The following is a 288,358-nucleotide window of genomic DNA, read 5'->3' on the forward strand; positions in this document are numbered from 1 at the left end:
ACCCTACAAGTGGTGGTTGCTGGAGGAGTTTGCAGGCTTGAAAGCAGGGGAGCAGGAGAAATGCTAAGTCTAAGAACAGAATCTCATGAGCTGCCATTCATTACATGTGTACTGAACGCCAGGTACTGAGCTAACCCCTCAGAGGGTGACTTACAAGGGCAGTTAAGAGCCCAGCAAGTTAGGTGCCCTGGATTCAAATCTAGGCTCTGTGTTTCCTCCCTGTGTCACTGTGGGCAAGACACTGAATCTCGCCAGCCTTTAGTCCCCTTGCTCGTAAAGGGCAGGCAGCAAGGGTGCGTTCCCTGAGCAGTGTGGCGAGGAGCAAACGGAAGAATGGACACAAGTCACGAGCACAGGGCCCGACACATAGTGCTTGTGGTGTTAGCTGTCATTGTGTGTGGCTGACATGTGTGTGGCTCACGTAGCCCTCACAACAGTTCAGGAGCTAAGTGTTAGTATCTTCTGTTCACTCAATCAAACAGCTGAGGCTCAGAGGGTAAATCACTTGGCTAAGGTCACAGTAAGGAAGCCACGAGGCTGGTTTCGTAAAACTAGAAAGCCCGGATTTTTGTTCTCTTTACTTTTTAGGTAAGCTGGTAAATGGCCCAGGGTTGAGGCAATATGACAGTTACTTTAAGTGCACCTTATGCCATAACCCTCATCAGTCTTTTTTCTTCTGATTGCCCCCCGTGACCTCACCTCCTCACCTGGAGACGGTGTAAGGTGTAGGGTCCTCTGTGACCCCAAGCACAGCCGGTGGAAGCATCTGTGGGGACCTGCAGGTTCACGAGGTGGCCAGGGCTTATGAAATGTCCATTCTGATTTGCAAGTAGGTCTGACACGGACATGCTTCCAGCTGGCTGTGATTTCGATAAAAACCCCTCCTCCTTGGTGCCAATTAGCAGACATGAAATGTCCCTGGCACACTTTGTAATTCAGAAAATGTATGTGCTGATTAGTTAATCTCCTGCTGGACACACCATTATGACCAAGGGGCTGCAGGCCAGCATCCTGCCCTCGCCCCATCTCCATTTAAAGGCACAGAATGTTTTCCTCCTGAGTAGAAATCAGTGTCCCCTCATTCATTTATTTCCATCCAAAAAAATATTGAATGGGCACCTACCATGTGCAGTTTTGTTCCATACGGTTGGGATATAGCAGTAAACGGTGCAAGGAAAGTCCCTGCCTTCGCGAAGGGGAGTGAATGATAAACAACTAAATACACAGGACTGCTTCCATAGCACAGATGTTATGAAGGACACAAAATGATCCGCCAAAGAACAGCTGAGAGGGACAAGCTACATAAGGTAGAGTGGCCAGGAAAGATTTCTCCAAGGAGGTGACATGGGAGCTGAGACTGAAGGCTAAGAAGGATCCAGACACACAGTGTGGCAACAAATGTGCGTCGAACCAACAATGGAAGAATAGATACTTCCTCTTTGTTCCTGCCAAGAAGGACCCTCACAGGAAGGTTGAACTCAGTGAGATGCCACAAGCGTAGAGGCAAGTGCCTGACCTCTCTCAAGCCCTGTGCCCCATCTCGAAGACAGGGTGCTGGGCCTATACGCTACATTCCGGGACTCCAGGATTAGAACACCTTCCAAGGGCCTCGCACTCGCAGCTCTTTAAGCAATGACCACACAGCAAGCAAAAGCAATCTGTCATTTTTTTTAGAAGCAGTCAGAATGGCTGTTTGGAATTGTGTAGTCCAGGCCTGTCATCTGCTTTGTTACCATTAGGACATTCTGACTGAATTTCCACGTCCACTTACTCTGAAAATATTGCTCTGTTGTGAGTGTCCCTCCCCACTGCCACCACCTCCTTCCTCTGCTCCTCCCCCATTCCAACCCCAATCTTGCTCAGACAGAGCAGTTAAGAGCTCAGGCTATACTTCCAAACATGGGAGACAATCCATCACCCACAACCCCGCAGAGAGAGAAAGAGAGAGAGAGAGAGAGAGAAAAGAACCATTGGTTCAGTTGTGATCATGTGATGTTTGGCATCACGTTCTACTCCTATTGCAAGACATACCTCGTTTATCAAATTAAAATTTATTAGAAAGGTTTGCTTGTCTTGCAGAACACTCGCAGAACAAGTTACACGCAATCCAGGGTTTTACTGTACATTCTTTGCATTAAAGGACTCTCCTTACGACCCACTTAAGAACGCACTATGGTTCACTGACTATGAGATCACATCCTGGATCCAGGCTGTATGGGTTTAAACTTTAGCCCTGCCACTTACCATCTAGGTATGTTAAATGAGTTAAGTTCCTTAACTTCTGTACCTGAATTTCCTCCTCAATAAAAGGAGGATCACACAGTGAAACACAAACAAACAAGCCCAGGCTATAGAACTGGAACACTTGAGTCGTATCTCAGGTGTGACTGTGTGACTTTGGGCAAGTTGCTTCACTTCTCAGAGTCTTAATTTTCTCATCTGTATGATGGAGGCCATCTCACCAACAACCAGATAAAGTAAACACTAAGCTATTATTATCCTTATTTTTAGAAAGTGTGTAAAACCCTAACAAACCGGCTTAGAGAATGGAGATTTAAGTCTTTAAGGCAAAAGAAACTCAAGCAATGAGCGGAGCAAGGAGCCAGTTTAATGATCTGTATCCACCTGTGTCGTTTTCCGTTCTTTGGGATAAGAAGCAGCATCACAATCAACAGCGTTCAAGAGGGCCCTTAATATATAATACTTTGGTGCCAATAATCATAGAACACCTGCTACGTGCCAGCCACTGTTCTACGTGCTTTACTTACATTTACCGATTTAAACATCCCACTACGACCGTACAAAGTAAGCACTATTACTATCCCCATTTTCCAGATAAAGAAACTAAGACCTAGAGACAATAAATAACTTCCGCAGGGCCACACAGCTAGGAATCTGTGGGGTTCAGGAATAAACCCAGGCAGCCTGACTCCAGTCTCTTCTGCTTACAGCTTGCCACCTCATTTAAGATGAAACCCAAAAGCCTTCCTAAAGACATCAGGGTTTTCTACTTCAAATAGACTTGTCTTCTGAGTGCTCAGTCCACAAGGAATTATTACCTGCCTAATCCTGAAACCCCAGGCCTGTAGACACAGCACTAATAAGAGCTCCCACCCAGTGCTACACAACGCCAGCCATAGGTGCATTCACACCTCCTACCACTTGATGGGATTTTCGGGTGCCTGTTAAAATGTCAGTGGATCTTAGAGTTGAAGTCCTTTCCACATCATTTAGCACAACCTGGAAGGTCAGATCCACATGGCAGTCAGCCTTCCCTTGGCAGTTACCTTTCTCCGCCCGGGAGGGCCCCGCACTCCCTCTCGGAAATGCTACGTCACAATAAATGTACTCAAAAGAGCAGACAAACCACCACTACTCCCTTGGGACCCAGATGCGGTTATCTCAAATAACCTTACCTTCAGTCTCCGAGGGACAGACTCCGGCTGCTGACTCTGGGCCAATCTACAGATGAGAGCGTCCATTTCCAGACCCAAGTGATATTAACGCATCTCCAAAGGCATGTGCCCAGCACTAGCGCTGGCACCAATTTAGGCAGAGGGAAGACAAGCAGGCTATATCCAACACAGGTGCCTTCTCTTTTAAGGGCTAACAGTCATGAAGAGCAGGATAAAACTGCCTACGTTTGGTGGTATAGAGTGAAGAGAGCCTAATTCGAAATCCGGGGGAATTTACTGGTATGGTGGGGTGCAGAAAGCATCCTGGTAATCGCAGACTTTGTGTTCATGCCTGCTTCTCCTGCTGAACAGAAACAGACACCTGGAGACTCCCACAGCTCCTACTTGCTGTTGTGCTGAACGGAGCACGTCAGCAAACGAGGAAGCACCACGTTCCTTTTTGCAGGCCCTGAGAGCTCAGAGCAGCTCGGTGTTGAGCCCAAGCATGACTGCCTGCTGGAAAGCTCAGGGTTCTTCAGTGCTGACTCTGTAGCGATGGATCAGAACTCTGCCTTTGGAGAGTGAGGGTTTGGGGAAGACTCCCCAAAATCGGTGTTTCCCATAAACCCCTCGCAAGATCAGTCCCACACCCTCCTGCAAAGAATGAGGCTGGGATCATCATGAAAGTTTCCCCAAAGAGAAAACTGGTCTGTTAAATCAGCTCGAGTCCTCGGAGAGGAAAGAAATCAGGCCCCAGATGAAAGAAATTGTCCAAAATATGGAAAAGTCTCTCTCCTGCTCCTTTCCTGTTTTACTGGATTTTCATAGGAACTCACTCACGGACAAAGCGTGAGGCTGTCTTTCAGAAGGCAAGTCTTTCTAAATGTTATTGGACCAATTTCCCATCATCCTTTTGGCTTTCTCCTGCCCCCTTCAGCAGGATCAGCTGGAACTTCATCTGCACCCAGGAGGGCCAGGAGCCAGTTCCTGGGATGAGCATTCAAACCACCTGCACAGGGGCAGCCCGGGGTGTTGCCCAGGTGCCCCACATTTCTCTTCGCTTTCTTTTAACCTGGAGCAGTTCTTCAACATTCACCACCTTCTGGTGCGCCTGGGTGGTTCACTGAGCTGAGCGTCTTGACTCTTGATTTCAGCTCAGGTCGTTATCTCATAGTTTGTGGGATCAAGCCCCACCTCAGGCTCCATGCTATCAGCACAGAAGCTGCTTGGGATTCTGTCTCCCCCTCTCTCTGTCCATCCCTCACTCATGCTCTCTGTCTCTCAAAATAAATAAATGAACTTAAGAAAAATTCACTGCCTTTCATGCCCTTGGCATTTTTAAGAATAGAGGCCTTTTATTCTACAGAATCTCTCTGAGTTGGGGTTTGTCTGATATTCCTCCATCATTAGACTCAGATTATTCATTTTTGTCAGTAACAAAATAATACTCAGCATCAGATAGAAATGCCTGAGTCCATGCTGTATAAATATAAGGAAAAGCTCTTCCTTACAGTAGAGTGCCAACTACTAAATGTAGAAGGAATGATGGAATTTTTTTTAAAAATTACCATTTGGCAACCACCACACTAATAATTGGTTCAGGTAAGAAACATCAACAGGTATTAAAATCAGTGGATGAAAGCTTGAAGAACTCAGAGTATTTCCTCACATGATACTTACTAATCACAGAGGGGAAAAGAGCAACTTCATAGTGGAGAAATCTGGTAGAGAACCACTGTAACCAAAAGACCCCAGTTAGCATCTCCAGTAGTGGGGAAATAGACACCATGTACCTCCCAATACAATGAACTGAAGACACAACACCTCTTCTGGGAAATGACAAGACAGATTTCTGTCCAAAAGGCTTAAGAATTTTAAAGAGCTATCATTCTCTCCAGGGTCCATTCATACACAATACATTCTGAAATCTTTTTCACCTTCACAGACCCGGTCTTGGTCATCTTCCCAGGAGGAGCTAGCAACAACCGGGATGCTGAAGAGCATAAATGATCTGCTGGGATGGAAACTGCTCAGTGGAGAGTTTGTGGACCACGTGATATTCCTTGGACATCAGGGATGGTACCGGAATACCAACAGGCTGGCCTCTGGGACAGAAAGGCAATAGGAGAAAGAACAAATCTGTCTTCATCCAGAGTATCCGTGGGTGGTGAGCCAGGATGGGGAACAGCACATGAGCCATGTTCTGTTCCAGGTTACAGCAGATTCCCACCTCTCCTGGGAGGTGTTCTGTTCTCTGTTCTGTTGTCAAAGCCAGGCTTTGTCTTGCCAGTTTCTCACACCTTGGCACCTCACTGACAAATGAGAAGACTAGACTTCAGATTCCTTCCAACTCTGTGACTGGCCAGTCTGTGCAGCTCACATTTGGAGCAGTGCAGGTAGGGGATGGTATCACATTCTCCTCTTGGATATTCAAGCCAGACAAGCCAATGCTTCTTCACAACACCCCTAGCCTTCACCCCCTCTCCTGACTCCCACCAAGCTTCCTGCGTCCATCCACCACATCTTTGTTCTTTTCCATTCCAATTCCATGCTGTCTTTTCCCCCTGACACTCTCTGGTCCAGAGGATTTCTGTTCCAACATACTGATCAAAGAAATGAGGAATTGGTACATAAGGAATCTCAGAAGAAAATGATGATGTAATAATAGAGATACCACAGATTACAGTGCTCACAGTGAGGCTATTTCAAGTCTAAAGATACAAAAATCAATTATAACCATTCATTCTTTTCTGTTCAGAGTAAGTCATCCTAAAGGGCAAGTCACTAGAAGATCTTCTATGCCTGGTTTAAAAAAAAAAAAACTCTAAAATACAAATTTTACATCCAATGTGGAGCTCGAACTCACAACCCTGAGGTCAAGAGTTGTATGGTCTGTCTACTGACTGCTCCAGCCAGGCACCCTGACCCTAAAATACAAATTTTAAATTGTCTCTGTTAACTGGAGAGAGACATGGCACAGATAAATGCAATTTGGAAATACTCTGAGACTCTGAGCTGTGCATTTTCATCTTCTCCTCTATCTTAAGACATCAGTGAGAATTTCTTCAAAGCACATTCTGCCCTGATTTTTTTTTTTAATTTTTTTTTTTCAACATTTATTTATTTTTGGGACAGAGAGAGACAGAGCATGAACGGGGGAGGGGCAGAGAGAGAGGGAGACACAGAATCGGAAACAGGCTCCAGGCTCCGAGCCATCAGCCCAGAGCCCGACGCGGGGCTCGAACTCACGGACCGCGAGATCGTGACCTGGCTGAAGTCGGACGCTTAACCGACTGCGCCACCCAGGCGCCCCTGCCCTGATTTTTAAAGACAATGACAAGAGCACAGCAGTATTTGGATATGTTGGTTGTTTTAGAGTTCAGAATTATTATGTGGCACTGAAACAGTTGAGTCTTTCATCCAGCCCTGCTGGTAAGCAGGAGCAAGCATCAGCCAAATCGTGAGCAGAGTAAGGGATAGATTTTGTGGTTACAGAAATGGTTTCCTCTATGTGAAGGTGCCACATGGAGGACTCAACCTAGCACCCATCTCCTAATTAAATGAATAACTTGGACTTTTTACCACAACCTACTCTCAGCCCTGGTGGAAAGTGGTAATAAGCAACAACATGCCCTGCTGTGTTGGCAGTATCTGCGAGGTGGTGAGTCAGAAGGCAAGAAGTAGGGAGAGACCGCAGAGACAATATTACAGTGATGACATTGCTTCTCACACATGGTCAGTGATGCTGTTGCCAATTGTCCATCATCCCTTGTCTCCTAACTGCTATGACTAAATGTTAGTTCCATTTCCTCTGGAATGAGTTCAGGTTTGGTTGGCCCCTCTTTAGCCTCAGCAGCAAAGAATATAGAGATGCCGCCCTCATATTCTGGAACTGACTTGTTACTACCATGAGGCCTTATAGCCCACGTATAAATAGGTTTCAGTGACTTCATTTTCCAAGGAAAAGTCATAGAATGTCAGAGTTGGAAGGAATTTTACTTTCGTAGATGATGTATGAAAAGGGAAGTATAGGCAAGCTGCCCATACGAAAGCAAGCTGCATAAACTGGGGGGTGGAGCGGGGCGGGAGGCGAACACACAGCATTACTTCTAATCCCCAGAAACCATTAGATCACATCAGCTCATTAAAGCCTTGTGTTCAGGAGCCTCTCATTCCTGTTTTCTTCTCACATTTTCTTTCTTCTTCCTCTCACATTAACAGTGACAGGAAATCACCACTCCTAGTTTTTACACTGGTTTTTTTTTTTTAAGTCTCTGGGAACTTTCCGTGACTTATCAAGTGGAGGGTTTCATGAAAATTTAGCTCTTCCTCTGAACCTGCTTAGCCAATAGACCAAATACTTTTTTATTTTTTTTAATTTTTTTTAACGTTTATTTACTTTTGAGACAAAGAGAGACAGAGCATGAATGGGGGAGGGTCAGAGAGAGAGAGGGAGACACAGAATCTGAAACAGGCTCCAGGCTCTGAGCTGTCAGCACAGAGCCCGACGCAGGGCTCGAACTCACGAACCATGAGATCATGACCTGAGCCGAAGTCGGACGCTTAACCAACTGAGCCACCCAGGCGCCCCGACCAAATACTTTTTTAAAACATCAAACAACAAATCTGATTTGTTCCCAGCCAAACCCAGAAGCTTAAGAAAAGTACCGCTGCCCTCCTGTCCCCCATTTCCTAAAGTTTTCATCTCTGGACTGTCAATCCCACCATATAGATTCCAAATAGGCATGGGCTGAAAAGCAGCATAAGGGATGGGGGAGGAGGTGAGGATGAATTAGGATGGTCAGAATGAGGTCAGCCCAGAAACTGACCCTCAAATAGTTTACTAACCACAAAGTCTGCATTTCTTGTTTCTTATTACTATACATGGGTCCAGGAAGAGGGTATCGTTTAGGGGAAAAAGCAGAAAGAAAAAATGGGAGAAAAATTCACTCCTCCATGGAAATATAAGCAGAAAAGCTATAGACTCTTGTGTCTCTTGGGTTTTTTTAGTATTTTTAATGGACCAAAAGAGAATCTTTATGTGGTAATACATATGTGAATGATGTTTATAAAATAAGGTGTAATATCTTAGCTATTATGGGCTATTGTGTAAATAAATCTGAGATATATAAAATACATAATCTTATAAAAAATTATTTTATGGAGCAGTGGACACTTAAACTTCCAAAGTTTCATATCTTTGTTCCAAAAAATAGAAAGCTCCAATGATGGCAGCTTATTTCCTTAGTATATTCCACTGTAAAGGCAACAAGTTTGGTGGGGTTTTATGTGTTTTCTAGTTCTGTAATTTATAATAATCCGTATGGATTACTTTGACATGTCTATTGCTTGTGTGTTGGTGTTGTTTGCCCATGCGGAGTCATCAGAGATCTGTTCCACACTTTGCATCTTGGAAAACCAAAAGGAATTTTCTAGTGAGATGAAAAATACCTAGAACATGCCTTCACTGTTGGGAAAACCTCAGATTTATACCACTGGTAGCTTTTTGCAAGTCTGAGGAAATGGGAAGTTTAAAACCAAAGTTATTGTCTCTCACTTAAATATTGGGTGTTGGTTAACTTTTCTCCTGGGAAGGAAGCACATATTTTTGTTAAGTCCTTTTTTCTTGGACATGACATGTTCCAGAGGAAACCGGTAGACAGAGCCCTAAGCTGCCTTGCTTCAGGACGACTCTCCACCATCAGTTTCCAAAGAACTGTCCACATATTAATTCTGCTTTCTGTTCTGTGATTCGGTGGTAGATTCAATGACTTTCAGAGCTCAGAGTTTTGTTTGGGTTTGTGGCTCTAGTGAAGTGCTGAGTTTACTCTTTATCAGCCAGACTGAGGAGAAGAAGCAAAGGCAACAGGGGCCCCCTTGCTGGACAGGTCCGTTTGCACCTCCCACTGACACAGGAGATCCACACCAGAAACCAGGGCCTGCACTGCCGTCTGCTCTCCACGCAGGGAGAGGCCCATCATATGCCAAAGTGGGGACATTCCCCAACTCTCCGTCGTCAGAGATGCGTATTGTTCCCAGCTGTAAGCTTGTGAAGCCCGATGTGTGTTTTAGGATGGAACAATAAAACCGGTTTAGTCGTCCCTCAGGTCTGGTTCTTTCAGTAGCTGGCTTGGAGGGGGAGCATTTTATCACAGATTAAACGTCAACATTGAGCATTTAATTTTCCCAAAGGGCATTGGTTCCTGGCAGCTGCTCTGGACATCCAAAAGGGAGGGCTGAGAGGAGAGGAAGGTATCACTTTGTCAGACGGCCACTGCTTAGGAAGGGTGGGGATGGCCCCCTCGGCCTCTCAGCACTCGCCAGGCCAGCTCATCTCTGTAGAGCAAACTTCCAGTTTGTACAACCACATGGGCCCAGGAAGGCCTCTTGGCCAGAAACCATCTCTGCTCGAGTCAGAATGCAGAGGTCAAGAGCACAGCCTAGAGAACCTAAACTTCCAGTCACCTAGCAGCTATGTGGCCTTGGGCAAGTCACTTAACCTCTATGTGGCTCAGCTTCCTTTTCTGGAGAATGGGGCTACAATAGCATCTTCTTGAGGGACGTATGGTTTAAATGCCTTAAAACGTGTAGAGCACTCTGAACATACACAAGTAGTCAATAAAATGTGCCTTACCACCTTCAAAATGTTTGCCACATCCACCAACCATCCAGATTATTATTTACTTAATATTATTTTAATGGATTCCATTTTAATCTAAAATTTAATTGAAAAGATAATTGTAGATCTCAACTGTAAATGGAAAACCAGCATAATTTGCTGTGAATCTGAAGTAGCATCTAAACAGGTGTAACCGCTTATGTTTACAGAGTCCTTGAGCCTTTCCAGGCACCACGCTAAGAGTCTTGACTTGTTAGAATCCTCACAGCCTTGTGAGGTCAGCATTACCATTTTACCACTGAGGCACGGACATTGCGCCCATCGTGACACAAGTAGCAAATGCAGGAGGTAGTCTGGACTTCAGAACCTGGACTTCCCAGCCCTGTTCCATGCTGCTGCCTGAACAGAAGCAGGAGTGTGCCATTCACGTGGCAGACAGCTGGTGTGGCAGCTTCCCGGGACCGCAGTAACAAAGGGCCACAAACAGGGTGGCTCAGAACAACTGAAACTCGCTCTGTTCAGGTTGTGGAGGCTAGAAGTCCAAACTCAAGGTGTGGGCAAGGAGCTCTAGGGGAGGATCCTGTCTTGCTTCTTCTCGCTGCCCGTCGCCCACAGTGCTCCTTGGCTTGTGGCCGCATCTCTTCAATCTCTTCCGCCGCCTTCAGCTCTGCAGAAGCTTCCCTCTGTGCATCTATGTTTCCGTGTCTCCTCCTCTTCTTGTGATGACAGCAGTCATACTGGAGTACGGCCCACCCTAATGACATCAACTTAACTTAATTACATCTCCAAGACCCTATTTCCAAATAAGGTTTCATTCACAGATCCCAGGAATTAGGACTTCAACAGATCTTTTTTTTTTTTTTTTAAATCCAAGCAAGTTAACATATAGGTATATTAATAATGATTTCAGGAGTAGAATTTAGTGGTTCATCACTTACATAGAACACCCAGTGCCTGTCCCAACAAGTGTCCTCCTTAATGCCCATCACCCATTTAGCCCATCCCCTCATCCACCTCCCCTCCAGCAACCTTCAGTTTATTCTTCTGTATTTAAGAGTCTCTTATAGTTTGCCTCCCTCTGTTTTTACCTTATTTTTCCTTCCCTTTTCTATGATTACCTATTGAGTTTCTCAAATATCACAAATGAGTAAAATCAAACACATCTTTTTTTTGGGGGGGGTGCGGATGGGGCAGACACAATTCAGTTGCCCACCTAAAACTTCAAGCCTGAGGCCGAAGATCTGCCGGTGGTGGGGAGGCGTTCAAGAGCAGCAGCAACCTGAGACGGTCTCCTTTGCACCGTGGGGACTGAAGGGGTCAGGACAAGGGAGAGACAATGCTTCTCTGCTTTAGTGACAACGTCCAGTCCAGGTGCTAAGATTAACCATCTCCTGCCCCACTGCTGGCGCTCTGGGAACAGGGGGTGAGCAAAAGAAAGCTTCCCATGAAAGGATGGTAGAAGGAAGACCGGGGGGAAATGCCACCTTCTCAAACTCCAGGCGGGTGTGGAAGGCACAGACTCACCTCTGGAAGTTGCCTTGTGTGGCGAGGCTGGAAGAGCAAATCCAGACAAATGACAGAGAGACTTCCCCGGAGGCGCGTGTAAAGAGAGAACAACAGGAAAGACAGTAGGGGAGAAATCCTTTATTTTCATATTATTTCAGTGAAAAGAACTCTCTCTTCTAAGAGGGGTTTGAGAGGAGGGAAGGGGTGGGGGCGGTGGTGAGGAGGAAGAGTTTTCTGGCTCTGTCAGATAAAGTTGTCCTTGGTTGACGGAGCTGCACAGATTTCGTAGAGTTGGGAGGCCCTCATCTTGAGTTCCCGGGCCACCTGACAGATGGAAAAGGGCCAACAGCAGTGCACCGCCAGCCAGTCCTCACACAGTGTGCCCTAGGGTGAGACCCAGGTCTCCGTTGTGGCCCAACCACACAGACTCATGACCATTACCCAGGGGCCTCTACGATATTTCCTGAAGGCCTAGCCCACCCATGGCTTCCAAGATCCACCAAGTCAATACCCTAAATCCATGCCCAGGGACACTGACCCACCAGGATACCCAAGTGCCAAGCAGCTCAACCGCTTATCCATCCTTGCACTTCAGAGACCAGTCCTTACTTAGGGCTTCTGATATAGACTTCATACTGGAAGCCACTGATTTCTCTGTCCATGATATTTTTTTTTCTGTTAGGACTTAATATGCATAATTATTTATTTCTTTGGAGTGGGTAATAAGTACATATGGTTCAAAATCCTCACAGTAAGAAGGCACAGGAAGTAAAAAGAACATCCTCCTCCACAGCTGTCCCCAGCCACCCAGTGAACTTGCCTGGGGGTAACTTTTGTTGGCAGGTTTTTATATGCACTTCCACATAAATTCAGTGTCTACACAAGTATATATAGAGTCCTTTTATGTAAATAGTTGCGTACTTCTATGCCTTGTCCTTTTTTTTTTTTCACTTCAAAATATATTTTAGGGATCATTCCACATGAATATATAAAGAGATGTCTTTTTTATCTTTAACTGTCCACATCTTGGTAGGTCTGATCTGTCTGGGCTCAGTCTCTCACTGTGCCTCAGTCTCAGCTGCCCTGGAAATTGATGGACTCTGAAGCATCCCCCAGGAACCCCCAAAGCGAATTCTGCATATGCCACATAGTCTTCATTTGAAGTCAGACCATCCCAAGTATATCCTCCAAATTTGGTGCAATTCTACCCATCATCTTCTCTTGATGCAGTAAGAGAAAGAGAAACAGAAGTAGCCCAGTGACTGGTGATCAGCATTATAATAGGTGCCACTTGAAGTACCCTTCATAATGTGGCATTTTGGTTAACATACATCCTCGTAATGAATGAAATCAGAAATTTCTTCCCTTTCCTTTCCCAAAGGCTTCCACTAAGTGTGGTGTTTTTAAGCATCCTCATCCAGACCTTTTTTTTTTTTTTTTTTTTGAAACTCGCAGGTTTGAAAGACATCCAGGTTCTTATAGAGATCCAACTTCACATATACTTTCAAACACACTTACCCGTATTTTATGTCTCTCTCTGGTGCCAACTCTCAGTGCAAAGGTGGACCCAGGTAACAATGGCCAACAAAGGCACTCTCCGTGATGCCTGGCGATGTCACACTCGAGGCACATTGGACAAAACAGACCACAGAAACCTGTCAATAACCACATAAAAGAAAACCAAGGTTCTCAGATGTGCTCAGAGCAACTCCACATCTCAAAGAGCATTTACAACCCCATGCCATCAATTTAATGCTACATTGCCTCCCTGCAATCAGGGACTGAGAATGAATAACCAATTGTCAAAACTCAGTGTATGAAAATTGCCATAACTGAGCCACATCAAAATTGTCTTCTTTTGTTAAACACTGGCAAAGCTGAACCTGATACAATTCTGTTAGCATTCGTGATGGTAATTGTTTTTTCCTGTCAAGAGAAAAGCATTAAATAATTTTTTACAGTTGAATTGTAGCTGTTGCTTCTATTATGTTCATCTATCTATTTTCAATATTTAAAATAGACCCAGTATACGATACTTTTGAATAACAGGCATCTTTTTCTGTCAATGTGATTGAAAGATCTTTTATGCTGCATGGATTCTGTCTGCTGTTCTCATCAGGACTGTATTCTATTTCTCAGGCCAGAAGGTTACTCTAATTTTTGCTAGTTTCATGGAGCCACCGACATCTGCCAGTTTTAATCTGTAAACTATTAGAGGCTTGGTTCCTTTAGCATCAACTGGAAACAGTCTCTCATTTATTCAGCCACTGATCTTTAACTCCGGATACTGTTTCCTACATATTCTGCATGAAACATCTAACGCAGAGGTTCTGCTTTAAATATGTTTTGGGTCACAGACCCTTTTAAGAATATGATAATAACTGTGAAGTCACTCCTCAAGGGAAAAGAAGGATACCCAGACATGCAAAATTGTGCATTCAGTTTTGTGGGGTCCAAGGATCCACTGAAAGCTATCAACAAACTGCAGGTTAAGAATCCCAGATATACAGTTAAGATGTTAAGTCATCCAGCATCACAAAAGAGGACGACCTTGAAGAATACAAATAATTAGGACTATGAAACAGCAAAAAATAGCAGTAATAATAACAAACAATTAAATACCAAAAAGCTAGTCATAACCTTTAAAGCATGTATGTAATAAATGTTATTCAGACATCATTTATACACAAGAAAATGCACAGGAGCACCTGGGTGGCTCAGTCCATTAAGTATCTGACTCTTGGTTTCAGTTCAGATCGTGATCTGATCATGATCAGATCATGTGGATTCGAGCCCTGCATCAGGCTCTATGGTGACAGCATGGAGCCTGCTTGGAATTCTCTCCCTGTCTCTCTGTTCCACCACAGCTCACACATCTGCATGCTCTTCTCTCTCTCTCTCTCTCTCTCAAAATAAATAAATAATTTTTTTAAAAAAATCAGAGAGCCCCACTGAGCACTGACCCCTGGCATGAACAGCCCAGAGGACAGATGGCCCAGTAAACTTACTGTGAGTTCACAGTAGTCACATTGTATGCAACCCTGAATTAGGAGACTTGGAAATCAATGGCACATTAAAAAAAAAAGTCAATCAAATCTCATTTTATGCATGGATTATGAAATAGTGTAAATGCCTGCAAATAAAAAATTAATCAAAATTGTATAATTATAAAGCTGGCAAACTAAGTGAATAATAAATTGTGTTTACACAATTGCCCAAGCTGTACACTTTAATTGGAAAAGAGAAATGCCCACCATCCTCAGTAAATATATTGTAAAGAAGCTCTTTTGTCCATTGGAATTCCTATACCTTATCTTTGTGACTATTAAGTCTTTTTAAAAAATACATGCTGTTATTTTTATTTTTAATCCTTTCCACCATAAAATCATGTTGTCTAAGTGTTCATTAGGGTGCAGTACTCGATGCTGAAGGCAACACAACAAAACACACATCCAATTACCTCAGTACACAAGACAGATATGATCAAAAACAATATGAAAGCCAAATTCTTATTATGTAATAGCTAATATTAGACCTCACCATGTGCCACACCTTGCTAAAAATACTTTGCATTCATTAACTCACTTAATACTCACAATAATCCTATAATATAGATACTCTTATTATATCCATTTTTTTTTTAATTTTTTTTTTTAACGTTTATTTATTTTTGAGACAGAGAGAGACAGAGCATGAATGGGGGAGGGTCAGAGAGAGGGAGACACAGTATCCGAAACAGGCTCCAGGCTCTGAGCGATCAGCACAGAGCCTGACGCGGGGCTTGAACTCACGGACCGCGAGATCATGACCTGAGCCGAAGCCGGCCGCTTAACCAACTGAGCCACCCAGGCGCCCCTTATTATATCCATTTTAATAGATAAGCAAACTGATGGCAAGAGGACTTAAGTAATTCACCCAAGCGGTTTAATATTCACAAATCAATCAATAATATATACCACATTAATAAAAGAAAGGATTAGAACCATATAATCCTGTCAATAGATGCAGAAAAAGCATTTGACAAAATACAGCATCCATTCTTGATAAAAACCCTCAGCAAAATAAGGAAAGATAGAACATACATCAACATCATAAAGGCCATATGTGAAAGACCCACAGCTAATATCATCCTCAATGGGGAAAAACTGAGAGCCTTTCCCCTGTGGTCAGGAACAAGACAGGGATGTCCACTCTCACTACTACTATTTAACATCATACTGGAAGTCTTAGCCTCAGCAATCAAACCAAAAGAAATAAAAGGCATCTAAATTGGCAAGGAAGAAGTGACACTTTCACTATTTGCAGATGATACATTACTGTATGTAGAACACCTGAAAGACTTCACCAAAAAATTGCTCGAACTAATATGTGAATTCAGCAAAGTCACAGGATATAAAAATCAACATATAGAAATCAGTTGCATTTCTATACACCAATAATGAAGCAGCAGAAAGATGAATCAAGGAATTGATCCCATTTACAATTGCACCAAAAACCGTAAGATGCCTAGGAATAAACCTAACCAAAGAGATGAAAGATCTGTACTCTGAAAACTATAAACACTTATGAAAGAACATGAAGAGGACATAAAGAAATGGAAAAACATCCCATGCTCATGGATTGGAAGAACAAACGCTGTTAAAATGTGTATACTACCAAAGCCATCTACACATTCAATGCAATCTCTATCAAAATACCACCAGCACTTTTCACAGAGCTAGACCAAACAATCCTAAAATTTGTACGGAACCACAAAAGACCCTAAATAGCTGAAGTAATCCTGAAAAAGAAAAGTAAAACTGGATACATCATGATTCTAGACTTCAAGCTCTATTACAAAGCTGTAGTCATCAAGACAGTATGGTACGGGCACAAAAACCAACACATAGATTAGTGGAACAGAATAGAAAACCCAGAAATGGACTCATAGCTATATAGGATCAATTCATCTTCAACAAAGCAGGAAAGAATGTCCAATGGGAAAAAGACAGTCTCTTCAACAAATGGTGCTGGGAAAACCGGACAGCAACATGCAGAAGAATGAAACTGAACCACTGTCTTACACCATATTTAAAAATAAATTCAAAACGGATGAAAGATCTAAATGTGAGACAGAAAACCATCAAAATCCTAGAGGAGAACACAGGCAGAAACCTCTTTGACATTGGCCGGAGCAACTTCTTACTAGACATGTTGCCAGAGGCAAGGGAAACAAAAGTAAAAATGAACTATTGGGACTTAGTCAAGATAAAAAGTTTCTGCACAGCAAAGGAAACAATTAACAAAACTAAAAAGTAGGCTACGGGATGGGAGAAGATATTTGCAAATGATATAGCTGATACAGGGTTAGTATCCAAAATCTATAAAGAACTTAGGAAACTCAACACCCAAAAAAACAAATAATCCAGTGAAGAAATGGGCAGAGGACATGAACAGACACTTTTCCAAAGAAGACATCCGGATGGCTAATAGACACATAAAAAGATGTTCAACATCACCCATCATCAGGGAAATACAAATCAAAACCATGATGAGATACCACCTCACACCTGTCAGATGGCTAAAATTAACAAGACAAGAAACAACAGGTGTTGGCAAAGATGCAGAGAGAGGGGAGACCTGTTGCACTGTTGGTGGGAAGGTACACTAGTGCAGTCACTCTGGAGAACCGTGTGGAGCTTCCTCATCAAGTTTAAAATAGAACTACCTTATAACGCAGCAATTGCACTCCTATGTATTTACCCAAAGGATACAAAAGTACAGATTCAAAGGGGTACATGCTTCCCAATGTTTATGGCAGCATCATCATCAATGGCCAAAGTATGGAAAGAACCCAAATTTCCATCAGCTTATGAATTGATAAAGAAGATGTGGTTGATATACACACATACACACACACACACACACACACACACACAATGGAATAGTATTCGGCCATCAAAAAGAATGAAATCTTGCCATTTGCAACAATGTGGATGGAGCTAGAGTGTATTATGCTAAGCAAAATAATTTAGTCAGGGAGAGACAAATACCATATGATTTCACTCATATGTGGAATTTAAGAAACAAAATACCGTAAGAGACTCCTAATGATAGAGGACAAACTAGGGTTGATGGAAGGAGGTGGGTGAGGGAGGGGCTAGATGGCTGATAGGCATTAAAGAAGGCACTTGTTGGGTTGAGCACTGGGTGTTGTAAGTGATGAATCACTGAACTCTACTCCTGAAACCAATATTGCACTATATGTTAACTAACTAGAATTTAAATAAAAATTTGAAAAGAAAAAAAAAGTAATTCACCCAAGTCCATACATTTATTAGGAATAGACAGGGGTACCTGGGTGGCACAGTCTGTTAAGCATCCAGCTCTGGATTTTGGCTCAGGTCATGATATCACGGGGTCATGATCTCATGGTTCGTGAGATCGAGCCCCGCACTGGGCTCCATGCTGTCAGCACAGAACCTGCTTAGGATTCACTCTCTTCCTCTCTCTATACTCATTCCTTGCCCATGCTCTCTCCTGCCCTCTCTCTGTCAAAATAAATAAATAAATAAACTTAAAAAAAAAAAAAAAGGGAAAGAGCACAGACCTGATTTGAACTCAGGCAGTCTGGCCCCAAAGTTTTAACCACTACACATAACACCACATGTCCTCATGTTTTGTGTACATAGTTTGCCACAGTGCTTGTTGCTCCAAGACAGCACCCTTACTACCACTACTTTGTATTTATTCCTGTGCAACACTCTTACACCATGCAACTTTAGGAAAGTTCCTTTTTGTCAGATGTTACTGCTCCAGTGTGATGGAGTGAGCAGGACACACACTCTTGGCTCACACCTTGAGGTGGGAAGATGGAACCCTGTCCCATAGAGTCTGTAGGAGAAAATTTTGCAACATACATCACAGGCTAAGGGTGAGTATCCAGAACATGCAAAGAACTCCTACCCATCAATAGATAAAGAACTAAACAAAGAAGAAGAAGAAGAAGAAGAAGAAGAAGAAGAAGAAGAGGAGAAAGAAAGAAAGAAAGAAAGAAAGAAAGAAAGAAAGAAAGAAAGAAAGAAAGAAAGAGGGAGGGAGAAAGGGAGAAAGGAAGGAAGAAAATGGGCACAGGACATGAGCAAGTAATTCACCAAAGAGGAAACACAAACAGCCAATAACAAGACACGAAAAGCTACTCATTGTTGGTAGTAATCAATGAAATGCATGTTAAGACAGATTGGAAACCCATAAGCATGCCAAATGTTTCTAAATTTGTAAATTGCTGAGAACCATAGAGAACAGGGACCCACTGGAAGCAGGAATGGGCACAATCACTTTGGAAGGCAATTGGGTGAATCTAGTAAAATTTTAAGCACTCTAGGATCTTGTAATTCTACTTAGGGGTATCTACCCTAGAGTAATGTTTACACGTGCACACAAAGAGGGAACACAGGGATGTCCACTGCAGCATTATCTGCAGCTTGAAATTTAAAACTTAAATGTGCACTAATAGATGAAAGTGTAAATAGGCCATGATGGTATAAATCCTACTATGGAATAATTAAGAGTTCAGTGGAAGATTCAGAACCAACAGAGTTAAATCTCTAAGACATATTTTGAGTTAAGAAAAATAAAAGTGGGGGTACCTGGATGGCTTAGTCGGTTGAGCCGACTTTGGCCCAGGTCATGATCTCACAGTTTGTGGGTTCAAGCCCTGCATCAGGCTCTGTGCTGACACCTCAGAGCCTGGAGCCTCCTCGGATTCTGTGTCTCCCTCTCTCTCTGTCCCTCCCCCACTCACGCTCTGTCTCTGTCTCAAAAATAAATAAAAATAAAATAAAAATTTTAAAAATCAAAGTTCATTATGATATGTACAGCGTAATACTATTGATGCTTTGTTTAAAGAGTTACAAAACAATAGTATATACTACTTGTGGATACATATATAGAGAAAAATATCTGGAAGGAAACCCTCCAAACTGATTTAATAAAAAAGAGGAGACATAGTTTTCTGTTCTGTAATGTTCCATTTTTTTTATAAGGTGAACACACTCACGTGTTGTGTATATACATATATGTAAAAATGTATTGTTTTATATATATGTATTGTTTAGAGGAGCTCAGGCTCAAAAGGGGATTTGAACCATAAATTTGGCCTCTTCTTCTTATGTTACACCCAGAGGCCTGGTAGTTATGTAAGCACCCACAGCTTAAATGTTCCTGGCTTGTCCTCCTAAATGGGCTCCACCCTCATGCACGAAATGTGGTTCATTATTCATCCTCCTAACTCACAGGGGAGGCAAGATAAAAAGAAAAAGCCTACACAAAACCGGAGTGCGGAGCCCCAGAGAGCAAAGGTAGGGAAGGTGGGAGGAAGCTTCAGCGAAGCAATAGCTCAGATCAATTATTACAAAAAGTCAGAACCATCTACCAGTAAGAGATGCTCAAAAAAGAAATGGGGCACACTCATACAATGTGGGCGGGAGTGTACATTAGTACAACTTCCAAATGGAGACTCAGTTGGCAGCAACTATCAAGATTTAAAATGGAACATACTATTTGGCCAGCAGGTTTATTCCTCAGCAATTATCCAACAGGTAAACTCACACACATGCAAAAGTGACATCTGTACGAAGACATTCACGGAGCATTGGTGTGAATAGCAAAAAGTCTGGAGGCCCCATGAAGGTGCACCAATGGGGATTTCTGGATAAATAAATCATGGTACATTCATACAAGGGAATCTATGCAGCAATTTAAAATATTAGCTCCAGAAGTGCCGATATGGTCTGATACCCTGGATATACCGTTAAATTGAAAACAAAGGTGCAGAACGGTGTGTGTTTACAATTCTACTATTTGTGGAAATTATACACAGACACATTCAGCAAAACTTCTGGAAGGACACATACCAAAATATTAACAATGATTATCTCTGACAGCTGGGATTACAGGATTCTGCTTTTTTCATTTATAAGCCTTGTGTGTTTTCCTTTTTTATGATGATTACATGATAGCTTTATAACAAAAAAATTAATGTATTTTCATTTAAAACTATTTTATATCTTTACAAGCATATAGACTCTACCTGGCCTCAAGTAAGAGCAGGTGCCTCTGGTGGAAACTGGGTGGACAGATGGCAAATATATCAAAGGCATAGGTACTTTTGAATTTTGCATCATGTGCAGGCAAACCTATTCAAAATCTTCTCTTTTTTTTTTTTCCTTTCTTTTCTTTTTTTCCTTCAAAGCACTGAGTTGGCTCCAAAGGAGAGAAGCCCTCCTTCCTGGAAATGTTCAGAAAGCCAAACTTGTCAGGTTCTTCTCGCCAGGCATAATGCAGAGGAGATTTAGCCAAGCAGGTGAGGGGCCAGACCAGCTGACTCCAACAGCCCTTCCAACTCAGAGGATTTATTATTCTTTCAATGAAGGGCAAGAAAGAAAGAATTGAGAATACAGGTTAAGATTCATTCATTGATGGAATGTCCGGGAAATAGTTCTTCGTGCCTCCTGTGGGCCAGGTGCTCTGCTGGGCACCGGAGTGGTAAGCGAGACAACAGTGGTCCCTGCCTTCAGGGAGTCTATGGTTTACCCAAGATACAGTTCAGGGACACAAATCCCAGGCTGAAGGCTTTTCAATGCCTTTTCCTCTTCTAGGGCACAAAAATCCTGGCCCTCTTCATTCTCCCCATCTTGGGCATCTGATGGTTACCAGTCGCACCAAGTTCTTTACCCCCTGGTGCTTATGGTGCCCTCCACAGGGAGGTTGCCTGAGTAGCTGCTTTCTTCCCATCTTTCAGGAATCCGCTTAAGTCAGTTCCTCAAAGAGGCCATCCTTGACCCCACTCTGCTATGGATTCCTTCCACAGCACCCTATTTATTTCCTTCATGGCACTTATCACAACTGCCATGCTTTTGTTTATTGATTTACGTGCTTATTGTCTATCTGCAAAACCATCTCCGTCTTATTCACTATTACATCTGTAACACCCACCATCTGTCTGCACACAGGTAGGAGCTCAGTAAACAGGGGTTGAATGACAAACCAATGTTGATTACACCTTCTATATAAACCTTCTCTGGGGCAACATTACAAACATTCCCAACGCTGGGACACCTCACCTTCTACTCACAATGCCATTTAGCAGCCATGCATTTCCCCTCAACTTTATCTTCACAGCTGAGCTTTCAGAAACCCCATCTTCAAGAACGCAGAAGCACCCATTTGCCAATCGCAGCGCACTGTGAATTCACATAAAAGCACCAAGGTGGGGAGAGAGAGGCCATTTAAAAAAAAAAAAAAGTTGGCACAAAAACAGACACACAGACCAATGGAATAGAATAGAAACCCCAGAACTAGACCCACAAACATATGGCCAACTCATCTTTGACAAAGCAGGAAAGAACATCCAATGGAAAAAAGACAGCCTCTTTAACAAATGGTGCTGGGAGAACTGGACAGCAACATGCAGAAGGTTGAAACTAGACCACTTTCTCACACCATTTACAAAAATAAACTCAAAATGGATAAAGGACCTAAATGTGAGACAGGAAACCATCAGAACCTTAGAGGAGAAAGCAGGAAAAGACCTCTCTGACCTCAGCCGTAGCAATCTCTTACTCGACACATCCCCAAAGGCAAGGGAATTAAAAGCAAAAGTGAATTACTGGGACCTTATGAAGATAAAAAGCTTCTGCACAGCAAAGGAAACAACCAACAAAACTAAAAGGCAACCAACGGAATGGGAAAAGATATTTGCAAATGACATATCGGACAAAGGGCTAGTATCTAAAATCTATAAAGAGCTCACCAAACTCCACACCCGAAAAACAAATAACCCAGTGAACAAATGGGCAGAAAACATGAATAGACACTTCTCTAAAGAAGACATCCAGATGGCCAACAGGCACATGAAAAGATGTTCAGCGTCGCTCCTTATCAGGGAAATACAAATCAAAACCACACTCAGGTATCACCTCACGCCAGTCAGAGTGGCCAAAATGAACAAATCAGGAGACTATAGATGCTGGAGAGGATGTGGAGAAACGGGAACCCTCTTGCACTGTTGGTGGGAATGCAAATTGGTGCAGCCGCTCTGGAAAGCAGTGTGGAGGTTCCTCAGAAAATTAAAAATAGACCTACCCTATGACCCAGCAATAGCACTGCTAGGAATCTACCCAAGGGATACAGGAGTACTGATGCATAGGGGCACTTGTACCCCAATGTTTATAGCAGCACTCTCAACAATAGCCAAATTATGGAAAGAGCCTAAATGTCCATCAACTGATGAATGGATAAAGAAATTGTGGTTTATATACACAATGGAATACTACGTGGCAATGAGAAAAAATGAAATATGGCCTTTTGTAGCAACGTGGATGGAACTGGAGAGTGTAATGCTAAGTGAAATAAGCCATACAGAGAAAGACAGATACCATATGGTTTCACTCTTATGTGGATCCTGAGAAACTTAACAGGAACCCATGGGGGAGGGGAAGGAAAAAAAAAAAAAAAACAAAAGGACGTTAGAGTGGGAGAGAGCCAAAGCATAAGAGAATGTTAAAAACTGAGAACAAACTGAGGGTTGATGGGGGGTGGGAGGGAGGGGCGGGTGGGTGATGGGTATTGAGGAGGGCACCTTTTGGGATGAGCACTGGGTGTTGTATGGAAACCAATTTGTCAATAAACTTCATATAAAAAAAAAAGTAATCGCAATAAAATGAAGAAGCAAAATGTCAAAAAAAAATGGAAATCATTGCTGTTCATAATGTACCCTTTGTCTAATGGAGGACAAATTGCAGCAATAATTCTCAAAATTCAATGGAAAACTGTCCCAGGATGGGAATCTGGCATGGACAAAGTCATGGAAAGCAGCTCTCCTTTTTGTTCCCAAGTTTGTTAACTATTTTCACAGTGGTTTGCTCGAATCGGAATTCTGTGGATAAAGTAGCCCTTTTTAACAACGAAGAAAAGAAACCCAGGATGCATAGCCCTCTTACTCCACCCATGTCCTGGGAATCACAGTGCAGTGAACGAGGGTGGAAAGTGATATTATCTTTAAGTTTTCTTCTGAGACAGTCAGATTAGAGACACACTGCGCAGTCATAAAATGGAGGCCCATCCAGGTTATAACAATTGGAACATAGAACATTCAAGAGCACCTTGTACTGTATATCCTGGGCCTCTTCTCCACGGATCATGCCAAAATGTAAAGAATATTCTATTTCTCCACATTTTCTCCCTTCTCACCTTGCCCCCAGAATGGGCTCTCAAACGAACAGGCTAGGACTCCTCAGGAGATCTAGTGCAGTTGGTTGGAACATTAATGAGCATGGAGAACAGAGCTAAGCAGTGAAGCAATATTTAAGGCAGAGGCGATGGTGAGGATGGTCATTGCTTTAGCCAACTTTTTAGGTGCTCTTGGGATTAAGTACAAATCATGGTGCAGCAGCCAGTTGAAGTCTCCTGACTCTACTCTGCTCCCAAAATGGCGGAGAATAGTAACAATTTACAGGAACGATAATATTAATACCTTAGATTCACTAAGTTCATTGGGTATTTGTTGGACATTTCCTGTTAACAGTAACCCGACAATAATTTTGGGAAATTATCCCTTCATTACTGTGGGCAATACTGATGGGACTGTCCTTCCAAATGACCTAAACCTGGCAAATTCCACTCCATCTGATCCATCAATTCTCAGACAGGAAATTTTTATCCCTTTTATTCTCAAAGGGATCAAAATGTTTGGAATTAACCAGACAGTCGGCTAGCTCCTGATAATGCAGGTTGTCTGTTCTGAGCTTAGTTTTTAGTTGATTTTTTTATTTTGTGAGCTACCCAAAGCCTTCTAATGAAGTCCAATGTTTGTGTATTAGTTTCCTAGCACTGCTATCACAAAATACCACAAACGGGGCCTCTTTAAGAGATAGAAATTATTCTCTCATAAACTGATGGTTACTAGAGAAGGGGTGAGTGAGTGGGGGGATGAGTAAACTAGGTGACGGGGATTAAGGAATGCACTTGTGATGAGCACTGGGTGATGTATGGAATTGTTAGATCACTATATGATACACATGAAATTAATATTACACTGTATGTTAACTCACTGGAATTTAAATAAAAATTTTAAAAAGAAATTATTCTCCAGGTGCCTGGGTGGCTCGGTCGGTTAATCGTGTGACTTTGGCTCAGGTCATAATCTCACGGTCCATGAGTTCAAGCTCCATGTCGGGCTCTGTGCTGACAGCTCGGAGCCTGGAGCCTGCTTCGGATTCTGTGTCACCCTCTCTCTCTGCCTCTCCCCTGCTCATGCTCTGTCTCTCTCCTTCAAAAATAAATAAACATTAAAAAAAAATTTTTTTTAACTATTCTCACTGGAGAATTCTGGAGGCTGGAAGTATGAAATCACGGTGTTAGCAGGATTAATTCTTTCCAGAAGTTCCTCCTCCAGGAGGAAGAGTCTGGTCCATGCCTCTCTCCAAGTTTTTGGTGATGCTAGCAATCTTTGGCATTCTTTGGCTTGGGAATGCATTACCCCAATCTCTGCCTCTGTTCTTCCCCTGGCTTTCTCTTCTGAGTGTTTGTGTCCAAATTTCCTGCTTCTTATGAGAACATCAGCCATTGGATTAGGTTCCACCCTAATCAACTATAACCTCTTTTTAACTAGACTACATTGCAGAGACCCTATTTCCAAATAAGGTCACATTCAGAAGCTGTAGGTAGACAAGAATTTTGAAAGGACTATTCAACGATAGCATGCGACCCAAAAAACTCTGATTCAGTTAAGTTCCAAGGCAGTGTTTATAAGTTCCAGACATTATGTTTTAATCTTAACAACAACCCCTGAGGTAAGCACCTTTATTATCCTCACTTTAGAGGTGGCAAATTCCAGAGAATTTGTTCAAGGCCAAATAGCCGGTAAGAGGCAGAGTTAAGATCTCTATCTGGCAAGGTCTATCTCATATAATCATGTTCTCCTCACCACTACAGTATATTTGAGGCTTTGTCCTACTAGAAAATGCACTGGTGGTCCCCCAACTACCACCTACAAGCTAGGAAAGGAAAATGGTCCACTTCCCAATTCAATGCTATGTCTCCACATGGCTATTCTGTCTTCTCTGTACCTCAGTACTGGGGGACAGCCAAAGTCAGAGTATCTGGAAGAGAACAAAGAAGAATGCTGAGAGAATCAGAGAATGGCTGCCATCATTATCTGGTCAGAAGTCCACACAGATAGCAGAGGCAGGAAGAAGCCTGCTGAGCTCTGGGTCAGATGGACAAAGGAACAGGATGGAGGGCAAGGTTTTGTACTGGGCAGTCTTTCCTCTGTGAGGCCCAGGCAGACGGTGAAGGGCTCAAGGCTGGATGACCAGATCACCAAAACATGGTGGGAGAGCTTTGGTCTCAGCAAGACTCTCGGCTGAATGGGGATGTGGACCACGAAACGGCTGAGATCAATTGCTGATTGATCAACTCTGTGAGGCTTTAGAAACAAATTCAGACCTTCTCAGAAACCTGAAATGGGCACGGAAAGCCATATTCTTCCAAAATATTAGATCCAGGGTCTGTTGGATTTTCAACATTAGTAGCTAATGCTTATCCAACAAAGGGACCCCCCCACACACCTCACCCCAACATATACAAGAAAGACCCTGTGACCGAGTTGCTCCCTAGGGCAAAGGTAGGACCTGGAAGGGAATGCTGACGTGTGGTACCAGAGACACATCAGAATGTCCTAAGATAAAAATGAAATCAATGTGCTTTGAACTTTCATTCCCAGAGGAAAATCACATAGCTGGTGGACAGTGTTATTGGTACATCTTTATAGCTGAACAAGCATATGAAAATATTTCAGTCAACAAAGGGGGCTTCTTTTGTGATTATTCTTGTTCTTATAAGAGTACCACACATTCCTCATAGAAATACTAGTAAGGGATAAGCAAAAAAAAGGAAATAAAAATGATTCATTAGCCTACCATCTGGAGACATGTCATAAACTTTTGTATTTGTATCCCGCCTGGCATTTTTCAAGTATGGCCCCCACCCTTCCACAAATGGTATCTATCATGCTTGGCTTTATAGTCTGCTTCTTAAATTTAAAAAATACCAAGACATCTTTCATCCCATTAAATGTTATTCTACGACATGACTTTTCATGGCTGTATAATAATTCCTTGTATGCATGCCCCCATCAAATATTTTAGGTTGTTCCAGACTGTTGCTGGGATATCCGATGCCGCAAAATTTAATGTTGCTAAATCTTTGCATGTGGATTTATTTCCTTAGACTAAACGCCTAAAAATGTAATTACTGGGTCAAACACTATGTAACACTTGAGGTTCTTTTTATATGTATTGCTAAGCCATCCGGCAGGAAGGTTATACCAATTTAAACTCCCACCAGCAGCAGATGGGGGGGCCCACTAAGGCATCTTTGCCAACAGTGAATTTTGTCATTTAAAAAAAATCTCTGAAGTCACCACTGACTCTATAAAAGCATTCCCATCCCTGAAAAGCAGGATTTTTCCTGCCAATAAGTGCATATGAGTCACTAGAAGATCAGTCCAGTTATTCTAAAAACATTATATTTCTGTCCTTGTGCCTGACGTAGCTTTTGCACCCATCTGATGCCTGGGGAAAGAAAATAGTAAAGGAGAACTCAAAATGAACAGGAAAAACATACAAATTCTCTTGTCCCTGCAGACACTGAAGAGGCCAGTGCTCCAGTCTCCACCTGTCTGGACAATCATGATTGTGGTCCTGCCGGTATCTCCCCAGACAGGCTGCTTCGTCACGGCCTGGGCTGGTGCATGGCTCCTGGAGAGTCAAAATGGTGATTAACTTGAAAACAAAGATAATGGTTCAGAAGGATAACCATTAAGCCAAGACAGAGTGATAAAGAGGAGAAAGGGACCCAAGAATGCCAAGTGGTTCTTACTTCATAGCCCAAGCTCCTCACCATGTACTCCCCTCCTACTTCATCACTCCTTCTCCACTGACTGTGCCCTATCTCTGTTAATGGCATGATTATTCCAGATCCTGTCACTCCACCTTAATGCCCAGCCTATTTCCTCAGTGTTTCCTAATAGCTAAATTCACAATTTGGAACCAAGAGGCTTCAGTTCAAATCCCAGCATGCCACTTCCAGGAAAAGTGACCTTGGTGAAGTCGCTTAACCTGTTTCTGTTTATCCAAATATGAGATAAAGAAAAATGACCTCATAGGGTTATTATGTCAAATGAAGGACATATAATTAGTTTGCTATGCCCAGAGAGTATGTAACAAGGTGACCTGAGTGAGGCTACATACACCCCAAGGGTTTTGAGCCTTTGTTGAAGAGATTAATAAGGAATCAGACATGGAAATCGGGACTAGGCTATGGAAGTTGAACATGCAGTATCATTTAAGTGAACAACCAAGACTTCAGAAGACATCTTGAGGGGTGCCTGGGTGGCTCAGTCGGTTAAGTGTCTGACTCTTGATTTCAGCTCAAGTCTGATCAGGTTCAACTCAGGTTCGTGAGTTCAAGCCCCACATGCGGTTCTATGCCGACAGTGCAGAGCCTGGCTGGGATTCTCTCCCTCCCTCTCTCTCTGTCCCTCCCCGGCTTGCTCTCTCTCTCAAAATATATAAATAAACTTAAAAACAATTTTAATAAAATAAAAAGAAGATGTCTTGATATCAAAGTACTGTAAGATTGTCCTACTGGGCCCACAAAGTACAATTTGGGTTCGTTTTCACTGAAGGGAATAGATATTCTACTCTATCATTCTGAAGTAGGAAATATGGGCCCAGGGGATGGGCTTTATTTTTTTTTAATATGAAATTTATTGTCAAATTGGTTTCCATACAACACCCAGTGCTCATCCCAACAGGTGGGGATGGGCTTTAAAAGTGAGGTGAAAAAACGTCTTTCTCTTTCTGGAGACAGTTTGACCTGAGCTCCTACCATGGGGATACCTGGGGCAAGCCCCACAGTGAAGGCTAAGTTGTACCTAGCCTTACGGAAGGGGCAGATGGAGAGGAGGGAGCCTGTACATGGTAGTAATTATTCTAGATTGTGCTTCCCTTTTGGCAAGCCTCATTAACAGTTTGTACCTGTCTCTGGTGTGCTGTGAAGAATTAAAGAGCCTGCCTCATCCTTGAGACAAAATAAACAAGAGACAGCAGAATTTCTTCCCGTAACAGCTGTCGTTGCGGTACTAGTCACCAACGCTCAGCACCTGGGACCTAGAGCCTGGAGGCCAGAGTGGAACATTCTTGGGCACCCTTAAGGCAACACCCTCAGGGCATCTTGGAAACAGCAGAAGGGCCCTCTGAGAATCTCTAAACTGGGGCAATAAATGCAACGGGGGTGCACTGTTCTTGTTAAGATCTATATCTCTGTTTCATTCCACCAACGCTACCCACGTCCACACCTTCCCAAATCTGGTGTGCTTTTTAATAAGCACATGAGCTTGCTAAAAACACAAATGCCCAAGTCTCGCCCCAAGCCAACAGCACAGGTCTCCAGACATGAGGTACAGAAATCAGTACTCATAACAGAGTTGCCAGGCAATACCTATGCAGTCTTCCTGACACCATCCTGAAACCTGATACAGGTGGATATGGAGACCACTGATGATGACCGCGGGAACCTCTGAGTCTCCCACTAGGTGGGTGGTGATGTCAATGTAACAGAGATGGCAAGGAACACTGAATAGGAGGTAGGCTGGCGGGGAAGAGGACGGTTGGAACAGAGCCAGACTTCAGGGCCCTTGAGACACGAGCTGGGAGAGGCATGAGAGCCTGGAGGAGAGCTTAAGGTCAGGAGCTCCCTGGCTAGAAGCCCCTTTATCCCTTAGGTATTTATAGGCAATGCTTAGAGGCTAACACATTTTCCAAGAGCCTGCAAAAGTATTTGAGACCTGGAAAAAAATAGTGGCTCCAAAATATAAAAACTATAAGACAGACCGCAAAATTAGCTAATGCTCAACTAAACACAAAAATCTAGCATTATGCCGATCTCATTAACCGTCAAATTTACAAACCCACAAATATTTCATTACACTGAGAAACAATTTAGAATTCTCATTTTGCAGAAAATCCCAAGTATGAATGATTACTAAGAAACAAGTGCCAATCATAAAATGAATTAATTACTGCTAGCCGAATAATTTCAGAAGTAATTATAAAAATCCTTTCACTTACTGGACAGCAAAAAAAAAAAAAAATGTGGATGTGGATATAACCTATGGTATGAGTTACATTTTAAAACATTTTAATGATGTGGGTTAGGGCCTGTGGTATATGAACTGTGTTCCCCCAAAGTCCTATGTTGAAGCCCTAGCCCCAGTGTGACTGTTTGGAGAAGGCTTTTAGGAGGTAATTAAGGTTCAGTGAGGAATAGGGGTAGGATCCTAGTCAGATAGAAGTGCCATGTCAAGAGCCCACGTTAAGTACCCAGTGAGAAGGATACAAGCCAGGTAGAGAGCCCTCCCCAGAAGCTGAGCTTGCTGGCACGTTACCCTTGGACTTCCTGCCTCCAGAACTGTGAGAAAATGCATCTCTGTCCACTAGACCACCCAGTCTACGGTGTTGTGATACGGAAGCCCAAGCAGATTAAGACAACCATGAAGATTTCAAATTGGCCCCGAGGAAACCACCTTTATAATTAATTTATTATTACTTCCTCCGTCTCCGTGTGAGCTCCTTGGGGTCAGCAGGGACATCCTGCTTCTCCATATAAGCCCAGAATCCAGCACACGACCTTGACACCTAAGGGCCATGTGGTTGGTTATTTGTTGAACCGGACCAAACTGAATGCCCATGTCTCTTTGAGTCCTCCTCAAATCTAGTTATAAATCATGTGATCTTAACTGTGTTTCCTTCTCTAGCAAATGTACAACTCTCAGGTGTTGAAAGAGGAAATAAAAGCAGAGACTGGCCTAAGAGCTCCCCGCATCCCTCTATACAGGCCAAGGCATTTATCTCTCAATGTGACGCTCACAACTTGGGGCTTCTGTCCTTATACTGGGAGCTTCCAATTATCTCTGATATTAGTAAAGGAATTTCATAGTCCTGAGCCTCTGGATTAGGTTTTTCCCTGAAACGAACCATTTACAGCTTTCAGCCCTAGAAAACAATTTCTGCTTCCATCTCAGCATTCTGTGTGTAACAGCTTTTATGATGGCAAGGAAGGCTGTCCTCTATTCCAAATCAAACAGCAAAGAGAGCAAGCACCTTCTCCGTGGTGGGGGAAAAAAAGTTGTTTTTTGTGTGTTTGCTTAATTCTGAATTCAGCAAGTGTATTACTGAGTGTCTTAATACCCTGAATCCTTGGTGATTTTAATATTAAAATGTTTGAATTGATATGCATTCACTAAAAAGTTGCAGCTCAAGATTATAGCTCACGTGTCATAATTAAAACAACAAGCATAGCTTCCCTTCACTGAGCACCTTCTATGTGCCAGGCACTTAGTAGGTCCTTTAAAAACTGAATAATTAATCAGGGGCTGCTACAAGTATCAGACTAAAGCACCTACTGTAGCTTCCTGCACATCTCTGAGCTCCCCGCATATCCCGGGGAATCTTCGACTACCATTAAGAACAGGAAAGAGTTTGGAAACAGAAGATGAGGCTGATGGTCACAGAGCTTTGCTAAATCAGAGCAGCGGTCCATTTGCCATCAAATTGAGCAAGTTCTTTATTTAGTGGAAGAGGACAGGTTTTAGACCCAGGCACCCTAAAATTCAAACGTGGCTCAGCTGCTTTCTAGTTGTTTGACCTCGGAAAACACACCCTGTCAGAGCCCTCAGCTCTGGCCTCTCTTCCATAAAACTGGATTAAAAACATCTCACCTCCCCAGTTGCCTGGAGGATGAAACAAGATCAGGCACTTGGCACATAGTAGACATGCAGTTGATGGCGGTTGTTGTTATTGTCGCTTAGTGATACTGCACTTAGCCGAGAGCATTCTGTACCCTTTTCTGAGAAACAACAGAGGGAAGAGAACTGGGGCAGTTTCCCAGGTGTCATGTGTGCTGCCCAAGTACCTAAAACTTCAGCCACGGTGACCCATCATCCCAGTTTTCCCAGGATGGAGAACTTCCAGTGCGAACCTCAGGACAGTCCCAGGAGAACCAAGACAGAAGCAGAGGGAGGCTTCATCTGGTGGGAGGCAGGACACTGACTCAAGTCATTCCAGTTCTCTGCTCCTACTGAAGGTGCACACCCTTCCCCCTTTCTGACCTCACTCTGTCCTTCTCCTCTTCTCGAAGCAGAACGCATTCCCCAGGCCATGGCCCCACTTGCCTGGTGCTTCTGCCTGAAGGGGGTTTCCTGTCACTCTCTCTCTCCCTTGATGAAACTTGCAATTCTAAGGTTTCATTCCACCTTCCATTCAGGCCTCCTTGATTACTTCAAATTTAACTGAAGCCAAAGCCCTCGAGTTTTTATTTCAAAAGGGTAGAAATTACTAGCAGCCACCAGAAATAAAGTTTCACTTGGTCAGGGTTCGACATTGTAACTTAAGGGTAAAGAGACACTCTTTCACCCAAGCCAGCCCTTCTCTTTTCACTAGCCAAGCACGGCCTGAAGGAACTCATCGGTTGTCCCTTTTCAAGTACCCATAGAAAAGGATAGCAACTACTTTCTTCTCAAGCCCAGTTTTCTTCTCTCTGGATCCTTATAAGAAGAGACTGATTGTTAAAGAGATTGAGAGAGAGAGAGATTTGACATGCTACCCAAAGAGAAAAACCTGGAAGAAAAGGGTATCACCAAACTCTCTACCTCGTGCTGGAAATAAAATATTGCTCATCTTCGGATGATCTGAGTGAAAGCAACAGAGGTGAGTGTATGTTGAGTAAGGAAACATCCTCAGGAAATCTAGAGAAGTAATTTCCAAACCAGTTCATAGTGGGGTGTTTTCCTGTCACCGGGATTAACCTTCTCCCCTTGATAATAGGCTGATTCCAAACGTAGACTTAATCCAAAGTGAAACATCCCTTCTAAAGAATGTTGCACTGATATTCTGGAACCTGAGGTCATAGCACTATAACAACAGACATCTTATTTCTTTAAAGACAGGTACACATCTAACTGGACATGTCCACGTTCAGGGTATTTAAGAGTCTCCGAAGTAAGCCTCTGAGACATGCCTTATGGAGGTGTGGACCCCAGCAATGCTGGGGAAATGTCCAGAGAGAAAAGAAAATTAGAAAAAAGTGCAGTTGAGGGAAAAGGTCTACAATCATAGTTCAGCGTTACATTAGAAAGACAACAGGAGGGAATTGCCAGCTCTGCTATATACCCTTCTCATCAAACCCATGGAGAATGACTGTTGCAGGTTCTGAATTTCAAAGCATTTGTTAAGCAGGGTTGTGAGGCAAAGCCTATATAACACCTCCCGAATCAAGATGCTGCAGAGACAGCTTCCTACTCGTCTTCACTCACTGAGTTCTGGGCAACTCTGTCTCTCCTGATCTGGAAGGATGCATCCTCCACGAAGGACAGCCGCGCTTCTTCTGCTAACCACTCCACTCTAAATGCTTAACACAGTGTCTGCAACATAATAAGCATTCAATAATTTGTTGAATAAATGTGTTATACATGAAAATTAAAGTTTGTAAGGATAGCAGAAATTAATGGGTGATTACTAGCTTTGCGAAAAAAGACTTACAATAAGGTTCCTTTAAACAGTGAACAACCATTGTACATGTAAGCTGATTCCATATTTTATATTTAAAAAATGTTTTTAATGTTTATTTATTTTTGAGAAACAGAGAGACAGAGCATGAGCGGGGCAGAGAGAGAGGGGGACACAGAATCTAAAGCAGGCTCCAGGCTCCGAGCTGTCAGCATGGAGACCGACATGGGACTCGAACCCACAAGCCGTGAGATCATGGCCTGAGCCGAACTCAGATGTTTAACCAACTGAGCTACCCAGGTGCCCCTGATTCCGTATTTTAAAATTTCACTTGTCCATTCATCAGTTGATGGACATTTAGGCTCTTTCCATAATTTGGCTACAGTTGAAAGTGCTGCTATAAACATTGGGGTACATGTGCCTGCAATGAGAAAGAATGAAATCATGCCATTTGTAGCAATATGGATGGAACTGGAGGGTGTTATGCTAAGTGAAATAAGTCAGTCAGAGGAAGACAGATACCATATGTTTTCACTCATCTGTGGATCTTGAGAAACTTAACAGTAGACCAGGGGAGAAGGGTAAGGCGGAAAAAAAGTTACAGAGAGGGAGGGAGGCAAACCATAAGAGACTCTTAAATACAGAGAACAAACTGAGGGTGGATGGGGCCTGGGGAAGACAGGAACATGGGTGATGGGCATTGAGGAGGGCACCTGTTGTGATGAGCACTGGGTGTTGTATGTAAGCCAATTTGACAATAAATTATATTAAAGAAAAATTTCACTTGTACCTAACTTTTCTAATCAAACATCGATTATATGAAGTGACTAATCCACATGCCACATAACTGATTCACCAAAAAATAAAATGAAAAAAAGAAAAAGGAGTGTTCTTTACAGAAGAATGACAACTGTTTATGAAAAAGAAATAATAGCATTTAAAAAATCACCATTTTGAACAGCTTCTAACATAACTTATTCAGGAAAGGATCTTCAAGGGGTACTAAAACCACTAGGTAAAAAAGAATGGAAACAGGATGTTCCCAAGGTGCCAAAATATCACTCCACAGATTTCTAATTGCAAAAGAAAATAACATATCTTAACACTGGAGAGTTCCAGAAATACTCAAAATCTATCTTTAAAATGGAAAGTTCTGAGTGTTGCTATTTTTTTTTTTAGTATCATTACAACAAAAATTCTGGAAGTGATTTAAAATATATATACCTTTAAAATGGAAAGTTCTGAAAGTTATCAAAATGTGTCTTTATAATGGAGAGTTTGGAAAAATACCAAATTTAGTATTACTAAGAGTGGAACAAGCTCATCCTATGTACCACTTGATATGATGCAATATGATGTAATGTTTACCCTAAATTTCATCAAGTTACTAGACCACACTCTCCAATAGAAATATAATGCAAGCCACATACGCAATTTTACATTTCTTAGTAGCCATGTTTTTAAAAAAGTAAAAACAAAAAATATGAAATTAATTTCAATGTATTTTTAAGTTTATTTATTTAGAGAGGGACAGCACGAGCAGGGGAGGGGCAGAGAGAGGGAGACAGAATCCCAAATAGGTTCCATGCGGTCAGGGCAGAGCCCGACCTGGAGCTTGATCTCACCAACTGCAAGATCATGACCTGAGCTGAAACCCAGAGTCGGACGCTTAACTGACTGAGCCACCCAGGCGTCCCTTAATGTACTTTTAACACAATTTACCCAAAGCATTGTCTCAGCATGTAATTGATATCAAAGGAAATTATTACAGAGACATTTTATATTCTCTTTGTCATACTAAGTCTGTGAAATGAAAAGCATGTTCTACACTTTTACAGCACACCTCAGTTCAGACCAGCAACCTTCCAAGTACTCTAGACACACGTGGTTAGTAGCTCAACTACTGCACAGGACAGCTCTAAACAGGACCCAGGATAAGGAGAATGAGGGACAGAAGAACAAATACCACCTGCTCCTCCAAAGTGAAAATGCAGTACATTCCTTAAGCCCTTAGGAGCAAAGATCACGTCCTAGCCTGTTGGGTTTTTTTGGGGGGTTTTTTTTTTTTTTTTGGAAGTTAAAGAAGGTGTTCCCACCTTATAACCAATCGAGCTGTAAGCCTAATAGTGGGCAATTAGAAAACTTAATTGATGCTGCAAGTCTTAGGTGGCCTCTGAGTCTTTTTTTTTTTCCTTTTTTTAATTTATTTTGAGATAAGGAGAGAACAGGGGAAGGGGAGAGAGAGGGGAGAGCTGGGAGAGAGACAATCCCAAGCAGCCTCCATGTTGACACGGGCTCGATCTCAGAACCGTGAGATCATGGCCTGAGCCAAAATCAAGAGTTGGACGTTTAACTGACTGAACCACCCAGGCACCCCTGATGTGAAATTATGTCCAAATACATCAAGGAGAGAAAACAATGTGACGAAGTATCAGCTAATAATGAGACCCTACCAGAGCCAGGCACATAGATGTCTCCTAAATAATCATTACAACTAAATGAATGAATGTTTCACGGTGAAAAGAGATGGACAAAACGACCACAAACTAGAGAAGACACTTATCACCTCATCCACACATCAAAAAGTGGCAGTAATTCTCCAGACAAATCAGCTTCAAATTTCATCCTGGAATCTGAAAATCTTTATAATACGACCCAGTTTACTCACCTGTTTCCAGTTTTCTTCTCATTCCTCTCAGATAAAGATTCCACTCTTGGCATTACCTCCAAGCCCTTATCCACACCTAGTTCTAAAAGTTAGGAATATGGCCCTGCTCTGCTTCAACTGTTACTCCAATCTTAAACATTATGTTCTGCCTCATCTCTGGAGTCTTACTGGACTCTGGTCCATATAAACTTCTCTCCACTCTTCCCTGATAGCCCTGACAACACGGGCTCTGGTCAAATACATTCCTGTTTTGCACGCATGTGTTCTTTGTTTAGTAAGTGCGTTGCAGGGCACCTGGGTGGCTCAGTCGGTTCAGTGTCCAACTTCAGCTCAGGTCATGATCTCGGGGTCTGTGGGTTTGAGCCCCATGTCGGGCTCTGTGCTGACAGCTCACAGCCTGGAGCCTGCTTTGGATTCTGTGTCTGCCACTCTCTGCCCCTCCTCTGCTCTCTCTTGGTCTCTCTCTCAAAAATAAACAAACATTAAAAAAACAAACCAACAAAATAAGTGTGTTGCAATGGATTGACTATATGGAAGCCAGGGCCCCAGTTGAGCTCTGCCACTGGTGCAAAGATCTTCAGCAGGTCACTTTTCATCCCTGTTGCTTCATGGGGACTCTGCCTATTCCCTCAGCACAGCAGCTACATGCCCCTGCCTCAGAGCCTTTATACCTGCTGTAACTTCTGCCTAAAATGCCTTTTTGCCCGGATTATAGGCTAACAAAACTATATATGCATTTACCCTTGGACTTACAAGCTCACTTCTAGAAATTTACTCTTAAACAGACATTTTTTTAAGTTCATTTATTTATTTTGAGAGGGGGGAGGGCAGAAAGAGAGGGAGAAAGAATCGCAAGCAGGCTCTGTGCTGTCAACATAGAGCCCAACATGGGGCTAGTTCTCATGAAACTTGAGATCATGACCTGAGCCAAAATCAAGAGTCAGAGGCTCACAAGCCACCCAGGCGCCCCTAGAAAGCTACTCTTAAGATATTCCTCCATAAGGGCACCTGGCTGGCTCAGTCGGTGAAGTGTGCAACTCTTGATCTCGGGGTTGAGTTTGAGCCTAACGTTGGGTGAAGAGATTACTTAAAAATAAAATCTTAAAAAAAAAAAAAAAAGGTAGACCTCCACAAATATAAAACTACTATGTATTCTCAAAGTTACTCACTATATAATTCTATACAAAGTCTATAAAATAGCAAAAGCTTAGAAACAATCTAAACGCCCAACCATAGATTAGTTGAATAAATTGTGGTACACCTTTACAATAGTATGACACAAGGTCAGGGGGAGACAGAGGCGGGGAGAGAGGAAAGGGAGGAGGAGAAGGAAAGAAAAAGATCGCTATGAACTGAAGTGAAAAACTATCCAAGCTATGTTAACTTAAAAATGCAAGGTGTAAAATACTTATATATAACATGCTGCTTTTGCATGAGAAAAGAGAAAATAAAGTACATATACGGAGAGGACAAACTGGTGGTTGCCGGAGGGAAAAGGATTGGGGGGGTGGGCAAAGTGGATGGAGGGGAGTGGGAGGTGCAGGCTTCCAGTTATGGAATGAATGCATTATGGGAATGAAAGGCACAGCATAGGGAAGACAGTCAGTGGGACTGTAACAGTGTTGTATGGTCAGGGACAGTAGCTACATTTGTGAGCAGAGCCTAACACAAAGACTTGCTGAATCACTCTATTATACACCTAAAACTAGTGTAACATTCTGTGTCAACTCTACCGCAGTTTTTAAAAAGTACATATGAACACGTGCTTATTTTTGGAAAAAGAAACACAGGAAAGACAATGCAGAAACTAATGAGAATGGTTAGCTGGGAATATGGTTCAACCAGAGTAAAAATTCTCTAAGTGGATCAAGTTTTGACTTTTCGAACCTTCTATTTTACTTACTCAAAAAAACCTGACCTCTACTTAGTAGATGTGTTGTCAACAGTGGTTATTGGACTGGTAATTCTGAAATGAGTAAATGTATTGAGATTACAGCATATATGAACAGAAAGAGTCCATCAGTACATAGTGATTTGAAAAGAATGATGAAAGAAAAAAATTGAGAGCAAAAGGGAAGACTCTTCTTCACAGAAGAACAGTATCTAATAAATGTAAAAGAAATGGTAAAATTAAGTACTCACCTTACTGGGGCGCCTGGGTGGCTCCGTTGGTTAAGCGTCTGACTCTTCATTTCAGCTCAGGTCATGATCTCAAGATCGAGCCCAGCATCAGGCTCTGCACTGACAGTACACAGCCTGCTTGGGATTCTCTCTTTCTCTCTCTCTGCCCCTCCCCTGTTTGTATTCTCTCTCCCTCTCCCTCTCTCTCCTTGTCAAAATAAGTAAACATTAAACAAAAAAAAAGAATCAACTTATTACAACTACCAATGTAATAATAAATGGCAGAAAACATGACCAATGAATGCTACCATTCCATGCAAGTTTGCAGGTAAACAGGATATTCATGTAAGTCTCAAAATATCACCTTACTCATTATAAAAAGGAAAAGGTATCTTTTCAATGGAGAAACCTGAAAACACCACTTTAACCAGTAATGGAAACACACCAATGTATCAATATAGCCATCCTGATGTGATACAATGGGAAATGTCACCCATGTAGTCGGTCTTGCCAAAAATTTTAAATCTGAATCTAATAATGAGAAAATAGTCAAATCCAGATTGTGAGACAAAGTACTGATAACTGCCACAGTCTTCAAATACGCTAGTCATGAAAGACCAAAGAAGAAAAGCTGAGAAATTTTCTTAGTTTGAAGGAGGTCAAGAGACATGATCACAAAATGTAATGCTTGATCTTTAATTAGATCCTAAGAGTTTTAAAAAAATTATTAATGAGTTATCGGGAAATTTTATTACTTCATTTTTATTAAGAAAGCTTATTACCTACATTATTGCATCACGTTAAATTTATTGAGCAAAATATATGCATGTGTGTGTATATATAGTGATTATACAGGAGACTGTCTTAGTTCTTAGGAGTTATGTGCTAAAGTATCGAAAAGTAAAGTGTCATGGTGTGTGCAACTGAGCGTCAAATGGTTCAGAATTTTTTAAAAGTATATTCTAAATGCAAAATGGTATCCTGGGTTGGATCCTATAATAGCAAAATGATATCAGTCGAAAAACTGCTGAAATCCAAATAAAGCCTATAATGTAGTTAATAGTAAAATACCAATGCTAATTATTCACCTCTGACAACAGAACCAAGGTTATTATATGAGATGTCTGTTAACATGAGAAGAAACTGACTGAAGCGTGTACAGGAACACTCTGTTTAATAGATGTAACTTTTCTGTAAATCTAAAAGTATCCCAAAATAAAAGCTTTATATAAAAATGCATATTTAGGGACGCCTGGGTGGCTCAGTCGGTTAAGCATCTGACTTCGGCTCAGGTCATGATCTCGCGGTCTGTGAGTTCAAGCCCCATGTCAGGCTCTGTGCTGACAGCTTGGAGCCTGGAGCCTGCTTCTGATTCTGTGTCTCCCTCTCTGTGACCCTCCCCCATTCATGCTCTGTCTCTGTCTCAAAAATAAATAAACATTAAAAAAAAATTTTTTTAATAAAAAATAAATAAAAATGCGTAGAGGAGCACCTGGGTGGCTCAGTCGGTTAAGCATCTAGCTGCTGATTTTCCCTCGGGTCGTGGTCTCATGTCTCATGAGTTCAAGCCCTGCACTGGGCTCAGTGCTGACAGAGTGGAGCCTGCTTGGGATTCTATTTCTATCTCTTTGCCCTTCCCCTGCTCATGCTCTCTGTCTCTCTCAAAATAAATAAATAAACTTTAAAAACTGCATATGTAGAGAGAGAGAGAAAGCAAAGGTGGCAAAATGTTAGCAACTGGTAAATCTAGGTAACAGGTATATGGCTACTTGTTGGTCAATCTTTCCACTTTTCTGTACGTTTAAAATTTGTCAAAATAAAATGTTAAAATAAAATAAAGCTACAGAAGGTTAAAAGGATGGAGAAAGATATTCCACTGGAACACTAACCAAAAGGGAACTGATGTTATTATGATAATATCATAGCCTTTAGGCAAAAAACTTCTAAAACCAGAGGAACACTTCCTAAAAGTTTGGGGTGCTTGGGTGGCTCAGCTGGTTAAGCATGTGACTCTTGGTTTTGGTGCAGGTCATGATTTCACAGTTCATGAGATCAAGCCCCAGACTGGGGTCTGTGCTGGCAGCTGTCTCTTCACTCTCTGCCCCTCCCCCACTTGTACACGCGCTCTCTGGTGCTCTCTCTCCCTCTCTCTCAAAAAAAATAAACATTTTTTTAAAAAAGGAAAAAGGCCAATTTACCAGGAAGATAACAATTTAAATTGATACACACCTAATGACACAGCATCAAAATATATGAAACGAAAACTATGTGAACTGTAAGGAGAAAAATGTAAATCCATGATCTTGGTAGATTTTAGTACACCTCTCAAAAACAAAGCAAGAAAACTGTAGGGTACACATTTGAACAGTTCAGTCTGCAACTATGACCTGAAGGACATATACAGAACTCTATAACTGCAGAATAGACACTGTTTTCAGGTTCACATAGAACATGTATAGAAACGATTGTATACTGAACGGGACGCAAGCTTGTCTTTCCGCGAGAAGGCACTAGGTAGGCTTCTGAAGTGCCAGCATTGTGCCGTTCTTTGAGTGGTGATTATATAGGTTTTTGCTCTATTGGCAGATCGGTTTGCTGTTGCTAATATTTTTGTGAATTTAACTTTTAATGCTTTTAATATTTTGTGTGTATGTGAAATATTTCTTATCGTTATTCAGTTTTTGTGTCTGGGCATATTTCACAACTTAAAAAGAATTAAAATCCTTTAGGAAGGTATCAATTTCCTATCAATGCCATTAGCCCAAAGCAACCTGTTTTTCCTTTGGCATTTCAACTAATTGCTGTTCCTTCAGTGAAGCACCAGGTGATGCAATGGGCTTATGCTTAAAGGCTTCCTTGTACGAAACTTAGATATCTTTAAACACAAGAAGCATGTTCAGCCCAGCAAGATGTTCATTCTAAGAGAGACCAAGGAAATGAACTTGCAGGAACAGAGGATCCATGAATCCCAACTCACACTTAATCCAAGGCAACACAAGTTCACAGGCTCATTTTATAAAATAGGCATAATCATGCACAATAGTAAAATTATTTTCCTTCCTCATTTGCTTTTTGATTTTTTGCCAAGCACATATAGTTTAATTTGCCTATAAGTTAAGTTAAACATAAGTGAGTTTGTATTTAGGCACCAGGAAAGATTACTTGAGGAATAATTTCTTGGGGAATAATCAAGGTTGTGCAGATTGAGAGCAGCAAAAGAATCTAAAGGAGGACAAACAACACGATGGTGGCCTCACAGAAACCAATACTAAGGACATGATTATAGCTGAGAGTAATCTTAAGCCAATATATCCTGGGGCTTTTTTTAAATTAATTATTAATAAGTAACACCTACTGAAGGCTTACCACTCGCCAGTTACTATGCTATATACAGGATTTTCTAAGATTGTTTCATCTAAATATCTCACAATAAGACTAGAAAGTAGACACATTATTACTTCCATTTTACAGATGAGGAAACTGAGGCTGAGTAACTGGACATGATCCCCAAGAAGCAAATGGAAAAACTGGAAAACTAACCTGGCTTATCTAGCTTGACAGTATGTAAGCTTACTGCCAGGCTATGCTGCCGGGCTTCAGCAGATAAATAATGACTTACACTTGATCTCTGAGGGATCTTTCAGTTCTAACACTCTATGACTTACTTCAATGACTCTATGACACAGCATTCATTTTGGCCCAGTGATGTCAAAATGTTGCAAAATAAAGAAGTTCAGTAAAATCTCTTGACATATCCTGAAGATTAGAATTCAGGTTTCTTAGGGTTATCAGAATTGGTCTCTGCACAAATTGAGCCCTTCAAGAAATGGAAATGTTTTTCTCCAATGTCATTCAATACCTAATATTTTTTCCTCATATGACAAGGAACGGCACAGACAATATCATCAAGACATTCCAGCGAGAATAAAGGAATAAATGTGCAATACAGTGGGCATGATCTTTAAACACAATTGGACTTGAGATAAATTTGATAAATGAAGATTTCTGGGGGAAAATCCTTCTTAAAATGCCTAAATTTCGGGGCACCTGCGTGGCTCAGTCAGTTAAACGTCTGACTCTTGATATCAGCTCAGGTGTTGATCTCAGGGTTGTGAGGTCAAGCCCCACATTGGTTTCTGTGCTGGGCGTGGAGCCTACTTAAAAAAATAAATATTAAAATACCTAAATTTAGTGTAGATGGTTACATAAACTGCTTCTAAACCATTGATATTAGCCTTGAAAAAAATATTATTGGTGGTTAATCGAATATATTAAAGTTAAAAAAAAATCCTTATAAATACAAGACCTATTTATTCTTTATACAAAATACTTAGTGATCATAATTAAGTCAAAATATTCTCATGTGTTTTTTTAAATCATCACGAGTTCTGGTTTTTTTAAAACAGTAAAACAAGCTAATTCACTTTTCTCTTTACCGCTAACTCCATAATGGATATAATATAAAAAGTTGCTAGATAAAGCACCCTTCATGAAAGAAACATACTGACACTTTTGTGTTAATCTGAAAGACTAGAAGTTTCTGGGGGCACCCGGGTGGTTCAGCTGCTTAAGCGTCTGACTCTTGGTCTCAGCGCAGGTCATGAGCTCACAGTTGGTGAGTCACACCAGGCTTTGCACTGAAAGTGTGGAGCCTGCTTGGGATTCTCTCTCTCCCTCTCTCAGCCCCTCTCCCAGTTGCTCTCTGTCTCTGTCTCTGTCTCTCAAAATAAATAAATAAACTTAAAAAAGGAAGCTTCGGGGCGCCTGGGTGGCGCAGTCGGTTAAGCGTCCGACTTCAGCCAGGTCACGATCTCGCGGTCCGTGAGTTCGAGCCCCGCGTCAGGCTCTGGGCTGATGGCTCAGAGCCTGGAGCCTGCTTCTGATTCTGTGTCTCCCTCTCTCTCTGCCCCTCCCCCGTTCACGCTCTGTCTCTCTCTGTCCCAAAAATAAATAAACGTTGAAAAAAAAAATTTAAAAAAAAAAAAAAAAAAAAAAAGGAAGCTTCTAGGAAATAGCAGTAATTTGTTAAAAGACCAAAAAATAAAAAAATAAAAAATAAAAAAATGATACAAACTACTTCTCTCAGAAGTCCCAAGGAGGAAAAAAATAATTTATTAGGTCTAGGAACCCAAGATGACTTGGTGTAATTATGAATACATGCAGAATTTGATCATTAGAAATGGAGTCTATCAAGGTTCAGTCTTAGGTTCTCATAGCCAATCTGTAGACACAGAATAGTCATATCTCCAGAAACCAGGATATATCTCCAATTTGCATGAGTTTAATGAACCAAATAAACAATTGTATCACCAATATCTGCCCCTAGCCCATTTTCAGTGAGATGAATTTTCTTGCTCATGAGGTCCACGTGGAAAACAGCATGCTCAGAAATGGGGGTCTTCCCAGTGTGCTCTTTTCCCAGGACAGGAACTCGCCGAGGCCCCAAGAGTGGATCATCAAATCTCATCAGCTTCACTTTAGAAAGGTCTACAGCAAAAAAAAAAAAAAAAAAAAAAAAAAAAAAAAAAAAAAAAATCAATTTGAGCATTTAATTACAGTCACTGACTCAAACCCATGCCTAAACCTGACAATTCATGTTTTAAACACATTGGTTGTTTACCTAAAAGATATTTGCATGAGATTATTAAATAAGACTCCATCTCAGAAAGCCAAGCTAAATCTAACACATCTCCATCCTGTCAGCTTCTACTCAGATCAAAGATTCAGAGATACAGAGATTCTACATAACACATCTCCTCGAACTATAAACCAAGAGGAAGGATGGAGTATATTTTTGAGCACTATCCTATATGGTTTCTCAAATCACTTTTTATATGCTTCAATTAACCATTTTTCAAAATATCAATCAGTCCAAAACTTATTTCTCTTTCTTGTCTTGCTCCTGGGATACATTAAAACTGCAAGTGTTGTAGCTTTTTTGGAAAGATACTTTTAGAGGAAGAATTACCACTCTAAGAAATAGCATTACCAGTTTCTTGTTTTGCTCAAAGGATGAAAAGTGTTTGTATTACCAAGCTGATGAGAGACAAGGAGAGACGGGGAAGGACAGGGGAAAGGGCACAGCTCTCAGAGGTTTGAGCTTCTGGATGAGCTCCAGCCCTACCCTGCTTGCGATTTTCCTGATCTGCTCTTATGCAAGCTGATAAGATGGCTCCTGGCAAAGAACGCACTTGTCCCTCGAACAAATTTATGATCCAAAAATCCTGCCAACAACTGAGCCTGAAAAAAAATTTATTTCAGCAATTCTGAGATGTCCCAACATCAAATGCTTTTATTTTATATAGTGGGAAAACATCACAAATGACTACAAATGCTGATTGTGCATTTATATCTCATTCTAAGTGTAGCATGGCTAGTTATACTTAACCCGATCAACAGAAATAGAAGATATTTTCTGATTTACTTCCTACCCCTCTCTAAAGCAGATTGCTAGGTGGTCTGAGAGCTACACTCTCTCATGTTGCCTTGAGAGTATGAAGCTTAGCATGAGAGGGATAAGAGATAAAAGCAGACATTAATGCAGCTGGTGGCTATGCCAGGAGTACAAGTTATCCAGGCATTATGTTTTCTTTGGGAGACAAAGACTGAAAGGCGGCAAGTTTAGCATAGGGAGAGTGAAGCTTACAGAACAATTACCTCAGACTACCATGAAGGCAAACCCTGCCTGCAAGTCCTATTTGGGGGAGAGAGTACAATTTATCTTAACAGCTATTACAATTCAACATGCACATTGATACTAAATATTTTGCTACGGATGTGGTGAGAAGTTCTACCAGCAGGTTTTATGCATGAGGCATAAAATACATGAAATACTGTAGGTCTGCACCCCCACCTCTCGCTCTCACTTTTTCCCTCTCCCCCGCCCTTCACTATCCTCCTCCTCCTCCTCCTCCTCCTCCTCCTCCTCCTCCTCCTCCTCCTTCTCTCTCTCTCTCTCTCTCTTCCTCTCTGAAACAGACCTCCCTTATCATTCCAAGCAATTCTGAATCAAACTATTTCAAAGAAACCTTAATACTCAATCCGGCATCTAAGTGACAAAACATTATTTGCTTTGATGTTTCACCATGCAGCTCATTACTGCCAATAATTCTTGGAGAGATTTTACTATCTTTTCTTATCCCAGACCTCTCTGGTCACTGCAAATGTAGAAATTTAAGTCTGCAACTACACAAGAATTAAGGCACTTAGAGAAAAGATGAGAGTGATTGAAAGTCCCTAGGGACTGATAATGTGAAATGGAGCCTTTCACCTCCATGGTATCAGTTCATATGGGGCATGGGCTGGGAGTGATTTAAAGTCATTATCCTCAAATAGTTGCTCAGTGGCCTTTGTGGACAGAAATGATGGTTTTACTCCAGTTCTTCCTGGACCTAGATTATAATCACCCTCAATGCAATTGGCACTAATTGGACAACTTACTGGCTATGCAGCAAACAGAGTGAGAAATACGTTATTGAATTTCACTCCCTTCCCATCTCATACACTCAATATACTCAGCTCCTTTGGGTATCAAAGCATCCTGAGGGCTCCTGGAAAAGTCTCAAGGTTAGAGCTCTTCTGCAGATACTTGAAGGAATATCCATTTCTAACTCCACCCTAACGTTTCTATCCATTTTCGAAAATTCACAGCAGCTACAAACATCAAACTTAAAGTACTTTATGATAATATTATTCACAGCCAGTATGACAAAGGATATAAGAATCATGCCAGAGGCCCAGCGAGAAGAAGCAAGATATAGAAAACACGTTTCAGCACAATGCTAAAGAAACTAGTCAGCCCTGTATCTGAGCATATTTTAAAGGGAGGCAATTTTAACATTACAAAACACAATGTTCAATAGAGGAATACATCCTCTCACACAGTACAACTTCAGAGTAATCCTATCGCGTGGGTCCCCACAGCTATTTTCTTTAAATGCCACCATATTATTCTTCAAAGATAAGAGTTCTGCCTTTCCCCAAATCTTCTCGTGACTGAATATATGCAACACAAAACAGCCAAATGGAAGGCCACAGGAAGGCTCCCAAGACGTTAACATTGCACAGTTTTCAAGTTCTGCATTTTGTGGCCCGTGAGTTCTAAGGATGGCACTGCCTGGTTTACTGAGGGAATGTGATAAATGTCTGTAACAACATGAACGATCCCTGACATTTTGCTAAGGGAAATAAACCACCTCTTCACACCGTTGTAGGATCCCACTTCTACAAGGTACCTACAACGGTCGAATGCAAAGAGACAGGGCAGCAGTGGTTACCAAGAAGTAGAGAGAGGTAGAACGGGGAGTTCCTGTTTAACAGGTACAGGGTGTCAGTGTGGATGATGGAAAAGTTCTGGAGATGAACAGTGTGACGGTTGCACAGCAATGTAAGTAAACTTGATGCCACTGAACTGTACGTTCAAAAAGCACAAAAACAGCCAATTTTATGTTATGGATATTTCACCACAATTTTTTTAAATGTTTACAAATGAAAACTCCCTAGCCCTAACACACTGCTGCTATACAGGCAGACATTAGTGTTTCCCTCCTGCTGGCATGCCCTTTCCCCTCGCCCTCTTGGATGTAACTTCCAAGGTCCCATCCAAACAGTGTTTTCTCTGTAAATTCATCCCTGATCACCAGAGCTGGAAATAATCTCACTGCTTTCTGTGCTATAAACTTTATCTACACCTCCCTTATGGTATGCAGCAGTTCGTCCTTAGGTTATGATCATGTATGTGAATAGCTTCACACCCTGCTCCTTCACTAGACACAGCCGCCTAACGAGCAGCACTCTGTGGGCTCCCCAAAGCCCCAGGTACACACACACGAGCCGCCACATGTATACTGCATACACTCTACTCATAGTCTCTCAAGAAATGTCCACAGAAGATGAACGAATGACCTCAAAAGAACAAAAAATACGTGTAGGATGAATTCCAAACAGCTATTTTAAGTCTTCTATGTAAATGTGATATGGCTGACCTGAATATCGTTCCATAAATTAGGTCACTGTCTTAGATTTCTAAATCTTTTCAGAAAATTTCTATACTGATAGAATGTAACCCAATCAACTCTTGATTGCCATCAAGAAGAGAGAGTGAGAATGCAAAATAGGGAACCTGGAGATTAATTTGTCTTTATAATTTAGAAGAAAAATAATGGAAAGACACACTAACTCCCTTCACACTGCTCCCCCTTAAACGTGGCTGAGTGATAGAAAAAGAAGCTGTAAATTATTATATTAAATCTAATCATAGAAGATCTAGACTTAATCTTGGTAAGAAATTAAGATTAATTACATATTTTAACTGGAAGCATATTGTTTAGAAGAAAGAATACAAGCTATGGAGTCAAACAGACCTGAGTTTGGATTCCAACTCAAGGATACTACCTTAATGAAACTGCAAGTTATTTAGCCTTTCGGAACTCCATCTCATCATCTGCACAAGGGGAATAATAATACCCTCTACATTCTAGGGCAGTAAAAGGATTAAATGGCTAATACATGGAAGATGCTCAATAAGTTTCACTCTGTTTCTCTTCCTTCCCCAGGAACAGACCTAGTAAGCAGGTTAATTTGAAATATTACGTGTATGTACACCTTCCGTCTGAAAACCTTTAAGAGAAGGAAATTGCTTGCTACAATTTTAAAGCTAGGCGGAGTCTTGGAAAACTATCTAATCCAACTGTCCTCTTTTTACTAAAAAAGAGGTCAGTTTAGAGTTTAAGTGACATGGCCAAGTCACCAAGCTGCATTGCCACAACATCCCAAAGAGAATAGAGGCTTCCTGATTTTGAGCCCAATACTCTTTGCATAACATGCCACTGCTGTCCCTCAGCAGACCAGATGCTCCTTTCTCCCCTCTGCTTAGAACTCATCATGTCCAGGGGCGCCTGGGTGGCTCAGTCTGTCAAGTGCCCGACTTCGGCTCAGGTCATGATCTCGCAGTTCGTGGGCTCAAGCCCCGTGTCAGGCTCTGTGCTGACAGCTCAGAGCCTGGAGCCTGCTTCGGATTCTGTGTCTCCCTCTCTCTCTGCCCCTCCCCCACTCATGCTCTGTCTCTCTCTTTCTCAAAAATAAATAAACATTAAAAACATTTAAAAAAAAAAAACTCATGTCTGCAAACTACTGCCAAATGTGCATTTCAGGAAAACCATTTACCTTTGATTCCTCGGTCCATTTTCATTAAACGCCTGATTATGGAATCGCGGTTATCTCCTTGCCTGATTTCAATTTTGGTTGAGAAGTGGCCATTGGATGGCTGGGGGTTTACTAAGGAAACTGACACACCAGGCTAGGAAAATAAAGAGAAAATGATTGTTTTACAAAATCAAACTTGAATACTGCTGAGGGAGGGAAAATCTCTATAAAAGTTTTAATGCTCAATGAAAAATTTAATTCTGGTAGTCTAATATCAAGACCAAGGGATACTCAAATATGAAATAAAAGATGTACAAAAGCTCATGCTTACAACCAAATGCCTAGATGAAAATGACTGACTATATATATCAATACTGATGATGGAGAACAACAATAATTATATTTTCTCTTTTTTCAACTCCCATCATTTATTGAATTTCTACTATGTACCAGGCACTGTACTAAGCATTTTATAGACATGATTCCTATAAGCTGAAAGGTAGTTCTTTTTTTTTTTATTTTTTTTTTATTTTTTATTTTTAAAAAAAATTTTTTTTTTTTCAACGTTTATTTATTTTTGGGACAGAGAGAGACACAGCATGAACGGGGGAGGGGCAGAGAGAGAGGGAGACACAGAATCGGAAACAGGCTCCAGGCTCCGAGCCATCAGCCCAGAGCCTGACGCGGGGCTCGAACTCACGGACCGCGAGATCGTGACCTGGCTGAAGTCGGACGCTTAACCGACTGCGCCACCCAGGCGCCCCTGAAAGGTAGTTCTTTAAAACCTCTTTTCACAGATAAGAGCTGAGAACCAGAAACATTAACAAGGTTACAGAGCTAGTAAGAAGCAGAGCCCGGATTAAACCCCATCATATACCATACTATTTCCTACATTATATAAGCTATATAGCCAAAGACTTTGCTCATTATTTTAAGTGGAAAAAGTCAACTGAGTCTTAGGAAAAACTTAAAGACATAGTAGCTTAAGGGAATGCTTGAAAGTAGCTTGACAGAAACATATTTGTAAAGGGAACTCTATTTCATGTACCTATCCAATGGGCCAAAGGACTACACTTTAAAAAAAAATTTTTTTTTAACGTTTATTTATTTTTGAGACAGAGCACAAATGGGGGAGGGTCAGAGAGAGGAAGACACAGAATCTGAAACAGGCTCCAGGCTCTGTCAGCACAGAGCCCGACGCGGGGCTCGAACTTGCAGACCGCGAAATCATGACCCATGCCGAAGTCGGCCGCTTAACTGACTGAGCCACCCAGGCGCCCCAAAAGGACTGCACTTTAAAAAGCAACAATAGGGGCGCCTGGGTGGCGCAGTCGGTTAAGCGTCCGACTTCTGCCAGGTCACGATCTCCCGGTCCGTGAGTTCGAGCCCCGCGTCAGGCTCTGGGCTGATGGCTCAGAGCCTGGAGCCTGTTTCCGATTCTGTGTCTCCCTCTCTCTCTGCCCCTCCCCCGTTCATGCTCTGTCTCTCTCTGTCCCAAAAATAAATAAACGTTGAAAAAAAAATTTTAAAAAATAAATAAATAAATAAATAAATAAATAAATAAATAAATAAATAAAAAGCAACAATAGGGGGCACCTCAGTGGCTCAGTCACGTAATCGTCCAACTTTGATTCAGGTCATGATTTCATGGTTAACAGGATCAAACCCCATATCGGGCCCTGCACTGATGGTGCGGAGCCTGCTTGGGATGCTCTGTCTCCCTCTCTCTCTCTGCCCCTCCCCTACTCCCTCTCTCTCAAAATAAATAAACAAACTTAAAAAAGAAAAAAACCTTTAAAATAAATAAATGAATAAATAAATAACCACATATTTTTAATGTAATGAGGCCTTCATCCTTTCAAATAGGTTTTTTCTCTTTGTTGCATTTTCAATTAAATGTGGTAAAAGTAACAGGATACTTATCAAGAAAAGTAGGGCATTTTATGGACTCCCACAGTTGCACTCTACCAGGCAATGGATTGAGAGCAAATAAACAGAATCTCCCAAAACTCTAAAACTTGCTTATCTTCACCAATACTGGCCAAAAACTAAGGGAAAAAAAGTTATTTCTAGTATAATGTAAGATGATTCATCAATCTGGTTTATGCCAGAAGCTAGAAAATCTTAAATAACCTTATCGAACCAAGACTCATCTAAAGTAAGAAAGCTCCTTTTCACTATTTAAAAAATCTTATATATCAATTTCCACTTTATTTTTTAATAAAAGTCAGGTGTTGACACAAAAATAAACTCAAAATGGATTAAAGACCTAAATGTGAGACTTAAAAGCATAAAAATCCTGGAAGAGAGCAGAGGCAGCACTTTCTCTGACATCGGTCATAACGATATTTTTCTAGGTATGTCTCCTGAGACAGGGGAAACAAAAGCAAAAATAAACTCTTGGGACTATATCAAAATAAAAAGTTCCTGCACAGAGAAGGAAACAGCAAAACTAAAAGGCAACCTCCTGAATGGGAGAAGATATTTGCAAATGACATATGCGATAAAGGGTTAGTATCTAAAATATGTAAAGTACTGACACAAGTCAACACCCAAAACACAAATAATCCAATTAAAAAATGGGCAGGAGAGCCTGGGTGGCTCGGTCCATTAAGCTTCCGACTTCGGTTCAGGTCATGATCTCACAGTTCATGAGTTCGAGCCCTGCATCAGGCTCTATGCTGACAGCCTGCTTTCGGATTCTGTGTCTCCTTCTCTCTCTGCCCCTCCCTCACTCAGTCTCGGTCTCCCCCACCTCTTGAAAATAAATAAACATAAAAAAAAAAACTTTTTTTAATGGGCAGAAGACGTGAACAGACATTCTCCAAAGAAGATGTAGAGACAGCCAACAGACACATGGAAAGACACTCAACATCACTCATTATCAGGAAAATGCAAATCAAAACCACAATGAGAACACCTCACACCTGTCAGAATGGCTAAAAATTAACAACACAAGAAACAACAGGTGTTGGCAAGGACATGGAGAAAAAGGGACCCTCATGCACTGTTGGTGGGAATGCAAACTGTTGCAGTCACTCTGGAAGACAACATGAAAGTTCCTCAAAAAGTTGAAAATAGAACTACCATATGATCCAGTAATTCCACTACTGGGTATTTACACAAAGAATAGGAAAACACTAATTTAAATGGATACATACACCCATATGTTTATTCAGCATTATTTACAATAGCCAAATTATGGAAACAGCCCAAATGTCCATCAATTGATAAATAGATAAAGAAGATGTGGGGTGTCTGTGTGTGTGTATAAATAGAAATATATAAATATATATAGAATGGACTATTACTCAGCCATAAAAGAGAATGAAATCTTGCCATTAGCAACAACTTGCACATATATAGGGATTATACTGCTAAGTGAAATAAGTCGGTCAGAGAAATACCATACTGATTGCACTCACATGTGGAATTTAAGAAACGAAACAAACGAACAAAGCAAAAAGAGACCAACACAAAAACAGACTCTTAACTATAGACAACAAACTGATGGCTACCAGAGGGGAGGTGGCTGGGGGTGATGGTTGAAATAGGTGATGGGGATTAAGAGTACATTTATCATGGCAAGTACTGAGTAATGTACAGAATTATTGAATCACTGTATTGCACTCCTGAAACTAATATAACACTGTATGTTAACTATACTGGAATTAAAATTAATAAAAAAAAGAAAAAGAAAAAAAAGGTTAAAAAAATCAGGTTTTGAAAATCCTATTTTGAAGGGCACATGCACCCCAATGTTTACAGCAATGCTATCAACAAGAGCCAAAGTATGGAAAGAGCCCCAATATTCATCAACGGATGAATGGATAAAGAAGATGTGGTGTATGTTAGGATGTCCTTGGAACCACAGTAGAGGGGACGGCCATCTTGCCAGCTCAACCCAACGAAAAATTGCCAGAACAAATTGGAGGTCAACCAATCACCGAGTGACAGCACGACCTGATGCGAAAAAGGCCCACCCGGACCTAAACCCGGAACCGCTGCAGCTTAAAAACCCCACCCCACCACACCTGGGTGCGACTTCCCTGACTCCTCTCTCTCTCTCTCCCTGAGTCACGGAACCTCGCCCGAGACCTTAGTTCCCAAATAAAGCCTTTGACTGCTAAAATTTTTTAGCCTCTGACTCCTATCTTTACCCTGCCTTACGCCTAACCCTAACAGTTATATATATACAATGGTTATTACTCAGCAATCAAAGAGAATGAAATCTTGCCATTTCCAACTACGTGGATGGAACTGGAGGGTATTAGCTAAGCGAAATTAGTCAGAGAAAGACAGCTATCATATGGCTTTACTCATATGAGTAATTTAAGATACAAAACAGATGAACATAAGGGAAGGGAATCAAAAATAATATAAAAACAGGGAGGGAGACAAACACATAAGAGACTCTTAAATACAGAGAACAAACAGAGGGGTTGCTGGAGGGGTTGTGGGAGGGGGGATGGGCTAAATGGGTAAAGGGCAGTAAGGAATCTACTCCTAAAATCACTGTTGCACTATAAACTAACTTGCATGTAAATTTAAAAAATAATTAATTTTAAAAAAAAGAAAATCACATTTTGATTTTTAAACCCACATGTAACATCTGATGCCACCCATAAGAGCAGAGTGAAGGAAAGTGAGCGCAGCATCAACCAGGGAATTAGAAGAGCTCAAATCCAGCCTCATATCTAACAAACTGTGGCTTAGACCAAAGCAATCACTTTGCATCTCTGCACCTCATTTCCTTCCATCTTTCAATGACAAGCTTGGATATAATATCTAAGGTCTCTTCTAGCTCTAAAATACAATGATTCAGTGAAATCATTTCAACTTACTTCTGTTCTAAAAACATTAAGTGGTTTCCCAGGACAGCAATCTTCCCTGATTTTATCTTCTGCTTCGGAGGCAAACTTGACTTCTATGTGTTCTAGCTAAATACAAGGAGGGAAAATGAAAGTCATTAGTATCACTTAATATGACTGCAATTAATCATCACCTCATTTCACCAAAGAGGAAAACTAGCTTCTCCACTTAACATGAAATGGTCTGTGTATTCCTCAGGAAGCCAGCCAAGCACAGGACAGGACTAAGAGACCGCTCTGAAACTCAGGATCAAATGCTCCCACAGATAACATTGTTTCAAACGCAAAAGACTATGGGGCTCCTGGGTGGCTCAGTCAGGTAAGTGTCCAACTTCAGCTCAGGTCATGATCTCATGGCTTGTGAGTTTCAGCCTGGAGTCAGGCTCTGTGCTGACAGCTCAGAGCCTGGAGCCTGCTTGGGATTCTGTGTCTCCCTCTCTCTCTGCCCCTCCACTGCTCACACTCTCTCTAAAATAAATAAACATTAAAAAAACAAAGAAAGAAAAATAAAAGAAAAAGACTAAATCATTTTTATGTCCATCAAAAAAATTTTTTTCTTAAGAACATGGTCTTTAATTATTAGACCATTAGACTTTATTAATTTCAAATAAACATTAAATGACATCTATAATCTATAATCAATTATTTAACTCTTCCTAAATGTCTCATGGTATTATTGACATAGTCATGTTTACCATTTTCTATAGTGAAATCTAGCATCTACCTGCTATATCAGAGAAAATGAAAAACAGGATAAAAGACAGAGGTTTCTGGAAAACCTCAGAAATGTAGTATAATGTATATGCCTGAATATAAGATGACCTTCAATATAACCTGTCCCCATTGTCCCAATGAAAAAATACAAGAACTTTTTTGACCTCCAGGTATATGAACATTTAGAAATATGCACAAAATAAATGACTACCATTATTAATTATTAACTCATTTGTAATTATATGACATAAAGTGCTTATTTAGAAATAACTTTATTACCATATTTCATGGAACAATTTCATTCAAAATCTACACTTGCATGTTTTAACTCAAATGTCTTCATTATCACTAGAAGCACTTTTTTGAGTCCTCAAACACAGTTTTCTAGGGCAAATTATCTTTCCTTCTGCCTAAGTTGTCTGAGAGAGAGCATTTTTAGAAACTATATATGAAGTGACTGGGGCAGAAAGGTGGAATGGGGAGAAACTCACAATTAGGTGAAAGCTATTGGTAGTGTCTTAGTTCCTGAGTTGAGGAGTAAATTCAGGAATATTCATTACATTATTAACTTTAAAACAATCCAAAACAGGACCATGCATGGATCTTGATACTATCTCATGGACAAAGGATTCTAATTAAGCCAATTCTGTAAATTGGAGGTCTCAATGGGAGAGAGGAAAAAAAAGAAGCAATTCAGTGTGTCTCATAATATGAGAGACTTTGAAAGCATTTAAATATAAACATAAGGTCTGCCCTCATTTTTTTAAGGAGAATTGTGGGAGGAAAAACCAGGCACATACAATTAGTATTTTATGTATAAATTAATTGATAGGGGCACCTGGGAGTTTCCATCAGTTGAGCAAACGACTACTGATTTCAGCTGGAGTTGCGATCCTGGGGTCATGGGGTCAAGCCCCACACCGGGCTCCGCACTGAGTGTGTAGCCTGCTTGGCATTTTCTCTCTCTTCCTCTGCCTCTCCCCCACTCTTGCTCTTTCTCTCTCTCTCTCTCTCTCAATAAGTAAATAAATAAATTAAAAATAGGGGCTCCTGTGGCTCAGTCGGTTAAGCGTCCGACTTCAGCTCAGGTCATGATCTCACGGTTCGTGAGTTCAAGCCCCGTGTCGGGCTCTGTGCTGATAGCTCAGAGCCTGGAGCCTGTTTCAGATTCTGTGTCTCCCTCTCTCTCTCTGACCCTCCCCCATTCATGCTCTGTCTCTCTCTGTCTCAAAAGTAAATAAACGTTAAAAAAAATTTTTTTAAAATTAATTAATTAATTAAAAATAAAGTAACTGAGAAATGGAATAAGATCACAATCATTTTTTAATTCCTGCAACTTCTATACCCATCCATTCTCCTCCCTCCAAAAATATTTTTGACAGGTATATTTGGCAAAGGTACTAAACACAGAAGATGTTTATAAAAAGGTTTATTATAAAACAAAAGATGGGGTGCCTGGGTGGCTCAGTTGGTTAAGCATCCGACTTTGGCTCAGGTCATGATCTCTCGGTCTGTGAGTTTGAGCCCTGCATCGGGCTCTGTGCTAACAGTTCAGTGCCTGGAGCCTGCTCCGATTCTGTGTCTCCCTCTCTCTCTGACCCTCCCCCACTTGTACTCTGTCTCTCTCTCTCTCAAAATTAAACATTAAAAAAATATATATAAAACAAAAATGGACTATATTTACTACAGTGAACTAGTTGTTACAATCCCTGGCCCCTTGTACCTCCAGGGAGTTGGTCAGGTAGACTATATTCTCCATCAGCACTGCCTGTTCATCAAACTCTAATTGCAAATCCAGAACACGAGGTCCCATCTTCTCCAGATTTTCCTAATAGCCAAAACAGTTTTGAAAAATAAAATTCACATTAAGAATACGTTGAAATGAATACATTTCCTCCAAAGCAATCATTCTTCTCTCAACTGATAAAATCTTCAAATTTGAACAGTTGAAGGAAAGGCCTTGGACTCATGGTTTCCCTTATCTATGTTTGTTCGTTAATGAAATTATTGGCTCAGAATAATTATCATTTGAGGTATGATAAGACTAAGGCAACACCGAAAAGCCTGGAGGGACAAGGTTTTCAGATTTATAAAAGAAATAGCATTTTATCATTGTTTATTTAGAATGACTTAATATGCAAGCCCAAAGAATTCACTTTGACAAGGAATCAAACAAATGTGTGGAAATATCCCTTCAGGTAACCGAAAAGAATGAAAAAAAAAATCTTTTTTTAATTTTCTAAGATAATACATCTTTAAAGCTAGTTCAGAGAATAGTGAATTAATAATAAACAAACAAAAAATTTCTACAAATTAAAAAAAAATTTAGGTTATATTGGTACTGAGATAATCTGATAGCACATGAAAAACAATTTATTCTTAATTTTCTTGAACATGAAACAAAATATCTGCCACTCAAAATATAACCCTCGAGAGCCAAGCTTATATCCACAAGTATAGCTAACTGCCTAGAACATGCTGCACTAAATGAAAACGACCTGACAAGATTCCTAATACTCACTGTTTTCACTTACTGTCCAACCCGTTTCTTGTCCTGTGAAAAGTGCTAGAAGCCATTTTCTTATTCTCAGATTTACAAAACGCTTTTCGAAAAAGTTTCAAACCATTAATTTGCCTGGCAAGTCCCCAATATTACTGGAAAAAAAACTACTACTGCTGAAACAATCTAACACTGGTTTTCTAAAAAGCCACCTCTTGGATCTAGTATCATTTAACTACAGAACTTGTCAAATGAGTTTCACTGGATTCTTTAAAGTACATCATCAAACTTAATTGCCTTTGCAATCAATAATGAAATATTTTGTTGGATCCACGTATTGACAACGGATCTGGCATTTTGACCAGTGGCACTAGCTAAGTAGGGAACAAATGAATTAGGGACATATCAGCATATATATTATAACTTGATTGGTGTAGGTCAATCCAAAATTCTAAATTATTTCTGAAACTTCAAAGACCATAGGCTCAGAGAGTTGATTTTGGTCTAGGAGAATGAAAAGGCTTTCCTAAGAATACGATCTACTCCAATACAGGACAATCTAGAATTTTGGTCTCCATCACGCAGGCATCTGTAGCCTAGAAGATTAAAGAATTAATCTAAGCTATAAGAATAACCACCATGTTCCAAGCAGAGTGAAATATACTAATTTACATTAAAAAAATTTACTAAGCCTACCTTTTGACAGAAAGTATTAAAGTGTGTTGAGTATATTACTTCATGTATTCCTCACAGCATTCCTAAAATGTAGGTTTTATTAATTTCCTCATTTTACAGATGAAAAACTATGTGGCCCAGAGAATTTAAGTGATTTATCTAAGGTCTCAAAACTAAGAAGTGATGGACAAAAAGGATTTGGACCAAGATCTATCTGATCCCAGAGCCTGAGATCAGCAGCAACATACAGCCATCTGTTTCTCTTTAAGAAATGCAATAAATCAGGGGCGCCTGGGTGGCTCAGTCGGTTGGTTAAACGTCGAACTTCAGCTCAGATCATGATCTCGCGGTCTGTGAGTTCGAGCTGCCTGTTGGGGTCTGTGCTGACAGCTCAGAGCCTGGAGCCTGCTTCTGATTCTGTGTCTCCCACTCTCTCTGCCCCTCCCCCACTCACGCTCTGTCTCTCTCACTCTCAAAAATGAATAAATGTTAAAAAAAATTTTTTTAATGCAATAAATCAGTTATTTCTCTGAAGAAAGCTAAGAGTCTAATGCAATGATTTCTCAACAGGAGAGGTGGGGGAGGGTGGAGCATATTATGTCCCCAAGAGTCATTTGGCAATGTCTCGAGACATTTTGGGGTCCAAACTTGAGCACGTGAGGAGGATGTTCTATTGCCATCTAGTGGGTAGAAGCCAAAAATACTGCAAAACATCCTATAATGCTCAGGATAGCCTCCCACAACAGAGAACTATCAGCCCACAGTATCAACAGACCACTGTTGACAAACTCTGGTCTAACCACTATAATCAATGTTTATCCTCTTAAGCAAAACCTATCCAAATGTACTACCTTGGTTCCAGCAACAGGAGCTAACAAAAACACCCTAATGTAAGCCAAAAACAATATGGTTCCCCCCTAAACAGAAAAGAAGGTAGAACATGAAGAGAATCATTTAGTGTAACAATTCTAAACTAGTTTTTCTTCCACAATGCATATTTTCATATACTCAGCAATTGTACAGATAAACCCCCAAAATGATCGCTCATTTGTCACAACCACTGATTGAAAAGTGCTATTTTAGCAGATTTCCTGGGAAAGACTATACTCAAAGTTCCCCCTTCCTTCTACCATCTAACCATTACTCACATAGTCACTGCTACATGAGGTCCACAGCTTACCTTAATCATGGCAACAAATGGCATCACTTTCTTCATATATTTCTTCAATTCTGGCAAACTGCCCAGTTCGCTAGCAATGACCTTGTTATCAGGCAATTTTCTGCTGTTGCCCTAAAAAAATAGGTTGGAGAGGAATGTGGAGAAAAGTATTTTTTAAATAATGCGAAATAGTACATGTACCTGCAGGAAGTCGGCCATAGAATGGTGGCCTCTACTAGTCTGTTAGAATACAGTAGAAAATGGTGCAGCCCCAAGCATCATGGGGAAATGAAACATGAATGTATAATATGGAAGGGAGTCTCCTATTCCCTCTAAATTTAAAGGATATATGTTTTTTGGGAAGGCAAAGAAAATAGGTGCATCCTGTTGAACATTTAATTTTCCCTTACACTTAAAAACACCTCCATGATTGTAACTTTAGATCTTATCTGGTGAGAAAACAAAATAGTCTTATAAAGATCTTGTTTGTCTCCAAACCTGTAAAAACATGTCATTAGTCATATCAAAATGAAAACTGCACAACCATTATACAAGATTTATATAATGTCTGCTTTTCAACACTCCTTATAAATTGTTACCACAAATGTGAAAAAAAAATAAAATCCTTGGCTATCAACCTATTAAAAAGACTATCATTTAGGAACGCCTGTTGATACTATTGGCTATCAACCTAGTAAAAATAGTATCATTTCAGTTAAGCGTCCGACTCTTGATTTTGGTTCAGGTTGTGATCTCTCACACTGACAGCACAGAGCCTGCTTGGGATTCCCTCTCTTCCTCTTTCTCTGCCCTTCCCCTGCCTGCACGCTCCCACGCTTCATCTCTTTCTCTCTATCTGTCTCTCTCTCTCTCTAACTAAATAAACTTTAAAAATAGTATCATTTCGAACTACTGGGACCTTATGAAGATAAAAAGCTTCTGCACAGCAAAGGAAACAACCAACAAAATTAAAAGGCAACCAACGGAATGGGAAAAGATATTTGCAAATGACATATCAGACAAATATCGGACTCAGATATCACCTCACGCCAGTCAGAGTGGCCAAAATGAACAAATCAGGAGACTATAGATGCTGGAGAGGATGTGGAGAAACGGGAACCCTCTTGCACTGTTGGTGGGAATGCAAACTGGTGTAGCTACTCTGGAAAACAGTGTGGAGGTTCCTCAAAAAATTAAAAATAGACCTACCCTATGACCCAGCAATAGCACTGCTAGGAATCTACCCAAGGGATACAGGAGTACTGATGCATAGGGGCACTTGTACCCCAATGTTTATAGCAGCACTCTCAACAATAGCCAAATTGTGGAAAGAGCCTAAATGCCCATCAACTGATGAATGGATAAAGAAATTGTGGTTTATATACACAATGGAGTACTACAGGGCAATGAGAAAGAACGAAATATGGCCCTTTGTAGCAACGTGGATGGAAGTGGAGAGTGTGATGCTAAGTGAAATAAGCCATACAGAGAAAGACAGATACCATATGGTTTCACTCTTACGTGGATCCTGAGAAACTTAACAGAAACCCATGGGGGAGGGGAAGGAAAGAAAAAAACAAAAAGAGGTTAGAGTGGAAGAGAGCCAAAGCATAAGAGACTCTTAAAAACTGAGAACAAACTGAGCGTTGACGGGGGGGTGGGAGGGAGGGGAGGGTGGGTGATGGGTATTGAGGAGGGCACCTTTTGGGATGAGCACTGGGTGTTGTATGGAAACCAATTTGACAATAAATTTCATATATTGAAAAAATAAATAAAAATAAAAACAGTATCATTTCTATCTACTCACAAATAAATGCCTATATCATATATCACTAATAAGCAGAGTCCCAAATGTGCTGTCTGAATTTCATTTCATTTCTGCAAACACAAGTAGCCCCTTCTACAGAGTGACAAATGAAGCAAGTAGCCTTTTCAGAATTTTCAGTGACTTATTTTTTCCTTATTCCAAAAGCATGGCATCAAAACCAAGAGTTGGGAATGAATCTAAATGAAAAGTAGTGTATAGTAAAATTTCTGATAATCTATTTACTTTCAACTCTAACCTTTACTAAGGTACAGGGGGGATAAAAACTTTCTCCACTTGTCAATGTGCTGTTTTAAAATACGTACAGAAGAGAAAAGAGGATACGAAACACTCCTTTCCCTTATGTCATCAAAATGGTACTGTATACAACGTAAGGACATCCTCCTTTATTATAAAAACTAATATTTAGCTCTTTTGGATGAAAACAAACATTTTTTAAAAAGCTGACCATTCCAAATAATGCCCATAGATGATGAAACCATATGATATCTAGTCACTGATTACTAAATAAAAATATTAACCTCTCAAAGAATAGCAGTTTTTAATAAAAGATGCATTTTTCAATATCTGCAACATTACATTCTGTATTTGGCTCTCCTCCTGCCTCCTTGAAAATGCTGGTATGAATATGTAACCCACTGGGTGCAATTTCATTTCTCTACCTACCAAAATGGCTTTTACTTTTTTAGTTAGCGTAAGTCAAAATCTGCAAGCAATTCTACAGACCACGTTCTATTTCCATTACACACAATCAAATGAAGAGGCAGCTCTCCATAAAAATAGGCTCACAAGGAGTACAAAAACACTTGCTCTTCTCTTTCCATCAAATTTTACAAATTTTTAATTAAGTATGGAAATTTCTGAAATAAAAGCTCAATAAAATTCTCAAAAATTAAAGCTAAGAATTTTCCCTTCATGTTACTGCTTTATGCTTTGGCCATAATCACTATTTTGTCTCTTAAGTGTACCTTCACAGTCTGTGTCTATCAATAACTGTTCCTGAGCAAAACTTCAACAACATATACTTAGTTTCTATTTTTCCAATGTGAAAGAAAAAAGATAGATGAACTTTTTTCTTTAGGGAAACTTAGAACTAAGTGTTAAGTGTTGAGTTTCCTTTAAATTCGACAATCATATTTAATAGCTATTTACCGGACGGAGCCAAAAACAATGAGCTCTCCATTTCTACGAGTAATTAGCAAATTAACCATTCTGTTTTAAATTACTCAAGAGCCAAGCTTCAGATTTTTTTAAAACATAACTAAGTTAAGGCTTCATGAATCCCAGGGTTCAAGCCACAATCAACTCAAAAGGCAAACTCAGTCCTTTGGCTTCATAATTTTAACCACATATGAGAAAGTCTCATTATCTTTTAATTACATATGACTAGATCCAATTTGTTTTTGTAAGAAAGCTTCAGAAATGATAAAAAAAAAAAGTAACTTTTCCCTCAGGATCCACTTAAGAGACAGCAAGGCTAACAAAAAACTTTCCGTGCCTAAAGACAATTAGACAAAGTCGCCCGTCTTCCTTCTCCCGGACATTGTCAGCACCCTCCAAACAAAACAGCACAGGCAGCACCCAACAACGTAGGGGGAAAGTCTGCAGAGAGCATCACCTCAAAGTGATTACGGAGCAGTGACAGGGTGATATGTTGCCAAGGAGGATAGCTCTTCGCCACGTAGATGGTGCAATGTGAAGGCTTCTGAGGCGGTTGCTTGTCAGTCTTCTACAGGGCAAAACAAAGGGAAGACAACATTTCATCACTTTTGTATAAATCAAAGATGAGAGAACCCTCTTCTGGTACATACCACTACTGCCTCGGACGTTAACAAGCACACACGTACTACAAAACGGACTTAGCAGTAAAGATATCCTGACACATTTGAACAATAATTGTCTTAAGTTCCATTCATAGCAAATGTTACTGAACTAATAACTTTTAAAGAATAATCTTTAAAAAAAAAAAAATGACTTCACCTTCCCCTTAGCAGGCATCATATAGTTCTTGAGTCGCAATCTAAGGTCATGTGCTACTTCCATGAGATACTGTGAGGAACGTATCAAGGCTTCATCCACGGGACCCGCCAGAGGCCATGAAGCATTCATAATTGAGTCAGGCTTTAAGAAAAAAAACAAAAAAACAAACAAAAAAAAACAGTTCAGTGGGATTAAACAACACAACTATTTTATGGTTCTTGATTACATTTCCATACCAAGGCTACCATCTGTAATTGCGTGCTTGAAGTTCAAACCTTACTACCCATAACACACTTCCACAGCCCCTGATCTAATGTTCCCTAGAATTCAAGCTGTGAAGTCTGACTCTACATTCTTAATTAGCATCCATTTGTACAAGCGTATTAATACCCACACACAGATGCTCACTTTCAAAGAAAATTATGTAATGCTAATTTGCCTAAATTTAATCTTTATTACATAAATTATACAAACTCTCAGTTTTTATCCTATTAATACACCCAGTTTTGAAAGCATGGCTATTCAGGATATATATCATGAGCACATTTTTGCATTGTTCATGCGTTAGAAAAATACAAAGGAGTTGGGCTTATAAAGTTGAAAAGAAATTATTAAACCATCCAATCGGTTTATCTGCAAGCCTAGGAGAAATAATTGAATTTACCTTCACAGTAAGTAAGGATGCTAATATAAAGCCCTAAATATGCAGCCCTACATATGCCAGAAATTTTATATAAAACAAAAAAATTTATGCAAAGAGACACTTCTATCTTGTTAAAAGCTGCTCATAACAGTCATTTATATATATTTCTCAGGATTTTCACCTTTTAACAGTTGGAAAAAACAGAATTAGTTATCTATGTATTCAAATTAAATGTATTTTTAAAATATATTAAAATGTATTTTCCTAACAAGAATTAGGTGATAACAAGAATTTCCTAACAAGAATTAGGTGATAAGATGCGTAGTCCCATGTTTTTAAAATATACACACTGCGTGTATATAAATAAAGGCACATATATGATGTATTTGTCTAAACAGAAGGTAGCTTAGGTTTAATTTGCTATAATGATTACGAGATGATGAGTCCAACATTAGCCTTGAAATATTCTTTTTCAGTCTTCTCCTCTTAAGTAACATTATTCTGTATTTATTTAATAAGGGCCAAATCAAAACTGCCCAAATCTTAAATGTATACAGATACCTTTCCCAGGAGTGTCCAGATGTGCTCACAGAGATGTGGACAGAATGGAGCCAAGAGAAGGGTCTGAACTTCAATAAAGCGGAACACAAGGTCTCTGTGCATCCCTTCGATGGCTAATTCACGGTATTTATCTTTGGCAGCCTACAAAATTTGAAATTATTTATCATTTTCTCCCCATACTTCGTTAAAAAAAAAACAATAAAAGAAAAAATGCAGTACCTCTATTTTAATGCATTTTTAAGCTTTTAGTCTTTCCAAATTCCATAATGAATTTTCATAAAAGTTTTACTTCATTTTTTTAAAGAAATCTCTACACCCAATGTGGGGTTCAAACCCATGACCCTGAGATCAAGAGTCACAAGCTCTACCAACTGAGCCAGCCAGGCACCCCAGTTTTACTACATTTCTAACACCTTGCAATTAAATGTGTACCAATCATTGTCAAAAAATATTATGGTTTTATATTAATGATTCTCAAAAAAAAATTTTTAAGACATTTTAAAAATATATTAACAGACATAAAGGCTGCACAATTTAAACTGCATATTAAGGGCTGACGATGCTCTGAATAGCCTATAAGAAAGATATTAAGTATCAAAAATGGCTATAAATACGACACACTGCTATGTTCAGCACTTATCCTTATTTAACCACATCTATGAAAAGCAAGTTACATAAATCCCAATGTGATATTTTACAAAACTGATTGAGGAAACCTACATTTTTACTTTAAGCACTTGAACTGCCAAACTTGAGGAAATACTGACACCTTGTGGAAAACATCAGAACACGCTTGTTTTCAAACCAATGGCAATTAGTTACAGTTTTGCCTTTATGTTTTATCAATTTAAAATGTTCTCCTGCAAAATGTGGCTGGTTTTTAGACTTAACCTCTTTATTAACTCACAGCTCTACTAGAAACAGAAATACTTATATTACATGAACACAATCGAAAGAATATCAAAGAGAAATATTTAATATCACAATTACATAGGAATTTAAAAACTGCTTGGGAACAATTTCAGTCTCCATTCATTCATTTTTGAGAGACAGAGACAGAGAGAGAGACAGAGCATGAACAGGGGAGGGACAGAGAGAGAGGGAGACACAGAATCCGAAAAAGGCTCCAGGCTCTGAGCTGTCAGCACAGAGTCCGACATGGGGTTCGAACTCACGAACTGTGAGATCATGACCTGAGCCAAAGTCAGATGCATTCGACTGAGCCACGCAGGCACCCCGTCAGTCTCTATTTTAGTTATTATGTTATAGCAGGAGGGAAAAAGGGTGAAATACATCATATTCATACTAACACAGCTTACAGCTACTAAAAGAAAGGCCTACCTGAAATTCAAAAAACCCTGTTTTCAAAGCTTCTTTAAACATCATCTTTTCATAATTTTGATCTGTTTTTATAATTCCTGCATTCATCTCACTATTGAATAGGGAAAAAAAGATGACTGAGTTTAAATGCAAGTACACAAAAATATAAATAACTGCTGCATATACTAATAAGCAGTATAATGAGAACGCCTGAAACATTTAAGACCACTCAACCACAAAACCAGTTAACAGCAGTTAGCGATGTCCTTGTTTAACAATTTCTTGATGGAAACTTTATCATGAAGCCCAAAATACAATATGAAAACAGCTTAACAAAGGAGCTAGTCAGATTTACTTGCTGCATTTTAAACAACTAACATTGGCTGTTAAAAAAATTTTTCTCATGCTACCTATGGCCCTCCTTTTTTTTTTTTTTGACTTTTGTGTCAGTAATTTTTTTTTTATTAACTTGTTTTATTTTTTTTTAATTTACACCCAAATTAGTTAGCATACAGTGCAACAGTGATTTCAGGAGTAGATTCCTTAGTGCACCTTACCCCTTTAGCCCATCCCCCCTCCCACAACCCCTCCCGTAACCCTCAGTTTGTTCTCCATATTTATGAGTCTCTTCTGTTTTGTCCCCCTCCCTGTTTTTATATTATTTTTGTTTCCCTTCCCTTATGTTCATCTGTTTTGTCTTTTAAAGTCCTCATATGAATGAAGTCATGACTTTTGTCTTTCTCTGACTAATTTCACTTAGCATAATACCCTCCAATTCCATCCATGTAGTTGCAAATGGCAAGATTTCATTCTTTTTGATTGCCGAGTCATACTCCATTGTATAGATATACCACATCTTCTTTATCCATTCATCCATCAATGGACATTTGGACTCTTTCCATACTTTGGCTATTGTGGATAGTGCTGCTATAAACATGGGGGTGCATGTGTCCCTTCGAAACAGCACACCTGTATCCCTTGGATAAATGCCTAGTAGTATAATTGCTGGGTCGTAGGGTAATTCTATTTTTAGTTTTTTGAGGAACCTCCATACTGTTTTCCAGAGTGGATGCACCAGCTTGCATTCCCATACCTATGGCCCTTCTTAATTTACCCTAATCTGGCCCCAACTTGTTTGATCTTCTACTCTCCCCCCATATATGGTGCTTCACATAAATACCACGCTCTCCATGGCTTTCTCCTCTCTGTAAAAATCCATGTAGTTTTCAAGAAAACCCAGAACTCACAAGCCATCTCCTCTGAATTCCCTCTACCTATATTATCGCACTTGTAATGTGTTGGATATGTGTTTTCTTCTCCTGCTAGACTACAGTGAAGGGTCAAGTCCTATTCAACTTTGTAACACCAGTTCTTAAGATGGCTCCTGATGCAAAGATGATGATAAGTGCTTTTAGAAAGAAAAAAAAAAAAATGACATTCTCTTCCCGTTTTAATCTACTTTTCATTTAACCATTCTGTCCTACTCTAATGCCAAGACAGCATGGTAAAATGGTAATGAGAATGAGCTCTGGAGAAAAAAGCAAATTCATATCCTCCATCTGAAACTATTAGTTTTGAGGCACTTAATAAAATACTTAATTTTTCTAAGCTTCGATTTCTTTAAAATAGAGCTAGTAATATCTTTATCACATAAGGTTGCTGTGAGGGTAAAATCAGATAATAGATGCGAAGAGCTTAGCAGAGTACCTAGAACAAGTAAGCTTTCAGTGAATAGTAGCTATTATTAACATCTAATTTATTTTAGGAGAGAAAAAAAAAAAGAAAACTTAAAAATGCACAAGGACTAAGCAACTCTGAAGTACAAAGTGGCCAGAGTCCACAAATTACCTGGCGAAAACTCTATCATTGAAGGTGCTGGCAGGCCCGCTTCGGAGGCTGTCCCAGTTGGCAACCATTTCTTTTACCCACTCTACCCAGGTGTACAGACGGAGAATACCTGCATCTGCCATGGCTTCCACAAAGTTAGCATCTTCAACAGTATCACCAGCATCAGCCAGAGCCAAACGCATTCCTGCAGGAGGAGGAAAAAGAAAAAGAAGGAACATCACTGATGATTTTATTTTATTTTTTTTATATTTTCTAAAGTATTTTTTTTTTAATTTTTTTTTTTTCAACGTTTATTTATTTTTGGGACAGAGAGAGACAGAGCATGAACGGGCGAGGGGCAGAGAGAGAGGGAGACACAGAATCGGAAACAGGCTCCAGGATCTGAGCCATCAGCCCAGAGCCCGACGCAGGGCTCGAACTCACGGACCGCGAGATCGTGACCTGGCTGAAGTCGGACGCTTAACCGACTGCGCCACCCAGGCGCCCCGATCACTGATGATTTTAAAATGTGGTTGGTGAGGACCTGGGTGACTCAGTCACTTAAGCGTCTGACTCTTGATTTTGGCTCCAGTCGTGATCTTGCCGTTCCTGAGACTGAGCCTCAAGCGGGGCTTGGGATTCTCTCTCTCTGCCCCTCCCATGCTCACGCTCTGTGTGTGTGTCTCTCTCAAAGTAAATAAATAAACTTTTAAAAAATAATTTAAAAACAAAATATGGTTACTAAATATCAACGATGTATCCAATTTGGTATACTGCAAACCTACATATAAATTAAGAAATAGCAGATGCTTTAAAGGACTGCATGGGGACGCCTGGGTGGTTCAGTCGGTTAAGCTTCCAAGTGTTGATTTCAGCTCAGGTCATGATCTCATAGTTTGTGAGATCAAGCCCCACATCGGGCTCTTGGCTCACAGTGCAGAGCCTACTTGGGATTCTCTCTCCTCTCTCTGCCCCTTCCCTGATTGTGCCCTCTCTCTCTCTTTTATAAATAAACTTTATAAAATTAAAAAAATATAAAAAATTTAAAAAATAATAAAGGACTGCCATGGATCTAAAACAAAAATAAAAATCACCAAAAGTAGGATCCACAATGTTGTTCAAATATTTGAATCACATGTATTTATTTGCATACACTTAGCATCAATAGCTGTTTCTTCTCAGGCATGCTGAGTTAATGAGATAAAGTGGTCTTTAATGAAGCAGGGGAAAAAAATGATAAACTGGCAATAGGGATCCCTATCAGCATCTAAGGCTCATTTAGAGGGAGCAAAACACTATGTTTTAATGCATGAGTACACACACTGGTGCCTTCCATGTACAAAAATATATTTAATTTCTTATTTCTAAAAGCGATTCTTCTAAGCTTTCTAACAAAATTTTGCTTTCCAACCAGAATCTTTATTCTAAAATATTGAAAAAAAAAAAACATTAATAACAGCCTGATTAAGTTACAGGATATCCTTGTACAATGGAATACTATAATGCTGCAAAAGAGTGAGGAAACTCGATATGTATCTATATGGAATGATCTCAAATATGAACAATTAAGTGAAAAAGTACAAGTTCAGAAGAGTAGGTATTGCTTTCTACCATCTATGCCTACAAGGGAGGAGATGAGAACATGTCACATTAAGTTACGTACGCATTAAATATACATTATAATACACAAGGAGCTCTAAACTTTTAACTTTTTATTTCAAATAATTTTACACTTAAAGAAAAGGTGCAAGAGAATAGACATAAACATTAGACATTTAACAGGCTCCCCTAACATTAACAACCTATCTAACCATAGTTTCAAACCCAGGAAGTTAACATTAGTACGATAGTATTAACGAAACTACAGATCTTATTCAAATTTCACCAGTTTTTCTTCTAATATTCTGTTTCTGCTGCAGGATCCAATCTGGAAAAACACATTGCATTTAATCATTTTACCTCCTTGGTCTCCTCATATCTGTGACAGTTTCTTTGTCTTTGTCTTTCATGACCCTGACATTTTTGATGAGTACTCATCAGTTACTTAATAGAATTTCTCTCAACTTGGTTTGTCTGGTGTTTTCTCATGATTAGACTGAGCTTATAAACCTCTGGCAGAAGCGATGTTATGTGTCTTCTCAGTGCATCACTATCAGGGAGGTGCAAGATACTGATACGACTTTTTACTGGTATTGCAAGCTTTCATCACTGACGTAGTGTCTGCCGACTTTTCTCCACTATAGACTTAATCGTTTTTCCTTTTGTGATTAAAAAATATCTTGGTGGGGTACCTGGGTGGCTCAGTTGGTTAAGCGTCCATCTAACTCATGATTTCAGCTCAGGTCATGATCTCACGTTTCTGAGACTGGGCCCTACATCAGGCTCCGTGCTCACAGCACAGAGCCTGCTTGGGATTTTCCCTCTCTCCCTCCCTCTCTCTGCTCCTCCCCTGCTTTCCCTGCCCCTCCCCTGCTTGCGCTCTCCCTGAAAATGAATGGACATTTTTTTTAATAAAATAAAATCTTTGAATAAATAAATGTTTGGTAAAATTCGCCCCTGAAGACATCTGGTTCTGGACTTCTATTTTTTGGGAGTCTTTTGATTACTGATTCAATTTCTTTGCTGGTAATCAGTCTGTTCAAATATTCTATTTCTTCCTGTTTCAGCTTTCGGAGGTTATATGTTTCTAGGAATTTATCCATTTCTTCTAGGTTGCCTAATTTGTTGGCATATAGTTTTGCATAATATTCTAATTGTTTGTATTTCTGTGGTGTTTGTTATTTCTCCTCTCTCATTTATGATTTTATTTATTTGGGTCCTTTCTCTTTTTATCTTGATGAGTCTACTTAGAAGTTTATCAATTTTATTGATTTTTTTCCAAGAACCAGCTCCTAGTTTCATTGATCTGTTTCACTGGGGTTTTTGTTTTTGTTTTAGTTTCTATATCATTTATTTCTACTCTAATCTTTTTTTTAAATCTTTTTTAACGTTTATTTATTTTTGAGACAGAGAGAGACAGAGCATGAACGGAGGAGGGGCAGAGAGAGAGGGAGACACAGAATCTGAGGCAGGCTCCAGGCTCTGAGCCACCAGCCCAGAGCCCGACGCAGGGCCCAAACTCATGGACCGTGAGATCGTGACCTGAGCTGAAGTCGGACGCTTAACCGACTGAGCCACCCAGGCGCCCCTCTACTCTAATCTTTATTACTTCCTAACCTCTGCTCGTTTTAGGTTTTGCTTCTTGCTCTTTGTTTAGCTCCTTTAGGTGTAATGTTAGATTGTTTGAGATTTTTTTTTGTTTCTTGAGGTAGAACTGGATTGTTATAAACTTCCCTCAGAACTGCTTTCACTGTGTCCCAAAGGTTTTGGACCATTCTATTTCCATTTTCATTTGTTTCCATGTACTTTTTTATTTCTTCTTTTATTTCCTGGTTGGTCTATTCAATGTTTTGGGTTTTTTTGTTTTTTTTGTTTTTTAGGTTTATTTTGAGAAAGAGGTGTGGGGAGGGGCAGAGAGAGAATCTCAAGCAGGCTCCAAACTGTCAGTGCAGAGCCCAATGCGATGCTCAAACCCAAGAACTGTGAGATATGACCTGAGCCAAAATGAAGAGTGGGACACTTAACTGACTGAGCCACGCAGGCACCTCAGGGCCCATTCCAAGTTTAATAGCACGGTATTTAATCACCATGTATTTGTGGTCTTTCCAGATTTTTTCTTGTAGTTAACTTCTAATTTCATAATGTTGTGATCAGAAAAGATGCATGTTACGACTTGGATCTTTTTAAATTTGTTAAGGCTTGTTTTGTGGCGTAATATGTGATCCATTCTAGAGAATGTTCCATGTGCACTTGAAAAGAATGTGTATTGTGGTGTTTTACAAAGGAATGTTCTAAATATATCTGTTAAATCCATCTGGTCCAGTGTGTCATTCAAAGCCATTGTTTCCTGGTTGATTTTCTGTTTAGATGACCTGTTCATTGATGTAAGTGGGGTGTTAAAGTCCGCTACTATTATTGTATTATTATAGATCAGTTCCTTTATGTTTGCCATTAACTGTTTTATGTATTTGGGTGCAGATATAATGGTTATATCTTCCTGTTAGACTGTCCCCTTTATTATTGCACAGTGTCCTTCTTTACCTCTCGTTATAGTCTTTGTTTTACAGTCTATTTTGTCCAATATAAGTATTGCTACTCTGGCTTTCTTCTTACATCCATTTGCAAGACATGTTTCTCTATCCCCATACTTTCAATCTGCAGGTGCCTTTAAGTCTAAAATGAGTCTCTTGTAGGGGTGCCTGGCTGGCTCAGTCAGTGGAGTGTGCAGCTCCTGATCTCAGGTTTGTGATTTGGGGCCCCACCTTCAGTGTAGAGATTATTTAAAAATAGAATCTTAAAAAAAATGAGTTTCTTGTAGGCAGCATATAAATGGCTCTTGCTTTTTTTATTCATTAGGTCATGCAGCGTCTTTTGATTGGAGTGTGTAGTCCATTTACATTCAAAGTAATTATTGATAGATATGTATTTGTTGTCATTTTATTACTTGTTTTGTGTTGTTTCTGAAAATTTTCTCTGATCGTTTCTTGTCTTACTCTCTTTCATGGTTTGTTGGTTTCCTTTAGTGATATATTTTGATTTCTTTCTCTTCATTCTTTGTATATTTATTAGTATTCTATTTGTGGTTACCATTAGATTTATACATAATATCTTCTGCATATCATGGTCTGTATTGTATTAAGTTGATGGTCATTTAAGTTTAAACCCATTCTTTACTTCCATCCCTCCCCATGTTTTAGGTATATGATGTTTTACATCCTTTTATTTTGTGAATTCCTTGACTGTTTTTTTTACAGATATATTCATTTTTTTATTGCTTTTGTGTTTGCTACCCCCATACTGTCATTTTTGGTCTTTCCTTTCCACTCAAAGAGTCCTCTAATATTTCTTACAGGGCTGGTTTACTAGTCATGAACTCCTTTAGTTTTTGTCTGGAAAGCTCTTTATCTATTCTTCCATTCTGAATGATAGCCTTGATGGACAGAGTATTCTTGGCTGCAGGTTTTTCCCATTTAGCACTTTGCATATATCATGTCACTCCTTTCTAGCTTGGAAAGTTTCTGCTAAAAAATCTGTTGATCAACTTACGGGGTTTCCTTTGTATGTAACCATCTTCTTTTGTCTTGCTGTTTTTTAATGTTTATTCATTTATTTTTGAGAGAGAGAGAGAGAGAGAGAGAGAGAACATGAGCAGGGGAAAGGCAGAGAGAGGAGAAAGAGAATCCCAAGCAGACTCTGCACATCAGCACAGAGCCCAATGCAGGGCTCAAACCCACAAACCATGAGATCAGGACACGAGTCAAAATCAAGAGTGGGACGCTTAACCAAATGACCCACCCTTTTCTTGCTGCTTTTAATATTTTTTCCTTATCACTATATTTTGCCATTTTAACTACAATATGTCTTGGAATGGGTCTGCTTTTGTTAATTTTGTTGGAGGCTCTCTGTGTTTCCTAGATCTGGCTATCTGTTTCCTTCTCCAGATTAGGTAAGTTTTCAGCTATTATGTCTTCAAATACATTCTCTGCCTGCTTTTCTCTCTTCTTCTTCTTCTGGGACTCTATAATACGATTGTTACTATGTTTGATGGAGTCACTGAGTTCCCTAAGTTTACTCTCACTTTGCAGAATTCTTTTTTCTCTCTTTTGTTCAGTTTGATTACTTTCTATTACTCTGTCATCTAGTAATTACTTCATTCCTCTGCTTCTTCCAGCCTTCTGTTCATTTCGAGTGTGTTTTGCACTTTGTTTACTGAGCCCGTTATCTCTGCTGTTATTCCTTATCTCTGTGTTGATGGTCCCAATGATGTTCTCTACTCTTTTCTCAAATCCAGTGAGTATCCTTATGATCGGTGCTTTAAATTCTTAATCAGGCATGTTATTTATATCTGTTTCGCTTAGATCTCCAGCCATGGCCTTGTCTTATTCTTTCATTTGGGACAAATTATGTCTTCTCATTTTGTCCAAGTCTCTGTGCATGTTTCTGTGCATTAGGAAAGTCAGCTAATGTCTCCTGTTCTTGAAGGTAAAGGCTTTATGAAGAAAAGCCTATAGTGTCCTACTGTGTAGTATCCCCATTCCCCCAGGACCTGCTGCTCCCAGGAATATCTCCAATGTATGCTGCGTGTGCTCTGCTGTTTTTCCTGGCTGCTTTATCTTTCAGGCCAGTCATCTACAGATGTTCTCTTTGCCTGTTGTGGGCAGTGTTTGGTCCCTGAATGTGGTGCACTTAAACTAGGTGTGCTCTGGTCTGCTTGTGAAATGAAACCTGGTGCTGCCAGCACTAAAGTCTCATAAAATTCTCAGTTCGAGAGACATGGTGTGGGCAGGGGTTTGAGCCAGTCTTCTGAGGAAGGGGCCCTGCTGCACTGGGACTGAGGCAAGCATAACCAGGAGGTGTGGTTCCACCAAAATGCAGAGTGGTGGGGCTTGATGTAAGCAAGTTAGGTGGCAAGTATCAGCACTGAACTAGTTCCTACTGGCGGCCCTGCGTTTATGCTGAAGGATGAGGAAGGGAACGGCACCTGCCAATTCCTTTGTTCCTGGAGGGGTCCCTCTGTGAATGCTGCCACTCCAGAACATGCTATGAGATGAGCAACTAACTTCTCCACTGTGTGTCCCGGGTGCTCTTCAGATCACTGTTTCCCTGCCATATGTCTGCATGATGTTTGCTTGCCTTCTCTCCAAACACAGCCCCAGTGTCCTCCAGGCTATTCCAGAGCCAAGCACAGTGACCTTTAAAACTCCAAACTTTAATTAAGCCCCACTGGATACAAGTACTCAAAAATTCAGGCTCTCTCGCTTTCCAAGCCCTTTGCTATAGGGATTTGTTTTCCCCATGTGCTCCCCTGTGTGCTAGTTTGTGTCTTATCCTTTTCCATGACTGCAGCTCCCTCTCCCCAACAGCGGTCATGATCTGTTTCTTTCCCAAACCATGTCTCCACACTTCCTACCTTCTTCAATATGGCCCCTTCTCTATCTTTAGTTGTAGAGTGTGTTCTGCCAGTCTTCATATAGATTTCTGGGCTATTTAAGATGATCTGATAGTTATTTAGCTGTATTCATGGGACAAGGCAAGTGAGAATCCTCCTACTCTGCTGCCACCTTCTGTCTTCAGTACCTGTGTGCCCTTCAAATGTCCCCATCCTTATTGAAACATTTCCTTATTTTCTGGAACAATGTGTTCCATGCTCATCTTGTTATTTTCCCTACTCCAGCCTGCAAATCGGTCACTTCTCCCAGGCACCCCAGTTCCACTTATCGGAAAACTGTAGTTAGCAACCAAGATCTGAATGCCAGGTGTGCCTCTGCCACTGGGGTGTCACTGCTCATAAGCCTTCTTGGCACACACAGCTAGGGAAATGTGTGCACATGCACTAACCCACTGCACACACCAATGTTAATTTTTGCATTAATCTATCTATATATAAAATTAAAACCATTAGATATTGCCAATTCCAATCCAACACCACAGGCTGCCTTCTAGCATTCCCCCTTTATTATTTCCATCTTCTTTGACAGTGAGCTCTCATCTACAATAGATTTATTTGTTCAATCCCAGCACACACTGCTATCCTATACCTCACGCAAGAAATAGTCTTACCAATTACAGTACTGATGTGCAGTTCTTTTTGGTTTACAGTGTCCAGTCAAAGCAATGTTTCTCCAAGTTAATTAGGTTAGTTCTTTCCCATTCCCATCACTATGGCCTCAAACTGTGCTAGCCATGATGAGAAGAAACAAGTGCCATGATAACCAAAGTAATGAATGGTTCCTTCAGGTTACACAGTGCATGTCTTCCCTTGACAAAGTAATGATCAAATGGAACAGTACTGAGGCCAAGGAGAAAAGACTGTTCTAAAAAATGAATGCTCCCAGGTTTAAGTGACCCATATTTATATCAAGTACGAAGCAAATACTTTGGAAAAGCTTTACAGTCAACATCTCTACAAACCGATTCTTTCATCTTTCAAGTAATAAGAAATTGAAGCAAGCCGAGTAGCAATTACAGTGAGTTTCTTTTTTTAAAAAAGACTCTAATAGTCTTAGTTCAAATCTGTTCCTAAAAAGATCATGTCAGCAATTCTTACATTTTAAATATTACATTGCTTGTACACAAAGAAAACACGACTATTTTAAACTACTGTAAAAGCCAAAAAAAAAAAAAAAGGCAGTAAAACTGAAACAATTTTAACTTGTTTTCTATAATCTGAAGAGAATCAGACCCTATATAATAGCAATAATAAAAAAGCATACTCACCATCCGCTGAAAATTTGTCGATAGCTTGGGTCAAAGTGAGGAAGTTGCCTGTGGACTTTGACATCTGAAATAAAAATCAATGACCAGGCATTATTAAGCATATAAGTAAAATAAACCAAATCAGCCAAATCAAAATACATGGGTTAGCCACAATCAGATAAACACAGACAAAAAATATTACAAAGAGGGAATGGAAAAGATACCTTGCACTAATTTTCCAGACATAGAAACTAAAGTCCGGTTACTAAGTGACTTCATTTCAGCTGCTTATAAAGAAGAATTTTACAGCAATTAGACACCTTCAGAAATGAAAGGACTAGTGTATGAAGTCAGAGTTAGGCTTTTAGGGAACTTCCTGTCAATGGCGTCACAATAATTGTTTCTTCAAGCTGTGCTCTACCTGAGGGCACCACATCAAAGGAGGCACTGTGCACAGCCTATCAATCTTTACTATTTAAGAATGTTGTATCTTTATCATAACTTTGCTGATACCAAACAGAGGTGATTATCCAGTTTTATGCTACATGGCAATGAAGTATCTAGTTCTAAGAAATTCAGTACAGTGTAGAGTACAACAATGTTGAGACCAAAGAGAATGTCATGATATACCACAATTTACATTCATATACATATATACACATATATACAAACAGATAAATATATAACATACATAGTGTCACTTTGACTTACAAAGTAAAAATGAATTTAAGAATCAAAAGTCCTTGTTGATCTAACAAAATCTATAAATAGCCCATGCTTTTTTTTTTTTTTTTTTAGTAGGCTCCACATCCAATATGAGGATTGAATTCATAACCCTGAGATTAAAGGTCACATGCTTTACCGACTAAGCCAGCCAGGCGTATCCAATAGCCCGTGTTTCTAATCAAAGAGCTGTTTTTCGGTCTAATACAGAGATTATTTTAAATGAACTTTTTTATTCCCTTTCAATATTAGAACACTGGTTAAATGATGTTTCATTTTACAATTCAGACCATCTATTATTTGTTTAAATCTATGTCTATTCTCATTATGACAGATATTTATAGCAAAGAATACTGTTTTACCATTAATATTCCAACAGGAGCAGCAAAATTCACTAACTGTAACAAATCCAACTTGCTACAATTGTCATTACTAAGAAATAACATAGTAACTTAATTTCAGGTTTGGTTGAGGAGGGGTACCCCTTTCTAATGTGAACAAAAGCATCACAGGAGCAAACAAGGGCTTGGTTATGAGGTTTGCATAACCTCCTGTTGAAGATATTGATTAATGAGACATAAAGTCTTACGTAGCCTATTAAAAATCATATATACTAAGAGTTTTAACAATACTGGAAGCAGTACTAGTATAAACAGAAATATTACATTGCCTGGGAAGAAATATTACATGACTGTTAAGAATCCTGGCAATTCCAAAATTCTATTATTATAATTCAGTGGCTGGTCATAATATAAAACAAATCCCACCAAATGATCTTCTCAACTTAATGAGAAAGATATTCTAGGGTCACAATGCTAGGATCTTTATGTTTCTTATCTATCTCTCTCTCCTCTAGTCACAATTTGTGTTACCTTCTGTCATTCTAACCACAAATGTTAAAATAAGTAAGTTTTGGGGCACCTGAGTGGCTCAGTCGGTTGAGTACCCAACTCTTGATTTTGGCTCAGGTCACGATCCCAGTTGGCTCATGGGATGCAGCCCCGCATCAGGTACCATGCTGAGCGTGGAGCCTGCTTAAGGGTTTAAGATTCTCTCTCTCTCTCCCTCCCTGTGCCTCTCTTCCCTGCTCACGTTCTCCCTCCTTCTCTCTAACATATCGTAATGTAACATAACAAAACATAACATAACAAATTTTCCCACTCCCTCCCCTCAGTTAATACTATTCACTCTACTCCCTAATTTATGCTGGTAGTCCTATATATTTTAATTGGAAGACTAACTCTGATTTTTATACTCTTTATTTCTTTAAGAAATACAACTTCCTGTATCTGAAAAGTTTTCTGCAGAATTTTAAACTTCCGAGAGGCCAAAAGCCTTACTTACTTTCTCAGAGTTGAGGAGGAGATGTCCATTTGCTCTCACAGCTGCAGGCCATTTGTCACTTTACAGGTAAATGTTCAAAGACAGAAAACACAACATAAACATTCTAGTTTAAGCTTAAAAAGTTGAGGTAAATGCTAAAAGATCTGTAAAAATTTGCAAAGACAAATGTACAAGGATATTTATTGAGTGCTGTTCATAACGAAAAAAATAAAAACAAGTGTGCGTTAAGTGAAGGACTGGTTACATAAACTATGATGCAGGCATATACTGAAATACTATGCAGTAACTATTTAAAAAATACAAGCAGGGGGGCGCCTGGGTGGCTCAGTCGGTTGGGCGTCCGACTTCAGCTCAAGTCACGATCTCCCGGTCCGTGAGTTAGAGCCCTGCGTCAGGCTCTGGGCCGATAGCTCAGAGCCTGGAGCCTGCTTCTGATTCTGTGTCTCCCTCTCTCTCTGCCCCTCCCCCATTCATGCTCTCTCTCTGTCTCAAAAATAAATAAATGTTAAAAAAAAAAAATTAAAAAAAAAAATACAGGCAGGGCTAGAAGTATGGCTATAAAAAGATCTTAGAGGGGCGCCTGGGTGGCTCAGTCGGTTAAGTGTCGAACTTCAGCTCAGGTCACGATCTTGTGGTCCGTGAGTTCGAGCCCCGCGTCGGGCTCTGGGCTGATGGCTCAGAATCGGAGTCTGCTTCTGATTCTGTGTCTCCCTCTCTCTCTGAGAGGGAGCCTAAAGTAAGTAGGAGGATTTCTGGATGTACTAGATAGGAGAAGGTGTGCTTTATGCTTCAGTATACATTCAATAGAAGAAAAAGAAAGTGACTGGCAAATCTAACTATACCTTGCACGATAACTTCTTAAATATTTGAAGCCACAAGGCATAAGTTTAGTCTGCATCCTTTTTAGCACTCACCTTTGTTCTGGCCACATAGCCACATGATTATAAAGGTAATATGAAAGATGATTTGGAACAAGATCCTTGCCAGAGACTCGGAGATCCACAGGATACCAGAACTCAAATTCCTGCTTTAATTGATCTAACTTTTCCTTTGGGATCTGAGTCTTAGGAAATGGAGCCTCCTTGAAGAAAACATAATCCCAAACCTCCTTGGTCATCTGTTGTGGTCTGTAATTAAAATAAAAACAAACAAACAAACAAAAAAAAACCAGCATCAAAAAAATATATATTTTTCCATGAAAGAATCAGTATTTTCATCTAACCATGAAGTAGATATTTCTGTCTTAATGTAGTTACCATAACAAATGACAATAGATTCCCCTAAGAATAAAGAACAGTAACAATAATAGAGGGACAATTTATTACTTTTTCTCAGTTCAACAGCAAAAAAGCAACAACATCATTAGCAAAATTTGCTAAATGAATTCTTATGAAAACTAAATATTAAAAAAAAAAAAAGGAACTTTTGTGGCTCCTGGGTGGCTCAGTCAGTTGAGCATCTGACTCTTGGTTTCAGCTCAGGTCATGATCTCACAGTTCGTGAGATGGTGCCCCAGGTCAGGCTCCATGATGACAGCACAGAGCCTGCTTGGGATTCTCTGTCTCCCTCTCTACCTTTTTCCCGCTTGCAGTGTCTCTGTCTCTCTCAAAATAAATAAACTTAAAAAATAAAAAAATAACTCAGTTAAGCATGTGACTTCAGCTCAGGTCATAATCTCACGGTTCATGAGTTCAAGCCCCACATTAGGCCCTGTGCTGACAATGCAGAGCCTGCTTAGAATATTTTCTCTCTTCCTCTCTCTCTCTCTTTCCCTGCCCCTGTCCCATTCACATACTCTCTGTCTCAAAATTAAATAAATAAATAAATAAATAAATAAATAAATAAATAAATAAATATTAAAAAATAAAGGGATGCCTGGGTGACTCAGTCAGTTAAGCGTCCGACTTTGGCTCAGGTCATTATCTCATGGTTTGTGGGTTCGAGCCCTGCGTTGGGCTCTGTGCTGACAGCTCAGACCCTGCAGCCTGCTTCAGATTCTGTGTCTCCCTCTCTGCCCTCCCAGTCTCAAGCTCTGTCTCTCTCTCTCAAAAATAAACATTATAAAAAGTTTTAAAAAATAAATAAAATAATAAAATAATTTTAAAAAAGGAACTTTCAATGTGTAAATCAAAAGATCACACCTCCTGCTAATAAACTACATTTCTTTGCCGCATCCATTCACCAACCTGATGCTCAGTGGAGATTCCGCCTGTCCTCGCAAGTTACCCCCCTGCAGCAGGTGTGCCACTGTGTAAAATGCCATGTAAATAGTGGAATCAGACAGCGATTCAATCAGCCACTGCTCATCCCATGGCAGACGAGTACCTGCAAGATAAAAAGAAGAAAATTAATTCCTGAGGAACTTAAAAGAGATACTTCATCTGGAGAATCCATATCTTCAAGGTCTATAGCATTTACAAAGCTACTTATTTAAGAAGGTCTTAAATTTGCTTAAATAATTAACAAAATGAACTAGTAAATATAAAGCAAAATGGGGGCACTGGGGTGGCTCAGTAGTTGAGTGTCCGGCTCTTGATCTCGGCTCGGGTCGTGATCTCACAGGTCGTGAGATAGAACCTTGCATCCGGCTCCATGCTGACCATGCAGAGCCTGCTTGGGATTCTCTCCCTCCCTCCCTCTCTGCCCCCCTCCTCCCTGCTTGAAAATAAACATTTTTTAAAAAGGCAAAATGGTTGAAGCACTACAAAGTTTCTATTAAAAAAAATCCATAAAGCTATGTGGGTTTGAGAGGTCATACTCTACCAGCAGGTAGATAGACGGTAGGGCACCACATCCCAGTTTCCCTCACCCTCAGACCAAAACCTCTCAATTCAGAAAAATACTAGGAGAGACAGAGAAAAAGTAAAAGGGTTAATTTGCCAGGTAACTGGCCAAGTCATTCAAACAGAAGAATTTGAAGCATGCTTACCTAAACCATAAGTTCTCGAGCAGGCATGCTCTTGTAGCCAACCTAGGGTAGCTTCAAAATTCCTCCTGGTCTCCTCACAGAATCTGGAGAGAGTAAAAGGTACAGTGTCTCTCTTCATCCTCACTGTCTTCCATGTTTGTGATCTCCTTTCCCTTCCCTTATCACTTTTTTCCCTTCTTACGTTTCCAGGTTCTTCAAGCACTGGGATGTCTGTTGTTTCCAGTTCTCTTCTCCATAATCCAAGTACCTGGTAGTGGACAGATTGATTAAAAAAAAACATAAAATTCAAAAGGATAAGTAAAATGACTGAAGGAAATGTCTTGCTGTACGAGAGACTAACCACTGGTCACACAAGGCCACGACACATTCATCTGAAGACCTGGACATAACTTGTTTTTCTGGTTCCATGTAAATAAAGGCATCTCCCTACATGAAAGCAAATAAAAATATATCAGATATTATGTCAAGTCAATCTCTATTCCTCAGGGACAATAAAAAAACAACTTTAAAAAAAAATGTTACACCACCAATAACAAAAACCCCACATCTTCAGTATGTCTTCCCGGTATAAGTTATCTGCCATTCTCTTTTTTTTTTTAATTTTTTTTTTTAATCTTTATTTATTTTTGAGAGAGAGACAGAGTGCAAGCAGGGGAGGAACAGAGGGAGAGGGAGACACAGAATCCAAAGCAGGCTCCAGGCTCCAAGCTGTCAGCACAGAGACTGACGCGGGGCTCGAACTCACAAACTGTGAGATCATGACCCGTGAGATCATGATCTGAGCTGAAGTCAGCCACTTAACCAACTGAGCCACCCAGGCGCCCCTGCCGTTCTTTCTATACATCATTTGCTTTTGAAAAGGTGTGTATCTCTGTCAAATGGATCATCTTTCCTAGGTATTGATTATTCCTTGTCAGTGGAACATGAATGATGTTCAATACTTTCTAATTCTATGGTTTGAAGGTTAGATTGCCTATGGAAGCTACCCTTATTATTTTTGTTTTAAGTTATTTATTTATTTAGACAGAGAGAGAGAGAGAGTGAGTGCAAGTGAGTGCAGTGAGAAAGGGAGAGAGAGAATACCAAGCAGGCTCCGAACTATAAGCATGGAGCCCCACTCGGGACTTGAACTCTTAAACCAAGAGATCATGACCTGCACTGAAATCAAGAGTCTAAAGCTTAACTGACTGAACTACCCAGGCGTCCCTATCCTTGTTATAGTAAGAATATAAAGAGGGGGAGATGTGAGCATTGTCAGCGCAGACCCTGCTTGGGATTCTCTCTCTCTCCTCTCTCTGCCTCTCTCCCCGCTCATGCTCGATCTCTCTCTCTAAAAAATAAAAAAAAGAATATAAAGAAAATATGAAATTAAACACATAGAACCACTGCTTTTAAAAAACTAGATGCACAAAAACTAAACATGAAAAACATTGTTGCTAAAGATTTATAGTGTCATGAAAAACGTCCACTAGAAAACTAACCATGAATGTAACTGTTTACCAAATATAAATACCTCTTAATGTATTATGGTCCCACACTTGTCAGGCTATCTTTTAAGATAAAATCCAACATAATTATTCATAAAATGATTCACTGTTCTTTGTTTTTAATGCAATTCTTCATACTGAACTTAAATAGCTAGGACTTTGGTATAAAGAAGGGAAATTAAAAACAGACATTAAACTCTGCTGAAGAGGACTAACTGAAGTTTCTAAAGAAGAGGTCAGAACCCCAGATACCCTAATCCCATACTATGCAGACAGGCAAATGCCCCTCCCTATGCCAGCAGAACAATGAAGGTTTATGCTCTGGAAAGGATACAAGAGTCACTCAACCAAAGACAGAGTTAAGGATATGGGTATCACAGTGGGAAGAGACAGATTCAGTGGAAAGTCAGCACAACGGGTTTTGGTATTCCCCCTAGCAATTTTTTCAGCTCCCAGTTAGCTTAGACTTCTCAAGCTAGAAAGTGGAAGAATCTTCTAGGAGGAAGCTAATAAATCCAAGAAGCTCTAACTAATTGACATCAGGGCTAATATAAAGGCTTCCCCAAGACCCAAAAAGCCCTTCTAGATCTCCCCCAATGAAGCCCTACTCACATCCAAAAAGGTTCCAATCATCTTTCTGTACCTACTCTTAAATATCAACAATCTTCCTCAGAGAAATAAAAGATTAAGATTTCACATTCATGAAACATAGCATCCTATAAAAAAGGCCCTGCATTGATGGAAAAAAGTCTCTTTAACAAATGGTGCTGGGAGAACTGGACAGCAACATGCAGAAGATTGAAACTAGACCACTTTCTCACACCATTCACAAAAATAAACTCAAAATGGATAAAGGACCTGAATGTGAGGCAGGAAACCATCAAAACCCTAGAGGAGAAAGCAGAAAAAGACCTCTCTGACCTCAGCTGTAGCAATTTCTTACTTGACACATCCCCAAAGGCAAGGGAATTAAAAGCAAAAATGAACTACTGGGACCTTATGAGATCAAAAGCTTCTGCACAGCAAAGGAAACAACCAACAAAACTAAAAGGCAACCAACAGAATTGGAAAAGATATTTGCAAATGACATATCGGACAAAGGGCTAGTATCCAAAATCTATAAAGAGCTCACCAAACTCCACACCTGAAAAACAAATAACCCAGTGAAGAAATGGGCAGAAAACATGAATAGACACTTCTCTAAAGAAGACATCCGGATGGCCAACAGGCACATGAAAAGATGCTCAACGTCGCTCCTCGTCAGGGAAATACAAATCAAAACCACACTCAGATATCACCTCACACCAGTCAGAGTGGCCAAAATGAACAAATCAGGAGACTATAGATGCTGGAGAGGATGTGGAGAAACGAGAACCCTCTTGCACTGTTGGTGGGAATACAAATTGGTGCAGCCGCTCTGGAAAACAGTGTGGAGGTTCCTCAAAAAATTAAAAATAGACCTACCCTATGACCCAGCAATAGCACTACTAGGTATTTACCCAAGGGATACAGGAGTACTGATGCATAGGGGCACTTGTACCGCAATGTTTATAGCAGCATTCTCAACAATAGCCAAATTATGGAAAGAGCCTAAATGTCCATCAACCGATGAATGAATAAAGAAATTGTGGTTTATATATACAATGGAGTACTACGTGGCAATGAGAAAGAATGAAATATGGCCCTTTGTAGCAACGTGGATGGAAGTGGAGAGTGTTATGCTAAGTGAAATAAGCCATACAGAGAAAGACAGATACCATATGTTTTCACTCTTACGTGGATCCTGAGAAACTTAACAGAAACCCAAGGGGGAGGGGAAGGGAAAAAAAAAAAAAAAAAAAAGAGGTTAGAGTGGGAGAGAGCCAAAGCATAGGAGACTCTTAAAAACTAAGAACAAACTGAGGGTTGATGGGGGGTGGGAGGGAGGCGAGGGTGGGTGACGGGTATTGAGGAGGGCACCTTTTGGGATGAGCACTGGGTGTTGTATGGAAACCAATTTGACAATAAACTTCATATATTGAAAAAAAAAAAAAGGGCCCTGCATTGGTAACGATGAAGCTGGATAATAAGTATACAGGAATTCAACACACTACTCTCCACTTTTTTAATTTGAAATTTTCCATACCAAACATAATTTTTTTACGCATACACACAAATAGCAGATATAAAAAATGCACAATAAACAAACAAAATCTCAGGAAGAAAAAGTTGAGGGACTCTCCCAGAAAGAAAAAGACTTCCAGAGTCTAAGAGAACCCATAATTGAGTAAGAATTCAGGAAGCAAAAAATAAGGAAAGGAAGAGATGAAACAATCAAAGAAAAAGTCAAGAAATTTTCCCAAAATTAAAGCACCTAAGTCTTCAGGCTGAAGGAGCCCACTAAGCACTCAGAAAAATGAATGAAAATTGACCTACACCACAGTAAATCACGAAATTCCATAACATCAGGAAGAAAGACAAGATTCTATACAAAGAGAAGGAGAGGGGGAAAAACAGGACATTTATAAAAAAATGAGTTATTACCAAAATGGTTTCAGACTTCACAACAGCATTCTGAACCAGAGCACCATGGGTAATGTCCATGAAATTCTAAGGCAAAACTACTTTCAATCTAGAATTCTGTCCCCAGGCAACCAAGTATGAAGATAGACAAGATATTTCACACATGGAAGCTTACAAAAATTTACCTTCCAGGTACCCTTTTTCAGGAAAGCTACTAGAGTAAGAGTTTAACCCAAATGAGAGAGGGAATAATTAAGCAGCGGCCACGGGATCAAGGAAACATGAGATCCAACTCAAGAGAAGCAAAGAAAATTCTTAGTAATGGAAGAAGATCCCAGATGATATTTGTGCACTAGGACAGTAAGTAACCAGTCCAGACTAAAACAGGCCAGAAGGCAGGGGAAGAGCTTTCTCCAAGAAGGAACCAACAGCATACTGACGTGTTAAAGTAGTGAAAGAAGAAATAAAGAGTTGGGACAGAGTTTGGGAATACAGCATTGTATTTAAAGTAAGGAATTTAAAAAAGGAATTAAAAAACAAGAAGGACAATTATTAACACCAGGGAAAAACAAAAGCTGAGGAAGAAAAGTTCTCATTGTACATCAGTGATGTCTCAAAAATGTATACAATGGGGGCACCTGGTGGCTCACTTGGCTTTGGTTCAGGTCGTGATCTCATGGTTTGTGAGCTTGAGCCCCATATCGGACTCTGTACTGACAGTGCAGAGCCTGCCTGGGATTCTCTCTCTCTGCCCCTCTCCCACTTGCGCTAGCTCTCTCTCTCTCTCTCTCTCAAAAATAAATTAAAAGACTTTAAAAAAAGAGATTAGCAAATTGAACATGGAAATCCCACATTAACATATGAAAAGAAATATTTTTTTTAATGTACGCAATTACTGCTCTCATATAAGTTATAATGTACCTATACTAAAAAGATGGGAGGTAGAGAAGGGCACACAAATGTGGTGAGGTCAGAAAGAAAGACACAAGGTAGAAGAAAGAGTTAAATCTTGGTTTTCCAAGGTAGAAAGTCAATGGCTAATGTCTAAAACTAAAAATCAAAATTTAAAAATTACTCTATGAGCATTTACATTAGAGATCTGAGAGATGGAGGTTAATATTAAAAGAAATAACCAAAACAGCTGAAAGTAATCCTGTCCAAGGAAGAGAAATTGAAGAGAATGTGGGAAGGATAGAGAGGAAACTGCTGGTTTTTTATTTTAGTAAGCTTTACAGACCACAGTCTCTCTGTATTAAAGCCATATATAACTGTCAGAAATCAAAATTTAGTTTAGGGGCACTCTTGATCTCAGATCAGGTCTTGATCTCAAGGCTGTGACTTTAAACCCCGCTTTGGGCTCTGGTTTAAAAGCCTACTTTAAAAAAAAAAAAAAAAAAAAAGGGATGCCTGGGTAGCTCATTCCGTTAGGTGTCTGACTTCAGCTCACGTCATGATCTCACGGTTTGTGGGTCTGAGTCCCGCATCGGGCTCTGTGCTGAACGCTTGCTCAGAGCCTGGGGCCTGCTTCAGACTCTGTGTCTCCTTCTCTCTCTGCCCCTCCTCAGCTCACGTTCTGTCTCACTCTGTCTCTCAAAAATAAATAAATGTAAATAAATAAATAAATAAATAAATTTAAAGAAAGGGTTTTCTCCTAAAACAGCCTTCAGAGGATGGCCTATCACATACAGTGTCAATCATCTTTTTCTGAATAGTCTTCTTTACATCTTGGACCTTCTGTCCTTTAAATCCATCCACCAACATTACCTAAAAGGATGAGAAGTGGGGGGACAAAACACAGACAAAACAATTAAAATTTGCCTTGCGTTCCCTCCAAATTTTTCCCTAACTAAATTTACTTCCATCCACAACTAAGATATTTTTAGTGTGAAATCTATCACATTTGTAATCTTAAGTTTTTATTTTGCCAGAGCTTGGGTGATTAATATATACAACACACTTGGTTTTTCTTTTGCCATGACTAGAATAGCTATCACGAACAAGATGAGGAAGGATCCCTCATTACCTTCCCACTTCTCAGATTTCCATGGGGAGAGAATTTCAATAGGCTCACTCAGTTCATTCCTGAAGTCTTTGGAAAAATGAACGGAGCTCACACAGCTCAGCCCCAGTTAGACTTCTGTTTCCAATTCTGCCTGTTGCCAGCAAGCATTTTCCTTAGCTTGGCCATGTGATAAACCTGGCCCTTATAGGAAGGCTGGTTTTTCAACTCTGCCTTTAACGTAGTGAGGAAATTTAATCCTAGGGCTAGGTATTAGCTTGCCCATTGTTGTCACAGATCCACACAGTCCCTTCCAGCTCATATTTTGACCTCCAGCTATATGACTCCTGTTTCTCTCTGAAACAGTTTCTATCTTAAATGGAAAAGAAAGATGTTTTCTGACCTTCCAATCCTCTAACATGCTGAAGTGTTTTATATCAATTTAATTGACCACTATAAAATTATACTTATAGATCATGTTAGTAAAGTGGTTAAGAGCACAAACCCTGGAGCCAAGCTCCCCTAGACCAGTTCTGCCACTGGCTACCTATCTGCTGATCTTGGGTAAATTACTTAATGTCTTAGTGCCTCAATTTCCTCATCTGTAAAACAGGAATGATAGTGCCTACTTCACGAGGTTATTTTGAGATTTAAATAAGTTAACATTTAAGTGCTATCTATATAAGTGGTAGCTTTTCTTACCACCCAAAATGTGTAAGTCACTTAAAAAAAAGACACATAACCAATTGTTGGTTATCCAGAACAATGAAAGTGAAGGTAAAAATAAAGAATTCCCATTTATAGCCTTAAAAATCTTCATTTTAACCTCAAGTCACTAGCAACTTGGCTTGATTTTTACTTTCTCTAGCCTAGTCCTCTTTCCATGGAAATGTGTAAGCCACATTAACACATGCACAATTAAGGAGAAAAGAGAGGTTCCAAACACGTCTGTTGCACTCCCCTGGCATTTAGTGGACATTAACAACTAAATGAGAAAAACTGCTTATTTAAAATATGAACTCCTCAATTAAAAGAGCAAAAGGGACCAGGTATTGTCCATGCAATAAACCTATGAAATTGACTCCATAATAACATGAACTAACTTTAAATAATCTTCTCAAGAAACTCATTTCTTAGACATTCCTAAAAGACACAAATATATAATTCTGTAAGTGCCATTGAACAAAAAATAAATAAATTTGGAAACAGAAGAACACAATCTCATATTATCTCTCAAATCAGTATGTAGGTGAAACTATATTGAATCTTTCTATTTTCTTCTAAATCATTGAAAAATACACAGAGCAAAACTAAAAAATTATAACTTACACCATCATAAAACCCTTTTAGATATAACTTCTCCTTAGCTTCTGCAAGTTTTTCTCGGTCATTCTGGCTTTGAACTTTCAACTCATCACAAATGGTTACAGCGGAAAGATTTCCAAAACCTGGGATTTCAATGATTGGCACCTGTAAAGAACAGCAATTTCAGGACCTTATTCACACTGAATGATCATAAAAACGGCCCTATGGTGCATAATTCATTTGCCTCTATTGTCCAGTGAAGTCATTTCAGATTTTATATATCATTACCACAGCACCACACATTAGGTAATCACTGTGACTAACATACAGATGTGAATTTGTCTTCTTACTCTCCTCCACAGGAACTACCCAAATTCTCTGCACCAACCCCTAAATTGTCCCTCCCTCACTATATAACACACCTTCTCCAGCCCACAACCCTGTACTGGCATATAATTCTAAAACTAGCAAAACGATATAAAAAACTAAATCTAAGGATGGTCTTACTTCTGGCTTATAAAAAGTCTTCTAGATTCTTCATGAAAGTTATTTGCTAGTAACTAAATTTTTTTTTTCTTCACCAGGCACTAATATGAAAACATAAACATTCATGGCTAACATGGCAAAATTTTGTCTTTAGAAGCTTGGAAGTTGGCCCTACTAGCAAAATAAGCTACTATAAAACTGGTGATGCTAAAAACATTGTTTCAGAACTGCAGGTGCCAGGTGCTAAGAAAATACTTACTCTTGGTTTTTCTCTCACTCTTAAGTGCCACAACAGATAGCAAATTAAAGTAAATAAACTCTAAGCAAACTCCCTCTTATTTTTATATCCACTAATTATTTAATTTTGTTACAAGGAAAATGCTAGCTCTTTTTTTCAATGACAAAGAGATGGGTATGAATATTCTGAGTCCTCAGTGTACTCACCGGCTCAAATGGCAAGACCATGTCATCTCTAATTCCATACTTTGCTCGTAAGGCCTACAAAAAATTTTGCAAATTAACACTAATGATCAACACTTTATTGGCATAATCATTGAGAGAACAAACTCCAAAACTTTTTAAAAAATATTTGTTCTCCTAAATAAATAGAATTTAAAATATAAACTATTTGTTCTCCCTTTCATATGGAAATTTTTTAATTTTTCCAAATATCTCAAGAAGAGATCTATGTCACTAAAAAACTCAACAGTTTAAATTACAGTGAATTGCTTAAATGATGAAATAGTAAGCCAAATGGGGTGCTTGGGTGGCTCAGTCAGTTAAGCGTCCAACTTCGGCTCAGGTCATGATCTCATGGTCTGTGAGCTCAAGCCCCGCGTAGGGCTCTGTGCTGACTGACAGCACAGACTGACAATCTGTGCTTCAGATTCTGTGTGTCCCTCTCTCTCTGCCCTTCCCCCACTCATACTCTGTCTCTTTCTCAAAAAAAATAATAAAATAAAAACATTTTAAAAAATTAAAAAGAAAGAGCAAGCCAAAAGCAAAAATTCACACACACACACACACATACACCACTGAAAATGAGGTTCATATTCTAGGTTGCAGTGAAAATGTGAATATGAATATCACAACTTTTTCTAAAGTTTTATGGAATCCAGCAAAACATTAAAAAAGAAAAATCACATGATCCTATTAAGAGATGCAAGAAAAGCATTTGAAAAAAATCCAACACCCATTCCTGATAAAGAATCCTAGTAAACTGGAATAGATGCAGACCTTCTAAAACTTGATAGACTATCTACAAAAAACCCATAGCTAATATCACACTTAAGGATGAGAAATTCAAAGTTTTCCCACTAAGATCAGGTATGAAGCAAGGATGTTCCTCTCATCACTTCTTTTCAATATCGTTCTGAATGCCCTTGCTAATGCAATAAGGGAAGAAAATAAAATAAAAGGTATACAGATTGGGAAGGAAAGCATAAAACTGTCTTTGTTCATAGATGGAATGATCATCTGCGTAGGAAAATCCAAAAGAATGAAGGGAAAAAAACTCCTGGAACTAATAGGCAATTGTAACAAAGTTGCAGGATACAAGGTTAATATACAAAAGTTCATCGCATTCCAGGGGTACCTCAGATGACTGAGTCAATTAAAACCAACTCTGGATTTGAGCTCAGTTCATGGTCTCGAAGTCTGTGAGCCTGAGCCCCACATCAAGCTCTGCACTGACAGCACAGAGCCTGCTTAGGAGTCTCTCTCGGTCCCTTGCTCTCTCTGCCCCTCCCCCACTCACATTCTCTCTCTCTCTCTCTCTCTCTCTCTCTCTCTCTCTCTCCCTTGCTCAAAATAAGTAAATAAACTTAAAAAAAAAAAAAGTTAATTGCACTCCAATATACTAAAAATGAACAAGTGGAATTCAAAACTAAAAACACAGTACCACTGATATTAGCATCCCCTCCAAAATCAAATACTTAGGTACAAAAGTAACAAAACATACATAAGATCTACGTGAGAAAAACTACAAACTCTATGAAGAGAATCAAAGAACTAAATAAATGGAGAGATACTTCATGTTCATGGACTGAAAGATTCAGTATTGCCAAGATGTCAATTCTTACCAATTCCAATTTAACCTACAGATTCAGCACAATCTCAATGAAAACCCCAACAAGTTATTTTATGAATACCAACAAATTGATCGCAAAGCTTTATACAGAAGCAAGAGACCCAGAATAGTGAACTCAGTACTAAAAAAAAAAAAAAATTGGAGAACGGACACTATCTGACTTCAAGACTTATTATAAAGTTACAGTAATCAAGACAGTGTAGTGCTGGAAAGAAGAGACAAATAGTTCAGTGCACCAAAATAGTGAGCCCATAAAGAGAGTCAACTGATCTCTGACAAAGGAGCAAAGGCAATACAATAATTCAAAGATAGTCTTTTCAACAAATGTTACTGGAATAACTAGACACCCAGGTGCAAAAAAAAAAAAAAAAAAAAATGAATCTAGACATAGAGCTTACACTGTCATAAAAATTAACTCAAAATGGATCACAGACCTAGATGTAAAACATAAAATTATAAAATTCCTAGAAGCTAACGTAGGTGAAAACTTAAATGACCATGGGTATGGTGGTGCCTTTTTAGATACAACATCAAAGACCTAATCCGTGAAAGAAATAACAATCAAACTTCATTAAAGTTAAAAGCTGCTCTGCAACAGACAGTACCAAGAATTAAAAGACATTGGGCACCGAGGTGGCTCAGTCAGTTAAGCATCCGACTCTTGATTTCAGCTCAGGTCATGATCTCATGGTTTGTGAGATCGAGCCCACATGGGGCTCTGCACTGACAGCATGGTCACAGGGGAAAGAGATGAACAAAAAGAGCACACAGGACTTTTAGGGCAGCGAAAATACTCTATATGATATAATAATGATGAATCTATGTCATTATACAGTTGTCCAAACCCAAATATACACCACCAAGAGTGAACCCTAAGGTAAACTATGGACTTTGGGGAATTATAATGCATCAATGTAGGTTGATCCATGGTAAGAAATGCACCACTCTGGTGGGGGATGTTGATAAGGGGGGAGGCTGTGCATGTGTGGGAACAAGGGGAATCTCTCTACATTCTTCTCCAATTTATTGTAAACCTAAACTCTAGAAGTCTTAAAAATTCTGTGAAATATTATGTTTCAAATATATACACATATAGAAACAAGGAGATAACAGTTCCAAGATATGATAGCTTTTTCATTTCATAGTTGGTTCAATGGTACATAATGAGATGATAAAGAATTAATAACAACATGAAACTCAGATACTCACTTGCTTTTTCTTCAAATCTCTGAGGGCAGCAAAATCATCAGGGGAGTCAGAAGGAACACTTGTGACCACACCAGTGCCTTATACAAGAAAGTATGGAATTAATTAATACAACAGAATGCAATCACCAAAGTATTTCTAGAAAGAAAGAAAGAAACTCTTTACCTTTATCCTCCTTAATGGTGAGCATTGGAAGAACATAGATCACCTTATAAGATGTTAAAGGTGCAAAAAGCGACACACCAAGCATTTCCTGTGCAACAAAAAGATCAGCATAAAAGGTGAAAAAACTTATTTTACTCACTCAAATTTAAAAGTGTTAATATTTTTAAGCCCTGAGAAGCTAACATTAAAAAATACATGAAGTAAAACAAACTCATTCTTTTATACACACTAGACTAAAAATAGTTGTAAATAATTATAATTCCCAAACGTGATGTCATAAGGTGGTGAGGAAATTAACACACTAATACATTGCTGGTGGCATTGTACTCCTTGAGGAAAACGATGTAAGAATCATAGCAAGACACAAAAACATTCACACAACTTAGATCCAGCCAGTCCTAGGAATTTACCTCAAAAGAAAAAAACGTTTTTTCTTTGAGAAGTCTACCCAATGCTGTGTTAACTACAACAGCAAAACCTGGAAACAGCTAAAATTTAAGTGATAGAAAAAGCATTTAACAAAATATGAGATATAAACAAAATAAAATACTGTATATCCATTTAAAACAATGATTAGCAGGGCACCTGAGTGGCTAAGTTGGTTGAGCATCCGACTTTTGACTTCGGCTCAGGTCATGATCTCACAGTGAGTTCAAGCCCCACATAGGGCTCTGCGCTGAAAGCACAGAGCCTGCTTGGGATTCTGTCTCCCTCTCTCTCTGCCCCTCGCCAACTTGCTCTCTAGCTCTCTCTCCAAATAAAAATAAATAAATAAACTTAAAAAAAAAAAACAACAATGATTAGGAAGACAAACTGTATGAAAAACATACATCTAGTTTCTCTTAAAAAAAATCCAAACATTCAACAATACTGAACCCATACTCTCAAAACTAAGCTAAAGACTGCAGTTCTCAATTCCACACAGTTCCCACCGGCCCACTTTATTCAAAGAGAAACTGCTTTTATGGAACTTACAGTCACGTGGGTGAAGGCTAAATATCGTAACAGTCTTAAGGGCTAAAAGCTGTTTTTTAATTTATATCACCCATTTTCCTCACTCCAAAATCTGTTCAAATTTACAGGGAAAGAAATTGCACTAGTAACAGGAAAAATCTGTGTTATTAACACTATTCCTAAAAACTTCTCAGACACAACTCCAACAGCTGATGAGAAGTGGCAGCACTGCTTGTAACAGAAAACAACAGGAATCTATTCAAATGTGCATTATAGAAAATGGTTAAATACACTGTGGTACAGCCACACAATGGACTACTTATGTGGCTGCAAAACATAAGACATAAGGAAGCTATGCACCCACAAGGCAAATACCAAGACATAGCTAAGGAAAAGAAAAAAGAAGAAAGCAAGATGCAGAAAAATGTGATAAAGTATACTGCCATTTGTGTTTTTTGTTTTTTGGGTTTTTTTGTAGTAATCTCTACCCCTCAGTGCAGAATTCAAACTCAGGACCCTGACATTAAGAGTCACACACTCTTCTGACTAAGCCAGCCAGACGCCCCAAAATATATTGCCATCTGTATATTAAAAAGAGGAAGAGGGGCACCTGGGTAGCTCAGACAACTAAGCGTCTGACTTTGGCTCAGGTCATGATCTCACGGTTCGCGTTGGGCTCTATGCTGACAGCTCAGAGCCCGAAGCCTGCTTCGGATTCTGTGTGTCCCTCTCTCTCTACCCCTCCCCTGCTCACACTCTGTCTCGCCTCAAAAATAAATATTTTTTTAAAAATAAACATTAAAAAAATTTGAAAATGTGATTTATCAAGATACCTAAGATTAGCATTTATTAAAGGGTTTAATAAAATATACTCTGAAATTTTGGTAAGTAAATAAAGTGTAAGAATAAAAGCTATATAATCGTCCAGATTTAGTTACCATCAACCAAGATTCTTCAGAAAAACAAACAGCTGCAATTCTATACCAGAAACACAGGTAATTATATTCCACTGCAACCATTAAATCTCTCGGGGAGAACTGTCTATATTTTTCAAACAGATACTTACTGAACTGAAACATACGAGTCAAAAATGCTATAGTGATATAGTCACACAAGGAATATTCCACAGCAATAAAAAAAGAACAAGTCTACTACACACAACATGTATGAATTTCACAGACTTAATGTTGAACAAAAGAAGCCAGACACAAAAGAGTACAGATTATATAATTCAATTACGTAAAGTTCAAGAACAGCAACTAATCTTTGATGACTAAAAGCAGAGTGGTGGTTACCTTTGTGGAAGAGGGGTGGGTACTGACTGCAAGATGGACGTGGGAGCACCTTCTGGACTACTGGAACTGGTCTGTATCTTGATTAGGGTGGAGTGTACACATGTAATAAAACTGCACCAAAATACTGAACTTAACGATTTACACATTGCATGTATTCCTCAATTAAAATGAATTTTCCAATGCTCTTAAGTGTCATGGATAAAATGTTCCTCTAAATTTAAGCACTAAAATTAAAAATCTGCTACCCAACTCACCTCTCCCATTAATTCCTTAACAACAGGCACCACTCCATTGTGTTTGGTAAAGCCCTGGTATGACATATTCCTGGCGGCTCTCTGGGTGCAGATGAATATATCACCATTCGCCGTCTCAAACCCAATGTACTTCATATCAGGGCGAACCCAACAGTTGGTCTGTCCAAACATGGTCTCAGGTCTGAGAGTAGCAGCTACCAAGAAGATATTTTTCCCTCTCAGGCCACTAAGAAGAAAAAAATATATGTTTACGCAAAAAAGTGTTGTGAATTCTATTGCATCTATCTGTTACTTCAAAAAGATAATGTAATAACTCTGCAGCGAACCTACCTTAATTTGGATGGGTACGGCTCAAGCACTTTCAACTTGATTAAAGTATATTCCTGAGGTCCCACACCCTAAACAAATAAACAAAACCAAACCTTAAGAAGAAAAAAGACTTGAATTAAACCCACACATAGAAGTGAGAGATCGGATTCAAATTTCTTAGATGGATTCTTGCATTGTTAGAATAATTCTTTCTTACAAGGAGGAGTCAGCCAGTAGGGAGCTGACTGTATTCCCATAATGTCTAAGGTGTAAGAAGTGACTTGAAAGACCACCTTCCCACTCCACACCAAATCAGAACTAGTAAAGGAGCCCCAGACTCTACTAAGTAAGGACAGTTTGCTAAGAATGCACTTGAGAGTGAAGAATGAGGAGGGAAAAAGTGACTTAGAGTAATCACCCAAAACGGTGTTTACCAAAATGGGAGTCAGAATATGTAATCAAACAATCCCCCAGAGCAGGCATCATAGAAATATATTGGACCAGGGGCCAGAGCACAAGCATTCAAAACCTAGCTTGGGCTGTTACTAATATCTTGATCCAAGGGAGACAAAGTCTCTCTGAGACTTCATTCCTTCAACTGTAATATAACCATACTGTGACTCACACAGGACTTACCCAAAGAACACATAAGACAAATGAATAGTAAAATGCTTTGAAAAACTATGGCATACTACTGGAATTTAGGATACTGCTGGTGTTGACCATATTAAAAGTTAATACAGTCAGTAAACTGGGTCTTCTGAATTCAAAATTTTGATCAACTCTCATTTCTGTTAGATAAGTTACACCATAATTGAAAGCAAACTTCGAAAAGTAGTCGCTAGACTACAAATGCATTCAAAGATGGTAACAAAGGAAGATGCACTCATACGGAATCCTAAGTTCAGATTCTGGCATTGTTGTTGATTTACTGTGCCACAGCTTTAGGCAAATGACCCTGGCTTCACTCAAGTATTACAAAGAATAATGTTACTAAGGAATGTAGAATGAACTGATGTCATGCATGGCTAGAAGTACTTTAGAAATAAGCAAGCACATGATCAAAGCAAGTATAAATGGAATCTGTGTACATCAGTTAGCCACATATCTCATTACCTTGCCCCATCTCTCTTTTTAGAGCAGTGTATTCTCCAGGGAGCGCTCCTCAAACATTAGCCTACATGCGAGTCATACTGAAAGCTTATTAAAGATAGATTCCTGGGCTCCACCCTCAGAGCTTCTTATTCAGCAATTTGGGGATGAGGCCCAAGAATGTGCTTTTCTCTCACAAGCAGATGAGATGCAGCTGGTCCTAGGACCACCTTTGGAGTAACAAGGTCTTAGACAAGACACAGAATCTTACAGTAACATTCTGTTTCCCTCTTCACAGCCACCAGAATACACCTCAGCACTGAAATAAAATGATTTTTAGGTTCCTGATCTATTTCGTAAACTCTATGGCCATAGTGAGAATTATTATAATAGCTACTCTATGTCACAAATAATTACCTCTCCAGTTTGCCTATCATGATCCATACAAGGCTGTCCATCTTTTGGAGAATAAATGGTATACCTAAAAAATAAATAGTAAGTGACAAATATTATAATATACAAGTTTTATCCTAATGTATTTGCCTTTATTGCTAATATCTTACAATATTTCTTCTAACTAAAACTTTTAACTGAACAAATGTCTACATCAATTATTTATGCTTTTATGAGTAGTGGCCAGCCTATTTAATGAAAGCTTTCTGCCTTCATTAAAGGTAATACCCCTGAAAACTATGCACCGGTCTTGGCTTGGTGGTATGAAACAGATTCGAAGTGTCTCTTTTTGTGCCGGTAGGTATGAAACAGATTCTAAAATATAAATTCAGTTATGAAGCACACATAGTTTTTAATTAATCCATAGAATCAAGGAAGAATCTTAAACAATTTATGGAAAAAGTAGATAAACTAACACATATATAAAATTCTTTTTCTGCTTGACTGAAAATACTGAAAAGAATCTTTAGGGAGATCATAACAGCCAATACTCCTATTCTCCCTCTTTTTAGCAGCTCAGAGACATTAAACGCTGGTAAAACACTAAAATGCTGGTAAGACAAAAAGGAAAACAAAGGAGACATGAGAACAAAAAGGAAAAAAGTTATAAGAAGAGAAAGGATAATGAAAAAAAGAAGCTATCTATCGGGCACTGAATTACAACGCAGAGTGAAATTTTTGCTTTATTATCCTGAAGGACGACAAACTCACCGCTTCCCAAATTTTATTTTACTTCTTTCTCTTAATGTTAAGTACTGCCACCTGACAAATGAATCATAGTAAGGATTAACATCAGTGGTGATGAAGGAGCGACGCCAGTCGACCTACAGAAAAGAAAATACGTGATTTTTGAGAAATGTGTATAGTTTCTATGAATAAAAACTCCCACCAATTATTTACTCTTCCACTCTTTATTTTCCAACTTAAAATTATATCGAACATTAAAAGGAAAACAATATTCAGGTTCCACCTATTAAATATATATTATAATTATATTAACTTGTATTTAACTTTTAAGTTTTTAAGCACACATTCATATAACATATAGAAATTATAATAAGAAGGAACATTTAAATAACACCTTTGTGTATTCCTAAATATACAAACTAACCTTTGCCTTCTTCATAGTCTTTGAACAGAATTCCCTTCTACTAATTGCTAACATATTAAAACATTTTCAATACAACAAATATTAAAGTACTTTGTTGCTTACATCAAGGCCCATAACAATAACAGAACTAATTCATTACTGGAATACAGGTGGAATAAATTATTCTAAATTATGAGATGGTCCAAACTCACAGAAATCACATAAATACAAATGTGTTCTTCATATTTTCTTAAACTATAGGGGTGATGGACATACCTTCAAGCCCATTCTCTTCAGATCCTCAATAGCCAGTGGTGGGAAATAATCAAGCCAATGTTCTGCTTCAGAAAATTTGACTATCTCTTCATCAGACAGACCAAGGGATTTCATAATGTTCCACTGATATTTAGAAGATCCAGCTTTAGCAGCAGCTTTACTCTGAAAATAACCAGTAAAAACAAACTCCATCAAGTACCAACCAACAAATGATTACCAAATTCTAGGACCACAATCATTTTAAGTAAATAATCCCATTTAGTAGTAATTTTTCTATTCCAAAACATACTGTTGATATGTCAGATTACTAACGAATTGAGATGTGCTATTCTGTCTGTCAAACCGAACAGTCTGATATTAAGTCCTTGACACCAGAGGTAACTAAATCGTTGAAACCATAAAGAATTATCATCAAAGATAAGATGTCAGCACCAAGCTCGATTGCCTTCTTCCTAATGCCATATGTATCTTTTTTAGTTATGAATAAGCTACTGACAAGAGTTTTGTCCTCTTCTAATATTTACCAATATCAAAAAGGCAACCAAATGTCAGGCATTGGAGGTGGGTAAAGGAGTTGAACTATAAACCTATAAAGACAGGGAAGGAATTTGGGAGGTGATAGAACTGCTCTGTATGGTACTGTGGGGTTAGAAACACGACTCCAGGGGCGCCTGGGTGGCTCAGTCGGTTAAGAGTCCAGCTTCGGCTGGACCATGATCTCATGGTTTGAGCCCTGCTTCAGGCTCTGTGCTGACACCTCAGAGCCTGAAGCCTACTTTGGATTCTGTGTCTCCCTCTCTCTCTGCCCCTCCCCCACTCACACTCTGTCTCACTCTCTCAAAATTAAACACACATTTAAAAAAAAAGTAAAAAAAAGAAACACAACTCCATGTGTTTGTCAAACCAACACCACTATCTGCTAAAAAGATTGAATTTTATTGTATATACATTTGTTTAAAAAATCAACCAGGATATGGGAGGAACCAAAGATGAAATGCAGACTGTGACAAATGTATCAAACAGTATTATTAATATATGATACAACCACACTTTGAAGTGAGTGGAAAAAAAAGGAGTTTTAGAAGTAACTTTGTCGGGGAGTGGGTGGCACCTGGGTGGCTCAATCGATTGAGCACCCGACGTTAGCTGAAGTCATGATCTCATGGTTCGTGGGTTCAAGCCTCACATCAGGCTCACTGTTGTCAGCACAGAGCCTACTTCAGATTCTCTGTCCCCTGCTCTTTCTGCCCCTCCCCTGCTCACACTCTCTCTCTCTCAAAAATAACTAATAAAGGGGCAGCTGGGTGGCTCAGTCGGTTAAGCGTCTGACTTTGGCTCAGGTCATGATTTCATAGTTCGTGGGTTCAAGCCCCACATCAGGCTCTGTGCTGACAGCTCAAAGCCTGGAGCCTGTTTCAGATTCTGTGTCTCCCTCTCTCTCTTCCCCTACCCTGCTCACTCTCTGTATCTCTGTCTCAAAAGTAAATAAACATTAAAAAAAAAATGTGTTTTTAAAATAACTAATAAAAACAATTTAAAAAATAAATAAAAGCAACTTGGGGGGGGTGCATGGCTGGCTCAGTCAGTAGAACATGCAACTTGATCTCAGGGACTTTGACTTCAAGAGCCCCATGTTCAGCATGGAGCTTACTAAAAAAAAAAAAAAAAAAAAAAAAAAAAAAAAAAGAAGTAACTTTGGAAAAGAATATGTTGACTAGATTCTAAGGACAAAAAGTATATACAAACACTGTACTTTAGTTGGTAAAACTGTTCCTCCCAGGAGTATGGGTTAAGCAGTTCTGAACTACCAGTAGACTAGGATTAAATATATCATATACTATAAATAATGAGGGCCAGATTTCTCAATGTCAGAGAAAGAAGTCACAAATTGGCAAAAGGAGAATGCTAGAATGAGCCTTATGGTGCTAACAGGGAGCCAAAGTTATCAGTATGAACTTTTCTTTTTTTTTTGAAGTAAACTCTAACCCCACTGTGGGGCTCAAACTCATGACCCCAAGATCAAGAGTCACATGCTCTATCAAATAAGCCAGCCAGGTGCCTCACAGTAAGAACTTTTCAAACATATATAGAGATAAAGAACTATTATAGACAGGTGCATATATGTGGGTTACCAGGGTTAATACATATATTTCTTTCCTCTTTCTACTGAAAGGAGCTACAATGAGTATACCTAGCATTCAGAACTTAGTTTTCTAAATACCATTTCTCAACTAAAGGAAACAGGCCTCCTTGGGGATGTGGTTGATTCCAGAGCTGGAACAGGGAAAATATAAGACAAAGCTGTAGTATATTGGCACCAGAAAATAATAAAGGGCTTCAAAAAGAAAAGAAAAAAGATGGGAGCATATCAGATAGCCACAGGAGCCAGCATAAAAGACTCTCAATGACCAAAATCAGAACAAGTTGAGTAATTACAATAACAACCCCCAAAACACTGGAGAGTACTGGAGTATAACCCAAAGAATAAAATAAATATGCATGAATCCATACCGATATAAAAAGGGACTGAATAAATAAGTAACTGGGGAAGAGAGGACAACTATTCTTTTCAGAAGAATTCTAGGTAATAAATGGAGAAAGAATGAGGGAAATGGAAAATCACTATTAGAACAACACAGTAATAGGGTGCCTAGGTGGCACAGTCAAATAAGCATCTGACTCTTGATTTCAGCTCAGATCATGATCTCACAGTTCATGAGTTCTAGCCCCAAATCAGGCTCTGCACTGACAGTGTGGAGCCTGTTTGGAATTCTCTCTCTCCCTCTCTCAAAAATAAACAAACAGGGGCGCCTGGGTGGCGCAGTCGGTTAAGCGTCCGACTTCAGCCAGGTCACGATCTCGCGGTCCGTGAGTTCGAGCCCCGCGTCAGGCTCTGGGCTGATGGCTCGGAGCCTGGAGCCTGTTTCCGATTCTGTGTCTCCCTCTCTCTCTGCCCCTCCCCCGTTCATGCTCTGTCTCTCTCTGTCCCAAAAATAAATAAAAAATAAAAATAAAAAATAAATAAATAAATAAACAAACATAAAAAAAAAAAAGAACACAGTAATAACTATAGCAAGTAGGCAAGATCCACAGATGAATGCTAAAATTAATGAGAAAATATTTAAAAAGAAGATATTGAGGCGCCTGGGTGGCTGTCGGTTAAGCGTCCAACTTCGGTTCAGGCCACGATCTCAGAGTTCATGGGTTCGAACCCTGCGTCAGGCTCTGTGCTGACAGCCCAGAGCCTGGAGCCTGCTTCGGATTCTGTGTCTTCCCCTCTCTCTGCCCATCTCCCACTCATGATCTGTCTCTCAAAAATAAATAAACATTATAAATAAATAAATAAATAAATAGTACTATTTCGATAGCCTCAAAGTATCTCTCAAAATATATACAAATCAAGGGGGAAAATGGAGTCCCTACAGTAGAAAAACCTGACAGACACCACCTAAACCAAATGATCAAGGTTAACATCACCAGTAATGAGATACCAATATCATACGCTCACTGATACGATGCAATGAGGAGGACATGTCACCTCTCAATCAACTCATGACTCATGAGAAAGCATTAAACAAACTCAAATTGAGGGACATTCTATAAATTATCTGACCAGCACTCTCCAGAAGTGTGAAAATCAAGAAAGACAAAGATGGAAGAGACTACGGAGACATACTAAGGAGATGTGACAAGTAAATGCAATGTGGAATCTTGGATTAGACCTGCAAACAGAATAAGGGTGTTAATGAAAAAACTGTTCAAAGTCAAATGAGGTTTGTAGTTCAGTAAATAGGATTGTTCAAATGTTAATTTCTTAGCTTTCAGGGTTGTACATGGTTATATAAGATGTAACCTTAGGGGAACTTAGGGGATCATGAGGGAACTCCGCTCTACCTTGCAATTCTTCTCTAAATCTAAAATTTATTGCCGAAAAAAGCAAAAGGGGGGGAAAGGGCCATCAAAAAGTCAGAAAAATAACTTCTGGCTTTGTTACTTTTTCAAAATTACTGAGTACTTTTTATGTGCTAAGTCCTGAAAATACAAAGATAAATTAGACAAGGCACCTGGGTGGCTCAGTCAGTTAAGCGTCTGACTCTTGATTTCGGCTCAGATTGTAATCTCATGGTTTGTGAGATCAAACCCCGCCTCAGGCTCTGTGCTCACTGCATAGAGCCTGCCTCTCTCTGCCCCTCCCCCATGCACACTCTCTCAAAGTAAATAAACATTAAAAAAAAAAAAGACAAATATAAATCAGACAAATATAAAATTTCAACCACGGGGCGCCTGGGTGGCGCAGTCAGTTAAGCATCCAACTTCAGCCAGGTCACGATCTCGCGGTCCGGGAGTTCGAGCCCCGCGTCAGGCTCTGGGCTGATGGCTCAGAGCCTGGAGCCTGTTTCCGATTCTGTGTCTCCCTCTCTCTCTGCTCCTCCCCCGTTCATGCTCTGTCTCTCTCTGTCCCAAAAATAAATAAACGTTGAAAAAAAAAAAAATTTTAAATTTCAACCAAAATAAATATTATTAACCACCAAACCTTTTTTCCTTTGGCTTTATCCTTAATTATTACATCTTCTGTTTTAACATTGATTTCTTCCTCTTCCTCTTCTTCATCTGGAAAATCAGGGGGGCAACCATAAAGCTCTATTTCTCTTTTCAGTTTATCAGCACATGCCTATAACAAATACAACATTAGAGTGAAGTTCAAAATTTGAGGTAGAAACAATTTGAATTTTTTGATATTTTTACAGCCAACTAAAATTGACTCTGAAATTTTCTGCAATACACCTATACACATGTGGATCACAATAGAAAACTCACATGATAAAATTCATGTACCTCAAAATTCACTAATTTATACATTAGTATTTTACTGCTTTTATTCAGCAAGCATTTATTCAACACTCAAAGTTCTTAATGTAGTGTACTTTGTTAGACATTAAAAGTTCAAAAATACATAAGACATGAAGTGCCTGGGTGGCTCAGTCAGTTGAGCATCCGACTTCAACTCCGGTCCTGATCTGGTGGTTCACCAGTTTGAGACCTGCGTTGGGCTCTGTGCTAACATCTCAGAGCCTGGAGTCAGCTTCAGATCTGTGTCTCCCTCTCTGCCCCTCCCCTGCTCACACTCTGTCTCTGTCTCCCTCTCAAAACTAAAATATACATGAAAAAAAAAATTTTTAAGAGAAAAACGTAAGACATAGCGTTATCATTTTGAATAACAATATGAATCACAGCATTTATCAATTTAAAGATTACTATTTTATATCACCATCATCATCACAACCTTCCGACGTAGATAGGACAGGTATTTAGTTAGAAAACACACACTTGAGAGATGAAGGGGTTTATCCAAAAGTTATAAATCTAGCAAGCTACAGAGATAACACATGAACTTTGGCTTTCCACCCCAGCTCCTCTCAATTACACTATAATATCACATATAACACATATCATACATATATATTATATATGTATATATATTATGTACGTGCATATACACGTACATATATAGTATATGTATTATATATGTATATGTATACATATGTATATATATATGTAATATATATATATATATATACACACACAAAGATGACATCAAGTTAAAGTTAAGAGAAAAATGCAAATATAGGATTATGACTTTTAAAAACGAAGGGGACTCTTCCATGCAGAAGAATTTCAGTTAACTAATAAGGAAAGAATGACACAACTAGAAAGTCACCATTTTATAAACACTTATTCAATAAGTGAAGCAGACAAGAAGCATCAAATGATGCTAAAACCACTGGGTTATTGGATAACCAGATATTCAAAGGCTCCCAAAGTATCATCTGCAGATTACTTTTCACTAACCCACCTTCAGAATGAAATCTGACAGTTACTAGCTCAACATCATTAAAATGGGACAAAGTGCCATTCTATGCCTTTTGATGTGATACAATGGGAGGTTTACGCCTCACCAATGTAGTATTCTTGTCAAAATATTTAACCCAGATGTAATCATGAAGAAACAATCAGAAAATTCAGACTATGGACCATTCTACAAAATAACTAGCATACACTCTTCAAAGACATCAACGTCATGACAAACTACAAGAAACCAAAAAGAACTAATGACCAAATGCAACGTGTGACCGACAACACACAAAGTAAAAAAAAAAAGGCCGGAAAGGACATTTTGGGACAACTGGAAACATCTGACTAGAGATTAGATGAAGATGCTAATATTACATCAATGTTAAATTTCTTGGAGGGGATAATGAAACTGTGATGATGTATAAAATGCCTTTGTTCTCAAAAGACACATGCTAAAGTAGTTAGAGGTAACACAGCATGATATGCGTAACTTACTTTCAGTGAGTTCACAGAAACAGAGAAAAGAAAGTATGCATGTATTACATGTGCATTAAGAGAACCAAAGGAATTATGGAAAATGTTAATATTCGGTAACTATGAGTGAAGGGTATATGGCTGTTCATTCTATCCTTTTACCTGTTCTGCAGGTTTGACATTTTTCAAAATAAAAGGTTGGAGAAGCAAAAGAAATGGGAAGTTAAATTTCCCAACCCTCTTACATTTAAGGAATCCTTTTGACAATAATTGTCTGGCCCCTTCTTTACTGAGAATTATTTCTAATATAAATTTATGACAAACGAAGACATTTGCAAACATGATCAAAATATGATACAACTAAAACAAATAGTATTATACATTTAAAAAACTGTTTATTACTCTATGTATGTCATGAATACTTGTTAATAGTTATTATCTAACTTGAAAACAGAAATATCAATATGTAAGGTCACCAATAGAGATACAAAAATTACTGAGAAATCACTTAGACCTGGGGCGCCTGGGTGCCTCAGTTGGTTGAGCGCCCGACTTTGGCTCAGGTCATAATCTCACGGTTCGTGGGTTCAAGCCCCGCATCAGGTTCTGTGCTGACAGCTCAGAGCCTGGAGCCTGCTTTAGATTCTGTGTCTCCCTCACTCTCTGCCTGTCCCTTGCTCATGCTCTGTCTCTGTCTCTCAACAATAAATAAATGTTAAAAAAATTTTTGGGGGGGCACCTGGGTGGCTTGGTCGGTTGAGCGTCCGCGTTGGGCTCTGTGCTGACAGCTCAGAGCCTGGAGCCTGTTTCAGATTCTGTGTCTCCCTCTCTCTCTGCCCCTCCCCTGTTCATGCTCTGTCTCTCTCTGTCTCAAAAATAAATAAACATTAAAAAATAATAAATAAATAAATAAATAAAAATTTTAAAAAAATCAAAAAATATATTTTTTTTTTTTGTTAAAAGAAATCACTTACACCTTAACATGTACCCTTTATTTAAGTACTTCTTCAAATGCCTTTTAAAATTTAATTTTCATGGGACACAGGGGTGGCTCACTCAGTTAAGCTTCCAACTTTGGCTCAAGGTCATGATCTCACAGTTCATGCATTTGAGCCCTGCATTGAGCTCTGCACTGACAGCATGGAGACTGCTTGGGATTCTCTCCCTCTCTCTCCCTGCCCCTCTTCTCCACTCATTCTCTATCTCTCTCAAAATAAATAATAAATAAACTTTTAAAAAACTGTTTCTCAGGGCGCCTGGCTGGCTCCGTTGGTTGAGCGTGCAACTTCGTCTCAGGTCACAATCGCACCGTTCATGGGTTCGAGCTCTGCATCGGGCTCTGTGCTGGCAGCTCAGAGCCTGGAGCCTACTTCGAATACTGTGTCTCTGTCTCTCTCTCTGACCCTGCCCTGCTCACGCTCTCTCCATCTCTCAAAAATAAATAAACATTAAAAAAATATTTTTTAACTGTTTCTAATTGAAAAAAATAGTTTTCACTATAATGAATTCAGCTCATGCCAAGACATTGCATTATAACAAATATCTGAAAATACTATTTCAAGCTCTTAAATTGTACATTACATCTGCTTTAAGCTAAAAAGAGTAGGAACCAATCCCAAAAGCAATCTTACCTTGATAGGCATTCCAGTACAGTGTAAACCAAAGGGAAACAGACAAGTTTTTCCTTTCAGTCTCTGGTATCCTACTGCAAACTACAAAAAGAAAACTAAATTTAAATTGTAAGTTTAAATGCTAGATGAATACAGAATGTTCACTGTTCATGAAGATCATGGGCTCAGATTTCCTCTTCCTCTCTTGCTTTAGAAGGAAGTCATTCCCTGGAGCGTCTGGGTGGCTCAGTCAGTTAAGAGTCTGACTCTTGATTTCAGCTCAGGTCATGATATCAGGTTCATGAGAACGAGCCCTACATCAGGCTCTGCATTAACAATGTGCAGCCTGCTTGGGATTCTCTGTCTCCCTCTGTCTGCCCTTCCCTGCCCCACTCAAAAATAAATAAATAAATATTTAAAAAAAAAACAAAAAAGAAAGAAAGAAAAAGAAAAGAAGGAAGTCATTCCAAAATTCTGGCCCATTGTTCTTTTTTTCTGTCTTTTCACCAAAAAGGAATTACTTATGACCATGCATAAATAATTAGAACCCTGCACACATACACACAGCATATACAAATTAAATATAAGAATATTTAATATAGGTAAAAATATAAAATTTAGGCTTAAAATGAAGGAATTCTAAGTTCTCTTAACAGGAAATAAATCCCATACATGCCATTTTCTTCAAAATAGTATTTATCAAAGACCCTCAATCCCATTATGTTAACCACAGAGGAAACATTACCTCACATTTGGATAAAGAAAATGTGTGTCCCAAATGAAGGCGCCCATTCATATATGGATATGGGAAGGTTACAAAGTACTTGCCCTTGCTGCAAAACAATCATGAAAAAACAAAGTACAGAAAAGAAAATGTTAAGTTCCTTTTAAAATGAGGAGGTAGGGTGAAGGGAAAGCTTATTACAAACAACTTGTTTAAATTTTATTATTTAAAAGACCTTTAAAAGTAAACATATGAATGTGGAAATTAAAAGCCCTCTGAAATTGAAACTTAATTGTGATTTAGAAAAAATAAAATGTTTATGGTTAGATATTAAAGAAATAAATATCCTTGCAGCAAATACTGCAGGTTTAACTTAAAAATGCTGAGTAAAGATAATTTGCTGAGGATAATTTTAATACTCTTAGGAAACTGGATTAATTTCATATTTTAGTGATTAAATGAGATTTGCCTTCATTTGATATATATAAAGCAATTCAAAGTCCATCAGCTATAATAAAACATCTTCAGTATTACATGACACATGGAAAATTAATTTAAGAAGGGTCTCTCTAAAGCTGTTTAATTTATTATATTATTTTTTCTTACAATCAAATGTATAACGTACCTATAAAAGTTACAAAGCACAATAAAATGAATGCCTGTAAGCATGCTATCCAAGTGATGAGCCCACTGAATCTACACTGTGTGCTCCTCAGCCCTCTCCCCGCAGAGAAAACCAGTATCTTGAAATCTACTTTTGTCATTCCCTTCATTTTGAATAGTTTATATCTCTGTCTGTGTCCTTAAACAATGTTATCACTTACTTTTGCTTCAATGAAGCCTATGGGCTTCATTAAAAATTATACACCAGGGCACATGGCTGGCTCAGTCGGTAAAGCAAGCAACTCTAGGGTTGTGATTTCAAGTCCCGTGTCGGGTGGAGATATTACTGAAAAAAACTTTTTTTTCATTCAATGTTACATTTCTAAGTTCCCTCACTTCATTTTCTTTCATGGAACAAAGTTTTCAGTTCACTCTCGATAACTTTACCTGAAGTTGGCCAAAATTCTAGAAACAGCAAAAGCTATAAAGTATAACATCAAAGACTTTATATTACAGCAACACTCTTAATTTCTTTAAAAAAAAAAAAAAAAAAAAAGTCCAAATTCAGAGTTGCCTGAGTGGCTCAGTCAGTAAGTGTCTGACTTCAGATCAGGTTGTGATCTTGCAGTTTGTGCCTGTGACCCCAGCATTGGGTTCTCTGCTGTCAACACAGAGCCTGCTTTAGATCCTCTGTCCTCCTCTCTCTCTGTACCCCCCTGCACATGCACGCTTTCTCTCTCTTTCACAAAAATAAACATAAGAAAATTCCACTAGCATGTTGCTTAGTAGCAAGGAAAGTACCTTTTGAAATCAGAATGTCCTAAAAAGTAGTCCAGGCCCTGTCAATTCCTAGCTATGCAACCTTGAACTGGTTACTTAGCCTCCCTGTACCTCAGTATCCTCATCTATAAAATGGGAATAGGGGCACCTGGGTGGCCCAGTCAGTTGAGCATCTGACTTTGGCTCAGGTCAAGATTTCACGGTTTGTGGGTTTGAGCCCCATGTTGGGCTCTGTGCTGACAGCTCAGAGCCTGGAGCCTGCTTCAGATTCTGTGTCTCCCTCTCTCTCTGCCCTTCCTCTGCTTGTGCTCTGACTCTGTCTCTCAAAAATAAATAAATGCTTAAAAAATATAATAAAGAAATAAAATAAAATAAGGATAAAAATACTGCTAACCTTAAAGTGTTATTAAAAAGATTAAATGATAATAGGCATACTAAAAATGGAATATTTCCTAAGCCTTTGCATAACAACCAATAAGTTTTCAAGATTAGCTACTATTTTAATTATTGTCAATGTATTTCATCATTGTAACAAGAACATTTTTCTACATTTCAACATATCTGAAATTGAGATGCTCCTATAATTGATGCATACATTTATTACACTACTGTTTGGGGGCAGTTATTTTGTTTTTGTTTTTCCCTAGTACCATATCATTACCTGTGGCTTGTCTTATAATTGATGCTTAAAACCAAGGCAATATAGTATTTATGAAATAAGATCTTAAAATACAGAAACCCTTGAAAAAATTTTTTTTAAAGAGTTGGGTTGTTGTTGTTTTTTTTGTTTTGTTTTGTTTTTTAGCATTTATTTATTTCTGAGAGAGAGAGAACACACCCAAGCTAGCAAGCAAGGGAAGGGCAAAGAGAGGGAGACAGAGGATCTGAACAGGGCTCCACCCTGACAGCAGAGAGACCGATGTGGGGCTCCAACTCATGAACCACAAGATCATGACCTGAGCCAAAGTCAGAAGCTTAACTAAGCCACCAAGGTGCCCCTGAAACCCTTCAAAATTTAATACTTGGTGTCTTTGAAGATAATTAGCACCATAATATGAATCTCTACTAGAATAATCTCATTTTATCAGTTAGGAAAGACAAAACTTCAAAACATTCTCTTTTGTCTAAATATGAAAAATATTAGTTAAAAAAAAGCTATGTAGAAAAAGTCCTTTAAGAATTCTATAGGAAGAGCATCTAGCTCACTCAGAGAGCATGCAACTCTTGATCCCAGGGTAGTGAATTCAAGTCCCACACTAGGCACAGAGCTCACTTAAAAAAAAAAAAAAAAAAAGAATTCTATTGGAAAGAAAATCCTACTTTGAAATTGAGAAAATAAAAGTTACCTTCTTCAGCCCGTTTCAGACAGTATAAGTACAATCTGCCTTATCCTTTCCACAAAGCAGTTTCTGTAGCCAACAGTTTTGGGAACACAAGGTGTAGAACTTCTTAAAGTACTACTCACCTAGTCTGGTTCTCCACATTAGATGCATTAACCTCAAACACTTTCTCAGTATCCCATTTCTGTTGGATTTCTTTCTCAATCTTCTTCAAAAAGTCCACTTTTGCTGTTCCTTTTCTTTCCTATTGGACACAAAAGAGATACAACAATCCACTCTATACTTGGACAGTCTTGCTTTAAAAAAAGAAAAAAAAATACATTCACATAGAACAAGCTGTTTACTGATAGGCAATTTTTCCATGGTTATCATGAACTTTAAACAAACAAGATTAAAAATCTGCGCTATCACAATCTGTCTACTTTAAACACCAAAGGGATAGTTAATGAATTACTAAAATATATAAAGGGCTTTGAAATACTTCTATTAAATGAGACACTAAAACAGATACTGTTCCTATTTAGTTAAGATGCACAAATACTTAGAAAAGTACAAGATGGCCAAGCTGCAATAATGCTCAATCAAAGGATGCTGAGACCCAATGGGAAGAGGCTGAGGAAGGGTTAGTAATCTACATGTTTTTTTTCAAGGCAACTGATGAAGAACTCCTCTCCAAAATGGTTAACAGACTATTAACATGAAATTTAAATGAAACAGAATGGCAAGGATGTCTCTAATATATCAGATGTACCAGCAACATTGCCATCCTTCCATAAGCTGCCTGTGGATGAAAGCGAAAGCAAAAAAACATGTATGATCATTCTACCTCTGAAAAGGAAGAGCTAGAGCTTCCTTCTCAGTTTGTGACTGTGTGAAAAAACAGATGCTAAAAGCAGGTAAGCCAAAGCTGGCGTGGAATGAAACACAGAGCAGACAAGTATGAAAGCTGGATACTAATGGACCATACACAAATCTAATTCTGTTTTGAAATTTAGTATTAGTCTCTAAAATGTATTTTCTGGTATAGTTATCTGAACTGAAATTGGATTTTACCCCCTTCTTACGTGCAAACATTCCCAGATTGTGCAGCATTTTCAAATGAGAAAATACCTGGGTTCTATTCATACCTTTTTTTTTAAGATTTTTTTTTTTAAGTAATCTCTACACCCAACATGAGGCTCAAACTTACAACCCCAAGATCAAGAGTCACATGTTCTACCAAGTGAGCCAGCCAGGTGCCTCTGGGTTCTACTCATACTTTTACAACCTACTACACAAGACGACCTTGCCAAGTTACCTAAAGACTGCAACTCAGTCTCCTTTAAGAGTGCCTCTCTCTGTCCTTTCACCCAACAATGTAAAAAATGCTTTCCATTGGGGCGACTGGCTGGCTCAGTCCAGAGAGCACACAACCCTTGATCTTGGGTACGTGAGTTCAAGCCCACATTGGGCATATAATTCACTTAAAAATATGTATTTAGGGGTGCATGGGTGGCTCTGCCAGCTGAGCGTCCAACTTCAGCTCAGGTCATGATCTCACAGCTCATGAGTTCAAGCCTCATGTCGGGCTCTGTGCTGACAGTGTGGAGCCTGCTTGGGATTCTCTCCCTTTCCCTCTCTCCCTGTCCCCTCCCCACATGCTCTCTCTCTTCTCTTTCTCAGATAAACTTTAAATAGATACACAATGTATATACACACATATGTATATACGTGAGATCAGGTCAAGATCTCAGTTTGTGAGTTCGAGACCCGCGCTGGACTCTGTGCTGACAGCTCAGAGCCTCGAGCCTGCTTCAGATTCTGTGTCTCCCTCCCTTCCCCTGCTCACACTCTGTCCCTCTCTCTCAAGAATAATCAAACATTAAAAAAAATTTTTTTAATTTTAAATCTAAAAAAAGTATTCTCTCTCTCTCCAAAATAAACAAACATTTAAAAAACATTGGGGCACCTGAGTGGCTCAGTCGAATGAGCATCTAACTTCAGCTCAGGTCATGATCTCCCAGCTCATGAATTCGAGCCCTGCATCAGGCTCATTGCTGTGGTGCAGACACTGCTTCAGATCCTCTGCTCACCTCTCTCTGCCCCTCTCCCACCGGTGTTCTCTCAAAAATAAACTTTTTTTTTTTAATTTACAAATAAAAAAATTTTTTTTTTAATTTTTAAAAAAGGGGCGTCTCGGTGGCTCAGTTGGTTAAGCATGTGACTTTGGCTCAGGTCATGATCTCACAGCTTGTGGGTTTGAGCTCGACACTGGGCTCTGTGCTGATAGCTCAGAGCCTGGAGTCTGCTTCGGATTCTCTGTCTCCCCCTCGCTCACTCTGTCTCTCTCTCAAAAATAGACATTAAAGGGGCGCCTGGGTGGCGCAGTCGGTTAAGCATCCGACTTCAGCCAGGTCACGATGTCGCGGTCCGGGAGTTCGAGCCCCGCGTCAGGCTCTGGGCTGATGGCTCAGAGCCTGGAGCCTATTTCCGATTCTGTGTCTCCCTCTCTCTCTGCCCCTCCCCCGTTCATGCTCTGTCTCTCTCTGTCCCAAAAATAAATAAACGTTGGAAAAAAAAAATTTTTTTTTAAATAAAAATAAAAATAAATAGACATTAAAAAAATTAATACATATATACACACACACACACACACACACACACACACATATATTTTATACTACTTTTTAAAAAAGTGGACCACCTGGTGGCCTCGGTCAGTAGAGCATGTGACTCTTGACCTCTGTGTTGTGAGTTGAAGCCCCACATTGTATGTAGAGCTTACAAAAACTACTTTTGGGGCACATGGGTGGTCAGTTGGTTTAGTACCTGACTCCTGATTTCAACTTAGGTGATGATCTCATGGTTCATGGGATCAAACCCCATATCAGGCTCTGTGCTGAGTGTGGAGCCTGCCTGGGATTCTCTCTCCCTCTCTCTCTGACCATCCCCAACTGACACTCTTGCTCTCTCTCAATCAATGAATCTATCAATCAATAAGCTTTCTATTTGTATCACAAATATACTGGACTTTTAAATGGTTACACAAATTTGAACACTTGCAAAGAGGAATTATGTGCAATAAAAAAACCCCAAACTTAACATTATTTCTCCAATAAGTATCTTAAATATACTTTTCAGATGATTGCTGAAGTGCTGTTCCTGAATAGAACAGAAGGGATGAGATCCAGTGCATCAGTGGAAGGGTTAATAATAACAGGAAAGAAGACAGACTATATAGGTACACAGGCATGTGGGTAGGTAGATGTGATGAGGGAGGCTGTTGTACTATTTTCAGTTTTCTATATTTTAAACCAAAGAATGGTTTCCTATTTTTTAACGTAGTTAAACGTAGTTTTAACGTAGTTAAAAAACAGGAGACGGGCGCCTGGGAGGTCATGATCTCACAGTTTGTGAGTTCGAGCCCCACATTGGGCTGTATGCTGACAGCTCAGAGTCTGGAACCTGCTTCAGATTCTGGGTCTCCCTCTCTCTCTGCCCCTCCCCCACTTATGCTGTCTCTCTCTCAAAAATAAACAAACATTAAAAAGAAAGAGTTAATACAGACAAAGGACTTAACCTTGGGCTGGACTCATGGTAAATGCACGATAATGTTAACCAATACCACAAAGAGACATCTAGACATCATGTGATTTTATTAGGTATGAAAATGGCATTGGGATTATGTTTTAAGAGAAGTTATCATTACATTAAAAAATATTAAAATATGTATTGATGTAAAAACTTACACTAAACTATGTCAAATATGTATGTACAGTGCCTGGAATCTGCTTAAAATGAATCCTGAGGGGTGGAGGGGCAGGGTCCCAGGAAGGGATATATGAAACAAAATAGCCCTGAACTGCCAATTATTGAAGTTGGGTGATGGGTACATGGAAGTACATAATACTATTATCTCTATTATGCTGACTATTTAAATTTTCCAAATGAAAGTTTAAAAACAATAATTTTTTTAGATTGGCTATTATGTTCATTATATCACATCGCCAGATCCCCTCTAAAAGTCTGATATGTAACTAGAAGAGATTAAAACTGTCAAAAGCTTGGGGCGCTTGGGTGGCTTCATCATTTAAGTGTCCAACTCTTGGTTTCAGCTCAGGTCATAATCTAATGGCTTGACCTTGAGCCGCTGGTTGGGATTCTGTCTCCGTCCCTCTCTACCTCTCTCTCCCACTCTAGATCTCTCTCTCTCTCTCATTCTCACTCTCTCCCTCTCTCTCAAAAATACACAAATAAAAATTTTAAATACACAAAAATAAAAATAGAACTGTCAAAAGCTCTAAAAAATAAATACTATGCTGTGTGGCTCAGTTGGTTAAGCATCCAACTTCAGCTCAGGTAATGATCTCATGGTCTGTGAGTTTGAGCCCCACATCGGGCTCTGTGCTGACAGCTAAGAGCCTGGAGCCTGCTTCAGATCTGTGTCTCCCTCGCTCTCTGCCCCTCCCCAGCTTGCATTCTGTCTCTGTCTCTTTCTCTCTCTCTCAAAAATAAACATTAAACAAATTTTTTAAAATAAATACTACTCTGATATGAAGAAAATTTTAGTTTATTATTTATAAATTCAATTATAAAATAAAAACTAATATCCTATCCATGCTATCACATGTTCATTGTCTTACACACTTCATTATTGATAAGATTTCCTCTGGAAACAGAAAACTTTCTTTATGGAAGATGTTTGCAAAAGAAATTTCCTAATTTGGCAAAAGACATGAACAGACACTTCTCCAAAGAAGACATCCAGATGGCCAATCGACACATGAAAAAATGCTCCACATCACTCATCATCAGGGAAATACAAATCAAAACCACAATGAGATACCACCTCACACCTGTCAGAATGGCTATCATTAACAACTCAGGCAACAACAGATATTGGTGAGGATGCAGAGAAAGAGAATCTCCTTTGCACTGCCGGTGGGAATGCAAACTGGTGCAGCCACTCTGGAAAACAGTATGGAGGTTCCTCAAAAAACTAAAAATAGAACTACCCTACGACCCAGCAATTGCACTACTAGGTATTTATCCACAGGAGATAGATGTGCTGTTTCAAAGGAACACATGCACCCCCATGTTTATAGCAGCACTATCGACAATAGCCAAAGTAAGGAAAGAGTCCAAATGTCCATCAATGGATGAATGGATAAAGATGTGGTATATGTATACAATGGAGTATTACTCGGCAATCAAAAAGAATGAAATCTTGCCATTTGCAACTACGTGGATGGAACTAGAGGCTATTATGCTAAGTGAAATTAGTCAGAGAAAGACAAAAATCGTATGACTTCACTCATATGAGGACTTTAAGAGACAAAACAGATGAACATAAGGGAAGGGAAACAAAAATAATATAAAAACAGGGAGGGAGACAAAACAGAAGAGACTCATAAATATGGAGAACAAACTGAGGGTTACAGGAGGGGTTGTGGGAGGGGGGATGGGCTAAATAGGTAAGGAGCACCAAGGAATCTACTCCTGAAATCATTGTGCACTATATGCTAACTAATTTGGATATAAATTTAAAAATATATAAAAAATAAAACAAGTTATTAAAAAAAAAAGAAATATCCTAATTAGCTTGCAATTGGGGGTAACACAATGATTAACAGAATGAACTCCAGTGTGGGACCAAATGAATTCTAATTCTTCCTGAGTAGACCTGATGCCTTATTTTCCCCATCAATAAAATGGGGATAAAGCACCCACTTTTATAGGGTTGTGCAGATGAAAACTTTTGTAAAACACTAATGCATGGCACAGAATAATCGGTACATTTAAAACACAAAATAAAATTGGTACATTTTATTATTTTTATTGTTACTTGTTCTTTCTAAAGGGAGTTCTTACTGGATTCTTCCAATGAAACTAACTTTAATGTCAGCCCAGTACCATGACAGTGTAAAACATGAATATCTGCAGAGGCCACGAAGTGAATAAAGTAAAACAATCAGATCTACCAGAAATATTGCCAGTTTCCTTATACAAAACATAAAAAGAATAAAAATGTACTAAAGTCTTCCAAACTGAAAAAGCTCATTCCCATTAACACCAAAAAGAAGAAAAAAGAAAGAAAGACCTGCAAATTCCACATCAGCTAAGGATATCATCATGGGGGAGAGGGGCTGGTGGGAGGCAATGAGCAACTTGGGACAGAAGAAAAAGCTCTGGACCAGGAGTCGGAAGGCATGTGTTTTCCTGGGAAGCAGGATGACATAGTGACTGAAAAATGAATCAATCCCTTTGAGTTCTGATCACTTTCATCCTGTCCTAGTTATAAGAAATCAGACCTGTTAGGTAAGCTCTCTAAGTATGGGGTTCTTCATCTGTAAACTGCAAATAAGAGTGCCTAACTCAAATAGATTAGTGTGAACACTCAATAAGACAATTCAAATAAAATGCTAAACAAAAAGCATGACACATAAGAAATGTCAGTTATTGATATTATTGATCCTAACTCTGCTAGAATTCCAACTCTAATAATTCCTCAACCCCATTGGGTCCTACTGATCATGACCTTTTTTCACTAATCTTTAGGCACCTACCACCCCATGTCCTCATTTCTGTCCCTTAAATCCATCTGTATAATTCTTCGGTTTTCCCTTTACCATTCTTGCCTGGCAAAACTCCATCCATCCGTCCCATCCAACTGCTCTGTTCCTTCACCTAGGCAGCTGAAAGTGGCAAGAGATAAGCACTCAACCATGCTGACTGGCCTCCATTTAAATTCATGTCCACTAGGGGCGCCTGGGTGGCGCAGTCGGTTAAGCGTCCGACTTCAGCCAGGTCACGATGTCGCGGTCCGGGAGTTCGAGCCCCGCGTCAGGCTCTGGGCTGATGGCTCAGAGCCTGGAGCCTGTTTCCGATTCTGTGTCTCCCTCTCTCTCTGCCCCTCCCCCGTTCATGCTCTGTCTCTCTCTGTCCCAAAAATAAATAAACGTTGAAAAAAAAATAAAAAAAAAATAAAAAAAATTCATGTCCACTAATATCAAGTGATGCCAAGCCACACTACTAATTTCTGAAATCCACTTCGTTACTCCTTCTCCTAGACTAGTGCTTCTCAACTTTAATGTGTATACTGTGCAATACAGTAGCCACTAGCCACACATGACTTGTTAATTTTAAAGTTATATTAAAATTCAGTCCTTCAATTGCACTGGCCACATTTCAAGGGCTCAGTTGCCACATGTGGCTAGTGGCTCCCAAATTAGTGCAAATATAAAAAGTTCTATTGAGGGCAATGTCCTAGACAATTGTTTTATGCTTTCTCCTCTCTCCTCAATCCTCCAACAATTCCTCTTCCATCCTCATTTCTAGCTGTTAATCTTGGTTCTTAATTGAATTAGAAACCAGAAGTGAACAGAAAATTTTCACAGCCTCCCTCATCACATCTACCTACCCACATGCCTGTGTACCTATATAGTCTGTCTTCTTTCCTGTTATTATTAACCCTTCCACTGATGCACTGGATCTCATCCCTTCTGTTCTATTCAGGAACAGCACTTCAGCAATCATCCCTTTTCCACATCAATGTTTCCTTTCTACAGGGTAATTCCCATGAGCATACAAGTATTGGTAATTTCTTCTACCTTTAAAAAAAGAAAAGAAAGTCCTCTTTTGACTTTCATCTGTTACCCCAATTCTCTGCTCTCCTTTATAAAATTCCTCAAGAGTTATCCATACTCATGATCTCCAGTCCATCTCTTCCCATTCTTTCTTGAACCCAGCAGCCTTACATGACCTACATCCATCCGCCCATCAATATCCATCACATACACTATCATCATTTCCAGTATCACTGTCCTTTGGATATACAACCCTCTTTGCTTTTCACTCAGTGTGGCTTCTGCCTAGATATCGTCTCCTCCATATAGCTGCATGGCTTGCTCCCTTACCTCCTTTTTGCCACAATGCCACCTTCTTAGAAAAGCCTTTGTTGATCACAGTTTTTTTTTTTTAACAAACATTTTTTTAATCTTTATTTTTGAGAGAGAGACAGAGACAGAGTGAGAGCAGGGGAGGAACAGAGAGAGAGGGAGATGCAGAATCCGAAGCAGGCTCCAGGCTCCAAGCTGTCAGCACAGAGCCCAACGCGGGGCTCGAACCCACAAACCGTGAGATCATGACCTGAGCCGAAGTCGGATGCTTATCCGACTGAGCCACCCAGGCGCCCCTTGATCACAGTTTTAAAACTGCAATCCTACCCCACCTCACACTTAAGAGTCTCCCCTTCCTGCTCTATTTTTGTCAATAGGACTTTCTGGCACCAGACATATTTTACCAAATATTTTAGCATGTAACTCTCTCATACACACACACGTAAACACCATGAATGTAGAGATTTTTGTCTGTTTAAAAAAATTTTTTTTGTTAAAAGAAGGAACAAAGGGGGCGCCTGGGTGGCTCAGTGGGTTGAGCATCGACTTGGGCTCAGGTCATGATCTCAGCACTCGTGGGTTCAAGCCCCACACTGGGCTCTGTGCTGACAGCTCAGAGGCTGGAGCCTGCTTGGGATTCCGTGTCTCCCTCTCTCTCTTTACCCCTCCCTTGCTCATGCTCTGTCTCTGTCTCTCAAAAATATATAAACATTAAAAAAAAAAACTTTTTTTAAAGGAGGAACAAGGTTACCTACTTCCCTCTCTCCACATGGGTTTTTGACACGTTGTGAAATTAACACACGTAACATTAAGTAGTGTGTAAAGTTAAAGATACCAGTTCCGGGCTCAACAGATAGCAAGAAAAGGCGCATCCTCACAACATCCACACCTTTAACGTGGGGGTCAAGGCATTCCCTGTGTTTAGATAAGGATTTTTCCTTTCAGGACAACGGCTACCACATGGAGACCCCAGCTTCTGGCAAAAGCAAACAGATCAGCCGGGTTATAGGGCCGGGCAGAGCAGACTCTCTTTCCGCCAGAACTCACCGCCATGGCACCGCCCAACCAATTCTGCAACCCACGACAGTGACCTCGGCGATCCTCTCAAAGCAGTGATCCCAACCTTTCCCTTCCGTCTGGGGGTAGCCAGGCCTCCCAATACACTGAAGCGCACACTTTACACCTGATGAGGCAATCGCCCGCTCACAGCTAACTACTGCCTTGTGCATTCCGTAGCCCGCCGGGAATTGTAGTTTCCAGACCACTAGAGCCCAAGTCTAGCAGTCACCTATTGACTACAACTCCCATAGAGCAACAGGTTACCGGAAATTGAACCTCTAGGTCACGCTGTGGTGACACCGGTAGTGATGTCAGGGGCATGTTGAACTACAAAGTCCATGAGGCTGTTCGAAGTCTCAGACTGCCGCGAACGCGCCTACGGTCCAGTTCCCTGGCCTTCAACCTTTTCACCCCATGGCGCTGGGTTAGGTGTCTTGTCAGGATGCCAGGTTGCAAGGTTTATTAGTCTTCAGTGATTGAAGTGCTAATTATGGCTTGCTATTGTGCACAGATATTTAGTGCTGTCTGTGGCATTCAACAGCCCAGAATTCAGACGTTTTATTGCCATTTATGAACAATCTCTATTTTTAAGCGTGAGGCCGGTAACCTACCGGGTTCCAGTGCCAAGCGCATTATTTCAGCTGTACTACCATCTAAGGCTGCCACGTCACATGTAGCTATTTAAGTTTAAAATAAAATTCAGTAAAATTTAAAATTCAGTTCTTCAGGGGCGCCTGGGTGGCTCAGGGTTAAGGTTCCCAGTTCAGGTCAGGTTCTGACTTCAGCTCAGGTCATGATCCGGCCATTTGTGGGTTCGAGTCAGGTTGGAGCCCCGAGCCCCCAGGAACGGGCTCTGTGCTGACAGCTCAGAGCCTGGACTCTCTGCCCCTCCCCCGCTCATGCTTGCTCCCTCTCTCTCAAAAATAAACAAACAGTAAAAAAAAAAAAAAAAAAAAAAAAAGAAAAAGGTTTAAAATTTGGTTATTCAATTGCACTAGCCACTTTTTGAGTGCTTGGCAGTCTGTGTGGCCAGTGGTTACCATATCATCTGACAGTGGAGATTTGGAGCATTTCCATCATAGGAAGAAAGATGTACTGACAAGCAACCATGCAAGGCTTTTACTTTCTGGAGTCAGATTAGATACTCTTACATGCATTTATTTATTAATTCAGTAAATATTCATAAAGCATCTGCAAAGCACTTTTGGGGTCAGAGGGGTGCCCAGCTAAATATTGTGTCTTCCTAAAAGACTAAGGGAAAGAAAAATTTTTTAAATAAGTTTAATAAATTAATGAATTTAAAATTATATGTGTGTGTGCTTTTAAAATAAAGCACAACAACTACTTTTGAAATAAAAATTTAATGATGGCCTAACAATGCCTGGCACATGGTATGAACTCAATAAAATCTGTTGGATGGAAGAAAGTTAACCAGAAACCTTAGGCTAAGGAGAAACCACCAGGGCTCTCCTACCTCAGGGCTTTCCCATACAAATCCTCTCCATCACTTTCCATACCCTCTTACTTTAGCTACTAACAATTTAGACATTTACTTTCTGACAACCCAAGTCTGGGTTATATGTCCCCTCCTAAATGTTCCCTGAAGCACACTCTTCCTGTCTTCCCTTAGGAAAGTTCTCTCCTTGAATTTAATTGCCTATTTATTTATCACTAGACTGTAAGCTCTTTACAGCAGAGGCTGCCTAGCAGAATCTGGTACATAATAGATGACTTATAAATATTCATTGAATGAATAAAAGAATCCTTATCCTGAGTTCCTGGGTGGCTCAGTCTGTTAAGTGTCCAACTTCCACTCAGGTCATGATCGTGCGGTTCATGGGTTCCAGCCCCACCCCGTCGGGCTCTGTGCTGACAGCTCAGAGGCTAGAACCTGCTTCAGATGCTGTGTCTCCCTCTCTCGCTGCCCCTCCCCCACTCACACTCTGTCTCTGTCTCAAAAATAAATAAACGTCCAAAAAGAATTTTAATTAAAACGAAAAAAGAATCCTAATCCTCCACAGCTCCCATAACTATGGTTATAGTCTCCTGTTCCAATTCCAGTTCTGTCCTTATCAGTACTATTTGTCATCTTTGATTCATCAGCTTCCAATTCACATTGGTAACTGAAATTATTCATACAATACATATTCATTGGTTACCTCCTGTGAACCTGACATAGAGCTAGGATATAGCAGGGAACAAGACAGAGAAGAAGAGAATAAACAAGTTGTTATGTGATTACAACTTATGAGAATTATGGAAAACCTATCCCCTAATTAAATGCCCCCATCCCTTATCCCCTATTAGCCTGTTTCCTCTTTAAATGAGTAATATATTTTTAAAGGGTCATTTAGATTCCATTCATTTAACAAAGATTTATTTAGCTTTTACTATGTATAAGTCACTATGCTAGATGCTGGAGATAACAACACTTGGACAAGACAGGAGCAGTCGCCTCCACCACAGAGCTTGCAGTCCAGTGGAAGAGGAAAACATTGAAACAAGTGGAGATATGGGAGCCCATGGAAGGGTTTTAAGTGAGGACATGAGACACGGTCCTATTTATGTATTGTAAGATCATTCTGAAGAAGGGTTGGAAGAAAGCTAAGGTAAAAGCAGGAGGCTATTGCGATTGTCCAGGTAAGAGGTGAGGATGGTTTGGACTATGGCAGTGGCAGTCAAGGGAGAGAAAGAGAAACAGATTCAAGAGATATTAGGAGAATGAAATTTGTTACACCGTAGTAATATCACTTTTTAATTGAGAATTGTCGATTCTTTGCTATGCCATATGGAATACCCTTTCTAGACAGATGAAATTGGAAAGGTAGCATAGTGGATAAGAGCTCAGGCTCTGAATCAGACTGACCAAATTCATCACTTACCAGCTGGGTGACCTCAGGCAATTCAATTAACCACTTTGTGGTTATAAAAGGGTCATAAAAGTAAGTACCTCATAGGATTGCTATGAGGATTAAAGAAATAATATGTATACATATAATAATACACGTATAAACCACATGTACATATTTATGTATATGCCTGGCAAAGGGTAAGAACTTTAAGATGTCAGCTATTTTTATTATTATTTTAGAAAAATTGGTCTATAAGCATTAGTCTGATTAAAATAGAAAAGCTTACCTGTGCCCCATTTTAATTTCTTCCCTAACATCACTGAGCTACTTATCACCATATAATTTTGTGCTATACCTTCTCCGACTGTCGGACCATACTGGTCATTCTTTAAAACTCCACAACAGAACTCATTTCCTGTGTTTTTTTCCCCACTAAACTCACACCATCAGTCACTCTACTAAACTCAACTGAATCACCACTTCTCAATTTAGATCCATAAAGCTATAATTAGCCTTGGCTTGTCTCTGAGTCCCTTTGTATTTGTTTTTCATGCATATTTACCCTATCTTGAGATGGCAGAGTCAGAGGAAGGAATTAAGGGCACTTTTTTTTAAAGTTTATTTATTTTTGAGAGAGAGAGAGAGTGAACAGAGAACGGGCAGAGAGAGAGGGAGAGAGAGAATCTCAAGCAGGTTCCGTGTTGCCAGGCCATTTGTCTAAACATCAAAGTGTCCCAAATCAAGAGCTCAACCGACGGAGTCATCCAAGGCACCCCAGGGCACTTCTTTTGATACTTCTGTTTCACGGGCATGCAGCTCTCAAAGAACATGGTTGTCAGTTCTCTACCCTATTAAACATCTTTTGTACTTAAATTGGCTTTTTCCTAAATAAATGTTCTTTTTTCTTTTTCTTTTTTTTAATGTTTATTGATTTATTTTTTTTAATTTTTTTAACGTTTTATTTATTTTTGAGACAGGGAGAGACAAAGCATGAACAGGGGAGGGTCAGAGAGAGGGAGACACAGAATCTGAAACAGACTCCAGGCTCTGAGCTGTCAGCACAGAGCCCGACGCGGGGCTCAAACTCACGGACCGCGAGATCATGACATGAGCCGAAGTCAGCCGCTTAACCAACTGAGCCACCCAGGCGCCCCAATGTTTATTTATTTTTGAGAGAGAGACAGAGCATGAGCAGGGGAGAGGCAGAGAGAGAGGGAGACATAGAATCTGAAGCAGGTTCTAGGCTCTGAGCTGTCAGCACAGAGCCTGACGCAGGACTTGAACCCACAAACCATGAGATCAGGTCCACCTGGGCCTTGTCGGACACTTAAGCAACTGAGCCACTCAGGCGCCCCTCCAACATTAATGTTGTATCTTTACTTTCATGGTTTCTGAATGGTGAACAGTTTTGTTTGTTTGCTTGTAATGATGCAAGCAATGAGTATAAAGAGAAAAAGGAAGACTCCTTCTAAGACTTATGGGCTTAGTTGATCCTGGGATTGCTCTGTGTGCAGTCTTTGACATTGAATGGGCAGGAAAGGAAGAGTGTGTGTGGTGGTTGTGCTTAAAGGCTTTGAAGTGCCTGGGTCTAAATTGAGACTGTCCCATGCTAGCTCTGTTCCTTCAACCTTGGGACTCTAGATCGCCGTATGTAAAATGTGGACTGGGATCACCTACTTGTTGAGCTTGCTGTGAGAATAAAATGAGCTACACCAAGCAAGGTGATTAGCCCAATACCTGGTTCATACTAAGTGAATGTCAAGAAATATTAAGCTAAACGGAAGGAAGGGAAGAAGGAAGGAAGGAAGAGAATACTGGAAGCCAGTTTGATCAATGTCATGGTCTGAATGTTTGTTTCCCCCCTAAAATTCATAGGTTGAAATCCCAATGCCCAATCTGATGGTATTAAGAGGTGGGGCTTTTGGCGAGTGCTTAGGTTAGCAGGATGGAGCCCTTTTGAATGAGATTAGTGTTTTCATAAAAGAGAACCCAAATGAAACAAAACAAAAAAGAGAAACCCTTCCTCCTTGTAAGTAAACAAAGAGAAATGTGGGACCCAGAAGAGGGCCCTCACCCAGCCATGCTGGCACCCCGATCTCCTACTTCTAGTCTCCTATGAGAGACTATGAGAAATAAACTTGTTGTTTATAGGCCACCCAATCTGTGGTATTTTGCTAGAGCAGCTCAAATGGACTAAGATAGTCATTTAATAAATGGAAATTCTAAATCAGACTGACATGAGCTAGGGACAAGTAGCCATGTTAATTAGGGACACTTTGATGTTTAGACAAATGTAACGAAATCGGAGAAGTTGCACTTCTCGGACACTAAAATTGTGAGAAACTTTCTGTTTCTCAACAGAAGCTTTCTGTTAAAATTTCTGTTGCCTAGATTTCTTTTCTTTTCTTTTTTTTTAATATGAAATTTATTGTCAAATTGGTTTCCAAACAACACCCAGTGCTCATACCTGTTGGTACCTCAATACCCATCACCCACCCCCCATCAACCCTCAGTTTGTTCTCAGTTTTTAAGAGCCTCTTATGTTTTGGCTCCTTGCCTCTCTAACCTTTTTTTTTTTTTCCTTCCCCTCCCCCATAGTCTTCTGTTAAGTTTCTCAGGATCCACATAAGAGTGAAAACATATGGTACCTGTGTTTCTCTGTATGACTTATTTTACTTAGCATCACACTCTCCAGTTCCATCCACTTTGCTACAAAAGGCCATATTTCATTCTTTCTCATTGCCACATAGTATTCCATTGTGTATATAAACCACAATTTCTTTATCCATTCATCAGTTGATGGGCATTTAGGCTCTTTCCATAATTTGGCTATTGTTGAGAGTGCTGCTATAAACATTGGGGTACAAGTGCCCCTATGCATCAGTACTCCTGTATCCCTTGGGTAAGTTCCTAGCAGTGCTATTTTCTGGGTCATAGGGTAGATCTAGCAAAAGTAATTTTGAAGAAGAAGACCAAAGCAGGAGGCATCACAATCCCAGACTTTAGCCTCTACTACAAAGCTGTAATCATCAAGACAGCATGGTATTGGCACAAAACAGACACATAGACCTATGGAATAGAATAGAAACTCCAGAATTAGACCCACAAAAGTATGGTCAACTAATCTTTGACAAAGCAGGAAAGAATATCCAATGGAAAAAAGACAGTCTCTTTAACAAATGGTGCTGGGAGAACTGGACAGCAAAATGCAGAAGGATGAAACTAGACCACTTTCTCACACCATTCACAAAAATAAACTCAAAATGGATAAAGGACCAGAATGTGAGACAGGAAACCATTAAAATCCTAGAGGAGAAAGCAGGAAAAAACCTCTCTGACCTCAGCTGCAGCAATTTCTTACTTGACACATCCCCAAAGGCAAGGGATTAAAAGCAAAAATGAACTATTGGGACCCCATGAAGATAAAAACCTTCTGCACTGCCAAGGAAACAATCAACAAAACTAAAAGGCAACCAACGGAATTGGAAAAGATATTTGCAAATGACATATCGGACAAAGGGCTAGTATCCAAAATCTATAAAGAGCTCACCAAACTCCACACCCAAAAAACAAATAATCCACTGAAGACATGGGCAGAAAACATGAATAGACACTTCTCTCAAGAAGACATCCAGATGGCCAACAGGGACATGAAAAGATGCTCAACGTCACTCGTCATCAAGGAAATACAAATCGAAACCACACTCAGATATCACCTCACGCCAGTCAGAGCGGCTAAAATGAACAAATCAGGAGACTATAGATGCTGGTGAGGATATGGAGAAATGGGAACCCTCTTGCACTGTTGGTGGGAATGCAAACTGGTACAGCCGCTGTGGAAAACAGTGTGGAGGTTCCTCAAAAAATTAGATTTCTTTTCAAGCAGTGATACTTGTGATTTTCAGGAATTAGTAACAGTTCACTCATGCTACACCACTCCAGACTTAGGACCCACAAGCTTCAGCCTGCTATCTTGTCAACATTCCACAGAGCATTGCTAACCATGTCATAGGCTCATATGGGAAACGTGACACTTGAGTCATCAAAACACTGCTTGTAGTTCCTAAATAGCCTACTTATCCATGTTATCACCACCATTACCATCACCATCGTGAAGCAGTCCTAGGGTTCCTTAAGGAACTGAAGGAAGGAAAGAAGGAAGGGAGGGAGGGAGGGAGGGAGGAAGGAGGAAAAGAAGAAAGAAAGGGAGGAGAAAAAGCAAAGAAAGAGCTAAAGACAAGTAATTACATATTACTGAGATTCCAGTGTTAAGGACTATATTTTTAAATTTATTTTGTGCATTTACGATGTTTAAGATCCCTATTTTTACACTATCAATGAAATTAGACTACTGTAAACTATATAAATTAATGGCACAATCATAGTCCTACTCTTCTTTTTCTTTTTTGATTTTTTTAAGGTTTATTTTTGAGAGAGAGAGGGAAAGAGCATGAGTGGGGGAGGGGCAGAGAGAGGAAGACACAGAATCTGAAGCAGGTTCCAGGCTCTTGGCTGTCAGCACAGAGCCGGACGTGGGGCTTGAACTCACGAACCGTGAGATCATGACCTGAGCTAAAGTTGGATGCCCAACCGACTAAGCTACCCAGGTTCTTTCTTTTCTTTTTTCTTTTCTTTTCTTTTCTTTTCTTTTCTTTTCTTTTCTTTTCTTTTCTTTTCTTTTTTCTTTCTTTCTTTCTTCTTCTTCTTCTTCTTCTTCTTCTTCTTCTTCTTCTTCTTCCCTTCTTCTTCTTTTTTCTAAAACATTGGTCAGGTTCTCAACATCTAGGTAGCCAGAAGGCAGTATCTTTCCTTATATGCTCTTCCATATAGTGTCTGAGAATGTGAGCTCTAGTGTTAGCCTTTGAATCATGAATCATGGACACCTCCCCCCCCCCCCATTTCCTCTATTCCAAATTTGTTGTGTTCCAAATCACTTGGCTTGTCTGAGCCAGGAAGTTGGTGATAATAGTACTCAGGTAGTAATATTGTTTTGATGTTGTCGTAGTCATTTATTAGTATTTACAGAGCATCTATTACATGTCAGGTTTTGTTTTCAGTGCCAAGGAACAAAGAGGACAAAATCTTTGACTTCATGAAAAATTATATTCTAGTTAGGACAAGGTAGAAAAAACGAATAAATAAAAAAATGTCAGACCGTGAAAAATGCTATGAAGCAGATAAAACAGAATTATATGCTAGAAAATAACTAGAGGAGGGAAGTAAGGTGTTAATTTAGATGGGATGGTCAGGGGAGGCCTTCCTAAGGAAGGGTTATTTGAGCTGACAAGAAAAGGTCAGTGAAACAAATATGTATGGAAAAGATTTCTGGTCAAAAGGACCAGAAAAGCCCTGAGGTGAGAAGGAGCTTGAAATGGTTGAGAAACCTAGGGCGCCTGGGTGGTTCAGTCAGTTAAGCGTCCAACTTCGGCTCGGTTATGATCTCACAGTTCCTGTGTTTGAGCCCCATGTTGGGCTCTGTGCTAACAGCTCAGAGCCTGGAGCCTGCTTCAGATTCTGTGTCTCCCTGTCTCTCTGTCCCCCCTCCCCCGCCCCACTTGCTCTCTGTTTCTGTCTCTGTCTCTGTCTCTCTCTCTCTCAAAAATAAACATTTAAAAAAAAAAAAGAAGAGTGAAATATGGCCTTTTGTAGCAACGTGGATGGAACTGGAGAGTGTGATGCTAAGTGAAATAAGCCATACAGAGAAAGACAGATACCATATGGTTTCACTCTTATGTGGATCCTGAGAAACTTAACAGAAACCCATGGGGGAGGGGAAGGGAAAAAAAAAAAAAAAGAGGTTAGAGTGGGAGAGAGCCAAAGCATAAGAGACTTGTTAAAAACTGAGAACAAACTGAGGGTTGATGGGGGGTGGGAGGGAGGCGAGGGTGGGTGATGGGTATTGAGGAGGGCACCTTTTGGGATGAGCACTGGGTGTTGTATGGAAACCAATTTGACAATAAATTTCATATATTAAAAAAAAATAAATAAATAAAATAAAAGGAAAAAGAAAGAAATGGTTGAGAAGCCAAAGATGCTTTGTCCTCACTCCTCTCTTCTCAAACAGTCAGCATGCCCCCCCCATATTCTTCTGAATTGAATTCTGAGTTCTTCTTAATTCACTAAAAACATGGAAGCAATCAGTAAAGAACATCCGTGAGTTACATTTACTACATCTACCACCATACCTCTATCAACATGTACTTTTTTCTCCATGTAGCACAATCAGAGCTCCTATTAAGACCTACACAGGGCGCCTGGGTTGCTCAGATGGTTGAGTGTCCAACTTGGGCTCAGGTCATTATCTCATGGGTCGTGGGTTCGAGCCCTGCATTGAGTTCTGTGCTGACAGCTCAGAGCCTGGGACCTGCTTCAGATTCTGTGTCTCCTTGTCTCTGCCCCTACCCTGCTCAAGTTCTCTCTCTCTCTAAATAAACATTAAAAAAAAAAAAAAAAAGACCTATACAATGGGGGCGCCTGGGTGGCTCAGTCAGGTTAACTGTCCAACTCTTGACTTTGACTCAGGTCATGACCTCACAGTTTCGTGAGTTCCAGCCCCACTGCTGGCTCTGCACTGACAGTGCGAACCCTGTTTTGGATTCTCTCTCTCTCCCTCTCTTTCTGTTTCTCCCCTGATAGTGCTCTCTCTCTCTTTCTCTCAAAATAAATAAATAAGCTGAATTAAAAAAAAGACCTACACAATATTTGTACACTAAATCCCATTTTTTTTCCTAAGAGATTTTTTTGTTACAGTTGTTCACCTCACCTCTCACATCCTCAGATTTTCTTTCTCCATTACATCATGCTCCTCTGAATTCATACATACCATCTCACCTAATGCAAAGCAGACAAACAAGAGAAAGAAAAACAGAACACCGTGCAAGCTGACTCTGTTTTCTCTATTCCACAATGCCTTCCAGTACCTTCATTGCTCTACTCCCCTTTAGAGTAAAAGTCTCAAGAGAACTGTCTTCCTGTCTCTAATTCCTCTCCTGAATCTGCTCCAGTCAGGTGTTTATTCTCTCCCCTCCATGGAACCGTGTAGGTCATCAGTGATTTCCGCGCTGCCAAATTCAGTGGTCAATTCTGTATCCTCATCTTACTTGACCCAAGAACTATACATATGACACAGTTGAAAACTCCATCTTTCCTGAGACAAATTTCTTCTTTGTTTTGCTGCCTCATGGCGATGCCTTCTCCATTTATTTTACTGAATAACTCACTTTCCTTCTAAATAGGGGAATGCCCTAGTGGCCTTTCGAGATATAGTTACTTCTTAGATGATCTTATCCAGGCCCATGGTTTTATTTTTATTTTATTTTTTCTAGCAAAGCTCTTTTAAACTTTTTTTTTTTTTAATTTTAGAGAGAAAGAGTGACAGAGAGTGAGAGCGTGCACATGAGCTGGGAGAGAGGCAGAGAGAGAATCTTTTTTTTTTTTTTTAAGTTTATTTATTTTGAGAGAGATAGAGAGGGAGAGGGAGGGAGGGAGGGAGAGAAAGCACAAGCTGAGGAGAGACAGAGAGAGAGGGAGAGAGAGAGAATCCCAAGCAGGCTATGCACTGTCAGCACAGAGCCCAACGTGGGGCTTGAATCCACGAACCGTGAGATCCTGACCTGAGCCAAAGTCAAGATTCGGTCACTTAACTGACTAAGCCACTCAGCCACCCTTAAAAGCAACTGTTTTTAAATTGAGATACTTGTAGAGTGATATACAGATGTAGGAAATAATAGAACTTTTGCACACTTCCCAATTTTCCCCAAAGGTAATATTTGCAAAACCATAGTATAATATCACAATCAGAATATTTACATCAACACAAGTTTTATGCTTATTCATTATACATGTCTACATGGGCATACACATATAAATTAGATTCTTCTTTTTTTTTAATGTTTATTTATTTACTTTTGAGGGAGAGAGAGAGAGAGAGGAAGGGAGGGAGGGAGGCTCTGACAGTGCAGAACCTGATGTGGGGCTCAAACTCATGAACCATGAAATCATGACCTGAGTTGAAATCAAGAGTCAGATGCTCAACCAACTGAGCCACCCAGGTGCCCCACATATAAACTTGATTCTATACAATGTTATCACCTCTGTGTCTACCCCCATAGTCAAGATACCGAACACTTCCAACACCACAGGGATCCCTCATGTTTAAGAACCACACCAACTTTCCCTCCACACCCTCATCTCTGTCCTCTGCTCCTAAAATTATGTTATTTTCAAAATGTTATGTAAATGGAACCATCCAATATATAACCTTTGAGGATTGGCTCTTTTTCTTCACTCAGCCTAATTCATCCAAATTGTTGCCCATATCTATAGTTCCTTCCTTTCTGTGGCTGAGTAGCATTCCATGATGGTACGTATGTATTATAATGTGTTTAACCATTCACATATTTAAGGCTATCTGATGCTGATTCCAGTTTTGGGCTATTATAAACAAAACTGCTATAAGTACTTGTATGCAGGTTTTCGTCCATGAAAATGTTTTGATTTCTCTGGGATCAATTCTCAGGAGTATAATTGTTGGGCCATATGGTAGCTGCATTCGTGTTTAGAGAAAATACCAAACTGTTTCTCAGAGTGGTTGTACCATTTTGCCATTTATATTAGCCATTCTTATAGCTATGCAGTGTGACAGAACTTTTTAAAAAAACCCTTATAACATAGTTTTCCTAAGAAAACAAATCTACATTTCCATAATGAAGAGAGACAATTCCAATTGACTTGCTATTTTTCTGCTAACTACCTTTGCCTTTGCATAAACAAGATTCAAATGATATTTGTTTATTTATTTATTTATTTATTTATTTATTTACTTACTTACTTACTTACTTACTTACTTTTAGGTAGGTTCTACAACCTGAACAACGTGGGGCTCAAACTTATGACCCCAAGATCAAGAGTTGCATGCTCCACCTACTGAGCCAGCCAGGTGCCCCCAAGTGACTTTTATTGAAGGGACTTTTCTCTGAGCCAGATGGACTGCAAATGGGGATCCAGACTCAGGAGGCGCTGATATTTTGATGGGTGTGTTGTTTAATCAGATGATCACCATAAATGTATAGAAATGAGAGAGTCTGTCTGTAACTATGAACTTCCTTGTTTGAAATTCTACCAAAGCTTTGTCTGATTGCATTTAAGGGAAATATCATGATTGTAAATTTCACAGAAATTTAAATCTGAAAAATTACTCTCAACCTCTGTTATCATACATCTGGGACAGCACTTAACCACAGGATAGGGAATAAGACAAAAAAAAAAATTGTGGACAAATCTACTCTGATTATGGAAGGCCCATCTCCCTCTGTCAACACTTATGTGAAATTGCATAGTTAACAGTTCTTCCTGGTTGAGGCCCAGTTACCCTCAAGCGAGGAAAGCAAACTTGATTTGAATAAGGATGGTTTACACGTGTATTCTTCCTGTAGTCACTTTCTTTTCAATGTCTTATATCAATAATATTTCTTAGATAAATTGGCATCTCTTTCTCCTCCTGTGAAGATAAAACTGAGAGAAAAGTCAGTCTTTGTTAAGTATCCATTTTAGCATCCACCTTAACTAAGGAAAAAACGTTTATTTAATATTAGTCTTACTCTCTATTATCCCAAGAACAGTGCCTAATGGTGGTAAAGGGCTCAATACATATTTGTTGAATGAATTTTGAATGAACCACATGGTGAATATTTCAGTGTTTGCTAGTGAGATATTTAAGTGAAGGTTATAGGTGTGGGCTTTGTGGTCAAATACACATGGTCAAGACGGGGTCTTTCCATTCATTAGTTTCATCATCTTTCTGGGATTCAATTTTCTCATCTGTGAATAGTGTTTACTATATAGGGATACTGTGAAGATGGGAAGCAATAACACATGGAAATATTTAGCACAGAGCCAGCATAGAGTATGTAGTCAACAACCGTGGCTACAGATGATTATTTACAATACCTGACTGTTAGCCTACCAGAATGTGAGCTCCCAAAAGGCTGGATCCATATAAATGGATATAACTTTTCAAAGTTGTGTGATGAAAGCAATTCCTGTTAAATTTCTATCACACTATCAGGTTCTTTCCTAGCCTTAGGCCTAATCATATCACTTTTACACTTCAAAATTTTTTTTCTGTCATTTTTGGATAATACTTCATCTATGTACTAGGAAGAAAAGTGAAGGAAACCTGTGGATAAGCATAAAGAAGGGGAGGAGAGAGGGAAGAAGAGGCAACAGTTGGATATGAGAAAACTCTGGACTTGCTGTAAGAAGATCCAGATGCAAATTCTGCTCCATCTACAGATATGTGTGATTCTCAATAAACCACTCAGTCTCTGGCCTTTTATCCTTATTTGCAAAGTTAAGGAGAAGGTGTCAGGGAAGGGGGTTCGTTAGATGATTTCTAAGTGCATTTTGCTTTTATTACTCTATGTAAGGGCCAGTAAGCCAAACCCTGTTGGCTCTTGGCTCTTCTGTATATCTGTAAGGTAACAATGGCTTTTCCACTTTTAAATGGTTTTTTAGAAAATCAAGAAAGTATGTTGTGACATTTGAAAATCATCTAAAATTGAGTATGTTTTATTCGGACATAGTCATAATCATAATCATTTGTTTATGTATTACCTATGGCCAGTTTCATGCCAAGAGGGCAGAATTGAGTAGTTGCCAGAAACCATATGGCCCACAAAACAAGGGATATTTAGTATCTAGTCCTTTTAAGAAAAAGTTTGCTTTTTTCTGCTCTATGTCGATAAGTATACTTGCTTATTTTGGGCTGACCCATCTCTTTTATATGAGGTTTGTGCTCATCAGGTATTTTTCAAAATATTATTATATTGCACAATCCCACAAACCGTTCAGCTTTCTGAGAGACTGTTTTGCTAACCATTGGAATCCTGGTGCCTTACACAGTGCTAGCATAGAGCAGGTGTTCAGTATTTGTTGTTGCGTAAGCATTCTAAGACCAGTGCCAAGCTAGTAATTTCAAAACTTCATAAGGAATTTTTTTATTCAATACAAACTAAGTTGCCTATTTTGGTAATTTCGATTTAAAAAAAAATTTATTTTTAAAAACTTTTTTGCTGACCAAAATTCTCCCTGCAAAAAAATAAAAATAAAAAAAATCCTACTGAATTTTAGATATCCAGTGAACAGAGAATTTAAAAAAAGATTAGAATCTTTTTTTTCCTAAATAAAGCATGTATTAAAAATACTGGTAAAACTGAAATGGCCTCAGCCTTTTACAACTGTGCGCCACGTTTTAAAAATGACGATTACTGGAGTCCAAGGAATGGTTGTCAGAAACATTCTGCGTAACTTAAGCATAGCGGCGAAAAATACAAGCATGTGTGCTGAGCAAAATGATTGTGCAAGGAAAAAAAAAAGTAAAATTTTGCATTCTGTGCAATGTGTCGAACGTGAACGTATTGCACGTTGTGTTGCAGATTTACTACAGCTGAGTCATTTCGGGACACAAGTGTGTTTCCAGGAAAAAACGAGAGGAAGGAACCAGGCTGAGGGGCTTGCCGGGTTCCCCCAGGCACTCCCAGTAGCAGACACCGGTATTGCGCGGCGGGCGACGGCGTGGTCAAAAAGGCGCCGCGGCCCCTTTAAGACTCACAGCACCTTCTCCAAGATACCATCTTGCACCAGGAGTTCACGTAAGCTCTCCACCTACCTTGCTATATCCCTCCTCCTTAGCTGGGTACGGCCTGCCGGCGGGGCGAGCGAGCTTTTTCATTGGCTCTGCGCGCACGGCCCTCTTATTTCTATTGGTTCTTGCGCCCGCCACCTGACGCTATCTCCTGCCCTCCTGAGCCGTCAAGCTAGGTTGAGTGAGGGCTCTTGGGTTAGTTCCTGTTAGGCCCCGGCCGGGGGAGTAGGTTGAAGTCTCCTAAGATGCCCGGTGGGCTGGGGCACCGGGAGCTGTGAAGAGAGGGTGAGGAAGCGGCGAGGGGAGACCCGCGGCAGGCCTGAACAAGACCGGCGGCCGAGCCCGCCTTCCCTGCACCATGCTCATAGAGGATGTGGATGCCCTCAAGTCCTGGCTGGCCAAGTTACTGGAGCCGATGTGAGTGAGCCAGGCTGGGCCAGGGCCGGCGAACGTGGGCGTTGGGGGCCCGCGGGGGCGTGGGGGGAGGGGAGGCGGCGTGGGGGAGGGCGGAGCGGAGGGGCCGCGGTCCGGAGGTCCCGGCGACGTCTTCTCTGTAGTACTATCACCATTGTGGGGGGGGCGGTGGCGGGGGGGGGCGGCGAGAGGCAGGGGCGTAGAGGCGGTGTGGCTGTGCGACCGGAGGGTGGGGGTGGGGGGCGGCAAGGACAGCGAGGGCTTTTTAAATATAAATATTGGGGTGTTGGAAGGGGTAGCAGGAATAGTGAGGGAATTTAAAATTTTACTCTTTGAGAACAGCGGTAGATCGCAAGGCTATCGAGGGATTTTTGAATGTGAATATTAAGGGTGTAGCAGCATGTCGAGGGCTTTATTAACAATATTAGTACGAGGTTAAAAGATCCAGAAGCAGAGTATCGAGGGCCTTTTAAAAACATGAAGACAGAAAGGAATAGTAGGGATACTGAGGGTTTTATAGCGATTATTGATGAGCTCTAAGGGTTCAAGAATTTTGAAGGATTTGAGAAACATGAGGTAGTTGAAAGGGATATGTGAGCATTCAAGTGTTTTTGGGAATTACTGGAAAGCTGTTAAATAGGATAACAAGGATATGAAGGGATTTTAAAATATTATCTGGGAGTTGTTAGTACTAGGAGAACTAATAACTTTTAAATACCATTAAGGGTTAGAAAATACTGAGATTTTAAAGTTTGAGGGTTGAAAGGGCTACCCTGGTATTTAATATTACTGGAGGAGTAGTTGAAAGGGGGTATACCTGCAACATGTAGGGATTTTTAGGTACAGCCATAGGAGCAATAAAAGGGGTAGAAGAAAGACTACGAGTTTTGTAAATATTGTTGAAGGATTGTGAGGGCAACTGAGGATATTGGGGTGTAGGATTATTGTTGACGGGCTGAAGAATCAGAAGGGCTTGTTTTTGAAAAATATTTGGGTAGTATTAGTTATGGAATTACTGGGACACTTGAGAGAGAGAGCAGAGGTACCAGCTTTTTGTTTTGTTTTGTAACCATTTTAAGAGTTTAGGATTGTGGTGAGTTTATTTGAGATAATGGGATATAGGTAGTTTCTGAAACATCCCAGAGAGGGAAGAGAAGGAATGCTGAAGGGAGAGTTGGAGAGAGATTATATCGAACTCTCTTGGGAAAGAAGGCTTGGAAAGAGAAGGGAAGGGATCATTTCCTGCCCCCTCCTAATTTCTAGTGCTTATTCTCCTGTTAGAGGTAGGACTTGCTGGTGAAAGAAAAGGGGTAGAGGAAGAGATGGGCAGGCTATAGGATTCATTAGATTAGACCATTTTAGTGGAAACATTGAGTTTTTCAGAAGTGTAAATAAGAGGTAGTTTGGGAGGCGTGGAGGTGTGGTAAAGCTGGAGCTGTTGGGAGACAGCTACTTCCCAGTTTATGTCCTGGTCCTCCTGAGAAATCTTGTTAAATAACTTTGTTGTTGTTTTGCTACTTTGATTTCTTGGATGTGAACACCTAAGAAGAGAGTCATCTTTAGTCCACTGTGTCAGCCTTATGAAGGTAGGATGGGCGAAGGAGGCAGCATTAGAATTTTGGTGTCTGACATGCTTTTTACATTCTGAGGATGAGGAGTATGTGAGAGTACAGGTGTGAATGAAAGTACACTAAGGGCTTCTGGGTTTTATATTAGTGTTGATCTACTTGAAAGTTTTGTAGAAGAGTATGGGTGTCTTGAGTCTGCTGTCTCTTTCTGCAGTAAAGTTTGGGAGCACAGAGATGGAGATGTATTGTGATGAAGGTAGAACATAAATGAAATAGATTTAGTGAAATTGACCATATATGGAAAAGGCTGAAAAAAAGATCATGTTTAAAAAATTGTTTACCTTCATGTTATTTGACATCAAAAAAAAAACCTTGTGTGCGTGTGTGACAGTTTTGGCTCATATAGGCTCTGATTTTGTTTGTAGGTAGAGATTCCATAAGAATTACATGTATATGTCTTTGGTAGAAGGTGACTAGTTTTAATGTTACTTTAATGTTAATTGCCTTTTTTTTTTAGTCCTCCCTAAAATGTTTTATTCTGGGTAGTGGTGTTTGTTTTTGTTTTAAAAAATTTTTTTTAACGTTTATTCATTTTTTGAGAGACAGAGAGTGAGCGGGGGAGGGGCAGAGAGAGAGGGAGACACAGAATCTGAAGCAGGCTCTAGGCTGTGAACTGACAGTACAGAGCTGACGCTGGGCTCGAACTCACAGATTGTGAGATCATGACTTGGGCTGAATTTGGTTGCTTAACCGACTGAGGCACCCAGGCGCCCCTGTTTTTGTTTTTGTTTTTGTTTTTTCTTTAATGTGAAAATTTAGTTTGGGTACAAACTTAAACCTAATTGTGTTTTTTCCCTTGGCTTTTTATACTAATAAGTTTATAGGTATTCTGTAATTTTTATGGGTAAAAATTATCTTTGAAAGTGATTATTTTAGTTTCCCCATTTGTTTTTACTTACATGTTCAACTGAAAACACCCAAAATGCTTTTTTAATTATTAAAAAATTGTTACTTTTTTGGGGCTAAAAAGAGCCAAAATCACTACTCAGGCTTTCCTAGAAGTACAAATTAAAAAATACTAAATTTTAACTCATAGAAGTATGGTTTCAGATGGAAGCGTTAATAAGAGACAGCAAATGCAAAAAGGAAAGGAATAAATGCAGATATATGTATTTTCATTAGTTGTCATGGGATTTTTTTTTTAGACATCCTAAAATATAATAAATGATATGCTAAAATGGGTTGTATTTGGTAATTTACTTTTTGCGTATTACAGATTGTAGAAAATTTTCATGGCAGATTGGCATGTTGTTATGACCTAGCGTTTCAGAGCAGTTGTTAGGGTTTCAGATAATGGAGTTGAAGTGGATATGTTGGAATCATACTGTGTCCATGCACATGATCTTCTATTGTGTTTTCTTAGCTTAGTTTATGGTTAAGTAAATTTATAAAAGATTTTAATTTTTAGGGGCTTTTAAGTATGTTGTGTTGCATGTAATGGGGTATTTCTAAACCAAGGCATTTTACATTTAATTATTTCTTATAGACAAATTAGAAATATCATATGCTAGAGCTTATCTGTTACCTTCCACTTCTTTTGTAGTTTGGGGACCTATCTTTTACTTTAAAAAATTATTTTTTAACGTTTACTTATTATTGAGAGACAGAGACAGAGCATGAGCATGGGAGGGGCAGAGAGAGGGGGAGACCCAGAATCTGAACCAGGCTCCAGGCTCTGAGCTTTTAGCCCAGATCATGACGTGAGCCGAAGTTGGACGCTTAACCGACTGAGCCACCCAGGTGCCCCATGTCAATTACTTTTACTAGAGGAAAGACAAAAGGACAGTGCCTGGAAGAAATGACTCCTTAACTGGCTTGGAAAACCTAGTACCATTTTCACTGGCAGTGCAGTCAAGGGAGTGAAACCATCTCAGTCAAGAAATTTATATCTCTTTTCCTACTGCTACATGAACAGACTGAATTCACAAGTCTTGTTTGAGGTCTTTTTTTTTTTTTTCTAAGTTTATTTATTTGTTTTGAGAGAGAGCACGATCTGGAGGTGGGGGTGGGGAGAGAGAGAATCTCAAGCAGGCTCCTTGCTGTCAGCACAGAGCTGGATGCGGGGCTCAATAGCAGAAGCTCCTTAACTGAGCTGAAATCAAGAGTTGAACATTCAACTGATTGAGACACCCAGGCGCCCCTTGTATAAGGTCTTTATCTTTGCTCACTTTCAAAATATCCTAGATGTCAGTCAGAGAGACTATGTAGGGATTATGTACAATTGGGAGATGTCATGGTTTCTATTAGAAATAACGTCTCATTTTCAGTAGGTGGGCCCTTTAAGAGTAAAGTCTAACTAAAATCCAAGGGATAAATTAAAAACTGATGAAGTTACAAGTTTAGAAAAAGTTCAGGCAGTAGAGCTTTTCTTGGGATTCTCTCTCTCCCTCTCTCTGTCTCTGCCTTTCCCCTGCTTGTGCTAGTGCTCTCTCAAAAATAAATACATAAAAAAAAAAAGTTCAGGCAAGCATTTTTCTTTTTAAGAAAATATTTATTTTTTGGGATGCCTGGGTGGTTTCAGTCAGTTAAGTGTTCTACTTGGGCTCAGGTCATGATCTTGTGTGTTCAAGTCCCATGCTCAGAGCCTGGAGCCTGCTTCAGATTGTGTCTCCCTTTGTCTCTGTCTCTGTCCTGCTAGTACTCTGTCTCTATGTCTCTAAAGAATAAATAAACATTAAAAAAATTAAAAAATATATTTATTTATTTTGAGAGATAGGTAGAGAGCAAGTGGGGGAGGGGCAGAGAGAGGGGAAGAGAGAAAATTCCAAGCAATCTCCACGTTGCCAGCGCAGAGCCCCCACTCAGGGCTTGAACTCATGAACTCAAATCAAGAGTCAGACACTCAATCCACCGAGCCATCTGGGTACCACCAGGCAAGCATTTTTTAATAACAAACATGCATTTCTACCTGAAAATGTCTTTATGTATTTATTTTTATTTGAGAGAAAGAGTACAAGCCAGGGAGAGAGAGAGTATTAAGCAGGCTCCATGCTCAGTAGGGAGCCAAATGTAGGGCTCCAACCCACAACCCTGGGATCAAGACCTGAGCGGAAATCAAGAGTTGGACACTCAACTGACTTAGCCGCCCAGACACCTCCCCTAAAAGTCTTTAAGTGTTTTAAGTTATTTATATTATATATAATATATATATATACATATATATATATATAAACATAATTCAAAGCTGTTTGTTTAGCTTACTATAAAAATCTGTCTTGGTATGTGTTTTATTTTTTTCTTTATTTTTATTTTTTAAAGTTTACTTACTTATTGTGAGAGAGAATATCCCAAGCAGGCTCAGTGTGGAGCCTGATGTGGGGCTCGAACTCACAAACCTGTGAGATCATCACCTGAGCCAAAACCAAGAGTCAGATGCTTAACCATCTGAGCCACCCAGGAGTCCCCTTGGTATATGTTTGAAACTTTTTTTTCCCAATGTCTGTTTTGAGAAAGAGAGACAGTGAGAGCGGGGGAGGGGCAGAGAGAGAGGGAGAGACAGAATCTGAAGCAGCCTCCAGGCTTTGAGCTGTTAGCACAGAGCCTAACAATGGTGCTCGAACTCATGAACTGTGAGATCATGACCTGAGCCGAAGTTGGACGCTTAACTGACTGAGCCATCCAGGCGCCCTCCTTGGTATATGTTTTAAAATGAGTGATGGGGTTTGTAATACTTTTTTGTACAGTTGCATCTATCTATTGTAGTAAACACCATTATGTGAATCAGGGCATTTAGTTTCTAGTTCTGTATCTATCTCTGATTTACTGTGTGACTTTGGAGAAATTCTTTAAATTTTCTCTAAACAGTTAATAATATTAGCCATCTACCTATCTTTCAAATATGGTATGAATATTAATGTGTAGACTATAAAAAGTGCCTGTGTACCTTAGAATCATTAAATATAAATGTAATTTTGTGGTTTTTGAAATATTAAAATATGTTAAACTCTTTTTGCAAAAATATTTTACTTAATATTGTTAAGCATTACTGCTACTTACTAGAGAGCAGCTAGAGTCTCACTGCGGGCCTGTAGGTAGGACCGGGAATTGGTGAAAGCTGTGACTTTGATGTGTAGCTTCTGTGACTTCAGCCCATAGCAACATCTTTTTTAGTGCACTAGGAGATTGAATATGTTGTCATCTTGGAGTATGATGGAAAAGGCAGCAGTAAGCTTCATAGACAGATCACTGTATTGGTTCAGTATTCAAGGAGGGAGTATACTTTGAACTGTGTAGAGTTTTACATGCCACCATAGATTTGCAATCCTTATCACATTAAGTTCTGATTAGTAATGTCTTCAGCTGCTCAAATAGGAGGAAAAATCATCACCTAGTAGCTATGACACCTGACCTTACATAAATAAACTACTAGGGTGAAATGAGTATTTTGAAGGTATGTTCTTAAAAGATTGAGAAGTTCTGATAATGTGCTTAGTGGCCTCAAGGAATTATACTGCCTCTAAAGTGCTGTCATTGGACTCGTTTAAGGAGACTGACCCTTAACTATTTCACAGTAAAGGACTTATTTTGACCAGAAGACTTCTTGGCAAGTTTCCGCCCCCCCCCCCAATTTTTTTAATGTTTTTATTTATTTTTGAGAGAGAGACAGAGCATGAGCAGGGGAGGGGCAGAGAGAGAGAGGGTGATACAGATTCTGAAACAGGCTCTAGGCTCCAAGCTGTCATCACAGAACCTGACGTGAGGCTTGAACTCATGGACCATGAGACCATGACCTGAACAAAGCTGGACACTTAACCAACTGAGCCACCTAGGCACCCTACAAAAAATTTTTGAGTGTTTATTTATTTTTGAGAGAGAGAGAACAAGAGCACGAGTAGGGGAGGGACAGAGATAGAGGGAAAGACACAGACTCCGAAGCAGGCTCCAGGCTCTGAGCTGTCAGTAGAGAGCCCGACATGGGGCTCGAACCTACAACCCACAAGATCATGACCTGAGCTGAAGCCAGACGCTTAACCAGCTGAGCCACCCAGGCACCCCTTGGCAAATACACTAAGTTTAAGGACATACTTGTTCTTATGTCCTTTGGTTTGACTCCTAAATATGTCTGACTTTTTTCTTGGCCCAATTGCTATAGGCTAGAAGCCAGAAGTTGCTCTTATAGCCCTCTGTTTCTTATCACTGTCTTGTCTCATCCTCTGATAGGGTTATTGCTTACTTTGTTGTGAAAATGTTTTTTAACCATTTGTTATTTTGTACTGTAATTATTTGTTTTCATTTTCAGCCCTTGGCCACTAGACTGCAAGGCAAGGTCTGTCTTTCTTAGATTAGACTAATTCCATTACCAAGCAAGATGCTTGGTACTTAGTAAACATTCAGTAAATGTTTAAATGAATCAGTGTCCTTATATGTATATGTACACATTGGTTGACAATTTTGAAAAGTACTATTTAAAAAAATTTTTTTAAATGTTTATTATTTTTTGAGAGAGAGAATGTGCATGTGGAGGGGAGGGGCAAGGAGAGAGAGAGACAAAATCTGAAGCAGGCTCCAGGCTCCAATCTGTCAGCACAGAGCCCAATGCGGGACTGGAACTCAGGGACTGCAAGATCATGACCTCAGCCAAAGTCAGACGCTTGACTGACTGAGCCACCCAGGTGCCCCATATTTTTTTAATAGCCTAATTTTTAGGGTATACTTAGCTGGTGACTATTGATTTGTAAGCCATAGTCTGAATATCAAAACAGTGTTTGCAGCTGACAGGTATATATATATATTTTTTCTCCAAGGTAAATCTAGGTATTTTCTTCCATTCATGAAAGCCTCTAATTAATTAAGGGGAAGATGAAAGCTTTCATTCGAAAAGAAGTAGAAGTGCCATTATTTCTTTTTAATATGTGTTAACAGGTTCTTACAACTTAATGTTATTCATATTAACTCTTTAAAAAAAATTTTTTTTTAATGTTTATTTTTGAGAGAGAGAGAGAGACAGAGCAGGAGCAGGGGAAGGGCAGAGAGAGAGGGAGCGACACACGGATTTCGGAGCAGGCTGTAGGCTCTGAGCTGTCAGCACAGAGCCCGACGTGGGACTTAAACTCACAAACCATGAGATCATGACCTGAGCTGAAGTTGGACGCTTAACCAACTGAGCCACCCAGGCGCCCCACATTAACTCTTTTAATAAAGTCAGTTCAAGTTTTACTTCCTTTTCTTTTCTTCTTCTTCTTATTTTTTTTTTTTTTTTAATAAAAAGAGATAAGGGAGGGGGCAGAGAGAGAGAGAGAATCCCAAGCAAGCTCAGTCTCCTTGCCTAGCCTGGACTCAGAGGTAGGGCCTGAACTCATGACAGAGATTATGACCTGAGCTGAAATCAAGAGTTGGATGCTTAACTAACTGAGCCAGCCAGGTGCCTTAGATTTTATTTTATTTTATTTTTAAATATTCATTTATTTTGAGAGAGAGAGAAGAGTGTGTGTACAAGCTGGGGAGGGGCAGAGGCAGAGGGAGAGTGAGAGGGAATCCCAAGTAGGCTCCATGACCAGTGCAGAGCCCCACTTGGGCTCGATCTTAGGACCATAGTGTGAGATTATGACCTGAGCCAAAAACAAGAGTTGGGACACTCAACTGATGGAGCCACCCAGGCACCCTTAACATTATATTTTTAAGTAATCTCTACACCCAACATGAGGCTCGAATTTGACAACCCTGAGATTGAGAGTCGCATGCTTCACCAACTGAGCCAACCGGGTGCCCCCTTTACTTGTTTTTCCAGTGTTGTTTTATCAACGGAATAATCTGAACACAGATCTCAGGATCAGACATTTTGGTGTTTTATTTAGGTTTTTTTTTTCTTGCAAAGTAAAAATAAAAGCATTATTATAGAAAATATAGAAAGAAAAAATAATAAAATTGTGTGTATTAATTTCTAGTTTCTCTTGTGTGTTTGAACTTCATGTAGCTATAATAAGAATCAAATGTAAAATTAAAAAAAAAACCTAATGTTTACTTATTGGAGGACCTGGGTGGCTCATTTGGTTAAGGGTGCAACTTCAGCTCAGGTCACGATCTCACAGTTTGTGGATTTGAGCCCCACATTGGGCTCTGTGCTGACATCTTAGAGCCTGGAGCCTGCTTCTGTCTCCTTCAGTCTCTGCCCTCCCCCGTTTGTGCTCTCTCTCTCAAAAGTAAACATAAACATCAATGTTTACTTATTTTTGAGATAGAGAGCGAGCAGGGGGAGGGCAGTGAGAGAGAGGGAGACGGAATCCCAAGCAGGCTCTGTGACCTGAGCCAAAACCAAGAGTTGGGTGCTGAACCAACTGGGCCACCCAGGTGCCCCCAAATGTAAAATTTATTATCTTGATTTCTCCATTTTACCTTACATCAGAAATGTTTTTCATATCTGTGTATTTTTATAACTATCACTTTGGATCCCTTATGTTTCATAAACATTTACAATAAGAATGGGTGGGTACCTGGGTGGCTCAGTCCATTGAACATCCAACTTTGGCTCAGGTCATGATCTCACCGTTCTTTTTTAAAATTTTTTTTTTTTTTTCAACGTTTATTTATTTTTGGGACAGAGAGAGAGACAGAGCATGAACGGGGGAGGGGCAGAGAGAGAGGGAGACACAGAATCAGAAACAGGCTCCAGGCTCTGAGCCATCAGCCCAGAGCCCGACGCGGGGCTCGAACTCCCGGACCGCGAGATCGTGACCTGGCTGAAGTCGGACGCTTAACCGACTGCGCCACCCAGGCGCCCCGATGATCTCACCGTTCTTGATTTTGAGTCCCTCATCAGACTTTCTGCTGTCAGCAAGGAGGCTGCTTTGGATTCTCTGTACCCCTCTCTGCCCCTCCTGTGCTCTCGCAAGCGCACTCGCTTGCTCTCTTTCTCTGAAAAATAATAATAAATGTATATTATTTATATAAACATACATAATAAATAAAAATAAAAATAAACAACAATAAGAATGGGTATCTTGACTTCTTGTTAAAAATAATGCTGTTTTTATATCATGTATATATTTAGATATATATATATATTTAGCACTAATTAGGTATAGTGTTCTCTATGTTTGGCTTTATTTCCTGAAGCTAACTTCTCATAACTACAACTACTAGTCAGAGAATATGAATATTTTTAATGGCTGTTGATACACATTAAGATCAGGAGGTTCTTTCCCCTATGGCTCAGTAACGTATTCATTGTTTCACTTATGAAACAAATATCACACTAAGGAATAACTTAAACTTGGGCCCTTCTTATTCAGGAACATGTAGATTTTTCTGAAAGTGGAAGAGGTTTAAATAGTGTTGGTTTTTTCCTTAAAAAAAAAAATTAGACTTCTCTAACTTTTAAGTAGCGTTTCTTGGCTAGGGCCTAAGGCAAGCAAAGACCTTTATTCTTTGGTCTTGGGATTGGACATATGTCTGAGATCTGTAAAGCTGATATGCCACCAAAGCAGATGGGTCATAAACCTGTAGTGGAGATTTCATTAAGGAGGAAAGGACAAATTTGAGGATTTTACAGATATTTTTAGGGCAGTATTTCTGTTAACTTCCCCTGATGAAAATTCATTATAGTTGATTTTTTAAAATAAAAGATAATTGAAACATGTTCTTAGAATATTATAATGCAAGATGTAAATTTTAAGGAGTCCTCATGTTTCTAATTTCCATTAAACTTAAGGAAATTTATTTTGTTCTTGATTTTAACTGGAAGGTAACTATTGGTCGAGACTTCAGATACATTAATTTGTCATGCAGATTTACAGTAGGAAAGCATATGCTATAAAATATGCTATAAAATAATTTTACTCCCTGGAATTGCAACTGAGTTTTACTTCCACAAGTATGCTTTCTGCCTGATCTTAGGTGGATTCCTTAATTTGTCTTTACATATTTACAAATTTAGATATCTATAAAATGAATACTAATTCATTGTGCTGTTAAGGCCTTTTAAAGACTGTAGTAGAATAGTAATTCAGATGGGTATCATTATGTTTTCTAATCTTTCTTACAATAGAAGCCTCTTTCTGTCTAGAAATGTGTGTACTTAACACAGCCATGGATCCAAGATTTTAAAATCTTTTTTATTCTCAAACATGCTTGTCCCTATAGTTAAGGAGAAATTGGTTTCCATAAGCTTTGGTTACAAATAAATAGCTAAAAGATTTAAAATACTCTGGAATAAGAGAATAAGAAGTCGTCCTGCATTTGTCTCATAAATTACCAAGAATCTTAGTCATGCCCCGATTTTTGGGACACGCTTTTGGAAGTCTTGTTGGTGTCAAAGCTACGACAGTATTGTATTTGTTAACTTCTAAAGATTATATAGTAAGAAGTGATAAAAGACTATATAAGAACAGTCATAAAGGTACAGAAAATTACAGCATAAAACTCTCCGGTGTATTTAAGTTTCACCATTCACTTGGTGTGACTTGATTATTTCAGACTGGTAATTTCCGTCATAGTACTTGATGGGTACATATTAGGAGCTGTTCAATTTAAATGGTCCCATTCCTTTGGTTGTAAACATGCTTTTGAATTGGGTACAGAATTCTAACTCTCAGTTCTTAACAATCAGTTGTTTACTCATGTTGCACAAATACTTAAAATCTGTGATCACTCTCTTGGTGTCTAGTTTTTTCCTGATCTTTTACCTTCTTGTAATTATTCATCTTGTGTTTTCACATCATCGTCTCATCATGTGTTTTATCAGAAGCAACCTAACTCCGCAGTTGTTTTTTCAGAGTCTGTATACTAAATACATGTATAAGATATGTGGGATTGGGGAACCTGGGTGGCTTAGTTGGTGAAGTGTCCACCTCTTGATTTTGGCTCATGTCATGATCTCAACCATTTGCGAGTTGGAGCCCTGAATGGGGCTTGGCGCTGACGGTGCAGAGCTTGCTTGGGGTTGATTCTCTCTCCCTCTCTTTCCACCCCTCCTCCCATCTCACTCTCTCTCAAAATAAGTAAACCTAAAAAGAAATACGGGTTCGTTTAACTCCTCTTCAGTAATGTGAATGTTTTGCCTGCTTCTCACTAGAAATGGCATATCCTTACCAACTTTCTACCTGTTAGGTCATGAGACTCCTTAAAGCTTCTTATAACAGGAGAAAAAACAACATTGCCTCTTTCTACCATTTGTACGTATTTTTAAAAATTCTTGTCTTTTCTATGTTTAAAATATCTTCCTTATCCATGATCTGAACTTTCTAAGTCAAGGTAGAGATGTGATATTTTTTTTAATCCTCTCCCCTCCATTTGAATGTTGTTTAGAACTGATTGATCAAATACCTTACCTTACTATTCTCAGGAGTGAAGTGTTTATGGATTAGCCAAGGTGAGCATGGTCTGTGTAACATTTTTGAAGGTGCAAATGCTATATATTCATTTTATTATTTATTTATTATTGCTGTTTTTTAGGTTGGGTAATTGACATACAATGTTATATTACTTCTAGGTATACAATATAGTGATCTGATTTATACATTATGAAGTGCTCACCACAATCAGTCGAGTTACAATCTGTCACCATACAAAGTTATTAAAATGTTATTGACTATATTCCCTATGCTATACATTATATCCCCTATGTCTTATTTATTTAAAACTGAAAGATTACAACTCTTAATCCCCTTCACCTATTTCACCCGTCCCCTCCAACTGCCCTTCTCTCTGACAACCATCGGTTTGTTTCCTGTATCTGTGAGTCTGTTTCTGCTTTGTTTTATGTTTTAGATTCCACATGTAAGTGAAATCTTACTGTGTTTGTCTTCCTCTGACTTACTGCCCTCAACATACACTTTCTAGGCCCATCCATGTTGTTGGCAAATGGCAAGATTTCATTCTTTTTTTTTATGGCTGAGTGATAATACATTGTATGTATACGACGTCATCTTTATCTTCTTTATCCATTCTTCTGACAATGGACATTTAGGTTGCTTCTATATCTTCTTAGCTGTTGTAAATTATGCCATGATGAACATAGGGGTGCATATGACTTTCCAAATTAGTGTTTTCATTTTCTTTTTTTTTAATTAATTTTTTTAATGTTTATTTATTTTTGAGAGAAAGACAGAGCATGAGCAGGGGAGGGGCACAGAGAGAGGGAGACATAGAATACGAAGCAGGCTCCAGGCTCCCAGCTGTCAGCACAGAGCCCAACACGGGGCTCTAACCCACAGACTGTTAGATCATGACCTGAACTGAAGTTGGGCGCTTAACCCGACTGAGACACCCAGGTGCCCCCAGACATTTTTTTTCTGATTTTGATCTGTATATCCATTTTAGAATTTAGCAATTGGATTTATCCAGGTAGTCTATTAATAATTCTCCAAAATGTAATTTACATTTTTTACTTAAGAAAAATCCTGGCTTTCTTTTAAATTGCATATTTTTATTAATATATAGCTCATCATCGTGGACACTTATATTCTTTCCCAGTGCACTTTGACCCTTATCCATAATTATTTTTTTATTAGCTCTGAGTTTCGTAAAATTGACATTGAAACTTGCTCTCTTAGATTTGGTGCATAAATGTGCGGGTGTTTAAAGAAATAGCCTTTCCCACAGCAGTATTGGCAGTGAAAAAAATTCTATTTTATTGAATTATGAACTTTAAAAATATAGAATAGAAGGAAGTGCTTGGCTTTTCTTTTTGTAAAATTTTTTTTATTTACTTAAAAAATATATTTTTCCCATATATGTATATATTTACAACACAAAAACTTTCATTTCCTATAGTGTAGATAAAATGTTAGGTCTGGAGAGTACTACATATTGGCAACTCAGGGAACATGTACTGCCCTGGCAGACGAGATGATTTTGAATGTCAAAAGACAAGTTACTACTGACGGTGGGGGGGGGGTGGGGGGGGGTGGGGGGGGTGGTGGTTGGTGTTGGGAGGACAAAACAAAAAAGGGAAGTAGCTAAAGATCCTTTCTGCTGCCCTTCTACTACTTCTCTTATCCTTTCTGTTTTAGCTCCCAGATCTTTTCTTTCTTGCTTAGAGCTGCTAGAGTGTTTGCCAGTAATATTTATGGTGTCAACCTTCTTGTGTTCTCGTTTTTTAAAGAGATCTTTTGGGGTGCCTGGGTGGCTCAGTCGGTTCAGCATCTGACTTCCGCTGAGGTCATGATCTCGCGGTCAGTGGGTTCCAGCCCCATGTCGGGCTCTGTGCTGACAGCTGGGAGCCTGGAGCCTGCTTTGGATTCTGTCTCCCTCTCTCTCTGCACCTCCCCAGCTCACGCTCTGTTCTCTCTGTATCTCAAAAATGAATAAATGTTAGAAAACATTAAAAAAAAATAGATCTTCAAGAGACCGAGAAGATTATCAGTGGAATTGATTGCTATTTTTGGATGCTGGTGCCTGGGGTTATAGGGAATGAGGAAAGGTGTCCCATCACTTCCCCTGGTTCTTCCTCACGGTCACATGGAACAGATAGTTCCTGAAGATATGAACAGTGCTTCTACAGCACTGCAACTCGGGTTGGTTGCCATCCTTTCCTTGTTTCCATTGAGAGATGCAAATCAATGTAGATTTGGTCCAAAATTCTGGGTATAATTAGAACATTGAAAATAGACAATTTTATAAAAATAAGCATAAAAGGAAAATCTTGCTTGCACTGTGTGTATGCTATTTGTTATAAAAATCGTCTTTGTTTGCAGTCAGTATTTATTTATTTATTTATTTATTTATTTATTTATTTAACTTATTCGCAGTCACTTTCTTTGAAATAAAGTTGTTGACCTTTAGCTTTCCAAAATAGGGGTGACTTCATTAATGACATTGCTGTTTAAAAAAAAAGTTAAAACATTTTTGTTTTCTCTTTGTCTATCTAGATGTGATGCTGACCCTTCAGCCTTAGCCAACTATGTTGTAGCACTGGTCAAGAAGGACAAACCTGAGAAAGAATTGAAAGCCTTTTGTGCTGATCAACTTGACGTGTTTTTACAAAAAGGTAATTATTGTGGCCTTTCAGTCACATATTTAAGAATGTAAATTTAAAACTTTCTGATAAAATCTTGGAGATAAAAACTTGGAAGGAAAGACATCAGTTATTGCCCTTTAAACATTTGAATATACCGATTCCTGTTAATTATTTATCATGTATTTTGGAAGAACTGTTTTTACCCCCTTTCTTTCTCTACTTCTTTCCTATATTGGAGCATTTGCTTTTTAGGTGAATGGATCCTCTTTGGCTTGTGACAGAATCTAGTTGATGGTTGGGGATAACAGTTTAAGGATGATGGAACTATTTATGCTTACTGTTTATTAGGACTATGAAGCTATGTTTTTTTCCCTCTTGGCTGGAGCTTTTTGCTGTCCAGGAAGAGATGGGCATGATCCTCTTTACTTTGTGCCTCCAACTTCCTATCTTACCAAAGTCCTTTCCATGGCCTGCATAGCGTCCTGGAGTGCTCCCCTGCTTATTCTCTGACCTCATCTCCTACCACTCCCTCTCACTTGTTCCAGTCTAGCCACCTTGACCCCCTTGCCTTTTTTTTTCAGTATGGCAAACATGTTCCCACATCAGGGATTTTGAACTTGTTTTACCCTTGCTTGAAATGGTTTCTTCTCTATGGTTTCTGGTTTCTCCTCAAATGTTACCTCAAATGTTTCCCCTGAGTGTTCTATGTACAGTATATTCTACCTCACGCCCCTAATCACCCTTTCCTTTTCCCAGCCTTGCTTCATTTTGTTTCTCCTCGTACTTGTCACTTTTTGTCATGTTATATGTTTATTTGCATGTTTATATGTGTGTGTGTGTCTTTTCCCCTCCCCCTACTTTTGTCTTTCCCTTTGTTGAGAGTGGTGACTTGGAACCTATAATGCCTGGCACATAGAAGGCATTCAGTAAATGTTGAATGGATGAAAGGAATGTGGATAATGCACACGTTGGTTGATCTAGCTATTGCTGTGAGAAGATAACCTTCAACTGAAATGTCTACAGAGAAATAAACGATAGTAAATATGGCTTCTCACTTGGAAAACAGGATTACATATTTTTTTGGTGGATTTTAAGGCTTTTTTTTTTAATACACAAAAAACATAATACTTCTAGAATTCCTCCCTAGTACAGGTGAGTATTTGTTTTCTTTTTTTGTAAAGGAGTATTTTCTAAATGTATTCGTTTTACTTAGTTTACATGTGATGAAACTAGAAGAGTCATGTGACACACAGAGCCATGAGAATAGTAAAAAAAAATTAGTGAAGACATTGGGGTAAGAGGCAAATGTATATTTAAATATACATTTAAGAATTTGTTGTAAAAGCTTTAAAGATTTTTAGTAACTTTTTAAAAAAACAGTACACAAGAAGAATCATAAAAACTTTCTTTTTAATATTTATTTTTGAGAGAGAGAGCGCGAGTGCATGTGCACAAATGGGGAAAGAGCAGAGAGAGGGAGACAGAATCGGAAACAGGCTTGAACCCACGAACTGTGAGATCATGACCTCAGCTGAAGTCAGACCCTTAACCACCTGAGCCACTCAGGTGCCCCTAAAAACTTTTTTTTTTAAGTTTATTTATCTTGAAAGAGGGAGAGAGAGAGACAGAGAACATGCATGTGAGCTGGAGAGGGACAGGGAGAGGGAGAGAGAGAATCTTAAGCAAGCTCCATTCTATCAGTGCAGAGCTGAGGAGAGGCTTGAGGCCACAAACTGTCAGATAATGACCTGGGCTGAAATCAGGAGTTAGATGCCCAACCAGCTGAGCCACCCAGGAGCCCTTATAAAACATTCTTTAAAAGAGAAGAAAATTAATAGCCATAAATTTGCCACCAGAGATAAAATCAGTCACCTCCGTATATGTCTTTGTAGACTAGCATGGTCTAGTAGAACTTTGTACACTGATGAGTATAGTCTATATCTTCCTTTTCTAATTCAGTAGCTCCTAGCAGCTTTTGAGCACTTGAAATGGGGCTAATGTGACTTAGGAACTGATTTTTATGTTTTTAATTTTTATTTATGTATGTATGTATGTTTACTTTTGAGACAGAGAGACAGAGTGTGAGCAGGTAAGGGGCAGAGGGAGGGAGACACAGAATCTAAAGCAGGCTGTAGGCTCTGAGCTGTCAGCACAGAGCCTGATGCAGGGCTGGAACCCACGAACTGGGAGAACATGATCTGAGCCGAAGTCAGCTGCTTAACGTACTGAGCTACCTCTGTGCCCTAGGAACTGATTTTTAGATTTAAATTAATTTAAACACCTACATGTTGTTTCGTGGCTTCTGTATTGGACTGCATGGCTCTGAACTTATATATATATATATATATATATATATATATATATATATATATATATATATTTGTATTACTTGTCAAAGTAGTTTTAAATGAATATATGCCCTTGTAATCTTAAAAAGAAAACAATAGTTTATCTTGAATATTAGGTATTTAGCTATGCTTTTGTTTCTTTTTTATAAATATAAAAAAAAAATTTTTTTAAAGTTTATTTTAGAGAGAGAGACAGTGCTAGTGGGAGAGGGGCAGAGAGAGTGAGACACAGAATCTAAAGCAGGCTCCAGGCTCAGAGCTGTCAGCATAGAGCCTGACATGGGACTCGAACTCATGGACTGCGAGATCATGACCTGAGCTGAAGTTGGACGCCCAACCAACTGAGCCACCCAGGCACCCCTATAATTATGTTTTAGATGTTTGTTTTTTGAGACAGAGAGCGAGGCATGTGTGTATGCATGGGCGGGGTAGGGGCAGAGAGTGTGGTAGAGAGAGAATCACAAGCAGACCCTGTGCAGTTGACACAGAGCCTGATGCGGGGTTCTATATCTCTGTCTCACAAACTGTGAGTTCATGACTTGAGCCGAATTCAAGAGTTGGCACTTAACTGACTGAGCCACCCAGGTGACCCTCTTTTTCTTTGTAAGTTTGTTTATTTAAGAAATCTCTGTACCCAATGTGGGGCTGGAACTCATGACCTTGAGATCAAGAGCTACATATTCTTCTGACACAGCCAGTCAGTCAGGCACCCCACAGTTCTTCATTGGGTTATAGGTCTTTTGTTTTTTCAATTTTTTGAGAGAGAGAGAGAGAGAGAGAGAGTGAGAGAGAAGATGCAAATGGGGAAGGAGCGGGGGGGGAGAGAGAGAGAGAGAGAGAGACAGAGACAGAGACACTCAAGCAGACTCCACGCTCATTGCAGAGCTTGACACGGGTCTTGATCCCAGGACCATGGGATCATGACCTGAACCAAAATCAAGAGTTGGACACTTAACTGACTGAGCCACCTATGCACCTTGTATTATAGGTCTTTTAAATTACAAAAGTGATACATGTTTTAAAAAATGTTTTAAGAAGTACAGAAGCATATGAAGAGAGTCTTGATCATAAAGAGTTTTGAAGGGTCTGATCAATTTATTGTTTTAAAGTTAGGTGTAACAGTTAACAAGGCCTAACAGTTCTATAATCACAGAAAATGCTTACTACACAAATTCATACCATAAAGTTTTTTGAAAACATACTTTTCTGAAGAAAAACTCATTTTACATTTTAGAAATAGCTATTTATATAAAATGTATAATTACAGTGTAACTAGATTCTGTGCTATATTTTTAATACACCCTGTAGTTTTTAATAAATTCATCTGTTTCCCCCATTCAGTTAATCTGAAAAAGTTACAAAATACAGTAGCTTTTAAGTAAAACACAACAAGATATTTTCATATCATTCTCGTACCAAACTTTATTTTTCCAAGTGATTTTAAAATGTTTATAATGAAATTTTTGAATAGACAGTACATTTAATCCAACAATTAAAGGTATGTATCTTGAAAAATATCATGAAAAGTCTGTCTCACTTGTTTTTCGTTTGTTCCCTTCCCGCTTCCAGTAGACAACCTTGTCATTTTTTGTCTGTGTCCTTTCAGAGTTTTTTTATGCACATATAAACAGATACAAATATTTAGTTTGTGTCTTTGAGATGTGATGTTATCCATATTCATTCTCTTTAGAGCTCTGTGTATTCTGTTGTATGGTTGTGACATACTTTATTTAACTAGTCTCTTATTCATGAAAATTGTTCTTTTTCCAGCATTTTACTATTTTGTACTCAGTGTTGCATATACATCATTTTGTACATAAGCAAGAACGTACAAAGGATTTAAAAACCCAGACATGGGAATCTCCCTCATAACGTATAGACAGACTTAGTTTTGATTCCACTGCCAGTGTGGAAGGTGTTCTGTTTTCCTCAGCTTTGCCGAGGAGCGTGTTGTCAGTCTTCAGTTATTGTTTGTGCAATATTTAAATACTGTTTCTTCTCCTTAGAAACTTCAGGTTTTGTGGATAAACTGTTTGAAAGTCTCTATACCAAGAACTACCTTCCACCTTTGGAACCAGTTAAGCCTGAGCCAAAAGCACCAGTCCAAGAAAAAGAAGAAATTAAAGAAGAGGTAATGTAATAAAGTTTTCTTTTGCTTTTGGGGGCTTTTTAGATCCTATTCCTAGTATCATTCTTAGTTGGAAGTTGACCTCTTTAAAAATAATTATCTCTTGATTGACTTTTCTGTGTTTGGCATGTTACAGATTCTTTACCAGGGCTTCTTAGTTAACTTCTTAGTTTTTTGGACTGGAAATGTTATTTAGTGTTCCAAGAAATATTTTAGGAATATTGAGAAATTCAGAGAAATCTTAGTGATTTTAGAAAGACAAAACTTGGTTACATGTAGAGGTTTGACTAAAAGTGAGATGAAAGCTCAAGAAAAATGATTAAGTGACACATTTTCATATTATAGACCAACCATTTTCTCTTTTTTAACCACAGAATATTTTTTATGGTTAAGGTAGTTACAAATAAATAGTTATAATGTTAACATATGAAAGAAAAAAACGTTTTTACAATGGTTGGAGTTTAAAAGCATGATTATATAAGGTAATGTTCTTGTTTGAACTAAGGGGAAACTTTTTACAGAGTTGATTTGTAATTCCTCCTTTCTTTTCCATTTCCTTCCTTCCTTCCTTCCTTCCTTCCTTCCTTCCTTCCTTCCTCCCTTCCTCCCTTCCTCCCTCCCTCCCTCCCTCCCTCCCTCCCTCCCTCCCTTCCTCCCTTCCTCCCTTCCTTCCTTCAACCCAGTGTGGGGCTTGAACTCACAACCCTGAGATTAAGAGTCATGTCTTCTATCGAATGAACCTGTCAGGCGCCCCCATTTGTGATTCTTTTTATGTACAGATAACACAGTATTATGAGATTATGGGTTCTAGAATCAGGCTGCATGAGTTAAAATGATAGCTCTAAAATAAATTACTTGCTTCATTTTCACATCAGGATAATGATCATAGTAATACTTATCTCATTGAGGATTAAATGAGATTTTTATATATACACACATCTTAGCTACCTGGCACATGAACGTTGGTTATGATCCAGAAATATTTATCAACTTTTGTTTTTATTATAATTGTTTAATAAACTTTTTATTTGGGAATAATTTTAAGTTTACATAAAAATTATAAGAATAGTACCTAAAACATCTGTATACCATCTATCTTTATTCACCTATTGAAGATTTGTCCCATATGCTCTCTTTATATATCCACACCCAGAACTATCATGCTCTGAATCTAGGAGTAAGTTAGATACCTTATGATCTCATGGCATTCTGTGTACTTCATAAGAATAACGATGTTCGTTATTCTCATTTTCAGTAAATTTAATTTTGACAAAATACTTTAATCCTGTTTGTATTTCAATTTTATGCATTGTCCCAACAATGTACCACCACCCCCCTTTTTTTTCAATGTCCTCCCCCACCTTTTTTAACAGTTTTTTTCTCTTTCAGTAAATGATTCAATCTAAGAAGCAAGTATTGCATTTAGTTGTCCTCTCTGCTCCATTTTTAAATTTTTTTTTTTTTTCAACGTTTATTTATTTTTGGGACAGAGAGAGACAGAGCATGAACGGGCGAGGAGCAGAGAGAGAGGGAGACACAGAATCGGAAACAGGCTCCAGGCTCTGAGCCATCAGCCCAGAGCCCGACGCGGGGCTCGAACTCACGGACCGCGAGATCGTGACCTGGCTGAAGTCGGACGCTTAACCGACTGCGCCACCCAGGCGCCCCTCTGCTCCATTTTTAAATGCTAGGCTGATTGAATCGATCCATCATTAAAAGAAAACAAGGGGCTCCTGGGTGGCTTAGTTGGTTGAACGTCCATCCAGCTCTTGACTGGCTCAGGTTATGATCTCACGGTTTGTGGGTTTGAGCCCCGCATCAGGCTCAGTGCTGACAGTGCGGAGCCTGCTTGGATTCTCTCTCTCTCCCCTTGCCTCTCCCCCTCCCCTGCTCGTGTGCACATGCGCTCTCTCTCTCTCTTTCAAAATAAATAAATAAACAAACTTAAAAAACAAAACAACAACAAAACGTGGCTATACTTACAATCAGTTGAAACCACTGTCGCATTTTCGTTTTTGGCTCATGCACTATAATTGTTTCATAAAATCTTTTTAAAATAGGAGACACTCTCAGTATGTTACTTCAAGTAATGGAAATAGTAAGAAACTTTTCTGCTGTACTTGATTGTGTATAAATTTTGGTCTGTGTGTACAGGTTAAATCTTTTAAAATAAGTTACAATTTTTGCACCATTTGTCCTTTTCTACAGTCTTTGAAGTTCAGTGGACTAGAAGTATCTGTTTGAAAGATAGCAGGTTTGAACATAAGTGAAAAATTGCATTATTTTGAGTTATTAAAGAATAGTTTAAAAAAAACAAATTGTTGCACTCTTTCATTTTGTATCTTACTAAGTTCTAATTTCGAAAATTGTGAAAAATGGGTATCAGCTTCTGCATGTAACAACTCCACAGATAACATCATGTGGTATTTCTCTTGTATTCTAAGATTTTATACACAACTTAATTGTCATCACTGACATAAATAACAGCTTATTGAGCTAGTGTATAAGTAAAGTAGCTTATCCTAACTCTTCTACACGATGTGGAAAGGAAGGGGTTTGAGGTAGCACATACTTCTGGTCTGTGCTAGGTTGATGCACTTTCTCTGAGCAGTGTAGAGAGTTGCGGATCCATCTAAGGACTGGCCATTTTAACTTTTTTCTTTAAAGGAAAAGGGCATTGTGTATGCCCTCTGACTTATTTATTTATTTATTTATTAAAAAAAATTTTTTTTAATGTTTTATTTATTTTTGAGACAGAGAGAGACAGAGCATGAGCAGGGGAGGGGCAGAGAGAGAGGGAGACACAGAATCTGAAGCAGGCTCCAGGCTCTGAACTGTCAGCACAGACAGGGGTCTGATGCAGGGGTCGAACTCACGGACCGTGAGATCATGACCTGAGCCGAAGTTGGATGCTTAACCGACTGAGCCACCTAGGCACCCCACCCTCTGACTTTTTAAAAATAGCTTTATTGAAATACAACTCCCCTACCATACAATTCCCCTACTCACAGTGTACAAATGTGATGGTTTTTATCGCATTCAGAGTTGTGCAGCCATCACTAGTATGCTCCATTTTAAATCATTTTCATTATCCAAAAATGAAACCCTGTACTCATTAATCTATCACCTGCCAGCCCTTCTTTCCCAATCCCCACCCCTCTTTTAGGCAGCCACTAATCTACTTATTTCTCTATGGATTTGGCTGTTCTGAATATTTCATATAAATAGAATTATATAATTTGTAGTCTTTTGTGACTAACATTCATTTAGCAGGATGCTTTCAGGGTTCATGTAGGTTTTATCATGTATTCATTTTTTATGGCTGAATAATATTCCATTTTGGGAATGTACCACATTTTCTTTATCCACTTATGAGTTGATTGATATTTGGGTTGATAGACAAGTTGTTAATGCTTTTTTGTTGTTCTGAATAATGTTGCTCTGAACATTCATGTCCCAAGTTTTTGGGTGGCCTTATGTTTTTATTTCTCTTGGATCTTTCAACTCTTTTTTTTTTTTTTTTTTAATTTTTTCAACGTTTTTATTTATTTTTGGGACAGAGAGAGACAGAGCATGAACGGGGGAGGGGCAGAGAGAGAGGGAGACACAGAATCGGAAACAGGCTCCAGGCTCTGAGCCATCAGCCCAGAGCCTGACGCGGGGCTCGAACTCACAGACCGCGAGATCGTGACCTGGCTGAAGTCGGACGCTTAACCGACTGCGCCACCCAGGCGCCCCTCAACTCTTTAATAATAGTTTTTTCCATTAGGAATTAATACATGTTCATCAAGAAAATTGTTGCAAAATACAGAAAAGGAAAAAGATCTTCCAAGTTGATGTCTTTTAAGTTTATTTTAATCTTTAAATCCCCCCTTTATACCTACCTGTATGTCTCTCTCATTCTTCTTTTCCTCCCCACTTTTTTCTCCCTAAATTTTATGTTGTTGAAGGAACTCAGTCTTTTGCTCTGTAGAGTTTTTGCCATCTGGATTTGCTGATTGCATCCCAGGGGAGTAACATATATAGTCTGTATTTCCTGTAAATAGGTAAAGAGAATGATTTTTAAATATAGTCTTAACAAATGTGTGGTATTTTAGCCAGCGCCATATGGTTGCCATATTGTGGCTACCATTTTATGTTGCCTGAGTTTTATTAAATTGTTCTCATCTGTTCCATTCACTGACCTCCTATTTGTTAAGTGAGCTTCTCCATTAGATGGACCTTTGTTTTAGCTCTAAGGCAAATGACTTTATTTCACCTTTCTCTAGTAAAGGCTATATATTTGTTTTGAGATTAATCTTAAAAAAAAAATAAAATCACAAGTTATTTCTGGTCAGTCTTAACTGTTAGGCTTTAAAAAGAAGACAGTATTTCTTGGGGCCCCTGGTGGCTCAGTCATTTAAATGCCTGACATTGGCTCAGGTCATGATCTCACAGCTCATGGGTTCGAGCCCCACACTGGACTCTCTGCTGACAGCTCACGTCCTAGACCCTCCTTCACATTCTTTGTCTCCCTCTCTCTCTGCCCCTCCCCTGCTCACTCACTCACTCTCTCTCTCTGTCTCTGTCTCAAAAATAAACATTAAAAAATAAAAATAAAAAAATAAGACAATATTTCCATTAATTCCAATATCATTTTCCTGTAAATCTCATGAAATGTGTAGTTTATGGCACTTATTTACTTTACCATTTTTTCTTGAAACATTTTCTATGAAATAAATCTACAGCCCTCAAATTATGAGTATATTTTATAATTAGGAAAACAGGAACCATTTTGCATATGATACTTAGAAATGCAGAATTGCTGTTTCCCTTCTGCACTTCCATTCTCTACCTTAAACTAACATTTACAAATTAGTGTATTACTGGGGCGCCTGGGTGGCGCAGTCGGTTAAGCGTCCGACTTCAACCAGGTCACGATCTCGCGGTCCGTGAGTTCGAGCCCCGCGTCAGGCTCTGGGCTGATGGCTCAGAGCCTGGAGCCTGTTTCCGATTCTGTGTCTCCCTCTCTCTCTGCCCCTCCCCCGTTCATGCTCTGTCTCTCTCCTTCCCAAAAATAAATAAACGTTGAAAAAAAATTAAAAAAAAAAAAAAAAAAAAACAAATTAGTGTATTACTGTTAAAATAATTTCAGCATCTTTTTTACTCCCCCCATTGCCTAACTTTTTTAGATGTGATTTGCCTCCAGTATTTCTTTCTTTCGTCTTTTTTTAAAAAGTTTATTAATTTTGAGAGAGAGCATGAGACAGCAAGCAGGAGAGGGGAAGAGGGAGAGAGGGAGAGAATCCCAACAAGTCTCCACGCTGATGCATGGCTTGAACCCACAAACCTTGAAACCATGACCTGAGCTGAAATCAAGAGTTGGACACTCAACTGACTGAGCCGCCCAGGAGCCTCTAGACTTCAGTATTTCAGTGTATTTGTGCCCTCTCTTTCGTTAGAAAGATTATCAGGTGGATGTGTTTCGTAATTAGTAGAAGGACTGATCTTTCTAATGAATGCTTTCATGTAGGTATTTCAGGAGCCGGCAGAGGAAGAACGAGATGGCAGAAAAAAGAAGTATCCTAGTCCCCAGAAGACTCGTTCAGAATCTAGTGAACGAAGGTTTGTGTTTGTATTTAGTTAGGAAGACACTCATAATTCACTTTTCAGTTACCTTGTAGGGGCATTAACGGGATTTTTAACATATGTACTGATCCCTCTCTCTCTAAACTGATTAAAGAAAGTGAATGTTACCTTCTTTCCATTCTGTTTTTTGTCTTTGTCATATTTTCTCTTCCTTTTATAAACAGTCATCATTATGTGCTTTCCCCAAGAGCACAGGGGTGGGAGTAGTCTCCTTAGAGGATACTAATGAAATGTTCCATTTGGTTAGGGGTGCTCACTATTAAAATCTCCATAGTATTTTATATTACAAATAGTTCAGTTTACATGTTGAATCATCAGCCTGCCATCCAGAAATTAGTCTTTTGTTTAGGAAAACTTTATTGCAGCCTTTTTTTCTTTCCTACTTGTAAATTTCTTTTTTTCCCCTACCCCTCCCCATACTTTGGATTCACCTCTTTCATTTCTCCCCACCCAGTACACTTGAGGGAATGTTTTTTCTTATTATATAATGGATCAGAGGAGTTGTGCTGTGGCTTTATGGCTTTCTAAAAAAGCAAGACGTTACGAGTTTTGATGAATCAGGGAGGGTATTTCATACTCCTGATTCGTTTGCTTACTTGGTTTCTCTAGTGTATATATGGCTTTTATATCTGTGCATTATAGGACACGTGAGAAAAAAAGGGAAGATGGCAAGTGGAGAGACTATGACCGGTACTACGAGCGGAATGAATTGTACCGTGAGAAATATGACTGGAGAAGAGGCAGGAGTAAGAGCCGGAGTAAGAGCCGAGGCCTGAGTCGAAGCCGAAGCCGAAGTAGAGGGCGCAGCAAAGACCGGGATCCAAGTAGGAATGTTGGTGAGTAGATGAGGCTTCCCCCTAAAAACTCTATATTGCTTATTTTCCTTTATCATAACTGTACCAGAACTTCCCTTCAAGGCACATTATCTTTAACGTGTCTGAGCGATATAAAATCTAGAAATGTCTCAAAAAATCTAATACTGATTTTGTTACAGAGACAGGGCTGAGTTTGACTAAAAAGAAGCTGTTGATGAGTATATCATGGTACATGTCTAGGCTTAAAGTCATTTTGTATAATTGAAACTAATGTCATTTCATCAACAAGGCTATCATTGGAGGAAGAGGATTACCTGCTCCTTCCCCCACCCTCTGACTAAAAATAATTGATTTGCTTTAAGATTGCCTAGAGTTTCTAAAATTAAAAATAAAAAATGTAGGTAGATAACTAACTGGGATCCCAACCACTCATTACCAGGATGAAGTCAGTTCTTGGAAGTCACTTCTTAGGTAGCTTTCTTATTAACTCTCAGTGGTGAAGCTGGTCTTTCTTCATTATGTACTGATGTTGATGTTATAAAAGATGGTTTTACATAAGCTCTTGTCAAGATACATCATGTTGTTGATGCTCCTGCTTTTAGGATATATTAATAATGAGAACACTTTGAAATACGGATAGCTCAGTAAGTTTACTGCAGTGTTCTCTTTTTCCCTGTTCTGTGAAAAAAGGAATCATAGATTGAGAACATAAATGTCTAATCTCGGTTGTTTCTTGTTTTTACTTTGTTTCTAAAGCAGAGCACAGGGAAAGATCAAAGTTCAAGAGTGAAAGGAACGACTTGGAGAGTTCCTATGTGCCTGTGTCTGCACCACCTCCGAGCTCTTCTGAGCAGTACTCCTCTGGGGCACAGTCTATTCCCAGCACTGTTACTGTGATTGCACCTGCGCACCACTCTGAAAACACAACGGAGAGTTGGTCTAATTACTATAACAATCATAGCTCTTCCAATTCTTTTGGTCGAAACCCACCACCAAAGAGGCGATGCAGAGATTATGATGGTAAAAATTGTCCTTTAGATTGTACCCCAAAGTGCTAGTAAAGCAAATGTGAATATTACAGACCTTTTCATTTTAATCCAGATTTTTGTTAAAAGGGATGGATGAGGAGGAAAATCTCTTTTCGTATATGCTTATTTGCTTTTTTGATTTAATAGTTTGGTTCTGGTTAAGAGGGTGTTCACATGTCATCCATTCGTTTCTTTGTTGTTGTTGTTACTTCAGACAGTATACCACAAAATTTGGTAGGCACTAGGAATTGTAATTTATTTGTGTAGTGTTTGGTGGTGGCAATTTGTTAAGCATTATAACTTGGTTAAAATTTTAATATGCTGACTTTCCATTTGAATGTATGTATGTATTTAGGTGTGTATGTATTTTAATTTTTTATTATGGAAATATTTAAATATTAATGTTGACAGAACAATGTAATTAACCCTAGTGTATCTGTGATCTCGCATCAGCAGTTAGTAGCTCCTGGGCAATTTTGTTTTCATCTGTGCTTTTCTACTGCTTCTTCTGGACCTGTATTATTTGAAGCAAATCACAGACATTATTAACATGTTTCCTGTAAATATAGAATATATATTTTTACATTTTGTTTATTTTATTATTATTGTTTTTAATGTTTATTTTTGAGACAGAGAGCACAAATGGGGGAGGGTCAGAGAGAGAGCGAGATACAGAATCCGAAGCAGGCTCCAGTCTCTGAGCTGTCAGCACAGAGCCCAGCACAGGGCTCGAACTCATGAACTGTGAGATCATGACCTGAGCCAAAGTTGGAGGCTCAACCGACTGAGCCACCCAGACGCCCCAACATTTTATTTATTTTTAAGTGGGAAATAGAATCAAATAATAATTCAGGCATTATCTCATTCTCACCCTGGTCTCCCAGCCACAGAGTTCTCTTAAGGCCAATTTAATGTTATTTATTTATTTATTTACTTATATATTTATTTTTTAAGTTTGTTTATTCTGAGAGAGAGAGAGAGAGAGTAGGCAGGGGAGGACAGAGATAGAAGAAGAGAATCCCAAGCAGTTGGTGCAGAGCCCGATGAAGGGCTTGAATTCATGAACTGTGAGATCATGACCTGAGCTGAAATCCAGAGTCAGGTGCTTAACCGACCAAGCCACCCAGGCACCCCAGTGCTATTAATTTCTTATGTATCTTTCCAAACATAGTCTGAATATGTGTACATAAATATGTACGTTCTCCCGTTTTCTATTTTACATAAATGCTAGTATACTATTCACACTCTTCTGCATGTATTTTTTTTCACAGAGTAGTATTTGCTGGCAGTTGTCCTATATTAGAGCTTCCTTAATGCTTTTTTGAGGTGTTTTAGTATTCTATATGTAGAAAAACATGTTTAACTTAATTTGATGTTAATGTGCTTTTGGGGTGTTTCTAACGTTTTGTTATTATGAACAATGCTGCAGTGAATAACCTAGTAAATTGAATGGTTTTTTTTCTTCCTTTTTTTTTTTTCTTTTTACATTTATTTTAAAGTAATTTCTCCACCCAACATGGGGATTGTATTTACAACCCTGAGATCAAGAGTCACATGCTCCACCAACTGAGTCAGCCAGGCACCCCTTCCACTTTAATATTTTAAACTAAAGTTTCAAACTGTACATATAGCAAGAATGTAGAATTTAGAATTATACCATGAAAATAGATAGTTGAAATTAGATTGTCTAGTTAAGTCCTTTACCTGCTGTACCCTGCCTTTGCTGTTTTGAATCTGAATTTTTTTTTTTTTTTTATTATTTCCTTAAAGTAATCTCTACGACCAGTGTGAGACTCAAACTCATGACCCCAAGATCAAGAGTAGCATGCTCTATGGACTGAGCCAGCCAGGCAGGCACCCTGAGTCTGAATTTTTATTACAAAAACTTAATGGCGAATAGGTTAATCTGATAGTGGCTAGTAGCCTGTTTTGGACCCTGTTACTTGCTATCTCAACAAAGCGTAGTCTCAGAAAGTAGAGAGTACATCTGGCCCTACCTCAGTGATATGTGATGATTAACAGAGTAACACTAAGAAGACTTTAAATTCCTTGGAGAAAAAATACTTTGTAAATCAGATAGGTAGGCTTTTCAGGGTCTTGTTTTATTTGTTTTCTGAACTCTAAATAGATTGTAATAAGATTGTTCTTCTGTTCTTACAGAAAGAGGATTTTGTGTACTTGGTGACCTTTGTCAGTTTGATCATGGAAATGATCCCCTGGTTGTTGATGAAGTCGCTCTGCCAAGCATGATTCCTTTCCCTCCACCTCCCCCTGGGCTTCCTCCTCCACCACCTCCTGGAATGTTAATGCCTCCGATGCCAGGACCAGGCCCAGGACCAGGCCCTGGCCCCGGCCCGGGTCCAGGTCCAGGTCCTGGACATAGCATGAGACTTCCTGTTCCCCAGGGACATGGCCAGCCTCCACCATCTGTTGTGCTTCCCATACCAAGTAAGTATATGTTCATTGACTATTTCTTTCTTTAGCAAAGAATTGTATTTAGAAGAACCCATCTCTTAGCTAACTTGACACTAGATTTAAAGTTTTTGAAAGATAGATTAAGAATAGATACCTTCAAAAAATCTTAGGAGTCAAAATCTTGCTTAGTTGACAACATCTTGAGAAATCCCAGTGTTTTGGAGATGTCAGAAAAAAGAACATGCGACTTGGTTAATGAAATTTCCTAGTCTGAAAATCTGTTCTAGAATATTAAAATAATTTTTAAAGTCTTTTATGGAAATTTTCAAATATGGTAGAATAATAATATGTGTACCACATGCACGATCATCCAACTTCAGTGATTATCAGTATTCACCTGTTTTTGTCTTATTTCCTCCACCTTGCTCCCACTCCCCCGCCGCTGCCCCACCCTAGTGTGTGCGCTTTTTGGCTCATTTTTGCTGGAGTAAAATTCCAAAAGTCTTATCATTTCACTAGCATGTACTTTAGTATGAGTCTCTTTACTGATAAGGATTGTTTATTGTTTATTTTACTTTATTTTTTAGTGAACTGTATGCTCTTATCACATCCACCAAAATGGAGTACGAAATGTTTTTATTTATGTTAACGTTTATTTGAGAAAGAGAGAGCAAGCACAAGCGGGGAGGGGTAGAGAGAGGGAGACACAGAATACGAAGCAGGCTCTGGGCTCTGAGCTGTCAGCGCAGAGGCCGATGTGGGGCTTGAACCTGAGAACTGTGAGATCATGAAATGAACTGAAGTGGGATACTTAACTGACTGAGCCACCCAGGCACCCCAAGCACAAAATTTTTTTAAATGATCATTTAAAAATTCTTAATAGTTGATAGTTTAGCAAAAAGAGAAGCAAGACTAAAGTCCTTTTTGTTTTGTTTTGTTTTGTTTTTTTGGTAATTAGAAAAAACTGGTGAATAGTTTACATGTGTGCAAAGATAGAACAAAATATGTGGAGACATTAACAATTGTTAAGAGATGGCAAATTGTTATTTAAAAAAATTTTTTTAATGTTTATTCATTTTTTGAGAGAGAGTGAGTGGGGGAGGGGCAGAGAGAGAGGGAGACACAATCCAAAGCAAGCTCCAGGCTCTGAACTGACAGCACAGAGCCCAGTGCGGGGCTTGAACCCACAAACCGCGAGATCATGACCTGGACCGAAGTCAGACGCCCGACTGAGCCACCCAGGCGCCCCGCAAATTGTTATTTTAAAAAATGATTGCCATTCAGTTTATTAAGCAGTACTTTTTCAGGTTTCTTTTTTTAAACTCTTTATTTTTGAAAATATTGTAGATTCACAAGGAAGTGACAAAAATAGTTTAGCATGAACCCATGTACCAATCACCTAGCTTTCCTGCAGTAGTATTCTTTATAGAACACATTTCATGGGGCACCTGGGTGGCTCCGTAAGTTGAGTGTCCATCTTCAACTCAGGTCACAGTCTCACAGTTTGTGAGTTTGACCTGACATTGGGCTCACTGCTGTCAATGCAGAGCCTGCTTTGGATCCTTTGTCTCCCTCTCTCTCTGCTTCTCACCCACTTGCACTCTCTCTTTCAAAAATAAACATTAAAAAAAAAAAGGAATTAAAAAAGAACACATTTCATTAATGTTGATAAAGATTTGGAGACATTTAATACACAGATTTAGTATTGTCAATTATATGGCATAATTGTGAAGCTCAAGTTGAGATTTTATTCCCCAGATATAAAGACATCTTAATACGTAGAAATTCTCACAATAAAAGATGTGATATGTGGGAACATTTCTGTTTAATAGTGAAATCGAAGAATGTCATTTTTTCCATGTTGCTATGAAAAATTTCAAGCAAACTGAAAAGTTGAAAGAATTATACACTGAATACCTATATACTCACCATCTAGGTTCCTGATGAATATTTTACTATATTTCTCTCATCATGTATCTTTCTATCTTTTCCATTATTATTTTTATATGTTCCTTAGAGCATGCATGTGCACACTTGGGGAAGGGGCAGAAAGAAAAGGAGAGAGAATACCAAGCATGGCTTGATCTCACAAACCATGGGATCATTACCTGAGCTGAAATCAAGAGTCGGGACGCCTGAGTGAGCCACCCAGGCGCCCCAGCCCATTATTATTTTTGATGCATTTCCTGTTGTGTTGCAGACAATCAGTATATTTAAACATGTTCATGATGTTGTAGAACTTGAGTTCTGTAGAACTTTATCATCATCCCAGAAAGTTTGTTCAAGTTACTTCTCAGCCATTTTTCACTCCCATTCTCCAGAGGTAACTATTCTGTTTTTTTGTACCCTGGAGTTGTTTTGTCTGTTTTAGAACTGAAATGTCATCTTAATTAATACTGCAACTCAGAGTGTTGAAGCATGTGTTTATCGAATTCCTTTATTCTGTTCTAAGCTAAAGTAGGTAGTTTAATAATGACTACCCAAATTAGTACTAGCATAGTATTTTTATTAGTTAGGAAACATTAGTGTTCTAACTTTTTCTTTCCTTTTCTTTCCCTTTTCTCTTCTCTTCTCTTCTCTTCTCTTCTCTTCTCTTCTCTTCTCTTCTCTTCTCTTCTCTTCTCTTTTCTTTAATTCTTAGGACCACCCATAACACAGTCAAGCTTGATAAACAACCGTGACCAGCCTGGGACAAGTGCAGTGCCCAATCTTGCGCCAGTGGGAGCAAGACTACCTCCTCCTTTACCCCAGAACCTCCTTTATACAGTATCAGAACGTAAGTAAATACTGCTTGACTTAAAACTGCTAGGGTCTAGAAAAGCTTAAGTTTCAGTGTTATCCTTTTAAAAAATACAATTTGTTTCTCTTCTTACGGACTGTGCCATATAAAAATTATATTTGTATTCATAAGGAAGTTTACTATGTGGTTATGCTCTTTAGTTGTGTATTAACTTGTGTGTTCATGGAGGAGAAGGGCAAGGCCTTCTGTACTGGAGAAGTTTCCTGTAGAGGAGGTAGCAACATTTGTATCTCTTAAAGGACATTTCTTTTGAAGCTTTATTCTCTTCTAAAGGAAATTTATTTGAAGCTTCTGTTAAAAAATTGTACCTCTGATTGAATTTCCAAAGCACAAGGCTTATCTTCTAAGAATATACAAAAGGTCAGATAAAATATGCCTAATAATTATTTAACGTGTATGCTGGAGTGAAGATAGCGAACATAATTTGAACTGTAATATTTAATGGCTAGGATATTTATAACATTTATGTTTATAATATGTTGTTCTTCAGTCCTAATTCTTTCTTTTTTCTTAGGTGACTTTGTTGTTTATAGTTGATTTATAGTTGATTTAAAGTTTTTAAAAAAATTTCCCTAATAGCATAAAAGTGACGTAATTAGTTGTTAAAAATGTCAGGTTGTGAGTTTTTAATTTTTTCAGAGCTATGTCACTTTATCGATAAATTCATCTTTTATGCAGTTCTGTTTGTCAGGCATTTTTTCGTCTTTATCATACCATGGTGAGACAATTCAAAGTAATTAATAAGCCCAGGTTTAAATCCTGGTTCCATTACTTTCTGTCATTGTGACCTTGGACAAGTTACTTAACTTCTTTGTATCTTAATTTTCTCTTCTGTCAAATGGGAATAATAATATTACTCACCTCATTAAGAGTGTTTGAGGAATAAAGGAATATATGTATGTAAAGTATCTAAAATAGTACCTGGCATCTAGTAAGCTAGATGTAGTGGTTAGTTTTTATACTGTAGTTATTATTGTCTGCTTAAATTTTAACTTTTCTGAAATCAAACATAATTATCTTCTCTTTAAGTCTCTACCTCCACTATCCCTGTCTTTATAAATTGAAATAACAGCCATCTAGTCACCTAGAATTGAAACCTTGACATGATTGACTCATTGCTTTGCTTTTTTATATCTAGTTAGTAAAAAAATCCTTTCTCTTTTTCTTTGAAGTATCCGTTTCTCTCTATTCCTCCTGTGGCTTTTGCCCTCATCCACACTTGAATCACCTCACATTTGGATTATTGCTGTACTTCTTTTGACTCCCATTATGTTTCACTCCCCCTAAGTCACACCACATAGTGCTGCTAGTTTTCCTAAGAAAGCCATTCATGACATGAGAACTCTTTAGTGGCCACAGTTTTCTCCTAAACTATAGATGAACCCTTCCCTGTAGCTTCTCTTTTATATAATAGGTAATCTCACTGTGCTCTCACATACATCTTCTGGTTAGGCCATTAATATCTTGTCTTGTGTCCCTGTCTTGACTCAACTTTCTTTTCCTGTCTTCATTCCTAGTAATGTGCTCTCTCTCTTCTCTTCTTTCAAACCCCACATCTTCTAAGTACATGGGGAACATTATTGGTCTGTTGTAAACTCCGACAAGACCAAAAAGCATTTCTTACATAATGACGTATAATTGTCCATAGGCCTCCTGTTAGATTTCTTTTCATGTATATTAAGTTTATGTTCAGCTGAGCTTTTTCAGAACAGAACATCTTAGCCTCTCATAGTCTTCTAATTAGTGCATCTTTGTTTTACTGCTTCTCTTATTTTTCAATTAGACAAATTTTAAATGTAAAAATAAAGATAGTATAATGTACTGCCATATACATCTGTTACCTGGCTTCAGCATTTATCAGTCCTGTATCATTTATTTCCCCCAATTGAGTTCTTAACATTATTAGTTAATGCTTTTGGACTTACAAGTACAAAAAACAGATTATTTATCTGAGAGTGTATTGCAGATGGCACGTTTCCTTAGTGTTAAATTTAGTGTTGTGACTCACAATAAAAATTCTTTGTTTTTGATTTTTTTTCTAAGTCTGGCAATTACCATTTAATATTGTTAAATTTAACATAGTGACTGTAAAAATTCCACTTTGATTTTAATTTATAAAAATCTGACTGTTACCTTTTAGTGACTTAGATGTTTGTTAATTGAGCAAGTATTTGGTGAATGCCTGCTGTGTGCCAGGTATTGTGCTACATGCTTGAGAGCAAAGTTGAACAAGGTATCTAACCTCATTTTACTTGAACACCATTTTTTATTTTTAAGTTTTTGTGTGTTTTTTTTTGTTTTTTGTTTTTTTGAGAGACAGTGTGAAGGGGAGAGGACAGAGAGAAGGAGATAATCTTTAGCAGGCTTCAGGGTCAACACAGAGCCTGATGCAGGGCTTGATCTCGTAACCATGAGATCATGATCAGAGCCAAAATCAAGAGTTGGATACTTAACCAACTAAGCCACCCAGACACCCCCATTTTTCTATTAAAAATTTTTTTTAAATATTTATTTATTTTTGAGAGACAGAGTGAGCAGGGGAGGGGCAGAGAGAGAGAGGAGACACAGAATCTGAAGCAGGCTCCAGGTTCCACGTTCCAGGTTCCGAGCTGTTAGCACAGAGCCCGATGTGGGGCTCGAACCCACGAACTGTGAGATCATGACCTGAGCTGAGGTTGGATGCTTAACCAATTGAGCCACCCAGATGCCCCCATTTTTCTGTCTTTAAAAGCAAGAATATTTTGTTAATATATTAGTAACTGCTTTTCAGAAGCTGTAACATTTTTAAGAAAATTTGGAGGAGCATTATAGTTAGCAACTTCTTGTTTGCCCCCATTAAGAAACTATATGTGAAAAAATTTAATATTCCTGTTTAAAAACTACATTTTTATTTATAAAAAAAGACAGTACCAGAATAAAGGACAATCCTTTTATATTTCATTTTATGAAATATTAATTTTTCCCTGCATTTTGTCTCAGACCAGTAAAAGGTGATAGCTTCCTTTTGGCGTTTGTGAATTACTGCTTTAGAGGATAGTCCCATATACGCACCAGTGTCTTGAAGAGATTTGGTTGGCAGACAAATGTCTTGAAAGTTACAGAATTATTCATATCAGACAATTTAAAACTCTTTGTGCTATGCAAACTACTCTCTTCCTTTTTTAAAAGTTAAAATTTGATTCTAAAATTCATAGGGAAATTTGAAAACATAGGAGAAAGTTTCTGATTACAATGTAAACAGTTAAACATTTTTTTGGTGTAGTTTGTTAGGCATAAATAAATTTTTTATATCTTTGTATTTAGTTGTTTTAAAAATAGCTTTTTTTTTTTTTTTAATTTCCTTTTAGATATAAGTTGAATCCTTCAAATTGTTCAGGTATATTTTTCTTAATAGTGTAATGAGTAATTTCCCAAAAAATTAGAACTTCACTTCAAACAAAGTAAAAAAATGTATTAGAGAACTTGAGCTCTCAAAGTTTAACAAGTTGGGAAGGTATAAATTACGGATATTTTGTTGTCGTTAAAATTCACAACACAGAAGATGTTTATAAGTGGAATACAGCGTATCAAGTGGTATTTACTTGTGAAAATTATGTCCGTAGAAACCCAGGACATACAGAGAAAAATGAAATCTGGGGTTTTGGAAGGAAAAATAGAGGAGTTTCCCTAATGCTAGGTACTGGGAATATACAGATGAGTAAGAAATGATTCTTGTAACAAGTTAATCTAATAGTGGAAAAGAAATGTGTTTTTTAAAATATAGCATATTTTGCCATTGTAACTAGATGAACAAAGTGGCTCAGAAATACAGGTGACAAAGGAACTAATTCTGTCAAAAATAAAACATCCAGCCTGTGGTTATTACTTGTTTTGGAATAGGACAATTGAATATTAAAAGAAAAGGAATTATCTTCACTGTATAACTGGGTAGGGTATATATGGCCTCTGGTAATGCTATTTAAAAGGTGTTGTCAAATAGATACAGTTTAGAAGAAATTCTGAAATGTTGTTTTGTTGCATTAAAAATGTCACAGATACTCTGAAAATGACTTAAGGAATATAGATGGAATTGTATGGAAAGAGAGCAATATCATAACACACGTTAAAATCACCTCTGTCCTCTGCGGTACTCAAGACATTTTATCCAGATTTGAAATAACCAATTCAGTGTATAATTTTTTGGTTTTCAGGACCAGTTTTAAGTATATTCCCCTTTCTTCTTTAAATTTGGTCTCTTTTTTATGTTTCTCTGAAGAAGATGTGGTAGATACATTTTCTCATCGCTAAGCTCAGTGTAACGAGTGTGTGCAAGAGTAATAGTAGAATATAACATCCTGTATTCTACAGACTGATGTTTTGGGTTGAAGGCAGTTGTCAGTCTCCAAATGAATTTATGTAAATTATCTTTCTTAAAATACATTTCCTGTTACCGACTGTGTAAAATTATTTAAAGCCCTGTACACCTACTAAACTTGAGATTCTGCACTTAATTCTGTGGAATGCATAAATAATGTTTCTTTGTGCAGAATCTTGGGTTTTGAGGTCTAGAAAATTTATTCATATCTGATAGAGTCATTGAATGTTGTCTGGGGCATCTCTCCCCTTGTGTTTTACTTTGTTTTGTCTTGCATTCATTATCTTATTGTCCATTTCAGCATACAGATTTTCATCCAAAATACTTGTCATTGGGATACTTTTAATAAATAAACTTTCATCGCTTCTTTAAGTCACTCTTTATTGAGTTCTTACTATGTACCAGACATCATTTAGACCCTGGAACTTTAGATGGTGTGCCAGGGACCTTGGATTCTAATACTGAAGATACATGATCAATATGGCCAATAATTGGAAGGTGTAGCTTTTTTGTTTTCTAATTGAGCTTTTAGTTTAAAGCTTAAGATTTTTTTTCCCTTGGAATACTCTTAAACACAAAATCAGGAAATTACAAAGAGTAGCTAAAAATTCTATTTGAATAAAGACTATCTTCAGCTGACTACAGTTAACATTAAGAAGGTGAAAATTTGGGGGTGCCTAGGGAGTTCAGTTGGTTGTGTCTGATTCTTGATTTCAGCTCAGATCATGATCTCATGGTTCGTGGGTTCAAGCCCTGTTTTGGGCTCTGCACTGATAGCACAGAACCTACTTGGGATTCTTTTTCTTTCTCTCTGCTCCTCCCCTGTTCACTCTTTCTCTCTAAAAATAAATAACTAAACTTCATTTTTAAAAACTGAAAATTTTGCTGTCAGGCATATAAGATATATGAAAAACTTAGGAGCATGAACTTGGAGTGTTTGCACTTTGAAATTCTCCATTCACTCTGTGCTGATCAGAACTAAAATTAATGAATATAAGTTGTGATCAGCTCACCTTCACAGTTATTGTAACATACTTCATTTAAGAAAACTTATGGAAAATTTCAAATACACAAAGAAGGAAAGCAAATACTGCAGGAATCTTCAGGTACTCATGGCCTTCACTGCTTCTCAACATATGGAGTTAATCTTGCTTCATGTATAGCTCATCCCTGACTTGATTATTTTAGAACAAGCCCCAAACGTAACATTTGATCTGTAAAATCTTCATTGTATATCTTTGAAAGATAAGGATTGAACACATAATCACAGTACTTTATTACACTCCCAAAATATTTGTAAGTTTACTGTTGTCAAATATGCCATCAGTGTTCATATTTCCAAATTGTATCATAGGTGTCCTTTTACAGCTGGTTCATTTGAAGCTGGATCCAAACAAGGTTACATATTATATTTAGAAGATGTATTTCTTAAGTCTTTACACCTATAACAGTTTCTCGTACCTCTGTTTTGTTTTTTCTTGACCTTTATTTGTTAAAGAAACTGATCATTTGTCCTGAAGAATGTTTTCACATTCTGGACTTGGCACATTACACCCCCTTGTGTCATTTAACACATTCTTCTATCTTCTGGGTTTTCTATAAATTGGGGGCTAAATTTGGAGGCATTGGATTCATGTTTGTTTTTTGTTTTTGTCATGAATATTTTATTGATGTACTTCCTACTACAGTATTTTATGATGTACATAATATTTCTTTTCTGTATTGTAAATGCTGATCAATGTGTACAGGTGTTTTCATCCTGATTGATCCATTTTGAAAGTTGTTCATGGTTTCAGCAGCCATTTGTAATCACTGCTTAGACCTGTTGTTTCATTAAGGGTTGTTGAACATCAGACTGCATTTGAGTAAACAACCATCTTTCTAAAATTAAATGCATGTTCTTTGTCATTCATGTTGACAAGAAGACATTGTGCAGATTAGCCTTTAACTTTTCATTTCACTTTAAGACAGTTATTAGTTAAGTATACTTGGTACATTGAGTGCTGTGTCCAAAATTTAAACTAGTTGTATGGACTGAGAATGTACTTCCCCATTTTTCTCTTTAGCACACCCCTTCATTCTGCAGGAAATTCTGCCCAGTAGGTCATTCTTACAACTATTTTCAGATTTCGTTGATGATATGTTAGGTTGTTTTTGCAATGTAGTGATCAAAAGATTCTTTTTTAATGCAAATTTTGAAAGAATTGGTGCTAAGCACACAGTTTTGTGGTCTGCTGTACAGTATGATTTGTCACCTCCTTCGCTTCATACGTAGCAAGAGAAGGGTAGTAAAATTTAGTACATCTGTTTCTCTTGTACGTTTACTATAAAATCAAGTGGCTGTATTGTGGTTTGTTCTGTTAAAAGTGTATTAAAAATCTTTTGGAGGGACACATGGGTGGCTCAGTCAGTTAAGCGCCTGACTTCGGCTCAGGTCATGATCTTGCGGTCTGTGAGTTCGAGCCCTGCGTCGCGCTCTGTGCCGGCAGCTCAGAGCCTGGAGCCTGCTTCGGATTCTGTGTCTCTCTGCCCCTCCCATGCCTATGCTCTGTGTCTCTCTGTCTCTCAATAATATCTCTCTGTCTCTCAATAATAAACGTTAAAAAAAAAAGTTAAAAAAAATCTTTGGAATTTTATAACTGTTAAGGAAATTTATCAGGTGTAAAAGAAATTCTAAATTCACTTATCTTGTGCCACATAGTGAACATCTGACTTTAAATATAAAGTGTTGAGTAAACATTATAAATAGTTCTCATGGAGTAGTCAGTAAAACATACTATTAAGCGTCCAATGAAAGAAAAAAGCCTACTCCTTGGTACTTCTTTTTAAATCTTTTTCTACCAAATTTGACTTCATTGTGTTAGAGATTCTTGTGTTAATATATGTAAGCTCTAAATGTGCTTTTTTTCAAAAGTCATTCTTAGTATCTGAGGTAATTTCATACGTACAGTAGTTGGTCTGTTTATCTCGGGTTTTGTCCTTTTTTCTTTGTACTTGTTATCTACCTGTTCATGGGATAACAAGTTTTCACTGTCTTGTTTAGTGTTTTCCTTTTGAACGTTTCTCATTTTCTGTGAGGATATGCTTGTGGTGTTTTTTGTTTTTAATTTTTTTATTGTTTTTTCTGCTCCCAGATATGGGAGTATGTTTTGTGTCAACCTTAAACTATGTGGTTTTGAGGAGAAGAGTTTTGGTTTTTAATGGATGTGATAGTCTTCAAAAAACTACATGTCTTGCTGGATACAAAACTGTACACAAGTAATAGCTCAGGGCACCTTTACCTGATAGTGTGACATGGTTGACTGTTCAGTTTTGGGTACAATTAGCATATAGTTGTTCCACTTAAGATTGTGAAAAATGGAGATTATGCAGTCATACTGCCTAATTCTCACTCTTTCTTTATACCTCAGTGCATCCTAACTGGTTATGTGCCTGTTTCTTGAGTTAGGAAGAATATCAGTAATACCTTTCTCGACTGGCATTTTGGTGTACTCTCTCTGTTCTTGGCTAAAGTCTCAGGAAGTACATCATTCCCTGAGAAGCTTGTGACTCTCATTCCCAGCTGCCCTCCTATTCTTTCCTCTGTAGGACAGCCCATGTACTCTCGTGAACATGGTGCTGCTGCATCTGAGCGACTTCAGTTGGGGACACCGCCTCCTCTGTTGGCAGCTCGTTTGGTGCCACCTCGAAACCTCATGGGATCCTCCATTGGGTACCATACCTCAGTCTCCAGCCCCACCCCTCTGGTCCCAGGTAAGCTTTGCTACAGATGGCTGGCCATCCACCCTCTGATCTTTTTGTACCATAGCTTGCCAGCCTGCGTGGTGACTGGCATCCTGATCTGCCATCACAAATTCCCACTGAACCTCTTAGGTAGTTTTCTCTTCTGTTCCTCTGCCTCTTTGATTTGTCCCTAGTGGTTGCTAGATTAGGCCTCCTGTGTGTCTGTCATCTCTGGTGTCCTCTATGTTGACTTTTAGTGCCTCAGTAACAAAAGTCATGGTAGTTCCTTGAACTGATTTCTAATACAGTAAATAGGAAGAGAATATCTACTTGAATATTTTCTAATCAGTTACACATTACAAGAAAAACTAGGATAATTTTTTAAAAAGCAAACCAAAAACATCTGTTTTTCTTGCTGATCACAGATGAGCATATCTTTTTTTCCCTCTCTGATCCATGTATGACCTGGCTGTGTATAATGTAGTACTTTCTGGAAAACTCTTCCCTCCTACTTATGTGTACCTTTGGAAGACCTGTGGAGTGCTTTGTGGGTGTTTCATGAGGTTTTTAACATTTCTTGCTTTCCCTTTAGATCTGAGTCCATCATAACTGTCTAAAGGACTTTTGAGTTTCTAGGGGTTCTGTGTATTCTCAGGAATTATAGAACAAGGTCATTTGATTATGTAACTGCTTTAAAACCTACAGCTATAGGAGATTTTCTTTCAAGACTACCAAGTGGTAACTGAAAACTTTTTTATCATAATTTGCTGATCTTATACTTTGAATCATATTGATTGGCCATTAGTAAGGATCTGAATGTCTCTTACTTTGTAGCTGAAACTTAATATGAATGCCATAGAGCATTTTTCCACCAAGGAAGAAAAAGAGACGCAAGGACTTCTAAATCACAGTTGTGAAAACCAGTGTCTTCACTTAATCTTAACCCTTGTTTCATTTTATGTAGGATGAAGAGGATATATACCACTTAGAGATGAACATATTCAGAATTTTTTTAATACTAACAGAATAGCCATTTAGCATTATAATTTTAAGAATTAAATATTTAGTTGTAGAGAAAACAAAGGGAATGTGATAAAAGTGGCATTGATGGGGTGGTTGGTAGTAACATAATGATTATATTTGTAAATGTAAAATTTTTTTAGCTGTTTGAAATAAAACATTTGAAATGTTTTATGTATGAAAGCAGCTATTATATCTCCATTTTAAAATGTAGGTAATCAAATTAGTAGATTGATTTTTTTCTCTATTTTTTTCCCTACTTAAAAGAGTACCTAGGGTGGGGGGGATGGCTAAATGGGCAAGGGGCATTAAGGAAGACACTTGTTGGGATGAGCACTGGGTGTTCTACCCAGGGGATGAATCTACTCGTAAAGTCATTATTGCACTATATACTAACTTGGATGTAAATTAAAAAAAAAAAAGAGTACCTAGAAATTGGTGAAATGGGGCGCCTGGGTGGCGCAGTCGGTTAAGCGTCCGACTTCAGCCAGGTCACGATCTCGCGGTCCGTGAGTTCGAGCCCCGCGTCGGGCTCTGGGCTGATGGCTCAGAGCCTGGAGCCTGTTTCCGATTCTGTGTCTCCCTCTCTCTCTGCCCCTCCCCCGTTCATGCTCTGTCTCTCTCTGTCCCAAAAATAAATAAACGTTGAAAAAAAAAAAATTAAAAAAAAAAAAAAGAAATTGGTGAAACATGATAACAGAGGAAACTCAACCAGTCCTTTATATATAGTATTCATATATGTGCATATTTCTTTTAAAAATATTTAAGAGATGTTTGGATTAAGTGATTAATATATAGGATAAAAATGGCTAGCTAAGGTAAATGAATTTGGAAATATCTCCGTAATCAAGAACAAATATGTGTATCTGTGTTTTGAGACAGGAGCGTTTTTATTTCTTTCACTTCTAACAGGGGTATTATTGTAATTCAGATTGTGTGTGTGTGTGTGTGTGTGTGTGTGTGTGTGTATTTGTATGTATGTATAGGTTGATGTATTTATCAAAGAAAAATTCATTTTTTGCAGTTGTTTATAGTAATGAAAAATTACTTAACTACTCTCTTATTTGTTACGTGTTTTGTTGTTTTGTTTTCCCCCAGATACGTATGAACCAGATGGTTATAATCCAGAAGCTCCTAGTATTACCAGTTCTGGTAGATCTCAGTACAGACAATTCTTTTCCAGAACACAGACACAGCGCCCAAACCTGATTGGCCTAACATCTGGAGATATGGATGCAAATCCAAGAGGTGAGAATGCCTCAGCCTTTGTTTGTTGCTGTTTTACAGGAGTTCAGTATAGCATTTCAGACCTCACTAAGGTCCAAAATTATTTACACACTGTCCTTTTGAAGAGTGCTCTATAATCATCTCAAATAAATGTTTTTGAATAACTTTGTCTCCACATTTTATTTTAAAACTATAATTAGAGGGACACCTGGGTGGCTCAGTCGGTTAAGCGTCCAACCCTTGGTTAGGTCATGATCTCACAGTTTCATGAATTTGAGCCTTGCGTCAAGCTCTGCACTGGCAGTGTGGGGTCTGCTTAGGATTCTCTCTCTCCCCCTCTGTCTGCCTCTCCCCAACTTGGGCTGTCTCTCAAAATAAATAAAAAAAATAAATAAATAAAGCTATAATTGTAATATATTTATTTTAAAATAAAAATAATACTTTTTTTTAATTGCTTTTTTTGTATACCTTTAGCCTGTTTTAGCTATTTACTGGGCACTGCACTAGAAAATAGGTAAAGAAAGATGAAATGACATGGTCCCTTGCCTTCAAAGAATTTGATCACTTCAGGGCCTACTTTGTATCGTAAGAGCTGTGTTGCACACTAATAACTGAGAATCTAAAATACTGCAATAAGATGATTATTTGACCTTTTTTAATATTTATGATTACAACCATATGTCAGGATCTTTACAGAGCATAGTCATAAACCTTTAAAAATTAAATGTAAGCATTTACCTTTAATATGGGTTGATGTCCTCCTTTCTCCTCCCTTAAAAAAGTTGGTTTAGGGGCACCAGGTGGCTCAGTCGGTTGAGCATTCGACTTTGGCCCAGGTTGTGATCTCATGGTTTGTGGGTTTGAGCCCCACATTGGGGTTTGTGCTGACAGCTCAGAGCCTGGAGCCTGTGTCTCCCTCTTTCTCTGTCCCTTCCCCGTGTACTCTGGTGGCTCGTGTTCTCTCTCTCTCTCTCTCTCTCTCTCTCTCAAAAATAAATATAAAAAGATCTGAAAACAAAAAAGTTGGGTTAAAAAGTTTGATGAGGTTCCAGTTTTTCTTACTATAGTTGGTTTTTTGATATTTAATTTTAATTTGAATGACTGTCCATGGGACATCCTGACAGTATTTATCTTTTTTTTAAACATTTTTTAAAAGGTTATTTATTTATTTTGAGGGAGTGTGTGCATGTGCACGAGTCAGGGAGGGGCAGAGAAAGAGATTCCCAAGCAGGCTCTGCATGGAGCTGGGCTCATAGCTTGATCCCACAAACAGCAAGGTCATGAGCTGATCAATAGTTGGATGTTTAACTGAGCCACCCGGGCACCCCCCCCCCCGACAATGTTTTTCTGATTTAGTTATATGGTGACTATTTTCGTGTTCTTACCTTCTTTCCTGTCTTGATTTTATTAACTTTTATTTACTGCCATTAATATCATTGTTACTACTGCAAGCTAACAGTTTTGTGTCAAGATGAAACCAAATGCTTTTGTATATGTATTATTATCTCTTATTTTCCTTTCCTACAACTCCTTAAAAGAGGTACTATTTTAATTCTCTTTTTACAGATAAAGACACTGAGGATTAGAGAGGTTAAAGAAATTTGCCCAAAGTCACACAGCTTTTAGTGGCCAAACTAGAATTTGAACCCAGGTCATTCCAATTCTGAAGAGTATACTATTACCTTCTATGCTATAATGCATATATTATTACCAAATTACTTGAAATTAGTGGAAAGATCAGAGTCTTAAAAATTCAAGTTTTTCCTTTGTCGCTTGTCTGGTCTTTCTCTGCATTCATATACAGTAATTCGTGGATAATCTCACTCAGATAGAAATGAGGTCTTTGGGGGACCCTGGGTGGCACAGTTGGTTAAGTGTCTGACTTCAGCTCAGGTCATGATCTCAAAGTTCATGGGTTCGAGCCCCGTGTCGGGCTCTGTGCTGACGGCTTAAAGCCTTGAGCCTGCTATGATTCTCTGTCTCCCTCTCTCTTTTTGTCCCTTCTCCACTCACACTGTCTCTGTCTCTGAAATAAACATTAAAAAAATTTTTTTTTTTAAATTAAAAAAAAAAAAGATATGTGGTTTTTGTACAGCAGACTTGGTTTGTCACCTTGGCAAAGTCATCCAGCCTCTAGCTCTGTATCTCTTTCTTTTTTTATAAAGCACTTCAGTAAAGGAAAGCAGTAGGCAATGTTAGAAGGTAATCAAGCTATTTTAGGGAAGATCTAATGGCATCTCAGCTTCTAGAATGCATTATACCATCACAATTGCTATCTCCTCCATTTGCCTTCTGAAAATAAAGGCCCTAATAGAGCAGAGATCAAAGTTATTTTTTTCACTGATTTACACGTATGTCTAACATAATTGTTGAGCTATAGCAGCTGCTAAAGAAATACATGTTAAATCTGCATCATTATTTCCCCGATTGTCACACATATTACCCCCCACTCTCATCCCTACCCCAGCATCCCTACCCCTAGCCCTACATGTCGTTTTTGGCTGCTGATTTTACTTTTGGTAGAGTCACTTAAAGTTAAGGAGAATATTCACAGTGTATCAGGCATCGTTTTGTGTTGTTACTTACTTTTTTATTCACACCTCTCCCCATTCACAGATAAGCCATTGTAATGTCAGTTTCTTTAAGTATTTTAGTTTTAATTGTTGTGAATGAAATATAGCAATTTATAATACGGGCTTTGGGTTTTCCTCCCAACTTTTGAGTTTGAAAAATTTTAAACGCACAGGAAATCAAAAGAAATACAATAAACATCTGAATACCTTTACTTAGATTCACCTTTATTAAAGTTTTGTCACCTTTGGGCCTAAGTGCTTGCTTTTGTATGCGCAATGCACATTCTTCTTTATCCCTTCTTTCCTTCTCCCTTCAGGTTTTTTTTCCCTGAGTTACTTGAAAGTATATTGCAGAGATTGTGCCCTGTAGATACTTTATTTTACTTCCAAGAATATGACGTCCTTTATAAGCACAATATCATTGCTACACATAAGAAAATCATAATTCCTTAATATCCTGTCCAGGTGAACTTTTTTTAAATCACATCAAACAGTACAAATAATTTCACTCTGTTTATGGTGCTAAGTTTGATTGCTTGTCTGAGATGATAATTGGTAGATCTCTCCATTGTAAAGTCATCATTTGTGGGGTGTACTTTGGCACCAGATAAATATCTTGTTCTCTAACACCGTTTCACTGATGAATATTGTTTTCCAACCATTGATGATCCTTGTCTGAATCAATTTTTACATTGGAACTGCCTATGACTTTTTAAACTTCAATATTGTATTTTTAACAAAGGAGAAAAAGGAGGAAGCAGTTAGTAAATAAGCATTTCTGAAAAGGAAATGGTAGCTGGGTGCTATTCACTGTGCTTTTTAGCTTTTAGGCTATATATTGTAATCATTTGAAATTCCTCAGGTACCATGCATTGTTAGTAATGTTAATTTTTGTTTCCAACAGCTGCTAACATTGTCATCCAGACTGAACCACCAGTTCCTGTTTCAATTAATAGCAACATAACCAGAGTAGTTCTTGAACCAGATAGCCGAAAAAGAGCTATAAGTGGTTTGGAAGGGCCGCTCACAAAGAAACCTTGGCTGGGAAAGTAAGACAATTTGCTACTTAGTAGTTCTAATTGGTGTATTTGTTGTTTTGGTTTGCATTAGTAAATTTGTAAAATTCACAGTTGTCATTAATCAGTGATTTTAAAACTTTGTGTCTCAAAATTAGGGTTCCCTAAGGCATCATTAGAACATCTTAAAAATGGGAAGAGCAAGCAGAATATAATAGATATTAGTAATTTGTATTAGTAACTAATATAATAGGTATTAGTAATTTGTATTCTGTACTTTTACAGAAGTTGAAAAACCTACCATTGAAAAAAATGATGTTCTTTCCTTGCTTTAAAGTTAGACTCCTTGGGGGCGCCTGGGTGGCGCAGTCGGTTAAGCGTCCGACTTCAGCCAGGTCACGATCTCACGGTCCGTGAGTTCGAGCCCCGCGTCAGGCTCTGGGCTGATGGCTCAGAGCCTGGAGCCTGTTTCCGATTCTGTGTCTCCCTCTCTCTCTGCCCCTCCCCCGTTCATGCTGTGTCTCTCTCTGTCCCAAAAATAAATAAACGTTGAAAAAAAAAAAATTTAAAAAAAAAAAAAAAAAAAAAAAGTTAGACTCCTTGGTAATTGTGGTGGATCTTTTTAGCCTATTAGTTTTAATCTCATTTGGGCCTCTCTTTTTGTGATCTTTTGCTCTTCAGTCTTCTTTTTCTATACCTGTTCTGTTCCCATGTAACAAGGACGATGTGAAAATTACTTAGTAATTTCTGAAGAATGTAAGAATGTCTTACAAATGACACTTTAATACATATAAACTTAAAGTTTTTGTTGACCTGTCTGATGGCTAGGCATAAGGTGGGGGAATTAATCAAGATCTATTAATACTCCTTTCAGGCAAGGGAATAACAGTCAGAGTAAACCAGGATTTTTGAGAAAGAATCAGTATACAAACACCAAATTAGAAGTCAAGAAGATCCCTCAGGAATTAAACAACATTACTAAACTCAATGAACACTTCAGCAAGTTTGGAACTATTGTGAACATCCAGGTAAATGTGACTAGGTTGCTGACAGATGAATGTGCTTTTATGCATCTTTGAACATAGCAGTTCACTTTGCTTAAATGAGCCAGTAATTAATCTTATAATCTCTGCTAAGTGTTTTAAGCTCCACTGTATAGCTCTATATCCAACTTTATGATGAAATTAAGCTGAATTTGTTTTTTGCTTTTTTTTTTTTTTTAATTTGTTTCTTATCTGCAACCTCTTCCTGAAAGACATTGAGGATGGTTAGTATATTTTTATTCATGGTGCTTTGGACAAAAGACTTTTTAATCTGCTTTAGTATTCTAACTAGATAGGTAAGATTTTTGGTAATTTCTAAGGTAATTTTGTCTACTGAGTGACTTTTATATTGTAGTGAAAAAGTAATTGGTTAAGGATGGTTGTAATCTTGAGAATTTAGGCAGTGTAACATGTTATCTAACATCATGTGATTTGTAGTTTCTGTATTTTGCTGTCTACTTGACACATATTCCAATTTATGCATTTGTGGTTGGGTGTTCCGGTGTAATTGAGAGTACTTGAAGTCCTTATTAATTTGCCATTTCACTCAGTTACCCCTGATGGTTAATGTTGGTCATGAAACCAAAATATGATTTATGTAACAATTTAAGAAAGTATTATGAGGGGGTGCCTGGGTGGCTTAGTTGGTTAAGTGTCTGACTTAGGCTCAGGTCATAATCTCACGGTTCGTGAGTTTGAGCCCCTTGTCAAGCTCTGTGCTGACAGCTCAGAGCCAGGAGCCTGCTTCAGATTCTGTGTCTCCCTCTCTCTCTGCTCCTCCCCTGCTCGTGCTCTGTCTCTTTCTCTCAAAAATAAATATAACATTAAAAATTTTTAAAAAATTATATGAAAAAAGGCACCACCCTTAGGTCACTGCAATAAATCCCTGTGCCCTGCACCCTTCAATCTCTGTACTCATCCAAAATGTGGAGGTGTGCTATACTGGACCAGCACTGTTGAAAACACTGGCTAAAAATGAGCATGATGATCAGGGTCCTGGCCTTCATGCAGCTGACCTTCTCAGAGAGCAGAGAGAGAATAAACAAGTAAAACAGGTTAAGTGCTATAAAGATAAATATAGTAAGGTAATTAAGTGATAGAGGGGGAAGGGAACTCAAGAAAAAGCACTCTGAGAGGTGACATTTAAGCTGAGACCTGAAGAAAGTAGTATGAGGGGGTGCCTGGGTGATCTCACGGTTCCTGAGTTTGAACCCGGCATCAGGCTCCATACTGACTTTGCAGAGCCTGCTTGGGATTCTCTGTCTCTTCCTCTCCCTCTCTGCCCTTCTCCCACTTGTGCTCACTCATTCTCTCTCTCTCTCTCTCTCTCTCTCTCTCTCTGTCTGTCTCTCTCTCTCTCAAAAAAATAAACTTTAAAAAAAAGTAGTATGAGGAAATTTGATATTTCAAAGAATTGAACCAAGGTACTCTTTTTGAAAGATTTTTAAGCAGTGTTTTTTCCTGAGTATAGTACGTGTTTAATTTTATAGATAATTGGAAATCCATTAAACAAAAGTGAAAAAACAAATCACCTGAATCTCACCATGTTGCAACAATAATTATTAATCTTTTGATGAACATACTGTATTTATATGGAAGAACACATCTATACACACACATAGACATGTTTTCTTTTTAAAAATACTTTACACACTTCAAGAATACAAAATCATATCAGATGTCTCTGCCTTTTTTCTCTTACGTGTTTTCTAGGTAATTATGGTTTATGGCATTTAGGAAAATTAGATGGCTTAATGTAATTTGGTATATTAGTCTTGTTGGATTGCCATAACAAATACATATCAGAGACTAGGTGGCTTAAACAACATTTATTTTGGGGGAAGTCCGAAATCAGAGTGATGGCCTTTTTGGTTCCTGGTGAGGATTCTCTTTATGATGGCCACTTTCTTGCTGTGTCCTCAAATTTTGGAAGGGGAGAAAGAGCTCTTCCTTTTCCTATAAGACCTCCAGTACCATCTGATTAGGGCCCCACACTTATGACCTCATTTAACTTTAATTACCTCCTAAAAGCCCTGTCTCCAAATGTAGTCACACAGTGAGTTAGAGTTTCAACATAAGAATTTGGGAGTGGGGGCATAAATCAGTCTGTAGCAATAGGCCATAATTTACTTACTGTTCTTTGTGGTTGAGGATTTCTATTGTTTCTCTTATCTTCTATAAAAACAATGCTGTGGTGAGCCTCCTTGTTGCTAAACCTTTCGTTACCTTTTTATGATTCGTTGCTGAATTAAAGGGAATTTTAAGACTTTTTATTTGTGCTCTGCCAAATTGTTTGCCAAAAGGGTTGTGCCAGTTGATACTCCCACATGCACTGTGTTAAAGCCTGTCAACATTGTAATGTGGATCCATCAAAATGTTTTGAACCAGTTTCGTAAGTGAAAAATTATACTTGTTTTACTTTGCTTTTCTTTTTTTAAAATAAAATTTATTTATTTATTTATTTATTTATTTATTTATTTAGAGTGTGAGCTGGGGAGGGGCAGAGGGGGTGGGGCGGGGGAAATCCCAAGCAGGCTTTGCAGTCAGCACAGAGCCGGACATTGGGCTCATACTCACAAAACTGTGAGATTATGACATGAGTCAAAATCAAGAGTCAGACACTTAACCCGCTGAGCCACCCAAGCGCCCCATTTGCTTTTTTAAATTACTACGTAGATTCTGATTTATATAGATCATTTGCAGGTTTTTTTGGATATGCCTATTGATTGTCTTCGCCCATTTTTTATGAAGCCATTTATAATAGTGCTTTTCCAAGCCATTGCTTGTCATGTATATCAAAAATAGTTCTTCTATTCATCATTTAGTTTAGGGTATATTTGGACTGACAGATTTTAAATTTTTATGTGGTAGAATTTACTACTGTTTGTCTTTATGGATCCTGTTTTTATAGGTATGCATAAAAAGATTTTCCAAACACTCAGATTGTACAGATATTCACCTTTTTTTCTTCTGTGTTTTTATTGTTTTTTTTTTTGTTTTTGTTTTTTGTTATGGTAAAATATTTTCTTTCTCTGGAGTTTATTTGGATGTAGGATATCAGGGAGGGATCTAACAACTTTTCCCTAACTGGTTATGTAACATTACTAGTCTTTTTTGTATATAATTTGAAAAATATGCATATTATCTTTTAGGGTGATGGAGAACTGTACTTACAAAGCTTTCGGAATGGATTTCAGCAGGTTCTTTTCTATTCTGAAGTCTTTATCAATAATTTATTTGCATTTAACCGCTTATTAATTTGTTTGCTTTTTTTTGTTGCTTTTGTTTTTTTTTCTTACAGGTTGCTTTTAAGGGAGATCCAGAAGCAGCCCTCATCCAGTATCTTACCAATGAGGAGGCCAGGAAAGCCATTTCCAGCACTGAAGCAGTTCTAAATAACCGGTTCATTCGAGTTCTGTGGCATAGGGAAAATAATGAGCAGCCTGCATTGCAGTCTCCAACACAGCTACTCCTGCAGCAACAGCAAACACTTAGTCACCTGTCGCAGCAGCACCACCATTTGCCACAGCACCTTCATCAGCAACAAGTGCTGGTGGCCCAGTCCCCTCCCTCAACGGTACATGGGGGTATCCAGAAGGTAATCTACTGGTTCATAGACAAGGAAAAGTCCTCTGGTCCCACCCTCTAGATCATTGTCAATTTGCGGTCGTTAGGTCTTCTACTTTAAAACTTCTCAGTTTGATCTGCAGACCAGCTGCATCTTATCTCCTGAGAACTTATTAGACATGCAGTTTTTTGGACCTCACCTCAACTTAGAATCACTAGGGTTGGGGCTTAAGCATCTGTGTTTTAACAAGCTCTCCACTTGATTCTTACAAACCGTAAAGTTTGACAAGTGCAATTCTGCTTCTACCAGAATTACTTGCCTGAATACAAATTCTTGGATCTTAGCACCCACAAGTTACAGTCAGTCTGTAGAAATGGGACCCATAAATCTACATGTTTAAAGGAATACTCTTAGTGATTCTTCTCAACACTAAAGTATAATAACTGTCCACTACCAGACAACTCTGAATCTAGAACTTCTTCTTTGTTTTGTGTTAGACTCAGTCATCCTTGTACCCACTCTTTTGTCTGACTTTTTTCCATGTAGAAAACTCTTTAAAAGCTTTAAAAATTGAAATGTAAGCTCCGAGAAAATAGGATTTTGCCTGTTTTATTCCTTCTGTCTCTTGTGTCTAAAACAAGGCTTGGCACATGTTGCTCAAACTATACTTGAATGAACAGATGAAGGAAGTAAAGAAAAAACCACTATGCATTAGTGCCATTCCAATATTGATGGTAATGCTAATCTTTTCCTAGGTGTTCTCTTGTTTGAATTAAATGCATTCAGGTTTTTTTTTTTTTTAGTATTACCATATGTAATCTTAAGTCCAGTCATTATACTTTTTATGTGCATCTCAGCCTCCATTTCTTTTGTCTAGGTCCCACTTCATGTTAGAGCCCAGAGGCAGGTTCTTCCCCTGGATGTAGGCTGAATGGTGTACAAGAGTGATACGGTCATGTTTGTGATCCATTAGACTGTGTTCTGTTAATGCAGCCCAAGATTGCACTGTGTTCTTGGGGTGTCCATATCACACTGTTATTGATATTAAGCTACTATCATTTAGAAGCCCCAGATCCTTCAAAGCATTACATATTAAAGGGAACATTTTAAAAATTAGTAGAACTTGTTTTCTGTATGAGTTTATATCCATATGCATGCATTTTGTTATGACATATTTCAGACATCCATAGAATAGATAATAGAAATCATTTGAATATCTACCACTTAAAAACTTAGAGATGATAGAAGCACTCTCCCTTCTCATTTCTTTATTTTCTTCTCCAGGGTAATCACTAGCCTGAATTTGTATCATTCCTGGGCATTTTTAAAACTTTTACCACTTATGTGTTTATTTTGTGTATGCAGATGATGAGTAAACCACAGACATCCGGCGCATATGTTCTTAACAAAGTTCCTGTTAAACATCGCCTTGGACACGCAAGTGGTAACCAGAGTGATGCATCACACGTGTTGAATCAGTCAGGTGGTACTGGAGAGGATTGCCAGGTATGTATTTCTGTGACCCTCTGATTCATTAATTACACAATCTGTCTACCTATTTATAATTTTTAATGTTTATTTTCGAGAAACAGAGAGAGACGAAGTGAGCAGGGAAGGGGCAGAGAGAGAGAGGGAGACCCTGAATCTGAAGTAGGCTCTAGGCTCTGAGCTGTCAGCGCAGAGCCCAACACAGGGCTCCAACTCACAAACAGTGAGATCATGACCTGAGCCAAAGCTGGATGCTTAACCAGCTGAGCCACCCAGGTGCCACGATCCTCAAATATATTTAAAATTGTTTAGTGACACAGAGAAATTAACAACTTAACTTTCATCCAGATTTGTAATGTCTTGTTTCTTCACTTGAGGTAAACGTGACAGCTAACCTTAATGTGGAAGGTATACTTGCCTAATTTCCATGATACGGCCAGAAATTGGCTAAATTTTTTTTTCTATTCAAAGCTAAGTAGGAGTTTGAGAATTTTAGAAGAATATAGTGAAGAAGATTCTATCCTAATCAAAACTTTGAAATGTATCTTAAGTAGTTTCTTTTGCTTTTAGGAATATATCTGTACAGTGACTTTGCACAATGGTGATTATTTCAAAGAGGGCTTGGAAAATTCTGAAAATGATCAAGGCCGGTGCGGGGAGTGCTTAACCCTACTAGCCATAATAAAAGTATTATGAAGTCTATGTAACTAAGTCAGTTAGTACTGGCACATGAAGAGATAGACCAGTGAAATAGAGTAAAAGATGAGAAATAGACTCATTTGCAAATAGGAATTTATTAGATGTCAAAGAGTATCTCAGGTCAGTGGGGAGAATATGGACTTTTTGATAAATGTATTTGGATAACTGAATAGCCGTGTAGAAAAGATAAAACTAGATCCATTTTTCAAATTACATAATAAACTAGGATAATTTCCAAAAAGATCTGAGAATTTAGATGCTGATGGAAATGCTAAATGTTACAACCCCCATGAAAGCAAATTTGGCGGTGTCTGGCAAAATTATGTATGCATTTATTCTAAATCAGTAACCCTCCTTTTCAGAATGTATGCCAAAAGTACATTTGTCAAACTACGAAAAAATATACGTACCAGGCTAGTAAGTGTAGACTATAATAGCAAAAGACTGGAAACAATCCAGATGTCCATCAGTAGGGGACTAGTTAACTTAAAATGCAGTACAGTAGCAAAAGTGCAACTTTACAACAGAATGAGGAATATCTTCATATGTACTATGAGGTGATCATGAGGCTGTATTAGGTAAAAAAAAAAAAAAAAAAAAAGTACAATGGTACAAAACATATATAGGCAGCCACTGTTAATGTAAGTAAGTAGGGCCATTGAACACCTAAGTATTTGATTAATAGCAGAAACAAAAAAATCCTAAAATTAATTAAAAAAAATTTCTTTTAGTTCCTAAAATTTAAATCTTGGTGGTGACGGCAAGGATGGAAAAAACTAGACAACTTTGACTATGTCTTATTTTGTAGATTTGTCTTAGAACCATGTAAATGCTGCGTTCAGTCATAAAATGAAAAAAGTAATGTCTGAGAATTGAAAAGTGAAACAAATGAAGTAATATGTTTGCATAGAGAGTACCTTTTTCATTTTTTACAGTTTATTTTTTTGAGAGAGACATTGTGAGCAGGGGAGAGGCAGAGAGGGAGAGAATGAATCCCACACTGATTGCGCAGACCCTGACTTGACCTCATGAACCACGAGATCATGTCCTGAGCCAAAATGAAGAGTCAGATACTTAACCGACTGTGCCACCCAGGTGCCCCTAGAGAGTACTTTAAAATACAGCTATTTGAATATATATTCCTAATGAGATGAACCCTGAGTTCAAAAAAACAATTTTAACAAGTATTTTTCAGCAATAATGTTATTCTGAAACAGTTTGTGAGCATTGTAGGATAAATCAAATGAAAAGTTATATTGGTGTCACTGACAGGTGCGATTTTCAATGTGGTTGAAAAGATGTGTATGGTAGATTAAGTGAAAACACTGTAGTCCTATGTTTGAATTGAAAGTATGGTAGATCCTTGAACAACATGGGTTTGAATTGTGCAGATCACCTAAACATGGATTTTTAAAATAAATACAACACAGGACTGTAAATGTATTTTCTCTTAGGATTTGCTTAACATTTTCTTTTCTGTAGCGTCTTAGAAGAATACAGTATATAAAACATGTAACATAAAAAGTACGTGTTAATTGACTGTTTATGTTATCGGTAAGGTTTTTGGTTAGCAGTAGGCAATTAAGTTTTGGGGAAGTCAGAAGTTAAATATGTGGATTTTTGATTCTTGGCGTCCGTGCCCCTTAACCCCTGAGTTATTCAAGGATCAGCTGTATTGATACACATTCACAGACTGTTTTATCATAAAAAATAATAAGCAGTAAAAAGCTCCAAAACATTTCTTAATTCTATTCACTGAAAAGGTTGAGAAATAATAATCAGTCCAAGGGTAATTACCCCCTGCCCCCTCCCAGGCACTCAGAGGAACCAAGGGTTTTTTGAAGAAATGGCTGTCTGCAGATCTGGGGCTGGCAGTATTCCAGGTGACCCTAGAATTACTTTGTTCAACCAGAAAACAAAGTTGTCAACAATTTCTGGAATCCTGTCAAAAGATTGAGAAGATGTCATAAAGGCTCTAGATCTACTAATTTGAAGGAAATTCAGAGGACACAGAAACATGTTATGGGGTATCATAGAATTTTGTGGTGAATACAAATTCACAGGATAAATGACCTGATTTCTTCAAAAAGCAGTTTGCAAGGAAAAGAAAGAGATGAGAAAGGAAATGGTATCAAAATAGACTTTAAAGAGATATAACCAGTTCCTGTAGAAGAACCTTCATAGAGCCCAATTCAAATGGCAGAAAATGTTTAGAAAATTATAATACAATCTTGGGGCACCCTGGGTGGCTCATTCGTTAAGTGTCTGACTTCAGCTCAGGTCATGATCTCACAGTTCGTGGGTTTGAGCCCCGCACCTGGCTCTGTGCTGACAGCTGGGAGCCTGGAGCCTGCTTCGAATTCTGTGTCTCCCTCTCTCTCTGCCCCTCCCCCACTCACCCTCTGTCTCTCTGTCTCAAAAATAAACACTAAAAAAAATTTAAAAAAAAATTATAATACAATCATGAGATGTGATTGTCTAATGATAGTAAGGAGTTGTTATAAGTGTGATGATGGTATTGTGGTTATGTTTTAAAAAGAATGGAGTCCTTATTTTTTTAGAGATACAACTGAATATTTACATGTAAAACATAGAAACATAGTGTTTGATATGAATGTGGAGTTAGGGATTTAGGTAAAACAAAAGGATAGTAGTCTCCCCTTATCTGTGAGGATACTTTCTAAGACTCCCATTAGATGCATGACACCGTAGATAGTACCAAATCCCGTATATATTATGTTTTTTCTTGTACATACCCATAATATGGGTACATACCCATAATAAAGTTTAATTTATAAATTAGGCACAATAAGAGATGCACAATGATAATATTAAAATGGAATAGTTATAACTATACTTTAATAAAGGAGAAGTCACTGAAAATACTGTACCATATTCATCCTTCTTGTGATGATGTGAGATGATAAAATAAATGCCTCCAGATGAGGTGAAGTGAGGTGAATAATATAGGCAGTGTGATGTATTGTTAGGCTTCTAATGACCTCCTGATGAGTCAGAAGGAGGGTCATCTGTTTCTGGGCCACAGTTGACCTTGGGTAACAAACCGTGGAAAGCCAAACTGGATAAGGGGGAACTACTCTATTTTATGTCCTGATAATTGTTGGTACTTAGTGATGGGTACATCACCTTTGTAGTATAACTCTGTTGTTTCAAAAATTCTATTATGAAAAGATAGCAAAACAAAGATAGTTACAGATTTGGAAGTCAGACAGCCCTATTTGACTTGACCTGCCTCTTACTAGCTGTATTAGATAACTTGGGAGCATTGGTTTCCTTTTCAATAAGTTGCTCTGGGGATTAAAAAAATTTCATGTTAGTAAAGCATGGAAAGGGAGTGTTAAGTACATACTAAGTGCTCAGTAAATTGTAGGTGTTGCCATTTGTGTTAGGAAAGACTTAAACCAGAGAGATTATACTGTGCCATGTAGCTCTGCTATGCCTTAAAAAAGGGAAGATTAACTGGAGAGTGGTCTGTTCAGAACGGGAAAGGAATCTAAATACCAAAACAACCACAGTAAAAATGGCCACCACTTTGCTTGCAAAGTCAGACCTGTGAGCTAACTACTTGTTTTATGTTTGATTATAAACTCATATAGCATTTGATTTAAATAGATTCTGATGAGGAAGTACTTTAATCCTGTGTTAGGTGATTTGGATCAGGGTTTAAAGAAATAGGAATAATTCTATGACCAGATGTCTTAATTAGTCTTAACTTAGAAGGAGGGAAAAGTAGAATGAGACTAAAGATGTAATTGGTAAAGAGGCTGCAGTCATTGCTGTTAGCCAGGTTAGAAAGGGACTTGTTATTTTAACTGTTTGAATAGTATTCCTGTTTTTTTCTGTGTTCAGTCATGATTCTGAATTGTGGATTTGTTTTTGTTTTTGTCTTGATTCATCGCGGTCACAAGAGTTGGTTTGTTGGAGGTTCTTAATCTGTGAAATTGTTGAATGAGAGGACAGTAAGGCTTCGCTATGAGTACAGGCCTGCTCCTAGATAAAAGTGGCTGTGGTTCCTTTTTCTCAATTAAGAAAATAGAAGAAGGATGTGATTGCGTTCAGAAACATTATTGCTAAAATTTTGTTTTTGTATTTGAATTACAGTTGAATTTATGTATATATAAAAACCAGTTATATAAATGAAGTTTTTATAGTAAACTTTAACTCCTGAACCAAAAGAAATACATGCAGTCTTTCTAAAAAATTACCTTAAAGCGTTCTAATATTTAATTTAATTATACTTGTGTTTCATAGATATTTTCAGCTCCAGGCCATCCAAAAATGATTTACAGCTCCTCAAACTTAAAGACGCCTTCAAAACTTTGTTCAGGGTCTAAATCTCATGATGTTCAAGAAGTTCTTAAAAAGAAACAGGTAACAGCCTTGATTCTAATTTCCTTAAAGAGGGAAGGACCCATTGAATTCTTAAGCGATTTTATTAACACATTTGAATAGTTCATGTTCTAGAACTACATTATGTTTATTTAGCTGCTTCTCGATGGAGTGTACATTTGAAAAAAAAAAAGGTGAACAGACAAAAAAGTATTTTGCAGTTGCCTTGCAGAGGCTACATCAAGAACAAGGAAGGATTTTTTTCTATGTAAAAATAAATAGCACTGAGTTGTCCTGTTTTTTTTTCTCCAAGGTGAAGAACCAGTTTTATTTCATTATTTCTTCTTTTAATTCCTCTCTTGCTTTTGTAAGTTAGTGTTTTATGTAAAGTATAATGTTTATGTAATTGGTATTCATATGACTTCTGAGTTTCATTGTTATCTTAGATATAAACTCATATAGATGATTTTAAATCAAATAGATATTTATAGGTATTATTTCCATATAATTGGAGATTTGATTAGCAGAGGGGTGGGAGGCAATATTTTCCTGGCAAAAATCCGTAGAATTTGCCATCATTTCTGTCCTCTAGCCTGCATCTCACATTTATTAAACTTTAAACTTGAAAAATCAGGGATGGCTTATTACATTGGCAAGTAGAAACAGCCCTTGTTTTTCCTCATACGTACATTCAGGTAACTCAAGAATAAATGTCATAGATACAGCTAATTAGGAGTTAGCCTTTTAAATATTTTTAAAAGTACACTTAGAAATTTTAACTCTTCCATAGAAAATGTAATTAAAGGTTTCATTTCTGGTTTCATCTGTTTTTTGATTAGGAGTGAAATTTGTCTTGTATAGCATAGGGATGATCCAGAAGAAAATGAATTGTTCATGTATCAAATGTTTGCAAGTATATCATTGGCAAATATTGTTATCTCTTACTAATTTTTTAAATGTATTCATATAGGAAGCAATGAAGCTACAGCAAGATATGAGGAAAAAGAGGCAAGAAGTGCTAGAAAAACAAATAGAATGCCAAAAGGTAAGACAAGAGCTCTTTTGCCTGCTGGAATTGTTTTCTACAATGGATTTTATAGCTATTCCTCTTAGTAAAGTTGATAAGGGTTAGTTATAGTAAAAGTTACTAGGCATAGTTTTTACTTTTTTCTGTTTATTTTATAGATGCTAATATCTAAGCTAGAAAAGAACAAAAACATGAAACCAGAAGAAAGAGCAAATATAATGAAGACTTTGAAAGAGCTTGGAGAAAAGATCTCGCAATTGAAAGATGAATTAAAAACATCTTCCGCAGTCTCCACACCATCTAAAGTTAAGACAAAAACAGAGGTATGTATTTGCATTTTCCATTCAGCATAGGGTTGTTGAACATCTGTTATATGTTTGGTGCTTTGAAGTACAGTGGAACCCTTAGGTAACTAATAGTATAACAGGGAGACAGTAAAAATTTTAAATGTTCCTATAGATCCTGTGTCTTGTCTTTGAAAGAGGTGCTAATACCTTGTTTGAACAAAGATATGTTTATTATTATTATGTTTACTAACTGAATTTATGGTTTCCTTTCCTAAATATGAAATTGCTAGAGTGATGGAAAAAAAAGTGGTATTTCCTATTTCAGCAATTGTTTTTCTAATCCTATAATACAGTGAAACCATTCCTTTTAATATTCAAAAGGTATCATTGGCTTTAATACGGGTAAAAATGTGATACTCTATTGAAAAGGATAATCCACTTAAAGTTCCAAATCCACTTAAGTCTCTTTTTTAAAAAATACTTTTTTTAATGTTTATTTTTGAGAGAGAGAGAGAGAGAGAAAGACAGAGTGTGAGTGGGCAAGGGGTAGAGAGAGGGAGACTCAGAATCTCCAGGATGCTCCAGTCTCTGAGATGTCAGCACGGAGCCCAGTGCGGGGCTCAAACCCACGAACTGCGAGATCACTACCCGAGCCAAAGTTGGACACTCAACTGACTTAGCCACCCAGGCACCCTACGTCTCATTTTATTAATTGTCATTTGTTTCCTTACCTAGGAGAATAGTTACTTTACACAGTGATTACATTATACCACAGCTCTGTCATGGAATTAAAAAAATTTTTTTTTAAAGATTTTATTTTTAAGTAATCTTGACATCCAACATGGGGCTCAAACTCACACCCCGAGATCAAGAGTCATGCCCTTCTTGACTGAGTCAGCCAGGCACCCCTCTGTAGTGGAATTTTAATTTCTAGTCCTTCGAGAACTCAAAATAATAAATTTGTCAGATATATAGAGTGCAAATTTTTATATCTAATATTATAATACATTTGAAGTTGTGGTTCTGTATTACTAGAGGGATATAAAGTATTTCTTCAAGATTGCATTGAAAACGTTTAATAAAAAATATTTTTAGTGAAATTTCCCCCAATTATAGAAGAAACATAACGAACATTTTAAAAATTGAAGAGAGGGACGCCTGGGTGGCCCAGTTGGCTGGATGTCTGACTGTCGATTTTGGCTCAGGTCATGATCTCATGGCTCACTTAGTGAGACGGAGCCCTTTGTCGGGGTCTGCACTGGCAGCGTGGGGCTTGCTTGGGATATTCTCTCCCGCCACCCCCCCCCACTCACAAAATAAAAAAATTAAAAAAATTTTAAGACAATATGGGAGTAAAAATTAGTCTTACAGTCACACCATCTAAAGACAGATAGTTTATCCCTCACACACACAAAAAGTGCAGTATTGTAGAGTTCAAATCTGAAAGCAGTTATGTAGATGTTATTTATGTTTTTATTATTAATTTTTCCTATGTATATATTTTGCTTCCATTGAGTTTGATTTATGGCTCTTTATTATTAGAAAATTATTCTCAGCTCCCTTTTCTCATTTGACTGTTTCCAGAGTCTGATTTTTAAGCCATCTTAAGCAGTAATACTGCTTCTTATTTTTACTGATTTCAGTATATTCTCTGTATGTTTTCATACAGTGAACCTTCCTTTAAACACTCCAGTTTATTGCATCCTCTCATTCTCCTTTTGCCAAAAGAGATGTTATGTCATTCTTTAAGTATGATATTCCGAATAAGATCTTGGAAGTTATCTAACAAATACATTTTTACTCTTAATTTTCCAAAGGCTCAGAAAGAACTATTAGATACTGAACTGGACCTTCATAAGAGGCTATCCTCAGGAGAAGACACAACAGAGTTACGGAAAAAACTCAGTCAGTTACAGGTTGAGGTGAGATTTAAGAGGTTCTTAAGAGGTTCTTCCACGGTTCTTCCTAGAGTATATTATATTCTGCCTTTTGCTGTTATTCAGGCTGCACGATTAGGCATTTTACCTGTGGGTCGAGGAAAGACTATGTCCTCTCAAGGTCGAGGAAGAGGCCGAGGCCGTGGAGGAAGAGGAAGGGGCTCGCTGAATCACATGGTGGTGGACCACCGCCCCAAAGCACTAACAGTAGGGGGATTCATTGAGGAGGAAAAAGATGAATTGCTTCAACATTTCTCAGTAAGTTTTTAAAGTTGGCAGATATCCACTCTAAAAGCACTGTATTCAGCATTTTCTTGCATTCTGTTTAAGTGTCAAATGTTTTATAGATTAGAAAATCAAGTTGTAAAAAATGGGTATTAGCAAACTCTTATTAATATATTTGAAGGTCAAGAAGCAGGTCATGCTTTATAATTCCATAATAGCCCACATAAATGCATTTGTAGTGACAAGTTGTTCCAAAGCAAATATTTGATTTTTGTTTTAGGGTTATTACATGGTTTACCAGGTGTTCATAGTCAATAAGTGAAAATGATCTGGGACGAAGGCAGAATTCAAAGGGAGAATTTATTAGGATAAGAGACATGTGTAGTTATGTTCTGTATACAAGGGCAACCACTTTTAGATAAACATGCAAGTAGAGATTTGCTACAGGTAACTGTCTTTAATTTGCTTCATAAACAGAGTATATCTTCTCTCCAGTTACTCATTCATCCAATTAAATATTGAGTGTTACTTGTGCTAGAGCGTTTTCATACATGATCTCATTTAATCTTATTAAATAACTGTATAAAGTGCATGTGAAATCCCATGTGTACATACAGGGAAAACTCATGTTTAAAACTTAAAAGTGAGTCATACATATAAAAAGATCGTTAAGTAAGTGTCAGAACCAAGATAAAAATACACTTGACTGTTAATATCTGGGATCCCTATTCCTCAAACAACTTTTGTTTTAAATTTTTATTTTACTTATTTAAATTTTTATTTTAATGTTTTTATTTTATTTTGGAGAGAGAGAAAGAGACAGAGTGCGAGTGGAGAAGGGGCAGAGAGAGAGAGACACAGAATTTGAAGCAGGCTTCAGGCTCAGAGCCCAATGCTGGGCTTGAACCCGTGAACCGTGAGATCATGGCCTGAGCTGAAGTCGGACACTAAACCGACTGAGCCACCCAGGCGCCCCGACTCAAACAACTTCTTTGAGAGAAAACATTTTCAGCCCTATTAAGTATTAAAGATGAAGGAAATATTTTTACTTGTTTTTTACTGTTTATTTATATTTGAGAGAGAAACTGTGTGTGAGCGAGGGAGGGGCAGAGAGAGGGAGACAGAATCTAAAGCAGGCTCTAGGCTCTGAGCTATCAGCATAGAGACCAACACGGGGCTCAAACTCATGAGCCACCAATATCCTGACCTGAGCCAAAGTCGGATGCTTAACCAACTGAGCCACCCAGGAGCCCCGATGGTGAAGGAAATCTTAAAGAGCAAGACTTCACTCTGAGTTTGACACCGCTTAGTCCTTTTTCTCCCTGACTTTAGAGAATGGTAGGTTGTTATATAGTGTCCAGATTTGAGAACTGTGCTGGCAGTACTCTGTTCACTGTTGAGGCAGTTTCATTCACCAGTTTGACCTACACACACGCACACACACGCACACACACACACACACACACACTTTTTGTAAAGTGGGAGACCAGCTTTATGTATTTATTTATTTTAAATGTTTAATTTTGAGAGAGAGAGAGAAAACGCGCATCCACATGAGTGGGGGAGGGATGGAGAGAAAGGGAGACAGGATCCAAAACAGGAAGAGTTACTTATACTAAATGTTTAGAATACTTGAGCTGCGCTTAGACATTTTCAAGTAGCATGCATCAGTTAACTGTAAGATTTTTGAACTGTGGTGTATGGTTTAGCCGTTGTACTCCATGATACAGGGTGGAACTTGATTTTTTTTTTTTTTTCTTCTTTCTGATTATGGAGGTAATACACACATCTCAGGATGTGTTTGGCTTCAAGTAAAAGATAACTTGGGAAATAGGAAGATTTATTTTCTTTCCTTTCATGAAATTTAGAGTTAGGGAGGTTTTAGGTTTAATTAATTCAGAAACTGAGCCACACAGGTTCTTTTCATAGGTCTCCTCTGCCTAGTATGTTGGCTTTGTTCTTAGGCATTTTTCTTCATGGTGTGATAGCAACCACAAACATCATGGCCTCTAAAAAGAATGTCCAAAGGCTTAAGGTAACAGTACCTTTCTCATGACATTTTAAAAAATCATGAGAGGTAACCTTCCCAGAAAGTGTCCCTGTTTCAACCCTCACCCTCTTCTACCCTCACCCCACCCCTGACATATACCACTCTTACTTAGCAGATGTGCCCTCATGTGTCTTAGCCAGAATTGTCCCTTACCCGTTTGTAAACTAATCCTTGTTGAGGAAAACGGTTACCATGATTGAATTAAACCTGTCATGGTTCCATATGCCACTTGACCAGTGATGAAAATCAGGGTCCAGTAGAATGGAAGGAGATCAAGTAGTTGTTGGTTTAAACAACTAAGACAATGTCTTTTTTAAAGTTTTTATTTAAATTTCAGTTAGTTAACATACAGTGTAGTATTAGTTTCTGGTGTATAGTATAGGGATTCAGCACTTCCCGTGTATCACCAAGTGCTTGTCACACCAAGTGCGCTCCTTAATCCACATCACTGAGTTAAACCATTCCCCTCTGGTAACCATCCGTTCTCTACAGTTAAGAGTCTGTCTCTCAGTGTGCCTCTCTCTCTCTCTCTCTCTCTCTTCCTTTGCTCTCTTGTTTTGTTTCTTAAATTCCACTTATGAGTGAAGTCATACGGCATTTGTCTTTTTGCTGCCTTCCTTTGCTCAGCACAGCTGAGCCGCACAACTCTGGCTCTATCCATGTTGTTTCAGATGGCAAGATTTCATTCTTTATTATAACTGAATAATAATCCATTAATATTCCATTGGAATGTTCTTTATCCGTTCATCAGCCGATGGACACTTGGGCTGTTTCCATAATTTGGCTATTGTAATACTGCTATAAATTTTGGAATACATGTATCCCTTTGAATTAGTATTTTTGTATTCTTTGTGTAAATACCCAGTGGTGTGATTGCTGGATCGTAGGGTAGTTGTATTTTGGGGGGAGGGCTGGTAGTTTTATTTTTAACTTTTTGAGGAACCTCCATACTGTTTTCCACAGTGACTGCTCCAGTTTGCATTCCCACCAGCAGTGCAAGATGTTCCCCCTTTATCACATCCTTGCCAAGACTTGTTCTTTCTTCTTTTGTTGATTTTAGCCATTCTGACAGGTGTGAGGTAACACATCTCATTGTAGTTTTGATTTATATTTCCCTGCTGCTGAGTGATGTTGAGCATCGTTTCAGTGTGTCTGTTTGCCATCTGGATGTCTTTGGAAAAAATGTCTGTTCGTGTTTTATGCCCATTTTAATTGGATTGTTTGGTTGGTGGGGTGAGTTTTATAAGTACTTTATATATTTTGGATACTAACCCTTTATCAGATATGTCCTTTACAAATATCTTCTCCTTTTCCATAGGTGGCTTTTTGGTTTTGTTGATTGTTTCATTTGCTGTGCAGAAGCTTTTTATTTTGATGTTGTCCCAATAGTTTATTTTTGTTTTTGTTTCCCTTGCTTCAGGAGACCCATTTAGAAAAATGTTGGTATAAGCAATAACAGAGAAATTACTGCCTGTGTTTTCTTCAAGGACTTTTATGGTTTCTGGTCTCACATTTAGGTCTTTAGTCCATTTTGAGTGTATTTTTGTGTATGGTGAAAGAGAATGGTCCAGTTTCACTCTTTTGCAAGACAGTGTCTTCCATGATGTTCATTGAAGAAAACTTGGAAAGCACTCGGTTATAGAAAAAAGAAAACGGGCGCCTGGGTGGCTCAGTTAGTTAAATATCCAACTTCAGTCATGATCTCACAGTTCGTGGGTTTGAGTCCTGCGTCATGCTCTGTGCTGACAGCTCAAAGCCTGGAGCCTGTTTCCGATTCTGTGTCTCCCTCTCTCCCTGCCCCTCCCCCGTTCATGCTCTGTCTCTCTCTGTCCCAAAAATAAAATAAACGTTGAAAAAAAAAAAGTTATATGTGTACATCATTTGAAGAGTCAGATGAACTTAACAGCCACAAGGTTGTTAATCATTTTATTACTCTATTTCTCCCCAATTTCTATTCTTAAAGGATGTCTACTTTTAAATCTTTTAGCTGATTTTTTGGGTATTTTTTTCATTCCTGGAACGTTTTTGCTGCTATTTCCTGATTTTAAAATTGTAGGCATTATATATTTAATCCTTCTGCTTCTAAGCCCCCCATGTTTTTTTTTTTTTAGCTTTGTTTTATTCTCTGTTTTTTTTCTAAATGGATTTATGCCTCTAAAAATAAATCATTTTAGTATCATTGCATACTATCGTGTTCATCTTCCATCTGTAGCCAGAGAGTATTTTAAATCTTAAGAAAGTAACAGGTTTAGAAGTCTAAGTTTCTGTACCCCTCCAAAATATTTGTGTAATTCATTCAACTTTTTGTGTTCTTATTGGCAAGAGCCTCTAATTGATCACTCCTTCATTCCTGGACCTTCAAGTAAGACAATGGAATACTTCTGCTGTAATTACTAAAGACTTATCATGTATGGTTAACTTTTCCCTGTAGCCTCTCTAGGTAGGGATTTTACCCTTTCCCATCTTTCAAGTGTGTGGAAATATATTTGAGAGTTTTATTGTATATGGAAGTGATTGATACCTTATCATTTGAAAGATAATTTTCCTTTGTGTTTACTAGAACAAAAGTTCCCCTTTCTCTGGATTTAGTATTCAGGGAAAGTTTTCTGAATAGCACTTCAATATTGCCATTCTTCAGACCTTGTAAAAAATCTCTTAGTAATGGTAGATCTTTCATGAACTACTGATACTGCCTTTGATGGCTAGAGTATTTCCCATTTTGCTGTGAACAATGTTACAGACATCTTACTGGATTTTGCATTTGTGAGTGGAACAGTTTGTTATATAGGACAGTCATGTACATGTTAAGACCTTTAGCACTCCTGGCTCCCGCCTACTAAATGCCAGTAAGTGCTTTTCAGTCAGTGTGACACCCAAAATGCCCCCCAGAGTAATGTTGTCTCAGTTGCGAACCCTATTTTACATTAGTTCATAGGAGTGAGAGGACTAGATGAAAGGCATGCATATTTTTTTTTAAGTTTTTTAATGTTTATTTATTTTTGAGAGAGAGACAGAGAGAGTGAGCAGGGGAGGGGCAAAGAGAGGGAGACACAGAATCCAAAGCAGGCTCCAGGCTCTGAGCTGTCAGCACAGAGCCCGATGTGGGGCTTGAACTCACAGGGTGCAAGATCATGACCTGAGCCTAAGTCAGAGGCCCAACTGACTGAGCCACCCAGGTGCCCCAAAAGGCATGCATATTTAAAATTTTAGGACAGCTTGCCAAATAACCCTCCAGGAATGTTGTACTAAGTTTTACTTATAGTGACATTAGATAAGAGTACCTATTTGCCTATGTCCTCAGTAGCACTTCAGTTTTGTTTGATCATATTTGCTGGTCAGGTAATTGATAAGTGATGACTGACAGAATTGGCATCAGTTTCTGATCTTGGAAAATGGTCAAGTTAGATGAATTTCTAGTAACTTCTGCCTCTAAGGTTCCAAGTACCTCTAAGTTACTGCATATAACTTTTCATTGATGGTATATAATTGATTTTCTTATATTCATATATTAGAATGTTACTTTATTTGAATTACCTTATATTTTGAGGGGCAGCACACATGTACAAAGTGTAAAAGAAATAAAAGTGTAGGGGTGCCTGGATGGCTTAGTCGGTTGAGTATGCAACTCTTGATTTCAGCTCAGGTCATGATCTCATATTTCAAACCCTGCATTGGGCTCTGTGCTGACAGTGCAAAGCCTGCTTGGGATATCTCTCTCTCTCTCTCTCTCTCTGACCCTCCCCTATGTTTCTCTCTCTCTCTCTTTCCCTCTAAATAAATTAACTTAAAAAAATATAAAGAAACAAAAGTATATGCAGTGTACAGAAGGTTTCCTTCTATGTCCAGTCACTGTTTCACTCTCTGTAGGCAATTACTGTTACCTGTTTCTCACATATCTTCTTGAAGATATTTTTCTGTATTTATGCATTATTTTATCTCTCTTTAACAAAAATGGTGTGCTATACAATACTCTTTTGCATATACACTTTGTATTTGGTATGTATTGAATTGTTATTGGAGATTATTCTATACTAGTGCATGTGTTGCTGTCTTCTTTTTAATGGCTGCATGGTATATCATTGCATAGATGTACCACACTGGATTTAAACGGTCCTCTAGTGGGCCTCCTGGGTGACTCAGCTGGTTAAGCATCTGACTTTTGATATCAGCTCAAGTCGTGATCTCACTGTCATGAGATAAGCCCGAGTTGGGCTTCGCACTGGGTGTGGAGCCTGCTTGGGATTCTTTTTCTCCGTCTCTCTCCAAATTAATAAGTAAACTTTAAAGAATCCTGTAGTGATGGACATCTAACTTTTCCCTAGTATTTCATTGTTTCAAGCTATATTATGGATATATGCGTTAGGTAAAATATATGTGCATATTGAAAAATTACGTATTTTAATAGATACGTTACATTTTAGAGGCCAGTCTTAAAGTTATTAAAGTATCCTTTAATAAAAAAAGAATACACACAAATGGTTAAAAATATGGTTAATAAAAAGTAAAAAATCTTCACTTTTCCTTCACCTCTGCCTACTCTTAAAAGGTAGTCACTATTCTTAGATATCTTTATAGAAAAAAATTCTGTATATAAGAATACATACACAGTCTCTCACTTGAAAAAATTTACCAGAGTATAAATATAGAGCTGCATTCCATACCTTGCTTTTTAAACATAAATAGCTGTTTCATATATTTTTTTTAATTATAAGGATAATATTCAATTTAAAATACTCTGAAACAAACTATACCAACTAGAAACGTATATATATAGTTCAGTGATTTATCAGAAGGTAAACTTCCATATACCTACTCCTCAGGTAAGGAAAAAGTATATTCCCAGCCTCCTCCTTGCCCCCTTCCAGTTACTGTTTTCTCTCCTCCTCAGAAAAGTGACCCCATACCCTCACTTTCTGATAATCACCTCCTTGCTTTTGTTCTATAGTTAATCCTTATTATTCATGGATTTTGGACTTGCACATTAACCTGCCTAGTAAAATTATTTGTAAGATCAAAAATCAGTACTCAAGGTGCTCTTGTGGTCATTTGCAGACTTTGGCAGAGTTACCTGATGCACACATTCCCAGCTAAGTTCAAACAAGGTGACACTCTGTCTTACTGTTTCAGATCTCAAACTGTAAACAAGTGTCCTTTTTGCAGTTGATTTAGTACCACGTTTTTCTCATTTTTGTGGTTTTCATTGTTGATTTTCCTATTTGAAATGCCCCCCCCCGCCAAGTATAGTTCTCAAGTGCTCTGTTGAAAGTTCAGGGAGGCTGTGATATACCTTATGGTGAAGACACGTGTGTTAGGTAAGCTTTGTTCAGGCATGAGTGCTTTTGGCCATGAGTTCAGTGTCAGTGATTTCAACAATATATATTTTTAAAAATATTTTTTAACGTTTATTTATTATTTTGAGAGACAGAGACTGAATGTGAGCAGGGGAGGGGCAGAGCGAGAGGGAGACACAGAATCCAAAACAGACTCCAGGCTCTGAGCTGTTAACAGAGCACTACATGGGGCTTGAACTCAAGGACTACAAGATCATGACCTGAGCCGAAGTCAGACACTTAATTGACTGAGCCACCCAGGCACCCCAACAGTATATTTTATGTTTAAATTTTTTAATGTTTGTTTATTTTTGAGACAGAGAGAGACATAGCATGAGCAGGGAACGGGCAGAGAGAGAGAGGGAGACACAGAATGTGAAGCAGGCTCCAGGCTTTGAGCTGTCAGCACAGAGCCCGACGCGGGGCTTGAACTCATGAAGTCGGACGCTTAACCGACTGAGCCACCCAGGCGCCCCAACAGTATATTTTAAATAAAGAGTCTTTAAAGCATAAAACAAGGTTATGTATTGATTAGTTGAAGAAAATGTTTTGACCAGAAGCTCATAGGAACCTGGCCTTACTCTGTTTGTCCTAGGAGCAGTGGTTCAGTATTTGCTAATTCAGTACTTGCAGTGAACTTCATACAACTAGTGCAAATAATGAGAATCAGCTGTAGTTTTATCACCTAAATAGGCATTCCTTAATATTACAGTATTAGTCTGCCTATTTAAAAAATTTATATAAATGGAACCACACAGTCTATATTCTTATGTGTCTGTTTTTTCCCTTAACGTTATGTTTGTAAGATTCATTCATGTTGTTACATGTAACAGTAATTCACCATTTTTATTGCTATATTATTTTCAGTTGTATAAATATACCACAGTTTATTTTTCTGTTCTCTTGTTGATAGGTATTTGGGTTATTTTCACATGATTTTTATGAACACCATTGATAGTATTCTCATAGATCTTTCAGTATATGTGTATACACATATATGTTTGATATACATGGAATTGTTGAGCAGACTACATCAGTTTTACTAGTTTAGATACCCACCAGTAGTGTGTGGGAATTCTTGACTTGGTATTATTAAAATACATCTTTATTCTAATCACTAATCTTACTTATTGTTGTAGGTTAGACTGTGAGAATTACATATTATTAGTTCCTGACCGCATACAAATTACATTTCTCATTTTCTTTCAGTATTTTATATGCACTACATTTAATGGCCTAAAATTCCCTTTGGAGGACAGAACTGCTGTCCTCTTTGGAGGGCGACCCAGTAAATATAGACTAAAAAAAATCTATATTGCCTTCTGTGATTATAAAAGTAACAGATCTTTTTTTACAAGTTCGAATAACAAATAAAGCCTAAGGATCTAATGTGTTACATCGTGACTATAGTTGATAGCACTGTATTGTATAATTGAAATTTGCCAAGAGAGTAGAACTTAAATATTTCTATCCCAAGAAACAGGTAAATATGTGAGGCGATGAATGTTAAGGTTAATGAACTTGATAGAATCTTTTCACATTGCATATGTATATTAGATCATCATGTTTTACACTTATAAATGTCTTAACAGTTTGTCAGTTACATCTCAGTAATGCTAGAAAGAAGAATTCAAGTAATACAGAGGTGAACAAAATACTGAAAAAGGCACTCTTTAATTGGGCTGTGTATGTTAAAAGAGTAAGGGCACAGGAGGTCTCCTACACACATTACCAGATTTTTCCCCCAGGTTTATTGAGATCTACTTGACATACAGCATCCTATTAGTTTAAGATATACAACATAATGGTTGAATACATATACCTATAGTGAAATGATTACTAAAATAAATTTAGTTAACCCCCATCACCTCACATAGTTAGAATTCTTTTTTTCCTTGTGATGAGATCTGTTCTATTAGCAACTACCTGAGTTTTACAAGATGGGACCATTTTGATACATAGTGTAATATGTCCCATGAGTTAAAATGTTTGGTATCACGGTATAAACATTCAACCTCCACAAGGATAATAAGAATTTTTCCTTAGATCACATGCTGATTTCTGGTCATACTGGTTCTGGATCTGGTACAGTCTTAACATGCAGTCATCTGAGTGTTCTATGGAAACATTTGGCAAATGCTTACTGATATTTATCAACATTTTTCTTAGAAAAACTAGAGTGAAGCCCCATATTTAAAAGAATGCCTTCTATTACATTTTTCAGGATTGAACCCAGAATTGGGGATGTTCTACAATCTGGCACCATTAATAGGAAAGACTGAATTTCACTTTAATGAAACTTTGGGTCTATATTCTTTTGTCTCTGTTGCTTTGTCTTTAAAATTTTTGTTTTCTCTTAATGAAATTTGTTGGGGAGGAAGAAATTGGATGGTAGTACCAAGAAATACATTTGAAACTGAACAGTTTTATTTTGAGTTAGGATAGGAGGTGTTTGATTAACATTTATTGAATATATAGAATGGGTGGGTACTTGTCATTGTTGTTTGGCATTTCAGAAGATGAAGTGGGAATAGCTTTATCACTGGGGCTGTGAGAGATGCTGTGAGATCATTAGGCATTAAAAAATCACTCTTAAGTTTTCAGTCTAAGTATGTAGATTATCAAAGCTAAAGGTTAATAATTGTTTTTTTTAATCTTTATTTATTTTGAGGGTGGGGGAGCAAGAGAGGGGGAGAGAGATTCGCAAGTAGACTTAGCACAGAGTCCTAAACAGGGCTCGATCTCATGAACTATGAGATCATGACTGGAGCCAAAATCAAGAGTTGGATGCTTAACTGACTGAGCCATCGCAGGTGTCCCTGAAGGCCAGTAATTGTATTAAAATAGCATTTGTTGTTTTCATCATGACTTTTGCAAGTAGGGTGACTATATAATTAATTTATCATCTAAACCAAAACAAATCCTAAAGTTAACATGACATAGATACAAGTCATGGACTATCTGGGCAAAACAGTACATATGGTTCTGTAATTAAAAGGGACTTCACTTTTTCTAGCTCTTACTAGAGATTGTGTTTAGATCCATTTTAACACCCCCCCCAAGTCATTACACTTTTAAATAGCATACAATTTGAATATAAACTTTTCTGTTTTTCTGAAATTTATTTTAGACTGCAAACCAAGGGTCAAAATTCAAAGACCGTCGGCTACAAATATCATGGCACAAGGCCAAGGTGCCTTCTGTATCCACTGAGACTGAGGAAGAAGATGTCAAGGAGGAGGTAAATTTAACGATTGAAAATAAGCACTGAATTAGATTGTTTCTCAAGTAGTATTTTTCTTGACATTAAAGTAAATAAATTTTAAAATAAATACGATTCTTTCATGCACACATTAATCAAAGACTAGAAGTTTATTAAAGAATGAGAACAGGTGCAGACACATAAAAAAAGCTCTTTGGGGGGTATTTTCTGGTAGAGGAGACACTTTTTTTTTCTTTGCATTTATTTTGGCTTTCTTTGGGCTCTAGAAATTTTTATTCTGGTAAGTGAGGACATGGATTACATGGACAAAATACATTTTAGCTGGTTTTTGTAGCTTTTCATTTATTCACGTTCCATAGGTAATAGATTTAAGTTTCTTATTTTCCTTCTGTGTACAGTTGGTTAAAATGAGAGTTACAGAAGTGGGACATAAAAGGGAAGAAATAGGAAACCAAGGATTTAAACCAAGGAAACTCTTAAAATATGAAAAATAATTTCACTCTTTAACTCCTATTTCTAATTTGTTTATTAAAAGGGACCTTTAGCCAACATTGCAAGTTATTCCTGATTCATCATAATTTTGGTTTTATAGATGTTAGCATTCATGATTGATCAACAGTTTTGTGATCATGTGGATAATTTTATAAAACAAAAGCAGAAACATTTCCCATGTTAAAAAAAAAAAAGAAAAGAAAAATCTTGATATTTTGGGAATGTTTGTAGAAATCTGTATTTTACGTAAGATTTTAGATTTTTGTATAAGGTTGGGAATGTTGGTGTCATGGGGAAGTTAGTATACTATCCATCACAGATTATTTGATACTAAAAGAAAGGTTTAGGAGTTTGGTCATATATTTTCATTTTAAGTTAATGGCATAAATTAAAACTTAATTATTTATTTTTATGAATAGATTAATTTTATCAGAAACATTTTATAGATATTTTTTCTTTTACTCCTCCTACTCAGCAGTCACATTTTATTTTCCTGATGATATTAGAATGGAAGTCTGTTAAAACTGGCAAAATTAGCAGGGGAGGAAAATATGTATACATTGAAAGACTGTTGTGGGTGTTTTTGCCCTGCTAGCTACTCTCTGAGTGTGTCACTTGTAAATCTTTCCTAGGTTTTGTATACTAGTCTTTGTGTCCTTTGGCTTAAAAAGTATTTTACTTAGGGGCGCCTGGGTGGCTCAGTTGGTTAAGGGTCCAACTTCGGCTCAAGTCCTGATCTCATGGCTTGTGAGTTCGAGCCCCGTGTTGGGCTCTGTGCTGACAGCTCAGAGCCTGGAGCCTGCTTCAGATTCTGTGTCTCCCTCGCTTTCTGCCCCTCCTCACTCGTGCTCTGTCTCTCTGTCTTAAAAATAAATAAGACATTGAAAAAAAATTTTTTTAAGTATTTTCCTTAACTTTCTTATACCACTAAGCAGATTTTATTTCTCTTTCCTCAGGAAACGGAAACCTCAGATTTGTTTTTGCATGATGATGATGATGAGGATGAAGATGAATATGAGTCTCGTTCGTGGCGAAGATGAAATCTGATTCGAGCTGTATAATTTTTAGGAATATTGTTTAGAAAAGAACAACTTTTTAAAATTATTTAAAGAAGTCAATGAGCCAAAAATTTTTTTTATTTTTCTTTTCAACACAGTAGGTTTAAGGACAGCAAGTTTGCTATTTAAACACATCTCATAACTGTTCATGATATTAAAGCACCAAAGGCCTAGTGACTTTTACACAGTTGTGAAGATCCACAGGGATGATACGGATAATCTCTAGAGCCTTATTTTCCACACCACCTGTTTTGTTGCTATTGGTGTTGGATTATGATGTAAATGACAGGGTGTTCAGAAATTTTATTTTGGATTATAATCTGCTGATAAAATTTCATTAAATGTCAAAATCGCCTGGAATCTCTTAACTCTCAGCTATTATGGATGGGTCGTCAGACAGAAGGAGATATTTGTAATGAAAATACCCTTTTGCTTTCAAGAGTTGTCTTGGAAGAAAAGTAGATTTATTTTAATTTTTTTACTATGGAGGAGCCCAGTTTGTATTCATTCTAAATTTGGGGGGTGGGGGGTGTTGATGTTCAGTACAAGTACTATTTTAGCGTAAATCATAACAAACTCTGTATTCTTAAATGCTGTAAGGCAACGGTAGCTAGTTTCATGGTATTTTCATTCTGTCGTCATTAATTCTCCTGGACTCGTGCTACTGATCCTTAGTTTGCTTTGAAATTAGTGAGAATGGGTTCAGTTGGTCCTTTTAAAAAATATTCCTAGAGTGTAAAAGTCTTTAATCTGTTGCCCATTTCTTGTCCCCATTTTCTTTTTCTTGCCTTCTTATTAATAGGCCTGACTTACCCACTGTTGAGATAAGTGATTCTTTTGGGCCACCAAAAAGTCAGTCCCCAATAAAAAGTTTAAACCAGCACCTTGATAAATAAGTGATGTTTTGATGAGAATAATGGAAGGATTTGGGGGGGGTGGGGGGGTGGGGGGAGAGTCACCAGCTTTTCCTTTTTCGTTTTTGAAGCTTCAGTTTAGTTAGTAGTTACAAAAGAGGGTTACAAAGTGTCTGAAATTCTTTTCCTAAATTTAAACTATGATGGTGAGGTGACTGGGGATAGGGTGGGGGTGGGGTGGGGTAGGGTGATGGGTATGCTAGTAATAAATGGGAGTCATAACTTGACTTTGATCAGATGACTTTATATTTTCATAATTTTGTAGCTTGTTGCTATCCATGAACATATGCATCCTTCAATAGACAGTTTCCTTCACTGTGTGCATTTTTACTGTACACTGTATAGAGTAGAGTATCTGTTAAGTAAAATATATATGTAAATTTATGTCCTTGTGTTCTGAATGTTAGATGGAAAAGCAGAGGAGCAACACTACACTGTATTGACCCCTGGGAAAATAAAGTGATTAATGTACATAGGATGTCACTTTTTCAAGGATATGCACATCTATGTTTTTATATATGTGTGGTGTGAAAATTTGAAACTTCCTGTTGGCTTCAGAAGGTTCTTGGTGATCACTATATCAAGGATATTGTATCCTGAGGTAAAGGCTGTTTCTCAAAATAGAAACTATTCACTAAGAAACCTAAAACCTTCAGGATTCTAGATTTACTTAGCTCTAAGAAGTTAAATCCCACGTTCTGATTACCTTTTCTCTTCTCCGTATTTTCCTGGAATGATGTATCAAACCAGGATCATTTTTAAGTTCATGTAATTTTCCCTTCACTATAATAAGGACCTCCTTTTTCTAGGTTGTTATTATATTTTCTGATAACACTGAAGCTAAAAAATAAGCTTATAAAAGAAGGAAAACCTTACAATGGGGTACCTAGAATAAGCAATCTTGCTCCTTCCTCCTCCATCATCTCTAATGAAATTTTGATGTCTGTGGCTCAGTCGGTATATATTTTGAAAGATTCATTGTGGTGAATATTTTGAGTCCTGACAGTTTAAACGTGATAGAGGGAACAAAGGATTTATATATTTTTTGTACAAAGTTTTTTCTTAAACTGTATAATTTTGTAAATAATTTGTTTGGTTTTTTTGTGTACTAAAACTACCAGCGTATAGATTTCAATAAGAATTGTTGTATTTTTGTATTTGGAAACTGAAAATTACAGTAAATTAATGGAGCTGTAAGAAAATTTTCAGTAGACTGACAGTTCAGCAGAATGAGATTCCTTTTCATATGATTTTTTAACTTCAGAATTGACATCGTATTATAATACTCTCGGTGTAGAGAGAGTTGGAGATTGATTTGACTTTTTTTAGTTACTGGGGGAGAGGGGATGAAAGAGAAGGGCATTCAAGTAAAGAATAGGCAGACCCTTGTTCCAGGGAGATTGGAGGCCCTTCTATAAAAGATAGTTTTCAGATACACCTTAAAATAGGACTGATATACTTTTTAAATGTCCTACGAATTCTAAAACATGTCTGACTCTCCAAAATGAATTCAAAATATGGGTAAAATATAATATTGGGAAATTTAGTTAAGGTCAGCATAAAATAGTTGAGTGTATTTTTTTCCTTTAGGAGTTTTTACCTCCACCTTCAAATCCCCAAGCATTAGAATTGCCCTAAAAAGTAAGTTACTACCATGACTTGTTTTCTTGGCATCTTCACTTACAGAAACAACATACAGCATCTGAGGCAAATTTTGTCCTGTTTAATGTGGATGCCATCTAAGTAGCTGAAGAGCGGTAACAGCCACCAGTCTGGCTGGGTTAGCCTGGTTTACTAGTGGATTGCTGCCCAGGCTTAAAAAGGTGACCCTAGGGAAGGCAGAATTTCCCTCAATTTCTTCATGTTGTAACATTGGGAAAACACTGTCAGCAGCTAAGATGATAAATTGGTCAACAGTCTTGCTATAGGTAGGTCCATGGTGATGGATCATTATTTGAAAAAGAAAAAAATCATGTGAAAAGGAATAGTGGTTCCTCTTGATGTATAGTATGCCTGTATTATAGTTTTTACAAAATTGTGAACTTGTGTAATAGTATAATAGGAGATATTGTTGAATTTCTAACTGTTTATACATTTAAATTCATATATGTAATGTTTGTTTTATCAATTACAATCTGAATTTCTAAGAAGCATGTTGACTTTTGCAATAAAGATGCAATATGGAATGGTTCACAATTGGAAAAAAAAAAAGAAAAAAGATAAAAGTATTACAAATTCAAAATAATTTGGAAAATTTATGAACCATTCCAAAAATTCTAACAATCACCAAAAGAGCTGTAATTCTGGCTTGTTCTGGAAAGAAAGAAAATGTGTGTGTATGCTTGCTTGTATGTGAGAATGAGTGGGCAGTGGATATGCATGTGTTTCATGTTGGGTTCATGTACATGAGAGAATGCACTCAATATGAATTTGGGTACTGAAGTCACTGGGTATTAAATATTCAGGAGAATATTTCATGAACAGGGTGGTCTTAAAAATGAATGAGAAGGGTATTGAAGTGTTAGTCGTAAATAACCTTGGAAAGCCCTATTCCTTTGTTCATGGATGGGTCTTGGTATTTCAGATAACAAAGCACAAACAATGTTATGAAAACAATTATTTTAATGTTAGCTTGAGATGATTGAGTATGCCTGCCAGTGATGAGGAAGGACATTTTCTTTAAGTGGAGTACAGAGAAGGGAAAGAACACCTTGAAGAGGTGACCTAAAGATCGGTCAGCTCTAACTGTGATGAATGCTTGTAAGGAATAACAGGAGAGGGAAGTGACATTACACACCATGTCTTGGATGGTGACGAGAAAGAGAGGTGTATCACTTGGGCTTATTTTCTCATTTTAAAAATCGCTTTTCTTCTGAATTCCCCTTCAAATGATTAGGCATTGTCTAAGAAGAGTCATTCTTTAGTTCTCAACTTGTACAGGAAAATACTAAAGAATGGGAACATTTTGTTTTCATTCTCTTCAAATACACTTTATCTGTATTTTATGAATTAGGTAAAGTGAGGTCTGTGTGACCATTTGTTTCATTTAACCTACATTATGTTTATATTAAACATTAGTTCTGGGACGTTTGGAATAGCCAGCATACTTCTAAACATAATTCTACTTAATGGTGGCAAATCAAATCTTGTGCTCAAGTGGAACTCTCAACAGAAATTACTGGTTTCATGTGATGTTTTTACTGATTTTGATGTTAATTTCCTAAAGCCAAGGATACATTTTTGCATCATGAGTCCAGTGTACTATCTAGTCTGGATCTAATAGTGTTACTGTAAACACAAGTTGTGAGTGTATGTCAGCATGTGGGATCACTTTAGATGAGTCAGGATTGCCGTAGACACGTGAGCCAACGTCTGGCAGGGCACTTTTTTTCAATTGTGGTCTCAAAGATCTATTTGAGGGACTAACAAAGAGTTAAAAAAAAAAAAAAGACTACACTGCTATTGCTTGTATTTCAAATCACCATTTATGCTTTATAAATTGATCTTATTGCCAGGTGATCTCATTTCTACCAGATCATCTACCATTTGGCCTCTTAACCTGGTTCTGCATTCGACCTTAGGTTAACTAAACCATCCCAGCATTCTGATACAGGCAACTTGAGACAGTTGAAATTAAGGTCAGAATGGTGTTGGATGATTGTTTGCCAAGGTATTTGTAGTTTGAGTCTACTCTTTCCTTGGGCTTCTGCAAACTTGTTTTTGTGTTTTTTGTTTTTTGTTTTTTGTTTTGTTTTTTTTGGTAGTGGTGGTGATTAAGCATGAGAAAACATTGCTGTAACTTTTGTTATCTTTCCTTTTATGATAGAGGAGCAAGGGAAGAAGGCCCTAATCTAATAGCCTATTAGCTAATTTCCAATGAAAATCAGCCGGGGGTTTCCCGCATCACCTCAGGTTTCTAACCCCTTCATAAAGTTCTAAAGTTCTACTTTGGTATACAGATCTATTCTTAAGAGTTACTAGTACTTGGTATTTCAGAATTGTTCTTTACTCAATCCTTTGTTGGGGAATGGAGTTGTGAAAAGCCTTTCAGGGACCCTAGCCATCTGTTGATTTTCTTAACATTGCTTTGTAAAAGCTTCATAAAAGCGAATGGTGAACATTCCTTGTGATTTCATCTCTTAGTTTGCCCTCAGACAGCTGTTATTGTGAAATATGGATAATGTCTCCTCTAATTTTAAGTATTTTTTTAAAGTTCATTTTTTAAAATTTATTTTGAGAGACTGTAAACAGGGGAAGTGGGGGAGAGAATCCCAAGCAGGCTCTGCCCTCTCAGCGTGTAACCCGATGCCGGACTCAATCTCATAAACCGTGAGATCATGACCTGAGCTGAAATCGAGAGCCAGACGCCTGCCTAACTGACTGAGCCACTTAGGTGCCCCTCCAATTTTAAATTAGATGCTAAGAGCTAATACAGACCTTGCTAAATTCATTTGGTTTCTTGAGGATTTGGCTTCAAGGATGAGGCTGCGCACGTGTTCAATTTACGTCTTTTGGATCAAACACTGCCTATCTGTGTGTTCCTGTGCAAGCTATTGAGTTGTAGTTTCTGAACCACCCTGCAACAGAAAGATGATTTATTTACTGCAGGGTTGAAGTTTTAAACATGTAGAGCCTGTAGGGGGCTCCAGAAGGCAAAATTTAGTTGGCCTTAGAGCAGTGACTAAATCTTTCACGGCAACTCACAGTGAAAAACACATTTTGCATTGTGACCCAGACACATTGTGATGCGCACACACACACACACACACACACACACACACATGCACATATTAGAAAAAAGGTTACCAACAATATGTACCTTTACTACCCGGTATGACCTGATACTTTTTATTACAAATTCTTGTCAGGACCCAGTATTTGGCTTTCAGAACTGCAGTTTGGAAAACAAGCCTTTTGAATTGCAGGGGGAATTGCATTTTTAAACCACTTTCTCCCTTGCTATCACATCACTACTATTTTGAGTATTAAATGGTATCAATTTTATCTTCTGTGTTTTGCTTGGAAAAGTAAGTAGTCTGGAATGTGAAGTTGACCATTAGCCTAAAAATAAAGGTGGAAGGAATGTATGCATCAACATCTTTATTGATGAGTGAATGCTCTTGAACATGAAGGTGTTTTATAATTTTCAATTTTTTAAAATAGACAACTGTGAGCAACTTTTTAAACATACCTGCAGTGTTTTATATTTTTGTTATTATTTCTCCTGGGAAGGGAGTGGAATACTGTTATACTGGTGCTACTTTTTACAAAATTCAAGTCACTTTGCAGACATTTATTTTTTAAAAAATGGGGTGGGGGAGGCCCTGCCTGTGAAGTCCATACAACTGCAACTACTTAGTGTCTGTGAATCAATAAAAATTATTTGACTTTGAATTTTGTTTTGCATTTAGAGTTTGCCTTAGCTATTAAGCATTCAAAACAATCGAGTATGCTATCTCTGTGAGAACATTGTATGAAGTCTGACATTGCGCCATTGAATTTTACCCTTTCAAACACATTGCCCTCTAGGTTTGTAACAGATGTTGATAAACCCCTGTAAAAAGTTACTACCGAATCCTTGCCACTTTTCTTAATTCTGGGCAAGTGTGTCATTTGTATCTTTACATGCCTGAGCTTTTTCATTTCCTAAAATGTAAAGAGAAAGACTGGAAGCATGTGGATGAGACTTGCCATATTTTCAGAAAGCCCCAGAAGAAAACCCATGAAGTCTGCAAAGTAAAAGGGTACTAATCATGCAAGTATAAGCTATTGGTACATTTCAGTATTCTTATTGTCTCGTCTCTCTGTACATTCCTTGTGGGAGTCCTTAAGCAATAAAGTGTGGCTTCCTGTGATACCAATAGTCCCAAGTAAATATTTTCAGTTAAACTGGTTGATCATTTCAAACTGTTCACTTTTTAAACATAATATCCGGCAAATATTTAATGCAGGCTGTGAACCGGGTAACGGGAAGTTTGCCTGCATTCTGTGCTTGTGGCTGCCCTTTGAAGAGAGTGCTCTAACCTTCTCTGTTCACCTGTGAGAACTGAGTTTTGGAGTGGTCAAGTGGCTTCCTGGAGGTCACACAGCCTTTAGTGGTGGGATCAGGATTTGAACACGGGTCGGCCTCCAGAGCTGACATCCTTAACCTCTGTGCTCTGCTGCTTCTAATAAAATGGAATATTGCAAGTCTGTAGAATGTCACTGGCCTTTTTTATCAGTGTCTGTCAAACACTGCCATTCTGGCTCCATCTAGCTCATCTGCCTTGGATTGGAACCAAGCTCCCTTGGGGAGCAACATTGTGTTTTTAGGTAGCATATTGGAAACCATGGAGAACAGTGTTTATATATGCTAATTTGTGGGGAAACATTTTAAAGTAATTTTCTGTGACCTCCATGATGTACAGCCAGCCAATTTGATACATTTCACACTAATTTGGCTATTTCATAACCTATGTTTATTTTATTTTCAATTTTATCTTAAATATTTTCCCCATGGCAAACTGAATTATGATAATCTTGCAGTATTTCTACCTTGCCTCTTTGTGTTTTTCAATATTTCTGGTGCCTTCTTCCTTTTAACCTTGGCATTAAAAAAATCATGTTGTACATAAATAAGTTTACATGCTTTAATTTAATGATGTTTTCATATAGTATACTGAATTTTCTAGGCAAAAAGTGCTGAGAATAGCAGTGTTCGTTTACAGTTATGTTTATGCCATAGTTTTTTTTTTTAAAGAATATATTCTCAGTGAATAAAACTGATGTTCATGTCTTTGTTCTGTTGTTCATAGAATTATTTGATTTTTTACATGTTTGGATTTCTTATTTTAGTAATGTCTTTCTAGATCCTTGGGGAATTTCTGATTTTAGCTCTTTTGGCAACTATGAAATGTTTATTGACTACTAATGGCATGGTGATAATTGTCACCTGCAGGAAAACACAAATACGCGCGCGCGCGCGCGCGCGCACACACACACACACACACACACACACACACACCCCAGATGTAAGCACTGTTGGGAGAAAAGGGAATTTTTTTTTCCCTTTGGCAGCCCATGGGAAAACTAGGCACGTTCTCATAGATATAACAGAAAAAGTTTTTCATTCTTTTTTTAATTTTTTTTTTCAACGTTTATTTATTTTTGGGACAGAGAGAGACAGAGCATGAACGGGGGAGGGGCAGAGAGAGAGGGAGACACAGAATCGGAAACAGGCTCCAGGCTCTGAGCCATCAGCCCAGAGCCCGACGCGGGGCTCGAACTCACGGACCGCGAGATCGTGACCTGGCTGAAGTCGGACGCTTAACCGACTGCGCCACCCAGGCGCCCCAAAAGTTTTTCATTCTTGACAAATATTCCATGGTCACACAATGCATATGTGCTGTTTTTAAAGCATCATCAGCATATTTTGCTTTGAAATATATAAAGATGGGCAAAAATTTTATACACAGAACCTAATTTCTTAGAACTATGATTTTTTTTTACTTATTGAAAATTTTCTACCAATAACTTTAAAGCACTTCTTTCCCTGTGATTTATTTAAGTCCTAATAAATTATACATTTCTGCACTTTAGCCACTCATGTGAGAATTATTTGGAGTACTCTTATAGAATGGTGCTGTGTGGTCTCCTGAGGCCCCAAATATGTCAGAGAAGTTTGATCCACTCTTAGTTTTATATTTTTGGTGACTATCCTTGATAAATGAGATAAAGCTAAAGAGAAGGCTTTAAAGATTGAAGTATATGATTAAAATCTACTAGAAGCAAGGACTTGCTTATGCAAGGACTCTTTTTAATTAGATTCCTTAGTGCCCCTTACCCATTTAGCCCATCCCCCCTCCCACAACCCCTCCAGTAAACCCTCAGTTTGTTCTCCATATTTAAGAGTCTCTTATGTTTTGTCCCCCTCCCTGTTTTTATATTATTTTTGTTTCCCTTCCCTTATGTTCATCTGTTTTGTCTCTTAAAGTCCTCATATGAGTGAAGTCATATGATTTTTGTCTTTCTCTGACTAATTTCACTTAGCATAATACCCTCCAGTTCCATCCATGTAGTTGCAAATGGCAAGATTTCATTCTTTTGGATTGCCGAGTTATACTCCATTGTATATATATAGGACATCTTCTTTATCCATTCATCCATCGATGGACATGTGGGCTCTTTCCATACTTTGGCTATTGTGGATAGTGCTGCTTTAAACATGGGTGTGAATGTGTCCCTTCGAAACAGGACACCTGTATCCCATGGATAAATGCCTAGTAGTGCAGTTGCTGGGTCGTAGGGTAGTTCTATTTTTAGTTTTTTTGAGGAACCTCCATACTGTTTTCCAGAGTGGCTGCATCAGCTTGCATTCCCGTATGTAATGACTCTTTATGGCAAGCTTCTGTGCTGAGCTCTTAATATTTTTCAAAGCTACCTGAGTTGTGGACACCTATCAATTTTTCAGAAATGGCCATATCTAGAAAAAAAACCCTAACAGGTACATTATGACACATTCAGAAGACTCTGAACGTTGTCTGCAAACAAAGCACAGAGCATATTTTGCATCTCCTGTCTTGCAGCCCAGGAGGATTGTGTTTTCATTCATTTTGGTTTCAGTGATCGTCACTGGCAGGGGTTTTCTACTTCAAGACTTTGGGTGGCAGAACTGGTTACAGTAGATGGTTTCATTTGTTTTCTTCTTTCTTTGTGGACTTCATGAGTCAGACTCCCAAGAAAATTTGCATACTTAAAGTAGGAGAAGAGTGGGGTGCCTGGGTGGCTCAGCCACTTGAGCGTCCAATTCTTTTGTTTCTTTCTTTTTTTTTTTTTAATTTTTTTTTTCAACGTTTTTTATTTTTATTTTTTGGGACAGAGAGAGACAGAGCATGAACGGGGGAGGGGCAGAGAGAGAGGGAGACACAGAATCGGAAACAGGCTCCAGGCTCCGAGCCATCAGCCCAGAGCCTGACGCGGGGCTCGAACTCACAGACCGCGAGATCGTGACCTGGCTGAAGTCGGACGCTTAACTGACTGCGCCACCCAGGCGCCCCGAGCGTCCAATTCTTAATTTCAGCTTAGGTCATGATTCCAGGGTCATGGTATTGAGCCCTGAGTCGGGCTCCACACTGAGTGTGGAGTCTGCTTAAGACTCTCTCTCTCTCTCTCTCTCTCTCCCTACCCTGCTCACGCCCTCTCTCTAAAATAAAAGGAGAGATGTACAAGTTCGATTCTCGTTGACATTTATTTATTTATTTTGAGAGAGGGAGGGAGAGACAGAATCCCAAGCAGCCTCTGCACTGTCGGTGCAGAGCCCGACACGGGGCTTGGGCTCAGGAGCAGTGATACCGTGACCTGAGCTGAAATCAACAGTTGGGCACTTTACAGACAGCCACCCTGGCACCCTGATTCTCTTCAACATGTCAATTGGGGCTCCTTGATCATTCTGGCCCAGAAACATGATGCAGTTTTGTGTGTGTGCCATAAATAAGAAATTCAGAAAACATGTTTGATCAGACAGGGTGAATATTCTGCACACAGAAGCCCTATAGTAACTGTTGAGTAAGCGATTAGGAGAACTAGAAGAGATAATAACAATCTATTATCTGTACTCTTTATTTGGTTCATTTTCATTTCGCTTCACCACAATTTTAATGGTGTTAAGAACTGATTATAAACTTGGAAAAGGAATTGTGAAGACTATTGTTACCTCCCCGTATATTTCCTGTGAATTATTTTTTTTTAAATTTAAATACTGGTTTCTTTAAGCATGGTACCATTTTTAAAAAGATTTTTAAATTTTTAAAGATTTTATTTTTAAGTTATATCTACACCCAATATGGGGCTCAAACATACAGCCCCAAGATCAGGAGTTGCACACCGCATAAACTGAGCCAGCCAGGTGCCCCTCATATAGTGCTTTTAATGTCAGTGTTCCCTGTGTGAAGAGACATGACAAGCAGAGCTCTGAGGACCCACAGGTCCTCTCCCACAACTGGAGCATTCCTCGCCATAGGGTGGGCAAGAGAGCCCCAGCCTTAGGTCAAAATAATACTGGCTGTCGTTTCAAGGCTCCTAACGTGACTTGCTATGTGGCATGTTTTCAAACATTCTCATTTAGTCCTTTCAATAACGTGGTAAAATATACTATGATTTTTCTCTGTGTGTGCAAGGGAAAAGTGAGCCACAGACAGGCTGTGTCACCCAGAGTCTCAGAGCAAAGTTAAGATTTAAAGTCACGTTATAACTGACTTCATAGTAAGACTTTCAAACATCGCTTGATGCGGTATTCATGTCCCAATGCCTGCTACCTGTGCAGGCTAGGATTAATTAGTCTTAAATGCTCAACTCATTCCTATAGAATGGGCCTTTCACTATCAGCACCGATTTAGTGTTCACACGCTTTCAATAAGCATTAACTGGATAAAATCTCCAAAAGCCTCTGCGAAATGTAAGCCGCTATTATTAACACATCTTCCGAGCTTCATCAGATTGTCTGAACAGAGTTATTTTCAACTACAACGGAATTTCCTACTTTGGACATTAAACCTTCTGGCATCACCTAAGTAAATGTGTCCTGCCACGTTGGAGACAAGGGAAAACTTCATACCCGAGTTGGCACTTGTGTATTTCTTTAATAGGCCATGCTCATCACCTCGATAGCGACAACTAGACTCGAGGTCAGGACGTTTCCTGATGTCTGAGCAGTTGTAAATGCACATTACATGTAGCTGTGAGGTGCGTCAGATACGGTAGGTTTTGGCTTTGTGCAAGTCACTTACTTCAGATTGAAGGGGCTCACTTTCCGGACGAGGACCCCCTAGCAGCCTCCCCTGCAGAAATTAGGTATTTTTTGTATGCTTACAGAATCTGTCACAGAAGAGCACAAGTATCACCCCGAAGTCTCAAGTTCTTTGACCTGGGAATTGATTTAACAGGCGTACTCCAGCGAGGGTGCTCCCTGGCTGCTGTGGTATTTGCCGCGTGACTTTGCTCGGGCCCCAGTAAATCCTTTCGCGTGAATTTCTTAGTTGTGGAAAATGAGATTTTCTTTGCTTTCCCATGTGTGCATACTGCACATACCCGCGTGCGACAAGGTGGTGAGTGAATTATGCTTCAGGGTGTGACCAAAGGAAAACAATTAAAATAGAAAATTGTTTATATTATTTTGCATATGGAATCCTTTGGGGACACAAGACTCAGCTTTTGAAGAGGTACCTCGTGGTAACTTCCCGGTTGTTCCCTTTGTGTTTCTTGATAAAAGGCAGAAAGATATTTAAAAGCAAGCTGTCAGTTTCTTCATCTCTTCATAAAATGATCATTGGGATGGTACACACTGAAAGGAATCATGTTATTAAAACTATGGAACATTTCTGTTTTTAGTGGGTTCTCTTGTAACCATTTAAGCAAATGTATTGATTTATTGAACATTCTGGAAGATAAAAAATGTTTTAAACACTCAAGTTGAAAATACACAGACACGTTTTGTCTGGAAAGGATGGAATCTTCCCCTTGCTGGCGTCCCCTCCTCATGTCTAACTTAACCACACTATTAACCAGTGGGAGACTTTGTCTTCTTTGAGACTTTTATATCTCTATTTTATACTTCCTCAGGACATCATCTCTTTATTCATAAAATGGCAAGATTTTTTTTTTTAAACCCATTTCCTGTAGCAAAGGATTTCACTTTAGGAAGTAAGGAGGTCTTGACAACCGAATTCCCTCAGGGATTGCGAGGGGTCGTATGCTTGCCTTGGCCTTCATTCTTTTCTGCCTTATTCTTTCTTATTGTTGGGATTATTAACTTAATGTGACTACCCAGAAGCCAGAGGCGAAGCTACACTTCAAGTTTAAAACCAAAACAGAGGATAGACAGCAGGTGCAAAATTTTTGATAACGGCTTTATGTGGACTAGATCTGGAACATTATAGGTGCAGGGGGCTTTTCCACTAGTAATGAATATAACCTGTGGATTCCGTCCCAACGCTAGGCTGTAATCCAAAAGAATAAGCACCTGCAGGGAAAAAAATGAACCTGTCTTATAACCAACAAGGCGCTTTTTTCAGGCAGCAAACTTAAGGATTATGTAATTATTCAAACCTTTACAATGTTATAGTACGTTACACCGTGGGAATCACAGATTACAGGAGAGTTTTGAGCTTTCCTGTAGGAAAAGATCATTTGCTATTGTCACTCTCTGCATTGGTAGTAATGTGGAAAAGCGACCGGGGGAGTTTTTGAAGAACTCATTTACTGCATTGCTTTGGAAACAAATGAGTGTCATCCCCCTTTTGTCTCAGAAGTATATTAAATTATATAATAAACACAGAGGAAACATCCTTGCCCTTTCCCCCCATACAAGTTGGTTTTGTATAGCCTTATTAGCTCAGATCTTTCTAAGGATTATTTCCTCCTGAGCAGTAAGAGGCTGGTGACACTGGGAAGAAGAGAAATTCTGGAATGACCAATTATCTTCCTTTCCATTCCTTTGGTTTAATTGTGATTACAATGCACTCTGCAGGTATTTTAGTACTGGGTACTATTCCAGGTGTTTCTTTTTAAAGGTAGTGGCACCTGTCCTAAAGTAAAAATATCTGAGCAGAAGTGTGTGTAGGGCAGCTAAACAAAAGATTGGTCTGGAAATTGTAATTGTCGATACCTTCGTAGGCAAATTAAATTTGTTTGTTGAAATGTGGCACAAAACACGTGAGAATTGTCAGTCTGGTAATCAAACTATTCATCTCTTCACTCCTCCTCGCTCCCCACCCCGCGCCACACACACCTTTTTTCATTTTATGGTTTATAAGGTGTTTGTGATTCCACTTCAGATTAATTCCATTTTGCTCTGTGAGAGTTTATGTGTTTTTGCAGGTCATGTAGCAAATAAGCATTTCCTTCGGGTTAGAAATATGTGGAGAAGGAAATAGAAATGTGAGTGGTGGGGTTGCCTGGGTGGCTCAGTCGGTTAAACGTCTTGACTCCTTGATTTCGCCTCAGGTCATGATCTCATGATTCGTGAGTTCAAGCCCCGCGTCGGGCTTTGCACTGACAGTGTGGAACCTGCTTGGGATTCTCCCTTTCTCTCTGCCCCTCCCTCACTTGCCATCTGTAAAAAAAAAAAAAAAATTAAATAAACATTAAAAACAGAGAAGAAGAAATGTGACCAGTGTGGAATATAATATTGCCGTACACCTGAATGCCTCTTCTAATTCATTTGGTCTGTGTATAGGAAGCAGTGCCATTTACATGACCTGACAGGTTGTGTTGTTTAATAAAACACAGAAGTGACATGGAGAGCTTTGGCTGCACGTTGGGTCTGATTTTGTTAGAGCGGCTAATGACGCGCACACTTTGCCCAGCCCCTGCACACGTCCCCCACATTTGGGGAAATGAGCTAATGTGCCACTTCCGGACAGCTTGGTTTTAGGTAATAGGCTCTCCTCTCTTTGTGGCTTTTCTATTTTAATTTCACAACCTAATGACTGGTCCAGGGATCCTTGATGCTAAAGGAATATGCACAGGGGATGGTGGGAGGAAGGGGGAGGATGGATACTAAAGGAATCTATTGTTTTTGTCTTGGTTCATGACTCTCTCATCTAGAGAGTCTCTTGTGGGTCCTTGGCTGAAGCCATCCCAGCTGAGTAGGGACAGAGCAGAAAATGTTCACAGGCAATACAAGAGGTTGCCTGTGGAAGGAGAGTGGACCCATGCCAGGGGCACGTTCTTGTTGGAGAGGTGAGAGTCCTTCTGCCAGGTGAGAGCACACTGTTGGTCTGTTGTAGAGCAGTTTGGTGGGCAATGCATAATCCCCTGAGCAATGCACTCCCAGGACTGTATTGTGCTAGCTACTGAAAATAGTTCTTCCCTCACCCCCCAGCTTTTCCTGATAAGTAAAGCATTATTTCAACCGCATGTACTAACGGCCCATCAGTGGCCCTGGCTCACTACAGACTCCTGCAGAGAGGAAACAGGAAGCTGGTTTCTGCACTCATGGCTTAACTTCCTCTTCTTTCTGTGCAGAAAGTGTTCGAGCACAGAAGGGAGGAATAGTGACCGCGTTAAGCTCAAATCCACCCTGATTTATGACAGTGGGTCTTTCATAAATGTTGATATGCTTTAAAAAAATTATTTTTTAATGTTGACAGAGAGACAGAGAGAGAAAGAGAGACAGAATGAGAGCGGAGGAGGGGCAGAGAGAGAGGGAGACACAGAATCTGAAGCAGGCTCCAGGTTCTAAGCTGTCAGCACAGAGCTCGACGCAGGGCTTGAACTCACAAACCACGAGATCATGACATGAGCTGAACCGACTGCACCAAATGTTGATACTCTTTACATCACAGCAAGGTATATGAGGCACGCAAATGCACTGTGACACTGGACATAGAGTATCCCTGCCTTTGAATAGTAACTCCAAAATCCGACTGCACACCAGAAGGTTCCTAGTGAACTTTAGAAAGTACATATTGGGGCGCTTGGGTGGCTCAGTCGGTTGGCCTCCAGCTCTTGATTTCAGCTCATATCATGGTCTCATGGTTTGTGAGATAGAGCCTCCTTTGGCATGGAGCCTGCTAGGGATTCTCCCTCTCTCTCTCTCTCTCTCTGCCCCTCCCCAACTCTCAAAATAAATAGATTTTAAAAATAGTTTAGAAAGTACAGGTTATTAGGCCCCAGCAGTGAAGATTCTAAGTCTGTAGTTCTAGAGAAAGGCTTTATAGTAGACAGACACACACACACTCACCACACACCGCCCCACATGCACACACCACACACACACTCATGTGCACTCACACAACGTACACACACGCAGTCACACACCACACACTCAATATGAATAAATACATACATAAATCTACATATATGTTTTTTAAACTTTCCCGAGTGATTCTGCGTGCGGTGTGAGAAATGCTTCCTAGGCTCACTCCATACGTTGATGACACATGATTCAACAGGCAGGACAGAGATGACCTTCCCAAAGAGGGGTCATTCCCTGTGACCCTTTGGATACAAGTTCTGAGGACTACCAGTGCCTTTGAAGGGAACTCCTTCCTCCTCAGTCTCCAGCGGAGGTGGTAAGAGGAGTGCTGGAGAAAGCATGGGCTTAGAACACCAGTCTCCTGTGGCCGCCATTTTTGTCCCTTAGTTGATACCAACCATCCTGCACATCTTTCTTGGAACATGGAGGGAACTGGGCTCTCCTCAAAGGATCCTGAGAAATCATCACGACAGAGAATGTGAGTTAGGAGGCGAGGTGGAACCTGTCACTATCATTCCATCTTGAAAGCGGTAGCTCTATAGAATGTCAGGTGTCTGTAAGATCCCCACCATTGTCATACTCATAAACTGAACTCAAGAAAGCTGTGTTGAAAATAATGATAATGATAATAATAATATGCAATAATATATAATAATAATAACTCACAAAAACTGAGTACATATATTTGGGTGTCCTAAGAACTCACTTTACAACAATTTTTTAAAAATGTTTATTTATTCTGAGAGAGAGAGAGAGAGAAAGAGAGCACATGAGCAGGGAGAGAGGGAGAGAGAATCCCAAGCAGGCTCCCTGCTGTCAGCACAGAGCTTGACACAGAGTTCGAACTCAAAATGTGAGATCATGACCTGAGTCTAAGCCAAGAGTCAAATGCTCAAACCAATGGAACCACCCAGGTGCCCCTCATTTTACAGCTTTTTGAGGTGGATGTTGCCAGTGAGGAAACTGAGGAAACTCAGTGAAGTACTGAGAGGTTAATTTGCCCAAATTATGAAGTTGGTAGGTAGGAAAGCCAGGGTTTACATCCAGATGGCCCAGCCCTCAGATATGGCCCTACTGTAACTGTTTCTCCATTTTGCAGGGGGGCTCTTCTGACCCAACTTTTACAACCCAGGAAAGGAACTGACCGGGTATAGTCTGACCTGGTCCATGTGAAAGCAAAAATGAAGGTTTGAATCATTCAGATTTATGCGATGATTTCAAAATTCACAGCCTTACCACTCCTTAGCAGCCGTGGAAGAAGCTGCTTCTGGAATGCTTATGCAAAGGGGGCAGCTTTCGAGGCTGTTTCAAAGAGTAGTGGTCTCATTCTTTTTGTCCTCTACCCATACCTTCAACTTCTATTATTCCTGCTTAATACAATACTTACACATTGGGCAATGTGACAACAACGTGCTCTGATGATTTCACTGTGCCTTGCTGTTTAAACAAATACTGTCTCGGGGGCACTGATGCATCACTATTATTGTTTCCTGTCATCGCTATACATAGACATATTTTTCCTATTTGCACCTCTTTATACTCATTCTATTCTTCAAGGTTGTCTTTATGAAGATACATCTGTTTAGCTTTGGTGATTAGCAGAAACATTAGCAGACCTACTGTTTCAGAGCATAAATAATTAATGGATGTTCCTCATTAATTTCTTCTGAAACTGACTCTTGTTAGACGACTGTTAGATATATTTCTTGAATTAAGAGCACATACAAGGAGTAGGGACTCTCTGTCTATTTCGAAAATAGACCATTTACTTTTGAGGGAAAATATGGCATCTGAGTCTCTCAATGGCAACGAAAGGAAATCCTCTTTTAATGAGGTGTAACACATGTCTTTTGTTTGCTGAGAGCCTTCTATTACAAGGCGCCCGTTCTGTGATCTGTTTCTCTAGTTTTCACACAAACCTGCCTTTTCTCCCCATTTAGTGCAAGCGGTAATTATTGTATTGACGTATTTACAAAATATGACAGTCAACCTGCGTTTTAATCAAGCAAATGTAAAACAGAAGGATCCCTTCTATGTCTGCCCTTGCCTCCCTTACTCTTTTTCTTTGTACAACAGCCCATTTCACTACTTGCTGGGGATTTCTCTAAGTTCATGTACACACGGTGGAAGCCTTGCCCCACATTAGCTTTAATTCCCTCCCTTGCTATCTATTAATACACAGCCTTTGAATAATCTGTTCAAATTAACAGGCAGAAAATAAAAATATAGCTCAGTAAAACACTTCCCTCAGAGTGTTAGCCTAATTAAAAGTTAGATTTCCTCCTATGAAAAAATCAAATGCACGTCAGTGTTTGCCTGCTTCTGACCCCCAGAGTAGGCAAAGCTTATCACCCCAAATATCAACAAAATAACTTCTTAGACTTCCTAAGGATCTCAAACAATTATTCAGCCTAGCTCTAAGCTGGCCTGCCCTTCACCCAACCAAAGGGAAATTGTGGTTGATTTAAAAACAAAACAACAAGGGGCGCCTGGGTGGCGCAGTCGGTTAAGCGTCCGACTTCAGCCAGGTCACGATCTCGCGGTTCGGGAGTTCGAGCCCCGCGTCGGGCTCTGGGCTGATGGCTCAGAGCCTGGAGCCTGTTTCCGATTCTGTGTCTCCCTCTCTCTCTGCCCCTCGCCCGTTCATGCTCTGTCTCTCTCTGTCCCAAAAATAAATAAACGTTGAAAAAAAAATTAAAAACAAAACAACAAGGGTCCCTGGATGGCTCAGTTGGTTGTCAGTTTTTTTTTTTTTTTTAACATTTACTCATTTTTTTGTGAGACAGCACGTGAGAGGGGGAAGAGCAGAGAGAGAGGGAGACACAGAATCTGAAGCAGGCTTCAGGCTCCGAGCTGTCAGCATAGAGCTCAATGCGGGGCTTGAACTCACTAACCGTGAGATCATGACCTGAGCTGAAGTCAATGCTCAACCAAATGAGCCACCCAGGCGCCCCCAGTGTCAGACTCTTGATTTCGGCTCAGGTCATGATCTCAGGGTTCATGGGTTCAAGCCCCGCATGGGGCTCTAAACTGACATGGAGCCTCTCTACCCCTCACCCCTCTCAAAATAAATAAATAAACTAAAAAAAAAAAAAACCCAACAGAATTAGTAGAGTAACTTTGTAATACAGAAGTGCCTCAAAAGTAATCATAAAATATCATGCTGTGCCTATATTCTGTGCTAAAATTCTAAGTAATGGCAACCACTGCAGCAAAGGGAGGCCATATTTCTTAGCTGTTTTCTTAGCCATGTGGGCTCCTGAATATTTATTCCAAGGTAATAATTCCAGGTATTAATGAAATGTTGGTGTCAGCCTGAAGACCAGCATTATCCGTTGATTGCATTTGGCAATGCTGCTGATTAGACCCCATCCATTATAAGCAATATTGCCATAATAAAAATAGCTAACTTTTTAAAAAATGTTTTATTTATTTTTGAGAGGGAGAGTGTGAGCAGGGGAGTGGGGGAGGGAGTAGAGGATAGAGGATCCGAAGCAGGCTCTGTGCTGACAGCAGACAGCCCTATGAGGGGCTCGAACTCACAAACCGCGAGATCATGACCTGAGCCAAAGTCAGAAGCTCAACCAAGCCACCCATGTGCCCCCAAAATAGCTAACTTTTGAAACATGCTAGGCATAGTGCTAAGTGCTAAATAATAGTTTTAAAGGATGTGTTTAAAAATGTTCATTCACCTTTACTTTTTTTTATTTTTTTAAAAATCTTTATTTTTTAGAGAGAGAGGGAGACAGAATCTGAGGCAGGCTCCAGGCTCCGAGCTGTCAGCACAGAGCCTGACACGGGACTCAAACTCACAAACTGCGAGATCATGACCTGAGCTGAAGTTGGACGCTTGACTGACTGAACCACCCAGGCGCCCTGCACCTTTACAATACTGCTTAAGGTGTATATGATTATTTCCATTTTTCAGATGAGAAAGCACAGAGAGATTAAGTTACTTGCCCTGGTCATACAGTGAAAACATGGCAGAACTGGGCTATGAATCCAGGTAAAATAAAATTGAAACATTGTGCAAATTGATTATTAAAGGGACAAAGGACATGAAACTTATCCACTTTCCTCCCATTTTAATTTTTAAGAAGACAATTTTTATTTTCTTCTTTTCTTAGTAATCATGCATCACTTTTGCATTTTGTGACTTGGAAAAATTTCTTTTATATTTGAAATAAAGTATGTTGAATTATACTTGACGTAAAACATGATGGCTATTTACAGAAGTACGCTACGATGTCTATTTAGTGTTTACTTAATAAACATAAGATGACATTCCTTTTCTTGAACTTGCTGTCTAAATTCAGAAAAGAGCAGGCAACTTGTAAAACAAGACAAAACAAAAAAACTCTGGAAAAAAGGATAAGGCCCTAGGTTGCTGTTAAATCTGTTTCCACTATAATTTAGAATTGGTGCATAAAGCAAAAACCAGACAATGGTTCTTCCGTGTCTAACCAACTGCATGGTGCCCCCCGCAGGCTGGGGCTGAGAGCCTGCGTGACAAGAGTGAGGTGAAGGTACACAGTAGGAAAAGTGCACGCCAGTGAACGAACCACTCAATCTCAATATTGGTTTCTTTAATAAATGGCACCATAAAGTTGCATTGAAGTGAATGTACATTATTAGTATCGCTCACCATGTTTATGATCCACTCCACATCAAAGTGACATAAAAAGCAGAGTTAGTACCAATTAATATCCAATTGCTCATCAAACTTTAATTTGTATTTGCTTTCCCCCGATTGATACATCTTTTATAACTGAAAGGCTCCATTTCTTTATAACATGTGCTATCATTCAAGGCCACTTGTTTTCATCACTCTGCGAACCAGCATGAAGTTGTCTAGTAATTCACCTAGGTTTTGTCACAAGTGCCTGAAGTTATGGCAGTCTTTTCCTGGGAGCAGCTGTCCCCCTTGGAAGCGGTTGGAATTATTAAAACAGTGGAGCAGCTTCCTGGCTAGCATTGATGAATAAAGTGCTGATTCTTTCAGAGGCACGCAGTTGATTTCTTGTTTTTCACCTGTTGGTTTGGATTTTGGTGGCACAGCCGCAGAATAGAACCCACCGCTGCTGGGGGGCTGTTGGAGAAGGCTTGGGGGGGAAGTTTGTAGTCGAGAGCTACCACCTGTCAGCACGGTCCTGCCACCCCTCATCTTCAAAAGTTATTTATCCACAGCCAGTGCCAATTTGGATTGAAAATATGGTAAAAACAAGCAAAAAACAACTCCTGATATCTTTCATGTTACTTTATTTTAGGTCTTCTCCTGAGAGTGAATGCAGACCCATATAAGAGGCTTCATATTGCATGGCTGTTGCAACTCCGAGAGTTCTCCAGGGTAGCAGAGGGCATTCCCGGCACACGGGGTGGGGTGGGGGGTTTGATCTGCAAGACCCTGACCCCCCCGGTCCCCCCCAACAGAGCCCCAGAGAGCTTCTCGGCAGTCCAGCCACTGCCATGTTTTAAAGGTTCCTGTTGTACTTAAACAAATGAGAATATGAAATTGGCATGTTTAAAATCCTCCACATTAAATAATGTAAATGCTTTTCGTATTCAAGGAAGAGGAAGAAGGAAAGGGAAGAAAGGATAAAAAAATAGAGAAGAAAAATTACAGACTTCAAGCTTACCCTCGTTTGGAGAAAAATTTCAAAGGTCTGAATAAGCCCTTTCCCAAAAGAGCCCCTTGGCCAACCTGTGGGGTAAATCCAAGCCTTAGTGTGGGAAGACAACCACTGGGCAAATGCCTGTGTGCAGTGTGGCAGTGGGTGTGGGGTAGTTTCTAGTCCTTTGAACCATTTTAGCCTGCAGGTGAAACCATCTGAATGTGTGAAGAAGGAGTTGAGTGGAGGTCCCAATCCTAATGCTGCTTTCGTCTTTCCATCCTACCATGGATATCTGGATGAGCGTGTTCTGAGGAGGGGACAGGCAAACCGACAGCATCCAGACTGAGCCAAAGGCATCCTTCCCTCCCTCCCCAACTATGGAGAAATATGGTAGGGTGGCGAGAATATGGATCAACATGAATCTGGCAGTCAGAGAGGCCTGCTTACAAACACTGGCTCTCACCTTCCTAGCCATCAGGCCTTGGCCATGACACCAAACTTCCGAGCCTCATCTCTCTCAGCTATAAATGCAGGATAATCATGACACCCCCACCCTGTAGTATTGTTACGAGGACTCGATGGGATCACCCTCTCAAAGCATGTGGCATGGTGCCAGGCACAGCATCGATGTTCAGGAAACACAACTAGCATCACCGTAAGACTGTTAGATGCTGGGCTCAAGTCTACAGAACCAGGCACGCAGACGAATGGGGAGCTGCAGTTTGCAACCTAGTGGGACAGCCACACATTGCCACAAGAAGCATTCTGTGTCAGAGGAGACCCGAAAGGCAGCGCTCACTTCATTTTTTAAATCGTGAAATATTTCAGCCTTCCTGCAAAGTTTAGAAAAGAATATGACAAACACCAAGAGTACCTACCGCTCAGCTTAAGAAATAAAACATTCTGAACAATAAAATGCAATACAGCTATTAAAATGAATGAACTAGAGCGAAGTGGTTAAATCTCAGAAACATAATTCTGGTCCACAAGAGCGAGTGGCAATAGGATGTATACGATGGGATGCCATTTACCTCAAGTTTATCAACTTGCACAGAGATGCTGTGTACTCATTGTTTCGCGGTGCACACGTAGGTAGTGAAAGTGTCAAGATATGCAGGGGGATGAGAAGTCTCTGGAAAGCTTTGAAGGATGGGAGCCTTTTAATTCTCAGGTGTCCTGGCTTTGTTCTCAGCAGGGCCTAGGCCAGGAGCTCTCCTCCCTGCTGTTTTACACAGATGTTAGCCCCTGTGGAGATAGAACTCTAGGCAAACAGTGTTAAATACACTGAAAGCAAAATTCTTCCTTTGAATGTACTCGGCTCCCATTAAAGTCCAGGGGCGCTCTCTCTGCAGGTCTCCTGCACATCATGGCATGACATATTCAACCTGAATTCTGAAGGTTGGATGTAACATAAAAGCAGGCAACCAACAGCATAAATGTATATGAAATGAAATCAATAAAAAGTGTATTTTTTCCTGCTATTGAAGATAGTCCTGGGAGGGTACATCACAGGAGCTAGGACAATGTGAGGGAGATGCTCACAGGAAGGATGAAGGGAGAAAGTTGGGGTGGGGGAAGGCTGGGGGGAGGGGGGAGGGGGGAGGCCATGTTAATATTCGCTGCGTGAACTGGGGTTTACTGAGAAGTGCCTTTTCCCTCACCACTTAAAAAAATCAATTATCAATGCTCATATGATGAAATAGTGATTTGTGTTGTGTTCGTCTGACTGTATCCTAAAAGGTCATCCTGATAAAGAATTATTTCTGAGATCAGGTGGATATCACAAAAGGTTGATACCAGATTATAAATGTGTTATGGACTAAAAACTGGCATCAGGCTTGGAGAGAGAAAAGCTTTTCTTCATCCATCCTTTTCTGCTATAACACCAGTGGTATTTGTATATCTCATAAAAGGAAAATGCCAGGAATCGCAATGAGTTGTCTGCGTCGGCTGTTGTGTGTGTCTGTCATAAAAAAACACACGAGGTGGCTTGGAGAGCTTGTGTGAAGTGGGAGGTACACTGGAGAGCCAGGATTGAGCCCAGGGAGTCTGACTCCAAAACTTCCACTGGATCGCCATGCAATATACCTACCCCCACTGACACAAATACGCAAAGAAATGTTCTTTATTTACTCACAAAGCCATCCTCAAACTACTGAAACTTTACACGGGGCTCTGTTGCTGGCAGGGCTTTGGAAATTATCTAATGTGACCCTCTCTCTCAGAAAGCTTGTATTCCAGGTAATAATGTGGTCTGGTAGCTGGAACATCAGTCTGGGCCCTGGGGACCTGTTTTCTAATCCTCATCTTATTCTAAAACTGTCCTGCTCTAGCAGACACGCCTTTGCCAGTTCTCGTCCCTGACTTTTATAACTGTCCTAAACTCCCCCAGGGCTGGGCTCCCGCATTCTTTTTTTCTATGACATGACCTTGCCCTTCTGTGACCTCAGGAGATTAAACTCTAGATGGACACCTGACCTAGGGGAAAGCAGTCATTGGTGGACAGAATCAGCCAGACTGTCCCCTGGGAATTTGGGCAAAGAAAGAGAGGGTCGAGAAATAATGCTGTCTCCTTCCTAGATCTGAGTGATGTTGTTTAGAAATGCCTGGAGTCGGGGTGCCTGGGTGGCTCAGTGGGTTAAGCATCTGACTTCGGCTCCGGTCATGATCTCGTGGTTCCTGAGGTCGAGCCCCACGTTCGGCTAATGTGCTGACAGCTCAGAGCCTGGAGCCTGCTTCAGATTCTGTGTCTCCCTCTCTCTGCCCCTCCCCCTCTCATGCTCTGTCTCTGTATTTCTCTCTCAAAAATGAATACACATTAAAAAAAAAAGAGGGGTGCCTGGGTGGTGCAGTCGGTTAAGCGTCCGACTTCAGCCAGGTCACGATCTCGCGGTCCGGGAGTTCGAGCCCCGCGTCGGGCTCTGGGCTGATGGCTCAGAGCCTGGAGCCTGTTTCTGATGCTGTGTCTCCCTCTCTCTGTGCCCCTCCCCCGTTCACGCTCTGTCTCTCTCTGTCCCAAAAATAAATACACGTTGAAAAAAAAAAAAAAAAAGAAAGAAATGCCTGGAGTCATCAGCTTCCTAATTACATCCTAAAGACCAGCCCTTTTGAGTCCCAGCCTACAGCAGTCTGTCTTATGTTGTCCCAACTTTGCTTCTTTTATCCTGCTCTCCCTTCTCAGAACTCTGTACACAGAGACTGTTAAAACTTCTGCCGCTACATCATCACCACCTTGGGTTATGTTTTCCAGAAGTTTAGTTTATTTTGCACGAGTTACACTTCAGAATATTTTTCTTCTTATGGCAGTGGTGGTGGGGATTCATTTAATCTCAAAAGTGTGCTATTTTCAGAGTCTCATATTACTAAATATATATATTTTTATATATTTATATACATGAACATTATACATTCTATGATATATTTATGTCATATACATACACATATATGTATATACGTATGTGTGTGTGTGTGTGTGTGTCTAATTTCATTTCATTTCATTTCCAGGGAATAATAGAGATTTTCTGACCTCTTGTCACCAGACTCCAGGCACACACGTATAATTATCCAGCATCATCCTGTGACTTTGCGGAGGGCCCTTCCATGATAAAGGGTCTTTGTCTCTTTTTGAGTTCCTTGGTTGTGAGCAACAAAAAATAACCTAGCTCATGTAAAAAAGAAACTTACTGAAAATATAGAGTAACACACAGAATTGAAGAAAAGACTGAAGAGCTCAGGGAATGGCTGGAGCCAGGCAGTTCTGAAGCAGCAGAATTGAAAGGACCCAACTTTCAGGTGTTGTATGAGCTCCCACAACCCTTGTCAGCCCACTCAGCATTCAGTGTCCATGATGAGAACACTTGCCTGGCCAACCCTGAGTCATATACCAAACCATCAGCCACAGGAGGGTAGGACTGTTGATTGCCAGTCCCACCAAGATGGTATCCATTCAAGAAGGGCTCGTTCCCCAAGGCAAAATTGGAGTGTATACTAGTAGAAGGGGGAAGGGATGATGGTCAGAGTAACATTATATACTTTCAACATTTCGTCTGATCCCTCCCCAAGGGTGGGGTGATATGAGCAAGGAGTCTCTAAGAAGAGCTGCCATATATAGATAGGCTTGTTACCATCATAGTCATGGATAGACCCCACTTAGCTCTGTTACTTGGTACATCTGGACACGGGTGATGTGCCATGAGATCCCTCCAGACTTACATGAGACTGCACGGTGCTGGGTGTTAGGCTGGTGACTGTTAGTGTAATTTGAAGAGATAATAGGTTCTATGGAACTAAAATCTACATCATGTGCAGAGAAGGAGAATCTGATCTGTAACAACATTCAGAGACAGAATTTTCTAAATGGTGACACAAAAGTCAATAAGTATTCCTAATCAGGTCCCCAAATATGTTCACTTCAATTCAGAAAATGCACTCTCCCCTTGATTTACTTACTTCTTTCCACTGAAAACAAATATTTCATATTACTCAGTTTTGGATCATGTCCATATGTATGATATGAAAGCTTCCCGGTTTATTCTGTATTTAGATTCACAAAGATCATTGTCCTCTAAAATATTCATTACTTACTTTAAAGTAATTTTTAGCGCTCAAGTAATTTATGTTCATTGTAGAAAAATCAGAAAATAGAGACTGGCCAAAGGAAGAAAAATGAAAACCCACAGACAACCACGAGATACATTTTTGTGTGTATACCCCTAGACTTTTTTGTCTGTGATGATGTATTTACATATATTTATGCTCACAAAAAATTTATGAAGCTTTTATTTTATTATTATTTTTTAATATAATTTATTGTCAAATTGGCTAACATACAGTGTATACAGTGTGCTCTTGGTTTGGGGAGTAGCTTCCCATGATTCATTGCTTCCATACAACACTCAGTGCTCATCCAAACAAGTGCCCTCCTCAATGCCCATCACCCATTTTCCCCTCTCCCCAGCCCCACGTCAACTCTCAGTTTTTTCTCTGTGTTTAAAGTCTCTTATGGTTTGCCTCCCTCCCTCTGTGTTTGTAACTATGTTTTCCCCTTCCCTTCCCCCATGGTCTTCTGTTAAGTTTCTCAAGATCCACATATGAGTGAAAACACATGATACCTGTCTTCCTCTGACTGACTTCTTTCACTGAAGGCTCACAATTTTCAAAACATGGAATCATGTTGATTACATTGCTTTCATGATCTTTTTCATTCAATAATAAGTTACTACCTTTTCATAATTATAAAAGTATTTCCTCTACATTGTTTTCATATTTCCAACAAGCTTCATATATTAGTATCATGTTAGCTTACTGGTTCATTGCAGAGACAAGGACAAGACAATTTGCCACGTTTCTTACTTCTTATTGGTGCCTTCATTTTGATTTGCCTTCTTTATGAGACTATGAAACCTAGATTTTTCTTTTTTTTATGTTTATTTATTTTTGAGAGAGAGAGAGAGACAGAAACAGAGTGCAAGCAGGGTGTGGGGGTGGGCAGAGAGAGAGAATCCAAAGCAGGCTCCAGGCTCTGAGCTGCCAGCACAGGGCCCAACATGGGGTTCGAACTCACAGAGTGTGAAATCATGACCTGAGCCGAAATCAGACGCTCAACCCACTGAGCCACCCAGGTGCCCTGAAACCTAGATTTTTCTGAAGTACTACAACACAATCTGTTGACACCATGGTGGTTAAAAAAAAAAATTAATTGCCCTGGGCGACCAAGTTTCCTTTATGGACATGCAGAGGTGTTAAAAGTCCTTAAGCGCTTGGATATAGTCTTCATGTGGAAGAAGCTGGCGAGCACTGCTGTCTATATTACCACTAGGAAAAAGGAGACAGTTTTGAGGCCACGGGAGAAGTCAGTGGCAGAGCCCAAAAGAGAAGTTCTAATGGCCCAGCCCTGTAATCAAACCACAAAGCCACACTGCTTCCCTTTCCGCTGCTTCAGGGCTGGGCTTGGAAAGGAAAGGGCTGCCTCCCTGGGAGGGCTGAATGGTGATTTGCCATTCACAGGCCAGGTTGGTCTGTCAGGAGAGATGCAAACTCCCCAGCTCTCAATTGCGGGTGAAAGCTTGTTATCGTGTGCAGGACCCATTGATCTGTTTCAACAACGACTCCTGAATAATAGGGCCCCTAAATGTTTGCTGCCGGAGAGATCTATACCGTGGATGAGATGATGGTACTTACTGGAAACTATTGCCTGATATATGAGTTTTGCTGTTTTGTCTCAATGAAGTATCCCTGCACACTTGGAGATCTCCCTCCTCACTACTCCTTCCTTCAGCTCTGGTGTAACCTGTGGGGCTAGAAAATAGTGAAATAAGATAATTTACAAAAGTCTTAACATTTAAAGGAAAGTCACACTTGTGTGAGTAGAGAGGGGCAGAAGCTGTCCAGAGGATGAATTTTTCAGTTTACTAAGAAAAGCTTAGGGGTGCCTGGGTGGCTCAGTCGGTTGAGCATCCAACTTGGATCAGGTCATGATCCCGCGTCTGTGGGCTCGAGCCCATGTTGGGCTCTGTGCTGACGGCTTGGAGCCTGGAGCCGGCTTCAGGTTCTGTGTCTCCCTCTCTCTCTGCCCCTCTCCTGCTCATGCTTTGTCTCCCTCTGTCTCTCAAAAACTAAAATAAAAACATTTAAAAAAACATTTTTAAGAAAAACTTAAAAAATGCGTGTGCTCATTTACCCAGCAATTGTGCTTTGCGTAATTCATCCAAAGTGAATAATGGTGGAAGAGACAAAGTCTAAATTACAAGGATCTTCTCTGTAGCATCGTTTACAGTGGTGAAAAAATTGAAGCCATTTCAAAACTGAATAGGAGATTGGTTAGATGAATGATGATTTGGTTATATAATGGCTCTGTGCTGTCATTAAAAATAAGCTGTATTAATGCTTATAAATGACAAGGGAAGTTGTTTATGATATAATGTTAAGTTACAAACAACAGGCGATGAAACAATGAGTTTGATGCCCATTTTGTAAAAACACTACATGCATACATACCCTTACCCTCATACAAACGCACACAGAGTCCTGGTCCTGCCAGCCTCTCTTTGTCCATCGCGAGCTATTCTCCCCCTTGAGTCTTTCAGTGACTCCCCCCTACCACACACATCGCCCAAGAAGTTCGCTTTCCCTGCAAGATCTTCTTTCTCCCTGGGAGCAACTCATCCTTCAGCAAACGTCGCTTTCCACAAATAGGGGTCAGATCCCCAGTATAAGTTCTCAGGATCCCCAGAGATGAGAAAGACATTTTCTGCATAGCACTGTGGGAGTCATCAGTGCTGTTGACCAAATACAGAGTATCCAAAAGTCTGGAGACAAAATATAATTCCTTCATGAATTATAATATCAACAAACTATTCACTATGTATTCTCTTATGTTTTCAGACTTTGTGGACGCCCTGTACTGCGGTCCCCCTCTGTCTGGGCACATCATTGGTCATGCTTCCCTTGTCTCCATGGAGTTAAGTGTAGCCACCTGACTAGCTTTGGTTCATGAAAAGGACACAGAAACGACATGTATCAATTCCCTGTAGAAGCCTGCATGGAACAGTCCAATATGCTCTAATCTTTCCTCCCTGCATTGGTCTTGCAACTGTCCGGGGGTAGAGATTCAGTCCGTCTTCTTTGCTGAGTGAGGGCGACCGGGGCAGGGACCACATCCCGTCCCCACTGATGTAAGATGGAAAGTATTGTGAAAGAGGAGCTATTCTTTGTGATATGAGATGACTGAGACCTGGGGTGAATGTGGGAGAAATCAACAGTTGTATGAATGCCTCTGAGCGCTCTGGGGGAAAGAAAGAGTAGGAGGATAATATACTAAAATGTTGGAGATTTTATTGCCTTCTTTGTGCTTCTTTATACTATCTAATGTTTTTATACTAAGCACACAATAAAATTTTTTTTTTTTATAGAGATAAGTTGTGTTTTCCATTTATAACTTGGGGATTGTGGAAGCCCAGCAAAGTTCTCCGGCAGCCCTCACCAGTGCTGCAACCTTTGAAAATGCACACATTCTCTCTGAGGTAGCCCTAGGGAGTGATCACTATGGCTTAATAAAGAAGAAATGGAAGGGAGAAAGTGTTAGGTACAGGAATAGTTTTTGAGGGAGAGGGCAAAGGTGAACTTTTAAGTACACATTGCTTAAGCATAGCCCATATTTGAGCCTACCAACTATGCATATTTTTTTTCTTCCTGTTATAACAACGTTATGTGTCTGAAGTCACTCACTCAGACACGGGTGGAAGTCCACGTTGTGACACTCCTGGTCTCCGTTACCGTAGTTACTTGACAATCTACGACTTTGTTTTCACGCTGGTACAGAGGGATCCGAATAGTACCTGGCACCCGCCGTCGTGGGGACCAAAGTCGGCAGTGCCCATAAACGCTCAGTTCGATACCTGTCCAGAGTGCATGCTTGGTAGATGCTGGTTACTAGTAGTGCCATTGTTGGCTTTATCATCTGTGATTTGGGGGAGCACGACTCGCGACAGAAGATCCTCCACGTGTAAGGACTCACTTTTTTGACTGCACCAATCGTAATGAATGCCCACACCTAACCCTGGGAGGTAGGTGCGAATAGAACTTTTTAACATGGAAACTGAAGCTCAGAGTGGTTAATTAATTTGCCCCAAGTCACACAGCTGGGAAGAGGCAAAGCTTGGATTCCAACTCCTATGTGTCCAATACTACAACGGACACTCTTCAGTTATTCTTTCCAGGGAGCTGGTGCAGTGCCTCGTCTTCACTCTGTGTGGTTCTGTATACCCACGGGCCCCTGTTTAGGACAGCATGTTCCCTATTACCCACCTGCCACTCGGATCGTTGCAAACACACCCAGCCGCGAGACTGTTAGCCAGTGTGGCGGAAGGTTCACTGTCTCCTATGCGCCTCCAGTTTTCAGCACCAGCCACTACTGTGGGCTAAGCAGGGGTGGGGCCCTGGGGGACCAGCTCTGTAACTGCTGAGAGGGTTTCATCCAAACATTCTGTTTTCCAAACCTGAGAATTTAAAGTCTTTTTGGAGGTTGTTATCATATTACAAGCCCTTTTCCGGAAGTTGGAGACCTCAGTCCTCTCTCATGCCGTTCTGCTTCAAGGAACACCCTGGAGGCCATCATTGTACTGCGAGTACCCGTAACTGCTGCTTCGTGACACGCTCACACATTCGCCAAGTCAGAATGCCACAGGTGAAGTGGATAACACTTAGGTTTTCATCCGCAAGAGTGGGAGGGATCCCTGGGGAACGGCGTGCACAAGCACTTCCCCTGGCCCCGTGGTCCCTTCAGCGGACTGAAACGCTGTTTTGCAAAGAGTTGCTTAGGCTTCCTGAAAAATCTTCTTTCTCCCGCACTCCTGCCTTCCAGAAGCCTTGGGGTAACCACGGGGTAACCACGTCATTAGAACAACCGTAAGTATGGGGAAGACAGGACAAAATGTAGGGCAAAGCTGTAACTTATTCACACGGTTGGAAGGGAAACACAGGCATCCTTGCTCCCATTACAGTGATTTTGGAGAAAGCCTTAAATGCTCCAGGGAAAAATAAAGGTTTCTGCTTCATTTCAGAACCAGCTATGCAAGACATTCTATCTATTACGTATAAATACTTGAGAGAGAGAAGAGACCTATTATAATAGGTTTGAAATTCTTATACACCTTAAAAAGGTTTATGTGGTATTTTAAATGTTTGTATTTTCAGGGGCGCCTGGGTGGCTCAGTCAGTTAAACATCTGACTTTGGTTCAGGTCATGGTCTCACAGGTTGTGAGTTCAAGCCCTGCGTCGGGCTCTGTGCTGACAGCTCAGAGCCTGGAGTCTGCTTTGGATTCTGTGTCTCCTTCTCTCTCTCTGCCCCTCCGCCACTCACACTCTGTCTCTCAAAAATAAATAAACTTGAAAAAAATTTTTTAAAAGTTTGCCTTTTCATAAGGAACTTCCCTTCAGTGCTCCCACAACTCCCAAAATCAAGATGGCACACAGTTATCCTTCCTATGTGTGGATTTTAACACAGCCCACATGCACACTCCACTGTAAAAGGACTGTTGGCGACATCACTCTTATACAAGGGTTGGAACTAAAATTCATACTCAAGCTCTTAATGACATTGGTTAATAGCCAAACATAACAGTCTGCAGTCTGAATACGACTTAACATTGCAAAGAATAAGCGAAGAGATCTAATTTTCTCAGTTTAGAGATTTGTTGCTTGTGCTAGGTCTCTGCGGGATGCTTCATTAGTAATAATACAGGGAAATTCTCTGTTATTTAAAGATCAGCCAGGGGAGACTTTCTAACCGTCCCACAAATGTGTCTTTAAATGTTTAAATTCTATTTTAAAGAGAGACAGAGAGCATGAGTGGGGGAGAGAGGCAAAGGGAGAGTGAGAGAAAAAGAAACTTAAGCAGGCTGCACACTTAGCGCAGAGCCTGACATGGGGCTGGATCCCATGACCCTGGAATCATGACCTGAGCCAAAATCAAGAGTCAGACATTCAACTGACTGAGCCACCCAGGCACCCAACTGTGTGTCTTTTTTTAAAGTTTATTTATTTATTTTGAGAGAGACAGAGAGAGAAAGAGAGAGAGGGAGAGAATGTACACAGGAGGGGCAGAAAGAAAGAGAATCCCAAGCAGGCTCCACACTGTCAGTGCAGAACCTGATGTGGGGCTAAAAATCATGAACTGTGAGATCATGACTTGAACTGAAACCAAGAGTCAGACACTTAACTTACTGAGCCACTCAGGCACCCACAAATGTGTGTCTTTAATGAGCTCTTTCAATACCTGATGATCATCTACCTAGTCGCAAGATCAAGTGACTACAAGTACCAGTCTTTAAAATTTTGTATTAATTATGTGATACATTTTAATCATTCTAAGAAATTCAGAAAATACAGACAAATTAGTAAATAATGAAATGTCCTCGTAATGGAATGCTATGTGATCATGAAAAGGCTAAGGTACAGCTTTATGTTTGGATGTGGCAAGATGAGTGTCATAACCACAGCCATCACCACAACAATGGCTAGAGCTACCATGAATGAGAGTGTAAATGTTTCAGGCACTCAACGCTTTGGACACATTAATTTGTTTTTTCCTCTTAAAACAACCCTATGATTAGATACCAAATATTACACTCTGAATGCAGATAAATTGCTCTTTGTACATTTTCTGCCTAAGCGTGGGACTTTCTGACCCATAAGCTTGAACTGAATTTGGGACTAAACAGCCAAGCTCCATCTGGCTACACTGTCCATCCATAAGTTCCTGGAATCACTTCGTGGGCAAAATGGACCCAATGTAAGATGTGAGGTTTCAGCAAGATATTGTGAAACCAGTGAATATAAGGGGGCTGTTGACTGAACAAAAGTTAGCCGATGTTCTGTGGAGGAATAGTTCCTTTTGGTGGTCTAGACAGGCCCAAGTACTTGCACTATATATAGACTTTAGCTAGTTCTTAAGAAGCATGTGATGGGAACTTCTTAAAATTAATGTTATTTACCTGCTAGGATGTAAATGCTAAAAGGATGTGGTCTACATTATGGACAAGGGCTTTGTAAAATGTGATATTAGAAAATGGAAATTTTACGAGTTCTGGGAACAGAAACAGTTGATGGGAGTGAAATGGGAGAAAATTCTAATTTTTGCTGCTTTGCTAGAACTTAATCTAAAGTACTGAAAAAAAAATGAATAGTAGAACTACAACACCCCTGGGTTAATTATGCTCACTTTGACTCTATCAGGCTGCCTGTTGCTGAAAAATAACCCTTGTACTTAAAACAATTGTCCTTTCCACCGCTGTTCATGGGGCTAGAATCCCAGAACTCCAAGCTGTTGAGGAACTCAGGATTCTAATCCAACTCCCAGCGTGGGGCATGAATTACTCTTTGTTGGCTGGTCAAATCATCTCAGTCAGAGACTTGTGGGATGGGTGGTAGTGGAGTGCAGTGGGTAAGACCTCAACAGCTTTTGCTTTCATATTTATCAAGCTGTGTCTGGGAGACAAGGCAAGATTAGGGTCCCCCTACTATTCTGCCATCTTAACTCTTCCCAGATTTTGCTTTCAGATGGTCTTCACGAGCTCTGTGACCTTGATGTTGCTTAGCCTCTTAAGAGGTCATCCATCTCATCTCTAAAATAAGAATACCTCACGGGATTGTTGGAAGGATTAAATGAGGATACCTTAGCAAAGCCTTGGGTTAAATGCCTGACACAGCATCCATAATGACTATCTTTTTCATCATGATTATCATCACCAACATCACATAGAGGAGTAAGCATGATGTGAGGCATCAGACTGCAGGTGCTGGGACAGTGATAAGTCCATAGGGCTACTTTTGGTCATAAGCCATCCTCCTTATCTTGAACTGGGAACCAGTGAGCCCCCACTATCCTGAGTTCTTGTGAAAACTCTTTTCCTCATTTTAATGGAATTCTTATGTTACCCTTCTCCTATCTTGAATGTTCTTTAACATCAAAAAGACCAACCTTACCCAAGTATGGACCACATAGAAAAACAAAATCAAATTCATAAAGAAAGGAAACAAACTGGTTGATTCTACCCTATACCCACCCTACCCAGATTAAAGCCCAATTCTTTCAGTACAATATTAACCTATAATATAATTACATGGTGATGAGACCTTCTCATATTTTATCGCATTCACTTATTACTCGCCAACTTGGGAGGAAAATAGAGCAAAGAATACATTATCATCCTTGCTCTATAGATAAGGGAACAGAGAGAAAGCAGCGAACTTGCCTGAGCTACACAGCTGTTGGTAGAAATAAAATCCGGGTGTCTGTGTATAGGCTTCTAGCCCATTATCTTTCCACTGCTCCAGAGAAAGCAAATATGTGCAGCCACTCCCCCATTCATCACTTGCAACAGACATTGCTAATCAACCACAGTATTCTTTCCCACCACCTGAACTTAGACTCAGAGCCATTCTTACCACGGTGTTCCAGATAGCCATCACCAGTTAAGTATAAATGACACGAGAATATAACAAACATATTGGCCATTCCTGGACAGTGGCCTTCACCACTGATCTCATCAACTAATTCACTTGGCATATCAAAGCTGGAGGGAGAATTTTTTCCTTAGAAATCTGTTGCCAGGCCCTATTTTCAGCAGGTATGTGGTCAACATTGATTGCGTGCTCCTCCAGTCTAGATCCTTGGTCATTTTCATATCCCATAACCTGAAATGGAGCCTGACAGAGAGAGACACTGAACCACGTTTTGATGGATGGATGAATGGACTTAGCGATTGAATAGGCCCATAGAAACATGTCTAGGGTAGAAAAGAGCCTCCGCAACCGATGGTTTTATAGACTTTCACTTTGGATGATGACTTCACGCCTTCGTGTCTCCTAGCAGTGGGCCGTCAATCTAGAAAGCACTGTCCAGCTTCCAAACACTATCTATCTCCATTTATCAGAGGATATTATCAGACACTGTGCTGCTGAGGTAGCACATTAGGTAGAGCTTTTTGTCCTGCGTCGGTGATAAGGATTTGGGGAAATGTGTTCTGCCAGGGGAGGGAAGGTACATGGTCTCTCTATTACTCTGGCCTGATGACAGCTGCTAGCACTCTGCTGAATGATCAATAACTGGCTGCCAGTCCCGTTACTCCTCACTGGCTATTTTAAGAACTGCCAGCAGAGACCCACCATGGACTCATGAAAAAATATTCTGAAACAAGGAAGCCCACTCTTCCTCCCTATACCAACTTTGACCTTGGTCACAGAGCCCAGAGGTGCATGCAAGTCCAGGAGTCCTTTCAGAGGGTATCACAGAAAACCATCTGCAGTGGGACAGGCGACCAGCCATTCCCGTGCACTTAGCCATCGATCAGGATGCTGTTCCACTGGCGCCTGGACTTTGGCACCGTTGGTGAGAATTTGAGGTTCCAGATCCTTCTGCCTTCTCTGGATGGCTTTTCATTTTAGTTGCCTCTTTCCCAAATAAAGATCAACTGAATTTGCAAGAAGTCCAGCCAGTCACTAAAGGGTCTTACTTGTAAGAAAAGCTGCTTTTACAAGGACAGATGTAAAAAGAAAAAAAGGCAGTTCTTTCCTTTACTTACCTCTTGTTTTATATACAGAATCTCTGGGAAGAAATTACAGGACTGAGGAAGGTTTTTGACCTAACAAAAACTTTTGTGGTCTTTGTTTATTTACTTTGCAATACGGGGTAGAATTGGTACTGCCTTATGCACTTCCATTTCCTGTACTGTCTTAGAGAATGGATGTTACAATCCTTTTTATGGCAATGATGACTAATAAAAAATAGTATAGATTTCAGTTGACTTTATTTTTTTAAGTTGATTTATTTATTTTGAGGGGGAAGGGGCAGAGAGAGAAGGAGAGAGACAGAGAATCCCAAGCAGTCTCTCCACAGTCAGCACTGAGCCTGACCTGGACCTCGATCCCACGAATCAGACTGTGAGATCATGACCTAAGCCAAAATCAAGAGTCGGACAAAAGTGACTGAGCCAACTAAGCACCCCTGACTTTATTTTTTCTAAGTGGAATAATTCAAAAATATGAAAAGAGAATAAAATAAACCCAGCTGAGATATACACCATTAAAAATGCATTTCAAACTCTCCAGCGACATTTTTTACTCCAACCTTTACCCCTACTCCCAAGGGAGACATTACACTGCTTCTGGTGTCTCTCATTCCCAGGCCTGTCTTCATGCTGTTTGTTTGTAGTGATAGATAATAATATTTCGCATGCTTCAGAATATTATATAGGGTCACCTGGGTGGCTCAGTCAGTTGAGTGTCTGACTTTGGCTCAGGTCATGATCTTGTGGTTCATGAGTTTGAGCGCTGGGGTTGCTGCTGTCAGCACAGGGCCTGCTTTGGATCCTCTGTCCCCACCCGCCCCCCGCCTTCCCTTCCCCCTCCCCCCTTTCTCTCCCTCCCCAAAATAAATAAACTTTTAAGAAATATTATGCAAATGGCATCAAACCAAATGTCTATTTCTGGGAATGTACTTACTGAACTCCTCAGTATGTATGTGAGTTTTTTTTTTTTTTCTATTAGTACATGTAGTTTAAGTTAACTTTTAACATCAAGCAATGGATTTTTCCGGGACTGGTTTGAGAGTCAAAAAGGAGAGGCTTCTCCAATCCCTAACTGAGGTTAGATATCCTTGTTATGGACTCTCATCACACCTTGCTCTTCTCTGTAATATTTAATCATAGTGCTTCTCGTAGTTTTGTTTAATGATGAAATGATAAATACTACGTATTTATGTCATGTCTGTCTTCCCTGCCAGAAGGTAAGCTCCCTAAGGTCAGGGACTATGTATATCTTATTCACTGCTGTGCCCGTTACACTTAGCTTGGGGCCAGCCACTGAGCAGGCAGATAAATGGAGTTTGTTTGACTGCCTCCAGTATAAAACCCAGCTTCCTTAGAATTCTGTGTGATGTTTTTAGTGATCTGGTTTCCACCTCAACTTCTGAGCCTCATTACTGCCCTTGTATGACCTGCACCCTACTTTTTCTCCCCTAAAACCTTTGCAGTCCTGAGTTCTCTTGGGCTGCTTGCTTTTGCACATGCTGTCCTGTCAGTCTAGAACATCTACCCACCTTTGTTTGCCTGTCAAACTCCTTTTCATCCCTTAAAACTCATCTGAAAGGGCACCTCCTCTGGGAAGCTGTCAGCAACAATTTCAGGCAGAATGCAGGGCTTCTCCTCTGTGTTTCCGCAGCACCATCAAATTTCTCTACTCCTTTATTCGTTAATTTATTGAAAAATATTTACTGGGGCACCTGGGGGCTCAGTCAGTTAGGCGTCTGACTCTTGATTTCAGCTCGGGTCATGATCTCACGGTTCATGGGATCGAGCCCCACATCGGGCTCTGCACTGTCAGGATCCCTCTCTCTCTCCCTCTCTTTCTTTGCCTCTCTCTGTCTCAGAATAAATAAACAAAGCTTAAAAAAAGAAAAATATTTACTGTGTTCCTACTACAAACCAGGATTTATCTGTGTTCTAGAAATACAGAATAGATAAGATACGGTCTCTGTTGTTTACAACTAGGTCAACAGGATCTATGAAGGCACTAAATGGGGTGACAAGACAGTCACTGGCAGTCTTCTTTAGGGAGGGTAGGGAGGAAGGCCTGTCTGAGGAGCTGATGTTTGAGCTGAGGCCTAAAAAGAGGAAAGCAAGTCAGTCACACAAAAGGCTGTGGCAGTATTTTCCAGAATAGGAACTGATTCCCCAGTGCCAGCAAATGACCATCAAAGTATTTCATGAATGAATGAATGAGCCAGATTATGTTGGCTCAGAAGGAACTTCAGTTATCAAACTTGCAACAGCCTCACCTCGCATGAAATATTCACGTCAACCCAAATCAGGCCCTCCTCAGGTGCTAATAGCTGTGGGAAGAAAAGAATTCCACCGAACCCGAGCTGGTGATACCCAAGTGCAGACAGAATGTCAGTCAGTCAGGGTTTGCCCTGTTTTAGAGTTTGCATGCTTGAGTAAAGTCAGCCCATGCAGACACATACCACCAGGGCCAGCAGCAGCCCTACTCATTGTCACTAACTTGTGATATTTCTACGGCATTAAAGATAATTATTCCCTATGGGGAGGTCAGCATGCACCAGGCATGGTCTCATGTCGTCTTCATTTTGCTCCTATTATTATCTCTCAGAGGATGGAGACTCATCAAGACTTTGTAGCTGGTAGGAGTACCTGGGTGGCTCAGTTGGTTAAGCGTCTGACTTTGGCTCAGGTCGTGATCTCACAGTTTGTGAGTTCGAGCCCCGCTCCACCTCAGGCTCTGTACTGGTGGTGTGGAGCCTGCTTGGGATTCTCTCTCTCTCTCTCTCTCTCTCTCTCTCTCTTTCTCCCTCTCCCTCTCTCTCTGCCCCTTCCCCACTTGTGGTCTCTCTCTCAAAATAAATAAACTTAAACAAAATATAAAAGACCTTACAGCTAGTAAAGGTGAAGTCAGGGTTCATGCTGGAGTCTGTCTCGCTTGGAAGCCTGGGCTCTTAACTCTGCAACCCAGGGCCAGTTTCATGGGTGTGGAACTGGTTCAGTGGCACAGGGATCCACGCTTAGAAGGGCCCCGTGCTTGGTTTAATGGTATGTTGTTGCCATCTTGAAATTTTTAATACGTTTTTGAACAAGGGGATCCACATTTTCATTTTGCACTGGGCCCTGCAAACTATGTAATTTGTCCTGCCGACACCACACCATCTCTCATAACAATACATTGGATGTGGTACGCACCCCAGTTTTTGGAAACCTCTTTGTCCCTGAAGCCCTAAACAGAGACTCCTATATGCACTGAAGCCCCAAACAGGGGCTTCTTTCCTCAAGATCTGTATGTTCAAATCTGAAAATACGTGAGTGTTTCTTTCTGGTTATAAAAGTAATACAGACAAGTACTAGAAGTAGTAGTCAAGGGAACTACAGTTTTATCTGTAGTGGAATAACTTTTTATAAGAAGAAGGTTAATTATGTTGAGTATATAAAGCTCTGTGTCCTCTATATAAACTTTTGTATCTTATATATAAATATTTTTATCCTTAGGATGATTTTTTTAGACTCACTCTCAGATGGATGCCTGGAGAGATATTCTAAGAATCTGTAGCACCCGGGGGAATTTTTGTTATACTTGTAGTCTACTTTTGTTCGATTATATGCTAGATAGGCATCTTTGGCTTTCCGCTAAAATGTTAAGTAATGTGTTGTGAAATATTCTTATTCTCTTGGTAAATATCCACCTCGTTTGATAAAGGGAACTTAGCTTGTATCTTGTACATTCCTTCCGAGGTCTAAATCAAACCCATCTCCTCTTAGCCCCCGTCCCTTTGTCGAGGCTGAAAGTAGCCCCATGGGGGTTTACCACTTGATCTTTGGTGCTGGTGATCCTTGGGCCTCTCTTGCCATGAAAAGCCTCATATTGTGTAAGTTGCCATGTTGCGGGCTGGTCAGGTAACTTCTGTTACTTAGCAACCTTCTCCTGCTTTGTTAAGTTGGGCTGTTCAATCTCCTTAATGAATAAGAGCATCAAGCCAGGTAATTGATGCCTGGACGTTTAGCTCATGAATAATTGACTGTCTGGGTAATCCTAGATACATTTCCTCGATCAGATTGTACAATGGAACAGTCATGTCATAGCCAGTGTCGAGTTTTGTGTGTGCGTTTTTTTTTTTTTTTGGTCTTAATTGGTTTTATGATGTCAGAAATCTGCTTTATTGACCCAAAGGCTCAAATGAACAATGGAAGCAATGATCCTCCCAAAGCTGGGACATGCTTCCTCTTTCCTCCACAAGAGCTCAGCATTTCCCCTTCAGTCTGGGCTTAGAAAAGTTTTCAGCTCTGCTTGTGTATCTTTTCAGCTATCTTTTCCCACATACATCGGGAAGGCAATGTGGTCTAAAGGGGAGGAGGGAACTGAGAATTGGGTTTCCTGGGCAATGCCAATCAGTCACTCTGCAGCTCCAGACCAACCTTAGCTCGTCTGACTTATGTATTCATTTATGCATTCCTTCAACACATGTTTGGAGCCCCTCCTGTGTGCCAGGCACTGGAGATTCTGTGAAAAACAAGGTTGGCCTTGTCTGCTTTCATGGAGCTTATGTTCTAGTGAAAACACATGGGTGATAAGCACATAAACAAGGAAGAGGACAAGTAATTTTCAGATCGTGCTAAGTGCCAGGTTGAAAAACAAAAATGGGATAATGGGGCAGAGAGTGACCAAGGGGGGAGGAGGTATATAGAGATAATTTTGATTGGGTGGTCTGGGAAGGCCAGGGAAGTTGTCTTTGATGAGGTGACATGTGAACTCAATGACAGACGTGGAGGAGCTGGCCAGGTGAAGAAATGTGGGGATAAGATAGAGGCACATGAAGACAAAAGTTCTGAGATGGGAATGGGCTTAGCATGATGAGCAGATTGACGGGCAGCACAGTATGAGGCAAGGTGGATGCCCACATAGGCAGCTCACCTTGCATACCATCCAAGATGACAAAAAAACTGTGTAGCCTCCCCTTAGCCATGGGGGCCTGAAGGAAGGGGCCCAAATATAGGCCTCACCAACGGTACAGATAGTGTCATTCTTTGTATAAAAACAAAAAAAAAAAACAAAACAGATGTTGTCAAAACTCAGCTCAGGTTAATTCATTGATTCCACACAAATGTATTGAGCTCTAGGCAGTGTTTGTGACACTAGGAATATAGAAGTGACTAAAGCCAAGTCCCTGCCTTTGTCAAACTTACACTGTATTAGCGAAATAGGCAATAAACTAATAAAAAAAGTCAAATACAGCTATAAAGTGTATAAGATACTGAGTGCTATGGAGACAAAGCAGAGAAGGGCATAAAAGTAGGAGGGATGAGATAGTTGAAATTGTAAATGGAGTCATCTGGGAAGGCTTCACTGAGAAGATGACATTTGAGCTGATGCTTGAAGGTGGTGTGAAAGTACGCTGTGTGACTGTCTGCAGGAAGAGCCTTCCAGACAGAGGGAACAGCAAGAGTACCACTTTTTTCCAGAAAACCTCCCTTCCACATGCCTGCCTCTGGCCTGGGCTGTGTTCCCTCTTAGGAGACTTGTATCAAAATGCTTATCACTCTCCTGCTTAAAACTTTCCACTGCCCTTGGAACAAAGCACGAGTTTCTTACCATGGCTTATAACGTCCTATTTAATCCTTCACCCCTCCAAACTCATCTCTCTTTCTTCTCCCTTGTTCATTGGCCCCTGCAGAGCATCCTTCTTCCTGGTCTATAAACATGCAAACCCTTTCCCAGTTTGGAATGCGGGACATCCTTGTCATTTGCCTACAACCTCTTCTCAGAGATTGTCATATGACTGGTTCCTTCTCCTCATTCAGGTCTTAGCAACTTAGAGAAAGCTTCCCTGACTGTCCTAATCCTCTGACCAGCCACTCCTCACGATGATAGAATTTATCAAAGGCTTACCACTTATTCACAAAGGATGTGGTCATTTCCTACTGCTCCCAAACTGGCCCTTCGTGTGTAATATGCTCTTTGGAGAAAAAGGAGGTTATAAATGTGAAGTGAAATGTAACAGAGTACCAGTGACCATACTGTGATGCTTACAGCCCTTGGTAATATGACATTCACTTCCACAACCTTCTATTTACCACCAGACCGGATTTCCTTCGAATTCTGAAAGGTTCAGTTACAAATGCATGCAAAAATTTCTCCCCTGTTCAGGAAAGAGAATGCAAGAGCAAAAGAAATGGATGAACTGCCATTTTCACAGAAAGTAAAATGTCTGGGGATACAGGAGACAAGAGCTTCCAGCTTCTCTATATTTCTAACCCACTAGAACTTGGATGCTGAACCCCGTGCTGGAGCCAGGCTTTCATTGTCTTTTTTGTTATACTAAAAAAATTGTTTGAGAAAGATAATAAATTATGGATATTCATGGGAAGAAATGGAATGGGATAGCATATATTTATAGTGTTTTGTTTACAAAGTGATGAATTTTAGTAAAGAGAAGGCAACTGTCTATAAAACCTTTCTGGACTGACGTATTAAAATATGTCAATGGCTGGGGCGCCTGGGTGGATCAGTCGGTTAAGCGTCCGACTTCGGCTCAGGTCATGATCTCACGGTTGGTGAGTTCGAGCCCCGCATCGGGTTCTGTGCTGGCATTTCACAGCCTGCTTCAGATCCTCTCTCTCTCTCTCTCTCTCTCTCTCTCTGTCTCTGCCCCTCTCCTGTTCTCTTTCTCTCAAAAATAAATAAATAAACATTAAAAAGAAATATGTCAGTGACAAGGTCATCTCATGTCAAAAATAATGTTTTACCCCTGTTCACACAGAAGACGTGGGTCTTGGCAGATGGCGTCTCCACACCACAAACAACACCAATACACTCCCCTTTCAAAACCCATAAATGAAAGAATCTACTGGGTCAAAATATCTTGATGTCTCAAGATGGCAGCTCTCTTGTAGAGCCGTTTGGAATCACTGGCCAGCAAAAAGCCACAGACACGCATTTATCATCCAGCTCAAACTTAATGGTAGAGTAAATAGGTGACTTGTGTACTTTTCTTTTAAAGCCACTTTTGGTGGTACTTTATCACAGCACAGGGAACTACAGGATTTTAAAAAGGGAGATGGATAGTTTCTCCTCACCGAGGAGTGCCTGCTCTCAGTCCTCCAAGGAAGAAAAAGGAGGGTGTTCAGGTAGGGAAGGTTCTGTCTGTCCCACATCCCGACAGAAATATGGCCCTGCAGGAAGGAACCCAATGAAAGAAAAGGGCCAAGGTGGTTGCCCTTTGTCCTTCAGCCTGTCCACCCTCAGCCCAGGAGGTAGACACACCCTCTCCTCAACTCTGAACGAGTCATCACTGTTATTTCCAGTTTGGTGGATTTTTTCTTTTTCGAATTCAGGAGACCCATCAATTATGTAGGGCTCCGTGATGATCTCAGGCAGTGACACCTCTGTAGGTCTGAATGGCGTTTCTGAAGGGAAACCATCTGGCCTACCTTAGCTTGTTCATCCCTGGGCTTCTCTCCCAGCTTGTAAGGTGTGGCGGCCACAGAGAGTGCCAAAACCATCAATATTTCACAGCCTTAATTAAAGTAAGCCGAGAGCTGTCAGCCTCTTGCAACTGGCTTCCTTTTCCAAAACAAAACAACCGCCTGGCATCTTGAACAGGGGCCGCAGACACAGAAAGGGGACTTTGGCTAGAGCTGGGTGAGGGAGGGAGGGAGCCCGGGATTTCACAGACCAAGACTTCCCAGAGTTATAAACCCGCCAGGACACTGGAGTAAATTCCCTGGCGCTGGCCTGGGGACCTGGGACCAGAAAAGGGAAAGAGGGTCGCCTCTTGAGCTCCCTTTGACAACTCTTGTAGGGGACTGGAAGTGGGGCAGCAGGGAAGTGCAGTCTGCAGACTTCGGGGCTGCGTGTACCCTAGTCCAACATGAATGAGCTCAGGCCCCAGCAGAAGCTTCACAGACAGTGGGGGGCGAGGGTGGGGAGGGTCTGGAGCCGGTCTCTGCGGCCCCCTTCCCCGTGCCCGCCCCACATGCCCAGGCCCGCGCCGCCATCCAGCCTGGCGGGCAGGGGAGCCCGGAGCCCTGCGATTTATACATCTATTAATTACCTCCAGCCTGGAAGAACTGCCTATAAATACAGTGGCACTTTAGATAAAACTTTCATGCAGCTATTTAGATCCTTTAAAATATAAATGATTTCCTCTAAATTTTTTATCATAAATCAGGGCATGGAGCTAGGCGACAAGACGCCGATTTCCCCCCTGATGGGAGCAGAGCCTTTGCTTGTTTTCCCTTTTTCTTTTTCTTTGCTACTTTTCTTCTTCTCCTCCTCCTCCTCCTTCCCCTTCTTCTTCCTTTTGATTTACAGAGGTTGGTTAGTGGCTCTGCTTCTCTGTGCTGTGTGGGGTGGGGGGTGGGGGAAGGGAACAAGTTGCGGGAAGTTTCACCCCCTTTCCTGGATGGAGGCTGCCTGGTGTCTGTGGGAAAGCTCAGCAGACCTGAGTTCAGATCCTATCCCTGCCACTTGCTCCCGGTGGTGCCACCAGGAACACAACTTCTCTGAGCCTCAGCAGTCCTGTAGGCAAAACAAAGGTAACAATAGCACCTACATCATACACAGGGTAGATGTTAGGATGAACTGACATGATGCACACAGCCAGGCGGACAGAGTAGGAGCTCAGGAAGACAATGAGCTGTACATTGGCAGACAAGTTACTTCACCTTTCTGAACCTCAGTTTCCTCATCTATAAAGAAAAGGTGGAAAGATAATTCACTTTGAGGGAGTTATTATAAGGAATGAAAAAGACAAAAGCCAGATTCTAAGCTTCTTGAGCCAGTGACCACGTAAACCTTGTTCATCATTGCATCCCTAGACCTAGCAAGTACCCAGCTCAGAAGAAGCGCTTGGCAAGCATGTGATGGCTACACGAAACAACAGCGTTTTCTGCTTTGAACTTGGTTTCCATTTATGGTGATGGACCTCTACCCTCTATGGTTTGACCTCTACCCTCTTTCCAAGATTCCTGCTTAGAACCTTGACATATCCACATTGAAAGAGCCTGTGGATCTAGTCTTGAGTAACCAGAGGCCCAGAGCCCATGACTAACTCGTCCGGGGTGACACAGCAGGTTAGCTATGTATCCATGTTTGAATCCAGACCTTTCCCCTTGCTGCTTCTTCACAATCAAGCTGACTGGGTAAGAGAAATGGCCTAATCCTTTGGTCACAGAAGAGCTAACAACCAACTGAGTGACATGGGAATTGACTTTATGACTTTGAACTCTAGGATGCCTATGAACCGGGGAAGAGAAAGTCAAAACCAGTCTTCGTGGGCCAGGAATAGGACCACGTGATGATTGAGTCCAGATTCTTGAGAACAAGCAGAGAGATGGCCATGCTACTGATGGCACAGATATTCTAAAGTCTTGAGCTCAAAGATGATGACACAGCAGGACCTATTTGGTGGCAGTGGGGGTGGGGGGTAGAGTATGAAAAAGTCATGCACTGACGTAGGAAGTTGTTAGGAAGTCTCCTGGGGAATGGCGTGTCAAATCCAAACTACTGACTGATTTTCCTTGAAGCAGTAGACTAAACCCAGAAAATGTGGGGTATCTCTCATCCATTCTGGACCACTGCAACCCCATTCCTATACGGCTGCAGGAAGTAGACCTCCAATCCTATCACCACCCTGCTTAAAAGCTCCAGTGCCCCCCCCTCCATGGTTCAAAACCCAATTCCCCTGCAACATCTGGTGCCTGCCTTTGACTCTGTCCTTTCCCACCTTTGCGATCTCCTTACTACACTCCAACCACCCTCTACGTCTGCTTGTTCCTGAACACGCCATTCTTACTCCCACATCAGGTGTTCACACTTGCTGTTTCTCTTGTCTTCCGTTTTATGCTTCAAGCCTTCACTCAAAGGTGACTCTTTTGCTTTCTGTCCAGACAGTCTCTATTCCTGTATTTTCTCTGGTTTATCTTCTCTGCAGCAGTTATCCGGACTCCAGGCTGTCTTGTTTGATGCTCACTTGCTGCTGAAGTATCAGCTCCATGGGGGGAGGGGCCCTGGGGAGGGTGGGGTCTGCCTTGTTTGTAGCTGAATTCCTATCTGCTAACATCATGAGGGCCACAGAGTAGATGCTCAATAAATGTATTCGGTGAAAGAATGCATGATGGACAAGGGCTCTGGGACATCCCTTGCTTGGTCCCCTCATTTTTCGGATGAGGAAACTGAGGCCATAAGGAGTCAGATGACTTTGTCAGCTGTACTGCCGGAGTGTCAGAACTCAGTCATCAGGGGACGCCAGGGCAGGGGAGGGCTGGCGCGTGGCGACGACCCCTCAGGGGTGCTGGGCCTGGGGCTCCTGAGTCCCTCTGGGCATCTCGGATCTTCAGAGCCCCGCGCAGACAATGTGAGGCGAGCGGCCGCAGCAGCTGTGCAGGCGGCAGGTACATGTGAGAAGTTTGTGAGAGGAGCTGAAAGAAAGGGAGAGGAAGGCAGGCGGCTGCGAACACCTGGCCGGGCAGCCCCGCCAGCTGCCTGCCCGCGATGGCATCTCGAGTTCGGGCAGTCCTATCGGGCTATCTCCCATTCCACCCCTCCTCCCTGTCCTCCCCTTCTCTCCGAAGTGGAGCTTGGCCAGGGATGGAGGTGGGAACTGGTAGCCACTGGCTTCTGGAAGCGGCCTCTGCCTGAAGCAAGCCTGGAGCGGGGCCAGCCTCTGAGCCTCTGGAATAGAGGCCACCTCGTCTTCTGGGAGAGAAGTAAAGCCTGCTCTTCCTCCCAGTCTCAGCCTCTGGGCTTGGGGGGTGGGGTGGGGTGGAGATTCTGGTGCCAGCCCAAGACCTTCATTAAAAGCAGGTTCAGAAGTTAGAAAAACCTGGGTTCTAATGCCCACTCTACCATGCTTCAATGTGTGGCTTGGGGAAAAAAAATCAGTCTTGCTGTGCCTCAGTTTTCTCATCTGGGAAATGGAGATAATAATATAATGTCAAAGTCTTGATGTGGAGATTCAGTTATAATTCTTTTCTAAAGCACATAACCCAGAGGCTGGCAGTCCATAACTGGTTTTTCTTGTTATTACCATCATCCTACTGCCAAAATCGTAGGGGAGATATTATTCATGCATTCATTCATTCAATGCACATTGTTATATTAAGCTCCTATGTGGTACCTGGCCTGTAGACATAGGCAGTGGAGACACAGGGACAAATAAGACCCATCCTCAAAGAAGTCCCAGGGTCCTTCAAGGAGCTGAGGCAATGCAACATTGTGTTCTTACCAAGACATAATAGAGGAGGACACAAAAGACTCAAAGAAGAAAAATTTATCTCTTGGAGTCTTAGTGAAACTTAAACTTTAATTATTTTAGGGTCTGAAAAAAATAATGTCAAGTAACAAGTTTTCACATCAAGGTTTTCAAGTTGAGAGTCCCAGGTCACCTGCTGGCAAATCATAAATGTCTATTAAGAAGCACCTCAGGGGCACCTGGGTGGCTCAGTCAGCTAAGTGTCTGACTCTTGATTTTGGCTCAGGTCATGATATTATGTTTTGTGGGTTCAAAACCGCGCACTGCTCTCCCCTCTCCCCTGCAGTCTCCTGCCCCCCTCCCTCCCCCCCTCCCCACCGAGGGACTCTGCACTGACAGTACAGAGAACCTGCTTGGGATTTTCCTTCTCTCTTTCTTCCTCTGCCCCTCCCCCCCCAAAAAAAGAGGCACTTCACTCCCATGGGTAGCATCTCTGCATGTCGTCATCTTAGGATGTTGTGTTTTAAGAGGCTGCAGATTCCTGCATGATTCCTGCTCATGCTAAAGTTGAAAACCACTGGCCCACAGGAAAATGCCCCTGCCCCTCTGCCCTAGCTTCCCTACAGGGCTAGTCCTTCCGGAGGGACAGAGTGCTTTGTGTTCTGATTTAGAGTTACATGTGGCAATTTAATGTCCCCACTAGAGTCTGAGCTCTCCAAGCAGTGTGCTCTATGCCTACAGAACGTATTACAAGATCCAGCCATCAGTAGGTATCCTGAAATGACTGTGGAATGAAGAAAGTGCCCCCATTAGTGTCACTCACATAAATGCCCATGTGGTCCCTACTTTGGACCCTCAGACAGATTTCGTGTGGCCTTTATGTGGGGTGTGTGCATGGAGAGGGGGGAGGGATATGCATGTGCTTTTTAATTGTAATTTAATGCCACAGGGGTGAGGATGGGGTATTTGGTCTCCACTTTACGTCAGTCCCAGTGTTCCCTGTTATATACCCAACTGATCTGCTTTACTGGACTTGCTCCTGACAGAACTGAAGCTTGAAAATCCTATAAAGTATACAGTGTTCATAGTTCTTCTCGTTCTTTTCTCTGTGGTCTTTACCTCATCTCCTCTCTCTCCAGGGCCTTCTCAGAAAGACTGCTCCCTAAGGATGGGTGTCACCTCACTGCTGGCTGCATAGACCTGTCAGTGGACCTTCACTGAAGGGAAGGATGAGAAAAATTCAAAGAACACAAGTTGTCTGATGCAAGAGTGGCTTTTGATTTGTGGTCCTAATGCCTGGGGATGCTAGGACGGAGGCTGGTGAACTGAAGGCCAGCTCGGAGGCCTAAGGAGGTCAGTTACTCTTGCTCTGGCTCTGACCCTTGCCTGACCTCGACCGACCCTGGCAAGTGTCTCCCAGCCCCTGAGGGGACAAAGCAGAGAAGGATGGATGTGGATGGGCCTTTCCTTCTGTTTCTAGGGGCTCAGCTTCTTAGACAATTAGGGTATGATTAGGTGATTGTGGGTCTCAGGGCACCATGGGGTCAGGCAAGCTCCAAAATCTTCTCCCTAGAGGATCCAGCCTCCCTTCTTTTCCTTCCCCACTTTCCATTTGCCTTCCTGCATTGGGCAGAAAATGAGAATGAGTGGTCCTAAACGCTGGTGAAGTGATGAAATAATGCTGCGTTCAACTTCTGGGAAGTTAAGGTCCTAGGAAAGAAGCTCCTGACTCATTTAAAATGTGTTTCATTTAAGTTAACCAGAATGGTACTGTTTGGCTGGAGCTGGAGGTTCCTACCATCTAGTCCAGCCCTCTTCTTGTGGGTAAACTGAGGCCTGGCCAGGGTCACACAAAGCCCAATATTAGAATGCTGTCTAAAAGCCAGCCGTCCTAAGGCCCACAGTTCTGGTGTGTATTCCGTATTTCAAGAATTCCACCAGCCTTGCTCTCGGTCTTGTGCGTGAATCTACATCTTCTCCACTGCAGTGCAAGTTTATAGTCAATTTCCTGCAGTGGATTTTAGACTGGCGACTCCGTGAGGGCAGGGATGGAGTCTGATTCTCATCTGTGGCCCAGCCCTCTGTGTGGAGTCTGGCACAGAGCAGGTGTTGAACGAAGGAAGGACAGCAGGGAACCAGATCGCACCTTTAGATCAGTCATTCTCCAGGGAGATTACTTAAGCCACCCCGGCTCCCAAATGCTTTAGCTTTAAGTGTTGAGGGAAGAAGAAGAGAGCAACAAACATTTATTTCATGATTTCACTGTGCCAGGCAGCATGCTGAAAGCTTATCTCAGTGCACTGCTCGCAACAGTTAGTGGAGGGGAAACTATTTCATATATGATGAAAGTCCAACAATGTTTGAGGTGGCTCATGGCCTCTAAGTCAGCAAGAGGCAGAGATGCATGTTGAATCTGAGGGCAAGGCTGCGCCCAAACATTAGGTTGTGAGGTTTGCCGAGCACTAGATATGGTGCTCAATGCTTTCCTTTCTATTCTAGTTTGAAAACACCTTCACCAGAACCCAAGAAGGCAAACAGGAGTGCAGTTGCCGTTTTACAGACGAGGAAACCAAGGCTCAAGAGAGGTTTAGTGGGAGGGCAGCCCTTGGCCTCAGGCCCCTGGGCTCAGTCCTCCTCCCCGGTTACAGGTTACAGGACGGTTACAGGACGCACAGGACCCATGCAAGGGGGCTGGCTGCAATACGGAGAAGAGGGATTGGCAGGATCCGAGGGTGGGGAGCCCAGATCTAGGCAGGATTTGCTCTTAGGCCAAAGGTGACCTCTCCACACCCAACCGCCGTGTTCACATTCTGAGAGACCCGGCCCCCATACGCGGGCGCGCAAGGCCCAGCCCTCCGGCTGGGGAGACTTCTGAAACTCGAAGGTCGCTCCCCGGCGGTGGCGGCGTCCGAGGTGAGGTGGGCTCAGCTGGGCGCGCAGGTCTCGGCTCCGAAGCCCGGAGGGCGGCGCTGCGGCGCGGTCCCAGGATTCCCTATGCATTATTCACGATGTTTACTAGCGCGGGCAAAGGAGAGGACACCAGGGGGAAGGAGAGGGGATCAGAGCGAGGCGGGGGCGGAGCAATACTAACCCTGGGGCACTTCGGGTCCCAAAACTTCGGGAGGAAAAGTGCGAAATGATGAAGAGCTGGGAAGTCAGATGTGGGGCCCGGCACACAGTAGGCCATCCGTGAATATTCGTGGAATGGATAACGGAACGAGTGAGCCAAGGGCTCTCTTCCCAACTAGCTCTGTTGTCTCGGGCGAGTCACTTAACCCCCTCGTTTTCCTCACCTGGAAAGCAGAATAACAGTATCTACTCCGCAGGGTGTGCGGATACCATGAACTAAGTCTCTAAATAGCCTACCACGTATTAGGAGCTCAAAAATGGTAGCTATTGTTCTGGCGAATGGGGCTTGTGAGGTTTGGCAGCCGAGTGGAAGTGCACTGACTGACTCACAAGGCCGGTGGGCAGTTCTGAACTGTTACTATTCTAAACAGAACTCATTAAGCTTCCTTCCACTGACGGGTTGGGGAAAGGGAGAGGGGGCCAAGTTGTCTTTCTCTAGCGAAGGCCAGAACTGCCAGCGTTGGGAGGAAGCCGCTGGTCTCCAGGACCCGGCAGACATTTATTTCCCCCATTTCCACCCCGCCGGGCGGTTGGGGTCACCTGGGGCTCATTCTGGCAGCCCCTCACCCTCCCTGGAGCCCGTCTGGGCGCATGGAGGCGCCTCTTCGCTGAGCCGCGGGGCCGGACTCTGGTGGACGGCTCGGGCGTGGGGCCAGGAGCGCCCTGGAAATGGGCAGTTTGGCGGCAGCGAGGCCGACAAGGAGTGTGTGTGTGTGTGTGTGTGTGTGTGTGTGTGTGTAGAAGGGTCAGCTTCCTGGACCCACTCAGGCCGTGGCTGCCCTTCGATCTGGGCAGTGCGAGTTGGGACAGGACGGAGAGGTTTGAGACTTTGGGGGAAACTAGTCCACCAAGAAGAAACAATCCGGAAGGTCTGCCGGCCTGGAGCCAGGCGGGGCGGGGCAGGCCCGGAGAGGCCAGGCCCGACCGGGGTATAAATGCTGTGGCGGGGGCGGCTGTGGCGGGCGCACAGACGCGCGCCTAGAGCTGCTGCCTGGCCTCGCCTCCCGGGCCGCCCCTGCGAGTCCCGGGCGCGTGAGCACGCCTGCGCGCGCCCGGGCCCTTCCTGGCAGGCTGCTTGTAAGATGAGTGAAGAAGCAGGTGGGGGAGAGGGGAGGCAGCGAGCGAGAGGGCGAGGGGAGCGCGGGCGCTGAGCGGCGCTCACTTGGAGCGCGGCGAGCGAGCGAGACGAGCCTGATCCATGTCCCTCGCTGCCTCCCTGCCAGGCGCGCGAAGATGATGGCCATGAACGCCAAGCAGCCTTTCGGCATGCATCCGGTGCTTCAAGAACCCAAATTCTCCAGCCTGCACTCCGGTTCCGAGGCCATGCGCCGAGTCTGTCTCCCAGCCCCGCAGGTACGTACTGGAGCATAATTACCGCTCTAAGGCACATTTTTTGACAGGCACTAGCTTCATGTTTTTTTCATGTCGCCCAGAACAATCGCCGCTGTCTGAACCCCTCTCCTTGTCTCCCCCGCGCTCTCTCCCGGCGCGCTCTCTCTCTCATTCATGTCTCTCTGATCCACACGTCTGTTCCAGCAAAGCCTCTGTCTCCGTATTAATTTTTATGACCTGGGCTTTGAGGAGAGGCATCTCGGTTGCTTGAAAATGTGTTTTAATCCTGAGTTGACAGTATTCCCCACTGACCGTGCTGTGCGCCTTCTCGCTTGCAGCTGCAGGGTAATATATTTGGAAGCTTTGATGAGAGCCTGCTGGCACGCGCCGAAGCTCTGGCGGCGGTGGATATCGTCTCCCACGGCAAGAACCATCCGTTCAAGCCCGACGCCACCTATCATACCATGAGCAGCGTGCCCTGCACGTCCACTTCGTCCACCGTGCCCATATCCCACCCGGCCGCGCTCACCTCACACCCACACCACGCCGTGCACCAGGGCCTCGAGGGCGACCTGCTAGAGCACATCTCTCCCACGCTGAGCGTGAGCGGTTTGGGCGCCCCCGAGCACTCGGTGATGCCGGCGCAGATCCACCCGCATCACCTGGGCGCCATGGGCCACCTGCACCAGGCCATGGGCATGAGTCACCCACACGCCGTGGCGCCTCACACCGCCATGCCCGCGTGCCTCAGCGACGTGGAGTCGGACCCGCGAGAGCTCGAGGCCTTCGCCGAGCGCTTCAAGCAACGGCGCATCAAGCTGGGAGTGACCCAGGCGGACGTGGGTGCGGCTCTAGCCAACCTCAAGATCCCCGGCGTAGGCTCGCTCAGCCAGAGCACCATTTGCAGGTTCGAGTCTCTCACTCTCTCCCACAACAACATGATCGCGCTCAAGCCGGTGCTCCAGGCCTGGCTGGAGGAAGCCGAGGCCGCCTATCGAGAAAAAAACAGCAAGCCAGAGCTCTTCAACGGCAGTGAGCGGAAGCGCAAACGCACGTCCATCGCAGCGCCGGAGAAGCGCTCGCTCGAGGCCTACTTCGCTATCCAGCCGCGGCCCTCATCCGAGAAGATCGCGGCCATTGCTGAGAAACTGGACCTTAAAAAGAACGTGGTGAGGGTCTGGTTTTGCAACCAGAGACAGAAACAGAAACGAATGAAGTACTCAGCGGTCCACTGACTGCGGCGGGGCGCGGCGTCCGGGGCCGGGGCCGGGGCCGGGAGAGCGGAGTGTATGCCACCCCCCAGAGTGTGTGAGTGGGGGGAACGGTTATGGGGAACTCCAAGACGTTTCCTGGCAGGTCAGGCTGTCTCCCCCGAAGCCACAGACTTTCCCCTTTATCCTACCTGGTTGCCTCCCGGACTTCTCTTTCTCTTTTTTCCTTTCCATTGCCACCTGAAAAGTTATGGCGCTAAGAAAAAAATTCCTGAAGGGCAGGCCCGGAGTGGCAGGCGCTGTCCGTGGTGCTGAAAAATCTCCCTCGCGCGCTGGACTGCGAAACCACAGGGCAGGAGCCCCAGTGCAGGGGACAGTGAACTGGCCCCGACCACACTACTCCGGGGTGAAGGCGCCACTTTGCTAAGCGTGATTAGACAAAGGTGAAGGGATGGGAAGGCAGTGATAAGCACTAATACAAAGTCTAACTGGGGCACAAACATGTACTGGAGATTTATTTAGAGTATATAAAATACATGTATGTTTCCAAAGGATAGCCTTATACTCCTTTCCTCTCCTAAATTCTATCCATCTCATCCTTTGGTTTGCTGTAAGTTCTCTAAGGTAGCACGGACTATGTTCAGGGAAAGTGTGCGTGAAGTTGCGAGGTCCCAGCTGTTCTCTGCGGTAAGTCGGGCTCCCTAAAAGATGGGCTCAATTTTGGCGACTGAAAATGCCGGGATCTCAAAGCTGGTTGCAAGCAACAGCTGGCAACTGCTCTAGCGCATCCTTCAAGATCTGATGGTGTTTGAGGGGGTGACTACTGCCTGCTGGAGGGGTGGGATTGGTAGTGTTCCGGTCGGACTGAGGACTCTCTGCCCCCAGCTCGCTCCTGCAGCCAGATTTCCAGCGCATCATAGAGGCGGCTTTTCGAAAGTAATTGTAACTTCTCTGAATCATATGCAAGTCCTTCCAACACATCTAACCTCATTGCGATTTTATTATTGTTGTTGTTGTTGTTAGCATTGTTATTGGCTATTATTTATTTAACTCTGCTTCTTTCCATCCCCCTTACATGGGTGTCTCCTGGTGGAGGTTCACTTGTGATTTGGAGCGGAAAGAGGACCCAGACTGCTGGCCTGGACCCTTCTCACCGCCATCCCTCTGGCCCCACCACATTTTATCTTTCGTTGCTTCATGTAATTCGCGTGTTGCTGTGTGACCTTGGTTTTGTTCTCCAAATAGATACAAATAAAATATTAAGTTTTCTTCTCTATTTACCCCTTGAATTAACTCCTAAAATAAATGCTTTATTTTTCAACCCGAATCACAGTGCTTTTCTTTCTCAGAGGCTAAGGAGTACTAGTCTTGGAAAGGATTTAAAAGTGAGGACCCGTAAGGGCTGGGTTCTTGCTTCTGGCAGGCCAGTGTCTGGCCATCTCTCCCCTCTTCCATGCAGCTGCACCTTCTCACTCAGATCTCCTCTAGGGAGAGCTGGCCGTTCTTCTCTGGACCTCAGGGTTACAAGGCACTTCCCTCCACACTTCCCTGCATGTGAATCTATCAGCCTCTGTTCGGTCAACTAGACTCAGATCCACCACAAACTTTGAAGCCTGACTGATGAGAGTACGAGCGCCTAGTACTTGCACTCATTGGCTGAATGATCCTGAAGCCAGTTTCTTACCTTCTCTGAGGCTCGGATTGCTCTGCTCGCCTGCAGGATTAAGATGTTAATATTTACCTCACAAAGTTATTGTCAAGATTAAATAAGATTGTTTATTTGAGGCATTTGGTAGCGCTTGGTGCTCAAGATGAAACATTATTTTAAAAGATTCAAGTGGCCAGGCAGGAAGTGGGTGGATAGAAGCAAAGAGGGAGGAAAGTGCTCTTTCCTGGGACAGAGTCCGTTGGGGCCCCTTCGGGGTCATTTCAGAAATTCATTTAAAATTGTCACCCAAGAGCTTACTCAATTCATGGTCTATCTCATCTTCTCTATGAGGAAGGGGGTGCTAAATGGTACATCTGCTGTCAAGATCCTAGCCTAGTGCCCTGCGCACAGTGGGTGCTCAAAAGATGGCCATTCCCTTTTCTTTCACTCCCTCTAAAAGGGGGAAGAAACCTTTTTATTTGTGAGCCACAGGAACACCTTCATGATTTAAAAATTAATGTTCCAAGTCAGGGAGTCGTCTGCACACTTCCCCTCTGTGTCTTCAAAGAGGTCTGACTCATCAACTCCCGTCCGAAATTCGGAGCAGAGCGGGTCTCCCCTCCGCGCGGTGCACTCCCTCTGCGGCAAAAACAAACCTAGGGATCGCCCCCAGCCCCTGGGCCTCAGTCCCTCGCCCCCACCGAGCGCAACAACCCCAGCGATGCCTCCACCTCCTTCTCCATCGGGTGTCCTTTAATAATAAATGCCCTTATGCCATTACATTATATTGTGGGTTTTGAAAATTTAAAATACGGCTGATGCAATATTAATTGCCTATAGTGGTATAAAACACAGGGCCGGAGCCCAGCCGGGCTGCAGAGGAGGCGGCCGTGAGCGTCCCGCGCCGAAGTGAAGCGCTCCAGACAGACGCGCCTTTGCGGGCTGCGAGATTTCCTGCAGGTAAGAGCCTTCAGCTTTTCTGGTCCGGGAAAGAACCCGATATCCGCCGCCTCCATCTCCTTTCTGAAAAGTTCCCTGCTGAGATTATATATATATATATATATATATATATATTAACCTCAAAAGTTTGGAAGACTTTTTTTTTTTGGAGAGGGCGGAATGAGCAGCCCGAAAATAATATCTGCGCTATTACTGGACTGGCTGGGTTGTGAGTCGCACGCTCACCTCTGCGCCTGGTCCGCTTCAGGCGCCGGGACTGTCCAAGCGTACCGGTATTTCGACCAATTTGCACCTGCGGGCGGGAGCTGCGGCCCGGTCCACGACGCGCCCCACCCTCTCCCACCCACTGAGTGCGCCGGGTCGGCGCCGCTGCCTCTCTCCTTGGGCTCTCTCAGGAAGCAACGGGAGCTGTGGTTTCTCCGGAATTGTGCAGTCGCCTCTGCCCCTCCTCCGGGGCGGAGGCACAGTCCTCTCAAGAGTGGAGGGTGGGTAGGTACCAGCCGGTTTGGGGTTCACATAGGCCTGGTTTGCATCCTGGTGTGCCATTTCCTAACCGTGTGACCTTGGGCAAGTCACACCACCCCTGGAAGCCTCTCTCCATGGCTGCAAAACCACAAACATAATTTTTGAAGAGTAACTGAAAAACACTCCGGAGCAGATTTTCCTTTGCAAAATACTGCCAATTTGCAACATTCACTTTCCACCCCCCCCCCCCCCCCCAGCTGGGAGTTTCTTTAAACTGGGCCAAGAGAAAGGAAGGCCAACGTTCAGGGCTGTTTGTATGGAAAGGTGCACTGGGCCTTTCAAGGTGGGATTTTGAGAGTCATCTGTGGACTAGGGAAAGGCTTCTAGGCACGTGGCTGTCTGGAATTAGGATGTGACCCCTGAATGAACCATGCATACAAAGGCCCACATGGGTGAAGCCTTGGGCAGAACATGCATGTGGGAATCCTGGGCTCCTGGGTCTGGGCTGTGTGATCTCTGGCCAGGAGCTTCCTTTCTCTGTGCCTAGTATTTACCAGTTTTATTCACTGTTTCATACCCACTGCCCAGCTCAGGATCTGGCCCAGAGTGGCAGACGATAGGTATCTGTCAAATGAATGGATGAATGAATGAATGAATGAGGCTTTGGTTTTGTAAACTGAAAGGATCCTTTTCCAGCCCAATCCTTTCTAGATTCTGGGGACTGTAGGGGAAAACAGAGACCATCAAGTAGAGACGAGGGAGTGAGGTCAGGGTCAAGGTGGTGATCTGCATCTCCAGAGTCCATTCAAAGGTGGCCAGTTTCCTTCCTACTTAAATTAGAAGAAGCCTTGCCTCACTCTGTGTTTATCATGGGTACAGAAGGGGTCCTCTGTGACATGGGCCCTCAGAACCTAGAGGGGGAATCAGGGAGGAGGATCAGGAGGTGACTTCTGCCCTGCTGAATGTGCCTGACACTCTCTTGGCCCTTCAGCCTGGTTTATTTTACTTTCCTGCTGAGATGGTAACAACTGTGGCACTGGGGTGGACGGACTTGGGGTGGGACACCTACTCCATCTCTTAGACCCTTTAACTTCCTGAGCCCCAGTGCCCTCATACATAAAATTAGGAAAAAAAGGCTATCTTTCAGATTGCTGTGATGAGTATCACACAAGGCCAGGGCCCGACACATAATAGGCATTAACGGATATTTAATCTTTTTCAAACATAACTTATACTCAGACAAGTGAGAGTTGGCGTTCCAGGGACAAAATAGGGGCTTGGCCTCGGCCGGGATAAACATTTTCCCTCTCTGCGCCACAGTGTTCATCTATACAACGAGAGCAGTAACAGGGACTACCAGCTCCCGATGTGGTTGTTAGTGGTAAACCAGAAAGGGTAGAAGTAATCTCTTTGCAAACGGTGTGTCCCAGGCACGGAAGACACGATGTAATTCGCTCTCCTGGAGTCCACCCTGAGAATCCGAGTTCCCACTGAGAAACTTGGCCCCAATTTCGGCTGCTTGAACTCCCAACTTCGGCTGCTTGAACTCGGAGCAGAATCCTTGAACTCCTTTGCAGAATCCTGGCATGCATCAACCTTTTGATTGTTGGGAAACTCAGCACAGCCCTCCCTCCCAAGGGGCGGGCTCCAGTAGGCAGAGGAGGCGGGGGTCGGGGGATGGTGGGGTCTCTGACTCGTTCTCCCGGGCCCAGCTCCCACCTCTGGGCTAGGCGTCAGAGTGCGTCAGCCTTAGGGCGCCCTCTTTTTTTTACCGAAGGAGAGACTGAGGCCCAGACTGGGGCGGAGACTCCTTCTACCTTAGTTTGTTCTTTTCCCCAGTCACCCTATCTTACTACCCTGTTGTATTTCTTTCTTAGTCCTTATCATTCCCTGTTAGCACCCTGTTTATTTATTTAACAGTAAATGAGCTTTGGGGCAAGTACCACCTCCATAACCCGCTTCCTGGAACCCTGCGCAGAGCCTCCCAGAGAGTGCGCGCTTCACTAACGTTTGTTGGAAAAGTGAATAATAATATCTAACATGTATTAAGGGCTTCCTGTATGTCAGGTAGTGTTGCAAGCTCGTAATGAGGATTAACGCATTAATCCTTAAACAACACAAGTAGGTATCATTTTAAACCCCATTTTACAGATGAGAACTTGGAGGCACAGAGTGTTTATGTAACCTGCCCGGGACAAGTCGTTATATGGCAATTCGGTGGAGAGATCTGGCCAAACACCTGCTTCTTAGCTTCACTGGTCCCCTAGTCAGACGCAGCCGCGTCAGGGGGCAGGGAAGGGGCGGCCGCCTGGATTAGAGGTGGAGCAGGCGCGTCAGGTTTGGCGGAAGGTGCGGAGGGAGCAGGGGTGGCCGTGGCGTAAGCCGACGAAGCCCGCCGTCCCCGCCGGGTTTTGGAGCCCTCCACTCGCGCTCCATCTGCGGGTCTCTCCCTCGCGATTTTGCGCCGCCTCCCATGTCTCGGTTACTATCGGTGTCCGTGTGTTTGCCTGTCTCCCCCGCAACCCGCTCTTAGCTTCCCTTCACCCTCGCGGGCGCCGAAGCCTGACCCCAAAGCGCGGGAGCGACTTGGCTGCGTCCTCTCGGCGCGCAGAAAGCCCCTTTCCCCTCTTTCGTCTCTTCCGCCGAGCTGCGGGAGCCTCCTGCGGTAACCCCGTCCCGGCGGGCGGAAGGAGCCAGCGAGGACCCCGGCAGACGATTTAGCCTCGCCTCTTCGATCGCTCTTTTCCGAGCAGGTCAGGTTTCCCTCCACGCCCCGACGGCGCTTCCGCACTCGCTCCGCTCCCAGGACTCCCCGGCGGGGTCAGGGTTCGCCCCGCTCCTCCCCTCGCCTCCGGAGGGGGCTTCCTTTACGCGGCTTTCCGGCCTGGGGAGCCCCCCGGCGTGCGAGAGGGGCGTTGCAAAGAGACGGGAGGGCGGCCAGGCCTAGGCTCCTCCTGGGGAGTCCTCCCCACCCGTTGTTTTCTGTCTCCAGCGCGTGGAGGACTTGTCTCCGTGAGACGTCGGTTCTCTGCCTCTTCATTCAGCCCAGCACTGCCCAGCCTGGCACTGGAGGCAAACTGGTACCGAAACAGCACTGTCTCTCTCTGAGTTTGAGTTTTAGGATTTCACACACACACAAAATCCTAGTGTTCATCTTGGGATAATCAAATTTTGCTGGACTTCTTTATACATTTTTAGGATTGATACTGTTTTTACTGTGTATTATCTAGGGAGGGAGCATCACGGTAGTTTCAAGAGGTCTCTGGACGAATCCCACCTCCATTACCATATCTCTTTTTCCTCCACTCACAGGCCCTCTACCCATCCCGAGCGCGCGCGCGCGCGCGCGCGCGCGCGCACACACACACACACACACTCACACACACACACACACACACACACACACACACACCAGCCCAGCTCCAAAACCTCACCATTCCTTCCTGTGACAGAGCCTCCCAGTGCCTGGGGCCTTGCTAGGCAGCTCACCTCTTGGCAGATATAGTTAATGTCCAGCCCTCATAAATCAAGACCATAAAAAGCTTACTTTCATATGCACTCAATTTCTACCAAACCTAAACTAATTGCATAAATTCCTTTAGGCCACTCAGGGCTGCTCTCTGGGTTGGGATCTGATCAATTAGTCATTAGGCACTCCATTAGCTGGGGTTTAAGCTGCCTCATATAAATGTCTCCTGTCAATTTGCTTGTAATTGAATGAATAAAAAAGGGTACAATTATTAGCACAGAGGATCAGAATAAGGAGACGTCAGTTTTATTGAAATATTCTAAAAATGTCTTAATCTAACAACAACAACAACAACAACAACAACAACAATTGAAGGCATTTAGACACCAGCCACTGCAAGAGTCTCTGTCCATGTTAAGGAAAGGTCTGGCCTGAGACACAGTAACCTGAGTATATATCTATGCTCTGCACCCCACCCCCGCCCCCCACTCCCCAGAAACTAGTCTTTTCCACCCTCAGGGCCTTAGTTTCTTTACCTGTACAATGAGTAGGTTGGGGTGATTCTTTTTAAAATTATTTTTATATTTTGTCAGAGTAATTCATGCATTTAGTTTAAAATTGAACACAGTATGACAATTTGACCCATCCTCAACCTCAGCCATGTTTAGAGATTTCTTTTGGAAGCCAATTACGTGCCTAAATAGTATGATTTTGGTACTATTTTTCTCTTTTTAAAATTCAGAATTTATGTCTTCATGTTTTGATTAAAGAATACACAATTCAAATTCAAAAGAACTAGAAGATTTGCAGTGAAAAGTCTTTCTCCCATCCTTGACACAAGTTACCCAATTTCCTTTGTTGAAGTCAAATAACATTATCAATTTCTTGTGTACACTCTAGAGACGTTTTATTAGCCGTCATATTTTGGCTTGTCGTTTTTGATCATGGTGCATTAATTTCTTGCTATGGTATCAGAGAACTAGAAATGATAATAATCGTGAATAATCTTTTCATACCAAGAAACCTAGGAAATATACAAAATCAATATTTAAAAAATATGAACTGAATGGGTAGTTGAAAATTCTGATTTTTTTTGACCAAAAATTAATTTGGAGATGCAGACTCCATCATGTGTAAAAACTGTCTACTCGCAAACATAAAGAGTGTTTATAGATTGGTTTACATTCTACCACACCTCCTTCCAAATAGAATTTAAAGCAGCCTATCTGTAATTACTATGGAATCAGTAGTCATTTTTGGCATTTCTATGGAATCAGAGCTCATTTTTGCATCAAGAATTTTTCTTTGGTGGACACAGCAATGATGGAACTGGGAAAGACCTTGGTGACATCATTGAATAATCTGCCTAGGGTTGGGAATTGAACACCAGACTGGAGAAATTGCAGCTGAGCTCCTGTAAGTGAGGGAATTGCAAACCTCAAAGGATAAATTCTGTCTCTGACAGAAATTCAAGATGATGATCCTGATTGATGGATGATATACAGGAGACATTGTTCTGGGGGCAGGATTGATTTGTACTGAGTCCTGCATACTCTCTCAATAAATTCCTCTTGTAGTGAAAAACATGGGTTGAAAGAGTTAACTAGGAGAATCAGAGTCACCTCTGTCAACATACAGGCCACATGGTGCAGTGGGAAAGAACCTGAAATGTACACAGAAAGGTCTGAGTTCCAGGCCTTACTCTGTTCTTTGTGATCTTGGCAACTCTATTCACTTTTCAGTGCCTCAGTTTCTCCAACTCTAATGTAGAGAATTGAATTAGATAATAGTTCAATTCTGGAGAGGATTCATGGACTCCTTTAAGAATCTGAGGAAGTCTATTTCCTTAAGTCAGAAAAAGGTACATCTGTACACTCAAAATTTTGGCTAACTTCTTGAAGATCAACCATGTATCTGCTAGCACCCCATGAGTTTATGAGTTCCAGGTTAAGACCCCCTCGAGGAGGTCATCTAAAGACTCCTCTTCATATGACCATTTGAGTGTATGCTCAAATACCCATAGGCACTGAAACCAGCTTAGCAAACTGGGAAGAACTTTACTGAAGGTAAAAATAAAGTGTCAATTAGAGTATGAGCCAACTGTCAATAAAGACTCCAAATGGCTTCGGCAAAATTATTTTTCAGATCAATAATCAGTCTCCCAAGAGACAATGTAGTGGAGTGAAAAAAAAAAGCACCACATTAGGGGTAAAAATCTAGTGTTGTTGTTTTTTTAAATCAGTTTGCCAACACGTAGAATTGAGATTTTGAGCTGGGGACTTCCCTGCTCTGACCCCCTCTTTTCTTACGGGTGAAATGAGAGAGTCTGGCCAGATAATTTCTGAAGTTTCCAGTTGTGACGTTATATGAGCTTCCATGTGTGTAGACATTGGCATGTCTTACGTTAAAAAATTTTTTTTAATGTTTATTTATTTTAGAGAGAGAGAGAGAGAGAGAGAGAGAGAGAGAGAGAATGTGAGCGGGGGAGGGACACAGAGAGAGACAGAGTCAGAAGCAGGCTCCAAGCTCTGAGCTGTCGGCACAGAGCCTGACATGGGGCTCGAACTCATGAACTGTGAGATCATGACCTGAGCCGAAGTCGGAGGCTTAACTGACTGAGCCCCCCAGGTGTCCCTTGCGTGGGCGTGTCTTACATTTAACATTTGTTTTGGCTTATTTTAATTTTCTAATTTGTTTTCAAAATGATTGTTGTACAATCAAAGTAGAACTGGAAGGAGAGGCTACCAAGTGTGATGTCTGCTGGGTTCCCAGCATTGAGACTTCTAAAACTGTGTGGCAGAAACACAACCCCACCTCCTAATGAAAAAATAAAAACACCAATAGTTTGTAAGTTTAAAAATTAAAGGCAGATTGGGGGGGTTGTAGGAGGCAGGATGAAATGAAAACATTTTGTTAGACTAAAGAATCCTGGCTCAGCCAAGCCAGTTCAACAGCAGGTCTGGGGAGCTCCAGCCCAGGAGATAGTAGAAGGACTAGGGGTTGTTATGGGCTGGGCAGGGTAGTACCTGGTCCCCAAGCCCATTCCAGCTCTGGCTGGAATTCACAGATAAGAGAATGCTGACTAGAGCTCCTGTTCTCAGCTCTCAGCTCTTCATTTTTTTCTCCCCACCCCCGTGACTTGGGTCAATGCTTGCTGCTGCGAGCTCATTCAACCTTTGAGGGTCTGTTTTACTGGTAACATGGTTCAGGTAAAATAATAGAGCATTGGCCACCTTCCACTCTTCTGTCTCCAGCTTCATGAGGTGTCTCCTGTCCTATAGTTTGTTTTGCCCCAGTTTTATTGAGAGATAATTGACAAATAACATTGCATAACCTTAAGGTGTGCAACTAAGTGATTTGTTATATGTAGATACTGAAAATGATCACTGTAGTAAGATTAGTTAGTACCCATCACTTTACATAGTTGCCATTTTTTCCCTCATGGTGAGAACTTTTAAGGTCTACTCTCTAATCAACTTTCAATATATAATATAGTTTTGTTAACTATAGTCATCAAGTTGGACATTACGTTCTCAACACTTATTTATTTTGTAACTGGAACTTTGAAACTTTTGACAACCTTCGCCTAATTCCTACATTCTATAGTTTTTAGTTCTTGAGTTTTTCTCTGATGGTATTGTAATATTGGTCATGGCTTTGGATAGGATGGCCCTATGATTTCTAGTGCTATTAGGTCATTCAGGGGGAGGGTCTGTATTTCTTGACTGTCACAGTAGGGTTTTTCCATCACGAGAAGAGTTTTAACATTATCTATTCAAATGCTTTATATTATCTACGTTAGACACATGAAATCCTAGAATGTGAAGCAAAGAGAGTTCATAGAGATCCTCTGGCTGGAGAACATCATGTTGTATTTCTAGGGGCTCTTCTATCTATATTTTTCACAATCTCTCCGTGGGACTCTACCTCTGCCTACTTACACAGATATAGGAAGATGTTTCATACACCTTTTTCTCCCTGCCAAGGTGCCCCACCCCTGGAGTTTGGGTATATAGCCTTAATCACAAAATTGCTTTCAATACATTTTTCGTTACAGACAGTATAAAATTTACCATCCATTTCACAACACATCTGTGACTCTTTTGCCCTCCCCACCATCGCAATGTTACTTTACTTAAGGAATAAGTTGGGGCAGCACCAGAACCTGTGGTACAACCACACCCCGCACACTTACATGTGGTTCATAAGAACAAGTAGCTTAGATTGCCAGTAAATTCTAGTGCAACCTCTTTTATTATAGGGCAAAAACGAGACCCAAAAGCAAAGCAGTAGGTATATAGTAAAATAACAGTAAAACAAGCGACAGCTTCGATGATCACTTTAGAACAGCAAGATTTAACACATTTTGAAATTAAGTCTATGAATGAGCTATTCTTTATTATTATCCTCCCAACCATACCCCTCCCCCAAAGGTGAAGGGAGGAAAGCAGGAAATTTAAAGGTACAGAGTGTTCCTATCTTAAAAGTACTGCTCTAAGATGTTCTACAAATCTAGGTGAAGTATATCATAACCCATATTTTATTTTTTTTAATTTTTTTTCAACGTTTATTTTTGGGACAGAGAGAGACAGAGCATGAACGGGGGAGGGGCAGAGAGAGAGGGAGACACAGAATCGGAAACAGGCTCCAGGCTCTGAGCCATCAGCCCAGAGCCCGACGCGGGGCTCGAACTCACGGACCGCGAGATCATGACCTGGCTGAAGTCGGACGCTTAACCGACTGCGCCACCCAGGTGCCCCATAACCCATATTTTAAAAATGAGGTGTCTGAAAGGTAAAACAACTTGTTCAAAGTCATACAACTATAAATCATAGAACCTAGGAGTTCAATCCAGAGTTGTCTGCCTCTAGGGCTGTACTCTTCCCACTATGCCATGCTTGCTCCTGTGGACTTACATTTTTAGAGATGATATCTGAGGGACTTTTATGTGAAAGAAGCTTGTTCTATGGGCCCCGAAGGGGTGTAATTAGATAAGAAATGAAAATCACGGTAAGAAAAATTTAGTTTCTTGTAAGAAGAGGGCTCTGGTAGTCAATATGGTTGAAGGAGTGGGCTGTGCTGTGAATCCCTGCTCTGGAGCATTCAAGCAGAGATGTTAGTGAGTGATGCTGGGGAGTGGTGTAGATGGTGGGTTTCAGCATCAGCTGTTCGGTTGAGTGAGGTCATGTCCCCTTCCAAGCTGAGAGCTACTGTTGCTCTGGATGTTTGTTCAGTCTTAGATACCTCCTGTGAAAAATATAAAGGACTATCTCCTCTAAAAAATGTACAACTTCCTTAAAGAGGCTTGGAAAATGAATATTATCTTAATATTTTTATTCTTGAATTTGCCTTTTAGAATACTAAAATATATACTTGAAGCCAATAATAATAAAAACATTACATTTGGCTCCTTGACCAACTTACCATATTAGAAGAACTTAGGGTCTGGGTGCCTGGGTAACTCAGTTGGTTAAGCATTCGACTTTTGATTTCAGCTCAGGTCATGATCTCATGATCTCATGGTTCGTGAGTTCAAGCTCGGCTTGGGATTCTCTTTTTGTAATCTGTCTCTCTGCCCCTTCTTCATGTGTGCTCTCTCTCTCAAAATAAATAAATCAACTTAAAAAAAAGAAGAACTCAGGTTATTGAGGCTCACTAGAGTCTTTGAGGAAAATGGGAGCTGTCACTGAAAAATGTTTTTGTAGAGTAGGGACTAGATTGGGGGCCTTGAGTGCCTTTTTCCACTGCCATCACTTTATCTTCTCTCTCATCTTTTCCTTCTTTTTTTTTTTTTTTAATTTGCTTTGAGACAGAGAGAGAGAAGGAGAGAGAGACAGAGAGAGAGCAAGCTGGGGAGAGGCAGAGAGAGAGAGAAAAAGAGAGAGAATCCCAAGTAGGCTTCACACTGCCAGCATGAAGACTGATGAGGGGCTTGAACTCATGAACCATTAGATCATGACCTGAGCTGAAGTCTAGAGTTGGATGCTTAACTGAGTGAGCCACCCAGGTGCTCTACGTATTTTCCTTCTAAAAAAAAAAAAAAAAAAAAAAAAAAAAAAAAGCTTCTTTTGTTCCTTCAGTTCTTTCCCTATCTCCTTTTCTTTTCCCTATCACAGTGTCAAAGTGCTTGGGAGGACTGGTTACTGTTTTTAAGTTTATCATTTGGACCCTTGAGTGTTCCAGAGGCAGCAGGCTACGAGGCTAAATATGCCCCAAGCCAGGGCTCAATTGCCAAAAGGCAGACTAAACATACGAAGGGAAGGGGCGCCTGGGTGGCTCAGTCAGTTAAGCCTCTGACTTTGGCTCAGTTCATGATCTTGCACTCTGTGAGTTTGAGCTCTATGTCAGGCTCTGTGCTGACAGCTTAGAGCCTGGAGCCTGCTTTGGATTCTGTGTCTCCTTCTCTCTCTGCCCCTCCACCTCTCATGTTCTGTCTCTGTCTCTCCCTCTCTCTCAAAAATAAGTAAACATTTAAAAATTTTAAAAGAACATGTGAAGGGAAGACATACCAAAATAAGAAAGAATGTTTTGGAAGACTTCAACTTTTGATATTTTAAAAAAGCATCCTTACAGTCAAGTTCAGAATTGTGTTAGACTTCCTGAGGTAGTGATTTTAACTTCATACAGGGAAAGGGTAGCAAAGCATTAAGTGTTTAAAGCTTCTCAAGATCTTCCTTTGACCCAATATAAAATACATACAATTATAAGACTAATTATGATTACCCTGAACTGTGACTTTTTTTTTCATTCCCTAGCACAGTTTGACCAAAAAACTGAAGAAAAGTAGAGTGTCTTCTAATTTCTGTGTGTATGCCTGGCTTCATGAGAAATAGCTGAGGTCTAGAAATATAATGGATTCATTGAACAGATATGTGTTATGTTATTACTATGTGACAGGTCCTGCTTAAGGTGCCGGGGACTGAGCAGGGAACTTGGGACTCTCTCCCTGTGCTCATGGAGCTTACACGCAAATTGGAGACTAGCGATATCTCATTCCTGGGACTCTGGACCAAACCGTTAAGTATTAACCAAGTTAACCCGACCTTTACCTGTCTGTAGTGTTTGGGAGCCGGTCCCAACCTTTCTGAGTATCTCTGTTCACATAGTATATAATATATGAATACTCTTCTCCTCCTTTCTCACCCCTGTCTGGAGAGAAAAGTCACAGAAATTGAAACGAAGAAATAAACAATAACCCCCAAAGCCTAGTGACTTAACATCAGTTGGCACCAAGTTATGGAACTCAACCATGATTTTTTTTTTTTTCAAAAAATGACAATAGGAAGTAACAATCGGCTGGAGAGGATGGTGTGTGTTCCTGGCAATCACAGTTGGCCACTACACTGTTGGAGCCGCTTCCTTTGTCTCCCTCTGGGCCACTGATTGCATGGATTCACATTTCATATAGCCTTCCTCTATGTCCGTGATGCACTGACATGGACACATCTTCTCCAGAACAGACCAACTACCGATTTCTATGCAGCTGGACTCTTCAGAGTTTAAGCCCAGTTAAAATGATTACACAGGGTGGGGGGAGCATAAGAAGAGCTGCTTTTTTTTTTTTTTTTCTGAGAGAGGAGAGGTTTGATGGCAACAAGGCAACACTGATTACATTCTAGGATAGTCAGAAACTAGGTTGGTTAGAAATTAGGTAATGCTTGTGTTACTCCCAGGAATCAGAGCAAGATTCCTTTTCTTTCAAACTTCTTTTTTTTTTTTCCAACGTTTTTATTTATTTTTGGGACAGAGAGAGACAGAGCATGAACGGGGGAGGGGCAGAGAGAGAGGGAGACACAGAATCGGAAACAGGCTCCAGGCTCTGAGCCATCAGCCCAGAGCCCGACGCGGGGCTCGAACTCACGGACCGGGAGATTGTGACCTGAGCCGAAGTCGGACGCTCAACCGACTGAGCCACCCAGGTGCCCCTAATTCCTCTGTTTTCAATGTAGTTTCCCACCCTTAACTGTGGTCGGTGTCCCCAAAAACCCCACGTACACTTTTCTAGTGAATAAACTGCCAATGTTCTGCCAAGTTTGGGTCAGACAGTTGCCCACCTGAACCAAGTGGTTGAGTAGGTCTGAGTCCTCATCTGAAGGTCTAACCGCTTTGTAAACACGCTCTCGGCCAAGTCACCTGTTTGCAGCCGCCTCTTAACTCCAACCTCCAGAGATAGGAGGTACTGTCACTTTGCAAGTCTCAGGAATTTGCTATGCCTTTGGGGTTGCTTCTCAGCATTCCCCCCTGCTGACTTAGGATTCAGCTTTCGTGTGTCTACAATCATTTACCTCTTACTTGCTGTCCAGTTTCCAAAAAACATTTTTTGGTAATTGTCTTTTTTTTTTTTTAATTCTCTTTGTCCCTGTAGGCTTAGGCTTTAAATATCCTTTAATTATCATTTTACAATTAGGTTCTGGGAGAAAGGGGGCTGATGTATGTGTTCGGTCTCCTACTCTAACTGGAAGTCTCCAGAGCGGGGATTCTGAACGAAGGCCTGAGGAATTCCTGGAAGAGTCATGGATGTACTTTGAAGGGCGTCTTTGTATAACCCCCCTGAAACTTTATGCAAAATTAAGTGTCTTTCTATGTATATTCCCACCATTATTAAATCTATAGGTTTTATCAAATTCTCAAAGTGATCTGTCCTCAAAATCTCAGTATTGTCTCTTCAGAGGCCAAGTTTATGTTACATTGTGAAGAAAGTGGCATAAGCTTAAAGATCCTCAAATTTGGGAAATAGCAGACCAGCCCAAACTTTCCAGCCCTGCTAATAGATGAAGGTTCAATCACTGGGACTGAACAGCCCTTGAAGACCAGTTCATTCCTATTCATTGTGCCACATCTTTCTCGTCTGGGGCCCAAGAACCATGCAGCAGGCCTGAGGAGAGAGCACTCACGTGTTTGAAATTACAGGTGGAAAGTAAGTGATGAAACCTTTGAGACGATCCTTGCAGACCAACAGATCCAAATGCCAGAAGGGCAAGTAGATGAGAACAGTGAGCCACATGTCGGTGGCAGAGTGGTGCAGAATTGCGGGGAACCGGAGGGCCTGTCGCCGCCTTAAAAGGGGCAGAAGTTACCCAGCATCAACCTGTGACTACTGTGTGGGGAAATGAGACCAAGGTAAGCAAATCTTGTGATTTTTTTTCAAGAGACCCTGGAAATCTAAATTTCTACCATGTGATACCTACTTGCCTTTCCTTCCTTAAAATAAAAGTTAAAACAACAACAACCAAGTAGGCTAAACTACACACATATGCAGGCCAGATTGAACTCACAGACCACCAATTTGTGATACCTCATTTGCTCCAGTCTTCTTCTGCATTCTTGGAGCCCATGGCCCAGAATGAGGATGCTTCCATGTCAGTGTTGCCCAAGAGAAGGGCCCAAGAGATTGGGTTTTGGATCTCACAGGGCGGCTGTGAGTCCTTCCTGTATAAAAGGGTGGAAATTGGTGGCATTGGAGTGCATATGAGAGAGAGAGAGAGAGAGAGAGAGAGAGAGGCAGAGTATATGGGGAAGGAAGGGAAGACTCTGGTGAAGAGATAACATGAAGAGACAGTGTTGGCTTAGGTTCCAATAGCTATACTTCTCAGAGTTTGATTAAAAAGTTGTACAAAACTGGGGGGAAATGAGGGTTGGGTAGGCAACACTGCTGAGTACTTTTAAGATATTTTAGAAATGTCCAATGCTGTCCAATAACACTTTTTATAATTATGAAAATGTTTTCTATATCTGCACTGTCCAATACGGTAGCCAGTAGCCACACGTGGCTGCTAAGCACTTGAAATGAGGCTAATGCAACTGAAGAAGTGAATTCTTCATTTAATTTAAATCTAAAAGGGCTCCTGGCTACTGAACGGGGCAGTGCCAGTTGGATCATTATATCCCACCATGCGTTATGTCTTCCTTCATGGGTTGCATGTGAATAATTAAGACAGAAAACCATGTCTTTGTAGCTACACCCACCCCCTACACACACACACACACACACATTCAGCCCATGATTTCATGGCTACTGTTACCTGACTGAGACGGAGTTTAAAAAGGGAGCAAATTTAAGAAAAATGTTTAGGAGTCATTTTTAGTAAACATATCTAATAAATAGCATTTACAAAGTATATATGGCAGTTATAAAGGTCATACAAATGACTGAAATTTGGCAATCAATGAGATTTATAGATATTTACTGAATTGTGGACTACACACCACTGGTCACTTACATCGTGTCACCGTCAGAAGTATCCCATGGACAAGTTAAATAAGTTTGGGCAATTTTCAAAGAGTTTTGTTGTTATTGTTATTGCTGCTGAGCTGCAGAACTTTTCAGAGTCTATTATAAGTTGGAATGAATGTGAATCTCCAAGACAGAAATCCAGAATGTAGCATTTCTCACACATAATTGACCAGGGAATGTCGGCTGTCCATTTTTTTTTCTCACGGGCCTCCATGTTTTAAGGGATGCTAGTGTTCCTTAGAACCTAGTTTGGAAATGATGTGGCATAGTTTTTCTCCATGGGTCAGAAAGTAAATAATTTAGGTTTTGTGGTCATACTGTCTCTGTTGCACCTATTTAACTCTGCCATTATAGGGCAGTGGAAGCCCTAGGTAATACATAAACAAATGGGCATGGCTGTGTTCTTAGACCCCTTTGTTTATAAAAACAGGCAGCCAGGGGCACCTGGGTGGCTCAGTTGATTGAACCTCTGACTTGGGCTCAGGTCATGATCTCATGGTTCATGAGTTCGAGCCCCTCCTCAGGCTTGCTGCTGTCAGCCTGTCAGCCCACTTCAGATCCTCTGTTACCCTCTCTTTGCCCCTCCCTTGCTTGTGCTCTCACCAAAGTAAATAAATATTTTTAAAAAAGCAACAACAGGCAGTGGGCTGGATAGAGGAAGCAGCATTGCAGGAGACACCTTGCCAGTTTCTTGTTTTGCCAACCATTAACTTGAACTTGACTTGGGCAGGTCCCATGACTTGGCCCTTCGGCCCCTGTCTGGAAAACGAGAATGATGGTACTAGCAACTGACATTTATTGAGCATCCACGATGTGCCAGCCAGGTACCCTACCGGGCTCTGGGTAAAGACAGGCGAGGTGCCTGCCCTCATGGAGACCGAAGAGTATGACTGACAGTAACTGCTACGGTTTGATGTATCAAGTTACTTGGGGTAAAATGTGGGAATAAGACTTAACCTGAAGACATTTTTATTGATTGATTCCTTACCATGAACCAGTCACCTTCTCTTAAATGTAGGATCTCCTTTGAGATAAGCACTCTCATCCCCATTTTTTTAAATTTTAATTTAATTAAAAAAATTTTTTTTTAATTTACATCCAAATTAGTTAGCATATAGTGCAACAATGATTTCAGGAGTAGATCCCTTAGTGCCCCTTACCCCTTTAGCCCATCCCCCCTCCCACAACCCCTCCTGTAACCCTCAGTTTGTTTTCCATATTTATGAGTCTCTTCTATTTTGTCCCCCTCCCTGTTTTTATATTATTTTTGTTTCCGTTCCCTTATGTTCATTTGTTTGTCTCTTAAAGTCCTCATATGAGTGAAGCCATATGATTTTTGTCTTTCTCTGACTAATTTCACTTAGCATAATACCCTCCAGGTCCATCCACATAGTTGCAAATGGCAAAATTTCCTTCTTTTTGATTGCCGAGTAATACTCCATTGTATATCTATATCACATCTTCTTTATCCATTCATCCATCGATGGACATATGGGCTCTTTCCATACTTTGGCTATTGTTGATAGTGCTGCTATAAACATGGGGGTGCATGTGTGCCTTTGAAACAGCACACCTGTATCCCTTGGATAAATGCCTAGTAGTGCAGTTGCTGGGTCGTAGGGTAGTTCTATTTTTAGTTTTTTGAGGAACCTCCATACTGTTTTCCAGAGTGGCTGCACCAGTTTGCATTCCCACCAACAACGCAAAAGAGATCCTCTTTCTCTGCATCCATGCCAACAACTGTTGTTGCCTGAGTTGTTAATCTTAGCCATTCTGACAGGTGTAAGGTGGTATCTCATGGTGGTTTTGATTTGTATTTCCCTGATGATGAGTGAAGTGGAACATTTTTTCACGTGTCGGTTAGCCATCTGTCATCCCCATTTTACAAGTGTGAAAACTGTAGCACAGAGAGGTTAAATATCTTCCCTAAAAGCACACAGCTAGGAAGGGGCCAAGTAGGGACTTTAGGACTTTGTGACATCAAATCTCCTGCTCCTTCCTTTATGCCCTACTCACCTCACAACATACGCTGAAGCTCAAATGAGAATATATGTGAAGTGCTCAGCCTGACATAGAATGGATGCTTTTTAAAGGTCAGCCCTGCCCTTACTCCCACTCCTCCATGTTCAGTCCTTCAGGGTGACTTTCCTGGAATCTTCAGGTTAAGCCAGTAGAGGCTGGGGGCCCCCCAAGCCTTCTTCCTGGAGAGTCCTGTGGGTTTCTACATGGAAATAAATCTATGTGAAATGGAAGATGTTCTGCAGCTGGGACTCTACCCCTTTCTTGTCTTCAACCCAGTGAATGGGCAAGGGGACTAGAGATCAGGTCAGGTCAGGAAGACTTTAATCCCTACCTAAGACTTCCAGGTGAGCTCAACAGAGTGTATTGTTCCAAAGACCCAAAGCAACTGAGGGGCTAGGTCTCTCAAAGTGGGTTTCTGAACCCTGCACCATCCTCCGGCTCTCTTTCCCAGTCTGGTGTGCTCCCTGATATCTCACTCTGCATCTCCCAGGACTGGTGCCTCAGAGATGAAAGCCAAGAAAATGCAACAAGCCATCGGCGGCACTCACTCAATTGATTTTTACACAAAATTTGCCTTCATGCACGGAGGATGGAAAAATGATCCCATAAATAATGGATAACAAAAACAAATGCAGGGAGGAAATCAATAGTCACACACTTGATACCGCAGGGAGATGGGAGAGGAAAATATGGAGGCTGTTCCAGCTAAATGGCCCCCCGGGGAACCCCTTCCTAGCACTTCCTGCTGGAGAGGGATGGGCATATCTTGCCCTAGCTGGCCCCAGGAGCCTTAAGCTGAGTCCCTGCGGAGGGCACCAGGAGTGTTGTGTCTCATGGAGCCTCTGGCTTCAGTGGGTCCTCATGAGGTCTGGGCTTCTCTCAAAGTCCAGAGTCAGTCTCAGGACATTGGGACCATCTGCCCCTCAAGGATCACCCTGATTTCCAGCCCACAGATGAGCATACATGCCTAGTTCTTTTCCTGAGTTGTCCTTGGCCACAGGGGCTCCAGAAATCTTTTAGAGATGCCAAAAGGTGGCCATCCTTTGAGATGCCTCCCTTTTTCTATTCACAGCAAGTTGCCCCCAGATCTGGCCACTCACTGTGGTGCTACAAAGCCCCCAGAATGGCATGGGGGCAGGGCTTTAAATCCTGGTTCTACCATCTGCTCTATTTGTATGATTCTTGGCAAGTCACTTAACCTCTTGAGCTTCAGTTTCCTCATCTGTAAAATGGAGCCAGCAAAATCTCTAAAGCTGATAGGAGGGAATAAACTACTTGATGTGTATAATGCCTGGCATATAGTAAGTGCTTAGAATAAGGCAGGTTAAGTCACCCCCAAATGATACCTGAAATCTGTGCCTCATGCTCACTTCCTCTGACTTCAGGGCTTCACAGCCTCATGACTGGACGTGTGCAGTAGTTCCTAATTAGTCCTCCTGCCTCTGGCCTCTTAGCTCTTTGGTTGTTGCTCCTCACAGTTGTCATCTTTCTCAAAGGTATGTTGGTTAGTGTCACTCCTTTTTCTTGACGTTGTTGTTAGTTTTCCTGGTATTCAATTTATTTGACGAGGTGGTATGTTCGCATGGTTCAAAATTGAAGAGGTGAAAATTCCTCCTTCCACTTCTCCCACCCACGCAGCACTAGTATCAATGTCTTGTATACCTTTCCAGAGAAGTTTTATTAATTATAAGCATATGTGTTTGCTTGTGTATATGTGTGCATAAATATGTATTTATGCATATGTATTTTCATGTGTTCTTTTTTCTCAAGATGGTGGCAGATGATGTATGCATACAGTTCTATACTTTTTAAATTATACTTAATATATCCTAGTGCTTATTCCCTGTGAGTATATCAGGAGTTTGCTTTTTTCAAACTGCTGCCGATTGTATTCCATTCTAGGGATATACCATAGTTTACTTAACCAATCCCTGTTGGTGCAATTGGGTTTCTCCCCCACAGACTTTTTTTTTAATGTTTATTTATTTTTGAGAGAGAGAGACAGAGCATTAGTGGGAGAGGGAGACACAGAATCTGAAGCAGGCTCCAGGCTCTGAGCTGTCAGCACAGAGTCCAATGCAGGGCTTGAACCCATGAACCCTGGGGAGCTATGAGATCATGACCTGAACTGAAGTCGGATGCTCAACCGACTGAGCCACCCAAGCGCTGCACCTTGCCCCCCAGACTTTTGCTTTTACAAGCAATGCTGTGATGAGCAACCTCATACATATGTAATTTCACAAGACATCTCTACGATAAATTACTAGATGTGTAATTGCTGGGTCAGAGGGGATGTGCATTTTTCCTTTTGATAGATATTGGCAGTTTGCTCTCCAGAAAGGTTGTGCCTTGAATGCACCCAGCAGTAGTATGAGCCTCTTACCCCCGCTCTGGCCCACACCCCCGGGGCATCCTCAGCATCCCACACAAGCTCCTCTACATATATTTTCAACCACGGCTCCATGTGCTCAGATGCCGCATGGATGCTCTGCCCCCAACATTCAGAAGTATCAGTGTTTCCCATCATGTCATCTCGTCTCCCACCTGCCATGACTCTCGCATGCCACCTTTCTGCCTGGCAGAATGCCATTATCCTTCAAGTCCTTGCTTGATGCCACTTTTGTGCCGCTTTCCCGTCCTCCCTAGGTGCACTCAGGCCTCTTCCTCTATCCTCCCATGCCACGCACCATTTTTAGGGCCCTTACCACACATGTCATATTTGTTTGTGTACTTATACTCAGGTCTTACTCATCTGCGTCTCCTCAGTGAGAACTGTAAGCTCACAGTTAATATTTACTGGGTGGACATGTAAGATACCACACCAAACTCTGTTGGGGGAAACAATAAGAAAAAACAGCAGGATTCCTGCTCTTGAGGAACTCTCAGAGTTTATTAGAATTCTCTGATTCTAGAAAAGTGGGCACTTGTTCATATTAGTAAATTCTATAGCTGTTGCAGAATGCACATGGACCTTGCAGTGAATTGCAGACAGAGGTGAGGGAATGTGTGTGTGCCCCAGAGAGAAGAGAATACACACACAAGCCCATCCCCATCTTAAATGTTTCCCTCCCTTCCCTCCTCCCTTCCTTTCCCCTTCCTTCCTTCCTCCCTCCCTGCCTCTCTCTTTCCTTCCTTCCTTCCTTCCTTCCTTCCTTCCTTCCTTCCTTCCTTCCTCCCTCTCTCCCTCCCTCCCTTCCTCCCTTCCCCCCTTCCTTTCTCCTTCCTTCCTTCCTTCCTTCCTTCCTTCCTTCCTTCCTTCCTCCCTCTCTCCCTCCTTTCCTACCTCCCTCTCTTCTTCCTTCCTTCCTTCCTTCCTTCCTTCCTTCCTTCCTTCCTCCCTCTCTCCCTCCCTCCCTTCCTCCCTTCCCCCCCTCCCTTCCTTTCTCCTTCCTTCCTTCCTTCCTTCCTTCCTTCCTTCCTTCCTTCTTCCCTCTCTCCCTCCTTTCCTACCTCCCTCTCTTCTTCCTTCCTTCCTTCCTTCCTTCCTTCCTTCCTTCCTTCCTTCCTCTCTCCCTCCTTCCCTTCCTCTCTTCCTCCCTTCCCCCTCCCTTCCTTTCCCCTTCCTTCCTTCTTTCCTTCCTTCCTTCCTCCCTCCCTCCCTCTCTCCTTCCCTCCCTCCCTCCCTCCCTCCCTTCTTCCTTCCTTTCTTATTTCTTTCCTTCCTTCCTTCCTTCCTTCCTTCCTTCCTTCCTCCCTCTCTCCTTCCTTCCCTCCCTCCCTACCTCCTTCCCTCCCTCCCTCCTTCCTTCCTTCCTTCCTTCCTTCCTTCCTTCCTTCCTTCCCTCCCTCCTTCTTTCTCCCTCCCTTCTGTCCTTTCTTTAGGAACAGGTTAGGAAAAAAATGATTTTGCCAAAGTAAATGGTAAGCTTTGAAATGGGAGGTGCATGACAAAAACACACAGTCCTGCTTTCTGCTGCCAAGAGGACATATTCCACTCTAAGACCCTGGCAGATAGATCTGAAGAAGCAGTGATAGCAAGTACAGTTTATAGACCAAGCCATCACAATAAGGGGAAGTAAAAGTTGTAGGAAGGGGGAAAAGCTGACAGGAGAGTGAAGCAAATACTGAAAAGTTAAGCTTGAGCGTGCCAGGACCAAACACTTTACTGAAAGAGAATTTTGAGCTTCTCATTCTTTTGACTACCCTATTTGAAACCCCAAATCTATCAGAGGAGCTTGATCCTTAATGTGGATTATTATTTTATAAATTATTAAGAAGAGCAATATCTCTCCATTTATTGAATGTCATAACAAAAGAGATAGGAGGAAAACCAAGACATCGTCTACCCAAAGAGCCTAGCATTTGGACAGTGTAAAGTCACTAAATAATTCAGCAGCTATTTGAAAGTATAGTGTTTTGTAATTTCGACAGAACCATCTTAGTCTGGCTCTCTGTAGCACAGAATTTTAAAAAGATGTTCGCCTTCGTGACGATCTATTTCTAGGAGAAGTGAGCGTCGGGTAGAAATGCTGGTCAGGAGAGAGAGGACTGTCTAATTAGAGAGCCTCGTGTTTACTCTGATTTTAAACTTTCATGAGACTGCGGAGGGTAAGGTCTGACCATCTTCTAGTACTCTCTTTGATTTCTTTCCCTGTGCCCACACACTTGCGCCCTAACCAGACACATCTGTGCCATGTATGTCCGTGGAAAGGGGAGCCATTGCATACGTGGCCACTGACATACTGACAGAAAGATGAACGGAGGAGCAAACAAATGTAGTCCTCCGAGCAATCACAGTGAGGTCGGTCACGCCTGGTCTGGCTCATTTGGAGCTGCTGGAAAGACCTGGAAGAGGCTGCGCCCTGAGAGAGCAGGGATGGGATGAGCCAAGGCGCAAGAGGACTGATCCCAAAGGAAGGAATTAATTCCCAAGTGTGGGGGTGGCTGTATTCAGATCTGGCCTCCCTAGTACAGAGAGGGTTTCATGCAGTTTGCTGTGGTACCTAAAATTAAAGCATTCTGAGCATGACTAGAAGGCAGAATAGCGTTAGAAATAAGAGAGCACTTGGGCTCGTCTTTAGGCTCTGCCGCTCCCTGACTACATGACCTCAGGCAGATGTGTGTCTCAGTTTCCTGCCCTTTAAGACCTCAAGCAGGTGACGTCATCTCGGTGTGCCTCAGTTTCTTGCCCTGTAAAACCTCAGGCAGGTGACGTCATCTCGGTGTGCCTCAGTTTCGAGCCCTTTAAAACCTCGGGCAGGTGACATTATCTCAGTTTCCTGCCCTTGAACACCCAGATAATAATCATGCTTACCTCCCAGGGTGGTAATGTCATGTAGCAGCACAATGCCTGGCTCATGGTAAGTGCTCAATATGTGTCCACTACTCTTATTGCTTTGCCCTTACTTCCTTTGACCCCCAAGAATTGGGGGTAGGCACGTAGCTAGTTACAGAGAACAGAGCTCTGTGTTTAATGTGGCTATTGAGTGAGGGCCTCTGCAAGTACTTATTGGCAAGACAGACTCCTGTGGATGAGTTATGTAAGTGGCATCCCAGAGGTCCCGGCATGGATGCAAACCAATTAAGTTAAGCACTTACCGCAATCACAAGTGCAACTCATAGGTTTAAAAGTGGGAAGAGAGTATATGTGAACTTGGCTTTGCAGTGCTTTGCTTTGTCAGATCTATTAGAAATATAGCCTGTGAATTCCCTCGCTCTTATTCTAAATTCTGGAGCATTTTTTGTCTAATGAAGTATACAATTCTGGATCTATTTTCTACTAGCTGTGCAATCTTGGGCATCTATTTATATTCTATTAAGAGAGTGTAATTTTCTTATCCATTCAATTTCCTTATCCATTAAAAAAGTTTTAGTACAAACTAAAATCACCCTAGCAATTTTGAAGCACAGGGATTTGATACTGGGAGTTAAGTACTTACAAAATTCTTGTGAGGGCTGAAGGCTTGGGCTGTAGTTGAACATGTAGGAATAGCTCCTGGAATATTCTGGGAGCTATGGTCTTTATCACAATCAGGACAGTGAGTAATTGGCAGCTCACCACTGGAACAAGTGCAGTCTGGAACACACCATCTTGGCTGCCATCCAGAGATCAGGAAAGTCTCCAATGTCCTGCAATGTCCAGTCTGAACACTGGACCACGAAAAGCACTACTACTACAACTGTCTCTGGAAACTGGAGATCAGACATTAGTATCTCTATACTTTTTCCTGCCGTTTGAAAACAGCAAACATAGCAGGGAATTGCCTCTCACTTGGTTCCTGCCTTCCAAATCTTGCTTGAGTGAATCTACTTTGTGAAATCTCTCTCACCTGTAGAACCATAGCTGGAAGGGCGTCTGGAAATGCCCTGTTAGTTTTCTAGCCTCTTAAAAGCAGGATGGTACCTCAAAGAAGATGGGAATTGATGTTGAGTACTGATTGACCGTATCCAACCCAGAAAATAATAATGGTAACTATGTTATGGAGTTATTGTGGGGATGAAGTAAGATAATAAAGCGATTTGGAGACAATCTAAGAAAAAGTAGGCAATTAATAAATCAATTACATCTAACAATGCTACTATAGTGGGATTCGTTGCTTCATCTGTTTTTAAAAAAATTTTTAAAGTTTAATTATTTTGAGAGAGAGTACGAGCATAAGTGAGAGTGGGGGGGGAGGGGAAAAGAGTGAGTGAGAGAGAAGGGGGTGGACGGAGAGGGAGAGAGAGAATCCCAAGCAGGCTTCATGCTGTCAGCACACAGTCTGACATGGGGTTCAATGCAGGGCTCAATGTCACATGTGAGATCATGACCTGATCTGAAATCAAGAGTCAGACGCTTAACTGACTGAGCCACCAAGGCGCCCTGGTTGCTTCCTCTTTTAAAAATACCCAAAGCTGGGGCGCCTGGGTGGTGCAGTCGGTTAAGCGTCTGACTTCAGCCAGGTCACGATCTCGCGGTCCGGGAGTTTGAGCCCCACGTCAGGCTCTGGGCTGATGGCTCGGAGCCTGGAGCCTGTTTCCGATTCTGTGTCTCCCTCTCTCTCTGCTCCTCCCCCGTTCATGCTCTGTCTCTCTCTGTCCCAAAAATAAATAAAAAACATTGAAAAAAATTTTAAAAAAATACCCAAAGGGAATCATTCTTTGTTCAGATGTGAGGCTGAATTTCCTGAGAGAATGGGAGAATTGTCTACCTGGCTCAGTGGCCTCAGTGGCTCCCTTTCAACCAGAGGTCATAACACAAGTATCTCTAGAAACCCTCCTTGCCCATCTGGCAGTGCTTGAGAAAAACTTTCCAGGCTATTCCCCCTGTTCTCTGTTCAACCCGCCCCCCCCCCCCCGCCCTGTTCTGGACTCTGCAGTTCCCATCCTGTTCCTTCATGCCAAATTTCTGTTTTTCTGATTGCCCTCTCATAGTGACACCTGAATAGAACGAATTGCTTGGCTTGGTCTCAATTTCATCTCTGGCCAGTACTCTTCCCACTTCATAACGATCCCGGGCTTGGAACCTTGTACTGAGGATGGGGCCCAAGACCCCACTTGTCTTCAAAGAAATTATCAATAATTAGGTAGAAGCTAGAATAAAGTACTGAGAATTCCAAGATAGAGCTCAAACCAAGCAGGTTGGTCTAAGGCAAATACATAGAGAGAAAATTTATCTTCAGTGTCTTCTGACCCCTGTTTTGTTGTTGTTAAGTATTTTCTACTTACTTATTGAGCTTACCAGTTCCCCTCTCACTTGGGATCATAGTAGACATTCTCTACAAACCTTACTTGTTCTACATCTCATTTTTTTTTCAGTGTCTTATAAAATGGCTAGTTAGCTCAGGGATTCTCAAACCTGTCTGGACCTTAGCTCACCTCAACTGAATCAAAATCTCAGGGGGTATGGGTGAGATCTCAGCAGCAGCAATTTTTAAAGCTCTCCAGAAAGAATAATGTGCAGCCAGAGTTAAGAACCACAGGGTTATCTAATTTGACAGCCTAACTTGAGTTGATATGTCAATGGGTGCAAATGTCTTAATATACCACCCCAACTAGGGGAGTCTTTTTTTTTTCACTAGGGTCTTTTCAGGCAATGCTGTAATTCAAAAAACAAATTTATAATTGCATTTTTGGGCCCCATGGCAGGATAAAGTGATAGGTAAAGTTTTGGGGCCAGGACAATATTTTAACATCACTCAGATTATACCATTCAAGCAGGTGACTTTTCCACCTATACATAGAACCAGTTCTAGCAGTTAATATTTAATTCTTAGTAAAAAAATAATTCTGTTCTATGACATGAAATTATATTTTATTCTCTATTCTTCTGTGTAATCCTTGGCAAATTACTTAACCTCTCTGAATCCCCATTTCTTCATTTCATCAATGGGGATGATAGTAGTAACCACCTCAGAGACTTGTACTATGACAATTGTATGTGACTAATGACATATGTGAAGTATCTGGTACATTAGAGGTGAAAAATAAATTGAATCTCCCACTAGTATTGAATTAGAGTTTATTCATTGGCATAGCGTTTAGAAGCTGTTTGAAAACTAGGTGACATCAGCTGGTAAATAAATTGGACATGCTCAAGTCTGTGACCAGTGGAAGGAATTAAAATGTGTCCTCTCCAGGAAACCTTGGAGTGCTGCTTAGCATGGAATAACCTTAATGGAAATTTCCAATAAGGATGGTAAGTTTAGTGTTACTTGCTTGGTTTGTTTATCCAAACCGAACCCCTGCCTGTAAGCTACAGGGCCAATGAAATAGGTAACGTGTTCTGAGTTTTTGCTCTACCGCTTTTCATGTGAACTGGATGGCCAAAGTTTGTTACATGAATAAGGCCAACATAGATGAAAGGAAAGAAGGGGTGATGGAAAATCCAAATGTTCTAAATACCATATGTTGACAATAGCATGAATGACAATCTTGAAAATTTGAAAACAATTCATGTGTTGCCATACAAAAATGCCAAAGGAGACTATGGTGTATCTGCTCATCAGTTTAATGAGCCTTGATGAGCACTTCACATGTGCTAGGCACTGAGCTAGTTTTATGAAGAAGATAAAAAGATATAGACCCGGCCCTCCAGAGGTCAGGGGCCCCTGGGGACACTGACAAAAGAGAGATAATTATTAAGTAGTACTATTGAAAGTAAGGACTTTAGGAGTATTCGATAACATTGAAAGAATAAAGAGATACTGAGTTTAAAATGTATGATAAAAAGTGGCAAATAGAGTATAATTCTCTTGATATTAAAATATGCCCAGAAAAAGACTGAAAAGAAATACACCATGTAAAAATGACAGCTACAATTAAAAAATTATTTATTTATGTAAGTGATCTCTACACCCAATGTGGGGCTCGAAACTCATGACCCTGAGATCAAGAGTCCCATGCTTTCCAGACTGAGCCAGCCAGGCACCACAACAGCTGTAATTTTATTAAGGTGGTGGTATTATGGCTAGATTTCCCCTTTCTATTCTCTAGTTTCCAAAGTTTCTCCATCTTAAAAATATCTTATTTTCTTAATGTAAAATGTAAACACAAAACATCTCAAAAGATATCCTGAAATATGACAGAAATGATCCATCTTCTTTTTGCTACCTCCAGCTTCATATCTGTCTCAGGTTACGTTTCCTGAAAGCAACAACCAATACACGAGCTTGGGTGCAGGTATTTTCTTTGGGAGGTGATCCTAGGAAGGCTGGATGGAAGAATGGGGAAGACGAGGCACAGTGAAGAAAAGCCAATACATACGGGGTGGCCTTGTGAGCTGTTTACCACTGGAGCAATTGAAGCATGGCCTTCCTGGGGGTCCTCTGAGGAACCCTGTGATCAGTGCCACAGCTGAACCGTGGCTCTGAAAGGTGGGAGGGAAGTTGGGTATTTATCCATTGACTCCTATGCCCCACTAAATGTGGGTTGCTCTTGGGAGCTCTAACTGTCCTCAACTTTCAGGCTGTACTGTGCCTGGGTGAAGTAGCCATCCTTGGCCTTGGGGAAAGTCTGGAGGCAGAATGGCAGAGAGACACCAGAGGGTTCACTAGACACTGACCATGAGCATTGAGCAATCCAGCTCTGCACCAATATCAGGAGCACAGAAGGCATGGGCAGGGCACGCAAAACCCCTGCAATATCCAGACATGTCTCAACTTCCGGGTCTTCTCCCTCCTTCTGTTCAGGGTGTATCAACAACTCAGAAACCTGGAAGGCAGGTCTATCACAGTTGGGAACAGCATAGAATTGGGAGCTGAGAACAAATGGAATGAGTACCGAGTTCTTACAGCTCTCAAGAGGTTAAAATGACAAGCTAGATTTCGAGTTCTTACAAATCTCAAGAGGTTGAAATGACACACTAGATTTAAAGATGGAATATAAATAATGAGAAATGAAAAATTAAAAATGATACATAGCTTCAAACATGCAAAGGCAAAGGACTGGAAAACATGGCTTGACCAGGGAAAATTTGATGCAATAGAATACATGTGGGTTTGGGTTAAGCCTAAACATAAAATAGGAACCAAGAGAAATTTCATTCCATCTTGCATGGCAATCTCTGCTTGAATAAGCAGGATAAAAGGCCCATGTACTCTCAGCTAGCCAGCAGGGATGCTGGGCTATGTTGTGGGCACTCTGTTGAAGTGAGGCATAGACCAAGTGGAACACGGGTATGGGAGAATCACCAGTGTTGGCCTCGGTGGTGGGGAGGCAGAAATTACATACTTTGGGCTGGAGGGACTGAGGAGGTTTAGCCAAGAAAGAGGTAGGAGGGGAGGAGGAACATGAGTGCTTCAAATACCTCAAAGGCTCTTGAGGTGAAGCAGTAGGAGGCGGTGTGGCATTGTGGTGGAGACCATGGTATATGGAGCCAGACACACATGCCTTCATTGGAATCCCATTTGCTGTTAACTCACTACATAGGCTTGGTCAGGTCATCTGCAAAATGAAAACACTAATGATACCGACATCACATGATTGCATGTATATTAAATGAGATGTGTATGTAAATTGCTGAACATAGTACCTACCCACATAGAAGTGCTCACATAATGATGATAATTAGAACTTTACATAAAAGGGGAATTAGACTTGGTCTCTGTGGCCACAAATTACTGAACTAAGGCCACTAGTTCAGTACTGATTTGATCTTAATCTACATAAGGCCTCTGTCACCTTCTGAATGGGCTGCCAAAATGTATAGGCTGCCTTTGGAATAGTGAGATTTCTGACATGGTGTAGACAATCAGCCATATGGTCTCTGACCAAACCCTTAGAGGAGACTGAAGAGCTTTTTAAGTCTTCTGCATCTGGGGTCTTCGCCGGGCCCTTGCCGGCCCCTGTGCCTGGCCTGGAGTCACCAGTGACAAGAGTTTCCATGGAAACCATGAGGGGCTCAGAATTCTGTGTCTGCACACTGTATCCCAAAGGAAAGAGCACCAAAGCAGTATCCCTGGTAATAGTGTGCACTTTTTAAAACTGTCTGATTAAATATTAACCCCAGAGACGGAGCATTAACGGGTCTCTTATGTAAACTTTGTGCATCTCATAACCATCCGGGAAAGGGGCTTAGGTAGAGCACTCCAAGGAAATTAAATCTATTCGCCTGTCTCCTTGCTCCATGCCATCACTGACAAATGGCACAGAGGGCTGCCCTGGGGCTGCTGCCCTCTCTGTATCGCCCTTCCTCGGGTGCTCGCCAGGGACGGTGGGGTGGGAGTGCCAGGAGCGGGGCCCAGGGCCAAACTTGACACTATCTTTGACCCTTTCCTCCTTTCCTTCTTCTCCTGTTTCTTCCATGTCTGGAATCCCCAAGTACCGGCTTCTCAGGAGTGGGTACAGACGAGCGGCAGAAGCAGTAGTGGGGTGCTTAAAGAGAGGATAGAGGCAGGTGGGAGACAGGGACATGTAGTGAAGCAGCTGGGGTCAGGAGACCTGAGTTTGTGCCTTTAGCTTTGTGATCTTGGGGAAATCCATTGATCTCTCTGGCTCTGGGGAAAATAGAAGGATTTGCACTACAGCTCACTCACATCTTAAGCAACCATTTTTGAGTGGCTCTTGTGTGCCCGGGATATAGTGAGGTTAGAGGCCCAGTTCCTGCATTTGAGGAGTTCACAGTATAGCTGAGAGGGTCTCTGCTTGGGGTCCGTGTATTCCTTCAAGGGATAAAAACCCTTGCCTTTGCCCCTTAAATCTGTGAGTGTGTGTGTGTGTGTGTGTGTGTGTGTGTGTGTGTGTTTAAGTGGCATAAGTCCTCTGCTTTCGTCAGGGATCCATGGCCCTCCAAACAATTAAGAATCCCTGGCCTTCTTGCCATCTCTTCCCAAATGACACCTCTGTCATTTGTGTGCCCCTTGTCGTAGTTGCTGTATCTGCATTTGACCTGTGCATAATTTTTCTGTAAAATAAAGCTGGATGTGAGAGTATATGTACTTTAGCAACAATGCCCATGAAATTGTGAGTGTGGGCTTGAGGAGTGGAACCCTATCTCTGTCTCATCTCTATCTCTGTCTCTGTCTCTGTCTCTATCATCTCTCTCTTTCTATTTATCTACTTTAAAAACAAAACAAAACAAAACAAAACAAAACAAAACAAAAAACAAAAAACCTTCCAAAGCCATTAAATAAAAAGTTCTCCTTAGCACACCACTCCACATACTCTCTGTTTCCCCCAACCCTGTGCATCTCTCCTGAAGCATATCTGAGAAGACACTGGTCCGTTGGTTCCCCCAAAACCGATCTAGCTGTAGGTTCCTTAGGTTTTTTTCACCCATCTTGCATCACCGGCTCCCCAACCTCCTCTGTAGCCTGTCCAAAAGCAGACGCGAATGCCCCTCCTTTCCACATTGTCTGCCTTTGTGATCACATATTGTCTGAAGCTGCTGTCAAACCCCAGCACTATCCCCAGACCCTGCTGGCGGCAAGGGACCCCGAGTGTCCACCCTGAGCATCCCCTCTCTGCAGCCGGGGCCCACGCTGCTGGCCTTGTCGCTGCCTGGCTGACTTTGTCATGAGTGACAGGGGCTGGCGGAGGGCTGGCAGTGAGTGGAAGCGGTCCTGACACCCGAGCTGTGTGCGGTGCGCTAATTACACTGATGTGGGGTCTGGGCTGCGCGGTCCTTCGCTCAGAGGAAGGATGTATGCAGGCGCGGGGAGCGAGCGGCACTACAGAGGAAACGGGGGAACAGCAGCACCTAGGCGCATCCATAATTTATAAAATGCCAGCAGCAACAAAGGCAAAGAGGGACCAGAACCAGGAGAACAGAATAGCATAAAGCTTTTTAATGGTCTTTTTCTATTAATGTCAGATGGGCGACCGTTTTTCAAGTGGATGGAAGTGTTCCAAGGCCCCCACAGTTCAGTCACAAAAGCTAAATGCTGCCATTTACCCCTCCTCTCCCAGCTTTGTGGAGGAGCTTAGCCATCCTGTAAGCCAAGTGTAATAGTTGAGGTTCAAGT

At 40.4% G+C, this 288,358-nt stretch overlaps 4 protein-coding genes across 7 annotated transcripts; 2 read left to right on the forward strand and 2 right to left on the reverse strand.

The window, feature by feature from the left end:
• Positions 1–11,763: 11,763 nt before the first annotated feature.
• PLAC8L1 (PLAC8 like 1) lies at positions 11,764–32,397 on the reverse strand. Its single transcript, XM_047102050.1, has 4 exons — positions 32,273–32,397; positions 27,187–27,320; positions 13,039–13,175; positions 11,764–11,904 (listed from the first exon to the last, which is right to left on the reverse strand). The coding sequence occupies exons 1-4, from the start codon at positions 32,395–32,397 to the stop codon at positions 11,764–11,766; spliced, it is 537 nt and encodes a 178-aa protein (XP_046958006.1).
• Positions 32,398–43,013: 10,616 nt separating this feature from the next.
• On the reverse strand, positions 43,014–116,844 carry LARS1 (leucyl-tRNA synthetase 1). The gene is made up of 32 exons (XM_047086494.1): positions 116,697–116,844; positions 107,898–108,016; positions 105,071–105,158; positions 104,347–104,427; positions 100,923–101,060; positions 96,389–96,550; positions 95,734–95,846; positions 94,987–95,050; positions 93,499–93,566; positions 93,169–93,394; positions 90,666–90,753; positions 90,504–90,580; positions 87,650–87,703; positions 86,744–86,884; positions 85,102–85,179; positions 79,767–79,852; positions 79,608–79,673; positions 79,427–79,509; positions 78,684–78,822; positions 77,412–77,624; positions 76,498–76,555; positions 74,452–74,515; positions 66,157–66,340; positions 64,330–64,420; positions 62,989–63,129; positions 61,785–61,925; positions 61,423–61,533; positions 58,001–58,111; positions 55,369–55,473; positions 52,905–53,000; positions 48,082–48,214; positions 43,014–43,404 (listed from the first exon to the last, which is right to left on the reverse strand). The coding sequence occupies exons 1-32, from the start codon at positions 116,700–116,702 to the stop codon at positions 43,199–43,201; spliced, it is 3,531 nt and encodes a 1,176-aa protein (XP_046942450.1). The 5' UTR covers positions 116,703–116,844; the 3' UTR covers positions 43,014–43,198.
• A 14,563-nt stretch (positions 116,845–131,407) lies between these two features.
• Positions 131,408–204,876, forward strand: RBM27 (RNA binding motif protein 27). Of its 4 annotated transcripts, none has more exons than XM_047086508.1 (21): positions 131,408–131,621; positions 146,053–146,171; positions 150,496–150,620; positions 156,130–156,221; positions 156,888–157,081; positions 157,820–158,080; positions 160,249–160,536; positions 163,145–163,279; positions 171,246–171,410; positions 173,499–173,648; positions 177,105–177,249; positions 178,091–178,244; positions 181,561–181,857; positions 183,193–183,333; positions 188,287–188,406; positions 189,335–189,409; positions 189,550–189,714; positions 191,496–191,600; positions 191,682–191,873; positions 202,351–202,461; positions 203,892–204,876. In XM_047086508.1, exons 1-21 carry the CDS (start codon positions 131,563–131,565, stop codon positions 203,973–203,975), a joined length of 3,177 nt encoding a protein of 1,058 aa, XP_046942464.1. In that variant the 5' UTR covers positions 131,408–131,562; the 3' UTR covers positions 203,976–204,876. The 4 variants fall into 4 exon arrangements, with proteins under 4 accessions (XP_046942464.1, XP_046942455.1, XP_046942473.1 ...); XM_047086499.1 differs by having other exon boundaries at positions 131,409–131,621; positions 157,817–158,080; XM_047086517.1 differs by lacking the exon at positions 171,246–171,410 and having other exon boundaries at positions 131,409–131,621; positions 157,817–158,080.
• A 49,992-nt stretch (positions 204,877–254,868) lies between these two features.
• POU4F3 (POU class 4 homeobox 3) lies at positions 254,869–256,202 on the forward strand. The gene is made up of 2 exons (XM_047102158.1): positions 254,869–254,988; positions 255,306–256,202. The coding sequence occupies exons 1-2, from the start codon at positions 254,869–254,871 to the stop codon at positions 256,200–256,202; spliced, it is 1,017 nt and encodes a 338-aa protein (XP_046958114.1).
• The last annotated feature ends 32,156 nt before the right edge of the window (positions 256,203–288,358 follow it).

Source organism: Lynx rufus, unplaced genomic scaffold (genome assembly GCF_022079265.1).
Source record: "Lynx rufus isolate CCGP_SWC_20201006 ecotype Redwood Valley unplaced genomic scaffold, mLynRuf1.p SCAF_1, whole genome shotgun sequence".
NCBI classification, from domain to species: domain Eukaryota; kingdom Metazoa; phylum Chordata; class Mammalia; order Carnivora; family Felidae; genus Lynx; species Lynx rufus.

Excerpts from the sequence above, each read along its gene's own strand:
- PLAC8L1 (XM_047102050.1), bottom strand. The coding sequence starts at position 32,397 with ATGAACTGGTTTGGAAATTACTTCTCTAGATTTCCTGAGGATGTTTCC. Across the intron at positions 13,176-27,186 it reads CTGCAGGGACAAGAGAATTT|GTTTCTGTGGTCTGTTTTGT; the intron begins GTATGTTTTTCC and ends GGTTATTGACAG. Across the intron at positions 11,905-13,038 it reads GAGAGAGACATAAAATACGG|GGCACACTGTGTGAGGACTG; the intron begins GTAAGTGTGTTT and ends GTCTCACCCTAG.
- LARS1 (XM_047086494.1), bottom strand. Across the intron at positions 66,341-74,451 it reads CGACAAATTTTCAGCGGATG|GAATGCGTTTGGCTCTGGCT; the intron begins GTGAGTATGCTT and ends CTCCTCCTGCAG. Across the intron at positions 55,474-58,000 it reads CATTTGTTGCCATGATTAAG|GAAAATCTGGAGAAGATGGG; the intron begins GTAAGCTGTGGA and ends TTTGGCTATTAG.
- RBM27 (XM_047086499.1), top strand. The coding sequence starts at position 131,563 with ATGCTCATAGAGGATGTGGATGCCCTCAAGTCCTGGCTGGCCAAGTTA. Across the intron at positions 131,622-146,052 it reads GCCAAGTTACTGGAGCCGAT|ATGTGATGCTGACCCTTCAG; the intron begins GTGAGTGAGCCA and ends TTGTCTATCTAG. Across the intron at positions 181,858-183,192 it reads TACATGGGGGTATCCAGAAG|ATGATGAGTAAACCACAGAC; the intron begins GTAATCTACTGG and ends TTGTGTATGCAG.
- POU4F3 (XM_047102158.1), top strand. The coding sequence starts at position 254,869 with ATGATGGCCATGAACGCCAAGCAGCCTTTCGGCATGCATCCGGTGCTT. Across the intron at positions 254,989-255,305 it reads TCTGTCTCCCAGCCCCGCAG|CTGCAGGGTAATATATTTGG; the intron begins GTACGTACTGGA and ends TCTCGCTTGCAG.